This window comes from Balaenoptera acutorostrata, chromosome 2, assembly GCF_949987535.1.
Source record: "Balaenoptera acutorostrata chromosome 2, mBalAcu1.1, whole genome shotgun sequence".
Taxonomy (NCBI): domain Eukaryota; kingdom Metazoa; phylum Chordata; class Mammalia; order Artiodactyla; family Balaenopteridae; genus Balaenoptera; species Balaenoptera acutorostrata.
Window position 1 is genome coordinate 154,155,812 of NC_080065.1, and position 281,887 is coordinate 154,437,698.

The 281,887-nt window shown below is 45.3% G+C and overlaps 5 protein-coding genes across 8 annotated transcripts; 4 read left to right on the plus strand and 1 right to left on the minus strand.

Annotated features, from left to right (window-relative positions):
• Window positions 1-10,761: 10,761 nt before the first annotated feature.
• Window positions 10,762-162,005, plus strand: WWC1 (WW and C2 domain containing 1). Of its 4 annotated transcripts, XR_009007190.1 has the most exons (24): window positions 10,762-11,454; window positions 85,187-85,296; window positions 95,201-95,404; window positions 105,891-105,967; window positions 107,471-107,550; window positions 113,217-113,346; window positions 114,725-114,871; window positions 116,083-116,156; window positions 120,098-120,340; window positions 126,530-126,619; window positions 127,429-127,964; window positions 131,486-131,594; window positions 131,996-132,076; window positions 132,746-132,832; window positions 134,041-134,233; window positions 139,497-139,649; window positions 140,289-140,380; window positions 147,378-147,516; window positions 148,829-148,993; window positions 154,393-154,485; window positions 157,054-157,287; window positions 159,471-159,592; window positions 161,208-161,360; window positions 161,617-162,005. XR_009007190.1 is itself a non-coding variant. In XM_007171387.2 (23 exons), the coding sequence occupies exons 1-23, from the start codon at window positions 11,336-11,338 to the stop codon at window positions 161,272-161,274; spliced, it is 3,345 nt and encodes a 1,114-aa protein (XP_007171449.2). In that variant the 5' UTR covers window positions 10,762-11,335; the 3' UTR covers window positions 161,275-162,005. The 4 variants fall into 4 exon arrangements, 3 of the variants coding, with proteins under 3 accessions (XP_007171449.2, XP_057397161.1, XP_007171450.2); XM_007171387.2 differs by having other exon boundaries at window positions 161,208-162,005; XM_057541178.1 differs by lacking the exon at window positions 10,762-11,454 and adding an exon at window positions 15,187-15,300 and having other exon boundaries at window positions 161,208-162,005.
• Window positions 37,940-38,215, plus strand: LOC114236397 (mitochondrial import receptor subunit TOM7 homolog). Its single transcript, XM_057541179.1, has one exon. It carries the CDS (start codon window positions 37,945-37,947, stop codon window positions 38,110-38,112), a length of 168 nt encoding a protein of 55 aa, XP_057397162.1. The 5' UTR covers window positions 37,940-37,944; the 3' UTR covers window positions 38,113-38,215.
• Window positions 162,006-179,014: 17,009 nt separating the features above from the next.
• RARS1 (arginyl-tRNA synthetase 1) lies at window positions 179,015-204,057 on the plus strand. The gene is made up of 15 exons (XM_057541245.1): window positions 179,015-179,119; window positions 180,444-180,578; window positions 183,669-183,857; window positions 185,083-185,191; window positions 186,263-186,363; window positions 187,207-187,328; window positions 188,274-188,394; window positions 190,850-190,979; window positions 191,962-192,066; window positions 194,817-194,995; window positions 195,360-195,469; window positions 198,075-198,180; window positions 202,105-202,277; window positions 202,419-202,666; window positions 203,839-204,057. The coding sequence occupies exons 1-15, from the start codon at window positions 179,075-179,077 to the stop codon at window positions 203,946-203,948; spliced, it is 1,983 nt and encodes a 660-aa protein (XP_057397228.1). The 5' UTR covers window positions 179,015-179,074; the 3' UTR covers window positions 203,949-204,057.
• Window positions 204,058-225,484: 21,427 nt separating this feature from the next.
• Window positions 225,485-226,879, plus strand: FBLL1 (fibrillarin like 1). The gene has a single exon (XM_007171397.2). It carries the CDS (start codon window positions 225,779-225,781, stop codon window positions 226,784-226,786), a length of 1,008 nt encoding a protein of 335 aa, XP_007171459.2. The 5' UTR covers window positions 225,485-225,778; the 3' UTR covers window positions 226,787-226,879.
• Window positions 226,880-236,463: 9,584 nt separating this feature from the next.
• Window positions 236,464-257,794, minus strand: PANK3 (pantothenate kinase 3). Its single transcript, XM_007171386.2, has 7 exons — window positions 257,413-257,794; window positions 251,619-251,971; window positions 249,148-249,401; window positions 247,498-247,674; window positions 246,315-246,438; window positions 244,052-244,177; window positions 236,464-242,648 (listed from the first exon to the last, which is right to left on the minus strand). Exons 1-7 carry the CDS (start codon window positions 257,438-257,440, stop codon window positions 242,598-242,600), a joined length of 1,113 nt encoding a protein of 370 aa, XP_007171448.2. The 5' UTR covers window positions 257,441-257,794; the 3' UTR covers window positions 236,464-242,597.
• Window positions 257,795-281,887: the final 24,093 nt, after the last annotated feature.

Sequence of the window (281,887 nt, forward strand, 5' to 3'; positions counted from 1 at the left end):
TCTAGGATATACTCATGGATCATGCACTGCATTTGGCTTCTTCCTAATGTTTTGATAGATGTAAAGAAAGAGACAGAGCTCTCAAAGACTTTTGAGAAAGAAACTTCAGATTCAAAATAAAAAGACAAATCCTTCCATAAGGACACTTGGATGCTGCATAATTCTCATTCCTCACCACAGATGGGCAAATTATTTCTTAGAGGGGCATATGGACTCCTAATTATTCCAACAGTTTAATGCCATCTGGTCCCTACGAGCAGGAAAAGTGGTTACGAGGTGGTGTCAGGGAATCTTAGGCCCTGATCAGGGTTTAGCCCATGTTCTCTAATGCAAATCCAGGTCAATCTGGGCGGGGTCTGTTCTGGGTACTGGAAATGTGGGAAAGATGAAAAACATCTTTCCCGGTGCTCGGAACTTCCCTGGTGGTCCAGTGGTTAAGACTCCGTGCTCCCAATTCAGGGGGCCCAGGTTCGATCCCTGGTCAGAGAATTAGATCCGGCATGCACAACTAAAGATCTTGCATGCTGCAACTAAGACCCAGCGCAGCCAAATAAATAAATATTAAAAAACAAAAAAATATCCTGCTCTCACAGGGTTTATGGTCTAGTTGGGGAAGGGAAAAACAACAATGAGAGAGAGAGAAAGAGAGAGAAATAGGGAAATCAAATGATGGGGCTGGATTCCTAAAGGGTATAATAGATGGAGGAACATGCAACTCAACCTTGGACGGTGGAGAAGAGGTCCCATCTAAGCTACAAGCTGAAGAAGGAGAATTTGCCAGCTGAAGACAGAAGAGGGGTATCCTTGACAGGAGAAATAGGCTGTGTGAATGCCCAGAGGTGAGAAGAGGTGACCCAGGGCAAGTCACATACACAAGCTCAATTGTGTGGTGTGAGGGGACAAGGCAAGAAATTGAGGCTCTGGGGGCAGGAGGGGGACACGAGGGCTTCCGTAAACTGGGTCTTACAATACATGGTAAGGTGCTGGACTTTATCCTAAGACCAGTGAAGCGCTATTGAGGGCCAGAACACGCCCAGATGTCCTGGCCCACTGTCTAGAATGATGGGGCAAGGGGGCAGAGGAAACGCAGTTGGGAAGCTGATAATGCAGGTGAGGAGTGGCCGCAGCTAAGACAGTGAAAGTGGAGATGGAGAAAGGGGAACAGACAGATTTTGTATTTTTTCAAACTATTTTTTAAAATGGAAGTATACTTAATTTACAATGGTGTGCTAGTTTCAAGTGTACAGCAAAGTGATTCAGTTATACATACATATATTCTTTTTTTTTTTTTTTTTATAAATTTATTTATTTTATTTATTTATTTTTGGTTGTGTTGGGTCTTCGTTGCTGTGTGCGGGCTTTCTCTAGTTGCGGCGAGCGGGGGCTACTCTTCATTGCGGTGCACAGGCTTCTCATTGCGGTGGCTTCTCTTGTTGTGGAGCACCGGCTCTAGGCGCATGGGCTTCAGTAGTTGTGGCACTTGGGCTCAGTAGTTGTGGCTCACAGGCTCTAGAGCGCAGGCTCAGTAGCTGTGGCGCACGAGCTTAGTTGCTCCGCGGCATGTGGGATCTTCCCGGACCAGGGCTCGAACCTGTGTCCCCTGCATTGGCAGGCGGATTCTTAACCACTGCGCCACCAGGGAAGCCCCATACATATATTCTTTTTCAGATTCCTTTCCATTATAGGTTATTACAAAATATTGAATATAGTTCCCTGTGTATACAGTAGGTCCTTGTTGATTGTCTTTTTTTTCATCCTTCTTGATTGTCTTTTTTTTTTTTAATTTTACTGAAGTATAGTTGATTTACAATATTGTGTTAGTTTCAGGTATAAAGTGATTCAGTCATACATATACATATATTCATTTTTTTAGATTCTTTTCCCATATAGGTTATCACAGAGATTATCTATGTTATATATAGAAGTGTGTATATGTTAATCCCATACTCCTAATTTATCCCTCCCCCCCACCCCTGCTATCCCCTTTGGTAACCATAAGTTAGTTTTCTACATCTGTGAGTCTATTTCTGTTCTGTAAATAAGTTCATTTGTATCATTTTTTTAGATTCCACATATAAGTATTGTGACATTTGTCTTTCTCTGTCTGACTTACTTCACTTAATATGATAATCTCTATTACAGACGTAGAAAACAAATCTATGGTTACCAAGGAGTAAGGGGGGGAATAAATTGGGAGATTGGGATTGACATATACACATTACTATATATAAAATAGATAACTAATAAGCACCTACTGTATATACAGCACAGTGAACTCTATTTAATACTCTGTAATGGCCAATATGGGGAAAGAATCTAAAAAAGAGTGGATATATGTATATGTATAACTGATTCACTTTGCTGTACACCTGAAACTAGCACAACATTGTAAATTAACTATACTCCAATAAAATTTTTTTAAAAAATATGATCATCTCTAGGTCCATCCATGTTGCTGCGAATAGCATTATTTCATTCTTTTTATGGCTAAGTAATAGTCCATTGTCTATATGTACCATATCTTCTTTATCCATTCCTCTGTCAATGGACATTTAGGTTGTTTCCATGTCTTGGCTATTATAGATAGTGCTGCTATGAACATTGGGGTGCATGTATCTTTTCAAATTAGAGTTTTCTCCAGATATATGCCCAGGAGTAGGATTGCTGGAGCATATGGTAGTTCTATTTTTAGTTTTTTAAGGAACCTCCACACTGTTTTCCATAGTCGCTGCACCAATTTACATATCCACCAACAGTGTAGGAGGGTTCCCTTTTCTCTACACCTTCTCCAGCATTTATTATTTGTAGAGTTTTTAATGATGGCCATCCTGACTGGTGTGAGGTGATAACAGACACATATTTTGGAGATAGGATCCAAGGCTTTTGTAGACAGAATGTACACAGGGAGTAAAGAAAAGTGAGAATCTAGGATGAGACCCAAGTCTCTGTAATTAAAATATTTTAAAACAGGGATGGGCAAATTAAAACCTGAGGGCCAGTGGCCTGTTTTGGAAATAAAGTTTTACTGGCATACGGCCACACCATTTGTTTACAGATTGTCCAGGGCTGCTTTTAGCTACAACCGAGGAGGTGAGTCGTTTTGACAGAGACTGACCATATGGCCTGCAAAGCCAAAGTATTTATTGCCTGGTTCTTTACAGAAAAAGCTTCCCATTCCCTGCTTTAGAAACATTGTATTCCAGAGATGCCTCAGGAAGAAAAAAGATATTTTAGTCAAATAAGTTTGGGCAATTCTGTATTCTATATTGTTTTCTTGGCTACTCACCACAGATGTAGGTTCACTGAGAGCTCTGAGAAGTCCCACAGTAAAGAAATCTCTTTACTTTATTAAAGCCAACATTTCCCAAATGTATTTGCTCTCAGGCTATTTTTTAGTTTGACCCTGAGGAGTGTACCTGTGGACACTTGCTTTAGAAAGAAGAGGAGGTATACTGGAGGGGTAAAGATTAGTGAGAGTACCAGTCATGAAATCGGTTAAGACACCCCATTAAAATGACAAGAATCAGACAAAAGGGTCTGGTCTAGGGCTCAGGTCAAAAAAAAAGGAAGAGACATAAGGGAGGCTGTGAAGGCAGAATCCTCAATTTAATATTAGATAACTTTAAGGAACATGAATGGAGATAGGAAGGCAGAGAGTGCAGGAGGAAAAGGAGGAGAGGCTGGCTTGAGGAAAAGTGAATTCCAGCTTAGACACACTGAGTTTTGTTGGCTCAGAGTAAGCAATGAACTTTCGCTTCCAGGAAGATGGAGTAGGCATACTTCTTCCTCTTCCTCCCACTAAGTAAAACAAGAACTTTGGACATTGTATATGAAACAAATATAAGAAGACTCTGAAAATGCAGAAAGGAAGGCAGATGGCTAGGGACCTCAGGATCTGATGAATGGCATGGTGATGAGTTCTCTGGGTTTTCTTTTTGCCTCACATATCCCAGACTGAGTGCTGGAGAAACCCACAAACGCCAATGGTCCCAACAAAAAAAAGTTCAACAGAAGCCTGCTCTCTCTAGCCAAGACCTAGCAAAGGGGTAGACTAGCAAATAAAACCTTTTAGACAATAACCACCCTACTCTAGCTAAATACCATGGAAAAAAAACTGTGGCCACACTTTCACCTACACAGGCAAAGGCCAAGTAGGGACCCTAAACTTCCACCCTCAAGAGACTGTGATGAGGGACTTCCCTGGTGGTCCAGTGGTTAAGACTCCATGCTTCCACTGCAGGTGGCACAGGTTCGATCCCTGGTTGGAGAACTAAGATCCCACATGCCATGTGGTGAGGCCAAAAAATTAAAAAGAAAAAAAAAAAAAAAAAAAAAAAGAGGCTGTGATGAGGTGCCCCAACACTCCCCTGGGATAGTGTCAGAGAAGGCCAGTGAGCAGTGTGGACTGCTTCCCCCGCCCCAATCAGGTGTCAACAAGGGCAAGTGGGTACTTGGACTTTCACCTCCACCTGATAATGAGGTATGCCCCCCACCCCATTCCCCTGCTGGAATGGTATCAGAGCAAACCAGCTAAAACTGGTTTACATAAGATCCAGAGTTTCAGAACATATAAAAATGTCCTGGTTTCAGTCAAAAATCATTCATCATACCAAGAACCAGGAAGATCTCAAACTGAGTGAAAAAAGATAGTCAATAGATGCCTTCCCAACAACAAAAAAAGAGATTTAGAATTATCTAACAAAGATTTTAGAGGAGCCATGATAAAAATGCTTCAATGAGCATTTATCAACACACTTGACAAAAATGGAGAAACAGAAAGCCTCAGCATGGAAACAGAAAATCTTAGCAAAGAAATCAATGACATAAAGGAGAACCAAATGGAAACATCTGAACTAAAAACAAAACATAACAACTGAAATGAAAAGCTCAGTGGATGGGTTCAAGAGCAGAATGGAAGGGACAGAGGAAAGAACTGTGAGCTAGAAGACAGAACAATAGAAACGAGCTAATCTGAACAACAGAGAGAACATAGGCTGAAAAAATTAAAAAATTAACAAGAGCCCCAGGGACCTGAAGGACTGTAAAGATGAGAATCCCAGGAGGAGAGGAGAAAGAGGGTAGACTGAAAAAGGACTCAGAAATAATGGCTGAAAACTTCCCAACTTTGACAGGAATCATCAGACAACAGATTTAAGAAGCTAAGTAAATGCCAAAGAAGATAAACCCCCTCAAATCCACATCGAGACACATAACACCTTCTGAAAACTAAAGATAGAGTAAGTAAAGTATCCAAACTTTACTAGGCTGTCTTGGACATTTAGAGGCTTCTGCAGCTGAGGAACAGGGGCTGGGGAGCAGGGACTCTGTTTAGCCCAGATCAGGGTGTCAATGACAGTGCAGGAAGCCATGTGATTGGGGTCAGAGAACCTTGCAAGGTTTTAGGGCACCACCGCTTAGCTTGGATCACTCCATAAAAACAACCTCCTACGGTTTACAGTGGAATGGAAACAGGGTTCTTTTGATGTGTTGAACACACCAAATCTTTGGGTCCTTTCTACCTGCTGTTCCCTTAGCCTAGAATGCCCGTTCTTTGCCTGTTCACATTGCTGGCTACTTCAGGTTTCTGCTTAAATGTCAGTTTCTCAGAAGGGCCTCCTCCTCTGGGCCAGTCCCCACCCTAAGATATTTTGTCATAGCATGCTGTTTTCTTCTTGTTAGCAATCCCAACATGCAAATATTTATTTATTTGTTGACTTGCATATCTCCCCTACTAAACTGTCCTTGCCCTGAGACCAGAAACAACCCTGTGTCCCGAGGGCTTGACCCATTGTCTGGTACAGTTGACAGACAAGAGTCTTGTTGAATAAATGAGTAAAGAGCTAAGGAGGTAAGGGACCACCTTTAAAAGAACCCCTGTGTTTCAGGGGCTGAGCTAGCACTTTACGTACATCACCTCGTTTAGTTGTCACAAGTTGACAGTGAGGTGGGTATTGTCCTCTCATTTCACAGATGAGAAAACTGAGGCTCAAAAGGGTACTGTCTCATACCCAAAGTCACACAGCAACCATGATGGAGAGCCCGATTTCACACACGGACTTTTTTTTTCTGCCTGTGTACTTTCCACTACTCTACCCAGCCCCCATGTTAAGGCAAGTTATCTGGGTTTAAGCCCCAAACCTACACCCTTCTTGATAGCATCTTATAAAACTCACTCAGTTTGCTCATCTAAAATTCTGAGAATGAGGCATCAAACCATGAGCAGAGGACAGGTAAAGAGTATTTCATTCCACCGGTCTCTAAGCAGTTGGGTTGGAGTTTAATTTAAGTGCCTGGGTACCATGGAGATGCAAGCTCTATAAGTACCCAAGAGAGGCTTCTTTCAGCCAGCCCACTGCTTACTGTGCTTGCACCCCCTCCCCTGCTTCCCACCAGGGCTCCTCTTCTGCGGTTGGGGTAGATGTGGAGGAAAGCAGTGCTTTGCAGGAACTCCCTCCCTCTGTTCACACCCTTTCTTTCTCCTCCACACCCCTACTCTCGAAACTGAGATTTCATCTTTACCTCCTCCTTCAGTGCATAATTCATTTCCTCGTTGGTGAAAGACACAACAGCTCCCAGCCCCCAGTACACAGAGGCCTCTTGGATGGGAGAGTGGAAACCTCTCCTGCCAGTCCCAGGATAACCTCCTGTCCCGGAGAAATCCAGTTCGGTTAATGAATGGACCAGCAAGAAAAAGGCGGCATAGGGAGAAAAGTGCCGCTCCTTCACAGAGACAGCTCAGCCTGTTAAATCCCCTGCTATCTAAGCCCCAGGTGGGTCTTGTTGACAGCATTGGTGGAGGTTGAGAACCAGGTTGGTCTATCTTCAGCTTGGAATTCAGAACCCACACCTCAACTCTGCCCTTTCATTGTAAACTCAGCTATGGCCTCAGCATGCCCTCTCCCACCTGCAACCACTCCAACAGATATGCAATCTGACTGAAAGCAGGAGTTCAAGACTAGTAGTCTCCTGGCTGCTCCTCCACCTGCTTCCAACCAGACTGTTTATAACCTGAAGTTACTTCTTCATTGGCATTCTAGATCCTACACTGCCATGAATTCAGAAGCAAAAAACCAGTTGGGAGGAGCTGAGTTGGACTCTTGGCTCTATTATTTACCATGTCACTATAGGAAAGTCACTTCGCCTCTTGAGTCTCAGTTTACACATCTGTAAAATGGGACTAATGAGAACCAGGGCAATGAGTCATTATTCATAGAAACTCCATCGATTTGTAAAATGAGTTGACTGTGCTAGACTTATTTTGATGTATTTTTCAAGCTCTGTATTAAACACTGAGGACCCAGAGGTAAATAAGAAACCACCTCTTCTGTCTCAGCTCTCATATCACCAAGGTTTTCTGCACCCTAATTTTCCCTGGCTTAGGACATGGTTTCCCACCATTGAAAGAAAATAGTTCACGGGGGTTTCCCTGGTGGCGCAGGGGTTAAGAATCCGCCTGCCAATGCAGGGGATACGGATTCGAGCCCTGATCCGGGAAGATCCCACATGCCCTGGAGCAACTAAGCCTGTGCGCCACAAGTACTGAGCTCGCGTGCCACAACTACTGAAGCCTGTGCGCCACAACTACTGAAGCCCGTGCGCCTAGAGCCCGTGCTCCTCAACAAGAGAAGCCACCGCAATGAGAAGCCCGCGCACTGCAAGGAAGAGTAGCCCCCGCTCGTTGCAACTAGAGAAAGTCTGTGCGCAGCAACGAAGACCCAACGCAGCCAAAATAAATAAATTAAATAAAATAAATAAATTTATCAAAAAAAAAAGAAAATAGTTCACGGGCCGAATTATGAACCACACATAATGCACAACTAAAGAAAGGGGACATTATCGGCTCAGTCACATAAACGTAACTGCATCCTCCAGGATGCGTGGGAGGCAAAGCATGATATAGGAAGGAACAGTCATGGAGTCGGAAGAAAAATCTCCGCAGAGGTTTCCACAGCCTCCATTTCCTTGAAGAATGTCGATGCTAACAGGAAAGTACTGCTGGCATATCTGTTCTTTTTTTTTTTTTAAAGCTAATTTCTCCTCCTTACCATCTTCATGAAATATGTTACCCTGCTTCTCTGATTCTCTGAGACACGTGTGTGTTCTCCTTTGCTGCTGCGGTGGGGGAAAGGATTTCAGTGGGTGTCTTTTAAAAAACAAGACAACCTGTTTCAGGCTCAGGTGGGCGACCCGGTTGTGAAAGCAAACGAAGAAAGGCTTGTTCTGTGGTTACTTCTGCTCGGCCCCTACTCAGCTCCAGAGCAGCCAGATGCAGCCCCAGGAGGAAGGCCGGGAGAGGCTGGGCTTCTTGTCAGATTCCTGCAGTCCATTCACCTGTAGAATAATGTCCAATTTGCCCTATCACATGGCTGAGCCGGTTTTACCTTTAATCCCTTTCACGTTGGTCCTCAGCCTCGAAGAATGCCTAGGGATGATTCACCCACCATCACATGGGGCAGGCAGTCATCTGTTTCATTACCTCACCCTGCTTGCAGCTTCTGGGAGATAACCCAGGATTCTTCTGCCATGGGGAGGTGGGGGGGGGGTGGAGGTAAGGTGAACAGAGTAAGGCTTTAAGGAGTTGACTCCTGCTCTGGTCTCAATTTCCTGCTTCCCAGCCCAGGTCTAAAGATGTGCAGGAACAAGTCATGTGGAAATGCCAGGGCTTGGGCACCTGGGCTAAAAAGAAAGTTGGATTTGGTGGTCTAAAAGGGGTTTTCCCTTCACAACCAACATCAGCCAGTGGGAAGGCATGGTTGCAAAACAAGACAAAAAAATGAAAGCAGCAATTAGGAAGATTGTCACAAACAACCACACACAATTTTCAGGCAGGGAAAGGACATGGGCTTGTGTTTGGAACAGAAAATACTTCATCAGTTTCACAGGGGTGTACATGGTGCTCCAAATGTACCACAAGGAGGCCCCTGAGATGACAGCTTACTGTGGAGTGCCAAGCCCTCTACACTTCTCATCTGTAGCCCTTACAACAAGCCCTACAGAGTCTATATTATTATGGTGACTTTCAGACCTAAGACTGGGACTTCAGTTAAGCAAGTTACTCAAGGTCATACAGCTAGAAAATAGGGAGGGTTTAAGACCCACACAGACTGGTTCCAGAGCTTTTGCTTCTCAGCCAAATAATTACGAAGCAAGCATCAAAAGGGACAAGCATTCATAAGCATCTATGATATTCCAGATCCAGTCCATGCATAGGTCCAGGAGTTGCAGAGTAACTAAAAAAAAAGAAAGAAAGAATAGGTTAATGGTGGAGAGCACGAGTACTGAAGTCAAGCCTAGGTTCACTTATTAGCTCTGTATCCCTGGTCAACAATATAGCATCTTGGAGCCTCAGTTTTCTCAACAGTGAAATGGGTATAATAAGTAGTATTCCTTATTCCAGAGTGGTGTTGTGACACTTACATGAGATCCTGCGTGTGAAGCACCTAGCACCATGTTGACTTTAATTTTGAGCTATTGCCCTCATCACTAATGCGAGGATTTTATACATAGTGAAGTTGAGGCCCAAGCAGAGGTAGTGTAGAGGGCTATGGGAATCTCCCCATAAAAGGAGGGGGAACTCCTACTTCTAGGTATTCTGAGGCCAGTCTGAGGCCCACATTTCTGGACTTCTGTGCATGGCATCTATGGAATGAGGGAGGGAGGGTAAGGCCAAATACTGAGCCCATGAGTCTGGCCTTAAGAAGTAACTGGCTTTGCAGAAGGCATTTGGAGGTGAGGAGCTGCCGTGGTGGGCCTTCTCTATCAAAAGAAGGTGAGACCACAAACATGGGATTCTCCCCTTTGCTCAGCACACCCTGGCCCATACAACACAGAATGCTGGCTCCTCTGGGAGACTGTGGGGCTCAGACAAAAGGATATACCACACTGGGCTTCATTCCTCCAGTCCAGCTCCCCGCTATATATCCAGGGCAAAAAAAGGTTAAAGACACAGTCAGAAGCCATAGACAGCCAGTTGATCCTTAACTCAACTGTAATTAAGTAATTACAAATTTTTAATTTCTCAAGCAATATTGATTTTAAAAATTTCTTCTCATTTTTTTTCAACATGGAATTTTGCTTTGCTTGCTTTCTTCTTTTTCGTAACCCCCTTCCCCCAAAGCTATAACATATCAAATAGTATCACAGATGAGAACGCAGGTGAAGCTGCCTGGGACAGGTTAAGTATTCAATTTAATGAACAACAACAATGTCATTACTATTACTTTTACAGAGTGCTTCCCTGACACCCCCTGGAAGTCCTCCGGGGGCGAGGCGGGTGGGTTGGGTTGATAGCACTCCTAATTTTACGGTCCCGGTCCCGGGGAAAAGCCAGCTACATTTGCAAATACGAGGGGTGGGGGGATGGGTGAAACAACTTGAGGAGAAGAATAGAATAAGAGGGAGACAGATGGTGTGTGTGTTGGGGGAAGGGATCAGAGATCCTGGAAAACTTATGTTCCCCGATTTGCAAGAATGTTTCCATTTAACCACTTCTTGCCTGACTCCTGATTCTACATGAGAGAAACGAGGAGTTGTAAGATTTGGTGCCACCTGTGCAAGAGCCTAAACACTCGGGGTGGAGAGAGCCAGGAGCGTTGGGAAGCAGAGGGAGAGCGGGTCGTGCTTTAGCCTCCTGGGGCGCCAGTATGGGTCAGGGACCCAGGTAAGGGGCGGGCTCCCATTCCTCCGGCAGGAGAAGCCGGCGGTTGGGACTGTCCCACGAGGGGGCGCGTCTCGGGCCCTAGGACCCGCCCTCGCTGCGCTGGGCGCGGGGAGGGGACGCGGGAACCCTGGCGCCCGGTGCTCCGCCTCCCGTTTCCGGGGGAGCGCGGTTACCTGCACCGCCCGAGCCGCACCTGGCGGAGGCAGAAGTCGCAAGCCGAGCGGTCGCTGAACGGCGGAGCTGAGAGGAGGGACAGCACCCGGCTGGGGGGAAGAAGAGGCGGCGGCGGCGGCGGCGGGCGGCGGGCGGCGGCGTGGAGGCTGCAGGGCGCCGCGCGCCGCGGAGGAGGGCAGGCGGCAGCTGCGCTCGGCTCGCTCTGCCCCGCCGGCGGGGCGCGCACCCGGGCCCGCACCGCGCCGCTGCGGACGCACATGGCAGCGTGAGAGGCCGGCGGCGGGAGGAGCGGGCGGCGCCGGGCCGGGGCCGCAGGGCCGCATGGACAGCGCCGCCACCCCGGCCGGCCCTCACTAGGGCCCCTAGTCCGCGGGCGCCACTCCCCCGGTCATGGTGCCTCGGCGGCCGCCCGAGCCGAAAAGAGCCGGCCGGAGCCGCTGAGCCGGGGGCCCCCGCGGCGGCCGGGAGCTGCATGGGGGAGCGCGGGCCGCGCTCGGGAAGATGCCCCGGCCGGAGCTGCCCCTGCCGGACGGCTGGGAGGAGGCGCACGACTTCGACGGCAAGGTCTACTACATAGACCACACGAGCCGCACCACCAGCTGGATCGACCCGCGGGACAGGTAGGACCCCGAGAGGACCCCTCCTGCCCCACGGGCCACCGGCCGGGATTGTGCAGGGGATGCCGAGGAGCTCGGCGAGCCTCTTCGCTTTCCCGCACCCCACACGCTCCACCTTCATCCCCTTCTAGACCGCCGCTCCCGCCCGGGTGGGCTGCCGGGACGAGGGGACGGCCAGTGAGTTGGCCCAGGCTGCCGTCACCGCCTTCCTCTGATGAGGACTCAGGCCCCAGCCGGCACCTGCCCGGAGTTTTGACCTTAAGCTCTAGCCCCGCCCCCCGCCCCCCGCTTCCCCTTAGTTGGGTCGGGCGGGGGCTGGGGGAGCAACCTAGCCGAGTGATGCTGGGGCTTCCCGGGAAGGCTTTCCCCAGCACGGGGTGGGGGAGGAGGGGGGATGGGGAAGCAGCTGGTTTGGAGCGGGCGGCAGGCACCCAGGACTCAGTGGGAGACCGCTGGAGGAAGGACACTGCGTGCGTGCAGGGGAAGGCAGCCTGGAGTGTGGTTTTTGACAGGTGTCTCCGCGGCTCTGAGAGGAGCACGGGAGCAGTCTGGGGGCCTGGAGGCCGAGAGAGGGAAGGAAAGGAAGGAGCGGGGGAGTTCTGATCGGGGAGACCGGTTCTCCAGGAATCTCACGGCAACTTGGAAGCTGTTAGGATGTAGATGGAGGTGAGAGGCCTCCGCAAAGCCCTGCCCATCCCTCTTTCTCCTCCCTCCCTCCCTCTGGGGACCGCGGCTCCTCAGCTCTGCACCAGCGCGTCCTGACCTTGGTGGGCACCAGGCCGACTGGAGCACCGGATTTGTTTTTGCTGAGGCAGGTGGAGTGTGAGATGGCTGGTGTGGCTCTTAGCTTCCAGACTTTCTCCTGGTTTTGACTGCTTGGCATTTCTTTGCACACACGCACCCCCTCCCCATGAATATCCTGGGGGGAGGGGAGGACCACCCTCTGGGACCGCTTTGTTGTGCTTTGCTGTCACCTCTGTGGTCAAAGTGCCTCAGGAATGTGGAATTTTCACCTGGTCGCTGTGACCTTGGGTGTCAGGTGCCTGTAAAGCAATGGAGGTGAATTGTTTGGACCCTTCATCCTGTGGGGTTGTGATGGAGGTTCCAGAAGTCCAGGATGGGGTGTGTAGTGAGGTGAAGGTTGAGAAAAAGCAGAAAGAAAATGTGAGCTGAGATTCCTCGTGGTTTCTGTGAGCACTTTGGTTCATTCATTCAACATTTACTAGGTGCCTCCTCTGTGTTCAGTACCATGCTGAATGTCTCATCAATTTAATCCGGAAGAGAAATGTTTAACGCTGGAGAGCGTCCCGTGAGCAAGCTGCTTTTACCTCTGAGCCTCAGTTTCCCTATTTGTCAGGCAAATGATTTGCTTGGAAGGGAAGTAGTAATAGTGGAACTCTTTTTTTTTTAATTTATTTATTTAATTTATTTTATTTTTGGCTGCGTTGGGTATTTGTTGCCGCGCTCGGGCTTTCTCTAGTTGGCGCGAGCGGGGGCTACTCTTCGTTGCGGTGCGTGTGGGCTTCTCATCGCAGTGGCTTCTCTTGTTGCGGAGCACGGGCTCTAGGCACGTGGGCTTCAGTAGTTGTGGTACGTGGGCTCAGTACTTGTGGCTCGTGGGCTCTAGAGCGCAGGCTCAGTAGTTGTGGCGCACAGGCTTAGTTGCTCCGTGGCATGTAGAATCTTCTCCGACCAGGGCTCGAACCCGTGTCCCCTGCATTGGCAGGCAGATTCTTAACCATTGCACCACCAGGGAAGCCCAACAGTGGAACTCTTCAAAGTTGGAAGGGACATAGAAGATCAAGGCCCAACTCCCACTTTCAAACGTGAGACAAACTTTGAGGCCTGGAGGTGCGATTTGCTTGTGTTTTGATCTTTCCACCCCTCTGCCTTATGCCGAGTCCTTTACTGGCTCTGAAGTTCTAACCTCCACACTTGTGGTCCTACTCACTTTCCTTCCCCATGCCCCCCTCAGGGTCAGTTGCCCCAGGGACTCTGTTGCTGTGTTGGTGAACTGGACAGTCCCTTGTCCTCTCCTAATACAGGCACAAGTTCGAGTTTCTGTGTCCTCCCGTATTTTAGGTCCCAGCAGCTACCGAGTCCAGTGTGCTGTTAGCAGTTGAATGTCGAGGACACTGCTAACTCGTCCCAGGTCATGCATCTAGGAACTTCTCTGGGGTGCTAAGAGGATAACACAGCTGTAGAAGGCTTCTTAAACAACGGTCTTTTTTTTACCCTTGGAAGAGGGCAAGCAGTACAGCTTCTGTGGGACACTGACTTGACTAGAGCATAATTTCCCAAATTTTAGTATTATGTGGACCACCTTTTTTGCTATATCCACCTGTTTTATTGCTTACTTAATATGTGACTTTAAATCAACCCCATTTGAATTTTTTTTAGGCACTTTCATAAAGGGGAAACTAGTAACATCTATTGCCCCCAATACTAGGGAACCTTTAAAAATACAGTGGAGGGGAAAAACAACAGTGCCATTATATTTGAGTTCACTCCTGGGGCCTGTCCACGGCTCCAGCAACAGGGCTGTGCAGCCTGTGTTTTTAGGCAGATTGGCAGGCATTAAAAACATATTGGCACTTCATGGAGCTGCTCACTCTCTCCGCCTTGTAGGCCACTGGTTTGAATGCTGCATCTTTGTATTGATATCTCCTGGTCATCCCACCTGCACCGGCCCGGGGTGGGGCCCCTGAGCTTGGGGCGCTGAGGGGTTCTGAGCTCACTGCGTGGTGAGCCAACTTTGAAAGTTGGGGAAAGAGCTGAGCAGAGGGTATCCACTTCTGACTCCCTGGAATTCCCTCCTGCACACCCCAGAAGGGAGTTTTGCCTTCTCGTCCTACCTGTGCAGCCTCAGGCAAATCGCTTGACCTCTCTGAGGTGCAAGTGCTCCTTCGGTGAGAGAAGAAGGTTGATGAGGTGGTCTCTAAGCCCCCTGCCAGTTCTCAGATAGGATTTCGCTGATTCGGGTTTGGCCTCGCCTATCCCTCCTGACTCTGTGGCAGAATTGGGAGTGGGGGGGCAGTAGGCAGGAGGGTGAGGGGGCTGAAAGGAGGAGGAGAAAATTTAACAAGGCTGAAAAGCGCCAGGCTTCTTTGGGGTGGTGAGGTTAGGGGAGAGAAATTCTGCCAAGGCAGTTACATCTCTGCAGCTGGTTAATGCTATGAAACAAAATATCACATAAAAAAATTAAAAAACAAAAAAGATTCTGCTCCTTGAGTGTGTGTGTGTGTGCGCGTGCACGCGCGCCCATTTGTCTTGGTTTTTTTCCTTATCTGAATCAAGGAGATACACCTGTCCATTCCCCTGAATTTAAAAGAAGTAAGTCAAATGGTCCTTCAGTCAGAAAAGTGATTTCTTAGCCGCAGAGAACAGAATAGCGTCTCGGGTTACCAAGCCTGAAGAATGTCCTGGCACATTCCTCTCTCTGGGCCTGAGCTGTTTTGTGTGCTGTCCGGCTTGGAGGCTGCTGGGGGTAGGGAATCCAGTTTTCAGCTTCCCCTTTCACCAGGGGGTTGGAAGAGCTGCGGGCAGCCTTGCCAACTCTCTCCCCTTCTCACCCAGGGGAAGACTGGGAGGCCGAAATTCCTGAGGACGGTTGTCCCAACAACCGGAGAGGGGCCAGTGGGCAGCTCGGGCCCTGCCTACTGGGCCAAAGGCTCCAACGGCACCACGGGCTCCTCCCGAGGCAAGGCTGGTCTGAGAAGGTGACAGGTCTGTGGGGAATCAGGTGCTGCAGATCGGGCCTTGGAGCAGCGTGCCTTTAGCAGAGTAACCCCGGGTGCTTCTGGGAGCTTCCAGCAAAGAGCCAGCATTCCGGGTATATTTAACTTAGAGGTATGCAACAACAAACACACTGATTGTTCTCCGGAGGAAGAATGGATTGTTGGAACTGGCCCTGCTGGGGAAGGTTCCTGAAGCCTAATTCCTGCTCATTGGGGGGTTTGTCTTCTGACCTTCTTCTAGGAACCACCTGAGAGCTCTGTGGGCACAGTTTCTGGGGCTGTGTGATCAGTGCTAGAGGCCCACGTGTCTGGGAGGCCATGTTGAGAGAACCCAGCAACTTCTCTCATGATTTGAGGAGGAATTTTTGCCAACGCTGTTATTTCAGGAATGATTCATAGTGTACGACGTTGGGTCTACAGCAGGCAAAAGATCTTAATCTCCTTCTGGTCACAGACCCTTATAAGAATCTGACAAAGGTTAAGGGTGTTTCCTGAAGAAAAGCATGAACACGGCTTTTGGCACATAATTTCAGGGAGTTTGTAGACCCCGGGTTCATAACCCCTGCCAGAGATTAACTTAAAAACTGTTCATCACTACCTGTATGCCCTCCTGTTTAGCTAGGTAGGACATAATGATTGAGCATTTACTATATTCAGGTAGTCTGCTGACAGAGCTTTACATGGGTAACTTCTTTTAATCCCCCTAACAACCCTGGGAATAGGTTATCTGCCTGAGAAACCCGAGGCTCAGGGGGTCTAAGTTTGGGGAAAGCCACTCAGCTTCTGAGGAGCTGAGATGGGAATGCCAGGCATGCCGACTCCAGAACCCAAATTTCTAACCACTCAGCTGGATGGAATCCGTTGCTGAATTAAGATCTCTGCTCCACTGCCTAAGGAATCTGGCCTTGGGGAATGGAGCCAGGACAGGCATGATTTCAGTTAACCTGCTGCCATTCTGGTGTGGCCAGGCCATGGTTATCCAGCGAGTGGTGTAGAAAATGGAAAGAGGTTGAGTCTTTGAATCCTGGCATCTTGGATCGGCTGCTTGCTGCCTGAGTGACCTTGGCAAGTTACATATTCTCTCTGAGCCTTGATTTTGTCTTCTCTAGGATGGGGTGATGCGCATAAGCTGTCAAGGGCCACTATGAGCATGAAATAAGTTAAATCACGTAGGGCAGCTAGCACAGAACCTAACATACAGGAGACACTTGGGAATGCCAAACCTTTTGACTTTTACTAGGAAGTACTTAGGAAATACTTAAGTCAAATGGAGACTGAGTCTCCATCCAGCTCTGTAGCAGTTTGCAGCTGGAATGGACCTTTCTGGTCATGTAATCCAGCCCTCTCATTTCACTGATGAAACAGACTCAGAGACTGGTGACTTGCCCAAGGTCACACAGCAAATGTCAACCTTGAGTCTCTAGTAGAGGTCTCCTTTCTTCTTTCTTTTATGTAAACTTTTCCCTAAAAATCAGACCCAGTTTCTTCTCATCCATGGTAATAATTTGAGAATATTTTATGCTTGTAGTTTATTCTTTGTAATCCTTTTTGACTATGCAGACCAGCAAGTTTCTTTCATAGCATTGCAATCATTTCTGAGTCGTGTCATAGGAATGTGTTATATGTTGACCAGTTAAAGTACCAGCAATTGCAAGTGCATTACTGTTTTTATAATCAATTTAAATAGATTTAAGGTTATTGTCGGACTAATGTCACTTTCCACCAATTTACATTCTGACAAGCTTTCTTAAGTGGGAATTATAACCAGCCTGCCAGGGAATTTACCCAAAGCCTCTATTCTCCATGCTTCTGCTTTTAATGATCCACTAATACCTTTAGCTTGGGCCTTTACAATTATTAGAGGGTTTTTCTTCTCCTTCCAAGGCTTGAATTTATGATCTACATATTTCATGGGAGTCTGCAATGCATGGGAATATCTTACCTCATTCATTAAGAAAGAAATAAGGTTAAAAAGCACTAGTCTAGCTAACAGGAAGAAATAAGAGGCATTGGAACCCACAAATGAATAAAATAATAATAAATGCTAAGTCTCCTAATATGTATTCTGTGCTGCGCACCAAGTGTTTTATATCATGATCTCATTTAATCCTTTTGCCAACCATGTAAGGTAAGTACTGTTATTTTCTCCATCCTCAGATAAGGAAACAGCAATTTAGAACGGTTAAGAATTTGTATTTGCTCAAGGTCACCACCAGTAGGTGATGCACCCAGGATTGGGGCCCAGCTGGTTGAACTCCTGAATCCACGCTCGAATTAGCTATTGCCATTTCAGGGCTCCAGATGCCCTGTTGACAAGCTGGGCTGGAAAGTTACCATTTACTCCTAAAATGAGGCGAGCCTGCTGTGGATATCCGGGAAAGATGTTGCTGAGGAGGCTTAATCAGAGAAGCCAGTGAGATCCACATGGCAGTTTAGGAGATTATCGGGCACAAAGTCTACCTTCCGGGAGCAGCCAGCTAACCAGAGCTCTGGGAGGGAGGGAAAGAACAGAGAAGGAGGCAGAGAAACTCTGAAGGATGCAGTGTGTGGAGAGAGTTCAAAGTCGTTCCCAAGTCTCTCGGGTAAATGCTCCCAAAGGCCAGGGACTTAGTAGCCAAGGCAGCGCCTCCCTGTCACCACCCCTCCCGCTCTTGGCCTCGCCAAACTGACCTGATTCCCCGCTCCCCTGGGATCCCTGGGAGCTCTGCAACACTGCCCTTTTGAAGAGAAGCGAATCAGGTTGCCTTGGTTACTGGGAAGGTTGGAACGCCAAGCTCAGGTGCACACAAGGAGAGACGAGGCTAGAATAAGTGCAAGTTGGAAGGTGGCCGGCGTGCTGCTGCAGAACTCTCTGGATGCAGGAAGCCTCAGTCAGGTTTTGGCAGCATTTGCAGGGGGTGCCAACTTCACTGCAGTCAGCTGTCTGTGCTGAGTGTCTCCAGCCACGTCTGCCTCCAGGCTGCGGGGATCTGCCCCTGGCTCAGCGAGGGGCCCTGGATAAGAGAAACCCACTCCTCTTGGAGAAATGGCCTGGGTAGCATCTCCTAGTACTTCCACTTGGACAGGGCTGAGGGCTGGATTGGGGCTGAGTCTGGGTGAAAAATGCATGCCGTGCCTCTCCCAGCGCGGAGGGGCCAGCGGGCCACACACCTTTAGGTGGAACAGGTAAAGGCTCTAGTTACTGCTACTGACAAGCTTCTCGGCTGCCCTGAATCCCTGTTTCAGAGTGAGATAAAAGAAGAGAACATTCAGAAACTGGATACAGTGGCGTTTTGTTATTTAACCTTCACCAGCGGGCCATTAAGCCTCCGGCTCCTGAGCAGAAAAGCTCCTGCCAAAATAAAGGGGGGCGTTCACTGTTGTTGTGTGGGGGGAATGTAGAACATTCTATAAAGATGCTAGACAGGGAAGAGGGAGTGGAGTAGAGAGAGCAGGGAGGAGGGGAGAAAAGGACAAGTGCAGTGGGTTACCTCCACCCCCATTGCCTCTTCAGTGCTTCTACCCATGACATCTCCCCATTAGAGAGAAATGGGATCTTTCAGTTTCAAATGTCTGCCAAAGAAAAAGGACCGAGGCTTAAGTTCTCATTCAATGGTCGGCCAGGAAAAAAAAAAAAAAAGCTGCATCAAGATTAGGGACACCTTTGTTGGCTTTTTTCTTCTCCTGCTCCATTCATCACTCTCCGGCAGCCAGGACACCAGGCCAACGGCAGCTGCTGACTTTCCCCAGCCGGCTGCCTGCTGTTGCCAGGCTTGGTTTGGTGGCAGCAGGGCTGTCCCCATGCTGGCTTCCTCCCCGCCCAGTGGCGGTTACTTGTTTGATTTGTCTCTGGGATGCCCTTAGGATCCACTGACTGATACCTGACTTGGAAGGATAAAGTATCAAGATCCAGGCATCAGGTAGCTGCTAGGATGAGATGACCCTGGGACAGCCTTCCAACCCTACATCTGTCGTGGCTTTTCCTGGATAGTTAGGGCTCTGTGAGCATGGCGTTGTGTAGTCCAGGAATCTCTTACACGTGCATTTGTATCACTAACAGAACCATAACTGGCCTCTGGTGATCATGATGCTAATAGTTATATTTAGTCATCTTTATCCAGTAGCTGGCATGGGCCAAACACAGTTTGTTGCTCATGGTATTTTTCTGGCATTTTGCAGATGAGGAAACTGAGGTTAAGAACGGCCAAGTGACAAACTCAAGGTCATCGAGGTAGAAAGGGGCAGAGTTGGAATCTGAATCTAGGTTCTTCTGATTTCAAAGCCTTACTCTTTGCACCACTGCAGTCTTTTTCAGCGAATTTGGAGAGAGGAAGGGAAGAGGGGAAGGGAGCAAAGGAAGAGGGACCTTTGTAACTACAGAGAAATAAACAACACATCTATCAGCATATATACCTTGCTCACTGTGGAGGAAAATGTTTGTGTGGTTTCAGCCGAACATTGGTTTGACATACCACACTGTTCCCTGCAGTAGATAAGGCCTTCATAATGATCTCCAGAGGCCACCAAGTCAAGTCCTGTCTCTGTCATTTACATAGAGTAAAGTCACCTTGAACAAGTCCCTTCTTTACTGTGTAAAACACAGGTAAGCGTAGGACCTACCTACCACCGAGGGTTGTGGGGAGATGAAAGGACCTCAGCCATGGTGGGTCTTACCCAGTGCCTGGTACACACCAGGCTTTCAAATGGGAGCTGTGACTGGTTAGGCTAGTTTACCCTTCTTTGCCTTGGTAGAGAAACAAGAACCATTGTCCCTTCCTTGCCAACTCAAGTTTTTTCCTGCTGAAGCAGGGCTCACCTGAGCCACGTTGACATCAGAGTTTGCAAACCACCTTGGGGCACTCATTGTGTAAATAAACCAATAAATTCTTTTCCCAGTAGTCTTATCAGAGGCAAGCCCTTGTTTGGAATTTCTGAAGTAAAGTGACTCTTGCCAGGGAGCTGGCACAAGGGTGGTGTGCGAAGCAGGGATAATGAGTTGCAGTGGTCATGGCTGAGTGAAAACGGCTGCTGTGGGAACTGGAGGTCTCTGAAATTCATTGGTAACTGCTCTGATATCCTGGCCCTTCACTCGTGCTTCCCTGTGCCCTGTTGGAGAGCTGTTTGAGAACCTGCTGATTTTAGCGTGGAGGTGGTGCAGAAGGGCATTGGTGTTTATCGTGTCCCACCCAGCCAGGGGTTGGCCATTCATTCAGCAGGTATTTATTGAGTGCCTACTGGGCTGCAGGCTCCGTTGCCCTAACCAAAGATCAGAGCAAAGTCCCTGCTACAATGGGGTGTACCCTTGGGCAAGGGAGATGGGCAAACAGTTAAACAGATAAATTACATTCTGACTGGGGGCTTGGTATTTGCTAGAATTCTTTGACCCATCTTAGGAAGCTCGAGGGATGGCCCTGTCTAGGACACCTGTTGGTAGTTGCTGTGTGGACTTGGGCTTTGGATCTGAGAGACCTTTGCGCCTTCCCTAGGGTGTTACTCAGAGCCTGTTAGGATGAGCTGGGCACCGGGCTAAGTGCTGGGAATGCAAGGGTGACATAAGACAGTCTCCAACTCATAACATTTACTACAAATTAGTGAGAGACAGTCATCAAACTGTGCAAATAGAAATGTCAGGTTCTCTGAACCTTGGTTTATTTCCTTTCCTCTTTCATCTGGACTCAACTTAGAAATATTTATTGACTGCCCGTAAATGAATAGAGTGTCTGTAATATGCCAGGCATTGTTCCAGCACTGGGGATTTGGAAGTGATTAAGCCATCAAAAATCCTGTCCTCATGGAGCTTACATTCTAGAGCAGTGATTGTCAAGCTTGGGGAAGCGCCAGAATCACGTGGAGGATTTGTTAAGCCCGGTCCCACCTGCTCACTCCCACCCACACACCCAGTTTGTGTCAGTAGGGCTGCCGTGGGGCTGGAAGTTGGTGTTTCCAGCGCGTGATGCTGCTGGTTTGTGCCCTGTTGCTTTGCAGACCGCTAACAGTTGATTTATTGAATCCTCGCAGTAACCTGGGAGGATTGGGGGTTAGGGTGGGGTAGGGGAGTCGGGGGGAACCCTCTCATGGCTGTTTTACAGACAGGGAACTGAAGAAGGCAGGTGAGGTAACTTGGCCCTCCCTCTTATGCTAAGCAAGCTAAAGGAAGTGACTTTAGGAGCAAGCACTGTTTAACTGCCTCGCCGTGATTGCTATGAGCAATTTTGTTCTAGTTCTTTTGCTGACCCAGAGCCTGACTGGTGGCAAAATCCAGTCGGGTTTGCTCCCGCATTGTGAAATAAAGGACGGGGAAGCAGGAGGTCTGAGCAGATCCCAGAAGCCAGAAGGAAATTCTCTTTACATTAGAATGTGTGGAGTTATGCATCCATGGTCACAGAGAGGAACAGAGGGCACGGGTCTTCCCTGTTTCTCCCTGATGCTGAGCCAGGAGACCTGTGCCGAGCCCGCTCTTCAGAGGAAGGGGTGCTGGGCTCCTTCACCCCTAACCCAGTCTTACTTCAAGTCTAGGAAGTGCAGGCGAGGTGTGGCGAAGAGGCAAGGCCCTCCTCTCAGAATCCTCACAACAGCCCTCTAGGGAGGCCTTTTCCCCTTGACCATGACTTGGAATGTACATCCTCAGCCTTGTCACTGGCTAGTTCTCTGACCTTGTTTAAGCTACTTAAAGCCTCCTGAGCCTCAGTTTCTTCACTGGCAAAATGGGAATAAATTAGAAGCTACCTCGTAAGCCAGAATGAAATTCGAGGTCTCTCATTATATTTAAGTTCCGCTGTCTGGACAGTTCTAACGACAGAGATTAAGGCCTCCTTGATAGCTTCATCTATAGTTCTGTAGTTTCTGCTCAGTTCATATATTTTGAGCACCAGAATTTTTTTGGACATAAACCTCTTTCTTCTCATTTCTCTGGAAAAATGGATCATACTTAAGCAGATACACATCTTCCCAGACAACAAAGACTTTTGCTAGACGGGACTATTAAGCGGTATCTTAATAGCTCAAAAAATTTCAAACCAGCCTGAGTGGTTTATTTCCACTGCTGATATAGAACAAATATTTCCTGGCCGCAGGTGGAGGACCCTGGGTGTTTCTTCAGCCTCCTAACTGGTCGCCAGGCCTGAGTGGTTCTCAAAATGTGGTCCCAAACCAGGACATCAGCTTCACCTGGGAAGTTGTTAGACCTGCAGACTCTCCTGTCCCACCTCAGACCTACTAATCAGACACTCTGGGGGGTGGAGCCTTGAGAGCTGTCTTTTAAGGAGCATCTCAGGTGACTCTGCTGCCCCCTCAAGTCTGAGAACTACTGGCCAAATGTTTGCAGCTAGAATGACGTAAGGTATTTTGTGAGTGGTCGCAGGCAAAAACTGGCCAGGTTTGAAGAGCCTTCCAAGCACAGGTCGATGCAGCCCGTTGAAATGGTCTTCATCAGCTTGAGAACATTTTATGATCAATCCCCAAACCCTTATTGTCCAAGCGGGACCTCCGCACTTCTTTCACCAGGCCTCACAATCACTTAATATCTTTGCATCAAGATTCAGCTCACAAGTGAAGTGTAAAAAGGCCTTCCCCATCTCCCTCACCTGGGCTCCATGAAACCTTATGCTGTAGTAGGACAGCGTGACTACCAACATCCTCTCCATTCTTGTTAATAGGCAGCTCAGTGGCTGGCACACAGTAGGACTGCACCAAGCCAGGAAATGGCTGCTCCCCAGTTGGGAGTTTGGGATTCTGTTTCTGGCCCTTCCTCGTAGCAGCAAGTCCCTTGGCCTTGCTGAGCCCTAGTCTTCATTGCTCTATGATGGGGGAATAATGACCCTTGGTCTCCTTTCCACAATGGAGTATAGGAGTCTGTGTCTGGATCTCGGGGACAATAGGATCAGTCAGTGATTCTCAAGTTCAGTTGCACATCGGACTCAGCAGAGGGGGAGTGCTAAAAATACCCATGCCTGCCCAACTCCCAGAGAATCTGGTTTCATTGGTCTGGGGTATGGCCTGGGCATGGGATTTCTAGAATCTCCCCAGTTGACTCTGGAATACAGCCACATTGGAGAACCACGGCTGTAGGTAAATACCTCCTTTCCTCAAAATGCTTGTAGAGTTTGAATGAGATTATGCGAAAGTACCTTGTAAAGGGCTTTAAAATTTAAGAGTTACACAGTTCCACATGGAAAACTGAATGAAGATGATTCAGGAAGTATTAAAAAATACCTATGGGTGGGGGGGAGAAGGAGATAATTTGAGGGATGTCAGGCACCTTGCAGTTTGGTAATTTCCCCTCTTCTAGATCTATCTTGCTATTTCTTTCCTGATGCGTTAAGTATCAAATTGATTTGGGCTCATCTTTGCCTTAATGTGAAAATCTTTCAACTCGCATTGCAGGAGTAATGCTTTTAAATAAATTGGTCTAAGCTATTTTGGAGTTGTAGGCCTGGGGGGTGGGCAGCTGCTGTCTGTCCCCAGCAGATCTCGGTCTGGATTTCATGCACACGTCTGAGTCCTCGAGACTCCAAGGGAGTGGGGAATGCAGATGTTGTCACCGTGTAGATCGTGGCCGGTGGATAAGAGCTCATCATAGCCAACACTTACTGAGACTCTAGATAGTGCAAAGATCTGAGCTGAGTGCTTTGAGTGCATTTTCCAATTTAATTCTCCTAGCAACCCTGCGAGGTGAGAACCGTTACCATCTCCATTCTGCTGCTGGGGAAACTGAGGCTCAGGCAGTTGAGAACTTGCCAGTGATGGCACAGCTAATATGTGGCAGAACTGGGATGCCACTTTCTCTGCCGCCACAATGCACCCTGAAGGCCAGGCCAGGCTAGGCTGTCAAGGACAGCAGCAATACTGAATTTGTTCTGGTAATTCAGACCATAGCTCCTTTCACTACTGTGATTCCTTGAGTAGCAACTGCGCTCAGTTGCTCAGGGTCTGTCTGGATAGCTAGACCTTTCTGTTTGCTCTGCTCCTGTTTTCGGAGATGTCCCTCTCTCAGTGAGCAGGGTGAGTGAGCTCTTTTTCTGAGTAGAGTCAGTTTTTCAAAATTCCTCCAAGGATCACTTTCCTAGACCACATTCCCCTGTCCTGGTGGTGATCAACATCTTTGTTTCACCCTCCTTGTAGACTGTTGTGCTCAAGGTAGCCCCATCTCTTGTTACTTTGGCATGACAGACTTAGCAGGAATCAAATTCCCTTCGGACGCTTTGGTGTCTGAATGGCATGTGGGCTTGGACTGCAGCATTCTTGCTTGCCCAGTAGCACATCCTTCAGGATGTTTGTTTGGGTTCACTAGAAGTCAATTGGGTCATCTCAGATCTGAAGTGGCTCTAGCCGTGCACAAATTACCTTTCACTTCTGTTGCGTGTTGGGTAGAATCGAAAGCGAAGAATGCCGTTACCTTTTGTGTGTTTGGTTCCTGGTGGGAACTGTGTGAAGAAGAGGGTTCAGCAGTGACCAAAGACAGACATCATTCCTCATAGAGCTTACGGACACATAATACGAACATGAACAAAATACTTACAGATTAGGAAAATAAAGAGGATGCTGTATTAGAAAATAAGAGGTCTTGTAAATGACACCAAAGATCCAGCTATAGAATTTAAAAGTTCTGTAGTCAGAAAAACTGTTTGCTTGGGGCTTCCCTGGTGGCGCAGTGGTTGAGAGTCTGCCTGCCAATGCAGGGGACATGGGTTCGAGCCCTGGTCTGGGAAGATCCCACATGCCGCGGAGCAACTAGGCCCGTGAGCCACAACTACTGAGCCTGCGCGACTGGAGCCTGTGCTCCGCAACAACAGAGGCCGTGACAGTGAGAGGCCCGCGCACCGCGATGAAGAGTGGCCCCCGCTTGCCGCAACTAGAGAAAGCCCTCGCACAGAAACGAAGACCCAACACAGCCAAAAATAAATAAATAAATAATAATAAAAAAACCAAACAACAACAAAAAAACAAAACAAAAACATTAAAAAAAAAAACTGTTTGCTTTTACCTTTAAGTAGGATCCACCTATAGTGATCGCTGGTCTACCTCTTCAACCAGGTTTTCTTAATTCAAGTCAGGAGATCCTGGCACTCACTGTAGTGGCTACAAGTAGTGTATTTTCCTTTTTTTAGCTTTTTTTTTTTTGAATGAAAGATTCTTTAACTTCTGTAGTGCTTCACAATTTTCAGAAGTTTCACACACGTGATTTCATACAGTCTCATAATAACCCTCCTTTTTTTTTTTTTTTAATCCCCTACCCCTATATTGTGCCTTTCCCCTTCCCTCTCCCCACTGGTAACCTGTAGTTTGTTCTCTATGTCTGTGAGTCTGTTTCTTTCTGTTTTATTCCCTGGTTTGATGTATTTTTTTGATTCCACATATAAGTGATATCATACAGCATTTGTCTTTCTCTGTCTGACATACTTCACTTAGCATAATGCCCTCCAAGTCCATCCATGTTGCTGCAAATGGCAAAATTTCATTCTTTTTTATGGCCGAGTAGTATTCCATTGTACATGTAGACCATATTTTCTTTATCCATTCCTCTGTTGATGGATACTTAGGTTGCCATACCTTGGCAATTGTAAATAGCACTGCTATGAACACTGGGAAGCAGTGCTTTTTCTTTCTTTTTTTAAAAAAATATATTTATTTATTTATTTTTGGCTGCATTGGGTCTTCGTTGCTGCGCGCCCAGGCTTTCTCTAGTTGTGGCGAGCGGGGGCTACTCTTCGTTGCCGTGCGCGGGCTTCTCATTGCGGTGGCTTCTCTTGTTGTGGAGCATGGGCTGTAGGCACACGGGCTCAGTAGTTGTGGCTCGCGGGCTCTAGAGCGCAGGCTCAGTAGTTGTGGCGCATGGGCTTAGTTGCTCCGTGGCATGTTGAATCTTCCTGTACCAGGGCTCAAACCCGTGTCCCCTGCATTGGCAGGCAGATTCTTAACCACTGTGCCAACAGGGAAGTCCCGGCAGTGTTTTTTTCTTAACTTTGGCCAAGGAGCTCTGTTCTTCCCCCAAGGCAGCATGATTGTTCAACCACATGCATCTGAAATTCCTAAGAGAGTTACTCAAATGCAGATTCCAAGGAAGGCCTGGCTTTGGTCAACATAATCAGAATTTCTGGATTATGTGAAACCCAGACTCCTTTGTAAAAAGAACCACTGAGTGATTTTGATACCATCCTAGGTTTGAGAAGTACTGATCAAGGAATAGACTTGTTTCAAAGTGCAAATCATTCTAGAGACTCGACCAGGACTAGAATCCCTTCAGCCTCTTCCACAACCTGGCCTACTTATTTATTGGTCCTCACCTCAAAAACGTCTCTTCCTTTCTTCAGGCATCCATGGGTTTCTAGAGTGTGCTCAGGTGCTCTCTCCCCAGGAGTAAGCCTTCAGTCCTACCCCATGCCCCTTTCTCTGAGGGACAAAGAGGGTTTCCATACCCACCGCCCCACACCCCGCCCCCCATTCCTGCCTTACCCTCCATCCTCCTCCTCCCATCCCCGTTCTCTGAGCAAAGTTCCAGGAGTGTCACCAGGAGACCTGCGGCGGCATCTTCCTTGACCTCCCTGTAGTGTCTAACCGTGTTGCCAGCTCTCCTCCTTTCCTGGCGGTCATTCTTATCCAGGAGAGTAAGGCATTGTGCAGTCTCCTCCCTCGTGGTGGCCTGTGTTGCCAGGCCTTCGACCACCTGCTCTGCACTGAAACCTCAGGTGCTTATTTCCAGTTTCCGGCTGGACATCACTTCTCTGTCCAGGCGAGCACTGCAAACCACTACAAATCTAAAACGGAATCCAGTCCGGGTCTCAAACCAACAGCTTTGCCCATCTGTGTACGTTGACGCCCCACCTCCCTCACCGGCCACATGGGGTACCACTTGCTCCACGAGGCCTTCCCTCATCTGTTATCTCCCGCGTCACTCTGGCTGGAGGGTATCTACTTTAAGCCAGGCCTGTTCTAGTCAAAAGCAACAGAGGCCCACATGACATGGCTGTAGAAAAGAGAGGCTGCTGTGAGGCTAGAGATTTCACAGGAATCTAAGGATGGGCATAGCGGCCCCCACTGCCGGAATGGCGGGAGCTGCAGCTGGAGGCCGTGAAGAACAGCGGTCTCCACGTACGTCCCTCTGTCCCCTCCTGTCGGCCCGCTCATGTCATGGTTTCTGCTACTTCTGAAACCTACACACAGACTACAACAAATCTAAAATTTGTTCATACATTCGTAAACCATGTTATGAATTAGTTCTGCCTTGAACTTGCTGTGTGACCCTGGGCAAGCTACTTAATCTCTGTGAGCCTCAGTTTCCTCACTCTATATAAATAAGACGAAGGGTAATAATAGCCAAGATTTTATTGGGTGCCAAACCCTGCTCTAAGTGTTTTATATTTATTAGCTCAATTAACTGTCACACTAACTTTCTGAGGGAGTTACTGTTACTATCCTCATTTATAGATGAGGAAGTGGAGGCACAGAGAGGCTAAGTAATTTGCCCAAGGTCACACAGCTAGAAAGGGCAAAGCCAAGATTCAAACTCAGGCTCTCTGGCTCCAGAGCTCACGCTATTAGACCGCTGTTCACTTTGAGGAGTTATTGTGAGAATTATAGCGTGGTGGATTCTCTTATTTAGGACACATAGCCGAGAGCAATACTCAGAGTAAGTACTTAAGAATGCTAACAGTCATGACGTCATCACAACATTAGTTTGCAGGTGACCCATATGACCTTCACAGCCCCAGCCGACCTCGTAACTCTTCGCCTCAGCAGCCACGGCTAACCCGGTGTCCCCAGTTCAAATTCTTGTGAGAGATGCTGATTTGGAAAGATGACAGAGCTGGCCTTGAACTGGATTCACCTGGTACAAGAAACCACAACAGAGCTCAGGGGTCATGTACCAACCACGGCAGCTCTCCACTCAGGAGAGGCCGTGGGCAGCTGGCATCCCTAGGTCGTTCTTTCTCAGAACTTCCAGAGTCAACTGTTGCTGAATGCTCTGACAGTTAGGGGACCTGACGGTTACTCTCGCTGAGCACATGCTCGATTCTGAGCCCTGCTTTTGGCCTCATCCCCTGCGGCAAGCTCCCATTCGTTTCCGTGACCCTGACTCTCGCTGCTGGAAGTGGGGCCTGTGGACCAGCACATCAGCACTGCCTGGGAGCTTGTTAGAAATGCAGAATCTCAGGCTCCACCTCAGACCCGCTGAATCAGAAACTGCATTTTAACAAGATCCCCAGTGGTCCTTGCAGGTTAATGTTTGAGTAGCCCTGGCCAGCGAAAACTACTTATATCTGCGTAGCGCTGTTTTGTTTTTTTGTTCTGTAGCTGACTGTGCCTCTAACCAGCTCCGATATAGATATCAGATAATATCAGTAAGCAGTGGATTCTTACAACCAGGTATAAACACTACCAAGGGGAAGGAGCTTCTCAGCCTGTTCCCACAGCCCCACATGGAATAAGGGATTGAAGCCGGATCGGGGATGGGAGTGGGGGAGGGCTCAGTTGCAAGGTGGGGGGGGGTCACACCTGCTGAGAAAAGACAGGGTTCTGAGCCTGCAGCATGCCCACCAGCGGGGTCAAATGCCAGAGGTCAGAGTGGATGCAGGTGGTGTGGAAGTCCACCACGGTGGCAGGACGTGGTCTCCGGGGTGCACGGGGCAGTCAGAAGATGGGAACCCTTGGTGGCAGGGGCAGTGTCTCTCAACTGCAACACAGAATGAGGAGGTGGCCCGGCGGGCACCTGGCAGAGATCACAGAGGCAGGATTCCAGCCCTTAGAGAACAGTGGCAAGAGCAAGACAAGGAGATCTGGGGTCCCCAGTAAGCTTCCCAGGCAGAGGCTTGAGCCAGCAAAATAAATGGCAGGCTCCCTGGAACTAGCTTTGAACAGGGCAGAAGTACCGCCATGAGGGGACTAACAGAAACAGTGCCTGTGGCCAAGGCTGGGACCGGCTGAGCCAGGACCCCCATGCTTGACCCCGGACCCAGCCAGGGGCAGCCTGAGTGGGGTGGCACTGGGGCAGGAGAGGGCAGGCTCCTGGTGGGGGACCGGGGGCGGGAGGGGCAGACAGCCAGCTGCAGGCTGGAGGGAAAGTGTGTATGAGGCCCTGTGGACCGCCTCGCCTTCCTGGCATGAGGGCCGTGGGGAGGTGTGGCTGGATGCCAGAGGGCTTTCCCATCACTGCTCCCTGGCCCCGGTTCACCTGAGAACAGCGTTCCCGCATAAGCGTGGACCTTGCCCCCCCCCCCCCCACACGTTCCCGAGATAACACCCAGCGTCATCCCGGGAACACGGTGACAGCCCGACTGTGTGAGCGAGGCTCCCGACACCCTCCCTGCATTCATTTCCAGTTTGCTGGATGTTGTATGTGTGTCTATGTACAATGACTGAAGAACGAGTCATTAGTGAGCCGTCCAAAGTCCCTTTGGGAACATTCCAGGAAAATCAATATCGCATCAAAGCCACAAATGGCTTTTTTCTTTCCCCCACTCCTTCAAAGCAGGGTTTCTCAGAGTGTGATCCGCCTACCTCCTGCCTTACTCCCCCATGGAGCTTGTAAAACACAGATTCCTGGGGCCATACCTGAAAACTACTGAATCAGAATCTCAGTGGGGCTTCCCAGAATCTGCATTTTTAACCTGCCCCCCAGCCGATTCTAATACACCTTAAAACTTAAAAACCTCTCCTCCGCCTACCCACAAGGCACTTTCTTTCCTTTGCCTAAACCGGATCCTTGCCCTGCCTGCTGGTACTCCCTCCCTGTGCTGCTACACCCACTTAAAGGGCCACCTCTTCCCAGGAGCCTGCCTAGCTGTCTTTGTCCCAGCTCATGTAGGGGGCCCACTGTGCACCCTCCTAACACAGCTCTGCCACATCGTCGTCATTTTTTTCCAGTCTGTGTTCTCCACTGAATGGTAACGCATCCTGTCGAGCCTCGCCAGGCCCAGCACAAAGTTTTGCGCCTAATTAGAACTAATAAATGAATATGAGCGAGGGCAGCTGAGAGGTAATGGTGAAGCTGCAGAGTAGAGGGTGAAAAGTAGATGCTTCCCAGTAGGAAGCTGCCACCTTCCAATTCTTCTCTCGGTCATTCTGAACTCCTAGGTCAAGTTTTGGAGCCAGAGGGCAAGTATTGGACCCAAGGAGAGCCCAGGGCTCTGGCTGGCCTGGGGCACAGCCCACCTGTTTGGGGCTGAGGCATCTGCAGTGGAAGCCTAGCTCTCTATCTACATTTTGGAAAAACTCCAGCAGAAAAAAAGGCTCAAGGATGGTTCGCCAGCCCCAAGCCTGACGACAAACTCAGGGCCTCTAGAATGTTCAACACCCCCTCCCCTTGTCAGGCAGGAGGAGTCAAAGAATAGAGCTATCGGACCATGAAACTCCCAAGAGTCCTTTCCCCCAGCGTTTCTCAGAGATTGCTGCCACTGTTTTCTGTGTGAGGCTCCGAATTGCCATTTGCCAAACTGGTAAACGTTGGCCCAGCAGAAATCAGGCAAAAATAGGAGAAGCCCCGGACAGGCTGCCTTAATCGTGTTGGTGAAGGGAGAGCCAGGTGCCTGTGAGCTGGAGAATGCTGCCCATCATCTCGCTCTGAAAAACAAAATGTATTTCCTTAATCTTAACAACTTGAGCACCCCGAAACCTGCTTTACCAGTCCAGGGTGCCTCCTCTGATCTTGCTTGCTTCTCTGTGTATATGGGGCGGGGGTCGTGGGACAAGGTGACTTTGGAAAGGCCTGGCCTGTTGAGACTCTAGGGTCAGCCCAGACTGCTGTGACCACAGGGGACCTTAGCCCCGGAGACAGACTGACCTCTTAACGCATGAAGTCAGAGTGAGGGCACCTGCTCTCAGTCCGAAGTAGGGTCGGAAGCTTCCTGGGTTCTTTGAAGAGAAAGAGGATTGGCTGAATTGTAGGTGGCAGGGCAGAGCAGCTGAGGGCTCCGGGGCACAGTAGGCCCTCAGCAAATAAATGCTTCTCGCATTGAGCTGGTGAGAAGGGAGCAGCCAGTGTTAAATGTGGGCTCTGTCAGAATCCTTCAGACATTTGCTGAAATTCCATGAGGGCGTCAGGGATTATAAGGTTTTAAGGTGATTACTGAGTTTCTTTCGTGATTTTTTTCATAAGGATGTCATTTCTGAATCCACTCTCTTTCTCTTCTCATCTCCCCAAATTACCCTTCCTCCTTCCCTTCCAGGAGGAAGACAGTACGGCGTTATCATTTGGTCAAAATTTCACATTCAGAAAATGGTAACGTTCAAAAATCTTGTTCAGTGCTGCAGCACCCCCCTCCCCAAAGCTGGAGGTTGTGACAGCTGTCATTTACTGAGGAATTTTACATGCATTTACCGTTTCACTTGTGCATTCCAGAGGAGGCAGCTGAGGCCCAGAGAGGCTAGAGAATTTATCAAGGTCACACAGCAAGTTGGCGAGCGGCTTGGGTTTTACTGCGGGCTCTGTGACTCCACGGCCCCGGGGTGCTTGTCAGTGCCACATCCTTGTCTCCTAGAGGTCATTGGTGCTTGTTGATATAACATCGCCGCGAACCATTTCTCCACCATTTCTCAGAGCGTTTTGTCCACGTGTCCTGATTAGAGAATTAGTTAAGCTCTCGAGCTCTCCAGGGAGCCGTGGCTGGAATCCTGCCTCCTTCCTAGAGTCTGCAGGCAGCCAGATCCCACAGACCCTGCTCTGTCGGGCGGTGAGGACGAGAGATATGGCCCCGTGGTTGGGGGGCCAGCAGGCAGGTTGTGATGACCCACGGGGTACGTGCTCCCTGTCAGTTCCCAGGCACTGAACCCAGGCACCTACCCCCCTCCCCACCCGGGACCTCCTCTCCTATTTCCCTCTTTGCCTCCTGCCCTCCTAGGATCGACAGCTATTTGGAAAGGTGAGCACAGAGGCCTTTTCAGAAAGAGTCCTGTTCGCCCGTCTTCCTGGTACCCTCGCTCACTGGAGAGAGAGAAGCAGGATTGTGTGGGGAGGGAGAGGCAAGTGTACGGGAACAGTTTAGATCTAATTGTTCATGATCCAGAGTGTCCTCGTTTGCATTCAGGGGTGCCGCCCGCCTTTGTGAGGGGCCACGCCACGTTGAATGATGTGTTATCAGTGCAATGCAATAGCCCGATGACGTCATGAAAATCCAGGCTTTGGGAGAACGTGTTCACAGGCAAGAACGCAGCAATGAAAAGATGGAAGGGCCTGGTTACGCTGCATAATCCAGCTTTTACTGTATAACCCCTGGGCTTATTGGCCCCTTGTTCCTGTTCTCTTTGACAAAGAATGATTTTTTTTTTTAAACTTTCTGATTAGCAATCAGTAGTTTAAACCTGCTAATCACCTCTTTAGCTTGGCATGCGGACCAAGGAAAGGCCACAGCACTTAATCTGTTCTCTCAGATCCAGAAGTTCAGAAATGTAGTCAGCCCCAGTTTTTAAAATAATTAGACTGTTATTCAGGATAATGCCTACTCTAATTATATATATATATATATATATTTTTTTTTTAAATTTATTATTTATTTATTTTTTGGCTGCATTGGGTCTTCGTTGCTGCACACGGGCTTTCTCTAGTTGTGGCGAGCGGGGGCTACTCTTCATTGTGGTGTGCAGGCTTCTCATTGCGGTGGCTTCTCTTGTTGCGGAGTACAGGCTCTAGGTGGATGGGCTTCAGTAGTTGGGGCTTGCGGGCTCTAGAGCGCAGGCTCAGTAATTGTGGCTCACGGGCCTAGTTGCTCTGCAGCATGTGGGATCTTCCCAGACCAGGGCTCGAACCTGTGTCCCCTGCATTGGCAGGCGGATTCTTACCTACTGTGCCACCAGGGAAGCCCCTACTGTAATTATAATAATCAACATTCTGAGGTTTATTATGTAGAGACTTGTTTTAGTTTACTTTTTAAAAAATTTATTCTTAATGGGTAAAATATACATAACATACAAGGTATCATTTTAACCATTTTTAAGTGTACAGTTCAGAGGCATTAAGTACATTCCTATTGCTGTGCAGCCATCCCCACCATCTGTCTCCAGTTCTCTTTTCATCTTGCAAAACTTAAACTCTATCCCGGTTAAACACTCACTCCCCATTCCCCCTCCCCCATCTCCTGGCAACCACCACTCTGCTTTCTTCCTGTACGAATTTCACTGTTCTAGGTACCTCATATGAGTGGAGTCATACAGGATTTGTCCTTTTGTGACCGGCTTTTTTCACTCAGCGTAATGTCCTCCAGGTCCATCCACGCTGCAGCGTGTGTCAGGATTTCCTTCCTTTTTCAGGCTGAGTACTATTCTATTGTATGTTTACACCATGTTTTGTTTATCCATTCGTTTATTCACAGACACACTTTCACCTTTTGATTATCATGAATAATGCCACTGTAAACATGGGTGTAAAGCTATCTGTTCGTGCCCCTGCCTTTACATCCTTTGTGTACGCACCCAGAAGTGGAATTGCTGGATCATATGGTAGTTCTATTTTTAATTTTTTGAGGGACTGCTACGCCGTTTTCCACAGTGGCTGCACCATTTGCCATTCCCACCGGCAGTGCACAAGGGTTCCAATGTCTCCACACCTTCACCAGCACACTTAGTATTGTCTGTTTTTGTTTTTTTTTCATAGTAGCCATCCTAATGGGTGTGACATGGTATCTCGTGGTTTTGATTTGCACTTCCCTGATGATTAGTGATGTTGAGCATCTCTACAGATACTTTTAAAAAAACGAACTTCTCCTATCATTTCAAAGTTAAAGGCATTAAAATGTAAGGTTCAAGGCGCTGAATCTGAGAAGCCGTGCTGCCTGGGTTTAGTGCTGGCCTCACTCCTTGCTGACTGTAGCTGTGGGTCAGTTGCAAGATCTCTCTGTGCTTCAACTTCTCACCTGTAAAATGGGGTAATAAGTAAACTGCCTCATAGGGCTACTGGGAGGATTCAGTGATCTAATACAGATAAATCTCATGGAAAAGTGTGAGACTTGCTATATGTGTTTGATGAGTGCTGGGCTTCATTACTCTCAGAGTAGAATCTGCTGCCTTCCATCCTCCAGGGATGGTTTTCCTCTCTGCCTAGTCTTTTTCAAGTGGGGTAACAGCCTGGGGAATTTGAGGTGAGATGGTGGCTTGAACCCAGTAGGTTTTCAGACCCCCAGGTTGGGCATGTCAGGAGGAAAAAGAGCAGTGGCACAACTACTGAAGCCCGTGTGCTCTAGAGCCCGTGCTCCGCAGCAAGAGAAGCCACCTCAACGAGAAGCTCGCGCACCGCAACGAAGAGTAGCCCCCACTCGCCGCAACTAGAGAAAGCCCGTGTGCAGCAACAAAGACCTAACGCAGCCATAAGTAAATAAATAAGTAAATTTATTAAAAAAGAAAAAAAAAACGAGCAGTGGCAGCCTCTGAAATCCATCCTGAAACTCGGCAGCATCTGGTTTCGAGAGTAAGTTTGTGTAGAGCTGGCAGCCAGGAAATGGGACTGGGAATCTAGTACAAAGGTAGTTTCTCTGGTTCCTTCAACCAATAACTATTAGAGCAAATAACCATCTGGATGAGGAATGGCTCCTAATTGCCTTGGAGTAAGGCATTTAGCTAAGGGTTTGTGTTGCTACATGTGTCACCATGGGACTCTGCATCCTGACGGCCTGGAGGACTGTCCTCAGGCCTGTATCCTCTGCATCTCGGCATTTGGGCCTCCCTGTTGTGCCCCATCTGTAGGTCATTAGTCTCCTGTGAGAGAGATTAGGGTTCCCCTGTCCCTAATTCCAGGGGAAATTCCAGGAGTGTCAGAAGGACCCTGGGTCCTTCCCAGGGCAGATCTCTGACTTGGTCACTCAGCCCAAGGGAAAGAGTCATGGGAAAGTAATCCTCATCTCTGATCCTTCTCTAAAGCCTAACCCAGTTTCCTTAGCAAACATACTGGAGGAAGCGGTGGCGGGGTAGAGAGGGCGGCTTCCCCCTCGCCTGCCTTTACCTGGTTAACTCCTTCTCAGGGCCCAGCTTTCAACATCAGTTCCTCAAGGGATCATCGCCCTGCTCCCTGAATGGGGCCAGGTGCAGTGTTTATATTCCCTCACAGAGCAATATTCTTTCTCTTTAAATCAGTTGTTCAATGGTTATTAGTTAAGACCTCATGTTTTCTTCTGTTTAATGTCAGCCGAGGAGTCTTCTAGACTAGCCATTCTCAAAGCGTGTTCCCTGGAGGCCCCTGAGATTCTCTCAGAAGGTCTGCAAACTCAAACTTCATAATAATACTAAGAAATTATCTGCCTTTTTAACTTTCTACCTATCATGGGAGGACTGTGGAGTTTCCCAGAGGCTACGTGACATGCAGTTTTGCAACAGACTGCTGCAAAAACTGCTCTTAGGACTCAGCTGTCTTCTTTTAAGCCATTCATTAAAGAGATTTGCAAAAATGTAAAATAATGCCACTCTTCTCACTAATTTGTGGGGGAAATATAATTAATTATAAGGATGTGATTTATGTTAACATGTGATTGGTTTATTATTTTTATTTTCAAAGGAATTAATAAATATTTAAAATTTTTCTGTTTTCATTTCTAATATGATAAATGTTGATCAACAAAACCCACATGTGGACTTCCCTGGCGGCGCAGTGGTTAAGAATCCGCCTGCCAATGCAGCGGACACGGGTTCGATCCCTGGCCCGGGAAGATCCCACATGCCACGGAGCAACTAAGCCCGTGCGCCACAATTACTGAAGCCTGTGCACTCTAGGGCCCACGTGCCACAACTAGAGAAAGCCCGTGTGCAGCAATGAAGACCCAGTGCAGCCAAAAAAAAAAAAAAAACACCCATATGAACAACAACTCTTGGGGTCCTCATGTTTTAAGAGTGTGAAGGTGTCCCAAGACCAAAAATTTGAGTGAGGATTGCTGCCCTAAACAGGGATCAGGAACTTTTTTCTGTAAAGGACGAGTGGACCATACCCTCTCTGTCTTAACTATTCAACTCTATAGCATGAAAGCAGCCATAGATAATATGTATACAAATAGGCATGGCTTTGTCCCAGTGAAACAAGCAGTGAGTGAGTTTGGCCTATGGGCTATAATTTGCCATCTCCTGCTCAAGGCTCTAAGCTCTAAAATGCCAGGAACCACATCTAACCGATAAATTGCTTTATCCCCAACACCTAGCACAGGGCCTGCTACTTAGTAGATGCTTAGGAATTATAACAGAAATAGTGTTTAGCGGCTGGTTGTCCAAGTCAAAAATAACAATGGCTTAACTTCAAGGTATAACTTATTTAGCACATTAAAAAAAAAAAAAAATCAAGAGGCAGGCCAGTTAGGGCCAGGGTGATGGCTCAAGGGACCCAGGTTCCTTGTGCTTTTCTGGTCCACCATTCTTAGCATGTGATTTCCATCATTAAACTCACCTCATGGCTCAACCAACCTTAAAGAGCCTCAGGAGAATTAAGCTGATCTGCCAATAATGAACTGCCCATCAGAACAAAACTTAACATTCTTCAAAGAAGGAATATAAAATTCAGATTCTCGACAGCTTAGCGTTCAGAGTATCTAGCATACGATAGAAAAGGTACTAGACTTAGGAAGAAATACAGTAGAAACAGACCCAGGGATGGCAGAGATGTTGGAATTAGCAGAAAATGAACTAATATTTATTATAGATATGTTTAAGGATTTTTAAGGAAAAGAAATCAGTAGGGAAATGGAACCAAATAAAAATTCTAGATGAAAACTACAGTATCTGAGATGAAGACTTCCCTAGATGGATCTAACAGTAGTTCAGATGATGCAGGAAGAAAGATCATTGAACGTGAAGTCAGAGCAGTAGAAACTATCCAAACTGAAGCACAGAAAGGAAAAAAAAAAAAGTTGGAAAAAAATGGTCAGAAGCTCAGTGATCTGTGGGATGTTGTTAATCAATCTAACAAAGGTACATTTGGATTCCCAAAAGGAAAGGAGAGAGAGGGAGAGATTGAGAAAGAAAATATATTTGAAGAGGTAATGGCTGAAAAGTTCCAAAGTTGGTGAAAAATATTGACCCACAGGTCCAAGAAGCTCAACAAACCCTAAGCACGATAATCATGTGGAAAATCACACGTAGATACATCATAGTTACCTTGCTGAAAACTAAAGAGAAAGAGGAAAATCTTAAAATCTCCCAGAGGATAAAGACATGCTGCCTGTAGAACAATAAGAACCATTGCTAACTTATCAGAAACGATGCAAGCCAAAAAATAATTGAATAATATCTCTGAGGTGCTGAAAGGCAGAAAAAACAGTCTGCAATTCTATATCAACAAAAGTATCCTTAAAAAATGAGGGTAAAATCAAAAGCTCTATTTTCAGTTACAAAGGCCGAGAGAAATGCTCACCAGCAGACTTACACAATAAGAAATGTCAAAAGAAATTCTTTGGGGGGAAAGAAAATGCTCTCAGGTGGAAATGTGGATCTACATGAGAAATTAAGAGCACCAGAAATATAAAAGACTTAAAACTTTTTTCTTAATTTCTTTAAAAGATAATTGACTGTTTAAAGCAAACATAATGATAGTGTTACTTTCATTGAAATTTTTTGAAAGGAGGAAAAGAGAATCGAGAAACAGATGAGACAACCAGAAAACAACTAGTAAATTAGTAGACTTCAATCTAGCTACATTAATAATTCATTAAAAGTAAACAGACTAAACACGCCAATTAAAAGGCAGATATTGTCAGGTTGGGGGGAAAAAGCAAAACTCCAGTGTACCAGCTGCCTACAGTAGACTCACTTTGATGTGAATACACAGGTAGGTTAAAGGTAAAAAGAGGGGGGTCTTAAGTGTGTCACCTGGGCCATCGCCATGGTAAAGCTGAGCAAAGAGGCCAAGCAGAGGCTGCAGCAGCTTTTCAAGGGAGGCCAGTTTGCCATCCGCTGGGGCTTTATTCCTCTCGTGATTTACCTGGGATTGAAGAGGGGTGCAGACCCTGGAATGCCTGAACCAACTGTTTTGAGCTTACTTTGGGGATAAAGGACTATTTGCTCATCTGGTTTTGGAAGCAGTCAATGCAGAGGAACAACATGGAAGGTGTGCACTCCGGCTGGGATAAGAGATGCGACATCGTTTAGATGTTCACCAGTTGGATGACACAGGCTCTTCTCAGATGTGTCTGTGGCAGAGTGGAACCTCTACTGACTTATTTACGGTAGACCGTACTAAAAATAAATGTTTTTAACAATGTTAAAAAAAAAAAAAAAAGTCAAAGGATGGGAAAGGTATAGCATACAGATACTAATCAAAAGAAAACTGGCAAAAAAAAGAAAAAAAGAAAAAAAAAAAAGAAAACTGGCCAATTAATATAATAATAGGCCAATTCATCAAAAAAACCATAATAACCCTAAATATGTACACACGTAATAGCTGAGTTCAAAATACATGAATAAGTAAGTGACTGGATCCACTCTTCGCAAGGGGAAGGGCTGATGGAGACATTTCCTCATTCCTGGCCCGTCTCCGCTGAGTCAGTGAGGAGGACAGCAGTAGGGGCAGAAGCAAGCCGACTCCGTAGCTTCGTTCTGTGTTCCGCATTTGTGTCCTTCCCGTGCCTCTGAGAAGGCAGGCCCTGGGCTCTCCCACAGGGGCCCATGCAGAGAGTTCCCACAGGCTACTCCACCTCTTCTTGCCCTAAAGTGTTTTCTGGAACCTGCCAACCTCACGTGGGATGCCAGCCAGGACTAGGGCCTGTGCACCTGAGGTTGGAGAGGACTGGGGTCCTAGAGTGATGGATGGGGTCAGGGTTGGTCCTGGGGAACTCCAGGTGTCCGAGGACACAGGATAAGGTGGCAGCGTCTACTACCTTCAGGCTGGCTCCTGCCTTTCAGATACTGAAAGGGGCTGAGTCAGCCCCAGGTGGGGCAGGGGAAGGGGTTAGGGGAATTTTTAAGCAGTAATGAAATGTTGCCTGGAAGGGGAAAAGGAGGTGGTTTCCAGATAGGGTGTGCCTAGATGACAAAGAATTGCATTATTTTCAGTCCCATTTGCTGAGAATCCAGCAATGATTTCTTTCCCCTTCCCTTCCCTTCCCTTCCCTTCCCTTCCCTTCCCTTCCCTTCCCTTCCCTTCCCTTCCCTTCCTTTCCCTTCCCTTCCCTCTCCTTTCCCTCTCCTTTCCCTCTCCTTTCTTTCTCCTTTTCAAACTGTTAAAAAAATTGTGGCAAAATACACATAACATAAAAATTACAGTCTTAAGCATTTTTCAGTGTACAGTTCAGTGGCATTAAATACCTTCACGTTGTCATGCAACCATCACCACCTTACCATCCATCTCCAGAATCCTCTCCATCTTGCACAAGTGACTCTCTGTACTCATTGAAGAGCTAGCTCCTCATTCTAGCCCCTGGCAACCACCATTCGACTTTCTGTCTGTATGATTTGACTACACTGTGTATTCCATGTAAGTGGAATCATGCGGTATTTGTGTTTTGGGGACTGGCTGATTCACTCAGCATAATGTCCTCCAGACCCATCCATGCTGTAGCATGTGTCAGAATTTCCTTTTTTAAGGCTGAGTGATATTCCATTGTATGTACACACCACATGTTTCTTTTTTTGTCTGTGTTCAGTCTTTGTTGCTGTGTGCGGTCTTTCTAGTTGCGGCGAGTGGGGGCTACTCTACGTTGCGGTGTGCGGGCTTCTCATTGTGGTGACTTCTCTTGTTGCGGAGCACGGGCTCTAGGTGCGTGGGCTTCAGTAGTTGTGGCACGTGGGCTCAGTAGTTGTGGCTCATGGGCTCTAGAGCATAGGCTCAGTAGTTGTGGCGCATGGGCTTAGTTGCTCCGCGGCACGTATGTGGGATCTTCCCGGACCAGGGCTCGAACCCGTGTTCCCTGCATTGGCAGACGGATTCTTAACCACTGCGCCACCAGGGAAGCCCACCACATGTTTCTTATCCATTCATCTATTGATGGACACTGGGGTTGCTTCCACCTTTTGGCTCTTGTGAATAATGCTGCTCTGAACACAAGCGGACAGCAGTGATTTTTTTGTTGTTTAATTTTGCTTTGTGTTAAGGTAATGAGGTAAAGGCAGGGATAGAAGTTAGTGGTTCAGGACACGGGCAGCCTTATTTCACACAGGAGACCTAGAAAATAAGCACCTGGGAGAGTTTATCCCTGCAGATCTGCGTGTTTGATGGGACAGAGCTGTCGAAACCTTTCGGTAGTTGGGGGCTTTAAAGTCCATCCCACCCTTCCGCCAATCCTTTGCCCTTCGTGGCCCCCATGGTCACAGTTAAGATGTCATTTCTTGCTTCGGCTATTGTAACAGGGTGGCCAGACTCCAAGATCATTTTCCAGCAACTCATGTTGCAACTACTTCTGGAAGTTTCTTCCACAGGGCCTTCCAGAGCAAATTGCTCCCCTTCTCAGAAACTTCTCATGGTTCTCCAAGGCCCATAGAAAACCCCAAAACTTCTTAGCATGACTCAGGGCCCCACTGGCCTTCCTAGGCTGCTTCCCTCTCTTTCCCTCCATTTCCCTCATTTATTGATTGGCCCATTTGTTCACCCTGGGGCCTGTATTTTTGTATTTGTTTCCGAGGTGCATGTCTGATATTGACTCATTGAAATAGTGTGTTAAAGGGCCCAGCACATAAGAAGTGCTGTAATGTTTATGATGAAAAGAGTTTTACCTGGGGTCTCATTAGCTCTAGAGTGATAACCTCGTGAGGTCAATTGTTTCATCCCCAGTTGACAAGCTGAGAAATTGAGCTTTAGAACTGCTGAGAAATGAGTTTGTAATTTTGGCCCTTGGATCAGATTCAGAACCAAGAATCAGAACCAAGCTGTTCCTCTGAGCAAGGCTGTGGCTTTATGAGATCCTGGAAAGCCGGAGGCAGCAAGAATAAATGCTCAGGGGCTCTGGATATGCTCTCTTGCCAAGGAAAGATGAGGTTTTGTGGGGACTGAGTTTGACTGAAGAACCATGAAAGGCCAGTGCTTGTAGATGTCTACTTAGGGAAAGCCTGAGTGTAAAATAGCAGAGTGGAGCATTCAGTTGGCTGCTTTTCCAACTCTAGAAGGATATATAAAGGGAATATAAGCTCATGTTGGAAGGGACATGCTTCTCCCTTTATAGGGGACCCAGGAACGAGGAAAAAGCCTTACCAAAATAGGTTGCATTCATGCTGGTAAAATTCTGAATGCTCAGCTGGATCGATGAGGAAGTTGGAGCAAGTGGGTGCATGCAGACTCCTTCCTCCAATGGGCAGCTTGCTGAAATGCTGCGGTCGAGGACAGAGGAGAAATCAGAAATGCCCATGGGGTGGTGAGGGACTTGCTCGAGGTCACCCAGCTAAAAAAAGCTGAGCTGGGCCTCCCACAATTTAAGAGTACAGGTCCAGTGGTTCTGGCGTATCATGCAGGCTGCTTTTAATAAACACCTTCCAGTTGGAGCCCTGTAGTACCGTGCAAAGAGCATGGGCTTTGGAGCATCATTTGCAGGCTTGGCCAGGTTAGCCGGCCTCAGTGCTTTCATCTCTCTGCAAGGCGTGGAGAAGAACCCTTTCCTCACCAGGCAGTGTTGAGGACTAGTGAGCAGTCAGGCAAAGCTGCCAGCAGGTGCCTAGGACAGAGTCGGGTTACTAATGCTGCTGTTTCCTGGTGAGTTCTTGCTTTATCAGCTCTTCCTTTGCTCGGCGGTGTGTACAGCCATCGCCTGGGACTTGCCCCACGTGGTCAAGATTCTTGGTTGACTGCACCTTAGGTGCTCTCACTAAAGGAATAGAAGGTTCTGGTTGAATGCAAAGGTCAGACAAGTACAGCCTCCTTACTTTTCTTGTTAGAGCATTTCCATTGGCCTACACCAGCGATCATGGGGTAGGTACGGGGAATTTCCTCACTTCCTTTTCCCCCAGAGTATCTGCATGACCTCAGTTTCTGGTGACTCTGTTTGCCGTGGTGTTTGGTACTTCACCTGCTCAGCCAGCATCCACCCTGCGCTGGCTGTGCCCTCACCCCTCTCCCACCTCCAGTAAACTAGACGTGCCTCACTGAGAACATCAGCTTTGTCTGGAGAGAGCAGGTGGACCTCAGCCTCTTTCCCGCCTGCAAAGTTCTACCCTTGAGTTTCCAGGAAGCCACTTGATTGCATTACTGATTGATAACTCCGTTTACCCTGGAGTGGAGACAGCCATAGTTCCGAGTTCTGCTTAGGATTTATCGTGCGCTGACGTCAAGGCCCAAGTGAAAAACTGAGAAGGCCTGGTTATGCCGAGTGCCTGTCGGACACCACTGAGAAGGCTTTGAGGTCTCTTATTTTATATGTTTAAAAAGGGCTCCTTCTTCTTTTGAGACAGGACTTCAAACGAAGCATTCCAGGCCACACTTCCTTTTGGTAAATCTTAACCAGTGTAAATGTTTGCTTTTGTGTTGTAAATCTTAGGAGGTTGGGCTGGGGGTGGGGAGGGGAGGGAGGGAGGAATTTCAGAAGCAGGTGTCCTGCCAGCAAAAGTTAAAACTTAATCTGCTGTTTGGGGTGTTTGGGGGAGGCGGGTGGCTGGAAGGGGAGCGTTCATAATTAACGAGCCATGCTAATGAACTGGAATTTGGAGACAGAGCTTTTTTACCAGGTTGTGCGAATTCCTGGACCTCGTGCCCGTGGCCCCCTGGAAAGAAAGGGAGTTTAGGAAAATTCCGACTTGCAGGCAGAAACCCCTGTTGGGGAAGTCAGTGAATGAACATGGGAGCAACAGGGCAAAACAGTAATTAAAAGGGTAGAAAGATAAAGGGGAAAGTGAAATGATACAAAGCAGTATTCATTAATAACTGTGGGTTTGGTTAAAATGTAAATTCTTCTAACAGTTATTAAAAGAAGCGTCCATTTCCCTGCTTCCCCGGCTGGGTCCCCCCTCACCACACCCAGGGGCATAATACACTGAATAGGAGGGTCTGGGGAATTGGCCTGGGACCCACACTCTCCAGGAAAAAGACTTCAATTTGCTGCCTAAGATACACCCCCTCGGAAGAGACCCTTGAAAAACCTGGGACACTGTGTGGAGGGAGGCCACGTATGCCATGTGTAACTTGGGCAAAGGCATTCACCTTCTCCTAGACTCAGTTTTCCTGTCAATGAAATGGAGAGCAGCCAGCACTTTCAGAATGGTGAGGATCTCTTGTGACTGTGGATGCTTGCCCCTGCATTCAGTAATCACTATCGTTAGCCCCACCCCTGCAGAGCCCCCCCCCCCCCCCCCCCGCTGCATCTATGGAATGTTCTGGAGGGGGATGGCTTAGTGGGAGGTGATCCTGGGGTTAATGAAGCTGAGACCTCCCTCCACCTCTACGTGTACTCGCTCCCTGAGGCCCCTTTTGCCTTTCTCTTTCCTCTGTTCCTCTAGAAGGAGTTGGGGCTGGTAGTGGAGGGAAGGGGACAGAGCTCGGCGGGAAGGATGCAGTGAGGGTTTGGCAGGCAGCGGCTGGGTTTGGGGACTACAGCGCTCTGCAGTTCAGTAAGAGGGAGATGGAGAAAGGGTTGGGCCCTCGTCCCGTCCTCTCCCCTAAAGCTACTGAATCTTTTTACTATGAGAAGCAGCGGGTGCTTCTAGAATCCTGTACCTCCAATCCCCCCCGCCCCGCCTCCCCAAGAGCCTCAAACTGACCTCAAGGCAGAACTGCCAAGAAGTGAGCTGGGTGACTCACAGCCATTCCCCAGTTTGGGGCCATCAGAACCCCCTACCCACACTGGCGGGTCATGCTTCAAACGGCAGCTTTGCCACTTCCTCACTTAGCCTTGAGTGTGAGAGCAGCAAAACCGGGAAAGCAGCCTAAACATCTCACGCTGGGAGCTGCACACGTTAAGTTGGGGGGCATCCACACAATGGAGTGCCATGCAATTAACAGAATGAGGTAGAGCTACACGTGCTGATATGGAAAGAATTCCAAGAAGTGTGATTAAGCAGACAGCAAGATTCAGAATAGTATGTTTTGTGTTTTTAAAATGGGTTTAAAAATACACACCCATATGTAATAGAGTCTTACAGAGGGGCTCCAAAGCATCAGGTATTCCCCAGAAACACTGAGCCCACACAGGATAAAAATAGCTGCTGGTCCAGCATCACCCTTTGAGCCTCACGACTTTGGAACTACTTTGTGTTTCTACAGCCTCGCCTTTCCCACTTCACTGAATTACCTGCCTGACTCATGTTGAGCTTGCAACTCCCAGTCAACGGAGAGTGAGTGGAGGAAGATTGTGTACGCACCATAGTGTAATTTTTTTAATATAAATTTATTTATCTTACTTATTTGTTTTTGGCTGCATTGGGTCTTCGTTGTTGTGCGTGGACTTTAGTTGCGGCGAGCAGGGGCTGCTCTTCCTTGCAGTGCATGGGCTTCTCATTGCTGTGGCTTCTCTTGTTGCAGAGCACAGGCTCCAGACGCGCAGGCTCAGTAGTTGTGGCGCATGGGCTTAGTTGCTCCGTGGCATGTGGGATCTTCCTGGACCAGGGATCGAACCTGTGTCCCCTGCATTGGCAGGTGGATTCTTAACCACTGCACCACCAGGGAAGTCCCACTGTAGTGTAATTCATCAGTTTTGTTTTGTTTTTTAATTTTATTTACTTTTGGCTCTGTTGGATCTTCATTGCTGTACGTGGGCTTTCTCTAGTTGTGGTGAGCGGGGGCTACTCTTCGTTCCGGTGCGTGGGCTTCTCATTGCAGTGGCTTCTCTTGTTGTGGAGCATGGGCTCTAGGTTCACGGGCTTCAGTAGTTGTGGTGCACGGGCTCAGTAGTTGTGGTGTGCGGGCTCTAGGGCACGCAGGCTCAGTAGTTGTGGCTCGCAGGCTTAGTTGCTCCACGGCATGTGGAATCTTCCCGGACCAGGGATGGAACCCGTGTCCCCTGCATTGGCAGGCGGATTCTTAACCGCTGTGCCACCAGGGAAGCCCCTCATCAGTTTTGAGATGGACTTTTTTTGTTTGTTTGTTTGTTTTACAAAAACAAAATGTTAACACCTTCAAATGTTAACCTACTGACACCTTCAAATTGGGGATGAGTCTTCACAATGCCGTTGGCATGGTAATTGCCGACACACGCACACACCCTGCTGCTCCTGCTAGCGTAGCTGGTACCATGGCTCCTCTGTGTTTCAGTCCCAAAGAATTTAAGAACTATCGTGGACAGACCTTTGTTCTTATCAAAAAACCCGTCTTCGACATCTTCTGGTACAATCAAGAAAGCATCAGAATCCAAACTCAAAGTAATTTTCAGCAGCTTGGAAGAAAATCAGAGGCATTATCAGAGGTCTCTTTCAAGAAACGCCACCCCAGCCCTCCGTGGCACAAAGAATGGCACTGTGAGGGACCCGCAGGTGCAGGTGACTCAGAGCTGAGGAGGGTGCAAGCTTATCAGTACCTGAGCTAATGTCGTTTGCTTCTGTTTTTCCTTTTTGCATATATGGAAGAGAGAGCCATGTAATTAAGTCCATACCTGAATAAGCCTAAATAAGCTTTTTCAATACATATAAATATTCTGAGATAAAGAAAGCATGGGATCATAGTTTATTGGCAGTGTTGTTCTTTCTTTGTTGTATATATAATAAAACTTTTGTAAGTGACGCTTGTTCTCTTAGGTTTGATGAAGTCTAGTGGATGTGTGTGCACGCTGGGCACATCCCATGCTGGTATGTCCATGAAAATATTTCTGGAAGGACACACAGGAAATCTTTTTATTTTTTAATTGAGGGTAATTAACATATAACATCATATTAGTTTTAGGTGTATAACATAGTGGTTCGGTATTTGTATGTATCGTGAAATGATCCCCGCAGTAAGTCTAGTTAACATCTGTCTGCATACGTAGTTACAAGTTTTTTTTTTTTTGGCTTGTGATGAGGACTTTTAAGCTCTACTCTCACAAACTGCTAAATATAAAATAGACACAAGCAAGAACTTACTGTATAGTACAGGGAACTGTATTTAATGTCTTGTAATAACCTATAATGGAAAAGAATATGAAAAACTATGTATTTATATGTGTACAACTGAATCACTTTGGTGTACACCAGCAGCTAACACATTGTAAATTGACTATACTTCAATATGAAAAATTAAGATCTGCTTTCTTAGCAACTTTTAAATATGCAATATAGTATGGTTAACTGTAGTCACCATGCTGAACATTATACCCCTATGACTGCCTTATTTTATAACTGGAAGCTTGAACCTTTTGGCACCCTTTACCCGATCCACCAACCCCCCGACCCCATCCCAGGCAACGACCAATCTGTTCTTTACATCTATAAGCTTTTTTTTTTTTTTCCTTTGTAGATTTCACATATAACTGAGAAGGAAATCTTAACTTTCCTGTTTTTTTAGGGGCACCCATGGGTGAAGAGGGGAAAGGTTCTTGTTGCCTGTATTTGCAGATTGTTTTTTTGTTCGTTTTGGGTTTTTGTTTTTTTTTTTTAATTTATTTATTTTTGGCTGTGTTGGGTCTTCGTTTCTGTGCAAGGGCTCTCTCCAGTTGCGGCAAGCGGGGACCACTCTTCATCACGGTACGCGGGCCTCTCACTATTGTGGCCTCTCTTGTTGCGGAGCACAGGCTCCAGACGCGCAGGCTCAGCAGTTGTGGCTCACGGGCCTAGTTGCTCCACGGCATGTGGGATCTTCCCAGACCAGGGCTCGAACCCGTGTCCCCTGCATTTGCAGGCAGATTCTCAACCACTGCGCCACCAGGGAAACCCTCGTTTTGGGTTTTTTAAAAGATACTTTTCATTATATTTTCTCTGATTTTGTATTTACTTTTGTTAAAAAAAAAATTTATTGGCAGTACCTTTGGAGTCTCAAGCCACATCTCAGACCTCCTGACCTCCTAATCTCTGGGGGTGGGACCCCAGGGGCCAGGCAGCCGGGTTCGGTTATCTATCTAGCCAGGCTGAAAGCCAGCCAGCATCTCCGAATTTGTGAGACCAAGAATTCCCTGAGGCTCATCAGGGTTTCAAAGAAATTACTAACTAACTAACTAACTAACTAATTAACTATCTTGCTGCCTTCCCCTCTTTCTCTCCCCATTCCTTCCTCAGATGTTTTTTGAGCACCTCTCCTGTGTATATAGCATCAAACTCCTACAGACCCTCCTCTCCCTTCTGGAGCTGTAAGGGGTGCCCATTTTGCACTAGAGGTACCTGAGAAATGTGTATGTCATTACAATCCTTGATCATCTCTTTAGAGCCTTTAAGTCTGAGAATGTGCCCTCAATGCTATGAAACCCCCCCACCCGGGGAAAAAGGCTTCTCCTCCCTGGAGTGATCTTGATGCAAGGCCAGGTGTAGATTTGTCAGATTCCTAACGATGGGCAGCACCTCTGTGACCTTTGCAACCCAGAGAGGCTGCTCTGAAGTGATGTCAGTCTACAAAGGCCGAGCTCAGTGCTGGTGTGGCCGCCAGGGCTTTCCAGAAGGAGAGGGACATGTGGGAAGAGGACGGCTCCCCCCATCTCCCCATCAGCCCAGACCCATCATTTTGGGGACTTTGACATGGCTACCAAAGTTCCCTAACTGATATACCTGCTTTTTCTCTTCTCTTCTCACTTCACTCTTCAAGATCATCTGAATACAAGGTTCTTACAGAAATTCAATCTGATCATGCCATCCCTTGCGTTAAAAACACTCTGATGCTCTAACATGGCACATAGGACATAAGTCTGACCCTGACTTTGCCTCTCCTGCCCCATCCTGCCCACCCCCCACTGTACTCTGACCACAGGTCTGCAAAGGCCTGGCAACTCTGTGCATTACAGCGTCTTTGCAAACGCTAGTCCCTCTACCTGGAATCTTCTTCCCTCCGTGCTTCACCTTTTAACACCTACTTACCCTTCAGCCCTGTGCTTAATCATCACTTACTCAAGGGAGCCTCCTCTAACATTGCCGAGTAGTTCAGGCCCCCCACAGTCTCATGCCGCTGTGTGCAGCCGCTTCGTAGACCTGCTCACATTAGTTGTGTGACTCACTCTCTTCTCCGCCTCAAGCTCCCCGAGAGCAGGGGCTCGGGCTGTTTCTCCATAAAACTCTATCCCCAGTGCCTGGCTGCAGTGAGCTCTGAACTTTTATGTTGGACAAATGAATGGCTGATCATCCTGCTAAGCAGCGATGCTTCTCCCAAGAGGCAGTGGCAGGCCCTGCCCCCAGCAGGATGTGACCCAGGAGGCTGATTGGTGGGATGGAACGCAACAGGTCCCTCTGGTATCCTGGATACCAGAGAGGGTGGGAATGTAAACTGGGCCCAGAGGCTGCATTCTTGAAATTTCACTTCAGCCCAGGAGGAGTCTGCAGGGAAGTGAACCTGACCTTGAAGTTCTTGCCTTTATTTTTCTCTCCCCCTCTCTCCTAAAAAAGCGAGATAAAAGGGGCAATCCCGCAACACATTCTTTCTGAGGGAGCTGCTAGGCAGGAGCTTCTGAGTCATGCTCCACTCATCACCCAGACCTGCTTCTTGCTGGTACAGGTGCGCCTTCCAAGACTCCTTGGCGTCGCGTGGCCTGGAGGAGGTGAGGTTGCAGGGGGCATGCTCCCTGGGCACTCGCAGAACATCTCAGCAGCAGTTTCCCAAATGAGGTGCCACAGAAGGCAAAAGGTGGGCTGATGATAATCGCAGGTGTTTACTGAGCATCTGTTATGGCCCCAGGAAATGTGCTAAGCACTTCGCCTGCTTTATTTGATCTGCTCCTCCCAACACACCTGTAAGTGAGGAATTACTATGCCAGATTAGACAGATGAGGAATTAGGACTCAAAGAACTGAAAGATCTGCCTGTATCCATCCATACAGCTGGGGGTGGAAGTGCCAGGATGTGAACACAGGTCCATCTAGGAGCTTCCACACCTCTGTTCTGACCACTGTGCCCTCTGCAAGTTGCCCTGACAGCCAGCCCCTGACCACGTACAGTCTTCCTAGCACTTCACATCCGTTCATTTAATTGTTCACAAATTTGATGAGGAAGATATGATTACTCTCATTTCTCCAATTACTAAACTGAGGCTTAGAGAACTTAATTAAGTGACAGAACCAGGATTCGAACACGGTTTTGTCCACCTGCAGAGTCCTTGATTTCCTCCCCCCTAGGAGACCAGGGAAGTCTGTGTTGCTTAGAGCGAATCACTTTTCCTCTCTGGTCCTCGGTTTCCTCATCTATAAACCAAGGACACTGGACTCTTATCAGGGGTTTTCAAACGTGTTTTAGCCATGGAGCCATTTCTTCAAGTGGAATCTTGCATTGAACCCTGGTGTATGCACCCCTACCTTTGCTGCCCACTCCTGCTGTAGCCAGCCTGCCTGGGTACGTGCGTCCCTTATACCCCATATATTCTCAAACAGATCCCAGTTTGAGACCTCAGCAGTAGGCGACTTCCAAAGGCCTTTCCACTGTGGTCAGCCATCTCTGCTTCTGTAATTTGGGGTCCAGTAGAAGAGCCAGGGCACATTCTCATTCTTAAAAACAATACTTCATGTTCTCCCACCTGCTCAGGACCCCAGTTCAAAAGGTGCTGAGCCTCTGCCCCAGAACACCCTTCCTGCGTGTTTAGACACTGACTCAGCTGTAGGGAATGAAGATGAAACTCATCGTTGTGATTGTGCAGTTAGTGTTCTGACTTGCTGGGAAATTCATACAGATTAGTAGTTATTGCAAGACAGCTGGAGGTAAACCGAGTGGGTTCAAATCCCTGCACCTTCACCTCACACCTTGAGCCTGGAGGGCAAGATACCAAATTGATCTGTGTTTTCGTTTCTCCTGTGCATTGAGAAGGCGATGATACCCACCACAGGTCCTAGCATTAAACAGCGTGGTGTACGTGCTCAACAAATATTCGCCATTATTCATCATCATGTTTGACAGCACATGCTATTTCTCATGTACCATGACCACAGTTAGAAATTGTCACCCAGGTAGGTAACCTCGAGTTATGCAAAGTTTGGGGTGGCATCCTAAGAAAAAGGAACATCCTTTATCAGCATCCCAACCACCTACACCAATGGATGGTGGTGAAATTGTTGGGGTCCTGCAAAGCCCCAAACTTGTAACTTTCCTCTCCCCCCGCCCACTCTTACACGTGGTGGTGAACAGCCCTGCTCAGTATCCGTACACCCCACTTTCAAACCATATGGCACTTGAGATGAATTATTGTTTCTTTACTTTTGAAAAGTAAACATCTGATGATGTTTCAACAGATACATCAGTGGTTCGTAACTGGGGAACATTTTGACAGCTCCTTTCCCACCCGCCCCAGGGCACATTTGGCAACGTCTGGAGACTCTTTTGGTTGTCACAACTGGCAGGGTGCATCGGTGGTTAGAAACCAGGGATGTTGCTAAACATCCTACAATGCATAGTACAGTTCTTCCCCTACAATGAAGAATTATCTGGCCCCAGATGTCAGCAACGGCTCATGGTGAAGGCCAAGGTCAAAAAACCCTGAAATCGATGTTAAGCACCTATGGTGCAGGTCTGGTCCTTGCTCACATGGATCTTGTAGTCTAGTGTGTGTCATGGGGGGATTAGGGGGACAGAAATTAAATGACTAAACAAAGAAACAAACATATAATTGCCCATTGTCGTAAGTACCCTGAAGGAAATAAAATGGTGCCCTGGTGGAGAATAAACATCTAATTAATATGGCTCGGTCAGATAAGACCTCTCTGGGAAGGGGACAGTTAAACTGGGATCTGGAAACCCAGGAGCCAACCATGCGGAGAGAGGAGGAGCGATTCCTGGCGTGAGTCAGAATGTGCAGGATGGCTGGAGTAGGGGAGCCTTGAAAAAAGTGCTAGGAGCTAGAGGAGGCAGGGGGGCCAGACGTGAGGGGTCTTCAGGCCTGGGCAAGGGTGTGGCTTTTGTTCTAAACACAATGAGAAGCCACTGAAAAGCCTGTGACAGGGACAGGGCAGGATCTTGTTTAATTTTTTTTTTAAGATTTAAAACGTATGAATTGGAAGGGATTTTTCCTGTATTAAAAATGTTGAGAGGTGCTAAGAAACCAGTCCTGGCCGTCGTAGGGACAAAGGGATCCTGGGAAGCCTTGACCCTCTGCAGGTGTGAGGATATTTGGAGTTATATGAACGAAGACACTTTGAGAGGAGAGAAGCAGAGCATGTCAGCTGGTCTCCTGGTAAAAACCAGATTCCCCCCAGAACAGAGGGTTGGGGCTGGGGTGGGGTGTCCTGGGACCTGGGGAGGGAGGGAGCTACCTCACAACTAGCTGCCTAAGGGAAGAGGATGCAAACGAATAGGGGGGTGCTCTCATTTGATGCGAGGGAGAATGTTTGTTTTTGCCAAGTGGTTCCCACTTCAAATCCAGGGAACCCCAGGGTTTGGAGAACGTTGTTCTGTCTGTATGTGATGGTTCAGCACACGGGTTTTGCCTGCTTCTGCCACTTACCAGCCATGTCACCTTAGGCGAGTTACTTAATCTCTGTGAGCCTCAGTTTCCTCATCTGTAAAGTGGGTGAGTACTTCCCTCCATGGGCTATGAGGTTGAAATAGTGTACTAGTTGTAAAGTGCTTAGTGTGTAATCAAGGTTCAATGAGTATTAGTTATTGCATCGTTAGTTTAGATAACACTTTCACAAATAATACATTTAATTTAGTCCTTATAGCAGTACTATGTGATAGGTACTATGAGTTTTTAAACAGCTTTATTGAGATGTAATTCAAATGCCGTACAACTCACCCTGTTTAAAATATGCAGTTACATGACTTTTAGTGTATCCACAGTTTTGCCACCATCATCACCACAGTCACTTTTAGAACATTTTTATCACCCCCAAAAGAAACCCAGCTCCCCTTAGCCATCACCTCCTCAACTTCTTCCCACCCGTATTCCCAGCCCTAGGAAGCCACTAATTTACTTTCTGGCTCTATAGCTTTATCTGTTTTGGACATTTCATATAAATGGAACCATATGTGGCTTTTTGTGTCTGGCTTCTTTCACTTAAAGTTTTCAAGGTTCATCCATGTTGTTAAGTACTATGTCAGCACTTAATTCCTTTTTATTGCCAAATAATATTCCACTGTATGGATTTACCACATTTTGTTTATCCATTCATCAGTTGATGGATAGTTGGGTTATTTCTACTTTTTGTCTGCTATGAATAATGCTGCTATGAACATTCACTTGCAAGCTTTTGCGTATATATAAGTTTAAATTTCTCTTGGGTACCTAGTAGGTACTACTCTTGCCCTCATTTTATAAGTAAGGAAACTCAGGCATGGAAAGGTTAAGTTACTTGCCTAGGTCCTACAGCTAGTGTGTGACAGAGCTGTAATCAGACCTCAGGCAGTCTAGCCCCAGAGTCTGTGCTCTCTTGAGAGCTTCCTCCATAACTACTATGATGGAAGGAGCCAGAGTGACCAGGCGAGAAAAGCAGACACGTCCCTGCCCTTACGAAGCTTACCGGGAGACCACAGTGCAATAATCAAAGACGCACAAAGCAACTAATGTAGCAGCTGTAACAGTATAGAGAGTTACAGGTTCTGGTGGGTGGGCTGGCGGGCCCTGGGATGTGTCCTCATCAGGGGTGCCTGGGCTAAGAGCTGCAGGATACAGAGGGCTAACCAGGCAGAGATGGAGGGAAGGGAGGTGGCAGCCTTGCACGGGTGTGAGCCCTCCAGGGTAGGGCCAGTAGAGCATGCATCCTTCAGAGGCCAGGCATTTACTTAGCTTTTATTTAGCCCTCTTAGTAGGCACAGGGCTCCACGGATGATGGATCCTAGGACAGTGCTGGCAGAAAAATCCCTCCAGCTCAGCACCAGGCGTGAACACATCCTGCTGTCGGCTATTACTGATGTCTCAGTCAGGGAGACCCAGGTTTCAATCCCCACCTCTCATCTTAACCATCAAAAGGCTGGGATGCTTCAGATCTAAACCTGGGGTGGTGGTTTTCATCTCCTTCCCTCCAGGTAGCTGACCTTTCAATGGGGGGAGAAGATCCATTCCTCTTCAAAGGGGTGCAGGTGTCTTGTGCTGATGAAAACTGGGTTGGGGAAGAAGGAAGGTGTCATCATCAGATACACCCCTGCCAGGGGTTTGGCCAGCCAGGTCCTCCCCAGACCCCTTCTTAAGGGAGCCATGAAGAGGACCTGGTGATTCACCCACAGGCAGCAGAAGAAAGCCCTTGTCATCTCTTGCTGGCAGCGATTGAGCCCACCCCTTTTTTCCAGGTGGGCGCGGAGTAGGTGTTCTTAGTTGACTATGCCCACCTCACACATTCACAGCCACGCTGCTCCCTGCTGGGGCCAGACACCAACCTGTGAAATGTCGCCTTATACAGGAAGCAGCTCCCTGTCCCCAGGGCCCTGGGTCCAGGTGCTTCATGAGACCGTGGAATGGCCCCCTCCACATGAGTAGCGGTGAGTGACTTTCAGACGTGGGGGAGATCAGACACAGCGCCAGTCCAGCTGGCCTGGTGTTCTCCTGAATGGTACGGAGCGCAAGGAGGGAGAGGGAAAACGTGCAGATCAGGGTAGTAGGTCTGGGGCTGGTGGAGCTCACCTAGGACAGGGACTGTGGAGGGAAGGGTCACTAAGCAAGAACCAGGGCATCAGCAGCTAGGCAGGCACTCGGCTGGGTCCGAGTCACAATGTTAGGTGCTGTGGGTGAATCACAGGGTCAGGTGGTACATCCCCTTGCTTCCCAGGCACTTACAGGTCAGCCAGTGATGCGTGTCGTGAAATTAGATTTGGGGTTCAATTCGTGCTGCCAGGTTCAAGCAGAGGGAGACTCCCGTGGCCTTGGTGGAGGCGCTGAAGGCTTTGTAGGTTTTAGAAAGGCCGAAACTGATGCGGTCGCCGGTGGCCCGAGGGGTCGTGGAAGGCTTTCAAAGGTCAAGGCACTGAGGCAGGAGGGGACACAGTGACTAGATTCTGTTGCATGGAGAAGGGGACTCGTGGAAGGGGAGAGAACTCAAAGGGTAAATGAAGAAGAGCCTTGGAGACTCAGCTAAGGAAACCTGTAAGTGATGGGAAGGCCTCGGAAATTCCTGAGCAGAGAACGAGAGGACGCGTTTGCAGGACGGGGCCGAGAGCAGACTATGTTGCGTGTGGATTGAGGGCGCTATTGTGGGGCTCCCAAGCCCTATCATCCTCCAGGCAGTGGAGCTTATTCAAGTGCCCACTGCCAAGTACCTGTGTCAGGGCCCAGGCAGGGAGCAAAGGGAGTTTTCAATTCCATTGCTGAATGATTCCTTCTGTTTACGCCCTCCAAGGAATGACCGCCTCCCGGAAGCTTGGCATTCTTGTCCTATAACCACTGGCCCAGCCCTAAGCTTCCCCACCCTAGCCCCGGGGCTCTACATGAACTTCCCACTGCACAGATGAGGCTCCCAGGACAAACCCTTCATGGTATTGAAGGTATTGCTAGGGGACACAGAAGTACCTTCCTGATGGAGGGACCTAACATTTATTGAGTGCTATCGTGTGCCCGGCACTTGACTTTGGGCATGACAGTCTCTGTTTTGAGTGTTTACTACGAAGCAGGCACTGTGCTGTGTATCTCACGTTATCTCACATGCTTTTCACAACAGGTGTGAGTGTGGATCCCCATTTTATAGATGAGGAAAACTGAGCCTCAAAGGGGGAGGTAACTTGCCCAAGGTCACGGAGCCATGCTGCTTGTGGGCAGCAGCACACAGCTGGTTGCAAAGATGTCGGTGACCAGGTGTGTTTCCTCCTTGTCCTCAGAGGTTCAGACCTCAGAGGTTTGCCCAGCACCCCAGTAGAAGACTCAGTCTTCCACTGATGGCATTTCTTAATAATTCATGTGCTTCTCCCTTGGCTCAGTTAGGAATTCAAGACCACTGCTACCTCTGCCTGTGACGGAAAAGAAGCTATCATGCAGCAGATCGCAGCAGTGGTTTGCAAGACCCCTGCATCCTAAGCATTTGAATTAAGAGTTCCTCTGGTACTTATTTTCCAGCTAGAACAGTCATGATAAAGCAGTGGAAGTGTATTCATTATCACTGTTCTGCTTAAAGACTTCGGGCTATTTATGTGAAAGGAAAGGAGATATGTCTGGGTGTTTTAAATCAGATAGTTTCTCAAAAGACTTCATTGGCCTGAAAAACTGTTCACTAGCCAGCAGAATTTTCATTTGTCCTTCTAAGCTTGAGAGAAGCAGGTATCCCATGGGAAAGAATAAGCGGTTTAAAGCTGGGTTCCAGTCCAAAAGCTGCCACTGGTGAGTTACGGGGCCTCTGGCACGTGCTTTCGATCTGAACCACAGTTTCTCACCTGTAATATGGGAGTGTTACTTTTGCCTGGCAGAATTTTCCTGTCAGTCAAGGTGAGATCGTAGAAGTGATCAGAGTTTCATAAACTACCAAGTGGATATACATGTGTGGAGTAACAGTATACAGTTTCCTTCATTCCTGGAGTTCTTGAAGGCATCTGGTGCAACAGTAGACAGGAGAGTTCTTTGAAGAGTGAGCAGCTCTCTGCATCTCCGAGGCAACGGCATTATTGCTCAGCCCTTCGCAATGGGTCTCCCACAGCAGGGAGGGCTTGACAAAAAGCATCACAGGGGTTCCTATTCCAAGGGGAGGTTGCACTTAGAAGAGAAACTAATTAAAATGGAGATCAAATTTATAGTAGGTATTGGGGACAAAAGATTTTATTTTGAGAAACAAAACAGAAAGTTTGGATGATAAGCGGATTTTATGTTGTGTTTAACAAAATTTAAGTTGTAGTTGCAACTATGCCCCAATTCTTAGTACAAATAAAGCGTTGATTTATTTTTTGTGTAATATTTTAACACAATTAACATTAGCAATAGGGACAGCTTTCTCTTCTCACTTGACTTTCCCAGCAGATGCATAAGGAAGGTAATTTTTGCCAGATATTGGAGAGAATTTCACCAGGTTCCCAAGGGCCTCATCTGATCCCTATTGTCACTGAAGTTCTTCTGTTGTGAAGAACCTGTTGTCTCTTCTTCATCCTGCTGGATCTTCTCCTCACTTGTTAGCCAGGGAACTCCACCACTCCTCGGGTGTGACTTGAGTAGTTCTTCAGCATCCCTTTCACCGACTTCCTGAAATCCTGCATCGTTTAGAATATTAGTTATTTCCCCTTTAGATGATGTGTGTTATACTTTCATCGCTTTGTCAACTGCTAAGACATCCAACCAACCCAGGTGGTTGTTGACTTGAAATGTTTGGGCTGGGCTGGACACGGATGTTAAATGGAGAGTGGTATTTGAGTAGGCACTGATTTTATAAGTGCTCAGTTCATGGGTTAAATTTTCAGATCGTGATGACTCTTGCTTCCCAAATTGTTCTTCTATGTACAGGGATCAAGGTTATAAATATCCAGTTACTGAGTTTCCCATGATTAAGAGTGGAGGCTATAGAGTCAGAGCACTTGGGTTTTGCTTGTTTGTTTGTTTGTTTGTTTGTTTGTTTGTTTTTGGCCACACCACGAGGCATATGGGATCTTAGTTCCCCAACTAGGGATCGAACCCGTGCCCCCTGCAGTGGAAGCACGGAGTCTTAACCACTGGACTGCCAGGGAAGCCCGCAGCACTTGGGTTTAAATCTCAGTACCTACTTGTACAATCTGTGTGACCCTTGACAAGATAACTAAATTATCAGAGTCTCAATTTTTCCTGCCTGTGTAAAAGGGACAGTGTTACAACCCCTAACTCATAAGGTTTTTAATGAAGATGAAACGAGATAGTTAAGGTAAAGAGCTTGGTTCATTTCCTGAAACTTACTGTACGTGTTGTTATTATTACCAAATGTTGTTGTTCATGATTTTCACCAGAAGTTTTCACTCATCTGTGGCCCAGATTTTCCGTGGAGCTGCAGTTCACAACGTGAGTGACACTCTACATCCGAGTCTAGGGTCTAACATAAACCAGGCTTCAGCAGGAAGGAGAACCGCCTCAAGGTTGGGAACAAGAGTACTGCCAGCATTCGGGACTCTGTGTGGTGTGAGAGGCTCTACCCAACACCACCTTGGCAGGGAGAAATGACTGACCCGTCTCTTAATAGAACCTGATGGTCAAGGGAGGCACACACCTTCCAGAGCACTGGACCCGGATGCCACCGCCCCAGCTCTCCAGCTGCCTGGAGCTCGCTGCTCCCTGATATTAATCAGGTGCCTTGTGTCCTGTGTAAGAAGCAGAGAGGAAAAGGGCATGGGAAAGGCAAGTTCTTGCAGACCGATACCAGCAGGGCTGGAGTTAGGCTAGGAATCTGTATTTCAGACGTACAGAAACACTGTAAAGAGACAGCACACACCTTGCACGCAGTAGGCATGCCTGAAATCCTTGTTGAAAGAATAAAGGCACACGGAATACACTGGAGTTCCTCCTGTTTTTCTCGGAGCAAAGGAATTCAGCTGAGCCATTGTTGAGAAACCTGTGTGACTAGTTAGAATTAGTTAAAAAGTAAAAGCTGGGGGACCTCCCAGGGCCTAAGTTTGCTATGCTTTTTGAGTGATTGTTCCATAAATTGGCAGTGGTTTAGAAATGATTGCCAAATGTGACAGTGGATGTGTGGGTCCCCGTAAAAGGATTTTCGTAAGAGCCATGTGGTTAAGTCAGGCACTGTGTCTCCCCCTGTCCCCAGATGCTTTCCCTCTGATGTGGGGACACTGGACACACATTCTGAGGGTCTCTTGGGAATCTCAGGGTGGTTGTTGGGGGGCATATGGGAGGAGCTCTGCAGCGCAAGAACAGGCGTTGTTTTCCTAGTGTAGATTTCTGAATCTGACACTGGGCTTGTACTCAGGGTCCTCCTTCCATTCCTGATGGGGTCCTCGGAAATCACCCCCAGGCGTTGGCAATAACCCCCAATCCACTGGACCAGCCTCCAAGCGACAAGTGTCCTCCCCAGGGGCCAAGGCCAGGGTCTCCCCAGGTCAGGCAACAAGTTGTGCGCACTGGGGTGGGTGCTGTTTCCTGGGACCTGGGATGTGGGGAATTCTTGAGTTAGCAGGTTTGGGCCACACGCCTTCCAGGGCAGACCCCAGGGGAGAAGCAGTTCCACGGGGACTGCTTATTCAGCCCACCATGTTGGGGGTCCCTTCCCAGCTGCCCATTTGCTTCCCCCAGTGCCCACCCTTGCCTTGCCTGGAGATGGTGCTTGGAACTGGGGGCCCTAGGTCCCAGCAGCTGCTCCAGGGTCTCCTTACACATTTTGTTGAGATACTGCCGCTGAAAAAAAGGTCCTGTGAAGTCCTTGCTCACTCTGTTGGGACCTGTCTGTGGGTCCCCTGCTAAAGTGGAACTAAAACCCCCTTTTAGCTGTTCTGTCAGCCTGTGGCCTGATCTGAACGTAGGCTTTATTTTCTCACGTACACCCTCCACTCAAGCGTCAGGGCAAGGAACTGAAGGAAGGGCAAAGGAATCCACATGGGGATCCATTTTATTTATTAGCCTGGGTGAAATCTGATGGCGATTTTTTTTTTTAAACACTATTTTATTTATTTATTTTATTTATTTATGGCTGTGTTGGGTCTTTGCTTCCGTGCGAGGGCCCTCTCCAGTTGCGGCAAGTGGGGGCCACTCTTCATCGCGGTGCGCGGGCCTCTCATTATCGCAGCCTCTCCCGTTGCGGGGCACAGGCTCCAGACACGCAGGCTCAGCAATCGTGGCTCACGGGCCCAGTTGCTCCGCGGCATGTGGGATCCTCCCAGACCAGGGCTCGAACCCGTGTCCCCCGCATTGGCAGGCAGACTCTCAACCACTGCGCCACCAGGGAAGGCCCCCTGATGGCAATTTTTAAGTAAAGTTGCCAAGGACAGTCAGTCCAAAAAAACCAAATCCCTATATATTCATAGCATCATACACGCCAGCATCATTCTGTGCACCGTCCACTGGGGATACTGCAGTGATGTGAACAGGCCTGGTGCCTGACCTTGGGAAGGTCACTGTCTCCAGGGGAAGATTGTAAGTCATTTGAAGCAAGGCTGGGATCTAACCTGGTCTGGAGGGTCAAAGGAGTGGTGTTCGGGCGATGGTGACTTAAGCATTCAACATACCTATCATGAGAAAGAGTATTGAACACCCGATGTATCCAAGCACCGTGCAGAAACACGGCAAGCCTGAGCTCCTTTACTCCCGTGAGCTAGGTTTCCTGTCAACCACATTTGACAGGTGGGCGGTGCAGCAATGAAGTGACGTGTTCAGGGCACACAGCTGCCCAGTGGCAGGGCTGGTCCTGAGCAGAAGGGATGCGACTGCTCTTTTAGGGCAGGGGGTTGGGTGGGGGGAGGGTGCAGCTCAGGGAGACCGGAGCCATCACCCTCACCCTCTCTCCTGTTTTCCTGCCAAGGAGAGACACGTCCCCAGGATGTTTGCAGGCTTTATTCTGCCTGGGCACTTACCCAGGCTCCTTTAATCCACAGCCGGATGGGAAGAGCTGCTGGCATTGCTGGCGGAGGGAAGGGTCACACAGCTTTGTCCCTCTCCCGGAGCATACCTCTCAGCAAGTTCCTGGGTGGGGTGGGAGCTTGGCCGGGAGCACAGGCCTGCCTTTATCCCACCTCGACGTCGGATGGCCAGAGAAGAGCCTTGCTGACTTGCCAGCTGGGGGTGATGGCCATCACAAACAAGGGCTTCTCCAAGGAGGAAACGCAAAGGCTCCCTCTGGAGAGCTGGGGCCGGGGAGGATGGAGGAGTAGTTGTCTGGTTCGGGTCTACTTGGGAAACACAAAGGAAGATGGAAATGATCCACCTGGGAAAGAACCTTACGAGGGCCCTTCCTGAAGGTGGCCTATAAGGAATTTGGTCAGACCTTAAAATTTGGGCCTTCCTGAAGGTGGCCTATAAGGAATTTGGTGACCAGACCCTAAACTACACTTTGGGTTCTTCTCTTGGAGACGTGGGAAGAAAAGAGTTTCTCTCCTGGTGGACAGGTTTTTGAGTAGTCCGAAAATTCTAATAGCTAACGTGCCTCAACTGCTTTCCATATGCCAAACACAATGCCCAATAGTGTACACACATTGTCCTGTGAGTCTCCCAGTACCCCCATGGTGGGGGGACTACTGTTATCCCCATTTTGCAGAGAAGAAAACTGAGTCATGGCGAGGTTAATGGACGTGCCCAAGGTTCTAGAACTGGTAGATGGAGGAGTGAGGTGTGTTCTCTTCCCAGCTGTACCATCAAGTGACCAAGGCCACGTCACTTTCACTCCCTCAGCGTCACTTTCCCTACCTCCACAGTGAGATGACTGGACATGATGATTTCTACAAGTCCGTTTGCTACCGGGGCCCCATGATTGTGTCACAGGGACCTGCAAGGTCATTCAGTCACAGAGGGGCAGGTCCTCTTGGGCACCTAGGTTTCTGACACCCCTGCCCAGTTCTCCCCATGTACACCTTCTTCTGAGCCAGCCTCCTGAAATCTCCTTCTTTTTTTTTTTTTTTTTTTTTTTTTTTTTTTTTACTATTCTTTTTTTTCCCTTCCCTTCCTTTTCCAACTTATTTTTGGTTGCGTTGGGTCCCCGCCACTGCGCACAGCCCCCCTCCAGCTGCCTCGAGTGGGGGCTACTCCTCGCTGCACTGCGCGGGCTTCTCATTGCGGTGGCTTCTCTTGTTGCAGAGCAGGAGCTCTAGGCACGTGGGCTCAGAGTTGTGGCTCGCGGGCTCTAGAGCGCAGGCTCAGGAGTTGTGGCGCACGGGCTTAGCTGCTCCGCAGCATGTGGGATCCTCCCGGACCAGGGCTCGAACCCGCGTCCCCTGCACCGGCAGGCAGACTCCCAACCACTGCGCCACCATGGAAGTCCTGAAATCTCCTTCTGTCTACCGCATCTCCTACCTTACAAACTAAGGGAGGTTTTTATTTTTGTTACATTTTCTTTCATGTTAAATGTTTTCCAGCGTGAAGCTCAAGGACCCCCTTTATTCCCTGTGAAAGCTTTCTGCTTCCTGTTCCACTCTGCGGGGCCTGGTCGTGGCCATGCAGCCTTGCCTTCAGCACAGCCCTGCAGGCAGGCGTTACCAGCCCTCTAAGAGTTACTGAGCGCCTGGCACAGGGCTTTCCCAAGGTCACATAGTCCGTGAGTGGCTGCTGCAACCTGGGATGTACCTTCTGGTCTGCTGTTAGGCACGGGATAGGTGCTCAAGGAGTGCAGCTTTCTTTCACCTCGTTACACTGGCTCTTCCTTCCTTTGCTTCTCTTTGCAGACGGAAGTCAGAGCAGGGCTGGGAGTGGGGTTGACAACCTCTGACCCACTGGGCCAGGGCCTCCCAAACCCTCCTGCTTTTGGAAGAGTTGGTCTGGACCAGGCAGCTCCACCAGCCCCAAGTCAATGACCGAAAGCAGCCTCCTTAGTGCCTTTGTTTCCTCAAAGCAGTACTCAACATTTCAGCAGCAGAAAGGGTGGTAATCCACGCGGGCCCCATCTTCCAGGGTCCTCCCAACATCAGCTCTCCACCTGTGCTGCTTGAAACACCTGCTTCACTGTCCATCTCCAGGTCAGTCCTCCGGGAGGTCATTGCCCGCAGCCACATTGGGCATTAAATTCTATAGGGATAGACGGGGCACATACTGGGAAGATCCAAGAGAAGTGGCTGTCAGCTCCAGAGCTCTGGTAATGGCCTCAGGACTTGGGTTCTCTCCGTCTCCTGACTCCACCTGCTGCCCTATCGAATTCATTCTCAGTTTCCACATGAGGGGCTTCTAGGATTCAAGACAAGTGCAAAAAGGGGTCTCTTTCCTTCATGGATCAGACAGAAGTCCTGGGGTCGACTCTCACTGGTCCATACTGGGTCACTTGCCTGCCTCTGAACCAGAAGCAGGGTTCAGGGGCATAGAATGGGGTTTGGTCAGGCCCACATCAAATGCCCATCTCTAGAGCTGGGCTGAAATCAACTCCCCACCAAAGCACATGGACTGAGAATCCTAGAGAGGTGATTTCCCCAGGAAATTTGCAATACGCTCACCAAAAAGGGCAGAGATGGGTGCCTGGTGGCAAAACCCAAACAACTGTCCTCCATGCCTTCCCCTGCTGGTCCCCAGGGTCCAGTCCATGCGGGGGCTGCCCACATGGGCCAGATGGACACCCGGACAGAGGTTGAGAGCTCCTCCTCTGGACTGACTTTCCCACGTCCCCTTGGGTCCCTACTTTCCAGCAAATGCTCTATTCTCTCCACTCAAAGATGAAGGGTATCTGGCCAAGGGCAGGACAGGGGAGCAAGGGAGTGGAAGAGAGCCTGTCATTATCATGATCATTCACTCATCCATTCATTCATTCCTCTGCTCATTGGATTACTCAGCTATAGGCTCAACACATGTTTATTAATGTCTAACATTGCAGGCAACAGGTTACATCAGAGTTTCTCAAACTTCAGTCATTGGTGTACCCTCTTCCCAATTTCCCACTTCCCAGTTTTTGGTAAGAGCCAATAGAAGCAAAATGATGTTATCAGTCCTTAGCTGATAGGTCTGAACCTGGGGTCTGATCTCTTTTTATTAAAAGGGGAGCTTGGCAGACGTTGGAGGTTGAAGACACTGTATCACCAGCCTGCGACTCTGTTCTTGATCGAATCTGAAAAGCTGAAGGGGGATTGAAAAGGGAATCACTTTGTCACAGAAAGAGCCAATGCCTAGTCCTGCCTTGTATGTATGCCACATAAAGCTGTCCTGTGTGCCACTGAAAAGCATCGTGTACCCATGGGAAAAGTAAAATACTGGAGGGATTCAGAAAGGAATCCAGCGTAGACTTTGCCTTGAAGCAAGTTCCACTCTAGTAGGAGAGAGAGTGGGACACAAATGGTAGTGCTACGAGGCAGGACATGACGGAAGGGGGGGTCCAGAGGAAGTGCTGTGGGAGATGAGAAGAGGGTGCTCCCCTAGGGGGGATTCTGACCTCCAGAGAAGGGGGTAGGGCATCCCAGGCAGAGGGGAGGCATGGGAAAGGCAGGGAGGCTGGGGGTTTGGAGAGCAGCACGGAGGCCCGCCCATGGGTATGCTGTTCCTGTGCTGAGTGCCACCTGCCCACTCAGGTGTCCTGTTTACACTCAGATCGTAATGGTGGTGTTTAGTCAACTCTCCACTCAGAACTGAGACCAGGATGTCTGCCCAGTGCTTATTCCCCACACGCTGTCCACCCAGGACACCCTGGTTTGCTCCACGTTCTCTACCCCAGTCATCCTGGAGGGGCCGCTGGTGTAGTCGAAGGAGCCCATGTGGATTCAGAGCCCAGAGCTGCTCCTTTCCAGTGGTGGGCTCCTCTCTCCTGTGTATTGGCGGTCATCCAAGTACCTTCCTCAGAGGGTAGATGGGAGTGTAAAATTAGACAAGGCACACAGAGCGCTGAGCACACAACCTGGCACAGGCAAGAGCTCAATAAACATTAACGGACACGGTTTGAAAAATATTATTCCGGACGCGCTTACCGTGTGTTTTACAGCAGAGACACAGTTGGCCTCCCATCCCCATTGCTTCCCGACTCTGGGACCCTAAGAAAGTTAACCTCCCTGAGCTTCAGTTTCATCATCTGAAAAATGAGATATCCAGCCAGGCGCTGAAATAACTTTTACAAAGAAAGACACAGTATACCCTTGGCAGATATTTCTTTTGCCTGGGCAGCTTCAGCTGGGCTTTGGGTTTATCTGGTAATTATTCAGGTATCATTCATTGAGCTCCAACTTGGTTCCAGAGCCTCCCAGACATTTTTTTTTTTTTTCCTTCTGATTGTCAAAATAACTCTGCAGGGTATTCTTATTTTTATTCCCTTATTTATTCATTGGTGGTTAAAAGCGTAGGACCTGCTGACCTGGGTTAAATTCCCAGCTCTGCAGCTTGGCTTTCCTGCTGTAGGGGCTTGAGCAACTGGCTCAACCTCTTCATGCCTCAGTTTCCATCTAAAATGCTACAGAATAGTATCTTCTCAGGGGATTGCTAGGAGAATTAAACTGAGTTCATACTTACAACTCTTAGGTCAGTGCCTGCCAAATAGTAATGCTCTATATTGAGAGCTCTTATTGTTATTATTATTAATGAGGTGAAGTTACTTACCAGATGATCAGTGAGTGAACCCAAACTTGAACCCAGACCTGTGTACTCTAACACCCATGTCCCTTCCACTCCACCAGCAGCCTCGCTCCCACATGGGAACCCTTCTGTGTATTTTGGGCCCTTCTAGGGTGCCCGGGACAGCCCCTCCCAGCTGCCTCTCATCCCTGGGGCACCCCAGGCTTACCTCTGCAGATCTGCTCAATTCCCTCTCCTGCCATCCCTAAGAAGAGGCCACCACTGACCTTCCCCGCTCCTTCCTAGGCTTCCCTGGAGCAGCCCCAAGACCAGCCTGCCTCTTCCTTCCAGAATTTTCTTCCAGACCCTGAGGTCGCTCTTGCCCTTTGCATGAGAAGTTCTTAAGCAAAGAGACAAGGTGCTGTTGATGTGCAAACATGCGACAGCCTTGTTCCTGGCATCGGCCTGCTCTGACCTTGCTGAGTCTTTCCGCCCCAAAGAATTAGGGTCGCTGCTCCTCCCCGATCTAAGCCCCCAGGGATCCCAGCCCCCTTGGCCTGGACTGTGGTCTTGAGGGCTGTTCTTCCTCAGCTGTGTGCCATTGGGCCAATCACAGCCCCTCTCGAGGCCTTCGTTTCCTCTGCTGCACACGCCTGGTGGTGAAGGTTGAAGACACACCGTGTTGTTTACTTGCGCTGACTCCAAGTGCTGCCCTTCAAGACCCAGGCTACTTCCTGCTTCCTTTCGGGCGCCTCCTGGGAGCAGCCAGCCTGCAGGGCTCTCCTTTCTTTGAATCCTGTGGCCCGTTTCACGAAAGTTTCATTTTAAACAATGTCCTCATTGTTTTCATGCCTTCATATATGTTATCGTGCGTGAATGAATATGTTTGTGTGTTTATTTCCAGCTGGGTGTAAGCTCATGAACGGTATTCAGTGCTGGGCGCCTAATAACTCTGTAAAAGATATTTGTTCATTAGCTTAGGCTCCTTCAAAAATTAATGTTTTTTCATCTTTTGTTTTTCAATATTGATGCCATCAAGCAGACATAAACCAGGGTTCATTGTTGAATCTTTTTGCACTGGTTTGCTTGTTCTCTAAGGAAAAGCAGCATTTCAACTATTTGGATAAATTTCTTTTTTTTTAATTTTTTTAAAATTCTGGAGTTTTTTCTTTTTTTTGTATTTTTTTTTTTTTTTTGGATAAATTTCTGAAACGTATTTTAGCTTACTTTAAAAAAAATCATTCATTCTTTCCTCCATCCTACGGGAGCCTGGGATGTGGCCAGCACAAGCACTGTCCTAGGTACAGAAATAAATTATTATTCCTGAAGTTAACAGGACCCTTGGGGTTCACTGTGGACCCAGTTCCAGGGTCTGGCTTCGGCCAGTCCACAGAGAAACATTTCTGGAGGCCCATGTCATCCCCTCCATCAGCGAGTTTCTTCTTCATGGACCTGTTCTGGCCCTATCAGTTCAAAGCCTTCCCAAGGAGGGTTCTCAGGGCCTGTTCTTTGGTAGTTTCCAGTTTGCTGTGGACTGTGTGGAGGGCATTGAGGGTCAAGCGTGAGCCTGTAACAGACCCTGGAATGGGGCCACGTGCTTCGTGCCCCTGGAACTCTGTAGGAGTCTGGTGCTGGCTCTGTAAGTGTTAGGCTCAGGGACTGTGCCTCAGGAGGGAGGGAAAGGAAAACAAAGACAAAAAAAAAGAAACTCAAAAACCTTTCCCCAGGGACTTCCCTGGCAGTCCAGTGGTTAGGATTTCGCCTTCCAGTGCTGGGGGGCGGTGAGGGTTCAATCCCTGGTCGGGGAGCTAAGATCCCACATGCCTAGCGACCAAAAAAACATAAAACAGAAGCAATATTGTAACAAATTCAATAAAGACTTTGAAATGGTCCACATCAAAAAAATCTTAAAAAGAACAAAACCAAACTTTCCCCTTGGAGAGGAAGGGATACTCACAAGTCCTCTGTTTCATTCATTCAACAGAGAGTAGAGGTATCAGCTAACTCTGTGGTCTGCCGTAGGGAGACAGTGGTGAGGTCGGCAGGCTGGCTCCGTTTGAGTGGGACCGACAGACAGACAGACAACGTGTCAACAAATACAGTGGTAGAAAGTGATGGGAGGGCCCACTCAGGCAGGGCTGCCTGGGAAGGCCTCTTAGAGATGGCCTTGTGGCTGAGAGCTGACAGACAGAAGGGAACAGCCGTGCAAACTGTGGACAGACATGTGGGTGGGCACAGGTAGCGGCGTCCTGGGCAGAGGGCACTGTGCGAGCCAAGGATGTGAGGTGGGAATGAGGTGGTTGAGTTCTGAGAATTGAATAAGGCTGGGGAGGTGGGCAGGGGGCCGGGCCACAGCCAAAAGTTAGGATTTCCTCCTGGTTTGGGTGGCAAGGCTTTGAAGGGATTGAAGCAGGAGAGTGGCAAGATTGGATTTATTTGGAGTGTTTTATGGGGTGGGGCGGGGGAGCAGGAAGGGAGGGGGTAGAAGAACGGAGAAAACCAACAGCTGGAGGAGTGAGGAAAGGGGGCTGCAAAGTGGGGAGGGGGAGAGGCGGGGAGGGGGTGGCTGAGAGCCAAAGAAAAGAGAGAGCAAGATGGCAGGGGTTCCCTCGGGGACCCTGATGAGAGCAAATGGGAGAGATCTGGGGGCTTCTGGAAATCTAGCTGGTGAAGGTCCAGGCCGTGGACTGTGAAAAGCTCGAAGCTCAAGGATCAGTTTCCCCATCCATGTAGGACGTGGAGAGCGAGCCAGGAGGGAAGGATCCTGGCTCATCCACTGGTACTTGACCCAAATATGTTCTTTTTCCACCATGATATCTGGCCACATGATTTCTACTGATCAGACTTTGTTAAGGAGCTAAAAAGCGTATCTCTTGGAAGGCTTCACTCAGGAGAGAAAGTAGAGGGAAGCGAAGGAACCCACACTTCGTGAGCCCCGTTCCATGCTGGGGAAGCCAGCTGCACGCGACCCACACAGGTGAAGAGTCTGGCGCGAGCTCTCACAGCTGGGGACCCGGGTCTCCGTGGTCCCCGAACCCTTGCCCGCTCCCCTGACCTAGTTAAGGCTCTGGGCCCCTCTGCGTTGGTGTCTCTGGAAAAGTAGCCCAAGTACATGAGTGCCAAGCTGGCTTCTGAGTCAGCTGGCTGGGAGTGTTCCCGGCCCAGCCCCTGCTCTGATCTGGGGAGCGCGTGTGGTGATGCAACCAGCAGGGGGTCCCCAGTAACTGACGCCTACAGACAATCCACAAGGGTCGTTTCCACCCTCGGGGGTCACCTCCTTCACCCAGGACTTCTGAGCAGAGCTCTCCAAGGCCTGTGGAATGCGTGTGCCAGGGAAAACTTCGCTTCTGCATGATGATGATTATACTAATGAAAGTGACACAGGAGTAGGAGACAGAGACCTCCCTTGGCTACCCAGGGGGTAATCCATTCCCCGGGGAAGGAGAACTGGCCATTTCCACACTCTTCTCCAGTTACCAGCTGGGAATGACAGGGGAGAGCCATCGAGACAGTTCAGGAGGGGATCGAGCATTGGGCCAGGGCTCGCGTGGCCCATGTCCAGTCCTGGCACAAACAGGGACCCGGGAGCCCTGTCGGTTTAGGAGAGTCTCTGAGGATTGGTTTGCTCATTTGTAAAATGGGGGATTCCCAAGATCTTGATTACTGGTTAAGATAGTAATGATACCGCTGTTGTGATGGGTATTTGAGAATCAAATAGGGTCAAGAATGCAAAGGCACTTTGAAGACCCGATCACAAATTTCTTTGTTGGGTCAAGCAAAACTTGGAACGTAGAGGACCTAGCTCTGAACCCTGCTGGGAATTGCCACGAACCATTTCTTTCTTCGTTTGCTCTTTTGTGAGTACATTTATTCATTCAATGAACATTCACTTGGTGTCTGCTCATATAAGATGCTGAGGTTACAGCGATGAATAAGATACTGCTCAAGTCCTTGTGAAACTCATGGAAGTGACAGACATATAAACAAATAATAAAAGTACATATATTGTTTAAAAAAAAAAGGGAAGGAAGGAAGGAATGTTCTGGGCAGAAGGAACAGTGAAGGCAAAGGTATGGAGCATGTGAAATAGTCTGCAGTTTGCATTGGGTGATCTTGGTGTTGTGTCCTTACCAGGAGCAGCCGGGAGCTGCTGCCATTTTTCCTCAGCCAGAACATTCTCAGGGCAGGGAGACTGGGGTGAGAGTTGTTTTAACAGCTCCTGCTGCTGAGTATTCTAACCATGGTCTTATAACGGTTTGTGGCCTGATCTCTATCAACTTTCTATTTGACACACAAAATATTTCAAGCTGCCCCTTATTTTTTACCCTCCACTAGCACTCCTCCAGCAAAACCTAATTTGGGGTGATTGGTAATCGTTTGATTTTTTTCCTATGTTCTTCATACCCTGATGTCGGTAGGGAGATTATCTAGAACAGTTAAGTCCCTTACGTGCGAACGACTTCCATTCCAAGAGCGTGTTTGTAAGTCCAGTTTATTGATTGATTGATTGATTGGCTGCATTGGGTCTTCACTGCTGCCCGCGGGCTTTCTCTAGTTGCGGTGAGCGGGGGTTACTCTTCGTTGTGGTGCGCGGGCTTCTCATTGCGGTGGCTTCTCTTGTTGCAGAGCACGGGCTCTAGGTGCTCGGGCTTCAGTAGGTGTTGCTCACGGGCTCTAGAGTGCAGGCTCAGTAGTTGTGGCGCTCCGGCTTAGTCGCTCCGCGGCATGTGGGATCTTCCCAGACCAGGGCTCGAACCTGTGTCCCCTGCATTGGCAGGCGGATTCTTAATCACTGCACCACCAGGGAAGCCCCCATAAGTCCAGTTTATTTGTAAGTCCAACAAAGTTAGGCTAGGTACCCAACTAACACAATCGGCTATATAGTACTGTACTCTAATAGGTTTATAATACTTTTCACACAAATAATACATAAAAAACAAAAAAACAAAAAAATATAAAACATTTTTAATCTTACAGTACGGTACCTTGAAAAGTACAGTAGTACAGTACAATAGCTGGCATACAGGGGGTGGCACTGAGTGAACAGGCAAGAAGAGTTACTGACTGGAGGAGGGAGAGGAGGTGGGAGATGGTAGAGCTGAAGGCTCGTCAGCAGTAGGAGACGGAGGGCAAGCTGCAGTTTCACGCATGCCTGATGTTGATGGCACAGGTGCTGGTTCCTGGCTGGATTCAATTTTATCTATAAAGATCCTGTACTACTGTACTCTCTACAGTATTGTACAGTAAAGTACACAAAAGCACAACCACTTGTAGAGGATGCACGCACGTGACAATGTACGCCAGACACGTGACCTAGCTTATGTGATTGGACATGTGAACATACATTTGCATCTTTGAAAGTTCACAACTTGAAGGTTCGTATGTAGGGCACTTCCTGTAATGATTTTCACATCTCCTCAGGGCCTTTCACATCAATCTCTAGACAAACTCCCAAGCTTGTCTCTTCTGGGGTCTCAGACTTTAGGGAGGAGACCCAGGAGGGCTGCCTCTGTTCCTCTCCTGGCAGCTGGACCAGGGGGTCCATTGGCCTCCACAGTGCTTCGTGGCCCCACTTCTACGCAGGAATCATGTAACTACTGTTTATGCTCGTTTTCTTTCAATATTTTAATGCTTTTCTAGACTCTGAATTTTTCTGTAAGAGGAAAATTAGGATTCATTTTCGAATGACTTTTTTATGAAGGGGGAGTAAGGGGTTCTGGAGAGAAGGACTGAAAAATGTACTTGGCATTTTTAGGGGTGTTTGTCTTATTTCTGGTTATGAGAGCAGCAAAAACAAACGAACAAACAAACCTGAACTTCATCCCCAACAGGGAAACAGCGAACACTGTCAACATTTTGGCATTTTTCCTTCTAGTCATTTTCCCTTTTACTTGCAGGCGGGTAAGATTATGCTGCATGCACAGTTTTGTAACCTGCTTTTTTTTTTTTTTTAAATATATTTATTTAATTTATTTATTTTTGGCTACATTGGGTCTTTGTTGCTGCACACGGGCTTTCTCTAGTTGCGGGAGCGGGGGCTACTTTGCTTTGTGGTGCGCGGGCTTCTCTTTGCGGTGGCTTCTCTTGTTGCAGAACCCAGCCTCTAGGTACGTGGGCTCAGTAGTTGTGGCCCGTGGGCTCAGTAGTTGTGGCTCGCGGGCTCTAGAACGCAGGCTCAGTAGTTGTGGTGCACGGGCTTAGTTGCTCCGCGGCATGTGGGATCTTCCCGGATCAGGGCTCGAACCCGTGTCCCCTGCATTGGCAGGCGGACTCCCAACCACTGCGCCACCAGGGAAGCCCTGTAACCTGCTTTTTAAATTTCTTTTCAATTCTGTAATATAAACCTTCTCCCTTCTGTCATTCAAAATGCTTCCTGAGCATCCATTTCAAACAGTTGCATCAAATGATTATAACCATAATTTACCAACTATTCATTCCCTACAGATACTGAGGCTGTACGCATTTTTTTCTTCCCATGGTAAATAATGTTGCCTTGAACATCTTTGCGTGTAAATCTTCCCACCCACGTAGGGTCGGGACAGCAGTTAAGTCGCGGATGCGTTTGTCTTCAAGGAAGTTGATTAAGCTCTTGAGGCCCCTTCTCTTATAGGAACCAGGTGCTTCCCTGACTGCTCCTGTCCTTTGTCAGCTGTGACTTCTGCTCCTGGGTTGGGCGCCGAGAGCGAACATCTCTTTCAATTTGTCTAAAACACACCTTCTTCTTCTCTTTATCTTCCCCAGCTCTCACAGCCTCCCCCACAGCGTTCCTAATAAACATTCCTAATGTTCGTCCCTAATAGTTGTAGCCAGAGCAAAAATAGCCCCCTAATTTTCCCTTCTTACCAGACTTTACAGTTTAAAACCACAGGGGATAGTTTTCAATTCCACGGCATTTAGAACATTACCTCTTCCGGCCTCCCAATTATGTAGATTCACCGTCTGCGTTCACTTTCCGAGGAACAGTTAAGACCTGAGTTCAAATCCTCAGTTTACCTCTTAACAGCCGAGCGACCTTGGTCAACTTAACATCTCTCTCTAAGGCTCCATTTACTCTTGGGTACCATGCGCTCGTAATGGGAGCCACTTAACTGGGTTGCTATGAGAATTTAATGACAGTTAGTACACTTAAAGTGCTGTGTGTTAGTGTTGTTATTCGCTAAAGGTTTTGACTCTGGGTCAAAACAGGAGCATGCAAGTCACCTCCAAGATGCTAGATTTTCATGACAAAACGGTACCATGTAATGCCAGACCTGGAAGGATGGCGCTGAGATGGAGTCCATCCCCCTGGTTTCATTGATGGGGAAACTGAGGCCCCCAGAGGGGAAGGGACTTGTCCAGGGTCACCTGGATGGGTATAAGATATGACACCACAATGCTGCTCCTCTGATCAGGCAGCAGGAGGGGCTCATGGCTTCAGAGCACAGATAGAGCCCTTCCATCAAGCCCGGGGAGGGGGTGGGGGGAGCTCATCCTTTATGTCTAGGCCTCGGGTGGGCTCAGTGTGGGATTCAGCTAATAGTCCAGATCCCACCCATTGCCTGTTAAGCCCCCCAGATCAATCCCAGAGCAGCTAGGAAGCTTGTGGAGTATTAGAAACACTATATATATTCTCTCTTGCACTGCACAGGTGATTTCCTGTGACCCACCCCCCCATACCATCCACGCTTGTGTGACCACACACACCACACGTACACACACACATACCTCTTGGGCCCATTGGAAATTCATATATTCTCCCCTGGCACAGGAGCTGAAGGCGTCTGCCAACCTGTGGGTTTCTTTTCCATGTGGCTCACCATCTGGAGTGGCCACCTGGCCTCCTTGTGGAGTGTGTGTGTGTGTGTTTGCGTGTTTGCGCACACTAGCTCAGGCACCCATGTCCCAGGGCCAGCGTATTGTGTCCCCTCTCTGTGCTTAACGGCTGAATGAACAAGAGCAAGAGAACAGAGGCGCAGAGGACAATACCCAGAAGTCATCCCGGCAGCGTGAATGAATAATTCATATTGTATCTGCTGCTTTCCAGGGCTTCCCCAAATAGCTGTTTTAATTGCTTATTTGTTTCGCTGCTGACTTTAATTCAGCCGCCTTCAGCTCAGAACACTTTGGTGTTTAACGTTGACTCGCAGGTAGGGCTTCCCTTTGGGGAACAAGGGTCTGTTTTCTTCTTTAAAAAGAAATAATGGGAGGGAAAATAAACCCTTAAAGTTGTACTTTTCAGAGGTAAAAACCATTTTCTTTTCACCTCCTGTGCAGAGCTCCTTTGTAATCAGTCACTGTAGGCCTCTGTGGTCTTGGAGAATAAAGAAATAGCGGTTACATGGACAGGCAAGGCGAGCTTCTGGGCTAGATCAGTCAGCCCACTGTGATGCAATCGGCAAACACTTGGGCATCTACAGATTTTGAGATTCTCAGACATGGCCAGGCCATGCTGCCTTGTGCTTTCCTACACATGCCAGCCAGAGCATCTAGGAAAGGTTATTAGGAAGGCCCTACCTGCCTGGGCAGGCAACCTGGGGGCTGCCCTGCCAATGTAGCCCGTAGAATAGTAGGGGGTCCAATGCCATGTCCCCCCCGGAGCTCTGGCAGGATGCCTGTAGTGTGAAATGCGTGGCTCAGCTTTGAAAGGGCTTCTGCTGGTGGTCCTGGTGGAATGACCTGGAGAAGGGGGCTGGTTGGAAGCCAGACATTTGGAGCCCCTTATATATAAATATAAGGGCAGCCAGAGGTAGCAGGATGTAGAGTGTGGAGGGCCTGGGCCGATAGAAGCCGTGTGGGTTACAGCATGAGGTGACGGGTGTGAACCTGAAGACACAAAGGGCACCCAGGACACCCTTGGTGGTTGCAGAGATGGGGCCAGTGGGCTTTGTGGTCTAGTCCCACACCTGCAGAACAGGGGCACCTGTAGAGCCAGTAGGCCAGGGTGCAGTCAATTACTCCCCCTCACCCCGCACCCCCCAGCTCTGCTTGGCCTTCTGTCTGCAGATGGATGCAAAGGGTAGAGGGCTGGTTTAATGTGGGAGGACAGAAAGTGATGTTCACTGAGGACCTCCTAAGTGCAGAGGAGCAGAGGGGTTGAGAACCTGCATTCTGGAATCAGGTCCATGTGCTGCTGTGTCCTCACTGGCTGTGTAACCTCAGGCAAGACACTGTGTGGGACAGGAGCTCAGCAAACACTAGGAAAGGGCTGATACAGCTGCTTCCGGGATGTGCTCAGAGAGAGGCCGGGGGGCCGTGACCAGGCCCTGAGAGTGGGACGGGAGGCAGAAAGCTTTGATAAAGAAGGAGAAGGAGAGGGATTTCTCGAACACAAGGTTCGATACCACTTTTAAAGTTCCTGCAGTCATTAAATAGGGGATGTTATACACCAGTCGTCCTAAGTAGGGTGCTGGGACCAGCAGCATTGGCATCACCTGGGAGCTTGTGGGAAATGCAAATTCTCAGTGCAGCCCAGAATCGGAAACTCTGGGAGTGGGTCACAGCTCTCTGTGAGTTAACAAGCCCTCCAGGGGATTCTGATGCAGCTCAGGGCTGAGGACAACCGCTGTATACAATAAGGGGAAGTCAGAAGGGGTGTTCAGAGAACGGGTGCATATGGGCCAGGGAGACTAGGGAGTGTTAGGAAACCTGAGTGCCAGGAGGATCCATTCCTCTGTGGCTGTGTGACCTTGGACAATTCCTTAGGACACAGTCTTAGAAACTCAGTACTGAAAGGTCCTTTAGTGATCACTGTGTCATCTTCTTATGGTGGGAACAGGGAAACAGTGGTCCAGGGTGAGGAAGGGGCTTGGCTATAGTTCCTCAGTGGCAGAGCTGAAAATTGAGGCCAGTTGGATTTGCCTCCTGACAAACTAAGTGTCCCAGGATGTATCAGCTTGCCTCTCTATGTCTCAGTTTCCACATCTGTAAAATGGAACTAATAGTAGTACTTAGATTATTTTAAATAAGTTAATATCATATAGTATTGAATATGGGGTTTTCCTTTATTTTTTCCTTACAACTGTATTGAGGAATTACTGAAGCACACTAACTTGTATGTATTTAAAGGGTGCAATTTGGTGAATTTTGACATACACATATACATCTATGAACCTATCTTCATAATCAATATAACAAACATTCCCATCACCCTCGAAACTTTCTTTGTGCCCTTTTATAATCCCTCTCTCCCTCTACTCCTCCCCAGGCAACTACTGATCTGCTTTCTGTCCTTAAGGTTGGTTTGTATTTTCTAGAATTTTACAAACATGGAATTGTGCAGTACAGTCTCTTTCTTCCCTGGTTTCTTTTACCCAGTATATTTCTGAGGTTCATCTGTATTGTGGTGTGTGTTAATAGTTTGTTCCTTTTTATTACTGAGTAGTATTCCAGTGTGTGGATGTATATTTGTCTATCCATTCCCCTATTGATGGACATCTGGATTGTTTCTAGCGTAAGGTTATTACAAATCAACATAACATTGATTTTAAGAAGCACCATTATTTTATGTGCCACTAAGAAAGGAAAAGTGCTACCAATTAAATTATGACTCAATGTTTTTAAATTAACTAGAATGTTTATTTCATACTCATCAAAATAAATCTTTCAAGCTTAGGTTTTTTTTGTTACTCACATATCGCTTTTTTACATACCAAAAAAAAAAGGAATACCTAAACAAAAATAAAGCTCCAGTGTTCCTAATACATCTTATCATTCCGAATCCAATTCTTTGGAGTCAGTTTTTAGCTCAGAATTACTGATGTCTGTGCTTTTAATATCGTCATCCTTGGTGCCCTCAAGGGTGTTGGTGATGCAGCCTTGTTATAGGGCCCACAGAGAAGCTCAAAGGCTCCGGTGCTGGGCTCTGCAGCCAGCGTGGCAATTATGCAGTGGTAGCCTCCCTTGCACTCCTGCTTTGGGAATGTTGCTAAACGTGTCTGTTCATTGCCTTCTCCACCCTTCCCCACAATCATTTGGTTCCTAGGGGTTAAAAGTGCTCCACTATTGTCTCTGAGATTTTATCCCAAGCCCATGACATCTTTGATGTCTGTGCACACACGGGCGGTGACAGCTCCATCAGGACTGCAGCCTAGCTGACAGTGTCGTAAGATGTCAGCAGTGCTAACACACATCCCAGTTTCGGAGATGCTAAAATGTATTTTAAAATGTGCAGCTCAGAATCGTTGAAACAGAGTCTATGTGTACTTTGTAAGTACTCAATGAAATTCAGCTTTTATTATTATTATTGCATTACTGTGAAGCATCAATTTCCTGTTGGTCAAATGAGGGCGGCTGTATCTGCCTCACAGAAATGTTGTGAAGGTAAAGGACATGATTTATTTCACATAGAGCATATGGGCCAGTGCCTAGTACTTAATTGACCTTCAGCAGAAGATGTATTGTTTCATTGCAGCCTCACAATGCCCTTGACTTTGGGGACCGGCAAGATAGAAGACTTGTGAATGCTGAAGCTGCAAAGGGGGCCTTAGAAATGCTACATCTCAGCTCCCTCATTTTACAGATGGGAAGCCCAGAGAGGGTGGGTGCCTTCCCCAAGGGCCTGGTTCATCTGGTGGCAACATCAGGATTCAAACCCAGATCTCGTCACTCCCCTTCCAATGCTCTGCCTAAAAACTGTGTTGTCATGGAAGGAGCCACAGGTCAGGATCCCAGAGAAGCCTTCATGGCCAGTTCCATTTCCAGAAGGATCAGCTCCTCAGGCTGCATGGCTGGGGTGAGGGTCAGAGCTCAAGGAACAGGAATGGCCAGATTCCAGGGAAGGGTGGCTTTGGCCTCTGTCCATCACGCTGGAAGCTTCTGGACAGCCCAGCACCTGGGAGGACCCTTTGGAAACCCAGCTCTTGGGACTGGAAAGGAGCAAAGCTGGGGGTTGAGTGCCCTCAGGGTCATAAATACAAAAAGGAGGAGCTCTGCATATCTGCCCAGCACCACATGCCAAGGGCTCTATTGAGCTGTTCCTAATGTACTAATTCGTTCAGTGCTACCAGAGCCCTGTGAGGCAGGTTTTCTTGACTGCTTTATACCTATGGGGAAACTGAGGCTTAGAGCTGGGGAAGGAATACCTAAGATTACACAGCTAAGAAAGATGGAACTGGGAGTCCCATTTGGTTCTGTTGGCCCTTTCTATAGGGCACAGAACCTCCTTAGCCTAACTCCCAATTCGGGAATGAGAATGGAGCTGGGTGAAGGGCAAACATGTATACCCAGTGCTTTGTTCTGCTGTGGTACTGGGCTTTAAGAGAATTACCCTCCAACAAGAGAACAAGCAAAACGAAGGGCCCATCTCCCAACCTTGTCTGTCCATGAATGGGAACTTCATAGTTTCATACGGGTTCTGGCCCAGTGATAATTCTCCTTCCAGTATAACAGGGTTAGTTAGCCCAGGACAGTACTATCAATAACTATTTCTTGAAGCCTGTTCAGATGATTGCTGTATCTCAGATGGAGCTGAACTCAGCACCAGGCTGACTTGATCTCTTGGTGTCATGAATGTGATGCAGGCCTGGGGTTGGTCCCCAGGTTTTAGTCTCAGCCTTGCCACTGGGTCCTTGGGTGGCTCTGGGCAAGTCTTTCTCTCTGTGCTTCAGTTTTGTCACCAATAAAACAAGGAGTTGATTTGTCAGATCCCAGATATCACACTCAGTTTTAACATTCCTTAACACCCCTGCATCAGGTGCCTCATTTGGACAGCAATGAAAATAATAACGAGTTGCTCACGTTTATTGAGCACATACTATATACCAAAGTGATATTTCATCCATTATCTCATCTAATCCTCAAAGAACACTGTAAGGTGGGTTTGAACGGTACTTACCTGAAAGCGTTGTTATGAGGTTCAAGTGAATTAACATCTGTAAAGTGCTTGGAACAGTTCCTGGCACAGAATCCATGCTCAATCAATGTATTATTATTTCTCCTGTTCTGCAAGTGTGAAAACTGAGCCGAATAGAGTTTAAGTATCTTGCCCAAGGTCACAGAGCTAGAACCTGGCAGAGCCGAGATTTAAGCCCAAGGAGTCTGGCTCCAAAGCCCTGTGCTCCTAATTTCTACTCTGTGCTGCCTCTAGATAAGACAAGATGCAGGAGAAAGATGTTAGAGAGCAGTGGGGACTATGTGCAGCTAGAGAGTGCCTGCCTTCAAAAGGCACGCTAGCTCCATTCTTAAAACACAGCACTGTAGTAGACAGACAAACATATCTATAAGCTGAATTTGGCCACCCAGTAGTCAGTTGGCCATGCCTAGGCTAATCCGTGATCTGGTTCTCAGAATCTTAATCTTAAATCCCAGCAAGTGAGATGCAGAGCAATAGCAGAATCACCACTGTGTCAGTGAGCTGGAGGGTACCCAGGGATGAGTAGGCATAAAGACATGGGGATGGAGGCGAAGGAAGGGAACAGGCCCAAGGCTCAGGTGTGTGATCCCAAGAACTCAGTTCGGGGGGCAGAGTGAAGGCAGGATTTAGCAGGAGGAGGTAAGCCACTGGTTTGTGGAAGCCTGGGTTAAAGACTAGAAGGGGGTAGGGGGAACGGTCTGGAACTTTCCCTCCCCATAGGAGAATGCCAGGAATGAGAGGGAGTGACTAGACCAAGAAAGCTTCTGGATAAACCAGTCCTACCAAAGTAGGGAAGCAAGGAAGTCTGGGGGTCGAATAACCAGAATGTCGAGACAGGTGTTTTGAGAGTAGAGGGACGGAAGTGTTTGAGGGAAAGAAAACTTGGAAATTCCTGGTGTAAATGCCTCCTTCAGAGAACACATTTTGAGAGCCAAAGCCAATCCAGCTGCCACCTCTTAACTCTCTCTGGTTTAATTTCCCCCCAAAAAAAAACAGAGTCCCAAGTCCTCCAGGAAAGGAGGCGGTGGAATACAGTGCAAGGCTTACTGGCTATTAGCATGAACAAGTATTTTGCCTCATCATGGAAAGGGATATAAAACCTAACTGATAAGAACAGGTAATGTTGGTTGAGCCCTGTGTGCCGTGGGCTCAAGCATAGCTCATTTTAGGCAGGTAGTCACTCGGAACATCCCCACTTTACAGATGGAGAAGCAGGTTCAGGCAAGTTAGGGTCCACGCCCAAGTGGACAGAGTGAGTAAGTGACGGCGCCTGCATTGCAACCCCTCTAGAGCTTATGATTTTTTTTTTTACCACCACTCGTATCTCTCGAGTTGAAAAATAGGGACAGTAATGATGATGATGATGATGATATGATAATAGCTAACATATCCGACCAACTTGAGAGATGACACCATTCTCACGGTGCGCAGAGCGCAGAAGTCTCTCAGCTGTTAACAGCCCGCATTTACTGAGGGCTTATTACATGGCAGGCCCTGTGCTAAGCACTTTACATGGGTTATCTCATTTAATCCCTGCAACACCCTTATGAGATTGGAATGTCTAAGTTTCACAGAGAAGGAAACTCCTAACAAGGTTAAGTAATACACCTGTGGTTGTAGACGGAGCAGAGAGTGGGTTTCAGCCCAGCATCAATTCCGTAGCCTTTGTGGGTAACAACGACCCGGCCTCCCCATTAGCCGTGAAGCCCACCACCGTCTTCCCTGGACTACTTCCTTCTCCAGCCTCCCCCGCCTACACCCCGTCGTCTCAGTCTCTCCCTTCTCCCACCCCCTTGGTCTTTCACATCTGTACAGCTGACCTAGCATCTTATTAACTATCCCTGCATCCTCTCATTGCCTGGGGTTCACAGTCTAAGGTAGCGTAACCGCTATACATGCTGTCACAGGGATGGGCCACTCCCTGCTTTCAGTGTAAGCCTCGGCTGCCTGGCCAGACCCTCTGCTCTCGAAGGCAGAAACAAGGCTTATTCAAGTGTCTTAGCCCTCGTCGTGTCTGGCGTGGGACCAGGCTGTTGTGTCCATGCAGTAAATTCTTCTTTTTTTTAAAAAGCCTGATTGAGTTTATTTTTTAATTTTTATTTATAAATGTATTTATTTTATTTATTTATTTTTGGCTGCGTTGGGTCTTCGTTGCGGTGCGCGGGCTTCTCATTGTCGTGGCTTCTCTTGTTACACGGAGCACGGGCTCTAGGCGCACGGGCTTCAGTAGTTGTGACGCACGGGCTTAGTTGCTCCGCGGCAAGTGGGATCTTCCCAGACCAGGGCTCGAACCCGTGTCCCCTGCATTGGCAGGCAGATTCTTAACCGTTGCGCCACCAGGGAAGCGCATGCAATAAATTCTTGTTGCTTGGAGGACTGATTGAAAGGAGGGAGAAAGGAGTTGAGGAGAGGGTGAGTCAGAGAGCCTCTCTGGGTCGCCTTCTGCAGCTCGGCACTAGGGTGGTGCTCAGAGTCTTAATGGGGACCCCAGAGCCCCAAAAGCCCAGCCTCTGCCCACTCTACCTCCAGTTCATCACTCATAGCGTGAAGGTATGCGGCTTTCTTTTCTGTTCCTCACACCATCATCCCTTCCCAAAGCCTTTGTACTGGCCATTCCTGTTGCTTCCCACCATCTGGTCTCCCCTCCAAGATCACCTCCTCCGAGAAGCTTCCCTTGCTTCCCTTGACTGCCCTGCCCCGCCCCACCCTTACACAAAATCCCACTACCCTGTTGTACTTTTCTGAATAGCATGAGTCTCTGAAATGATCCTGTGGATTCATTTTCTGGTTGGGGTGTCTCCCTGACGGGAGTGTAAGGGCAAGGTCCTGTCTGTCTCGTCCACTTCTGTAGCTGGGTGTTTGCTCCGGTTCAGCTGTGGTTCATGTGCTCAGCCGTCCTCACCAACTAGGAGATGGTGATTTTTTTTCATCCCCAGATTTGTTTAAGGAATGAATGAAGGTGTTTGCACCAAACCGAATTAAAGGGAGGAAGGAGAATTGCAAAGATTGCACTTTCTTCCGGCCACCCCAGCCTTGCAGGTGTGGGCTGCTTAGCACTGGGGCTCTGCCGCAGTCCGGTGGTGGCGTGTCCTCAGGAGTTGTGTAATCCTGAGCTATGGGAACTATGCGTGTGAAACACCCCGGGGTGGGAAGAACCGGCCTGGCCATTGTGCCTGGGCTGGGAGGAGAGGTTCGGCTGAAAGTTTGGACAGTTCTTGGCATGCAGTCTGCAGGGCCCTTTAGAAAGCGATCCCGCCCAGTTGGCCCTCGGAGAGAGCACGGTCTGGGGGGGCCAGCATCCCGCTGGACGGCGATAAAGAGGTTACTGTGGGAAGCGTTCAGATTGCTCGGGAAGCACTAGGAACATGAAAGATATGTTATGCGTTCTTCAGTCCCAAGAGAATCACCACCCAGTGTTAGACTTGGCAAAAGGCTTTCTGCTCCTTCTCTGAGCTGCCTCCTTAGAAAAGACGCGCTGTCTGAATACTGAATGCCAGCCGTGGCGATGTGGAGCTGGAAAGAGGACGAGGGGCCTGCGTTCCTGGACAGGTGATCCCACAGGACCCTACCTGTCTCCAAGGCAACACATCCGGGCTCCTTTTTTTCCAGGAGAGCCTGTTGTGAAACATTCAGGAATGTTTGTGTTCCTTCAGAGATTTGTAATTAAGAAGAGGCAGAACTAGTTCTCTTTTGGCGCTCTTCCCTCCTTCCCTCTCACCCCTCCGGCATTTGGGTCATTTGATTTCACGATCTGGGTTTTCAGCAGCCCAGGACTTGGAGGCTGGAGGAAGGGACTGTACCGGGCTGGATTGGGGCGAATCGCTTCAACAGGGGATGGGGGCTGGGAGTTGCAGGCAGGCCCCCAAGGCCTGGCCACATCTGAAAGCAGACATCTCTTCCCAGCTCACATTCTTGGCACTTGCCCAAGGGGAAGCACTGCAGGCCAGAGAAGCACCCACAGTTTCCCAGGGGAGACTGGTTTAAACGGACAGTTCCTCTCTCTGGGAAGAGAAGTGTGTGCACATGTATATATGTGTGTGTGTGTGTGTGTGTGTGTGTGTGTGTGTTTAAATCCTTGTGCAGCTAAAAACGCTTCTTTTCATCCTGATTCTCTGAATGACACGTCTCTGCACACTGAATAATTCATCTCCCTCTTGGCATTTGTTCCAGAGAGAATCTCGCTGTCCAGATTTCTTGTAAGTTGCATAGTCTTCCAATAGAAGCTTTTCTCTTTCCCATGGAAGAGCTCTGGGAGCCTGGATATCAGCCCTCTGGTTTTTTTTCCATGATCGCTTTGAAGGGAAGCCTGAATATCAAACCCAAAGCCTTCCTTTCTCCTCTTGCCCCCTCCATCTAACATTGGGTCCCCTGGATTCCCTCTTCTTTATCCCTGTTGGGCACGATGTCTGTGTTCACCGCAGGCAGGAATCAGCATCTCAGCCCTGGTAGGATATCCAATGTCGGGTACATTACTGATACTTGTATCTAACATTTACTTCAGGTCTGACTTCTTGATGTCCAAGGCTGGAACAATCAGTGGAGTTAATGGTTTTCTGGAAAAGTGATGCATTTTGGGTGTCTTAGACCTGCCGCTCCTCCCTCAGTCCCCATCCTCACACACAGAGCTCAGTGAATCCCTTGTCGTGGTAACTGTGAAACAGTTGTCTTTTCATGAAGCAGTCGTGCATTATCCAAGCATATTGAGTAGCTTTGCACCAAGGTATAGAATACTGAAGTTGCAAATAGGACGCAGCTTGGGTACCTTCTGCCTGCTTCAGATTTCCCCCCTACCCAGCTTCATCATCTGTATCTCGGGCATAGCTTCCTTTGTGCTCCAGACTGTTCTGAGACTCCCTTGGTCTTGTCAGTTTTTATTAGCAAAGCTCAGGTTCTCTAGTCAGGCAATGGGGCTTCAGGTTATACCTCTGGTGTTTGCCAACTCTGTGACGTTGGGTGTGTTTTCTCACTGGTAAAATAAAGGAAGAGTGCCTGTGGCCCAGAGAGGAAACATGATATGTACGTAACTTGTTTTCTAGGCCTAGAATTAGTCATTATTAAATATTTTAATTCCAACTGATATAGGAATATTACAGAGAAACCAGTTAAAAAAATGATTAGAAAGGAAAAAGTTAAATTATGTTAAAATCCCTATACCAAGATAGCATTTTAATGTATATCTTTCCAGTTCCTCTTCTACAAACATATATGCATTTTAGGCAAAATGTCATATACTGTAACAGTATCCTGTAGCTTTTTTTTTTTTTAATAGATCTTTATTGGAGTATAGTTGCTTCACAATACTGTGTTAGTTTCTGTTGCACAACAAAGTGAATCAGCCATATGCATACATATGTGCCCATATCCCCTCCCTCTTGAGCCTCCCTCTCATCCTCCCTATCCCACCCCTCTAGGTCATTGCAAAGCACCAAGCCGACCTCCCTGTGCTATGCTGCTGATTCCCACCAGCCAACTGTTTTACATTCGGCAGTGTATATACGTCGATGCTACTCTCACTTAGCCCTGGCTTCACCCTCCCACCCCATGTCCTCAAGTCCATTCTCTATGCCTACCTCTTTATTCCTGCCCTGCAACTAGGTTCATCAGTACCTTTTTTTTCTTTAGATTCCACATATATGCATTAGCGTACAGTATTTGTTTTGCTCTTTCTGGCTTACTTCACTCTGTATGACAGACTCTAGGTCCATCCACCTCGCTACAAATAACTCAATTTCGTTTCTTTTTACGGATGAGTAATATTCCATTGTATATATCTTGTTCAACAATGTTGCTTTTCCTCATAGTATGTTAAGAGCATCCTTCCATGTTGGCAAAATATAGAACACACCATTAATTTTTGTTCTTAGGTATTCATTATTGTATTCACCCATTCCACAAATGTTTATTGAGCACCGATCGTGGGGAACATAAGATTCTGTTGCTTAGATGCACCATTGATGAAATCATTTAATTCATCCCCAGGGAAGAATTTTGAAAGGTGGTGATCCACACAGGGATTCAGGGAGCTGTGGAGAGGAGATGTATCTTTTATCTTCTTGATTTTCTAGGTTGCAAAGTGTAACTAACAAGATTCCCATCTCCCCAGCCAGGCTGGCAGGTGGGGCTTCTCAGGGCTGAGCCCAGGGAGAGGAATGAGTCAGAAACAAAGGTCTGACTGTGGTTGGCTCAGGCATTCCTGTTCCCTCCCAGATTTATCTGTCCTCAGTAATAGAGTCACTTGCCGTGGAGGAGTATACCTCTGTATGGAGTTTTCCTTCAGAGGCCTTTTCAAAGCTGTGTAAGATGAAATGATGTTGGATGAGATTTGGCTGTTGGTCACTGGTCTTCATTCTCCATCAGGAAGTGGGAAAAAATCATTTACAGTAGTTTGAGGAGGAGGAGGAGTACTGAGGGACATGGTCTTTTGTTTCTGAAGTCTGTGCAGGGCTTGGGGTGGAGTGGTGGAGTGGGCTGAAGACAGCTTTGCAGAAACTTTATCCAGGTTGGCAAAGGTGCTCCTGAATGAAGTGCCTTCTGACCCGAGGAAATCACCTGTGTCTTCCCCACCTCTTCCTTCTTTTACTCCAAGACGGTGGCTTGTAATTTTGCGTGGGGCTCAGGAGATGCATTGAAGATGTCAACTTTCAAGAGAACATTTTGGCTCACAACAGGGGCTCTGAAGACAGAGTGCCTTGCTTGAAATCCCAGCTTTGTCATTGTTATGGACATCGAGAATGTTATTTAATCTTTCTTAGTCTCAGTTTCCCCTTCTGGGAAGCAGAGAAGAATGTCCTTTGAGCATCCATTTGCACCAGCCTCTGCACTAAATGTTTTTACAAACATGACTTTATTTAACATTGACAACCTGGAGAGTTATTATTATCCCCACATTTCAGATAAAAATACTGAGGCTCAGAGAGGGACAGTAAGTTGCCATACTCACACAGCTGGTAAGTAATGCTTATTGAATCCTTATTGGATAGGGCTTAGTCTGTTGCATATCATATACGCCTCTGCCTCATCCTTTGTCTCCCACAATACAGCAGTAAATTACTGACTAACAGAAGCTTTGGGTCTATCCATTCCTTCAGTCAATAGATACTTTTCTTAGCCTACCAGACCCTAGATATATAGTGGCACATGAACACACCAGGTCTATCCACCAGGGGCTCTTTCAGTATTTCTTTTTTCCCCACGTATTTTGCTTTAAGCTTGATTTGGAGTGGGTTTAAGAGGGAAGGAGATTGCACAAGACGGGAGAGTCATTTCCTGTGGCTTGGAGGGAAGTTCTTAATCAGGAATCCTAGGCCCCGTCCCACTCATCTTTCCTCCTCTCCCGTTGTACCTCAGTTTGCCAATCTGTCTAAAGAGTGTTGAAGCAGAGCCTTCTGGGCTTCCAGAATTGGGAGGGGATTGGGAGCAGACAGGTGAGGGAGAATATTAGAATATGTATTTTAGGCAGATACAGCTATGGGGAAAAACCAAAGGGGCCGTCTGGGGGCGCCACTCAGGCTGACTTTTGTGTACCTAGATTCCCGGCTCCCTGCACGCTGGCTAAAGTGCTTGACCAAGGGTTTATGGTGTTTTCCAGCCTTGAAAAACCTTTGTTTGTTTCGCTGGGTGATTTGTCTGTCTGTCCATCTGACTTAGCCACCAAGACTGGGTGATTACCGCCACCTCACTCCCCACAATATGGTGACTTAGAGGGTGGTTATCGCTAAAAGATCAGTTTGGCCTGGATTTTGCAGCGAAGGACAGCAGTGGGTACAGGCATTTGGGAATCGGCCCGGGAAGCAAAGAAATACGGTTTTTGGCCAAACTCACAAGGAGGGAACATCTGCTATTCTAGATGCTGCAGTAAGCTAGTTTTCCAGAGGGGAAGGAGGTAGGACAGACATGGGCTAGAGCCGGGGGGATGGCTGGGGCCGTGGTGGACAAGTGAATTGCAGGTGGAGCAGCCAGAGAGGGCTGGAGTTCGAGTCCTGAAGTAAGACTTGACCCTCAAGCCCTTTCCTGGGACCCCCCTCACTTAGAGATGCAGGAACAGAGGCCCAGAGAAGGCAGGTGACTTGCTCAAATCACTCCCCAGTTTGTGGCAAAGTTGGGAGCCGAGCAGATTCCCCGCCTCCCTCCCAGGGGCTCTAATCCTGCTGCTTCAGTTATGCATTCATCTTCCCGGGGACAGCAGAGCTGGTGTCACAGTGCAAAGCTTCTGGATCTGGTGGGTCGGCGCAGAGGAGCAGGGAGGTTGAGAGCAGCTACGTGTTGCGGGGTCTTGGGGACCGTGGGCTGATGGAATCTGTTTCTCCTCTCCCTTGCCAGGTACACCAAACCGCTCACCTTTGCTGACTGCATTAGTGATGAGTTGCCGCTGGGATGGGAAGAGGCGTACGACCCACAGGTTGGAGATTACTTCATAGACCACAACACCAGTAAGTTCCTGGCCGTCCTCCCTTCCCATCCCCTCTGCCCATCCCTCTACCTCCTGCCCAGCCCCCAAGTCTGGAAGAGCTACCAGCAGGGACTCATGAAGCCAGATTGTGTTTTGTTTCACATAGAGTTAGACAGAGATGTCAATGTAGATATAGATAGATAATGTATGCTCATATATAAATAACAGTTCAGAAGGATTTTAAATGGAATCTAAAAACTCCACCTCTCACAACCCATCTCCCCGATTTTACAGAGGCAACCACTGCTATCAATTTCTTGTGTATCACTCCAGAAATTTCCCAGTCATGTGTGTTTATGTGTATATGTACATATATTCTTTTTTTACATATATTGATTTCCATGCATACAGATTTTTTTCATATAAGGTAGATGTGTCCCTGTCATTGCCAGACCATTTTGGAGCAGTCACTGCCCCCAAAACAGGTCCCCAGCAGCCAGCATGCACACGTATGTGTCTGTCATGGAGTGGTCTGACTGTATGTGCCACTAGCCCATCATACCGTTCAGCCCACCCTCACGTTGTATCTGTGCTCCAGGTATCCTGACCCAGAGTGAAGATTCTTAGTGTCTTTGTCTCTGTGACTATGATGGAGGCATAGGTTGATACAGGACGAAGCATGTTGTCTGACAGGTGGAAGAACCCAGGTCGAGGTACCCCAGCCGGGGAGAGTTGATGTGTATTTGGGCCTCATCCATCACGCACCTTCTCGGCCAAGACTATTCCTGTCCTCGGAAATTCGCTGCCCCATTTGTTCACGTGTACAGAGGAAAGACGATGTTTCTGTCTCGCTCTCCACCTTCTGAACTGTGGGATTCCTTTTTGTCTTTTCAGGCAAGAGGAAAATGGGATGCAAAGGCACGTGTCTGAAGGTTGAGATTAGGGCACTAAATCCCAGTGGCCCCTGTTTCCTGAGTGTGCACTCTGTGCTGTGTGCTGGGAGAGGAACTGGAGAGACATCACTCATTCAATCATCCCAGCTTCCCTGTGGCATGCTAGGGTGATTATCCCCACCTTAGAAATGGGACTCACAGGTAGAAATCGACTGCTCAACACTCAGAGTCAAAACATGGCGGAGCTGGGATTTGAACTGGTGCGGGGAGTGGAGTTGGGCTTCTCCATCCACTTCCTCCTCTGGGTTTCAGTAGCACCTGGTCATACCTCTGCTGTGCCCCTCATCGCTCTGTAGTATAACCATTTACCTACCGAGACTAGCTCTTCTGGAGCAGGACAATGTCTAATTCATCTGTCTAGTCCCAGGCCTTTGCCTGGTAAGGCACGTAGTAGGTGTGCACTTGACCTTTGCTACATAGAAAAGGGCATACGTGCATGAATGCACGACCAAGTGGGTGAATGAGCAGACTATTGTTGGCACCAAAGCATAGGAGAGTTTCTGAGAGACGGCTAATGGCATTAATTGCATTGTTGGTGGTAGCCGAGGTTTTTATTAGCGCTCATGATTGCATACGGGATAATGAGAAGTAAATATGCCTAATTGAGTATGTATGGGGAATGAGGTTAATGCTTGGAGGGCTGCACGGTATGCTGGGTTAAACACTGATGTACAGGACCCCTAATCAGTCCTTTCCTGTTTGTAATTGCTGAGTGCATCCCCCTCATTAAAATCTGATGGTGGGAGTGAGATTTTCAGGTGCTTCTGGGAGTTGTTGGAGAGACAGAAGGATGGCGTTATCATGCAGTGGCAGAGTTTATTCTGGAGGGGATGATGGCAGAAATGGGGATATGCGTTGGGAGGTGAGTAAATGAGAACCACAATAGGAAGAATTCTCTCTGGTAGTTTTACCAGCTATCGGGCTACTGGTTTTCTTTTGGCTGGAAGGTGCTCTCATTGGACGGAGGGTACCACCTCCGCAGACGGAGCCAGTGATACAGATGTGGTATGTATGTGACCATCGAGGCCCAAGCACTCAGAGCCGTGGGCTCAGACCAATCCTCTGTGTGTCCACTGACTGAAATTACTCTCTTAAGAGTTCTAGACACAATAGAATTGAGCAACAAATTAAATCCACCATCCAGCGTTTGTTCATTCAGCAAATATTTATTGACCTCCTACAATGTTCTAGGCACTGTTCTGGGAGCGTGGGGTACGTGAGAGTTCCAAATGGCAATGATCCTTGTCCTTACAGAACTTTCATTTTGGCAGAAGAAACAGAAAATAAACAGAATAAGTAAGCAGATTATGTAGTATGTTACAAAATTATCAGTGTTATGGGAAAAGGGGAAGCAGAGCATGGGGCTGAGGTGTGCTGGGGTGTCTTTGTGGGTGGCGGGGAGGGACAGTGGTAAAGGTCTTCAGGAAGAAGACCTTGTCGAGAAAATGAGATTTGAGCTAAGACTTGAAGGAGGTGGGGAGAACGTTTCGAGTAGAGAGAGCTGATTGAACAAAAACTCCACTGCGTGATCACATTTAGCTTGCTTGAGGGATGGCAAGGACGCAGGTGTGCATATAGCAGAATTCGTGAGGAAGCGGGGAGAGGGGCATCAGGCCAGCAGAGTGTGGGCAGTGGTCCACCTGAAGGGTTCAGGCTTTTATTCAACACGGTGGGAGCCATTGGAAAATTTTAAGCAGATGAGTGGCGTGACCTGTTTTATATCTTAAAAGGGTCACTCTGGCTGCTTTGCTGAGAATAGACCTTAGTGGAACAAGGGCAGAAGCAGGGAGACTTGTAAGAGATGATTGCAATAGTCCAGGTGACAAAGGACAGTGCCCCAGACCAAGGCCGTAGTGGTAGAGGTGGTGAAAAGTGGCCTGAAGCTGGAGGTATTTTCAAGATAGAGCCAACAAGCCTTCCTGATAGATTGCACGTGGGGTGTGAAAGAATGGGATAAATGAGCCTCTCTGGGCCTGAGCAATTGGCAGGATGGAGTTGCCATTTATTGGATGGAGAAAACTGCAGGAGGAGTGGGTTTAGGAAGGAGGAACAAAGGTTCATTGGGATGTGTCGCATCTTCCATGCCTGTTACACACCTGAGAGAAGGTGTCGCTGGTCAGTTTGATGTAGGAATCTGGTGTTTGGAAAAGAGATCTGGGCTGAAGATGTGTATTTGGGAGTTGTTGGCATATAGAGAGTATTTAAAGACATGAAGCTGGATGAGATCACCAAAGGAATAAGTCAAGACAGAGAGAAGACAATCAAAGAATGAGCCATGGGGTCCTCAGACAGGAGGAGGGTACAGAGAAGAGGAAAACCAGTCATGATTCTGGGGAGTGATCGGAAAGGTGGGAGGAAAGCGAGAGCATCTTGGCAGCCATGTGAAGGAGGCATACCGAGGAGAGAGGTGTCAACCCCGTCAAATGCTTCTGACAGATCAAGTACGAAGACGACTGAGAATTGACCTATAGACTTAGCAAACCCCTGTGACGCTGGTGACCCTGACTTGGAGGGCAGCTTTGGACAAGGACTGGGGGCAAAAGCCTGACTAGAGTGAGTCTAAAAAAAAACGGAAGGGAGGCATTGGAAACAGCAAATATGGACGACTCTTTCCAAAATACAACCCGCTTTCATTATTTCATTTATCCGTATTCAGTTTTCCCACTGCCATGTACATCCAGCATGATTAGATGGTTTTAATCAGTGATCAAATTGTGTGTTCTGCTGTTTTCTCCTCATACTATGTCATGAATATTTGAGAGATGCTACCTAGTCTTCATATTGGTCATTTTTATTGTATCAAATAGAGGTATTGATACATTTTAACACATTAAATGAGTGTACCGTAATACCCCCCTATTGCTGACCTTTTGGGTTCTTTCCATTTGTTTGTTATAAATAAATAACACTAGGGGAAGAATCTTTATGCATATTGCTTTTTTCTTTTATGATACTTTCCTGGAGTTGTATTTCCAAATGTAGGATCGCTAAGTGAAAGATTATAAACACTCGTGAGACTTCTGGTACCTCTTCCTAGTTTGATAAGTATTTCTAAAAGATCGTGTCCATCTGTATTGCCACAGCAATAAGGGTACTATTTTTCTCATACCTTCATCAGTCAGTATGGGGCTAGTTACTTTTCGGTAAATTCATCACAGGTTTAAACTGTTACTTCATTGTTTTTCATTTGCATTCATTTCCATAGTGACAAGGTTGGACGTTCTCCAGATGTTCAGCTGTTTTTAAGACAATTGTTGTTCAAGCCGTTAGAGAATTCAATAGTGTTAGTCATGTGGGTGCGCATGTGGTGCGTGTAGAAAGCAAGCGTGTGATGGGTAGAGGCGGTGGGGTGAGGGATGTGTGAAGTGCGGTGAACGTGTGAGCTGTATGGAGAGTGAGTGTGAAGTGTGTTTGTAGGTAGAGGTTTGGAGCCTGGGGGAGGCTGAAGAACTGGGTCTCAATGATGGCTGCGCTCAGTCGGCTAAATGTTTACTGGAAGTAGCTGCGTTTTGGGGAGAGGGGGCATGAGGAGGGAAGGGGACAGAGGGATGCTGTTGTGTGTAGCTGAGTTCGTGACATGCTGAATGATGAAACTATGTCCATGTTTAGCTTTCATAAAAACAAGAACTCAAAAATAGTTGGCCAAGGACATCGCTAACAACCTGCCCAGGTGTAAAGTTATCTATTCCGGTGAGGTGGACTTAAGAAAGTGGAGTGTCAGCAGAAGGGGCTGGGCTTGGGAGGACCCCTCAGAGTGTGACCAGTTCAGGATGAACAGCAGTTAGCACAGCTCCTTACAACCACCTAGGGAGCTGCCCCCAAAAGACAGTCTTTTCAAGAGTTGCTAGTACAACTGGTATCCACATGGAAAAAAATACATCTCCACTTCTCCCCCCGCCTCACACCATATGTAAAAATAAATTCAGAACGGACCACAGACCTCAACATAAAAGCTAAGACTAGAAAACTTCGAGAAGGAGACTAAGGAGAAAATCTGCAAGATTTTAGGGTAGGCAAAGGTTTTTTGGACAAGGCACAGAAAGCACTAAGCATACAAGAAAAAAGTAATAATAATTGGGTTTCATTGAATTAAAACTTCTGCTCTTCAAAAGACCATTAAGAAACTGAAAAAGCAAGCTACAGATAAGGAGAAAATATTTGCAATACATATATCTGACAGCAGATCCATATCAAGAATATAAAAAGAACCCTTACACCTTAATAGTAAGAAGCCCAACAACCCAATAAAAAGTATGAGCAAAAGATTTAAATAGACACTTCACTAAAGAAGACATACAAATGGCCAATAAACACATAAAAATATGCTTTACATAATCAGTCATTAGGGAAATAGGAATTAAACCTACAACGAGGTACCACTCTACACTCACTGTAATGACTAAAATGAAAAAGATCGACAGTACCAATGGTTGGGGAGGACGTGGAGGAACTGGAACTCTAATTCACTACTAGTGAGGATGTAAATCAGAACAACCATTTTGGAAAACAGTTTTTTAGTTTCTTATAAAATTCAACATATAATTAACATACAAGCCAACAATTCCACCCCTAGATAGTTTTCCCTAAGTGAAATGCAGACATTGCAAAGACTTGTGCACGCATGTTCATTACAGCCTTATTCATAATAATCTCAAACAACAACCCAAAAGTTTATCAAAAAGTGAATTATGCTGTATTCATGCAATAGACTGTTATTCCACAATAACAAAAAATGGACGACTGATACAACCTAAATGAGTCTCAAAAGCCTTATGCCAAGTGAAGGAGGTGAGATCCAAAGAGCACATACTGCTTGATTCCATTGTCATGAAGTTCTAAGGCAGAACCGGAGGGAGGAAGTGGGTGGAAGTGACTGACACAGGACTGCAGGGTAAAGGAACCATTTACACATTGAAAACAAGTGGTAATTTATGGTGTATGCGTTTGTCAAAACATATCCAAGTCTACACTTTAGATGGTTGCGCTTCATTGTATTTAAATTACGCCTTAATAAAGGTGATTTAAACAATGTATTGATGCCCACTTAATACTGCAGACCAATTAAATGGAAATTTCTGGGGTAATTTCCAACATGCAACAAGGTTGAAACCAGTGTTCTGGTGTGGGGTTGTGGGTTGTGTTTGTCTGTCTGTGCATCCATCTATCCGTGTTGGTTTGTGCTACAGAAGAAAGCCTGGGTCACCAAAAATGGTAGCCAAGCCAGCCTTCAATTAAGGGTCTCACGTGCTTTTCTACTCCAAGGAGCGCGGCCTCCAAAGGGAGGGCGCCACTGTCAGATTAAACCCAGAGCACCATGGGGAGGATCCATCCAGGGGTGCCCCGGGGCATTTGTCAGGGACCCAGCATTTCAGCCAGCCCTCTGGCAGGTGATTCTGTCTGGAGCTCAGCATCGCACCTGCCAGCCTTGCCTGCCGTCTTCAGTGACTGCTCAGCCCACCGGTGTTGTCACCTCTTAGCAGGTCTAACCTTCAGTGATATGTTGAAATTATTTGGGGAGCTTTGTGGGTCACCATTGCCTCCTTCCCACCCCCAGAGATTCTGATTTAATTGGTCCAGGGGTGGGATCTGAGCATCGGGATTTAAAAAATTTCCCCCAGTGATTTTACTGTGCAAACGGGTTCTTGGACATTGGCTGCACAGCAGTTACCTGGCGAAGCTTAAAACTGCCAATGCCTGGGCCCTGCTCTTGGAAACTGTGATGTTAAGTGTTCTGGGGGCAGAATTCAGGCTTTTGTTTTTATTTTTGTTTTTTGAAGCTCCATAGCTAATTATAATATGCTGACTGGACCCAGTGTACTGGATGAAGTACCAACCTTTTTTTTTTTTTTTTTTAAAGCAATTTTGCTGAGAGTCTGGGGGAAAAGGCACTCTCATAAAGCTGTCGGTGAGAATAAAAATTGGTACAACCTTTGGGAAGATAATTTGGTAGTGTCTGTTAAAATTTAAGATGTGTATACCCACTGACCCAGTAATTCCTCTTTTAAGGAATTCCTCTTTTTACACTACAGAATTAATAATAGCACACGTTCATAGAAGTATGTTTTTAAGAATCCTCACTACAGCATTGGTTGTGGTAGCAAAAGAACTGAAAACAATCCAGATGTTTCCTGGTAGTGGTCTGGGAGACCAGTAAAGCCCTATCATAAATAAATGTTAGTACCATACCATGGAATACTATGCAACCATTTAAATGATTGAGGTAAGTAAAAAATAAATGAATAAATAAAAGCAATGGTACAAATGAAAAAAAAGGATAAATTAAAAATTGAGGTAAATCTTTATGTACCTATAAGGGAAAATGAACATGATATATCATTTGGAGATGAAAGCAAATTGCAGACCAATATACATGACATGGGCCACTTTACATTAAAAATAAATTTGTGTGTGTAGATATGTATGTATAAACAGGTTTGTATATAATCAGAGGGCAATATCTGTTAGTGTGTGAGACTCCTAATGGCAGTTACCTCTAGGATGTAGGATTGGAGAGATTTAAACTCCCATTTCTTACTTTACGAATTTGCAATGGTGGAATTGTGAGATTTTTCTTTTTTTGTATTTTTCAATATTTTTCCCAAAAATGTAAATTTTTTTAAATATGACAAACTTTAAAAAACATCTGCACCCTGGCCATGTTTCTTTTCTTTTCTGTGGCCCGTGTCAGCCAGAAGTGCGGGGCCCCTGAGGGGAACCCAGGAGTCCCTAACCCTGAGGGAATCCACATCTGCTGATGGGAAATGGGACCCCACAGTGTTTCAGCCCAGCTTTGTAAATTCTCTCCTGCCCCTTTTTTTCTTCTCTTACAAGTGTTCCTCCCTCTTACTTGGTTGAAGAGTTGCAAAACTTTCTTTGTGGGAAGCAATTTTGTGGCCCCTGCCAGCCATCTTCACACCTTGTTTTCTTTCCCAGAAAAAGGGAGGAGGAGAGCTTGAAGAATTGAATAGTTTTGGCTTTACTCTCACCATCATTTGTTTACTTTACCTGGGTGTAAGTACACTACAGCTTCCTGGGAAGCAGTGAGGCAGGGCCCATTATCCTCTTTTATAATTAGAAAAGTAGACTCAGAGGGGTCAAGCAGCCTGCCCATTGTAACACAGTGATTATTGGCAGGCATGAGAACGTGGCCCTGCTACTACCTCTTTGATTATTCTTCCCGTCTCTTCTTTCTTTCATTGGAAATACTCATTGGGGTCTATTCAGGAGGATTGAGAGCTAAAGGTGCTGCAAAAGGAGGTACAAACTCAAAGCCCTCAGGAGCCACACACATGACGTAAATGAATGAAGCAGATAAATTGTGGACCCACAGTGGCCAGATCTTCTGAATGATCAAGAAAAACCAGAGGGCTTCCCTGGTGGCGCAGTGGTTGAGAGTCTGCCTGCCAATGCAGGGGACGCGGGTTCGAGCCCTGGTCTGGGAGGATCCCACATGCCGCGGAGCAACTGGGCCCGTGAGCCACAATTACTGAGCCTGCGCGTCTGGAGCCTGTGCTCCGCAACAAGAGAGGCCGCGACAGTGAGAGGCCCGTGCACCGCGATGAAGAGTGGCCCCCACTTGCCGCAACTAGAGAAAGCCCTCGCACAGAAACGAAGACCCAACACAGCCATAAATTAATTAATAAAAAAAGAAAAGAAAAGAAAAACCAGAGATCAGGATTTTAATAAATCTCCTTGTTTTTACATACCAGTAATCAGTTCAAAATTAATAAAGTTCTTTGGGCTAAGCAAAACCTATCTACAGTCTGGATTCACCATATGGCTGTGATTATACAATTTCTGGTGTGTTAGTCGCCCCTTACCCCACCCACCAACTGGGAAATGACTGAGGAGTTGACAGTCAACAGGCATTGATTCTTGGACATGGTTTTGACCTCTTTGACATCTGCTCAGCTGCCAGCTACCCTTTTTAAAAAATTTTTTTGTCTTCTGACTTTTTTCCAAGTTATCACTATACATATTTATTGTACACATAATTTTAAAAAATAAAAAAGAATGAAGAAAAGGCATCCTACCATCAAGACATATCTGCTGTTGATAATTTGCTAAGTTTCCTCCTAATCTTTTTGAGAATGTACATATGTATTTTGATAAATACAAAATTATTTATGCAGTTTTGCACCCAGTACTTCTACTCCCTTTTATATCATAAGCACCTTTCTGTTTTTTTAAAAAATTTTTTTGAAGACATTATTTTTAATGGCTGTTTTAGTGTATTATGTGAATATAGCACACTTATTTGAGTAGTTATTTCCTGTGTGACCTTGAGCAAGCCACTTAACCTCTTTATGTCTCAGTTTTCTCTTTTGTTTAATGGGGGTAATAAAAGAATCTTCCCTATAGGGTTAATGTAAGGATTGGAGGAGTAAATAGATATAAAGTAATTAGAATAGTGCTTGGCATAGAGGAAACATTAAATAAGTGCTTGATGATTATTATGGTTTTGTACAAATGCATTTTTGCCTGAATTTATTGCTTTTTATAATAAATTACTACAGGAGAAATTATTGGACAAAGGGTATTAACGTTTTAAGGCTCTTGATTTTCATGGTCAGGTAACCTTCTAGTAAGGCTGTTCTAATTTACATTTCCAACACAGTATTTCTTCATATCCTCTGAAATATCAGTTATTTTACTTTCCTTTACTCTTTGCCAAAATGAATGACCTTAAGCATCTATAATGTTGTTGAGCCTCTTTGTCTAGATTAGAACTCATATCTGGTCCTTCCTCTGGCTGTTCCCAGACAGACTGACTTCAGGTTTGTAAACTGATCCTGGTTTGTGTGTGTGTGTGTTTGTTTGCTTAATCCAAAGGAAAAGTCTCTGTTGTTTAATAGGTAAGTTTAACCCATTCACATTTATTGTGATTTTCTACTTATTATGCCTTTTGTTTTCTGGTAGTAGATTCTACAGGCCACCAACTCAACAGACATTTGTGAGGTGCTAACCTAGGGTCTCTGGGGTCTGTTCCAGAAACCACTCAGATTGAGGATCCCCGGGTACAATGGCGGCGGGAGCAGGAACACATGCTGAAGGATTACCTGGTGGTGGCCCAGGAGGCCCTGAGTGCACAAAAGGAGATCTACCAGGTGAAGCAGCAGCGCTTGGAGCTCGCGCAGCAGGAGTATCAGCAGCTGCACGCCGTCTGGGAGCACAAGCTGGGCTCCCAGGTCAGCTGTGAGTACCTCCCCCGCCCCAGGACACCCACAAACACAACTACAGGGAGGAGGGAATGGCCACACTGAGTCTTGCCTCTATTGCCTCTCAGTGTTTCTCAGATCCACCTGTTTTCTTTCATCTCCACTCCTTGTCCAAACCACCACCCTCTCTACTGTTTTCCGGCTCCTACTTGTGCTTTACAATGATTCATCTACCATTTTCATTCCATTTCCGTTCATTCATTTGTCATCTCAGAATGCCAGACTTATTACCTGTCTTCTTATTGAAAGCCCTTCAGTGGCTGGGGGCAGTGGGGAATTCTTGGTTAATGGATAGTTTCAGTTTGGGAAGATGAAAAAGGTCTGGAGATGGATGGTGGTGATGGCTGCACAACAGTATGAATGTCTTTAATGCCCCTGAGCTGTATATTTTTAAATGGTTAAAGTGGTAAGTTTTATGTTACATGTATTTTGTCCCATTGCTCTTTCCATAGCCCACACAGCCACACGTGATCAGGCCCCTGCTGGCCACTCCCACCTCATCACAGGCTCTCATTCACTAAGCTCCAGATGCACTGAATATGTACATCGTGCTCCCCTCTCCTGCCCCGCACCTTTCCACTTTGGGGCTTTTGTAATTGCTGCTCCCCTGCCTAGGAAGCTTTTCTATTGGTCTGTTTGCACAGCTGGCTCCTTCTCACCCTTCCAGTCTCTTCCTTCAGGTCATGTCCTCTGAGAGGTTTGCTTCTGACATCCCCATCCACAGACTCCCTTTCCCAGCATTAACCTCTGTAATGGCTCTCTGTTTATTTTGTTCATAACACGGATCACAGTACGTCTGCTTATATGCTGCTGTCAGTATTTCCGAGTGGAGGAGATTTCCTGTCTCCCTAGTTTCTGCAGGAGGAGAAGAGGCATGCCAGGGTCCCCAGTCCTTCATTCCCAACGTAGGGAAATGCCAGATCAGTAGCTTTTAAGGAGCCCGTTGACCTTTTCTGATGTGTTGAGGGTTTTTTTTTTTTTGGTCATTTACCACTTTTTTTTTTAACTTTTTAAAAATTTTAAATTTTTAAAATAATATTTGTTTTATCTTATTTTTTATTTTTTTGGCTGCGTCAGCACATGGGATCTTTGTTGAGGCATGCGGAATCTTTCATCGTGGTGCACGGGCTTCTCTCTAGCTGTGGTGTGTGGGTTTTCTCTCTCTAGTTGTAGCATGCAGGCTCCAGAATGCAAGGGCTCTGTAGTTTGCAGCACGTGGGCTCTCTAGTTGAGGCGTGTGAGCTCAGTAGTTGTGGCGCACGGGCTTAGTTGCCCTGCGGCATGTGGGATCTTTGTTCCCCAACCAGGGATCGAACCCGCGTCGCCTGCATTGGAAGGCGGGTTCTTTACTACTGGACCACCAGGGAAGTCCCTACCACTCTTTTTAATAACTAATACTTTCCTGTGTTTAATGAGTGCTTACTACATGCTAGCCTGCAGTCTGAATATGTTATTTCAGTTAATTCTCATAACAGTTCTATGGGCAAGCACAGTTAATATCCTCCTGTAAGATAAGGAGTCTGCAACTTAGAGAAGACCAATAACATGCCCAGGGTCTTAGAGCTGGCAAGAGGTGATAAGTTGCAAACATATAAGTTCCGTCTGTCCCAACAACACCTGCATTGTGGGCCAAAGGGCCAGCATTAGGCCACAGTGTCAGGGTGTCCGTGGCTTGGCTGGGTCCTCGAACACTCCCCCTGTCTTTGAGAAGTTTGGTCTGGGAGGAGGACTATGACTGGTTTATTCACTGTCCCAGCCCCGCCCTTTTCCTTGGCAATTCAAGAAAAAAAACAATCTCAGATTATAGAAAAGAACTGGATTACACTCATTAGCTGTTTCTAGGTCAAATAATGTCCTAGAGAGCATCATGAGGGTTTTAGCACTTAATCTATCTTAGTCAGCTGGGGGCTGGCATAATAAAATACCACAGAGTGGGTGGCTTCAACACAGACATTTATTTTCCCACAGTTCTGGAGGCTGGAAGTCTGAGGTCAGGATGTCAGTATGGATGGTTTCTGGTGAGACCCCTCTTCCTGACTTCTCACTGTGTCTTCACGGGGCACAGAGAGAGAAAGAGAAACAGCAAGCTGAGTGGTGTCTCTTCTTATAAGGCCACTAATCCCATCATGAGGGCCCCACCCTCATGACCTCATCTAACCCTAATTACCTCCCAAAGGCCCCTTCTCCAAATACCATCACATTAGGCGTTAGGGCTTTGACGTATGAATTTGGGGGGAACACAGTTCAGTGTATATCATTATTCTTACCAGAGCCCTGGAGGGAGATATTAATATCGCTCGTGAAACTCAGATTCAAAGAGATAGAGGATGTTTTTCTTTCTAAAGTCCTGCAGTCTGAAAAAGTGACAAGTGTATAGAAAAACAAACCTTCCTGTTTTGGAGGTCAGGATGTATACATGGACCCAAGGTATCACCCCACAAATAACTTACAAATTTTGGGGGGTAAAATGTATTTTTACACAGGAGAGCTGCAGCCACCACCTTACACAGGTGTTAAATTAGCATCACCAATAATGAGGCAAACTGACATTATGTGCTTTCTGGTGTGATGCAATAAAAGCATCATAGAGGATTCTTGACAAAAATGTTTACTCTGAATCAAATCATGGAGAAACGGCTAGACAAATCCATAATGTGCAATATCCTACACTTCCAAAAAAAAAAAATGCTGTGAAAAAACAAAAAGAGGGGAAACTGTTCTAGACTTAAAAAAAAAAAAAGCCTAAGGAGGCATAAACCCAGTGAAGTGTTTGCACCTTGACTAGACCCTGGGTGGAGGGGAAAGCAGCCATAAAAGATATTCTCAGGCAATTGGAGAATTTTCTTAGTTATCATTATGATGTTGTAGCTATGTAGGAGAATGTTCTGTTATTTATTTATTTATTTATTTTATTTATTTTCTGTATTTTTTTCTTGGCCGCGTCGGGTTTTCATTGCGGCACGCGGGCTTCTCTCTAGTTGTGGCACACGGGTTTTTTCTCTCTCTAGTTGTGGTGCGTGGGCTTCAGGGTGTGTGGGCTTTGTAGTTTGTGGCATGTGGGCTCTCTAGTTGAGGCCCGTGAGCTCAGTAGTTGTGGTATGCAGGCTTAGTTGCCCCGCGGCATGTGGGATCTTAGTTCCCTGACCAGGAATCGAACCCGCATCCCCTGCATTGGAAGGCGGATCCTTTACCACTGGACCATCAGGGAAGTCCCGAGAATGTCCTGTTTTTAAGACACGTATGTGGCATCATGTTTGCAACTTAATTCCAAAAACGTCCAGGGGGAAAAAATGAAAAAATTATGGTGTCATTGTTAAATGAGCAGATCAGTGATACATTGATGGTTTTGAATATGGGATAGTTTTCATCTTTTGCCACCATTTTCCAATAATCATTCTTTGAGGGCTTGCTATGAACCAGGCATCCTACTGAGAGAAAGAACTGGAGTGGAGGGAGGGATAGACAGAACATATGTGGGGAAGTGTTAAACGTTGGTGGATCTAGATGAAGGATCCATCAGTATTCATTATATTATGCTTTCAAATTTCCTGTAGATAGAAGGTTTCCAAAGTATAAAGGTAAGGTGGGGAAAAAAAGTCAAGTGGCAAGAATGAAGCATTCCTAGTGGGGGCTGTCCTGGGTGTTGTGGGATGTTTAACAGCATTCCTGGTCTCTCTACCCACTAGATGCCTGTAACATTCTCCACCCAGAGCTGTGATCACCAAAAACGTCTCCAGACACCGCCCTAGGGGGGCAAAATTGCCCCCAGCCGAAAACCACTGGTCTAGATAAACCACTTAGCACAATTCCCTTAGAACATATTAATGGCTCAATAAATATTCTCTTGACAGGAAATACATTTTGAGAATGTCGACTCTGGAGCTGGACTGCTGGGGTTCAAATCCAGGATATGTAACTTCCTAGCCGTGTAACTGCACACGTGATGCAGCTTCTCTCTGCCTCAAATTCTTCATCTATAAAATTGACATAATAATAGTATCACATTGAGGTGTTATGGGGCTTAATTTAGTTAAATACAAAGTATTTGGAATAGGACTTGTCACATTCTTAAGCTCGCAATAAATAATAACAATATTTATTTGATATTATTAATTCATTGGCATTTGAAATGACAAAGATTTTTAACTGATCCCTGGAACCAATAGAATAAATACATGATTCGTGGTAGGAATTGATACAGTCCTATCATATGACTTCTGACACTACTAAGTGCTCCATCAGGTTCAAAAACACCATCATTTTGGTTTTTCTTTTTCTTTTGCTTTTTCTTTTTTTTGGCCTCGCCATGCGGTATGTGGGATCTTAGTTCCCCGACCAGGGATCGAACCTGTGCCTCCTACATTGGAAGCTCGGAGTCTTAACCACTGGACTGCCAGGGAAGTCCCAAGACACCATCATTTTGAATGTTAAAGAAGGAATCATCTCAGATCACTAGTTCTAAGATGCAAACCAGTGAGGGATGGCCCAGTCCAAGCATCCCAGTGAAATAGTCATGACCCAAGGCTCCTCATGACTTTCTTTGGATTTTATAAGCCAGGTTTGCCTTCCAAGTCAAGCTCTCCAGCATGTTGATAGACCGGTGAGGTAACATGCCTCCCTCTAACTCAAATGATCTGCTGGGGCTTGTGAGAGTTTTGCCGCCTTGCCTTGGCTGCTGTAGGGCTTTGGCTGCAGGTGGGGCCCTGCCCTGGGGCTGGAGGCTTTGTTGTCATCTCTGGTGCAATCTCTAGCTCCATGAGGAAGGAGAAGAGAACTCACATTTAATGTACACCTATTAAATTTCTGCAGGGCAATATGCTGGCACTCTACTTATGTTTAAAGTAACCTTGCTACACACACACACACACACACACACACACACACACACACACACACACACACACACACACACACACACAATCTTGCAAGGTATTGTTGTTCCCATTTTACAAATAAGAAAACTGAGGCCCAGAGAGGGAACGTATCTTCCCCAAGGTCACACTGGTAAAAAGTGGCAGAAATAGCTTTTATACCCAGGAGTGTCTGACCTCAAAACCAATTCCCTTAATTTAATCCAAGTCAGCCAGTCAAATTCTAAGGTTTGGGGGCTATACTGGGGTCCTTCCATCCTCTGAAAGATGAGAACTCGGGAGAGCTGGGTTCTTTGGGACCTCACCATGCTCCTTCCTCCTCCGGGCCTTGGTTTCCCATTTGAAAAATCAATCACTGGGAGCCTTGCAGCTAAAAATGCCAGTTGAACCACCTACGTGCTTTCACTCATTCCTGAAACTAAGAAAATATCAGATAAGAGATTTTTATGGCATACATGTACAAGGACAGGGAGACTTGGAGAAAAAAGAGCAGCAGTAAAATATGGAGGCTGGAAAGCGGAAGGTCAGGTGGCAGCCTGTCTGATAGACTGGAGAAAAGAGAAAATGGGCTGATAGTGAGGGAAAAAACAGGCCTCTAGTCTACCTGGGGCACGTGCAAAAGCCTCGGGAATTGGAGGGAGTGGCTGTCTCAGTGTGGAAGTGAAGTGAGGAGGGCCTGAAAGAAGATTGGAGGAGAGCTGTTCCTGAGACACAGACCACCAGATCTCCTTCCAGATCAGTGCAAGCAGGCCACTGCGCATCCCCAACGTGGGGAAACATGGGAGGTTTATTTTTTTGAGGTGCACCGTACTGAAAACACGGTGATTAAGTGAACGTGGACTTGAGGATTGAGACCCCAGCCCGCCTGTACCACTTCACTCCCAGAAGGGTGCCAGGCTATTACCCTCCAGGCTAGACAGTAGAAGAGTGTGGGGAATCGGAGTCTCTTCTCTTCAGAGAAAAGAGATGTGAAGAGAAAAGATGTAAAGGCACTGACGGTGAGGATTCCTAGATGAAACAGTCCAGCCAAATCACGTACCAAATAACCCGCAGTCAACCATGTAACCCATCATCAACAAGCTCCACGCCAGCCAGCTTCTTGGGCCCCCAGTCTTACGTGTGAGCAGACAGCTGAGATTCCAGACATCCATGGAAAGCCTCTGACATGAACAATAGAGATTAAAACACACACATGGTGATAGGGAGCCCTCGTAGGAAACAGGGAATATGCGTGGAGAAGAAAACATCGAGAGAAGCTGCACAACCATGAAACTAAAACAGGATGCTACATCTTATTAAAAAAAAAAAAAAAAGGAGTCTTCAGAGAACACAAAAGAGCCTTAGGAAATTAAACTATGAGAGTAGAAATGAAAAATCCACAGGAAGCCTGGAAGGTAAAACAGAAAGTTTTCTAAAAAGCAGGACAAAAATAAAATGAGATGGAAAAAAAGAGCATCAGGCCAAGAACTCTATCTGAGTAATAAAAGCTCCAGATAGAGCAGAAGAAACAGAGGGGAAGAAGCATCAGTGACATAATGCAGAAAAATTTCCCAGAACTGATAGAGGGAGAGTTTTTAGATTGAAAGGGCTCAGTGAGCACCCAGCACAATGGATAAAAGTTAACTCACACCAAAGACATATCATTGTGCAACTTCAAACACTGGGAACGATTCAAGATCCTAAAAGCTTTCAGAGAGGAAAACCAGGTCACACAGAAATGATCAGGACTCAGAATAGCTCCAGGCTTCTCACCAGTAACACTAGAAACCTAAAAGACAATGGAGCAATGCATTCAAACTTTTAAGGAAAATCATTTCGGACCGAGAAGTCTATATCCAGCAAGACTACCTTGAATCAAGGGCTAGCTAGAATAACGATCTTTTTAGACATGCAGGTTTTCCAAAAGTTTATTTCCTTCATAGGTCCTTTCTCAGGAAGCCCCTGGAAGTGATATTCTACCAAAATGAGGGGGTAGTCACAGAGAGGGAAACATGGTATTTAGGAAGGAGGAGGGAAGGAGGCAAGGAGGAGGGTCTCAGGATGCCAGCTGTGCAGAGAGAGTGCACTGAAGCTGGCACATGCCTTGCGAGACAGAGCCCAAGAGAGGAACTCTGTGAGAGGAGATTTAGATAACTGGCCAAGTGTGAAGTTGAATCAGTGTTAAATTTGTGGAAAGTAGGCACGCATAAAAATGATAATTATTAACTCTAGGAAAAACAACCCAAAAAATGTGCTGGAAAGAAAAAGTAGGCAAAGTTGGCTATATGCCTCGGCCCTGAATAGTGTTTACAGTGTAAAAGTAATGCAAACACTGAAGGTTGCTCTCGCCAAAGTTATCTGATGAGGAGCTGGGAGGGGTGTCCTGTGTGGGGTAGGGGCTGAGAAAGGGAGTGAAGCTAGCACTCCATCCTCCAGAGAGAGAAGTGAATAAATCATGCCTAAGACTGAAAAAAATCAAGAAACAGCGAAACGTGCATATTATCAGACACACACGGGTGGACCCCCAAGAAACTGGCTGAACCCGTTGAAACAGTTCCTTTTTCATGAGTGAGATAAGCGGATTGGGGAATGCTCTTTTTTTATAGCAAATCTTGGGTGTATAAAATATATAGTATTTTATATATACTGTTAAACTGTTCATATATAACTTGAATAAAAACTAAAAATTAAACCTATAAAAAGGTGTCACCTTGAAGGCACACCTGTTTGAATATAAAATTATTTTGTTGTGGGTTAGTGAGGGGACATGGACACAGAAAGGAAGCTGATGACCTGCTTCTTGACTGGGGTGCTGGTCACTTGAGTGTGTTTCTTTTGTGAAAATTCATCAAGCCGCACACATGATTTGTGTACTTTTCCATTCTCGCATGTATTTTTCACTTCAACAAAAAGTTTATTTAAAAACTAACGGGCCGGGCTTCCCTGGTGGCGCAGTGGTTGAGAGTCTGCCTGCCAATGCAGGGGACACGGGTTCGAGCCGTGGTCTGGGAAGATCCCATATGCCGCGGAGCAACTGGGCCCGTGAGCCACCATTACTGAGCCTGCGCGTCTGGAGCCTGTGCTCCGCAACAGGAGAGGCCGCGATAATGAGAGGCCTGCGTACCGCGATGAAGAGTGGCCCCCGCTTGCCACAACTGGAGAGAGCCCTCACACAGAAACGAAGACCCAACACAGCCATAATAAATAAAACAAAACAAAACAAACAAAAAAAAACTAACGGGCCACATCCCACTTCAGCAGCTTTGGGTATAAGCACTGCATTTCACAGTGATTCTCCAGAGGGTAATAATTCCAGTCCCTGGTGGCCCAGTTGGCAGAGTCTCTTCTTTTTTGGGTTCCCTTCCCTGGAGGGTTTCTAAGTGTGCCCATGGAACACACTCACGTTCCACAATCAGCCCTGGCAGCGCTGATCACCATGGCGACCCTCTCCTTGTTAGGGTCAGGACCTGCCATGCTTCACAGGCTCTCCCAGGCTGCTAACAACTCGCCTCCACACTTCCCCCTAGTGTAGACCACCCATCCAGCAGCACCGATGAGCAGGGTTGTGAGCGGGACGGGGTGCTCACGGAATGGGCACCCCCCTTTTTAGGTGTATCCCCATCTTATTTCCTCACTGATGACTCTTCTTTTTACCATGTTTGTACTACCGATCGGTGGGTAACGATTGTTAATTACCTTAAAATTTTTCCAAAAGTACCTATCTGGGGAATTTGCTTAAGTCAGTGCCTCCAGCTATGTATCCAATTAGGTCCCTCCCCTGAAATCCCCAAGTCCGGCAAAGACCAGAGTGCAGAAAATGAAAGCTTCAAATTGGAAACAAAACATGTGTCTGGAGTCCCTGTTCCATGCTCACGACGAGGTCTGCGAGGTCCTCCCTGTTCAGGTGTTCCTGCCACTCATCTCTTCTGGTAAAGCCTAGCCTCCGTCATCATCATCACCATCACCATCACCATCATCGCAAACTCAGCAGAGACGTAATGCTACCCATGGTGCAGAATGTCTTGTCAGTTACTATGCAGGGCAATTTTGTTTCCCCAACTTCCCAGTGTTCCATTTTAACTTTAACTTTCCTTATGCATAATCAAAAGGTCCACTCAAGTATTTTAACCAAATCCAAAGAGCAGAGCAACGTCCCCTTCATGACTGTCCATTCTACCTCCAGACACTGAAAATTGCTAGCAATCTCCAAATAAGCCTCTCTAGCCTCAGAAAAATCCAGGTCCCAGCAGGTGATGTTAAGTGGAAAGGGGAGGTGATGAAATTGCTCAGACTATGGGATTAAGGACTTGGGAGAAACTGCTTCTCTGGCCTGTCTCCCAAGAATGACTGTCCCTTTCCTGAACAGTGGGGCTGTGTTTACCTTAAAGACACAGTGACTCTTACATGGGGCTGATTTCCCTCTTCACATCAGCAAGTAGAAAGCTCAGAGCCAGGTCTGTGGCCGCGGGTCAGGAAGTGGGCCCTCATGGTATGCAGTGAGCCCTAAACTCATGCCACTGGCTTCTTTACTCTTATTGTCCCTTGTCTCATTTTCCTTACTTTAAATGGATCACTCTGTTGAGTCCATTTTTGTAAGCCTTAAAATCCTTTATCAAGACACAAAGAAATACTACTTTTAAAATGCAGTAAGATTACAGCTAAAGGCATACCTCGTTTTATTGACACTTCACAGATTGTGGTTTTTACAAACTGAAGGTTTGTGGCAACCTGGAGTTGTCAGATGATGGTTAGCATTCTTTAGCAATAAAGTATTTTTTAATTAAGATATGTACTTTTTTTAGGCATAATGCTATTGTACACTTAATAGACTGCAGTATAGTGTAAACATAGATCTTTTAGGCACTCAAAAAAATTCGTGTGACTCACTTTATTGCAATAATCACTTTATTACAATAATCGCTTTATTACGGTGGTCTGGAACCAAACCCATAGTATCTCTGAGGTATGAGTGTACATGATAGAACTGTAGATAAACGTTGGAAGGTAACTCGGAGAGAAGGTAATTGTATTAGGGTGATAGCGTTACAGGTAGTTTATTTTCCTTTTCAAATGTACATTAATATTGTAAAGTACAATAAATATTTTTAGTAATTTCTTTTGATTAAAAGTTGTATGTTTGTGTTAGAAAATGTAGCAAAGACAGAAAAATACAAAGATGAAAATGAATGTTATTCATCATTCAGATCTCTAGATAGCAGTATTATCTTTTTGCTATATTTCTCTCTGGTCTTTTTCCAGATGTGTGTGTGTGTGTGTGTGTGTGTGTGTGTATTTGTTAACTGTGTATATTTTACAAATTTAACTTATTCCTTCTTTGTGGTTTTTTGTAAATTATTGTTTTTATCTAACAGTAAGTTTTGGACATTTCCCAAATGTTCAGTATCCTTCAGCACCATCATTTTAAATCACTTAAGTTGTATAGTCCCCGTTTTATATGTGTACCATATTTATTTAACAAATTCCCCTTTGTTGGACATTCAGGTTGCTCACTAATAGTCATTCCTTTCTGGGTTTACCTAGATGGCCAAATAAGCCAACTTGACCAAAATGTGTTTCTTCTATATAAAATTTTTTTTTTCTTTTTCCTTGCAGTGGTCTCTGGTTCGTCATCCAGCTCTAAGTATGACCCTGAGATCCTGAAGGCTGAAATTGCCACAGCAAAATCCCGGGTAGGTCCTCTTTGCTTATACTATTGATGGGGGTCACTGAGGCAGCCTTAGGCTACTAGCCTACCCACAAGACCAGAGTAGATGCTTCCACCAGGCAGTGGCAGCCAGTGCTGACTAACAAGATTCTAAATAATGACAATAGTAGCAGCAGTAGCCATCGTTTCTGTAATAGTAATGGTAATAGCAGCCACCCTTTCGCAAGCAATCACTCTATGCCAGGAGTGGCCCTAAATGCTTCGTGAGTTCTACCTCATGCTCTTGAGACAGCCCCATGAAGTAGCCACTGTCAATATCTGCATTTTGAAGATGAGCCGACAGAGGCTTAGGGGGGGACTAAGTAACTTGCCCAAGCTCACAGGGGCTCAAGGCTTACCTTAAAGTTTTTAATGTAAGGTGCTATTTTGCTGGGACTTCCCCGGCAGCGCAGTGGTTAAGACTTTGCCTTCCAATGCAGGTGGCCAGGGTTTGACCCCTAGTTGGGGAGCTAAGATCCCACATGCCTCGTGGCCAAAAAACCAAAAACATAAAACAGAAGCAATATTGTAACAAATTCAATGAAGACTTTAAAAATGGTCCACATCAAAAAGATCTTAAAAAAAAAAAAGATGCTGTCTTGCTAACCACTGCTTATTCTGCAGTATTGTATTTGATTACTTCCTGATTACCTTAGGGGGATAGATATTTTTATTCCCCCATTACTAATGTGGAAACTGAGGACCAGCAGTTAAATGACTTGCTCAAGATGAAGTCAGTGTTGGGAACACTGGTTTCGTGCACCTTCACGTAGGTTCTACAAATTCAGATGTCTGCAAGAACACATGAAAGGGGGGCGGGGGCTGGCAGTGAGGCAGTAGGGAGTAGTGGGGACTGTGTAGCCTAGGGGGTGGGCCCTGTCTAAAGGGGTAGTGGAATTTCAGCCCTACGCTCTTATGGCCATGCTGGAATGTAGGCTCCGCATTGGCAGATCTTCAAGTATTTTTAGAAAAGAACTGTATATCTAGGCCAAGTATATGAAACATCTCAATATTTAATCATTAGCAACTAATTTTTAAAAATTTAATAGCACTGCAAGCCAAACAAAGCAATCCTGCAGGCTGAAGCTGGCTCCCTGGCTATGTCTTGCCTATAAAGTTACTACGTTGCCTCTTAACCTCCATGCACTAGCGTATCCAGTACCTGCTTTAAGTAATGCACGACCCAGGAAATTGCCATTCTCCTCATCTGTCAGAATAGGAAGGGGAGGCTCACAGAGGTGAGGTGGCTTGAGAGAGGTTAGCCAGCTCCTGTCTACTTCCTGTTTCTCTGGAGCAAGGGCCAGCTAGGAATGGCCTGCAGGACAACTGGACCGGGGTGCCAACCGAATGGGCAGCTGCTGACACCCAGGCAACATCAGTGAGGGGAGCTCAAGGGATGTTGACCTGAGTCATTATGCAGGGGCAGTGGGGGACTCTGGATTGATACCAACCTCTGACCCAGCCCCGTGTGTGGTCTTCTGCCATCCAGGTTAACAAGCTGAAGAGAGAGATGGTTCACCTCCAACAGGAGCTACAGTTCAAAGAGCATGGCTTTCAGACACTGAAGAAGTAAGTCCACCCTGCAGTGCGGGGCATGGGGATTGCCCCCAACCCGTGCTCCCCTCCTGCCTTCTCTGTCCCCCTCCCCTTCAGTCTCTTTCCATCCTCCTTGAAATGGGGCTCTCTAATCATTCGATTCCAGTTCTATTCCACTGGCATTTACTGTCACCCAACATTGAGGTTTGGAAAGAGAAAAGGGGAATCATTTCAGACCACCCGGTTCTCATCGTCCTCTGAATTCCCGAAGCCGTTAAAGTCTGTTCCATTCAGTTGAGTTTTGCCAGCCGGTCATAGAAACAAGCATCGTTGGGCATTTCTGTGCACCAGTCTCATCCCCTCCAGTAGATCTGGGAGAATCTGATACGCACACAAACAAAACCACCTCTTTCCGTGGCCCCTAAAAGTGAGCAACGACTTCAGCTAGTGAGCTCCCCAGAAGGAACAAGGATCTCTTCCACAACAAACGAATTATTAGAAGAGTGGGCACCATGCCGTGCATGCTGTGCTTTATGGGTGACTGCAGGGGTTTCCAGAACTTTGACCAAATGTAATTTTCACTTTTAGAAGCTGACTTGCCACCAAGCAAGATATAGCTCTGTTGTTTCCTTAGAGAAGATGTGTTCATTGTCACTATCATGATTATGCTAGCTAAGATTTGTTGAGCAGATACTCTGTGCCAGGGAGCACTTTCAGTGTTTCTGCACGGGTGACCTCATCACAACTCTATAAGCGATGCTCTTTTAGCTGACTCCATTGTATAGATGGGGATAATGGGGCACGTAGTCAGCGCTCGTAAGAGTTAGCTTATTGTCATTGTTAACCACGGGGATCATCGAGACTTGTGCATTGAGTCATGTTCGGTACATCTGATGGGCTTACGGGATGGTCGTTACAGAGGTGCCTGGTAGCCCTCGTGGAAGCTCCAAGGAGGACAGCCAGTAGGTTTCTCTGTTCTAAGGGATGTCCACCTGGATTCCCAGAGAGGCCACCTCTGTACAGACAGCAGCTTCTGTAGACACTTGCTGTTTCACTGTCCCTGACTGTACCTTTTCCTCATTCCCTGGACCTCAGTCCACTCTTCACCACTCTCTGGCCACAGCCCCGAGCCTTTGGGTGTCTGTCTCCAAGTCTAATTAATCGAGCAAACTGTGACCACCAGTCGAGGGACCGGTTGGTTCTTATTCACATCTCCCCACTCCCCAAACCCCCCCACCCGGGTGAGTTATCACAACTATCCCAGAACACAGGGTAGAAGGAAGTATGGCTTTGGATTATAGATTGTGTAGAATACATTTTTGTGTTCTATATTATGGCTTTGTGTTTATATAGATTATGTGATTTCCGTAGGTATATATACACATGCCAATCCCGTCTCTCAAACCGGGTCCTAGTCTCATTAGGACAAGGGGCCGTGCTTTATGCTTCTTCGTAATCACCAGTGGTGCCAAGGACAGTTGAGGGCAGTACTGTGACCTCAGAACATTCCTGCAAAGCAAATAGCCTCACGAGTCCTCCACTTGGTAGTAGAGCAAGTTCTGAGCACATAGTTTAAGGGCTACTCACTCTCAGCGCAGGTGCCCTTCCCTTTCCTCTCCCACCTCCCCCCTCCGCCATCCTCTGGAGTTAGAACACTTCCCATTATCCTCCGAGCCACCACAAACCTGTTTTACCACTTTGTCACCCTGCAGCAGCATTGAAAATTCTTGTTGCTTGGTAAGCTGACGCTGAAACCCCTAAGACAAGCCTCCTTTTTTTTCCCCTTCCCTCGCCCTCCCGTTTGATATGGGGCCCAGATAAGACTGCATCGCTGCTCTGGCTACCCACGCTCCTGGGCCGGAAGCCGGCCCCGTGTTCACTGTAGAAGAAGGTTTCTGCTTTAATGGGCACCTTGGCAGAGAGGGTTAGGGATGTCGCCGCAAGGGACAGATGGCCTAGGTTCAAATCTCAGTTCCCTGGGAACGTGGAAAAGTGGCTTAACCCCCTTGAGCTCCTGTTTCTTTATCTGAAAAATAAGTTATTGTAAACATTGAATTGGAAAATCCACATCGAGCGCGTGACTGTGCCTGGCACGTGGGGAGAGCCCAGTGAGCAGAATGGGGTGGTGACCTGTAGCTAGTTGCCTGCTTGCGCTCGGGGAGGAACTCAGATGAACTCTGCGTCCTCCCTGGGCTCGAGGCCGCGCTCGGTATGTGCTTGTGTACCGGTCTCCTCGTTTCATTGTCTCTACTCCCTTTAAGAGCAGTTTTTATTCTGCCTCACTGATGGGGCTGAAAATAGACCCACCAGACCCCCTAGCTCGTGAGCGTCAGAGCTTGCTTTGGAACCCGGGACTCTTGGATTTTGAAGCTCGTGTCCTAATACCTCCCTTCCTGGTATCATCCCAGATAACCCCCTCCCCAGACCCAGAAAACATCAGGCCCCTTACCCTCTCACTTGGGATCCTTTTCAGTGTCTAGTGGGGGATGACCCAGTCATTTCGTGGCCTCCTCTCTTTTCAGAACCTGGGGGAAGCTGAAACTCATTCCTTTTTTCACTTCATGGTCAGCAAACCCAGTTTTAAAAAGCAAAAATGTTGCTGAGGATTGAAGCATACCTCGTAGAGGAGGCTGAAAAGAAAAATCAAGCCCAAAGCTTGGGATTTGGCCCTGTCAGCTGCCCTGAGCCCTCGTAAATAGGGAAGTCTAGGCCCACCAGCCCCATGGGAGGAGGGCAGGACAGCATCTTTCTGCATGTCCCCAGAGCCACCCTGCCCAGGTGAGAGTTGTCTGGACAAGACCAAGAGGAGTCGGCCGCCGTCAGAGCCTTCGCCTCACGTCTCTGTGGCTGCCGGGTGTGTGAATCTCTCAAGTGCTGCGAGAAAGGACAGCTGTGTAATTTGGAAATCCTAAAACACACCCTCTCCTTCCCACCAACCACGCAACTTTTCTTTCCCTTAAAAAAAAAAAAAAAAAGATTCATTCACTGAGTGCATAATGGTAACCCTTTGTTCTCCTCCCCCGCTCCCCAGTCCTAAGAGTGTTCCCTCTCCCAGCTACTCTCTGGAGCCAAATTCCAGAGCCTGGGTTGCTAAGGCCACTGAGAGCCATCAGGTAGAAGGTGCCTGAGGCCCGGCAGACAGACCCCGTCTGTCCCCTCCTGAGGATTCAAAGCCACCCTCCCCCAGCTGGCAGAGGACAGCCGGGCACAGACCCTTCCCCAGAGCCCCCAGCCGTGTTCAAGCAAACCGCGTCTCCCCTGCACCCCTTTCCCATGTGGGGCAGGGCCACCTCCGGTCCCAGACACTCGGCTCTGCTGGGAAAGCTCCCTGTAGACTAATTTTTCAAACTAAATCTGAGACCAGTCTTAGCCGACCGGGCAGGCTTGCCCAGGCCCAAGTCCTCGAAAGGAACAGACAGGCTATTTTTAGTGGGAAGACATAACTGGGGCTTTGTCTTCCCTGCGCGGAGGAGGCTGAAATAACGGAAGGGAGGGGGAGGGCCGAGCTGAGACCGCATCTTCCCCCCACCCGCTACCAACCCACTCCCCTGCTCACAGGCCCGGACAATGAGGCCAGGATGGAAACCTGTGATTCCCCACTCAGGTTATTTTTAGCCCAGGACACTTTGGCCTCTAGCAGGAAACCAGAAAGGAATGCCTATGAGTGGTTTCTCATCCTGAAATAATGGGTTTGTGGTGTTCCCTTAGACTGTAAAACTTCCTTTTCTTCCCCGGGAACTGAAACCTCGGCCCTAGCCTTTGATGAAAGGGTGAAGCAGTTAAAATTTCCCTCTGCCCTCAGAACCTTTTCCACAGCACAGCCCTCCTTCCCCAGAGGGCTGGGCTCCCCACCACCTCTGATTTGTCTGACCTTCAGAAAATGACACCGTTACCGTTCGCTTTTTTACTCCCATCGTCCCCTATCAGAATGAACCTGTGTGTAGGGCCTGGATGAGCTGGTAAGCTCCCAAGGATGGAAGTATTCTAACTCCTCACATTTGCCTGGTACTCCCTAGTTCCCTACCTGATGTTCCATCCTTATCCCATTTGACATTCCTCACAGCTCCGTGAACACGGGCCGAGCAAGATGACATTATCCAGGTTTTCTCAGAGGAGGAAGCTGAGGCCCCATGTGCGTGAGGGCCATGCCCAAGGTCACACTACTAAGTGGTAGGGCTGGGAATTCTGCATCCTTCTCACCTTTCCTTCACTGTGGCCATTAATGAGAGACGCAAAATCATCCCTGTGGTTCTCACCAGGGATGATTTTGCTCCTCTCCCCCAAGAGACATGCGGTAAAGTATGGAGACGTTTTTGGTTGTCACAACTCAAGGTCAGGATGCTGCTAGCATCTAGTGGGCAGACACCAGGGGTGCTACTGAACATCCCACAATGCGCAGGACAGCCCGACAACAAAGAATAGTCTAGCCCCAAGAATCCTGAGGTTGAGAGAGCCAGATTAAAGGACATGAAAAGACGTTCAACATTGCAAATCATCGGGAAATGCAAATCAAAGACCACAATGAGCTATTACCTCACATCTGTCAGAATGGCTGTCATCAAAAAGAACACAAATAACAGATGTTGGTGAGGATGTAGAGAAAAGGGAACCCCTCCTACACTGTTGGTAGGAATGTAAATTGGCGCAGCCACTGTAGAAAACAGTATGGAGATTTCTCAAAGAACTAAAAACAGAACTACCATATGACTCAGCTATTCCACTCCTGGGTATATATCCAAAAAACACTAAGTCAAAAAGATACATGTACCCCAACGGTCATAGCAGCATTATTTACAGTTGTTAAGGTGTGGAAGCAACCTAAGTGTCCATCAACAGATGAATGGATAAAGAACATGTGGTATATGTATACAATGGAATACTACTCAGCCATGAAAAAGAATGGAATTTTGCCATTTGCAGCAACATGGATGGACTTGGAGGGCATTATCCTAAGTGAAATAAGTCAGACAGAGAAAGACAAATACTGTATGATATCACTTATATGTGGAATCTAAAAAATACAACAAACTAGTGAATAAAACAAAAAGAAGCAGACTCACAGGTATAGAGAACAAACTAGTGGTTACCAGTGGGGAGAGGGGAGGGGGAAGGGGCAGTATAGGGGTAGGGAGATAAAAGGGTTATTATGGGGTTATATGAAATCATGTGGGTGAAACTTTTGAAAATTGCAAGTTACTATAGAATTTAAAGAATCTTTCATTCAATAAATAAAGTAAAATAAAACAAAATAACTTTAAGGGGGGAAAAAAGGACTGTTTTATGCCAGATACTAAAACTACACAAACATATTCAAGTCTGTCGGATCAAGTCTAGGACATTACCACATAAATTATTAATTATAGCACAGCATACTGAGTGCAGTGTCACAGCTATGCACAACGTGTTATGAGAACACCTAGCCCAGCCTGGAGGACTCAAGGATGTAATCAGGGAAGGCTTCCTGTAAGAGTTGACTTCAAGAATGATGTTGCTTCTGCAGCCCCACACTATGGGACATTTGCAATTTGACAGGGACCTTCTGTGCCTTATCCAATAGGCAGGACTTGGGGAAGAAGGGTATGCAGGGCAGAGAGGAGACTTCTTCCAGGACTGAAGCACTATGGTCTATGCTTTCCTTCTGGGGAAACCCCATCCCTCACCCTATCTCTGTCTGACCTTTCCTGTTGACTGTCTCCTAGAATCGATAAGAAAATGTCTGATGCTCCAGGCAGCTACAAACTGGATGAAGCGCAGGCTGTCCTGAGAGAAACAAAAGCCATCAAAAAGGCCATCACCTGTGGAGAAAAGGAAAAGCAAGATCTCATTAAGGTACGAGAGTTCCCAGTGATGTGGGCCCCATCCCAGTTTCTCCTGAGCACCTTTCTGTGCCAGGACTCATGTGGGCTATTTCCACATGCTGCAAGATCTTTGAGTTCTCCTCACTAGTTCTCTTGGGCTTTTAGTCTCATTTTATAGAAGAGGAAATGGAGGTTCAGAAGCATGAAGTGACTTGCCTAAGGTCATTGACAGCTAGCGTCAATGGCAGAACTGGAACAGGAGCCCTCTGGTCTAGTCTAAAGGCCACCTCCTTGCCACTAGCTTTAGCCATCTGGCTTATTTTGCACAGAACCAAATGGAGGGAGGTGGTTTCAACATTACCTCGACATCAAAATGTAGCATCTTTATAAGCATTTCATTTCATGTTCCACCTCTGTGCTGGGAAGTGACAAATGATGACAGATATGATTTAATATCTCTCAGGCAGTAGTGCCAAGCACTTTGCATGCACTGTGCCTCACTTATCCCTTACATCAGTGCTAGGTTATCTCCATCATACAGCCAAAGACTGCACAGATCAGAGAGTAAGCGGTAGAGCCAAGATTCAAACCCATGGACACCTGACTCAGAAGCCCATTCTCTTAACCCCTGTACAGCCCACCTACCCTCAAAGGAACTGCCTCCTTGACCTCTGAGATATTCTATTTTCGTTCCCATTGGCAGATGAGCAGTCAAGCTCAGAGATACTGTAAATGACTTGGTGAAGGAAGCTTTGCACTCTGTGAGAAACAGAATAATTTCATAGCTCCTGCCCAGGACTGCAGCCCAGTGACAAGACATTAGCAGACAGTGAGGCATGTTCCGATCGTGTTTAGCAGTTAAGAGTACCAAGTCGGATAGACCAAAACCAAATCCTGGCTTTGTCAATTGCCAGCTTCTCCCTGTAACAACTCCCTCGTGGATAAAATGGGGGCTAATCATAGGTTACTCCTCGCAGGACCGTGGTTAGGATTAAATCAGATCATGGTAGAGCTGACAGTTATTGAGTATTGACTGAACTAGTGCTTTACACTGGTCATCTCATTTAATCAATACGATAGCCCTGTGAGATAGGACCCGTGATTATTCCCATTTTGCAGGAGAGGAAACTGAGGCACGGAGAGGTTCATCAACAAGCTCAGACCACACAGCTAGGAAGTAGCAGGGCAGGGCTTCCGGCTCAGTCCGTGTGGTTCCAGAGCCAGTGTCCACACTGGTTGCTCCCATGTAAAGGGCCTGGCCCAGTGCTTGGCACCCACTCACTGGTAGCTCTTTACAGGATGAGTGGGATGTCTAGGGGGAGCATGGGTTCCCAGTAGATTCATGGAGAGTGACAGGCCCAGAGCTCCCTCCCGGGAGGGTGCGTCGCCAACCCTGCCCTCCGTTCCAGAGCCTCGCCATGCTGAAGGACGGCTTCCACACCGACAGAGGGTCTCACTCTGACCTGTGGTCCAGCAGCAGCTCTCTGGAGAGTTCAGGTTTCCCGCTGCCGAAACAGTACCTGGATGTGAGCTCCCAGACGGACATCTCAGGAAGTGTGAGTAGACGGCGCGTGCTGCTGCGGGCCCCCAAGGGACAGAGAACCCTTCTTGTTACTCACCTGAGGAGCCGGCTGGTGACCACCGTCTATGGGCCTGGCTGTAACTCAGCCTTCTGGAGCTCCGTTCTCTTGCAGACCACCTGGCCCCCGGATGACATGAGATGATGATGTGGAGAAAAAGCCAGCACTGACTCCCTGGCCACGTGAATGCATCTCTAGATGCTGCCCAGAAAGTATGTTTGAAGGACCAGGCGTCTCTCTCTGGTTTCCTTCGTGCTAATTTGCAGCGCCATTCTGTTGTTCTTTCACCAGCTGGGAAACAGGATATTTCCCTCCTGTTCATCCCAAAACAATGCACACAGCTTTCAGACAGCTGCTTGCCTCCCAGTTCAAAAGCTCAGCCCGGTCGGAGTAATGAATAGTGCAAGTGCTGTCCAGACGTCGCTCCTGAAAGACTTAGAGCAGGACTGACCCACGGCAATCCATAACTTTGAAGAGCTTTTGTTTTCCTAGAGCAGGTGACATTGAATGAACCAGCCTCCATGGCTAAATGCTATTCTGTCTGGTTTCTATAGTCGTATTCCCACTTGTGAGGAGAAGCTGTGTTCACGTCTGATGGGGTGAGCCGTGTAGCTTCTTGCCACTCCCGACAGGGCGTGGCGTGGTAATCGGGGCTGCGCTCTCCTTCCCCACACCACCCATGTGTCCAGCTACAAGCCACCTGTGGGCCGAAGTATTTGTGAAGGAACTGTGTGCCTTCTTCCAAGTTCTGGGACCTTCCTCTCACTCACTCAGTGTTGCACTCCTGACTGCAGGCTCCCTGAGTGTCTGGTGGGCCCCCTCCCAGCACGCCCAGAATGGCTATCTTGTGTATTGGCTGTCCGTGTTTCCTCCTGACCAGCTGTCCGCCATGCTTCTGGTGCTTGAATGGGCTCCAAGCCATTTGGGGCTGCAAGATGATATTCTGGGCCCTCGGCTTCTCTTCTAGAAGTGTTAAATATCTGAGTTTGGGGCTCTTCCCATGCCTTAAGGAAAGAAAGTGTTTTTCCCCTAACTAGCTTCCCTGCAATTCACACAGCCAGCTCAGTAATTGGGGACTATTTTTAGCTGCTTCCCACACAAGCTGTCAAGTCTCTCATGAGCTCCTGAAACCCAGCTCAGCACTGGCCACAATAGCCATATAATTCCTGACTTGTTCTTTCCTCCAGTTCGGCACCAGCAGCAACAATCAGTTGGCGGAGAAGGTCAGATTGCGCCTTCGATATGAAGAGGCTAAGAGAAGGTAATTAGAGGCTGGGGGCTGGGGGCAGGATGGCCCCAACAATGATAACTACCATTGTAGAGTGCTCTGTGCCTGCTTTTTACACATCTCATCATGTTTAATCCTCACAAAGATTGTGAAGGTATTATCATCTTCATACTTTAATCCTCTCTGAAACTCAGGAAATGACTCAACCAGGGACACTTAGCTAGATAAAGAATGGAACTATGCTTTGAACCATACTTTAAACCTCAAAGCCTCGTAATCTTTCCACTTGCCCACCTGAAAATTAACCTCTAAAATCAAGGTTTACGAACAATCGTATAAGTAGTTTGGTGTGAAGGAGCACAGCTGGGGTTTTAGCAACAGGCTAAAAAGACTACGGATACTACCCACTTCAGTGTCTCCTGCCCAACTGGGAACAAGCTGTGTTTTTGTTTTTGTTTTTGTTTTTGTTTTAAATTTATTTATTTATGGCTGTGTTGGGTCTTCGTTTCTGTGCGAGGGCTTTCTCCAGTTGCGGCGAGCGGGGGCCACTCTTCATCGCGGTGCGCGGGCCTCTCACTATCGCGGCCTCTCTTGTTGCGGAGCACAGGCTCCAGACGCGCAGGCTCAGTAGTTGTGGCTCACGGGCCCAGTTGCTCCGCGGCATGTGGGATCTTCCCAGACCAGGGCTCGAACCCGTGTCCCCTGCATTAGCAGGCAGATTCTCAACCACTGCGCCACCAGGGAAGCCCGCAAGCTGTGTTTTTAAACTGTGTAGACACCAGGGACTTCAGATGTCCTGTGGCTTCACAGAATCCTAAGCAGCTGGGTTCCATTGCCACAAATAAAATTAAAATAGTAATCAAAGCTGACATTTTTAGAGCATCTGTAACGGTCCACGCAATGTGGACAGGAATCCAATAGAAACTATTCAATAGAAGAAGCAAAAAAGGAAATTTGTTGTTGGCCATTGAACTCCAAAGTGCTGCGGTAACTAGCTTCAGGCACAGCTGGATCCAGGGATTCAAATGATGTTACATAGACTCAAACGCTATCCTTTTCTTAGCCCTGCTTGCCTTTGTGTTGACAGACTTTCCTGTCAAAGCAGAAAGATGACCCCCAGCAATTCTAGGCTTACATACTACCAGGTTAGAAACCCCAGAGGACCTACCTTTCACAGCTGTTTTAACAAGCTTTGGGTTTGAGACTCACTGGCTTTTCTGGGAGAACCAATCGTTATTGCAGGGTGGGAGGAATAAGAATTCTATGAAGGTCCAAGCATGGGTCACGTGCACGACTCTGGGAAGGGGACTGAGGTCAGCTTTGTGGGAACCAAGTGACTTGAAAGTACGGGAGGACTGATTTCCCAAAGAAAATTTGGAATATTGTTAACAAAAGAAGGAGAAATTGGATACAGTTCGGGTGGGAAGAAACACATCCTGTGCACTATTTCAGCTCCCCCTAGAGGTCCAGCAAAACAGCACGACTTCTACGTTTGGACAACCACTTCTTGTCCCCTCTGAAGGCGACCACTCTGAACCCTGGATCTATTCCAGCTTGCTGGAATGCCTATCTTAGATGATCTGTTATGGAGAGATGAAAGGACTGAAATCTTCCCTTTGGGGTTGAGCCATTAAACTTCTCATCACAGAGCTTCCTGGCTCGTCCTTTATCCAGCTTTGTGCCTCCCCCTTCACCCAAATGTAGTTGAGCACATTATTGACCATGGGATTTTTGCAGAAACTAACGCCTGTGGCCGTAATACGTCTCCAGTCAAAAATGTGTTAAGTATAAAGAATAGAGCAGCCTGCTGAATGGGAAAGCAGAGGCTGCAGGTCTTGAAGCAGGGAGGGCAGGTGGCTATATAACGCAAGGTCTGATCACTGTGTGCCAAGTTTTGTCACATGTGCGTTTCTTGGGAGTGAGTCTAGCAGATTTCATCAGATTCTCCTAAGGATGTATGGCTAAAAGTTTAGGGATCACTGGCATAAGGAAAACGCCATCAGAAAGTACATCCAAGAAAGCATCAATTACCCCTTCAATGTCCCATGTGTAGTGGAGCCCCTGCCAGACCTGGCCATATCACTCTATCCTTGAAGCAGCTGGATGGATAACAGCAGCTACAGAGTTATCCCAAAGCCAGTTTTGATGGATTGCTGTATATGTGAATATGGAATTTAAATTAATTAACTCTGAGAATCCCTGCTGAGACACTTGGCTGGGGAATGAGCACATGTAGATGTGTTTCTCTGTATGGAATTTTCACTACACAGCATGGAGATCTTGTCTCCAACAGTGTTTTGAGTTTGGTCACATTGTTTGCAGATAAGATTGAACTATGACATCCCTGGTGGTGCAGTGGTTGGGTGTCCTCCTGCCAATGCAGGGGACGCGGGTTCGATCCCTGGTCCAGGAGGATCCCACATGCCGCAGCGCAGCTAAGCCCGTGCGTCACAACTACTGAGCCTGTGCTCTAGAGCCCGCGCGCCACAACTACTGAGCCCGCGTGCCTAGAGCCCGTGCTCCGCAACAAGAGAAGCCACCGCAATGAGAAGCCAGTGCACCGCACTGAAGAGTAGCCCCCACTCCCCACAACTAGAGAAAGCCTGCGCGCAGCAACAAAGACCCAACACAGCAATTTATTTATTTATTTATTTATTTATTTATTTAATTTAAAAAAAGATTTAACTGAGGGGTCCAGAGGTCTGGGACCTCAACAGATATTGACCATGTTTATGACCTGCAGTCTTAGGTGAGCCATATCCTCTCTGGCCATCTGTCCAACAGGGTTACCACCAGGTCCTATCCAGCCTTTAGGGATGGGGTGAGGCTAGGACAGTGATAGCTAAAAGCACTTTGCAAAGACTAAATCCTAAAGGATCACATGATTGCTTTTAAATATTTGAAGCAATACTCTTAGCAATACTGTGAATCTTAATTTGATCCAACAATAATCATACCTAAAGTCTATGTCACACTTGGCATTATATAAAGAGCTCTTAATGATATGTTTTCACTTGGTCCTCATAACCCACCTTGCAGGTACCATCATTATTCCCATCTTACAGATGAGGATACTATGTCTCAAAACAGTGAAGGGCTCCCAACTCCTTCCCGTAACACTTATTAAGGGCCTGCAGTGTACCAGGCACTGTGCTAGAAGCCTGTGTTACCTAAATGATTTCTTAAGAAGGTCAGAGCCAAGACTCCAACCCAAAGCCTCTGACCTCAAATCCGCAGCTGTTCACAGGGTGTTGCCGCCACTTTCTAGACTGAGAACACAAGGTTAGCAATGGCAGTATTTGCTGTGGTCATAGTGGGCCCATGACTGCCATTGGTTCAGCACTTATGTGCCGGACACACTGAACACATAATTGCTCATTTTCACACCAATTCTGAAGGACGAGTAACTGTTTTCTTATATACAAGGCTCAGGGAGTGTGCCCAACATTACACACCTAAGAAGTAGTTAAACCAGGGAATAAGCACAGTAGCAGCACAAACATTCACTGAGTGCTTGTTTAGCATGCACGAAATGTTGTGCTTGGACATTTTATGAATTATGTCATAAAACCTTCAACCATTACCCCACAAGGAAGGACGTTTTGTTATTCCCTTCAGAGAGACGAAGAGACTTGCCCAAGGTCACCTAGCTAGTGGTAGGAGGCTATTGCCTGGTGACGAATCCACCTCTACTCTATCAGGCTTCGTGTCCCTCCGGGCAAGGACGCTTCCTCTACCCTATCCCTGCAGAGCCTACTCACGGTTGGCACATGGTAGGCACCGCATATGTGTGTTAGATAAAAATCTGTTCCTTGAGACCACACGCTGATGAAAAGGAAGTCAGTCACTTTCAAAGAGGAAGCTCTGATGACAGCATGCCTCCTCGGACCACGTAACCTTGGAAACACAGTCCGTCACGCTGCTCCCGCATTGCCCTGGGCACACCAGTGAACGCTCATCCTCTTGGCCCACAGGATCGCCAACCTGAAGATCCAGCTGGCCAAGCTTGACAGCGAGGCCTGGCCGGGAGTGCTCGACTCCGAGAGGGACCGGCTGATCCTCATCAACGAGAAGGAGGAGCTGCTGAAGGAGATGCGCTTCATCAGCCCCCGGAAGTGGACCCAGGGGGAGGTGGAGCAGCTGGAGATGGCCCGGAAGCGGCTGGAGAAGGACCTGCAGGCGGCCCGGGACACCCAGAGCAAGGCGCTGACCGAGAGGTGGGGCTGGGCTGGGGGCTGGGGGGCCGGGGCCCTCCCCTCGCTGCCGGTCCATCCTCCGGCCCCCAGCGGGGTGGGGAGAGGTGACGGGGACAACCTGGGGCTCCTGGGCTTCAGCCCGAGGACACTCAGTTTAAAGATCTCACCACTTTGCAAAGTAGCAAATCTGGGGAAGTGACTCACCATCCAGCTACCCCAGAACTTTACACAGGGAATCGCATTACCAAAAAAATCTGCTTACCTGCAGGTTTTCAGAAATTATCTTCTGACTAAGATAAACTCTAAGTAATTTAAAGCAGTCGTTCTCCAACTTTGTGACAGTGATTCACATTGTATTATTATCTAACAGACAACAGTTTCACAAAGCAGTGCATACTCCTTCTCTGTGTGACAGCCCTCTGATATTTTCTTTTATGTTGCATTTCTTTTCATGCTGGTCGTGACCCACTAAATTGATTTCGCCACACGCTAGCAAATTGCAATTCGCAGTTTGAGATACACTGGTTTAGGTGGGGGTTGCGAACTGAGATGTTTACAGGAGTCAAGCAGGTGATATAAATGCCAGAGGCCCACCTGGCCGTGGGCCATGTTAGACTGGAAGGTACAGACCCCACTTGTCTAAAGCAGGCACCGTCTGCAGCCAGTGGAGGTGCAGGCCCCAGGCTGCCAGAGGCCCCCATAGTTCAAGAAAAGAGTTGTTTGGATTTTTCTTTTTAATATTGGCAACTAATCCAAAAATTTTTTTAAATACCATGAGGGCTAAATCAGCTTCATCTGTGGGCTTGATTTAACCTGAAAGCCACTGGTTTCCATTCTCCGGTTGAAGCCTTATAACAGACTTTACTTCCTGCAGTGTCTCACCAGCCTCCACACCCACATTGCACAGCACAACTCCGTGTTCACAGTGGATCCTACAATCCCCAGTTTCTCATTCATTCATTCATTCATTCATTCTGTCCATCAGCCCATTGTTTATTCATTCATTCATTTAAGAAACGTTCTGTTGCACATATTTTGTGTGTAAGGCAATTTGGAGGATTCAGAAATGAACAAGTCACGATCCCTGCCCTGATACCCTTAAAATCTATTCAGTTATTTTCACTTGTTTTTTGGCAGCAGACTTTATTGAACAAGGTCCCTGCCCTTAAGGAGCTGGAGTTGAAGATAGTGATTTTCAAACATTGTTGGGGGAGGTGGGAGGTGGGGGAGAGGGATGAGCAAGGGAATTCCTCTTTCCAGTGAAATCAGAGGCAGAAGCCCAGTTTATAAAGCAGATAAACTTGTCTGGGCCCAGTGGCAGCAGGCCAGGCATCCTAGGTGCCTTGCATCACCCCACGGTGGGTCCTAAGATGCCTTCAGGGAGCCTCCCGAGTGCTAAGGAGCCCTGCTTGCAATCCCACCCTAGTAACTGAGTAAGCTCTATTTGCACATGGCGGGGTGCCAGACGGGTCAAGTTGACCAGCCTCTTTCTGGCCTCTTGTAACCACATCACACAGCCCATTGACTGGTCAATGGTGGGGAATCTCTCCCCACCAAGCCCCTTGTCAGAACTACTACCAGGGATGTGTCACTTTCCTCTCCTTTATCTTCCCCTGGGAGGGGTGGCTGATCAGCGCTGACCTACCACCAGGCAGGTGGGAGAAGGAGGAGGGGAGGGCTTCAATATTTGGTGTTTTGTAACCCTAGGAAGCACTTTCTAGAATTCTCTGTTAGTACCAAGACTTTGTCCTGCTTTCCCCAAGGTTGTCTGTGCACCTTGGGGACAAGGCCTGTGTCCAGACACCTTTGTGCCTTTAGAGTTAGTTGAAAGAATAAATGGTTCGCCAGCCTGGGCAGACCCTTACAGGCCTCTGTATACATCTCCTGGTCTGTCTCCCAGTCCTCTGGGCCCCTGACTTGCTCCCAGACCCTACAGCCGTCCCTGGAAAGCCCTCAGCTTTTCATTATGCTCACAGCCGGCAGCTGAAGAGAACAGATCCCTGGCAGCCTTACTCCTTGTTGGGTCGATAGAGATACCCTTCCCACCACCTACCTTGTGCAAGTCGTTGACCAATATGGACTTCAATTGCCTAATAGGGGAAAAAAAAACAGGATAATTACATTGAATACTTATATATTCTGAAGGCAGGTGGTTGGACCAGATTGTGAATTGAGGCTCTTCTCTGCTATCATAATTTTGGTTTCTCGAAACTAGGATTGGATAATCTCTTAGAGACCCCTATACTACATGCAAAAGGTACCATTAAGTACCAGACTCTGTAAGCTATATCATCTCATTTAAACCTCCCAGCAACCCCGAGGTTAATCTCAATTTCATAGTTGTGGAAACTGAGGCTCACCCAACGTCACCAAATGGCAGAGCTGGGATTACAACCCAGGCTTGCTGGCTCTGGAGCTCATGCTTGCCTTAGTCTCCTGCCCACTTAGAAGGTCTTTTATTATTGCCTTCAGCCCCATCTTTCAAAGGTCTGATTGCTCCCCTGGAACAGTGAGTTCACACGGCCAGTCCAGGGAAGCCAGAACCTCCACGCCATGGCAGCTGCTGAGCAGGTGTCTCGAGGTCCCAGAGGGCAAGGTCCCCTGGGAGACATGCAGAGAGAAGCCAGGGGGCACGTGGGCAGGAAGAGGCGAGAGCCTCGGGAAGGACAGGGACGGGGCTGGTGGCTGTGAGCCTCCTGCACGAAAGAGAGGAGAAAGCCCACCCAGCCGTCTTCGTCTGTGTTCAGCTGTCTGCCTGTGGCCCCCTGTTTGTCTGTGTTCATCCCTCTGACTCTCTTGTTCTCTCTCTAGGTTTCTTTCTTTTTTTGCTTCTCATGCTCCTCTCTCTCTTCTCTCTCTCTGTCTCTCCACATGGGACTATTAGACTCCTCACCTCACACAACAGCCTCTCTGTTCAAGGTGCCTTTGAGAAGGCCAGGAAGAGACACATCCAGGAAGAGCACACCACAGGGCCTACCAAACCCCAGTGTCGAATCAGTCAGAAGCACAGACCTCCCCCAGTACTCCCCGTCCTGCACGCTGCTTCCTCCTCCCTCCCCAGGGGCCCTCCCCAGCACTCCTGAGAGCTGCTGTGCCTGTTAAGAGTGAGGACTCCCTGCCCCCACCCCAGGGACCAATTCCCCAGGCCTGAGATGGAGCCCAGGCTCTTGCATTTTTTTTTTTTAAAACATCTTTATTGAAGTATAATTGCCTTACAATAGTGTGTTAGCTTCTGCTTTATAACAAAGTGAATCAGTTATACATATACAATATGTTCCCATTTCTCTTCCCTCTTGCATCTCCCTCCCTCCCACCCTCCCCATCCCACCCCTCTAGGTGGTCACAAAGCACCGAGCTGATCTCCCTGTGCTGTGCGGCTGCTTCCCACTAGTTATCTATTTTACATTTGGTAGTGTATATATGTCCATGCCACTCTCTCACCTCGTCCCAGCTTACCCTTCCCCCTCCCCATATCCTCAAGTCCATTCTCTAGTAGGTCTGTGTCTTTATTCCCGTCTTGCCACTAGGTTCTTCATGACCTTTTTTTTTTTTTTCCTTAGATTCCATATATATGTGTTAGCATACGGTGTTTGTTTTTCTCTTTCTGACTTACTTCACTCTGTATGACAGACTCTAACTCCATCCACCTCATTACAAATACCTCCATTTCATTTCTTTTTATGGCTGAGTAATATTCCATTGTATATATGTGCCACATCTTCTTTATCCATTCATCTGTCGATGTTCATTGCAGCTCTATTTACAATAGCCAGGACATGGAAGCAACCTAAATGTCCAGGCTCTTGCATTTTTAACCAGCACCCCAGGGGCTGAGCCGCAGCTTGGGATTCCAGCCCCACCTCCTGGGTCCTCTGCCTGCTTCCGCGCTTGATGTGTTCTTGGCCTCCCGGCATGTGCCAGGCATCCCATGCAAACACCGTGTGGCCAGCGAAGCCCAATACCTGTAGGAGGCCGCCTCGGCATCTGTGTGTTGTTGCTGGTAGCTACACCCCTGTGCTCGGGAGGTCAAGGCCATCTGGCTCCCGGTCCCCTCAGCCTCCTGTTGGGGCTCCACTGGGGACCTGCACTTACTGCCAGAGCACACCTCTGTGGTCTCCTCCCAGGGGAGAGGAAAACAAAGGTAGAAATGGTGGCCCAGGCTGCGCCTTGACCCCAGACCTCACACCCCTTCAAGGTCTTGCTCTCATGAAGGGTCAGATTCCGTAGTCGTGTCCGTTGCACTGAAAACCGGGATTTTGTTCATTACGGGCTCCATCTGCCAGCCCCCCCTAGTCCCGGGCAGGACTCTGGAAAAACAGGGCTGGGGACTGAGCTGGCCAAGAACCATGCCGAGGCCGCGGCTCCCGTGGTCTTTTCTGAAATTTCACAAGGCCAGTTCCCCAGTGACTGGTCCTGCCCCTCCCTTATCACTTTGCAGTTGCGTCTCAAGCAAGCTCTGGTCTTCACGGCAGGGCCTGTGCTGGAGGCCTTGGGCGTGTCAGTGGAGGGATGGTGTGGTTAGGTTTTCCATGGAAATGAACTCTTTCTCTCAGGCCCCAAGCTGGGTTGGCTGTGCTCTGGGAGCAATGAGTCGGTCATTCCTCCTGCAGCAGGATGGCATAAGGGGATAAGATGCCAACGGTGGGACATATCTGTCCATGGGAGATTTAACATCCAGGTCTCTCAACAGAGCAAATGAGCTTTCCCTCCATCAACTGGGGAAAAGTCTTCCATTCAGCAGTAACTTTTCAAGCACATCCGTGTGGTGGGCACCATGCTAGGGGCTGAGAGAGTGAGGCACAGTTCCTGCCTTACAATTCCCAGCCAGTGCAGCAGCTTAGAAACCTTACTGTGCCTGAAAGTCACCTGGAATAGGGAATAAAGATGCAGATTCCAGGGAATTCCCTGGTGGTCCAGTGGTTAGGACTTGGCACTTTCACTGCCGGGGCCCGGGTTCAATCTCTGGTTGGAGAACTCAGATCCTGGAAGCTGCACAGCGTGGCCAAAAAACAAAAACAAAGACAAAAAGATGCAGATTCCTGAGCCCTGCCCCTAGACTTTCTGATTCAGTAGATCTAAGTAGAATTCAGGGATGTGCATTTAATAAGCACACCCCCCCTTCTGGTGGGGGAGCTCTGTGGGCCACAGACAGAGAACCACTAATCTAGTGGATGCAGGAGAGCAGCCCAAGTCATGAGTGGGTGATGGAGCTCCTTCCCTGTCAGATCCAAGGACCAGCACCCTCTCTGGAGCCCACCCAAGCCGCCCCCATGGGGAATTTCAGGAGAAACTGGGGGCTGAGCAGAGCCTATATCCAGCCATCCCTTCTAAACTCAAGGGTTTTGCCTTCAGGGAGGGAGCTGCTGAATTGGGCTCTGGTGTCGGCATGCCTGGGTGCAGGCCTTAGCTCCCGGGTTCTGACGCTCTGTCACGCTCACCTGGATCTTCCCCAGGCTCTCTGGAACCACTCTCTTCAGCTCCTTGGCTGACTACTGCCCGTCCATTCAGCCTTGGGATGCTTATAGAGTCAGAGCTCAGTCCTGGACCCTACCGTTTTTTTCCTTCTATATTTTACCGTAAGATGGTGCATTCATTTGTTAGGGCCGCCAAACCAAAGTTCCGCGAACTGGGTGACTTAAACAATGGTAATTTATTTCCTCACAGTCCTGGAAGCCACAAGTCCAAGGACAAGGTGTTGGCAGGGTTGTTTCTCCTGAGGTCTCTCTCCTTGGCCTGTGGATGACCATCTACACATGGTCATCTACCGTGTCTTCACTTGGTCTTCTCTCTCTGCATGTCTGTACACAGCGTAGGGAGGGATGGTTGGGTGGAATCCTAATTCTGCCGGTAACTCTCTAGCTTTAAGTAAACTATTTAACTCTAAGAGCCTCAGTTTTCTCGTATATAAAGTGGTTAAAAAAAAAAATTCTTGCTATGCAGTGTTATTGTGCAAATGATTTAAGGCAATGTTATAAGTTTCCTAGTCAGCCCCTGGTATATAGCAGGTGATGCATATAGCAGTTACTATAGGATTATATGTAGAGGCCATACCTCTCCAAACATCCTGATATAATGCCTCCAGGAAGTTCTTGTGTGTGCGTCTGTGGGTCTGTGCGTACATCTCCATGAGCCCATGCCTGTGATTCCTCTTTTGGACAGATGGAGGCGGGTTCCCTCCGAGCTCCACACTCATGCCTTCTCTCCCTTCAGGTTGAAATTAAACAGTAAGAGGAACCAGCTGGTGAGAGAGCTTGAGGAAGCCACCCGGCAGGTCGCAGCTCTGCACTCCCAGCTGAAAAGGTGAGTAGTAGGCAGTGGGGTGAGCGCTCCCCTGGGCACGGCCGTATGCAGGCAGGCAGCCCAGCCCAGCCCAGCTTCTGCCCTTCACGTGTCCTCCATGGCCTGAGCGTGCCCGTTTAGCAGCACAACAGGCAGACGGATGATCTGGGGGACTCGCTCTGGGCCTGGTGTGGCTGGGGGCAGGGTCCTTCACCTCCCCAGACCGCAGCCTCCTCGGTCCTCTGACGACACAGCAGAAGGCCCCAGCTGGGTGCTAGCGTGTCTTGTTCACGTCTCTCCAGCCAACTTGCACAACGCAGAGAGGGTAGGCCTCAGGCTGGCGCCTCGGTGGGCAACGTGGCTGGAATTTTATCACGACATTCTGTTTTCATCAAATATTTTTAACAGTTGACAATGCTTTTCAAATTACACTTAGGATATAAAGTTTCCTTTTTAAGGAAGCTATATTAACGTGTAAAAAGTAAGTTGAGTTGAAGGAAAATATTAAGCAGCGTTATTTGGGGTTGGATTCAAATATGGAGAAATATGAAAATGGAATGCCGCTGGTGGAGGTTTGAGGAACAGAGATACTGAGGCGAAAGTGGACTTTTAAGGCAGCTGGCTTGGGTTCGAATCCCAGCCCTGCCAGCTCCCGATTATGTGGCCTTTTCGGGATATCCTCTTTAGTGAAATGGGGATGCGTGGTCCGCCCTGGAGACTGTCAGGAGGGTCTGACGAGATGGTGCATTCTAAGTGCACGTGGTGCTTTTCGGGGGAAGTTCGGGGCGGCCCACCCACTCTGTGTCCTCACCCTCCCTCCCCTGCCCCAGCCTCTCTGGCAGCATGCAGAGCCTGTCCTCGGGCAGCAGCCCCGGATCCCTCACGTCCAGCCGGGGCTCCCTGGCCGCCTCGAGCCTGGACTCCTCCACCTCGGCCAGCTTCACCGACCTCTACTATGACCCCTTCGAACAGCTGGACTCGGAACTACAGAGCAAGGTGGAATTCCTGCTCCTGGAGGGGGCCACGGGCTTCCGGCCCTCAGGCTGCATCACCACCATCCACGAGGACGAGGTGGCCAAGACCCAGAAGGCAGAGGGGGGCGGCCGCCTGCAGGCCCTGCGCTCCTTGTCCGGCACTCCGAAGTCCATGACCTCCCTGTCTCCCCGCTCCTCGCTCTCCTCCCCATCCCCGCCCTGCTCCCCCCTCATCGCTGACCCCCTCCTGGCTGGAGACGCCTTCCTGAGCAACCTGGAGTTTGAAGACCCCGAGCTGAGTGCCGCTCTTTGCGAACTGAGCCTTGGCAACAGCACCCGGGAGAGGTACCGGCTGGAGGAACCCAGAACAGAGGGCAAGCCGCTGGGCCAAGGTAGAGGGCACCACATCCTGGGGGCGGGAGCCTCCAGGAGGGAAGAGGGTGGGAATTGTGCTCAGGTCCGAGTTCCAGACCCCAGTGATAATTATGGGCAACGGTTTTTTTTTTTAATTTATTTATTTATTTTATTTTTGGCTGCGTTGAGTCTACGTTGCTGCGCGCGGGCTTTCTCTAATTGCGGTGAGCGGGGGCTACTCTTTGTTGTGGTGCGCGGGCTTCTCATTGCAGTGGCTTCTCTTGTTGCGGAGCACAGGCTCTAGGCGTGTGGGCTTCAGTAGTTGTGGAACATGGGCTCAGTAGTTGTGGCTCATGGGCTCTAGAGCACAGGCCCAGTAGTTGTGGCACATGGGCTTAGATGCTCCGCGGCATGTGGGATATTCCCTGACCAAGGTTCGAACCCATGTCCCCTGCATTGGCAGGCGGATTCTTAACCACTGCACCACCAGGGAAGCCCCTATGGACAACATTTACTGACTGCTTTCTATGTGCCACATCTTTACATGGTATACTGATTTATTTATTCATTCAGTAGGTATTCATTATGTGTTTACTACGGTCTAGGTCTTGAGCGAAGGGTTTTCCATGGTGGGTTTATTCATGCAACAGATATTAAGTACCTCCTGAAACTAAATGCCAGGTCCTGTGCTGATGGGTGTACATGGATTCATTCATTCTTTCATTCAGCTGATATGCCATGTGGGTTAGTCACAAGGATACAGCGTGGAGGACAGACAGGGTCCTGGTTCCCGTGAAGCCTACATGCAAATGAAGGCACAGACAATAACTGTACAAGCAGATCAATAAAAGCGCTAGGAAGAAAATAAAACAGGGCATGCGATGGAGCCTTTCAGGTTGGGTTAGCGCTGCCAGTTCACATTGGGTGGTGAAGGAAGGCGACACTTGAACGGAGGCTTGAGCAGTGAGAGGGAGCCAGCCTTGGGAGAAGCAAGAGCAAAGCCTCTGAGGCTGGAGCAAGGGGCTGCAAGAGGGGCCAGAGGGAGGAGATCACCAACAAGGCAGAGAGTTGGGCAGAGTACGGGTTGTGTAAGGTAAGGAGTTTACATTTTACCCTCATTGCAGCAAGGATCCGTGTGACTGTTTGAAGCCAGGGAATGATATGACTCCCATTCTGCATGGGGTCAGAAGAGAGCATTATGGTGTGGACTGAGATTCAGGTCGGAAGCTGTCATCATCAGCTTCAGGTCGGATGCTGATGATGACAGCTAAGATTTATTTCAAGAAAAATCTTTAGCAGCAACCACATAATAAATTATAATAGTTAAAATTTATTGGGGTGCATTATGTGGTGAGCAGTGTGCTTTATATGATGAAATAGGTTACTTCCATTATACCCATTTCACAGATGAGGAAACAGAGGTTCAGAGAAGTGCTTCCCCAGCAGGTGGGGAAGCAGGGATTGGAATCTGGGTTTTTCTGACCCCAGAGCCCAATCTCTTTATCATCACGCTCCCCTTAGGACATGAGGCAGCTCTGTGTATTTATTCCTAAGACACTCCTGGTGCTTGCTGATGCCATCATGCCTATGGTATGAAGGTCAGGACTGAGCAGGGTGATTTATCAAGTTCAGATGTGCAAGATACCAGGCACCGTTAGGCATACTTACTCACGGTAAGCCTCACAACAACACTATGAGGTGGGTGCTATTATTATCCTCATCTTACAGACTGAAAAGAATGAGACTCAGCAAGGTTAAGTGACTTGTCCAAGGTCACTGTCACTGCTGTGAAGCGGTAGAGTCAGGACTGGCTCCAGGACCACCTGCCTAGAGCCCACAATGAGCCATGTGCCAGCTCTGTCGGCAAAGGGCTCCTGGTCCTGGCTCCCGTGAGTACAGCTAGAAGCTCAACCCACTTCAGCCGTCAGCTCCGGGAATGGGTGGGAGGGCTGCCGCTGCACCCAGAGCTATCAATTCCTTCGTGTGCAAGGACCAGTGGGAGCAAGGGGGAAACGACGAGATTTCCCGGTTAATTAAAGGCTCTTCTGCGTGCGTGCCAGCCACTTCCTTAGAAGAGGAGCCCAGAGATCCCTGGGGCTCCCTCACCGGGAAGGGAGTCTTGCTGAGTGTCCTCAAACAAAAATAAAAACAGGCTTCCTACTGCAGCCGGTGGCAAGCTTCAGAAAATTGTTCCCTGGAGAGGAGGGGTGCGCAGGTGGTACCCCTAACAAGGCTCAAGAAGCGTTCCCGGCACTCCCTGTCTAAAGGCTGTGATAAGCTGGCTCGGGGATGCTGGGACCCCAGCCGAGTGCAGGGAGCAGCCCCCATCCCCCCGCCTTCTGCCACAACGTCCGTGCAGCTTGGGGGCCAGAGCCCGCTCGCGTCTCAGGTCGGCGTTTCTTCATGCCACCTCCAGAAGCCTTCCCCGCTACCAGCTGATGCCAGGCTGAGCCCAGACACTAAGCAGGTTATGCGATTAGTGCCACTGTTCAGTCAGCAGACAAATTAATCTCCTTAAGTGGTTTAGTGGAGGGTGGAGAGGGGTGGGTCTGAAGGCAGGAGGTCTCCAGGGCCGCAGCCGCAGATGTGGGACACAGGCTGGGAAAGCCACGCCCACATGGCCCCTTGGCTTCTCCCAGGCTCACTGTCACCATCCCCACCCCCAGCCTCTTCTCCTGTCTGCCCACCCCCCGCCCATGTGCCTGGCACACAGGGGGTGCTCAGAAGTGCTGGCCGTGAGGTTGAAGCTCCTGAATCTGTCCTTCCCCTGCTGCGTGGAGGTCAGGAGCTGTCCTGTTCATCTTAGTAGCTCTGAAGTTAGCAATGGACCTGGCACACCGTCAGGGCCCATTACTTGGGGAAGGAAGGAATGTGCAGTGTGTGCTGAACGCTCAGGTCTGAGCCCCGGGAGAGACTGCTGAGGGCCTCTATCAAGGGCAGGGGAGATGGACTGAGTTAGGAATGGAATGGGATGGGCGAGTAGGACAGCCGGTACTTAAGTCCTTCCCTTCTTCCTCCTCTTGCCCCTCCCAAGGGTCCGGGGGCTGTTATTTTGCCCCAGGTGTGTAGGGATCGATCTAGAAGACATCACTGTAGTGATGGGAATGATAGTCGTAGTAACTAAGGATGGTGGTACTGACTTTTCTAGAGCACTTCCCCTGCACCAGTCTCTGTACTAAGGACTTCCCTATATCATCTCATCCAGTCTTCCCAACAGCCCTGCAAGGCAGGTATTATTATCCCCATTTTACAGATGAGGAATGCAGGGCTGAGAGGGAGTAAATCAGTGTCCCACTGTCATGAAGCAGTATGTGGCAGAACTGCAACTTGAACCCAGGTGCTTTGGCTCTGGAGTCTGAGACGTTAAACACAGAATCACATGCTACCCTTTCCTTCACCGCAAAAAAAAGGCAGGACTTTGCTGTCAAGTGCAGAGGTGGCTGGATTTTGGCGGGACCATGTTAGGACAGTGAGGGGATCAAAAGATGTATTGTGACGACAGTATCCTGATTTCTAAACCCCGCCTTGCCATCCTTCCTTTTTTCCTCTCTTCCTCCAGCTGCGAATAAGGCTCAGGGGTGCGACCTGAAAGTGGCCTGTGTCTCAGCTGCCGTGTCGGATGAATCCGTGGCCGGGGACAGTGGTGTGTATGAGGCTTCCGTGCAGAGGTGGGTCCCTGAGTCTTGGGAACTCTGACTATGCAAGGCCCGGGCCTGCTCAGGTGTGTGGGAGGGACCCACAGGAGGGTGGTGCTGAAGAAGCAGCCAGAGCTCCTCCTCCCGGGGCTGGAGATGCTTCACATTTGGGAGACTGCTAGTTCCGCAATTGCCGTTAAGGGTGTATGGCTAGAGGAGCAAGTATTAGAGAAAGCGCAGCTGCTGCTTCAAGAGAGGGATCCGGAGTAGTTGTGGGCAGGCAGGGTCCACAGGGAGGCTGAGCAGACCCAAACCTTCCTCCCTGAGGACCCAGCTGCTCCCTCCCAGAGAGAACCCCGTCTCTGGAAAATGACTTTGGCCCCTGGTCACTACAGGGAAGCCTGACCCTCTTTCTTTCCTGTGTTGCTTTCCAGACTGGGTGCCTCAGAAGCCGCTGCTTTTGACAGTGACGAGTCAGAAGTAGTGGGTGCAACCCGGGTTCAGATCGCCCTGAAGTAAGTGGCAGGGAGGGTGGGACAGAGGGGCGTGGTCTGTGCAGGGTCTCCTCCTGGCCTGCAGCGTCCCCAGCATTTACCCTCACAGCTGCCCAGCGAGGCAGGCAGAACCAGCAGGACCTGCTGACAGCTGTGGGCTCCTAACTAAAGGGGGTGGTGGGGGGGGATCTCTTTCCATGCCTCCCAGTTCCCCATTTCACAAAAGAGAAAAAACAAGGTTTGAAGACCTTGTAAGTTGCCCGGATACACTGAGCTGGCCAGTGGCAGAGCCAGGCAGGGACCAAGACCTCCTGCCTTTTGGTCTGTTTGGACGTTGTTGCCACGGCTTTTGTCTTATCATCTCACCTGGACCGAAGTCAACCCCTGGGGGCTGCAGCCCAGATTTCTTATTGTTTTCTCTTGATGCAGATTGGCCCCAATATTTTTTAAAATAGGAATTAAGTGCCAGTGTTTAAATGTCAGGAAATTTTATACAACCTCTGGCTTCTCTTTAAACATTCAGACCGACAGCTCTGGACCTGCGTCCCTGCCTGGCAGCAAACACTGGGCCTGTGCTCCCTAGCTCACCACAGTCCCCAGAGCAGCCAGCAGCCACCTCTGTGATTATCAAGGGAGAGAGAGATAAATGTGTTACTAACAGGTGCTCCATATGCCCCCTTTTCATTTCAGGTATGATGAGAAGAATAAGCAGTTTGCAATATTAATCATCCAGCTGAGCAACCTTTCTGCTCTGTTGCTGCAGCAAGACCGGAAAGTGTGAGTGTGTAGCTGATGGGCTGTATATTATCCTCTCCCGCTCTGCGCCCATCCCAGGGGACACTCTCCTGCTCTGTTCTGCTCCAACAACAGGCCCCGTAAACTCTGTGGGTACTTAGTGCACATGACCGTGATGCACAGTGTCAGTGCCGTGAACGTGGATGCAGGCAGGGTAGCAAACACGCTTGCTCTAAAGCGGAGCGCTCCAGACAGCTTCAGACCTTCCACATATGCGTCCTGAGCCCCTGCCAGGCGCCAGCACTAAGGAAGGGGTGGCGCGCAAACCTCTGCCCTTGTAAACTTGAAGCCTGCTGAAGAGGAAAGTCACGGCCCCTTTTATCTGCTCTAAGCTCGAGTATTCCACGCAGAAAGAGCCGGGCCTGCCTTTCTGAAGAGCCGGCTCCCATCACTGTGCTTCTATTGGCAGGTTGTGATGGGTGTTTACCTTACGGTTGATGATACAGCAAAGACCGGCACTGTCTGCCTCCCAGCTCGGTCCTGTGCAGACCGGGTTTATGTTGCATTGAGCTCGTCTGCCTACATGTTCCTCCTTTGCTAGACCGTAGGCCTTGAGGGCAGCAGCAGGAGCTTATATTTCTGTGGCCTGCACCCAGCCAGCGTCTGGGGTGTGACACGTGGGAAGGAGGAAGGCAGGCCGGAAAACAGACAAAACAGAAGGAAGACAAGATGGGACACTGGACTTGCGTGCACTCTTTGCTGTTACAAACAGGGCCGGGATGAATAACCTTCTCTGTAACTCATTGGTACTTGTGCAGCAGTATCTGTGCCTAGAAGCCAGCTGTCTGGGTCAAAGGGTGAATGCATATGTACTTTTGTTAGGACTGTCACCTTCCCCTCCGCCGGAGTTGTGGCATTTTGCCTTCCTACCAGCGGTCGTATGAGTATTCCTCAGTGTTAACAAGCAGCCTGTCGGATCCTTCTGTTCACAGCAGTTTGCACACCGTTGGCCTCAGGCTCCACAAGCTTTGAGGGCCTCACGATTGGGGGATTCAGTAGAAGGAAAAGCAGCACATTGTCCTCGGGGCCCTTATGCATCCCTCATGAATAACTGCATAACTACTGGAGAAATTACAAACTCTTGTCCGCTGTTGTTTCCTTGGGGATTTGCAGCAGCCGTTTAGCATAACACCTGAGCCCCAGACCTGGGCTGACCTGACCCAGGCTCTCCTGTGTTTCTGTCCCTCTAGGAACATTCGCGTGGCTATCCTTCCCTGCTCCGAGAGTACCACCTGCCTGTTCCGGACCCGGCCTCTGGACGCCTCGGACACCCTGGTGTTCAACGAGGTGTTCTGGGTGTCCATGTCCTACCCAGCCCTTCACCAGAAGACCTTAAGAGTCGATGTCTGCGCCACCGACAGGAGCCATCTGGAGGCGTGCCTGGTGAGGGCTGTGTCTGTCTATCTGTGCAGCCTTCTGTCCTTCTGGGGATTGGTCCACCTTGCACTTCAGGAAGAAGGCTTGGAGAAACACAGCTTGTGCTATCAGCCCAGCCCTTCTTGGGTTCTAGGCAGGGGCTCTTCCACAGATGAACAGCGTTGTTCCCAGACTTATTGAGAGCAGGGGAAGGGGGAGCGGGGAGCTCCTTTTTCTGCCGTGGAATTGCAGCACCACATCCCTTGTGCCTGAGGCTGAGTCACCAGCCTTCCCACCATGTGGCCTAAGACTCTTTAATTCTGTCTGTTTCCTTATCTGTAAAACCAGCTAACACGGGCTACCTCACAGGTGGTTCTCTGAGGGTTAAATGAAGCACTAAAGCAGTGCCTCTCGAACTTTCACGTGCACACAGGTTACCTGCGGCTCTGGTTAAAATGCAGATTCTGATTCAGCAAGTCTGGGCAGGCAGGCAGCAAGATTCTGCATTTCTGTCAAGCTCCCAGGTGATGCCAGTACTGCTGGTACCCGTAGCAAGGATGTAAAGCAAAGTGTCTGCACACACTAGGTCTCACGGGAAATCAGTTCCCATCCCTTTCCTGCTCGGCGAGGGTTCATAACAGCGTCATTGCCATTTATGTTGTTGTTATTGCTCACAGCAATGCAATAGCTTGTGCCAATTGGATGCAATTTATATGGTGGGCTCTGAGCTAAGCTCCTTACGTGTGTTATCTCTGCTGATCCTCACTATAATCTTATAAAATAGGTAACTGTTACACCAGTGAGGAAATCGAGGCACAGAGAACTTGCCCAAGGTCACACAGTCAGGAAGTGGCAGGAACAGAGTTAGAGCCCAGACAGGTCCACCCGTGTCAGACCCTGGATGTTTTCTGTGCGCCAGCACAGTGCTCCCTGGAGCCCCCGGGTGGGATGGTGACTGCAGGATTTGGCAGGCAGGGTGGGTGCTGCTGAAGGATGGAGTGGAAAGCTTTTCCAAATCCAGGCTCCAGGGAGTTCCCTGGCGGCCAGTGGTTAGGACTCCAGGCTTTCACTGCCGTGGCCTGGGTTCAATCCCTGGTTGGGGAACTGAGAAAACCCACAAGCTGCACAGGGCAGCCAAAAAAAAAAAAAAAAAAAAAGGATATATATATATATATCTCTACCTATAGATAGATAGACAGATACAGACACACACACGTGTGTGTGTATATATATAAAAGGATAGAATTTTTATTTATTTATTATTTATTTATTTAATTTATTTATTTTTGGCTGAGTTGGGTCTTTGTTGCTGCGCGCGAGCTTTCTCCAGTTGCGGCGGGCGGGGCTACTCTTCGTTGTGGTGCACGGGCTTCTCATTGCCGTGGCTTCTCTCGTTGCGGAGCACGGGCTCTGGGCGCGCGGGCTTCAGTAGTTGTGGCACGCAGCCTCAGTAGTTGTGGCTCGCGGGCTCTAGAGCGCAGGCTCAGTAGTGGTGGTGCATGGGCTTAGTTGCTCCATGGCGTGTGGGATCTTCCCGGACCAGGGCTCAAACCCATGCCCCCTGCATTGGCAGGCGGATTCTTAACCACTGTGCCACCAGGGAAGCCCCAAGGAAAGAATTTTAAAAATAAAAATGAATAAACAAATCCAGGCTCCTCCAGTGAAGCGTTTCCTTAGCCCTGAGCATTCCTAAATGAGAAGAGACTCAATCCTGTTTTCTTCTCCTAATTGGATGCCTTTTATTCCTCCTTCCTAATTGACGTCTGGCCATTGCTGGTTTCCATGGCAGCAGCCAAAGCGCTCATCCCGCTGTGGCTTGTCTCCGTCCACGGCCAACGGGAAGCCTCCGTTCCCGTGTCTCGTGGGGACGTGAGTGTTAGGCTGTTGTGTTTTGGTGGCTGGAGGAGGAAAGGAAGCGAGACAAGAGGAGGAAGGGCCATTGGCTCCCACGCACGGTCTCCCCTCACTGCTGGGTTTGTGGAATCCCTGGTCTGTTTTGAGCCATTTAACCAGCCGGGCAAGGACAATAGTACCCATCCTGAGTAGTGTCTGCATGTCTAGTACTGGGCTAAGAACTTTGTGTGCAGTATCTCATTTAATCCTCATGACAGCCCTGGGAAGCAGTATTAGGATTATCTCCATCTGACAGATAAGGGATCAAGGCCCAGAAAGGCTAATTAACTGGCTCAGGTCATCCAGCAAGTAGGTAGAGAAGTCTGGATTTGAACAAGGATTCCAGCATCTTGACACGTCATCATCACACTATCCTACTGGATTATGGGTTTGGATGAACACTGCCTTCCCCTATATCGTGGGCAACAGTTCCACCAAATGCTTTAGGGTGGCATCGCAGGAGTCACAGGCTTTCCAGCCGGGTCCTGGTTACTCAAGCCCTGACTGTGCACGTTCTGTAAAGGCAGCCCCCTGTCCAGGCCCCACTCATATCCCATGTCTCATCACAACCTCCCCCTTGCCCCTTTCTCACTATGCCATCCCCACTTGGCAAAAACCCAGCCCCGTCAAAGTGAACCCTCCCCTCCTCTCCGCCCGTGCAGTTGGAGCAAAGCGCACACACCACCGCCCTGCGGTGTCATTTTAAAATCGTGGTCACGAACCTCTCGTGAGCCCTCTTGCTGCCCAGCGTTTATACTGTGTCTCCCTGGACCACTTACTCTTCTGCTTGTCTCAGTGACAAATTCTTATCCTCTCCTCTCTCCTCGCCCTTACTCTCCCTCCGCTGAGGCCCTCCCTTCACACCCAGTTCTGGAAGAGTAGAAGGAACCCCACAGCTGCCACGCCGCACCTACCTGTCCTCGTGGGCTCTGCTGTTCTTCCTGGAGCTAAGGATGGGCCCTCCCCACTCCCATCTAGGGCCATCCTCTCTCAAGGGCATCACGCCAACCGTTACTCTTTTGCTCTCTCCTGTGTCTCCAGTTTTCCCTCCTCACTGGATCTGGCCTATCAGTATGCCAACATCCTGTTATTTCTCCCCTGCTTTAAAAAAAATTTTTTTAACCCCATTTCTTCCTCCAGTTACTACATTATTTCTTTCCTTTGCTCTCTAGCAACGCGTGAAAGAGGTGTGTGTGTTCTCTCTGTATCTCAGTCCACGTGGGCTTTTGCCCTCATCGTTCCACCAGAAATGTGCTCATCAGGGACCTCCTTGTTGCTAAATCCGGTGGCCGGCTCTCCGTCCTTGTCCCTCTTGGCCTGCCTACAGCGTTTGGCACAATTGCTCACTCCATCTTCCTCAACATCCTTTGCCCTGACTTGGCTTCCCAGACCCCTCGCTCTCCTGGCCTTCTTCCCCTATCACTGGCCTTCTTCCCCCATCACTGGCCTTCTCTGTCTCCTTTGTAGATTCTTGCTCAGTTCCCTGACCTCTCTCTGTTTGAAGGCCCCAGAGCTCAGGCCTTGCTCCTCTCCCCTTTTCTACTTGCGTGCACTGCTTCGGTGATCTCATCCTATCCCCTGGCTTCAAACACCATCCCATGTGATGACGCCAGCCTGGGCCTTTCCACTCATCTCGGCGTTGTATGTCCACTGCCGGAATCCACATCTCCTCTTGCATGTCCAGTAGCCATCACCAGTGATGTGTCCACAAGCACGCCCCTGATGTTTCCTCCCATGTCTTCAGTATCTCATCAGCTGAAGGCAACCCCATTCTTCCACTGCCCAAGCCAGAGACATCAGGGTCATCCTGGACTCCATTCTTCCTCTCATACCCCACCTCCAATCCTTCAGGACCTCCTGGAAGCTCTGCCTTCAGGAGATCCCCAGATTCCAACCACTTTTCTCTGTGCTCCTGACCTACTACCACCTCTCGCCCGGTGGTTGCAGAATCCCCCACTGGATCCGCCTGCTTCTGTTCTTGCTGCCCTTCGTCTCCTTTCAACACGGTAGCCAGGGGCATCCTATTAAATTGCAGATGACTGCATGCTACTCCTCTACTTGAAGCCTTAGGATGGCTTCTGTCTCCACCCAGAGTCAACACCTGGGCCTTTGCCTGGCCCCCCAGGCCCTCCAGGGTCTGCTCCTTGTCATCTCTTGGATTTTATCCCCAAGACTCTTCTTCCAGCCTCCTTTTGCCCCTTGAATACACCCGCACGCCCCCTTCCCCAGCGCTTCACGCTGCTGTCCTCTCTAACCGGAATTCTCTTCTCCCGGATATTGATGGGCAAATCTCACTCCCTCGCCTCATTCTGATCTTAACCCAAATGTCACCTTCTGTGTGACGACTTCCTTCCACCCTATTTAAAATCACATTGCCCCCTCCACTCTCTTACCCCCTCCTCTCCACTTTCCCTGTATTATTTTCTCTGCAGCACTTTACATCACCTAATATTTCTCTATATCATAGGTATTAGGGTACATGTTATTTTCACATTTTATCATCTGTGAAATCAAAATGCAGTGTATACTAGATGGCAGGTCATAGTCTAATTGGCAACTATTTTTCTTTCTTAGTGGTACATGAAATAATAATACACTTTATAATCGATGGCATCTTAGACTCTATGAGACACAATATAGAAGTTACTTATTGATTATCTGATTCCCCCAGACTGGAATGGAAGCTCATGAGGGCAGAGATTTTTCTCTGCCTTAAATCCTTCCATATCCCCAACACCCAGAACAGTGCCTGGCACACAGAGGCTACTGGGAAAATGGGTGTGTGTTGAGTAAATGAATGAACAAATGCTTAAATGCCGTCAGAGTGCATCCAGTTTACTGAGGTAGACCGTTCACGCCTATGAGCCACCCTAAAATTGAGTGTTATCTTGTTGGAATTAATATAGCCTGGAGAACTCTCTACATCACTACCTAGAGATCGTCCTTATTTTTGTACATAGCTATGTAATATTCCGCCCTATAGATATATTACAGTTTACGCCTCCAGTCCCCTGTTTCTGGAGCTTTGAGTTGTTTTCCTTGACATCAGTCCTGGTCATGATGTTTTTTGACTCTGACACCAAAAGCAAAAATCAACAAGTGGAACTACCTCAAACAAAAGCTTCTGCACAGCAAAAGAAATCATCAACAAAATGAAAAGGCAACCTACTGAATGGGAGAAAATATTTGCAAATCATGTATCTGATAAATATTTAAAGAACCCATACAACTCAATGAAAGAATAAGTTAGTGAACAAGTGAGTTATTGGAAAATGATTAGCACCTAGCCATTTCTTCCTCCCAGGAAGCTTCTGTCTCACCTGGAGTGGTGTTTTGCATACTGCCCCCAGAATACCTTGTCACCCCCTGGTTGTGCTTTTTTTCCCATTCTCCACAGGGAGGCGCCCAGATCAGCCTGGCTGAGGTCTGCCGGTCCGGGGAGAGGTCGACTCGCTGGTACAACCTCCTGAGCTACAAATACTTGAAGAAACAGAGCAGGGAGCCCAAACCAGCGGGAGCCATGGCCCCCATGCCAGGACCTGAAAGCACGGTGAGCTGGGCCACAGCTTTGCACCCTTCTCCTGCACATGCGGCACCTGGCTGGATGGAAGGAAAAGCCTCTCCCTGAATTGGAGATGGCTGGACATCAGAGGTGGAGTAATTTTTAGAAGAAACTGAGTCTCAGAGACATTAAATAATTTCCTCAAGTCACACAGGCTTCCTCACCATAGACACCATTCAGTATGAAGACTCTTCCTCTAGGAAGCCTTCCCTGAATACAGCCCCCAAGCTAGCTTTGCCACCATGCCTCTGTTCTCAAACATCCAGTACTTATCTCTCTCATAGTCCTTCCCAGATTGTTTTGTTATTGATGGTCTATGGGATGGTCTCCCTGACTAAACCATGCTCTCCTTACAGCCGGAGACCTATAATTCCGTCTCACCCAAACACTAAACTTGGCTGTCTTCCGAACTCTGTCTGTGCATGCAGAGGTTATTCTCCAGAGAACTGCCAGTTAGAAGAACTAAGGACTGTATTTCCAATTTATTTGACTCTACAGCAAGACGCTTACCCACTCTGGTCTTCAGTTTTACCCTCCGTTCACTGGGAGGGTGACACACTCTGATTCCTGCTGGGTGGGGCTGTGCCCATGGTGTACAGATGGACCCATCAGCCTTTGTCTCTGCAGGATGCCGTGTCTGCTTTGCTGGAACAGACAGCCGTGGAGCTGGAGAAGAGGCAGGAGGGAAGGAGCAGCACACAGACCCTGGAAGACAGCTGGTAAGTGAGGGTGCCCCTGGGAACTGACCTGGCTTGGACCTGAGCCCAAGGATGAGATCCCCAAATACCAGGGCAACCAACAGAAGTGTTCCTCTGTGAAAATGGAGAACCTCTCTCCTCATGGGTTCTCTACAGGCAAAAAGGCAGTATATAGTCTGGTACAGTAGTTTCCAAAAATCCCTTCCCAGTTTGTCATTTTGTGTTCCAGGAATTACTCATGCTAGTTCACATCTAATATTAGTGTTTGTCTTGATGAACTTACATTTATTTTGGTTAAAAAAAAAATTCTTAGGAAGCTTTATATTACTAGAAGTGGAAATAAGTATAATTTGCCATAAATAGAAGATTCCTCAGTAAGGAATTGCAGTTGACTACTAGGAACAGAGAGCAGAAATAATGGGCTTAAACAAGATAGAAGTTTACTTCTTTGTTACTTAAAAAGAAGACTGGAAAAAGGCATTCCAGGGCACGTCTGTCAGCCCCACGATGTTACTGGGAACCCAGGCTCTTTCTCTCATTCTACTTTGCTGGCCTTAGGTGTGACCTCCATCATCAAGGCTGCTAAGCACAGAATGGCTGCAGAGTCACCAGCCATCAGGCAGGCATCAGGAAAGAGGAAAGACAACAGAGTCTTCCTGCGTGCCTTGTAACCAAGGAGCATTCCTGAAAGTCCCACCCAGCAATTTCTACTTGCTTCTCATTGGCCGAGCTTAGCTACTTGGCCTACCTAACTGCAAGGGAGACTGGGAAATGAGGTCTCTTAGTTGGTACAAAATTCAGGATTCTGTTACTAAGGAAGAAAGTAGGAATGGATATTGAGTAGGCCATGAGCCAAGTCTGCCTCAGAAGGTAACTGTGGAAGATTAAATGTAATGAAAATACAACAAGAGTATTCAAGTCTAGCTGGGTATATTGCTTGCCAAGGTTCTAAGACTAAGGTCTCCTCTCCCGTTGTTAAAAAGGAAGGTCAGTCAGTGTTTCAGCAATGTTAAAGACATGCTACTGCCCAAGAGAGACTTCCTCCTTGATGTAAACAGGTCTGAAGGAGAAGTGAACAGGACACAGCTTTCTCGCTGTGTGATCAGTGTTCTTTAGTCCCTTGTTTACCCACAGAAGGGTCTTATGACACACTTTAGGAAACAGTGATGTAGACTGGGGTTCAAATCCTAGCTTCATCTTTTTTTGTGTAGCCTTAGGCAAAGCGTTTTTAATCTTTGTATTGCAACATAATGTACATACAGCAAGGTTGACATAAGTGTACAGCTCAGCGAATTTTCGGAAACAAAACTACCCGTGAATCCAGCGCCTAAATCGAGAAGCAGATCGGTCAGCGGCTCTCCGGAAGCCCACACATGCTTCCTCCCAGTCCCTGCCCTCGCCCTCAAGAGCACCCACTCTTAGGCAAGTCGTTCTGACCTTGTCTGATCCTCAGCTGAAAAGTGGGGACATCACACCGACTGGGTGGGGTTATCAGAAGGGACTGAAGGAAAAGCCACTGATGAAGTGAAAGCGCAAAGCTCGTAGTAGACATGGAAGAAACAGCAGAGATTCTTAGCAGTAAATCGAGGAGCAGCACGGGTAACTACCAGCTGGAAACGAGCACAGCCTAGGAACCTTGCCATTTGGAGGAAGTGTGTGTAGTTGTACTTAAGTGCATGTGCTCTGAATCCAGACAGATGTGAATTTGGAATCTCACTCATCCAACTCCCTGTGGGATTCTAGGGATGGGTGAGGCCTGAGCATCAGTAAGTTTAAAAACTTCCTGGGTAATTCTAAGGTGAAGCCTGGGCTGAGAACCAGGCTCTAACCCTGGTTTCCCTATCTGTGAAATATAGATTTAAGAAATAGCCACTGGCTTCCCTGGTGGCGCAGTGGTTGAGAATCTGCCTGCCAATGCAGGGGACACGGGTTCGATCCCTGGTCTGGGAGGATCCCACATGCCGCGGAGCAACTAGGCCCGTGAGCCACAACTACTGAGCCTGCGCGTCTGGAGCCTGTGCTCCGCAACAAGAGAGGCCGCGACGGTGAGAGGCCCGCGCACCGCGATGAAGAGTGGCCCCCGCTCGCCGCAACTAGAGAAAGCCCTCGCACAGAAACGAAGACCCAACACAGCCAAAAATAATAAATAAATAAAAATTAAAAAAAAAAAAGCCACTACACATGGGGAATTTTGTAGACTCAAAAACTTACGCATGCTGAGCGCTTAACACAGACCTTTACTCACAGGAAGCACTCGGCGAGTCTTCTGTTACAGCCCTAGATTATATGTTCTCACATGAAGTCTTTCCTTAGTATCTTTCACTCCAGGGGTGAGCAGGTGTTTTCTGGAAAGGGCCAGATAGAAAACGTCTGCTTTGCGTTCCATACGGACTCTGTTATGTCCGCTCAACTCTGCCATCGTAGTGTGAAAGCAGCCATAGACGGTCCCTACACCGACCACCGTGATTCTGTCATTGAAGCTTCATTTACAGACACGGAAATTGGAATTTCACATCATTTGCACACACCATGAAATTTCACTCTCTTCTCGATGTTTTTTTTCAGCCATTTAAAAATATAAAAACCATTCATAGCTTGGACCTTGCACTGTCCAAAAAATAGGCAGTGGGCTGGATCTGGCCCCCAGGCTGGCCCCTCTCTTCCTCTTCTCTTCCTCCGTGTGATAAAGAATAGGGCAAGGTTCCTGAATTTTTGTATGTTCGTACGTTTTAGGATTCTCTCTAAATGGTCTCAGTTTCTCTCTTTCCTTCTCTGTCCCACTCCATCTGTGTCTTCCCGCTTCCTTCCCTTTCCCTCCCTCCCCACCTCCTTCTCTCTCTCCTCTCCTTCCCTTTCTCTTCCTCCCTCCCTCCATCCACCCCCCCCCCCCCCACGCCTTTCTCTTTCTCCTGTCTTTTTCCCTCCCTCTCTCTCCCTCTCTCTCCCTCTCTCTGGCACACTGCAAAGGTCTGATGCCGGAAATAGGCCCAGGACCTGTCTTCCAAAACCCTGGCACAAGATCAGTGGTTTCCGCCAAATTCCAAGCTTATGTTGAGACTTTTCACGCCATCTCCTAGCAACCACCTTCTGTTCTCTCTCCCTTTGTGGCCCCCTCTCTCCCCACCCCTTGCCATTCAAACTTCCCCAGACACTGACTTACAAAGAGGGCTGGGAATCCCAGAGCTGCTATACTGGGGTAAATCCATCTGCAGCCCCCTCCCCCCAGACTGGAGGCTTCTTTTGGTCCTGGAATGTTAACTAGCTCTGCTGTGCCCGCTCAGCTCTGGAGTGGAGGGCTCCAGAGACTGGCCCTCCGTGCTCATCTCCTCTCCTTCCCCCTCGGCACCCAAGGCCCAAAGGAGGGTGTCATTGTTACTCCCTCCTTTTATTTGTTTAGGTTTCTTTAGTGCATATAATCAGAAGACTCGATCTTTTTTTAAGATCCACAAGCAAAACAAAACTCTTAGAGGATTAGAAAATATAGAAGAATATAATCACAAACAATGCTAGAGTGAAAACCCTTGTATTTACCTCCTCGGGGACTTGTGTGTGTTTGTCTAGGACAGAGGTTGAGAAGTGGCCTAGCTGAGTCCCAGGGCATGTGTGTTTTATATTTTACCAGGCACTGCAGAATCATTCTCAAGTAAGATTGTCCTAGTAAATGCTCCACCAGCAGTGATTGAGAGTACCCCTAAAGCTACATCCTCTCTGATACAATATAATTGACGAGTATTTAATCAAGAATATGTACATGTTTTGTTTTAGCAGATGCTGCTCAATTGACTTCAGAGTATAAATTGGCTGCTCTAATTAACACTCCCCACGGGGATATGCCTTTTTCCCAAACCCTCACTTCATATTATCAGATATATATTTTAAAATTTTTATTTATTTATTTTTGGCCACTTTTCCAAAGGGTGCAAAGATGTGACTAATTATTTTTCTCTTTACAATTGAGGGTTTTTTGGGTTTTTTTTCCTTCCTGGAAAATACTTAGATCAGCTTCTTAGTCACAAAGAAGAGACTTCCCTAGTGGTTGAGCGCTTCGTGGAATTGAACAAACGTGGATTGGAAACCTGGCTGCATCACTGAGTGGCCTGTGACACTGGACAAGGCCTCCCCACTCTCTGATCCTCCACTTTTGAATCTGTAAAATGGAGACAAGAGTGTCTTTCAGTGTGGTTGTGAGACCTCCGCGAAGCACCTGCGGTTCATTAAGCCCTCAGTCCATGCTGGTTAATGATGTGACATCTACACAATCCTCACCAAGATGCTCCCTGAGAGCACTCGTGTTTAATGGCTCTTTTATGAGTAGATCAAGGTGGCTGGGGGGGACTTCCCTGGTGGCGCAGTGGGTAAGACTCCGCGCTCCCAATGCAGGGGGCCCGGGTTCGATCCCTGTTCAGGGAGCTAGATCCCACTCGCGTGCCACAACTAAAGAGCCTGCATGCCGCAACGAAGGACCCGGCGAGCCACAACTAAGGAGCCCTGGAGCCGCAGTTAAGGAGCCCACGTGCTGCAACTAAGGAGCCCACCTGCCACAACTAACAGCCGGTGCAACCAAATTAAAAAAAAAGAGGCCAGCGGGGAGAAGCCCCTCCGTAGCGATAGTCCCCATCTAAGTGCAAGGGAGGTTTTCATCACAGGGCTGGGGATGGAGAGCCAAGATCTGTTCTCCCTGTTGGGAAAATCCTAAGGGAGATTTTATGTTTATCCACAGTCTCACTGAGCCAGCTAACTAGGTGTCAAATTCTCTGCTTTTGGCTGGAATTCCTCCAGCTCAGTATGGTAGTACTATCTCATGCTGATCAGGAGCCTGGTGGTTATGTATGTCTTTGAAAAGTAAAGATGGGAATGGTGATAAATTACTAATTAACAAATTCCGTCCATTTGTCACACCAACTCCTTCCAACCCTGGAGTCCAAGGAGAAAGGATAATTATGAAGAGTATCACCAAAAATAAAGTCTCTTCAACAAATGGTACAGCCACCCCATTGGCTATCCATATAGAAAAAAATAAATTTTGAGAACCATGGACAAAAATTAATCTGAAATGGATCATAGAGCTAAACATAAAAGCTGAAACTATAAAACTTTTTTTTTTTTTTTTTTTTTTTTAATGAGGATCTTGAATCAGATGCGTATGTTTGATTGATTGATTGATTGATTGATTTTGGCTGTGTTGGGTCTTCGTTTCTGTGCGAGGGCTTTCTCCAGTTGTGGCAAGCGGGGGCCACTCTTCATCGCGATGCGCGGGCCTCTCTCGTTGCGGAGCACAGGCTCCAGACGCGCAGGCTCAGCAATTGTGGCTCACGGGCCCAGCCGCTCTGCGGCATGTGGGATCCTCCCAGGCCAGGGCTCGAACCCGTGTCTCCCGCACTAGCAGGCAGACTCTCAACCACTGCGCCACCAGGGAAGCCCGAAACTATAAAACTTTTAAAAGAAACTACCAGAGAAACTCTTTGCAAAGACTTCTTAGGTACGGCGTAAAAAGCACAAACCATTAAAGAGAAAAACTGATAAACTGGACTTTATCACAATCAAAAGCTTCTGTTCTTTGGAAGACACCATTTAGAAGAGGAAAAGGCAAGCCAGAGACTTGGAGAAAATATTTGCAAAGGATTCCTATCTAGAATATATAATGAACTCTTACAACTCTGTAATAAAAAGACAGCCCAATTTTTAAATGGGCTAAAAATTCTAACAGACGCCTTGCAAAAGAAAATATGAATGGTCAATAAATGCAGGAAAATATTCTCAACAGGAAAGTGAAAATTAAAACCAGAACGAGATACGAGTACTCACTCAGTTGAATGACTAAATTTAAAGATTAACAATACCAAGTATAGGTGAGGAACCAGAATTCTCATAATATTACTGTGGGAACATAAAATGGTATAACCACAGGGGAAAAACATTGAATCACTTATACTTACTGTTTGACCCAGCAATTCTACTCCTAGGTATGTGTATATATATATATATCTGTAATAGTCTGAATTGTGTCTCCCCAAAATTCAGATATTCAAGCTCTGACCCCAGTACCAGAGAATGAATGTTTTTGAGGACAGGGTCTTTCAAGAGCCGATTCAGTTAGCACAAGGCTGTTAAAGTTAGGGTGGGCCCTAATCCATTGTGACTGTTCGTATAAGAAGAGGAGATTTGGACACACAGAGAGATGCCAGGGACACACATACAGAGGGAAGACCACATGAGGACACAGCATGAAGGTGGCCATCTACAAGTCACAGAGGGCGCCCTCAGAGGAAACCAAACCTGCCCACACCTTGATCTTGGACTTTAAGCCTCCAGAACTGTGGGAAATAAATTTCTGTTGTTAAAGCCACCCAGTCTGTGGTATTGTGTTATGGCAGCCCTAGCAAACTAATACAACGTCCAAGAGGAATGAAATCCTATTTCTACACAGACGTGTAGGTGAACGTCTATAGAAGCTTTATTCATAATTTCTAAGAAATGGAAACAATCCAAATGTTTATCACCTGATGAACAAAGTATAGTCTATCCATCCAATGGGAGATTACTCAACAATAAGAAGGAGTGAACTATTGATACTATGCACCAATATGGATGGATCTCAGAGACATGATGCTGAGAGAACGAAGCCAGAGACAAAAGAGCATATACTGTCTGATTCCATTTCTATGAAATACAAGAAAAATCAGATTGAATCTTTAGTGACCGAAAGCTGATCGGTGGTGGGCTGGGGCTGGGGAGAGTTTAACTGGGAAAGGGTACAAGGGAACCTTTCAAGGTAATGGAACATTCTTTATCTTGAGTGTGGTAGTGGTTACACAGGGGTATACATTGGTCAAAACTCATCAAACTATACACGAAATGCATTTTGTTATATGTAAAATATACCTCACTAAAATTGATTTTTTTAAAAAGTGTCCTCAATCCTGAAAATGCTTGGAAGTCCTGCCCTGGATGCACTTAAATGGCAGGTGAACAGATGAAAGTGGGTGCTGTGGGTGATCAAAGTGCCTTGTCGTCATAGGAGGTGCGAGGAGGGGACCAGCGAGAACGAGACAGCAGCTGAGGAGGAGGAGGAGGAAGAGGAGGAAGAGGGGGAAGGGGAAGAGGACATTTTCGCTGAGAAAGCCTCACATGATATGGATGAGTGCCCAGCGCTAAAGGTAGGGAGGGCTGGGGACACGGGAAGGGCTGTCTTGGGGAAATAGCCCTCAATCGTTGAACCTGGGCAATCAGAAAAGGCTCGGGGCTAAGTCTCATGCTCCAGCATCAGGGGACAGGCCTTCAGAGTGGGATGACCTGCAGAAGGTTGTGTAGAAGTGTCCCTGCCTGGAATTGGGGTCATTTCGGTGACAGTAAGCCAGGAAAAGTTGACTCATCCCCCTCATCTCTCCCGCCCTCTGCAGTTCCCGGTTTTCTGGGCAGACATCAGTCTTTGCAGGCAGGTGGGTCTGGGTTCAAATGCCAGCTCTGCTCCTTCCTAGCTGTGTAGCCTTAGGCACATGACTTCATCCCTCTCCAGCCTTGGTTTCCTCATCTGTAAAATGGACACAGTAATACCAACCTGGCAGGTGGGTTCTAAGATTTTGAGTGAATGGATTTCTCCATTTGGGTCTGCCCAAAGTGCAATAGGAAAGAGGTTCTAGTCAAGTTCCCTTCGCCTCCTGCTTCCCTGCTGCACTAGGGTTACATGATACAACAGGCTTCACGCTCCAAAGAGACCTCCATGTTCTTTGACCTGCAGGACTCCTGGAAGTAGAGTGACCCATTGTGTCTGAGCTGGGCACGTGGGGCTGGAGAGGCAGGTTGTGCACTGCACAAAGGTGCCTGACCCCTGGCGGGGTGGGGGGTGCAGCGGGGGTGTGAGAGGAGAACCTGGGCCTGCCTTCTGACTGCCCCGCACCAAGGGGAAGTCTTTCTGTAGTTTCTCCAGCCAAAGGGGGTGCCTTTTTCAAAGTCACATGAAGGTCCTGTTTTGGTGAATCAAGGCCCTTCATTTGGGTGTTTTTATTTACCTCTGCTGGTAACTACTATGAAAGGACAATAGAAAACCTGATCACCTAGTTTAGATAACGAGATCTGCCTCCATAACTCCATGAAAACATCTGCAGTTCTTGGCTGGGGCCGTGGAGGCCTTGGCTACGGCTTTGTTAAAATACGGTCGGTCTTGAGGGTGTGAAGTCCGGGACTTCGGCGGGTGAGGTACCTCTGCTGCTTACGTGAGCTTGTTAGGGGACTGAACATCTCCCACTAGCCCCAGCCCACAGGTGTCAGGGAGGACTGGGGGCCAGTACTCGGGGCCTCGGGCGCTGTCCTGGCTGGGCTGGGGCCGCGGAAGCCCCTGGCTGTGACTGAGGACCAGAGGCAAGGTGACAGGGGTGGGGAGCAGCTGCGGAGGGTGCCCCATGAGTCTCAGGGTGGGTGGCTGAGACTCTGCGGATACCGGTGGCCTCACAGTTGTGACCTCTTCCTCAGGTGGACAAAGAGACCAACACGGAGACCCCGGCCCCATCTCCCACGGTGGTGCGGCCCAAGGACCGCCGGGTGGGTGCGCCATCTCCAGGGCCATTTCTTCGAGGGAGCACCATCATCCGCTCCAAGACCTTCTCCCCGGGCCCCCAGAGCCAGTACGTGTGCCGGGTAAGCAACCGTGTGGCGCTTCCCTCCCCCAGAGCGCCTGCTTCCTCCCAGTAGCCGAGAGCCCTGGTTCTCACACCGTTCTGGGTGCAAGTTCCCATCACGCTCACCTTGCGTCCTCGTCGGAGCCTGTTTCCTCATAATGTTAACAGACCGACTCTATGGGGTTGCTTTAAGGATTGAATTAGCTAAAGCCTGGGAAAGCCTCCATAACCAATACAGGGCCAGTGATTTTATAATTCCAACCAACTCTCCCCTCCTCCTTGTTTATGCCCTGCCCTGTCACACCCCTTGCTGAGATCAGACTGACCCTCACCATTCCTGATGGGCGGGCAGTTCCTCCCCTTCCAGGGCAATTGCAGCGTGCAGCCTGAGGTTACAAAATAGCAACAGACCTGTTATTACTTGGTCATGGGTTTAGGGGTTTTTTTAATCGAACTTTTTGCTAACAGTGAAAACTTCGGAAATTCAATTAAAAATTTTTAAAAATGAAGAGGTTTCAAATAAAATTCCAGTTTCTCTTGGGGAAAAAAAGGGACTGTCTGGCCCCATGGGCTACACATTCTGTCACAGACACAGCTGGCTGGAGCTGAGCAGTGAGGGCCACTGCCCTTGGAGGGGTGGAGGGGCAGGGCTTTCAAGTTCACTGTGGCCTCCACCTGGCCCTCTTTAACGTATTTCACTTGCCAACCTGCTCTTGCAGGCCCCGCTGGATTTAGAAGCCGTGCAGTAGGCTTGGCTCCCTGATCCCTTTGCCTTGGTATCCAATTAATCTACCCCGTCTGAGGGGTCATGCTGTTTGCTGGGGCTACAGAAACCAAGACCCTGTTCCTGATGCTCAAATGACATGTCGACATCCTTCCTTACCTCCTACCATGAAGAACCAACCAGCAATAACCAGAAGCATAAACAGAACCTTCCTGCCTAGTGTGCCAATAAGTTGTCACACGAAAGGCCCGTGGAACCTGCCCCACCTCGTCAACCTGCCACCCACCTGCCTATTGTTATGGGGAGGGGGAGGGGATATGGGGGGTTCAATATCTGATATTCGGTATCCAAGGCCTCCCATTATAAGCTTGAGTAGGGGAGGTAATTTTTTCATAACATGACAATTTCACTAATTTGAAATTGTGGCTACTTTTCAAATTAGTCCCCCCAAAACATTCCCTGTAATACCTCCCAGAAATAACGTAAACTTCTCCCATCTGTGTCAAGTCTCTAGCTAATATTTGAGCTTGTAAGCATCTGAAAAGACAATGTGAGCACCTGCAATGTAGCTGCGTATCTTGCGAAAGGTACAGGGTTTCCTGCAGTCACTGAATGTGATTTTAACGTGAGGGAATTCGTGAATCACAAGTGAAGAATCCTGCAATTAAGCCAGCACACAGCTGAAGAAGAGAAAAATCCAGTCCATGTTTCAAATGTGAATAACTTGAAGGACTTAGAAAAGCCCTTAGGATAATGGATAATCTGTTTCTGGCAAAATTGCCGACTTTATGAACGTGCAGTGGAAATCAAACACAAAGTGAAGAATGTCACTTGTTGGAAACATCACACCAAAAGAAATGAGTGTTTGATTCATCCTTTGCCATCAGGATTTAGAATGCAGTTGTAATTTTGTCAAATGGAAGATATGAAATATAACTTGTGAAAAGTGTTTCTCTTTTCCAACTAAAAACTCAAACTTTTTTCCCCAATATTTACAATAAAATTCTGGTCTCCTGGGTAAATGGATTCGCTTTAGGTGGCCTTTTTCAGGATTGGCATCCTTGAATAACAAAGAGCTCCAGTCCCATTTATTACGCATCTTTAACGCACCTAGCACTATGCTGGGCCCTTCCCATATTTTATTATCTGGACCAGTTTCCAGCCCTGCAGGGCTGCAGATTAAAAAATTCCTACTCTGCATGGATCACCTGACACAGGCAGAAATGACCTTTCTGGGACTTCCCCGGCAGTCCAGTGGTTAAGACCCTGCCTTCCAATGCAGGAGGCGTGGGTTCAATCCCTGGTCAGGGAACTAAGATCCCACGTGCCACGGGGTGCAGCCAAAAAAACGAGAAAAAAAAAAAAAAAAAGAAAAAGTCTTTCTTAGCAAAGCTGTATATTTTTCCTTCTTTGTTTTCTGACTACACTTGAGCCCAAGCTTATCGGTTTCTTGTAGATTCTTACTTAAGGCTACAAGAAGTAGCCAATGGTACAACATTCTAAATTTTTTTCCTATCATTTCCCTTAAAACTCTATAGGCGTGCAGTCTGTCTCTCGAGATACAACAAGTAACAAGTGTATCCCTCTGGTTTTCACCCACAGAATGAGCATTCTCAAATTCCCAACAGGGAATATTGCTGTCTGTGCTGTGCCCCATCCTACCTCCAGTACACGGCCAGCTCCCTGTCTTCTGGTCTGCGGTTTATAGCACCCCACTCCCCAGTACCAAGTCCTGTACTGGTCAGGGTTCTTAATAGCAAGCAATAGAAACAGACTGTGAGCAGTGCATGCGGGGAAGAAATGTTTGGAAAGGAAATTGAGCAGTTCACATATTCGTCAGAAAGCTGTAGAACCAACCTCAGAAATCAGGCAGGAACAAGGCGAGCCAGACCACAGCCAAAATCATACCACAAAGACAGTCAAGGGAGGACACCCCAAGTGCTGCTGTAGAACGTGGTCCCAGCTGGCTGTGCCACTGCCTCTGGGGTTCAGCACCGATTCCTCCGCCAGACTCCTACCGCTGCAGGAGGCCAGGGAAGCTCCGGCTACTGCCGCTGCGGCCATTCCTCAACCACTAAGGGCTTCTCCCTGAGAAACCAAGAAACACGGATGCTCATGGAGCAGAGGAGAATGGCCTGGTTAAATCCAAGAGGCACAGTGACAGAGAATTGGTCCAGCTAACCAGGCTGTGATTCAAAGACCAGAGCAGTTGCACTTAATTGTCAAGAGTCTAGTCCCGTGCCTGCTTCTAGCTACAGGGCAGGCCATGAAAGCAAGACTCTGGTACTTTCTGCTTCATTCGTGGAAAGTGGGCTTCATCTCCCACCAAGAGTCGTAAGAGGATGGTAATTAGATTAGCACCCCCTACCCCCCCAAAAAATCCCTATTTTCCTGTGTCATCTAATGTCACAAACAGCCCTGCAAGGCATGCTGTATTAATCCCATTTCATATATGCAGAAAGTTGGGGCACTTTGTTCTGAATACAAGCAGTCCCTTCTGGCCTGATGCCACACATCTGCACATCAAGTACCCTCTGCTGGGTGTCTCCCTTCTTTGGTCCTCAGCATGGCCTGTGTCACCTGGTGAGTTTCCTGGGCTTGGGACCCCCACTGGACTTTAAATCCGTGAGGGGTGGAGACGGTATATTATACTCCCCACAGCTCTCCGCAACCCCTGTGTCTTTAACACCTACGTATTTATCAGCAGTGCTGGCACATGTGTTGGTCGGCTCACTTTGACCTGAAGGATACAGTCATTCCAAAATTCTCATTTCCCTGTAGCTCCCTCTGACTGCCAATTATTTCACCTCTCTGCTCTTCAATTTCCCTAGCCATCAGATGGAAACTCTACCATGTCTGAGATCAAATGCATTACAACATCCTTCAGAAAAAGTTAAATTCAAGGACTTAATGTAGCTTTCATCGCTTTTTTTATAACATGGTCTTTAGCACATAAACAACTACAACTCGGGATTTCCCTGGTGGCGCAGTGGATGAGACTCCGCACTCCCAATGCAGGGGACCTGGGTTCAATCCCTCATCAGGGACCTAGATCCCACATGCGTGCCGCAAGTAAGGAGCCTGTGTGCCGCAACGAAGGAGCTGGCAAGCTGCAACTAAGGAGCCCGCCTGCTGCAACTAAGGAGCCCCCTGCTGCAACTGAGGAGCCCCCTGCTGCAACTGAGGAGCCCACGTGCTGCAACTAAGACCTGGTGCAACCAAATAAATAAATAAATATTAAAAAAAAAAAACCAGCTATGACTTAAGTATCAGTTGTCTTGACACATATTCTAGTTGGTATGACACATATTCTGTGAGTGTCACCTATGGATTGAAACATTGTAGGATAAATCCCCCTTCTGATATGATATCCAGCCCATCTATTTGTATGAATCCACCCCAGTCAAGATGGTCCACCCCTCTGTCTGTATATTCATTTCATCTCTGAGCCCTATGTGCATCCTGGGGGCCAGAAGAGGACATGGCCTTGGAGTCAAACAGACGGGACCTTGAACTCTTGTTCTGGTGCTTACCAGAACATTTCACTGAACATGAATGAAATGCTTACTGCATGACTTATAAAAGTGTGTTAATGTCTCCAGGCCTCAGTTCCCTCAGTTAGGATTGTTTGAAGATTCAATGAAACTGTCAGTAAAGCCCATGGTACATAGTAGGGGCTCCTTCCATGTGGCTGTTATGGTTGCTGTTGTTCATTTCTCATTCTGGTGGAGCCTCTGCCTGGTGTAGTAGCTATTTCATCAACGTAGCAGGACTATTAATATCATTATCACTAATAATTATTAATAACCACAAAAATGACGATGTGGACAGCTTCTCGGAAGAGACCTGCAGCGGTGAGCTGACAGCTGCCAGAATAAGCAGACTCTAGCATCAGCCTGTGGCGATCCCAGTGACTTGGAAATACGACTCCGGAGAGAAGCCCCCGCCTCACACGTCCTGGGATGTGCTGCCATCCTCGCCTCCCTCTCCGGTCCTCCCCCTGGGGACACACACTGTCAGTGGAAAAGCATCCGCCTTGGCCATAGCCCTGATCTCTGGCTATGGATGAGGAACATTAGCTCTCTGGGGAGAGTCCATGTCACTAAGTGACTGAAGGATTCTGAGGAGGGGAGAGCCGTGATCGGCACAGCCCTCGCAGAGCGTGTCTGGCCCATCTTCTCCAGGGATACGGTCCCCGAGGCTTTGCCTGTGGGCTGCTTTTTTATGTATGTGTCAGTCTTGACAGGGGCTCCATTTGAGCCATGAAGGCGGCTCTCGGGGCAACAGGGAAGAGTTGATACAAATAGGCCTTAGCGTGGGAGGTCAAGAGGTCAGTAGATCCTGGAGTCACGCTGTCGGGTGTCAACCCCGCCATGCTGCGGCTACCAGCTCTCCAACCTCGAGCAAGTTCGGTAACCCCTAACCCTCCGTCTCCTCCCCCACGGGTTGCTGGAAGGGTTACATGAGATACCGCATGGCTGGCACGTAGGGGTGTGCATCGTTGAGTACACACTCAGTGAATGTTCACCGAGAGAGAAAAGGAAGGTTGAATGGAACCTGCCTCCTGCAGCCCCCGGGGAACAAGGAGAGGAAGGACTGGGCTGAGGGCGGGGACCCCACCATGCTTCAGGCCCCAGTGGGCTTTCCGCATGCACTTAGAGCTTCATTAGCTTCCCACGCCTTTTCTCTGGCAGCTGAACCGAAGTGACAGTGACAGCTCCACCCTGTCCAAGAAGCCACCTTTTGTTCGAAATTCCCTGGAGCGGCGCAGCGTCAGGATGAAGCGGGTAAGGCGATCACCTCGGAGCTGTGCGTCCACCTGCTTCTCCCTCGTTTCCCCGAGCCACGTGTCCGGCACACACATCCCCTGACGCCGGACCGTTTCTCCTCAGCCACTGGTTGGAAGAAAGTCGCTCTCGCAAGCATGGGGCTATTTACAAATGGAAGTTGGTAAACTGTAAGGCCTGGGGAGGCGCTGGGGAAAGTGCCAGAGGGTCAATGTAACATCGTTATTATGACCAATAGGCTTAGATCAGGAGTGTGCATACTTGGCTTTGTTTTCTTGGGTAGGAATCAGAGTCACTGAGAACTAATCAACCCAAGACGTCACAGCCACCGATGGGAGCCTGCCTCAGGCAGGACTCTGTTCGGTGTGTGTCGTCTAGCTGACTGGGCAGCTGCAGGTCCTGACAGCCTCCCTGCTGGCAGAGAAGCCGGACGCCCCCCCCAACTCCGCTGCCCCCCATGGGCTTCTCTCAGTCCAGCTGGAAACGCGCAGGGAAGAGGCCACAAGCTGTCCCCGCAGAGCAATCTGGCCTTTCCTTACGGAGACTTGGCTGAGGGGTCAGGATGGGGCCGTCTTAGGCAATGGCCCAACTCCCAACAGGGACTTTCACCAACCAGTCAGGGCTGCAGGAGGTGCGGTGTGGCCCTCCCCTCTTTGGCCTTTCAACGCAGGCTCGACAGTAGTTCTGGCGAGCTTGCAGAACTGGAAGAAACCCAGGAGCCAGAATGTCAGAAAGAGAAGCAGAGAGAGCAAAGGGAAAGAGAAAGTGCAGAGAAAGGAGAGGGTGCTGACAGCCCCACGCAGGGGCAGCTGTTCCGCATCTCCCGCGGGCCTGCTGCTGACAGCCCACACGGAGAGTGGTCCTGTGCCTGTCCCCACCCCGCCCCACCCAAGTCTCCAGAAAGAACTAGAGAGAGCAGGAGAAGGAAGGCAGTGCAGAAGAGGCGCACCCGGAAAGGAGAGAGCGCTGGCTGCCGGAGAACGTGGACATGGCCTTAAGTGACAGGGATGTCCCACCCCAGCCCCACCCCGTCTGCTGTGGCTGGCTGGTGCTACAGTCCCTGGAGCACCAAGTCTCCTTGGGAGCTTGTTGATGATGCAGGTTCCGAGGCCACACTCCCAGACTTGTCTCATCCAGGCAGCTGGGGTGGGGCCCTGGAAACTGCATTTTAATAAGCTCCTCGGAGGATTCTGGAGCAGGTGTTCTGGGATCCACTCCTGGAGAAATGATGCTGCAGCTGCAGAAGCTCCCGCCTGCTCCCCCTGCACATCCTACGACTCACTCCCTGCAGTTACCTAATCATAGGAGTGGTAGCCCATCATATTCACAGGTCCCACCCACACTGAAGAGGAGGGGGTTACACAGGGCTTGTGTGTTAGGAGGTAGGAATCTTGGGAGCCATCTTCGAACTCCATCTCTCACAGTCATTTAGTCATTCTTTTTTAATGATTAGTGTTTTCTGATAGGAGAGTTAATGATTGTAGTTAATCAAGATCTTTTACATACAGATAACTGAAGAACTCAACTCAAATATAGCTTGAAAGTGAAAAAGGGAATGTATTGGCTCATTTAATGGAAAACTCTAGGATGTTGGACTGACTTCAGGCATGGATTGATCCAGGAGCTGAACCAATGTCATCACGCTTCAGTCCCCCTCTCATGGCACTGCTCTCTCTAGATGGCTTAATTCTTAAACAGGGCTACCCCATATGCTGGTGAAGACGACCATGATCAGTTCTAGGTTTATATCTTGCTGGCTCAGCGACCTCTGTGTAAAGACATTGCCTCTTTTCCCAGTAGCTCAGCAGAAGTGCCAGAATTGAATGGTACTGCCTGGGCTTGGATAACATGCTCACCCCTGAAGCAATCACTGAGATTCTGATTGGCCAGGTTCAGGTCACATTCCTATCCCTGAAGCCCCCCATGTGAAACAGATGGATTGACTATGGCAGATGAGTGGATCCCCAAGGGAAGATGAGGACGCTGTTACAATAAGACTAGAGACGTGGAAGCTGAACAGGCAGAAACGATAGATGTCCATTACAGGACCACAAAGTCAATGCATGGGGAACAGACCTGCATTGAGGAGACAGCTTTAGAGCAGGATAGTGACAAGAATCCAGTAAAGGAGGGGGTAAATGTTGAGGACACTGTGAGTAGGGAAAGCAGCACCGTGTAGGGAGTGAGTGGGTAGGTTCTGGAGCTGGCTCCTGGGATGGAATCTCGGCTTTACTGCTTTTAATCTGTGTGATTTAACCTCTGGGAGCCTTCTCATCTGTGCAGATGATAACGGTCAGGACCTCACAGGGTTGTGAAAATGAACTGAGGTAACAGAAGTAAAGCACCTAGCACCGTGCCTGGGACATAAAAATGCTCAATAATACGAGCAGTAGACATGGAAAACATCAAGACGGGCTCCAGGGGGAGAGAGAGCCCCATTTTTGAAGGAGCGGAAGCCCGCGGATGAACGAAGGAGGGAGGGTATCTGAGGTTCAGACCAGGGGGTCTTGTGAGCTCCCTAGACCCGGCCCTGTAATAACGGGTCAAAAACCATCCCCACCTCTGTAGCCTTTGTCTGTCAAATCCTTGCGTGCCGAGCGCCTACCACGCACGTCGCTGGACCTCGAGTTGGACCTGCAGGCGACCAGGACCTGGCACAGCCAGCTGACTCAGGAGATCTCGGTGCTGAAGGAGCTCAAGGAGCAGCTGGAACAGGCCAAGAGCCACGGGGAGAAAGAGCTTCCACCGTGGTTGCGGGAGGACGAGCGCTTCCGCCTGCTGCTGAGGATGTTGGAGAAGCGGGTGAGTGGCGCTCCGCCTGTGCAGAGGGCGCACTGCTGCAAGGGAGGCCGGCCGGACCTTCGAACGGGTCCTGCAGCCCTGTGACACACTTGGAGTGTTCCTAGGTCCCCTCACTCCCATCAGCAAAGATATCCAGGAATCCCTCTGCCCAACAAACTTTATTAACTCTTTACCTGGCTGCCAGGACCTTTTGCTGCATTCCCATGTTTATGTGTGCAAGCCCTTATTATTCACACGTTTATTCCTCCAGGTGGTCCTTCATCAAACATGTTGGGTACCAAATCTACGCTGGGGCACACGCTTGAACAGAGTAAATACAGAACGCTGACCTGCCCCAGTGCCTGCCCATGCGGTCCCGCAGAGCAGGTGTTTCCAAATGGGAAAGCAGCGGTTCCTGGCAGGGCTTTGTCCTGAGGGAGACGCCTGGGAATATAAGCCTGCTCGCGTCCCTGCCCTAGTGTAGTGAGTTTGAGGGATTTCAGCAGTTGCTCAAGGAAGAAGATATAACCACAAAATGGCCAGAGCACACAATGAGTTTAATTTGAGTGGCTGCTGCTTTCACAACTTTGCATCTGGGGCAAGTCCCTCACTGCATGACAATGCCCATCCCCCCCTCAAAAGGCAGCTGTTCTGGGACCACTACCTAGAGAGGAGGAGGGCAGGGGAAAGGAGGTTGGAAACGGGACCCAGGCATCTAGATGATGTCATTCAGAGCACCATGAGGAGTCTCTGGGTTGGAGAACACCAAAGCAGCAGCAGTTTGGGGTCTCTTATAGCCCTGGGGTTTATCTTATCTATGACTAGCAGATGTTGGGTGCAGCTTTAGGGGGTATGCAAAACAGGCAGGTTCTAAACAGCTAAAAAATCTTCTTATTTGAGCTTCATTTTAAACAGTTGGATGGGTAAAAATTTGACTTTGGCACCAGTGGGCTCTTGAGATCCCGGACTATGGTGAAGAAATAAATACCATAGGGCCAACACACAGAGGCCACCTTCGACTCCATTTCTATAATACCTGCCAGGATTACGGTCCATGGCAGAAATGATAGACTTTTGCTAGTTTTCTCTGTACACAGCCAAGCAGTGCAAGAGCACCTTACGGAGGGTGCCTGCCTGGATTGTTGGGAGGGCCATTAGCTAAAATTCCAGCTCTCAATGCAGGTGACGATAACTTAGAGCAGGAAGGTGGTACTGGGCTTCTTAGGTCTGGACTAATGTGGGAGGTTCAAATTGACTCTGGTAATTCAGAAGTTCCAGAAATGTTTATTTCTTTCTTATTTATTACTTATACCCTAATGTACTTATAATAGAGTTATAATAATAGCATTAAGAGAAAATAGAAAATTAGAGGAAGTTTTAAGGAAGAGAAGGCAATAAATATATCCCTAATCTAATGGTAGTTGTCTATTACATTTATCTTGGCGCTTCCTAGTAGCCAAGGCAAAAAGAGGTAAGAAAACAAGTGCATATGTGCCCTACCTTAAGAAAGCACCAACTAAGAAAACCTGACCTTTTAAATAGAAAAAAAAAAAAAAAGTACATCTGTGACTGTGACTGTCTGAGCTTCTATTAAAAAGCCATTTAAATGGTAGCTTCATTGACCAAAATTCTATCTTTATGCAGTGTTTTCAAGTATATGGAACATAGATATTTTAGGGCTCTCTGGTTTGTTCTCAAAAGTGCTTCCATAGGTTTGTATCAGGAGGGAAGGGTGTAACGTGCCTAAAGCCCTTGAGCACAACTGCATGACTTGGAATTGGGTTTCCACCGTTTCTCAGTGGTTTGACGTTAAAGAAATTTCTTAACATGCCTGAGCCTTAGTTTCCTCATCTGTAATATAGAGGTAATTTAAAAATTTACCTTCTTAGGTGGCCCTGAGAATTAGAGAGGCAGCACACATTTTACCTGGTAGCCCCTGTCTCCTTACTTCTGACAGATCCACACAGGTATTCAGTTTCCCGGCCCCAAAAACCTGTCCCATCTGACAGATGATGGGATCACTTCCCCTCATTGTTCGGGATAAAGAGGATCCTATGGTGGAACAGGAAGCGTCAGGGTGCCTCTTCTGTGACCCTCAAACCTTTTAACTGCAGCAGACTCCTTATTTGTGCTAGAAAGTCCTCCGTGGCTGACCCATTTCTAGAGACCCTAAGGACTGTCTACTGCCTCACTTTGCCCTCCAGATGGACCGAGCAGAGCACAGGGGCGAGCTTCAGACAGACAAGATGATGAGGTCGGCCGCCAAGGACGTGCACAGGCTTCGAGGCCAGAGCTGTAAGGAGCCCCCAGAAGTGCAGTCTTTCAGGTCAGCACATGGGCGCCCAGCCAGCCGGCTTTCCCTTTCCCACCGTGCCCGCCCAGCCTCTGTCTTCTTTTCTCTGCCTCGCTGCTCCCCATCCCACGCTCCCTTCCATAGCGGAGCCCCAGCTCCCTCTGTAGCAGATGTTCACCCTCTGCCGAGCCGTCCCCGGCAGTCTGTGAGCCCTGCGGTGCTTTCCCTCAGCTGTCTTGCTCAGTCCCCACACAACTCGAGCTCATGTGTTAGATCCTCTTGTTTAATGAATCAGCCACCTGCTCCACCCTTTCCTCTTAGCGTTTCCATCCCCAGTAATTGCGGAGGATTGGCTGAATGATAAATAAGCCTGGGAGTGATGGATGCTTGCCGGGCCTCCCTAGCTCTGCCTGCTGCCTGCCGGGGTCTCGGGGAGGTGCCTTCTTGCCGCCCTGGACCCAGGCATGTCACGGGAGGGCGCCACATGCCATTTGGCCTGGGCCTCCCATTCACAGAGGGCTTTGCATTTAGACTTGTGTTGTCCTCTCAGAAAAGATACTCATGTTTGTGTATGTGCTAAAACACATTCCTTTGTGGAATATAAACGTGTAAAATATACTGTCATTTGTCTAACCACATTTGGACCTCCCTTAATTTCTAACTAATTGGAAATCTAAAACAAACCAACGGTGGAAGTGGCCCAAGGGCCCTTTCAGACTCTGGAGGCCTCTGATTGGAACTGAAGGTGGCTGGGCCTGCTAATGTCCCCTACAGCAGTGGTTCTCAATCAGGGATGGTTTGGGCCCCTGGGGGACATTTGGTAATGTCTAGGGACTTTTTTTTTTTTTTTTTTTGGCTGTGTTGGGTCTTTGTTGCTGTGCGTGGGCTTTTCTCTAGTTGCGGCGAGTGGGGGCTGCTCTTCTTTGCGGTGCACGGGCTTCTCATTGCAATGGCTTCTCTTGTTGTGGAGCGCGGGCCCTAGAGCGTGCGGGCTTCAGTAGTTGTGGCACGTGAGCTCAGTAGTTGTGGCACACGGGCTTAGTTGCTCCACGGCATGTGGGATCTTCCCAGACCAGGGATCAAACCCGTGTCCCCTGCATCGGCAGGTGGATTCTTAACCACTGCGCCACCAGGGAAGTCCCTAGGGACATTTTTGATTGTCAGAACTGGAAGGAGGGGTGGGAGAGCTTGCAGCTGGCATCTAGTGGGTGGAGCCCAGGGATGCTGCTAAACATCTTACATGCACAGGACAACCTCACCACAAAGAATTATCCTGGGCTTCCCTGGTGGTGCAGTGGTTGAGAATCTGCCTGCCAGTGCAGGGGACACGGGTTCGAGCCCTGGTCTGGGAAGATCCCACATGCCGCGGAGCAGCTGGGCCCGTGAGCCACAACTACTGAGCCTGCGCGTCTGGAGCCTGTGCTCCGCAACAAGAGAGGCTGCGATAGTGAGAGGCCCGCGCCCCGCGATGAAGAGTGGCCCCCGCTTGCCGCAGCTGGAGAAAGCCCTCGCACAGAAACGAAGACTCAACACAGCCATAAATAAAATAAATAAATAAAATTAAAAAAAAAAAAAGCATTATCCTGCCCATTATACCTATAAAGTGAGGGTGAAAAACCCTGCTTTAAAGGGATGGCCTCTTTTACAGGGAGAAGATGGCATTTTTCACCCGGCCTCGGTTGAATATCCCGACCCTCTCTGCGGACGACGTCTAATCGCCAGAAAAGTATTTCCTTTGTTCCACTGACCACGCTGTGAACCTAGACTGTGGCTAAATTTATTTATGTGGTGTTATATGAAGGTACTGAGTCACGAGTCCTCTAGCACTCTTGTCGGTTTGAAGACAAACAGATTTTTTTAGTTTGGGTTCTATTATTAAAAAAACAAAAACAAAAAAAACCCACAAAAAACCAGCATTACAATGACAAGATTGTATAGTTTGTATATTTAGGAATGTATTTTTGAGAAAGAAAATTTAAACGAACTAAAGCAGTGTTAAGTTGCTGCTCTTCTTAAAATAAAATTGTTTAGATTTTTTTTTTTTTTTTTTTGTACAGCTCTACCTTCTAGAGGTTTCACTGCAATAAGAAGTAATGTTTGGGGGACGGTAATCCTCAAAGGACGTCCTGCAGATGTCACAGCACAGCTGACCTTTCCTACTTAACATATTTTGTACAATAGTTAAAAAAAAAAAAAGTGCACAGGAACTGTTTGGGGGATTCTGAGGTGCACCCACGAATCTTCACGTGCTGTGATGTGTTTTTATGTGGCCGCCTGACGTGGAGCAGGCAGCGTGGGGCCGGCTGAGCTGCCCAGCCCGTGCCAGTGACAGGCCTGCCCACGCTGGCCTCAGATGCCCAGTGAAGCCACTGAAACGAGTGAGGGAGGGCTGTGGAGAACTCCTTTCAGTTTTATCTCCATCAATAAAGTGGCCTTTCTGAACGAACGTCCTCTCTCTCTTTTTCTCCTCCACCCCCTCACTTCATCTGTGTTTCCCTGATTTTGACTCTCTGCTTCCCAATCATTCCCTCCCTACCCATCCCCAGTCCAGGGGATGATTTTTTTCTTTCCTCTGCTCATTTGCTCATTAAGTGAAAATCACTGCTCAGCTGGGGCTGTTGCAGACATCCGAAGTCAGCTGTTAACAAACAAGTAGCAGAATCTCTTCCTCCTTCCTTCCTCTGAAATTAGCCCGTGCAGTTGTCCTTCAAGTGTTGGGTTGGCCCAAAAGTTCGTTCGGGTTTTTCCGTAAGATGTTACAGAAAAACCTGAACAAACTTTTGGGCCAACCCACTATAATATGTTGCACTGCCAGCCACATCAGAATCACTTGGGGCAGCTTGTTAAAAATACAGACTCCTGGACCCCTCCCCAGACCAGGATGGCTCAGAGACCAGCTTTTATCCACGTTCCCACGTAAGTCTTACGCACGCTGCAGTTTGAGGGACCAGCTGGTTTAATATGAATGAAGACCAGGCAGAGGCAAAGTGGTGTCACCCCACATCCTACCGGAGAGTCAGGCAGGGGACACTAAGAGACGTGACCCTCTCCGGGCCACTGAGGACCATTGGGGGAGGGGTAAGGAGGGAGTAGAGCCCCCTTCTAGGCTTCGGGGGCTTTCCCCCAACTCCTCACTACGTTCCTTACGTGGCGGTTCCTTGTGTATTATTCCTTATGTAGAAGGAACCTGGAGTGGTGTAGAATCCACTGTTATTCCCCACGTGGCTTCCAGGTCTTTGGACAGCCAGGCCTCCCTCTAACTATCCAGTCCAGTTCCTCACCACCAAGCCGGGGCTTCACCTCTCTGAACACACGAGTGTCGAATGCACTCTCTCACCTTCTGTGGAAATCCATCGCACGTGCTGAGGGTTGGCTTGGACGTTTCTTTAAATGAGTATCAACGTTGTCCCTGACTCAATTGTAATAGGTCCAGGAGTACAGGGGTTGCATCTTGTGCTGTTCCCTTGGCCCTTAATGCCTGCCCAGCTTAGAGCATTGAGACAGCTGCTGTCCCTGCTGACCCTGCCCTTCAGCTCAGGGCTCTGGCCGCAGCAATGGGGCAGATGACCTATCCCACTGGCCACCACGATTAGACTGAGGCTAGGCCTGGGGCCCCAGCTGGGCCAATCAGAACCTTTCCCCTGCATTTTCCACCTGAAGGTTGAAAACTAGATTTTCTCTTCCCAAAGCTATCGTGACCGTGGTTGCAGCTTCTGGGGCCAGCCCTAAGGAGAAGAGCAGATAAAAGAAGTGGAGAAAGAAGGGGTGTTTTGGGGTCTGAATGCACCAGGACCAGAGGTCAGCTGCATCCTCGCTCTATTCTTAGTCTGTTGGTGAACCAAGTCAAGAGTGCTCGGTAAAAACTTGAAGGTCCTGCAACGCGATTTTTTTCACTCAGTCATACCTTCATCCGTGTTCAGCTTTCCCGACGAGGGTCAGCCCCTCCCACCCCAGAGCAGCAAGTGCTAAGAAGCAGAGCTCTAAACGCCCTCCTTGAGTGTTGGAAAGGCTGCAGCCAGAGAAGTGTGTCTCAGTGTTGCTTCAGCCTATGGAGCATTTGGGAGAAGAAGCAGACCACCTCTGTGGAAGGCAGAAGGCCCTCTGTCAGCCGTGGCATTGAATTCTCTATAAAAGCAGTTCACTGGTCCAACACCAATACATCCTGTTGCTTGCCTGGCAAGAAATTGAGGAATAAATAAGGGATCTTCCATTTGTAATTGTGCTTGTGTCTTCTCCAGAGTCTTCAGGAAAAAAAAAAGCTCAGACATGTGAGATGACTTGCTCAAGATCACTCGGATAATAAATGGCCAGAGCTAGGATGCAGATCCTATCTTTGGACTTCAAAATTTCTATTGTCTTTCAGCTCCACTCTCTGTTTCCTGGGGTTACCACGTCACATGAGGTCCTACTTGAAGGGACTTTGAACATTTGGTTTTGAAGAATGAAGTCATGAAATCCTGTGGTTTCTCTGTATGGGGGTATGGAGAACGGAGGGGTGACTAGGAGACTAGTTTGGGAAAAGACACTCAGTAAACCTCAGTGGGTCTGACGTGCTGTTCATAAAACCGGTAGTTGCCTTTTGAGTGTAAATATTTTGCAGTATGCACACTGGCAGCCTTTGTGCCTCCTGCCTCCGAAGAAAGCTAACCAGCAAGATCTGTCCAGTGAACTGTCCCTCTGCTGATCAGGTTCCAGCCACGCTGACCTTTCTTCTCTCCATCCCCACCACAGGGCCTTTGCACCTCTGGTTCCTTCTGCCTGGTTCCACTCTTCCACCGTGTCTTCATCACCCCACTATACGGCCCTCTGTTCATCCCTATTCAGGTCTCAGTTCAATCCTCACCCCCTTGGAGAGCCTCTCCACCCTGACCCTGGGCCACCCCATCCACTTACCCTCCCACACATCATTCTGTGACACAGTGACCTGCTTTGTTTGCTTCAGAGTGCTGTTCCTCTCTGCAGTGATCTTGTTCCATCCCTCTTGCCTGTCTCTTCCCTCTAGGACATAAGATCTTAAAAGCAGGGACCTTGCTTGCCTTGCTTTCTGTTGGATCTGATGCAGAGTGGGTCCTTAATAAATACCTGCGGAATGAATGAATGAGATGAAAATCTGCCCCAGAGGTGTGTTTAATCTCGTCTCCTTTGTCATTCCAAATCAGGAAGTAAGGTAGGTTCTGGGTGGGAGAGGAGTACTGAAGACTGCTATGGGGGGGGGGGTGTCAGGATGCAGATGTCTCTCCAATCAGGCTCAGCGCACACCCCCAAACACACTCACACGTCACCCTACAACATAAAGAAGCAGAAGTGATGGGGATTCCTAGTGTGCATGTGCATGCACACAGAGATATACACACACACACACAGTGTTTACGTCCTTTGGAGGAACAGTTAGATTTTTTACCCTGAAATGAGTCCTCTCTTCTAGCAATTGGTTTTATTATTTTAATGGCTAATACTTACCTACTGCACAAAGTCCAAAGGGCACTCAAGAGCCATGGTAGCAAATCCTTCCACTGCTGTAGGCCTCGGCACTGTTCTAAATCTTTACTTATTGTTAACTCACTTATCTTCACAACAGCCCTATGAGGTAGATAGTATCATGATCATTCCTATTTTACAGTTGAGGAAAGTGGCCCAGGGAAGAGTGGGATTAAACCCAGAGTGTGCTCTTAAGACATCTCACTACAGTGACAAGTCTTCTTCACACTTCTGTCCCTACCAGCTACTTCCCTCGCTAAAGACATCCTGTATTACCAGTTTCTCCCATGTCTTTCCAGAGATAGGCAATGCATAAACAATCTTATATGTGTATCCTTTTTTTTTCCACCTGAAAGTACATGCTAGACAGACTGTCCTGCACCTTTCCTTTTCTCACTTAATAAGATATCTGTAAGCTATTTCATTCTTTTTTTTTAACAACCATGTAGTATTCCACTGCATGGATATACCACAAATTAATGGAGGGCCATTTGTATTGTTGCCAGTTTCTTGCTTTTACAGCATCTAATTGCTGTCTTTTCCATCCATCCTTTCACACGTATATGAGAGGATCTATAGATAAATTACTGCCTATGTTTTAAAAATGCATTATCAAAGCTCCCTGTGAAGCCGTAAAAGTGCCTCTCAGTCATTTCTTCTCAGCATGTTTGCTGGCTTCTTTAAGTGGCGTGAAGACTCCGGGAGATACACATTACAGGCACTGAAAAGAATTAAGTTGTTAATGAAAGGTAGGGAAGTTGTTATATTCTAGTAGAAAGTATATTCTTGTTATATTCTAGATGCTCCTGGGAATAACTAAACGTAGAAGTTTGTCCTGCACCACTAATAAGGCTTCTCCCAGGGCACTTGGGACTGAGTACATTTATTTAGGAGAACATGGTAAGTCATATATTTACAACCAACCGTAAATATACATGAAGCTAATGAGAAGTAACAAAATGACCTAAGCTTAATTTTATAAAAGTTTCTACCACTTGCATTTACGTATTTGGTATTTTGGTTTTGGATCTCTGATCATGAGGATATTGGACACATAGAGGCAGGCATTATGCATGTCTTGTGCACCCATTTTAGCCCCAGGGCCAAAGAAGTCCCTGAGGGATAGCAGACCCTCAAACAATTGTTCAGTGAATGAATTAGTCTAAGACCAAAGTTCTAATTCCAGTCCTGCTAAGTAACAACACAAACCCGGGTAATTTCCAATGGTTTTCCTTTTTTGTTTGTGGAGTTTTGGGGGTTTTTTTTCCAGTGGTTTTCCACCCTTTTGCCAGGCTGTCTTGATAACCAATGATTTCATGCAGTGTTTCCCAAAGCGAAGTGTAGGAGAAGATGTTAGAGGGTACCTAGGTGAACTTTGTATAATGATCATCATATGTTTATTTTAACTTGGCCAATAAACCCATGAATTCACAGCTACTACTCCTTAGGGTGAGGATTAGCAAATACTTAAGTTAAAAAAGTGAATTAATTTAAAGAAAAAGATCGGGAATTCCCTGGCTGTCCAGTGGTTAGGACTCTGTGCTTTCACTGCCGAGGGCCCGGGTTCAATCCCTGGTTGGGGGAACTAAGATCCCACAAGCCCCATGGGGTGGGGGAAAAAAATCAATCACATAATCAACATAGTGGCACAAAGAAATGGCGAAAGTAGTGATGATAGAAGCACATTTAGAAATGATTGAGTTAATATATCTAGAATGGTTCTAGGTATCTATAAGCTATTTCATTCTTTTTTTTTCAGTTTTTTTTTAAACTTTATTTTATATTGGAGTATAGTTGATTAACAATGTTGTGATAGTTTCAGGTGTACAGCAAAGTGATTCAGTTATACATTTACATGTATCTATTCTTTTTCAAACTCTTTTCCCATTCAGGTTGTTACATAATAGTGCTATACAGTAGGTCCTTGTTGATTATCCATTTTAAATATAGCAGTGTGTACATGTCAATCCCAAACTCCCTAACTATCCCTTCCCCCGACACGTCCCCCCTGGTAACCATAATTTCATTCTCTAAGCCTGTGAGTCTGTTTCTGTTTTGTAAATAAGTTCATTTGTATCATTTCTTTTAAAATTTATTTATTTATTTATTTTTGGCTGTGTTGGGTCTTCGTTGCTGCGCGCGGGCTTTTCTCTAGTTGCGGTGAGCGGGGGCTACTCTTCGTTGTGGTGCGTGGGATTCTCACTGTGGTGGCTTCTCTTGCTGCGGAGCATGGGCTCTAGGCGCCCGGGCTTCAGCAGTTGTGGCACGTGGGCTCAGTAGTTGTGGCTCCTGGGCTCTAGAGTGCAGGGTAAGTAGTTGTGGCTCACGGGCTTAGTTGCTCTGCAGCATGTGAGATCTTCCCAGGCCAGGGCTGGAACCCGTGTCCCCTGCATTGACAGGCGGATTCTTAACCACTGCACCACCAGGGAAGTCCCATATCATTTCTTTTTAGATTCCACATATAAGTGATATCATACGATATTTCTCTTTCTCTGTCTGACTTACTTCACTCAGTATGACAATCTCTAGGTCCATCCATGTTGCTGTAAATGGCATTGTTTCATTCTTTTTAATGGCTGAGTAATATTCCATTTTATATATGTACTACATCTTCTTTATCCATTCCTGTGTCGATGGACACTTAGGTTGCTTCCATGTCTTGGCTATTGTAAACAGTGCTGCAGTGAACATTGGGGTACATGCGTCCTTTTGAATTATGGTTTCCTCAGGGTGTATGCCCAGTAGTGGGATTGCTGGGTCATATAGTAGTTCTATTTTTAGTTTTTTAAGGAACCTCCATACTGCTCTCCATAGTGGTATACCAATTTACATTCCCACCAAAAGTGTAGGAGGGTTCCCTTCTCTCCACACCCTCTCCAGCATTTATTGTTTGTGGATTTTTTTGATGATAGCCATTTTGACTGGTGTGAGGTGATATCTCATTGTAGTTTTGATTTGCATTTCTCTAATAATTAACAATGTTTAATATCTTTTCATGTACTCTTGGCCATCTGTATGTCTTCTTTAGAGAAATGTCTATTTAGGTCTTCTACCCATTTTTTCATTGAGTTGTTTTCATGATATTAAGCCACATGTGCTGTTTGTAAATTTTGGAGACTAATCCCTTGTCAGTCACATCATTTGCAAATATTTTCTCCCAATCTGTGGGTTGTCTTTTCATTTTGCTTATGGTTTCCTTTGTTGTGCAAAAGCTTTTGAGTTTAATTAGGTCCCATTTGTTTATTTTTGTTTTTATTTCCATTACTCTGGGAGATGGATCGAAAAAGATATTGCTGCGATATGTGTCAGAGAGTATTTTGCCTATGTTTTCCTCTAAGAGTTTTACAGTGTCCAGTCTCACATTTAGGTCTTTAATCCATTTTGAGCTTATTTTTGTGTATGGTGTTAAAGAATGTTCTAATTTCATTTTTTTACATGTAGTCGTCCAGTTTTCCCAGCACCATTTATTGAAGGGACTGTCTTTCCCCCATTGTATAGTCTTGCCTCCTTTGTTGTAAATTAATTTTTTTTTAATTTTTATTTTATTTTACTTATTTATTTATTTATTTATTTGGCTGCATTGGGTCTTCGTTGCTGCGTGCAGGCTTTCTCTAGTTGTGGCGAGCGGGGACCACTCTTCGTTGTAGTGCACAGGCTTCTCAATGCGGTGGCTTCTCTTTATTGTGGAGCACAGGCTTTAGGCACGCGGGCTTCAGTACTTGTGGCACTCAGGCTCCATAGCTGTGGCTTGCGGGCTCTAGAGCACAGGCTCAGTAGTTGTGGCACACAGGCTTAGTTGCTCCGCAGCATGTGGGATCCTCCCATACCAGGGCTCGAACCCATGTCCCCTGCATTGGCAGGCGGATTCTTAACAACTGCGCCACCAGGGAAGTCCCTGTTGTAGATTAATTGACCATGGGAGCATGGGTTTATTTCTGGGCTTTCTATCCTGTTCCATTGATGTATATTTCTATTTTTGACCAATACCATACTGTTCTGATGACTATAGCTTTGTAGTATAGTCTAAAGTCAGGGCACCTGATTCCTCCAGCTCTGTTTTTCTTTCTCAAGATTGCTGTGGCTGTTTGGGGTCTTTCATGTCTCCATACAAATTCTAAGATTTTTTTTGTTCCAGTTCTCTGAAAAATGCCATTGGTAATTTGATAGGGATTGCGTTGAATGTGTAGATCTCCTTGGGTAGTATAGTCATTTTGACAATATTGATTCTTCCAATCCAAGAACATGGTATGTCTTTCCATCTGTTTATGTTGTCTTAGATTTCTTTCATCAGCATCTTATAGTTTTCAGAGTACAGGTCTTTTGTCTCCTTATGTAGGTTTATTCCTAGGTATTTTATTCTTTTGGATGCAATGGTAAATGGGATTGTTTCTTGAATTTCTCTTTCTGATCTTTCATTGTTAGTGTATAGAAATGCAACAGATTTCTGTGTATTAATTTTGTAACCTGCAACTTTACCGAATTCATTGATGAGCTCTAGTAGTTTTCTTGTAGCATCTTTAGGATTTTCTACGTATAGTATCATGTCATCTGCAAACAGTGACAATTTAACTTCTTCTTTTCCATTTTGGGTTCCTTTTATTTCTTTTTCTTCTCTGATTGCCATAGCTAGGACTTCCAAAACTATGTTGAATGAAAGTGGCAAGGGTGGACATCCTTGTCTTATTCCTGATCTTAGAGGAAATGCTTTCAGCTTTTCACCATTGAGTATGATGTTAGCTGTAGGTTTGTTGTATATGGGCTTTATTATGTTGCGGTATGTTCCCTCTATGCCCACTTTCTGGAGAGTTTTTAACATAAATGGGTGCTGAATTTTGTCAAAGGCTTTTTCTGCATCTATTGAGATGATAATATGATTTTTAGTCTTCAGTTTGTTGATGTGGTGTATCACACTGATTGATTTGTGGATATTGAAAAATCCTTGCATCCCTGGGATAAATCCCACTTGATCATGGTGTATGATCCTTTTTATGTATTGTTGGATGCAGATAGCTAGCATTTTGTTGAGGATTTTTGCGTCTGTGTTCATCAGTGATATTGACCTGTAATTTTCTTTTTTTGTGCTATCTTTGTCTGATTTTGGTATCAGAGTGATGGTGGCCTCACAGGATGAGTTTGGGAGCTTTCCTTCCTCTGCAATTTTTTGGAACAGTTTCAGAAGGATAGGTGTTAGCTCCTCTCTAAATGTTTGATAGAATTCGCCTGTGAAGCAATCAGGTTTTGGATTTCTGTTTGTTGGGAGTTTTTAAATCACAGTTTCAGTTTCAGTGCTTGTGATTGGTCTGTTCATATTTTCTATTTCTTCCTGGTTCAGTCTTGGGAGATTGTACCTTCCTAAGAATTTGTCCGTTTCTTCCAGGTTGTCCATTTTACTGGCATACAGTCTCTTGTAGTAGTGTGTTATGATCCTTTGTATTTCTGTGGTGTCAGTTGTAACCTCTTCTTTTTCATTTCTAATTTTATTGATTTGAGTGCTCTCCCTTTTTTTCTTGATGAGTCTGGCTAAAGGTTTATCAATTTCATTTGTCTTTTCAAAGAACCAGTTTTATTTTCATTGATCTTTGCTATCATTTTCTTAGTCTCTATTTCATTTATTTCTGCTCTGATCTTTATGATTTCTTTCCTTCTACTAACTTCAGGTTATGTTTGTTCTTCTTTCTCTAGTTGTCTTAGGTGTAAGTTTAGGTTGTTTGAGATTTTTCGTATTTCCTGAGGTAAGCTTGTATTGCTATAAACTTCCCTCTTAGAACTGCTTTTGCTGCATCCCATAGGTTTTGGATCATTGTGCTTTCATTTTCATTTGTCTTTTGGTATTTTTTTATTTCCTCTTTGATTTCTTCAGTGATCCATTGGTTGTTTAGTAGCATAGTGTTTAGTCTCCACGTGTTTGTGTTTTTTGCAGTTTTTTTCTTGTAGTTGATTTCTAATCTCATAGTGTTGCGGTTGGAAAAGATGCTTGATATGATTTCAGTTTTCTTAAATTTACCAAGGCTTGCTTTGTGGCCCAGCGTGTGGTCAATCCTGGAGAATATTCCATGTGCACTTGAGAAGAATGTGTATTCTGCTGCTTTTGGATGGAATGCTTTATAAATATCAATTAAGTCCATCTGGTCTAATATGTCATTTAAGGCCTGTGTTTCCTTATTGATTTTCTGTCTGGATGATCCATCCATTGATGAAAGTGGGGTGTTAAAGTCCCCCACTATTATTGTGTTACTGCCAATTTCTCCCTTTATGGCTGTTAGTATTTGCCTTATATATTGAGGTGCTCCTCTGTTGGGTAAATATATATTTGCTATTGTTATATCTTCTTCTTGGATTGATCCCTTGATCATTATGTAGTGTCCTTCTTTGTCTCTTATAACAGTCTTTATTTTAAAGTCTATTTTGTCTGATATGAGTATTGCTATTCCAGCTTTCTTTTGATTTCCATTTGCATGGAATACCTTGTTCCATCCCCTCACTTTCAGTCTGTATGTGTCCCTAGATCCTAAGGGGGTCTCTTGTAGACAGCATATATATGGGTCTTGTTTTTGTATCCATTCAGCCAGTCTAGTCTTTTGGTTGGAGCATTTAATCCATTTACATTTAAGATAATTATTGATATGTATGTTCCTCTTGTCATTTTCTTAATTGTTTTGGGTTGATTTTGTAAGTCTTTTTTCTTCCCTTCCTCTTTTGTTCTCTTCTCTTGGGGTTTGATGACTAACTCTAGTATTGTGTTTGGGTTACTTTTTCTTTTTTGTTTGTGTATCTATTGTAGTTTTTGTGTTTGCTGTTCCCATGAGGTCTTGATATAGCAGACTATATATGTACCAGGTCATTTTAAGTTGCTGGTCTCTTTCCTGCCTAGAGGAGTTCCTTTAGCATTTGTTGCAAAGCTGGTCTGGTGGTACAGAATTCTCTTAGCTTTTGCTTATCTGTAAAGCTTTTGATTTCTTCATCATATGTGAATGAGAGCCTTGCTGAGTAGAGTATTCTTGGTTACGCTCTTCCCTTTCATCACTTTAAATGTATCATGCCACTCCCTTCTGGCTTTCAGAGTTTCTGCTGAGAAATCAGCTGATAACCTTATGGGAGTTCCCTTGTATGTTATTTGTCATTTTTCCCATGTTGCTTTTAATATTTTTTCTTTGTCTTTCTTTTTTGACAATTTGATTACTATGTATCTCGGTGTGTTCCTCCTTGGGTTTATCCTGCCTGGGACTCTACATTTCCTGGACTTGGATGACTGTTTCCTTTCCCATGTTAGGGACCTTTTCAGCTTTTCTCTCTCTCTTCTCCTTTTGGGACCCCTATAACGTGAACGTTGGTGCATTTAATGCTGTCCCAGAGGTCTCTTAGACTGTCTTCATTTCTTTTCATTCTTTTTTCTTTATTCTGTTCCACAGCAGTGATGTGCACCATTCCATCTTCTAGCTCACTTATCCATTCTTCTGCCTCATTTATTCTGATACTGATTCCTTCTAGTGCATTTTTCATTTCAGTCATTGTATTGTTCATCTCTGTTTATTTGTTCTTTAGTTCTTCTAGGTCTTTGCTAAACATTTCTTGCATCTTCTAGATCCTTGCCTCCATTCTTTTTCTGAGATCCTGGATCATCTTTACTATCATTATTCTGAATTCTTTTTCTGAAAGATTGCCTATTTCCACTTCACTTAGTTGTTTGTTTTTCTGGGGTTTTATCCTGTTCCTTCATCTGGAGGATGAAACATAATCCTCTGCTCTTTCATTTCATCTAACTTTCTGTGAGTGTGGTTTTCGTTCCACAGGCTGTAGGATTATAGTTCTTCTTGCTTCTGCTGTCTGCCCTCTGGTGGATGAGGCTATCTAAGAGGCTTGTGCAAGCTTCCTGATGGGAGGGATTGGTGGTGGATAGAGCTGGGTCTTTTCCCTCTGATGGGCAGGGCTGTGCTCAGTAAGACTTTAATCCACTTGTCTACTGATGGGTGGGGCTGTGTTTCCTCACTCTTGGTTGTTTGGTCTGAGGCAACCCAGCACTGGAGCCTACAGGTTGTTTGGTGGGGCTAATAGCCTCTGGGAGGGCTCATGCCAATAAGTACTTCTGAGAACTGCTGCTGCCGCCAGTGTCTTTGTCCCCACAGTTAGCCACAGCCACCCCCCACCTCTGCAGGAGACCCTCCAATACTAGCAGGTATGTCTGGCCCAGTCTCTTATGGGGTCACTACTTTTTTCCCCTGGGTCCTGGTGGACACGAGACTTTGTGTGTGCCCTCCAAGAGTAGAGTTTCTATTTCCCCAGGTCCTGTGGAATTCCTGCAATCAAATCCCACTGCTTTTCAAAGCCAGCTTCTCTGAGAACTCCTCCTCCCATTGCCAGACCCCCAGGGTGGGAAGCCTGACATGGGGCTCAGAACTTTTACTCCTGTGGGAGAGTTTCTGTGGTATAATTGTTTTCCAGTTTGTGGTTTGGCCACCCGGCGGGTATGGGATTTGATTTTATTGCAATTGTGCCCCTCCTACCATCTTGTTATGGCTTCTCCTTTGTCTCTGGATGTAGGGTATCTTGTTTGGTAGGTTCCAGCGTTTTTTTGTCGATGGTTGTTCAGCAGTTAGTTGTGATCCCAGTGTTCTCGTAAGAAGGGCTGAGCACACGTCTTCCTACTGCACCATCTTGAGCTATTCTATTTCATTCTTTTTAATAACCATATAGATTCCACTAAATGAAGGTACCATGAATTAATTGATGGATATTTATGTTGTTGCCAATCTCTTGCATTTACACACAGTAAAATGCCTTCATATAAAGACTAAGGCTGGTGTGACACTGGACCCAGGTGCTGGACAAGTGGGAATGATGAGGGCCAGGGACCCTAGGACCCTGGGTGGCCTCCCCACCATCTCTCTGACAGCAGAGAGGGGACAAGGAGAGGTTTTCAGCATGGGGAGGGACCCGTCTCCTATTAGGTCAGGACTTTGTCTTGGTCCCATCCCCCTCTGCCCAGAAGTCACTCTGTGCTTGAGGCAGTTCTCATTGTGAGCAGGAGGGTAAGAAAGGGGGCCTGTCCTCACCTAGAGCCTCAGTATGGGAGCTTGGTGAGCAATTTTTTTCACTTTAGAATTTGTTTTCAGTTACTATGTAATTAATACACATGGTTAAAAAAAAAACCTCAAATGCTACAGAAAGACATAAGATATAAAATAAGACACCCCCATGCTCTGGAATCTACAGTTAATAATTGTCAATCTGGTGGTTATCACTTAAATAATTGATCTTTATTCCTTGTTCATTGTCTGCAGGCAAGATCTGTCCCTTCCCTGCCATAAAGATGAGGAGATTGTGCCACATACTTTCCCTTTCTCCTCAGCAACACCTCCTAATTTTTGTTAGTTACATCATTATTTTTTATGTAGTTTAAAACAGAGTATCACATTTACATTCTCCTCTGTAATGATCATCAAGCTTCCTGTTATGAGTTGATTTGAAAAATTAAGAACTATTAACAGCATTTACAATACGATGGTTGAAGTAAACATTATTCCCTATGGAAGTAGAAAGTATGTTTGGTCCTGGGTCATTAAACTTTTGTTACTGGAAGGAAAATTCAAAGATCCAATAATCTTTTCCTTCCCCATAACCTTCTTCATTTCTTTCTGGCCAGACTTAGCTCACTATTTCTCATACCCTGTATCTTCATTTTTGGATTCCTAGTCCAAGAGCAAGTTCTGTCAGTTCTACCTCCAAAATACATCATGAATCTATCCATTTTTTTTTTTCCTGTTACCACTTTGGTTCATTATCCCTCACCTGGACCACTTCCAAAGCCTCCCGTATTAGTTTGCTAGTGATGCCGTAACAATCTGCCAAACTGGAGCTGGGTTGTGGGTGAGGCTTAGCCAACAGAAATTTATTTTCTCAGAGTCCTGGAGGCTAAAAGTCTGAAATCAAAGTGTTGGCAGGCAAGGTTGGTTATTTCTGCGGCTTTTCACCTTGGTTTGTAGACGGCAGTTTTCTCACTATGTCTACACATGGTCTTCCGTGTGTGTGTGTGTGTGTGTGTGTGTGTGTCCTATCTCATAAGGGCACCGAACATATTGGATTAGGCCTCACTCTCATGACATCATTTTAAATTAATTCCATCTTTAAAGACCCTACCTCCAAATACAGCCACATTCTGAGGTACTAGGGGTTAGAACTTTGACACATGAATTGAGGGAGAATACAATTTGGCCTGTAACGCCTTCCTTTTGAAAAACAAAAATTAGACTTCTCTGGTACGCCATCCAATGGTTCATATTGTGCTTAGAATAAAATTAAACCCCCCTGCCTTCACTTACAAATTCTTATATGCTTTGCTTTTGCCAATCTTTCCATCTCAGGTCACACCCAATTCCCCTCCTTTCTGCTTTCGAGTAAACTTAGCTCCTGTCTCAGACCACTTGCATTTGCTATCCTCTCTGCCTAGAACCCTGTTTACTGACGAAAAAAAAAAAAAAAAGCACAACCTAAAACTAAAAGCTGAGAATTACGGGTTTTTTTGGCAGACAAAACTGAGGACTTTCAGAAGGAGAAGAACAGATTTCGAACATTAACGCATATATGTGGAATCTAGAAAAATGGTACAGATGAACCGGTTTGCAAGGCAGAAATAGAGACACAGAAGTAGAGAACAAACGTATGGACACCAAGGGGGAAAGCGGGGTGGGGGGTGATGAATTGGGAGATTGGGATTGACATGTATACACTAATATGTATAAAATAGATAACTAATAAGAACCTGCTTATAAAAAATTTAAAAAAATTTTTTTTAAATGCTGTGCTAATTGTAGCTTATTTAAAGCTTCTAGTCCTATAATTCTTTGAATTATTTGAAACTGAAACAGGAGGAAAAAATTAAAAAGGAAAAAAAAAAACCGAAAAAAACCCTGAGGACTTAAACCTGGGATACAGCCTCTCAGTTAGCTCTGAGGGACTGCTCCCAAGAGGTAAGCGGGGAGCCAGGGTATATAGGAGTTTTTGTAACAAAGACCTGGTAGTCAGAACATCAAAAGATCACTGTTACAGAAAACTAGATATCTCAAGTTAATGAAGTTAGTACTTTTCTATATATGGGAAGATGCAAGAGTCTGGGCTCATTGAAATCATTCCTTTGATATGCACCTTAACTATCTAGACCAAGTATCCTGCTTTTTTTCCATCCTGAATCCCCTCAGGGTGCACAGCTGGGGGTTGCTGCAGTGGCTTAGGGCTTGGCAGTGGGCAGCCCATTTGTCTCCATCCTGAGTTCCCCTGGGGTTCACCGGCTGGGGGGCTGTAATGTGATGGCTTGATGGCTGCAACATCCTTTGTTTGCTGAAACGGCAGGCAACATTTTTCATTCACAACCCTCCTATTCGTTACATTAAGAAACAGTTTTTTAGCAATGCCCTGTAACGAACTGGGCGATATGCACCTCAGGGTGTAGGAAGACATTCTAAGGGGCTCAGGGCCTGGATACATGAGAAGAATCCATTTACAGACTGTGAATTTTTGTATACTCTTTACTAAAATTTCTTTGCCCGCAAATTTAGTTATCCAGTTCTCTTTTTATATCTCACTTTCCACAGAGAAAGGCATAACACCCCTCCCACTGCCCTGGGTGTAAACTAACAGGAACTGAACAAGGCATATTTTGTCAAGGAGGAAGAGATTTTCCCCTACCCTCTAGATGTTTCGGGCTGCCTGGTCTAAGAATTAAATTGACATGAGACAGGTTAGCAGGAGAAATCACAGAAAATTTTAATAATATGTATACATGGGAAAAACTCAGGAGAAATGAGGAACTCCCAAAATGGCCCAAGCTGCCACCTTAAATACCATCTTCAGCTAAAGACAAAAGAGGGCATTGTGGGTAGTGGTTTGGGACTTCCAAGGGGAGGAAGGCAATTCACATAGAGATGGAAAAGGAAGTGTTGGGTAAATAAACGTTGGAGACAAGAGTGGGCTCTGATCTCTAGGCCCTGCCAAGTTTCCCCCAGTACACCTAGCCCACATTCTTTGCAGATATCGCTGGTGATAGCTCTATTCCAGGAACAGGCCCTTTATCTAAATTCTTTAGGCCGATAAGGGCAAGGTAAAAAGAAAGACTTCCCGAGTCTTCTGTTTCATAAAAATAATCAGCCTAAAATAATCCTCACGCCAAAGAGACACATTTTGAGGTGGCAGATTTTGCTTCTCTACAACTTCAAGAACTTCCCCTGAGGGTAACCCCTTTAGCACCAAGCAAAGGAAACTTACTAAAAAGATGACCCTTTTTCCTGCTTTGTTTCAAAGGGGCAAAGGTGGACATCTATCTGTCCATAGATTTGTCCATTCACCAACTCATCCTTCCCCCCATCCATCTTTCTCTCTTAGAGAAGTAAAAACGTGTCACAGGGACATATATTAACACTTGTGTTTGGCTTAAAAATAAAAATGAAAGCAAACTTCAAAAATAAAAAAAAAGGTAAAAATGATATGAATTATTTGACTTGACAAAGAGAACTGGCTTTGCCAATTAATCAATATGGTAAACATTTTCCATAAATTGGATGAGCTAAATTCGCCGCTCCATGGTTTTGATGAAAATACATTAACAGCATTTACAAAAGAAACAAGATGCCAGAAAATAGTTCATTACCACTATTTCAATTTGTTGCAAGAGGTTTCAGATATCAACTTTAAAAAGTCTGTAGACTATAGTAAGAATTTTAAAAAGTCATTCATGGGCCAGAGAGCAAAAAAGTTTAGAGACCACTGTTTGAAGCACTGGGGCTCCAGGGAAGAGTGAACAAGACAGTTAACGTCCCTGTCTTCTCAGAACTTAAATCCCAGATTAGCTGTTTAAAATTTTAATTCAAATGTTACCTGCTCAGAGTGAACTTCCCTGACCCAAGTGACTCTACCACATTATCTTCCTGACAATTAAAATTCATTGAGGGGTTTCCCTGGTGGTGCAGTGGTTAAGAATCCACCTGCCAATGCAGAGGACACGGGTTCGAGCCCTGGGCCGGGAAGATCCCACATGCCGCGGAGCAACTAAGCCCGTGAGCCACAACTACTGAGCCTGCGCTGTAGAGCCCACGAGCCACAACTACTGAGCCCACGTGCCTAGAGCCCGTGCTCCACAACAAGAGAAGCCAGGACAATGAGAAACCCGCGCACTGCAATGAAGACCCAACACAGCCAAAAATTTTTTTAAAAACCCTCAAGATTATTATTTACTTTCTTTTTAAATTTATTTATTTATGGCTGAGTTGGGTCTTTGTTGCTGCACGCGGGCTTTCTCTAGTTGCAGGGGCCACTCTTCGTTGCAGTGCCCAGGCTTCTCATTGCAGTGACTTCTCTTGTTGCGGAGCGCAGGCTCTAGGTGCCCGGGCTCAGTAGTTGTGGCTCTTGGGCTCTAGAGTGCAGGCTCAGTAGTTGTGGCGCACGGGCTTAGTTGCTCCACGGCATGTGGGATCTTCCCAGCCCAGGGCTCGAACCTGTGTCCCCTGCATTGGTAGGCGGATTCTTAACTGTTATTTACTTTCTTGTCTGGTATATCTATTCCCTCTAAAATGTAACCTCCATGAAAGTAAGGACCTTGTCAGACTTGTTTCCAGCTGTGTTCCAGCGCCTGGCATAGTGCTGGCATATTAATGTACATAATAAATGCTGTTGAATAAATTAATGGATTTTATTAGTTCTGTACCCATTTCACAGAGGGGTTAAATGAAGCCCTTGAGAGACAAAGGCTTTTGGTTAAGTGCCTCTGTCCAAGTCAGTCGAGCACAGAGCAGGTCTGGTCCGATTCCCCTCAAATCCTTTGCCCTCGTCCCAACATCAGAATCTAAAGGCTGCAGCCCCCCAAATCCTTGCAGAAAATTCCCGCGGGTTCTCCCCGCTGTGTCTCCTGGATTTCACCAGGGGGCAGCAGAGGCGACACCCACGAGACGGCTGGGCGGGGCCGGGAAGGGCAGAGGGAGAGGGGTTCCGCTTCCGGGCGGGGCTTGCCGCTTCCGCTTCCGGCGGCCTGGTGGGTAAGACGCTGACGAGAGGATGGACGGGTTGGTTGCTCATTGCTCCGCGCGGCTGCTGCAGCAGGTGGGACAGCGTGGGTCCGGTGGGAAGGTTTGGAAGGGAGGCGCCGGGGCCCGGCTCCCGCCCGGGCAGCAACAAGGCGACGGCAGCGAGGCGGAGACCGGCCTGCGCTGCCTCGGAAGCTAATGCCCTCCCAGGAACGCTCTCCCAGAGGTGGGAGAGGAGGAACCCGTGGTTTCCAGGCCCGGGTGACGGTGACGTTCAGTGAGGTGGAGGGTCCCCCTCTCTCTGACTTCCCCAAGCCAGCGTGTCCGGGGGGGTGGTGGGCTGGAGCCTGGCGTGTTGAGTACAGCCTCGAGCAGTGCTCGTCTTTTCCCGAACACGCGCGCGCTCTCGGTGGAAGCGCGGGACCAGGCAGAGGAGCCCTGGGTCCTGTTTGCAGCTCAGCCACCGTTCTCGCCGTGCTGCTGAGCAAGAGGAATCCTGAAAAGCCCGTGCAGTGGTTCATTATCAAGCTGGAGTTTGCTCTCTTGCCCTCAGTATTCGTGGGGGGAAGAACTATCATAGTTTGTCAAAAAGTGACAGTTCCCTTACCCTCTAGGCCCAGGTGGGGAGGGCTGGGAGGGGTGATGGGAAAGTAGGTTACGGAGTGTCATCTCATCACGGGCACTGCTTTATGCCAAATCCCTCACAACAGTACAAGTTGGTCAGGTAAATTGGCACGTTCTTTACTGCTCTCCTCGCACGGTCTTTGTCCGTGTGGGACTGTAAGTACCCTCTCGCTGGGTTGTGATAAGAGTAATAGAGATAATTTCTGAAAAGTGTTGGCTCAGTGCCTGGAACATAATGTATGCTCATTTATGGCAATGTTTTCGGCCGTAGTTATGTCCAGGTAGACTATCTGACAGTTAAAGTGAGGGCGTGTCTCCCTTAGTAATGCAGTTAGGTTGGAAGCTTGATTTTCTTTTGACTGGACATGTCTTTAGTTGGAGGAGAACATCTGGTCTAGGACCTACGACCCTGGAAACAAAGAGAGGAAGAAATGGGAAAATCCTTTCGTCTCAGAAAAGGCAGAAGGGATGGCACTTGAGCCAAAAAAAGAAACAAGCGTTCTGAAGCTTATCCCCTTGCGTGCTTAACACTCCTGTTTCTCCCCGCCAGCACACACGCTTCATTTTTTCTTATCAAGGATAATATCCTAATGTCATCAGAAACCTCAAGGAAGAAAAATCACAGCTTATCCAAAGGAAACTCCTTCATTCCCATCACCTCTGCCACACCCAGGTGTAGAGGAGGGGAAAGGAGGAAGTAAGCCTGTGGTACAATTTATTACGTGGTGGGAGTTATCAGTCATGACAGACCGAACAAAGTGTCTTTTCTTTCCTAGGAGAAAGAGATTACGTTTCTGACCGCTGAAATTGATCGGCTGAAAAACTGCAGCTGTTCAGAAGCTTCTTCAAATCTGCAACAGTTGCGGGAAGAAAATTTAAAATTAAAGTATCGGCTGAATATCCTTCAGAAGGTGAGTACTCTGGGTTCTGGTTTCATTCTACAATTTAAATTATTGTGTCTTTTTTTTAAATCCTTGTTATCGAAGATTCTGAAGGTATGCCCTGAGGAATTTGGAAAAAGGAGTGAAGAAACCCTGTCCTTTCTCCCTGCATGAGACAAGTTAGGACTAAGTTGTTGGTGCAGATAATGGAGAAATTGCTCTTGTCCTTCTAGGGCCCTTTGAAATGTTTCATCATACTAAGTGTTTGGCCAGCTTAATTTTGCATAATTGCTTCTATCAAATGGAAATATTTTTAAATACACCCGCAGCCCTTCTCTGCTTTAAGTTGGTTATTGTACAGTTTTACTTTCGTATTTTACAGCGTCATATATATATATATTTTTCCACTTAGTATTTCAGAACATTTTTTTCCATGAAGCTTGTGTTGTACTGGTTATTTAATGACTTCATGATCTAACAGTGTTTATAAGTTTTGTCAACATTATGAGCTTGCTTCAGTTGGGATTTTAATTTCTTGGCCTGCTGGTGACGCATCCCATAATTGTTCTCCTGTGTGTGTACTACTTTCCTCGCATGGTCTTTGCTGCACTGGCCTTATACCTTTTTTCCAAAGCTTACCCCACTTATTCATCTTAGACTCTGCCTGCCCCACTCCCGTGAAGTCTTTTTTATTACCTACCTATCTCTTCTGCTTAAAATAGCTTTGAGTCTTCTAAAGTCACAAAATTCCTTTTCCATGGAATTGCCCCCAAAATATCTCACCTTTCTGATTACCTCATTCATTCTGCACTTATTTCTACTCATTTCCCTATTATATTTATTTCAATTCAGAGGTATTATTAAATGCCTAATATGTGCTAGAGTCTAGGAGGGAAAAGATACAGAAGGAAGTACAATGTATTCTAATACACATTTTCATAATGGGAACTAGCTCTAATTGTAAATAGAATTCTGTCAGTGTAATGTGGAAGGCATATTGGTTCTTTCACAGATACTTTGCCCTACTGAGTAACAGCACTGAATACAAAGTACACAACAGAGAACAGCAAGCCACAGAAGAATAAATAGTGAGGAATGCCCATTCTCCCTACCCTCTTCCTCTGGCTCACTTTGACCACATGCTCTGAGTTAGAAACACGTGTTGGATGGTTGTCTCAGAGGCATTTTTGCCCTTGTTTTCATTAACTCAACAGCCTCAACTCTTCCTTACACCCCCTCCCACTGAGCTGTCTTCCCCCCCCCCGCCCCCCCCCCCCGCCAAGATTAAGTCTTATATTTACTTAGTACTTATTAGAATTACGGGTACGTTTTTCACCAGTGACAATGTTAAGATTGCTGTGTGATGGTGCTCTTATTACAAAATCACAGATTTTGAGTAATCTGCTGCTTATGCTAATTTTCTCATAAGCTCTGTGGTTTTAGGAGGTTTTTTTTTTTTTTTTTGCATAATGTGAGGTGTTTCAGAATGCTTATATTGAGTTATAGCAAAGATGTTTGTACCATGTGTAATATTTCTTAACCTCATGGAACTTACCATTTTGGGGGAGAAAAGACTTGCATATTTAAATATAGTCAAATACTTAATTGCATGGTGCAGAAATCAAGTACAATGGATTCATATACGTGTGTTTACATATATACACACAAAAACATACACACATCCATACATATATACTGATATTCCCAGCCTTTAAAAATAGATTGAGATTTATCTACAATTGGTTTTGGGTCTTAGAATCATATCTAAATAACTTTAGTATTGTGTCAGCCAAAAAGTTTGTTCTGGTTTTTCCGTTAAGATGTTACAGAGAAACCCAAATGAACTTTTTGGCCAACCCAGTATTTGTTATTGGAAATCTTTAGATTGTGAAAAGCATATCTTCCCCTTTTTTGAGTGTGTCATCACAGAGGAGTCAATTATTGACTAACTAAAAATTTAAATCAGTATCTTAGTGAGTTTAAAGAATATAATTTCTTCCATGTGGTAGAGAGTGTGCTGAGGAAGCGTAGAACTTGAAATGCTCCATTCCAACAGTACTGACCACGAGTCCTGACTGCCACTTGCCTTTGTTAGCTTTGGCCAGTTACTTAATCTCTAGCCCACAGGGAAATGATGATAGTAGTCACAAACCGAATTTCTGTTATGTAGATGAAGTAAAATAATGCACATAAATAAATAAAGCACTTGACTCAGTTCTTGAGACTCAAGTTACTCAGTAGTACTCAGTTCAGTACTACTCGAATAATAGTTTTCATTATTGTTGCCATTCACATTGCACATCATTGGCATTTTGACTAATGTAAAGTTGTGATTATTTTGTAGCAGCATTTTCATTTGTATTCCATTATGAGCATATGTGTTCAGTCACCAGTCATCTTGACCTGCTACCTGGCAGGTACAATGCTAGGTGCCAGGGATAGAGCCATAAATAGGACACTTTCTTTGCAATCAGAAGTCCAGTGGTACAGACAGATAATTTGGAGAAGGTATGAAAAGTGCAATAATAGAGGTAATTAATTAATTCTATACCATCTTAAATGAGTATATTCCACTTCAGAGAAAGTGAGAAATAGGAGGTAGTAGTAGTCCAACATGGGAATAGCAGTGAGACAAAACAACCTGTTATTCTGATATATTAATGTTACCCAGCAGTATTTTTTATCTGTTTCATTTCATGCCTTGAAGGAGTCAACATTTTAATGGAGAGAATATATTTTTTTATTTCTTTTGTCCATAGAACTTTCAGTTCCGGCATTTGATAAGAAGTTATTTAGGATTTATTTTGTATTATTTTCTCAGTGCTTTAGGGAAGCTGAGAAAATCCAATCAGCCCCTTACTCTCTATTGCTAATTTCTGTTCTGATAAAATAACTGTAGAAAGAAAGTACTCAGGACATTTTTACATGTATGTCTTAGATGCTGTGGGATAGACTTGTCCTATTAATGTTTCTCAGCATATCCTAGGTATGAGAGCATTACACTATCAGTGTATATTACCTTTCAGTTCTTCTCAAGACATTTCAAGGTTTCTCAAAATATTTGGGAAAATTTTGTATGATAATTTAGAATTTATTGACATTTTCATTCTTTTCTTACAGAGTCTTCAAGCAGAAAGGAACAAACCAACTAAAAATATGCTTAACATCAATAGTTGCCTACAAGAGGTCTTTGGTTGTGCCATTAAGGCTGCCTATCCAGATTTGGAAAATCCTCCACTGATAGTGACACCAAGTCAACAGCCCAAGTTTGGGGACTATCAGTGTAATAGTGCTATGGGTATCTCTCAGGTGATTATATTATTATAAAGCATTCTTGGTGATTTGATTTTCTTAAGCATTATAATTATCATTACCATTTGCATAAAGAATAGCAAATTGTATCCTCAGTGGAAACATTTTCCACAGTTCTGAAAAACTTGAAGAAAGGGAATGTATGTTTTTAACTTTTAAAAAGCACTAATTTGAATATTTAGATTTTATATATATATTCTCTATATATATTCTCAGTGTTTAAGGGTAATAGTTGGTATTGTTTTGGCACTTCCCTCCTTTTGTGTCCAGGATGGCAGTGTGTTACTGTTGAGGGATTAAAAGTTAGCTGTCTAGAACCAGCATTCCCATCAAATATTTGATGGAGATGTGTCTTTGAGGTGGGCTTGTGTATTTCATATTCAGTTAGAGGAGTTCCCTATTTTTAATAGCTACATTGTCTAATGTGTTAGTAGTTTATTGCCCCTGGTTTGGGACATTTTGCTTTCTTTTCATTGCTGAATAGAAAGGCTTCATCTAAAGAGACCAGATTTTTTTCTAGATAATTTTTATGTGTCTGCGCTGGGGTTAAGTTTATAAGGGTGCTATTTATTACTCAAGTCTGAATATTTGAAAATTAAGAATGTGAATATCCTGGAAACGGGCATTATAACTAAAGACTTTACAAGTCTTCATTAAAAAGTTCTAGATAGTTGTGGCAACTCATTTTGAAATGGAGGTCCTGTGGTTTTGGCACTCTTTTATTCCTTCTGGCACTTTGATGTCTGATGCTTTAATCAGTCCCTTTACAAGGTCATTGGTCTCTGCTTTTCTGCCTTTTTTTTTTTTTTTTTTTTTTAAATTATTTATTTATTTATTTATTTTGGCTGTGTTGGGTCTTCGTTTCTGTGTGAGGGCTTTCTCTAGTTGTGGCAAGCGGGGGCCACTCTTCATCACAGTGCACAGGCCTCTCACTGTCGCGGCCTCTGTTGTTGCGGAGAGCACAGGCTCCAGACGCGCAGGTTCAGTAGTTGTGGCTCACGGGCCTAGTTGCTCCGCGGCATGTGGGATCTTCCCAGACCAGGGCTCGAACCCGTGCCCCCTGCATTAGCAGGCAGATTCTCAACCACTGCGCCACCAGGGAAGCCCTGCTTTTCTGCCTTTTGATGGGTCTTATGTCAAATGCATCTGATGCTTTGTCAGTTGTGCATTTCCTAGTACCTTGCTGAAACCTGTTGTGTAATGAATCATTTATGTTTTATAGATGCTCAAAACCAAGGAACAGAAAGTTAATCCAAGAGAAATTGCTGGAAACATTATCAAACACCTCCCAGACAATGAATATATTGAAAACGTTGAAATTGCTGGTCCTGGTATGTCATAATGTTATCTTTCTTAAGTAGTTGTATTGATTGCTGAGTCCTTTAGAAATAAGAAAACTTTTTTTAGCCGTGCCACGCGGCTTGTGGGATTTTACCAATAGTTTCCCGACTGAGGGATTGAACCCGGGCCCACAGAATTGAAAGTGCCGAATCCTAACCACTGGCCCGCCAGGGAATTCCCAAGAAAACCATTTTAAATATAAACATAGGGTTATAACTTGAATACTGAACAAGATGATGAAAGCGCCTTAGATTGAGAGTTAGGAAACTGTAGTTTTTTTTTTTTTTTTTTTTACAGGTTCAAATCTTTATTGTTTTAAAATTCTACATGTCTTTTACAATACAACATTTTGTTATATTTAAATGACCTCTAAATGGTTAATGTACAATGAATACGATTTTTCTGAAACTGAACCATGAATTACGACGTCATCAATAAGATTATTCTAAACAGAATAATAAAGTGTTGGGAAGGTCTGTGTGCTGCTTGAGAAACCCCCACTAGCTCACTCCTCCCTGTAGAACCCAGGCGACCAATCTGTTCAAAGTGCTTTTGAAGATTGCTGATTATGGCTGATCTTAAAGTCAGTCAATCAAATAAGAGTTCCTTTTTGTTTTGAAACATCAAAGGGCATTTAAAAAAATAAACTGTAGTTTTAAACTAGACTTAGCCACCCTGGTCTTGGATGAGTTACTTTATCTCCCTCTGGCTTAGTTTTTCATCAGCAAAAAGGAGATAGATCATGGCAGGTATTCTGTACAAAAGGATCATCTCTTTTCTGTTAAGAGGTGAACAAATCATTTGCTGAAAGTGAAGGGGCCCTGAATTAAGTAAGAAGCTTTCAGGAGAGTGGTGAAAGTTTGAAATAGATGCTGAAACAGGGAACTTACAGGAGTGCTCAAGCCAAGGCCCCAAGTGGTGTTGGAAGCCTGAAAAGTTTTGCCAGAACCAGACTAAGGCTCTGGAGCCAGCATAAGTGACATTGAGAAAGGCTTTGGGGGTGAGCAGTCCTCAAGTTTGTAGGCTATCTGATTTTTTTTCTCTTCTCTATTGTTCTTTAGGTTTTATTAATGTCCACTTAAGAAAGGGCTTTGTGTCACAACAGTTGACCAACCTCTTGGTGAATGGTGTTAAACTACCTGCCATTGGAGAGAACAAAAAGGTATATGTACAATTTTTGATTGATATAATAATACATTAGAATTGTGTTAGTTGTAACTAGGAATGGCTTTCACTTTTTATATTGAGATTTAATCATTAATATTTTGAGATTATGAACATAGCTGTGAAGTAACTTTTCCCCTGGGTCTTGATTGCTATGTGATTTTTCCTTTCAATCCATAAAGCATTTGAGGTAGCCAACCGATATTTATGAGTTGTCTCTGAAATAGAGAATAGAATTTGTTAAAACAAATTTGCTTATTTTTCAGTTAATCATGGACAGGTTTCATCAGAAGACCTAACACAATTGAATTACAATGCAAGCTACCGTTTAAGTCTTAAGTTTATTATTATTATTAATAATAAATTTATTTATTTTATTTATTTATTTTTGGCTGTGTTGGGTCCTCGCTGCTGTGCACGGGCCCTCTCCAGTTGCGGCGAGCGGGGGCCACTCTTCGCTGCAGTGCACGGGCTTCTCATTGTGGTGGCCTCTCACTGCGGAGCACGTGTGGGCTCTAGGCACGTGGGCTTCAGCAGTTGTGGCATGTGGGCTCAGTAGTTGTGGCTCACGGGCTCCAGAGCACAGGCTCAGTAGTTGTGGCACACGGGCTCCAGAACACAGGCTCAGTAGTTGTGGCGCACGGGCCCAGCTGCTCCGCGGCATGTGGGATCCTCCCGGACCAGGGCTTGAACCCGTGTCCCCTGCATTGGCAGGTGGACTCCCAACCACTGTGCCACCAGGGAAGCCCTTAAGTTTATTATTAAATGTTATTAATGAATGTGTTAGCAGAATAAAATGTTTATATGCCTTTAAAAAAAAAATCTTTATTATTTATCCTAGGTTGTAGTTGACTTTTCCTCTCCCAACATAGCTAAAGAGATGCATGTAGGCCATCTCAGGTCAACGATCATAGGAGAGAGCATGTGCCGCCTCTTTGAGTTTGCAGGCTATAACGTGCTGCGGTATGTACTCTTGGCTTTCTTTGGAGATTTCTATAGACAAGAGAAAATGTCACTTGAGAAAGAATCTGACTAAATCAGTGATTCATAAGTGTGGTTCTGCTTCATAATCACCCATTAGGCTTTTAAATTATGTCCTTGGCCCCTCCTCTGGACTAACAGCTTTTAAGACTTGGGGTAGGGGGTGGAACCAAGGAAAAAGCTCCCCCATTTGTTCCACAGATATTTCTTGATTGCCTCCCGTATACTAGGGGTATATATTCCAGTGGGAGAGGTAAGCAAGAAACAGATTGTGCTGGGCCTTGTAGGCCATGGTAGGAAATTGGGATTTTATTAAGTGCAGTGAGAAGTTATTGGAAAGTCTCAGTTAGTAGGGCATGTAATCTAATTAGAGATTACTCTGGTTTCTGTGAAGAAGGTAGGCAAATAAGGGAGAACTACAGTAATGAATTAGAAGGCTGTTTTAATAATCTAGTTAAGAGATGATCTGGTGGTTTGAGATTAGATGAAAGCCGTGAGGAATGAGAAGTGGTTGGATTGACATATTTTGAAGAATTTTGTCCATTGACATTTGGGAACCACTAATTACACTAAATAATTAGTTGAAAAGTTAAATTTTCATAAAATTGTGGTAATGACCAACATTGGCCCAGCTGCTGTTGTCCCAGTTAACTACACGGTAAACAGATCACTGTCCATTGATAGGAACTTCATGCAGCAAATCCTAGAGGCCTGCTATTTGCAGCCTCCATTCCTGGGTATGCAATACTACACATAACAGACCTGGTTTTGCCTCTCAGACCAGTTGAGGAAACACCTCCATAAAAAGATATTACTAAATGTGATGTACTGGCACTTAATGTTAGTGGTTCCTAATGGAATATAATTCCTCTAATTTAACCATGTTTATCATTTTAAAGTGATTTTATGTTCTGTGTTTGGTATTAGATTAAACCATGTAGGAGATTGGGGAACCCAGTTTGGCATGCTCATTGCTCACCTGCAAGACAGATTTCCGGATTACCTAACAGTTTCACCTCCCATTGGGGATCTTCAGGCTTTTTATAAGGTTTGATTTCATTTATTATTCTATTATTTGTGTGTTTATCATTTATCACAATTATTTGTTGTCCTTAGGAGTTTAAAATGGTATTTGAAGCTACTGTGTTATAACAGTTGCTAAACTCTCTGTTCCTTAACACATCATGTTTGCTTTTTTTACTGGTGTATGTTAAAAATTTAATTCTACCACATTACCCATTCTTAAGTGAATTTAGGAGGTTGTTAGTCAAAATACATTTTAATATTTAAAAATTTCTGATGCTGTAGTTATCGTCTTCATTTTATATATTTTGAAAGCATTGTTAAGTATATATAAACAGTTTTTGTTTTTGTTTTTGTTTTCTCATTCCATAAATAAGATTTTAATATATATGATCTTTTACAAGGAAGAAATACCAGAGTCATGTCTATTACACAACAAGTTTACCATTTTCTGTGTGTGGATGAAAGGAGGGGCTGGAGAACAGTCTCAAAAAAATTAATTAATTAGGGGATAACTATTGTAACAGCCTCGTATTCCTAAATGGACCTTCAAACAGTTGGTTTTACTGGTTACAGCATAGACTTAATATAAGTTTTCATTCACTTAGCAGATTTCAAAAGCTATGTCTTACAGGGTTTGAAATGGTACATTTTTCAAAATATACCAAGAAACACAATTAGTATTTAGGGAAGATATTGATTGATATACATATGTTTTGCATGAGTATATGATTTCAACTGACGGAGTATTTTTCTCTTAAAAGTATTTTATTATTATTATTTTTTTAAACATCTTTATTGGAGTATAATTGCTTTACAATGGTGTGTTAGTTTCTGCTTTATAACAAAGTGAATCAGTTATACATATACATATGTTCCCATATCTCTTCCCTCTCTCCTTCCTTCGCACCCTCCCTATCCCACCCCGCTAGGTGGTCACAAAGCACCGAGCTGATCTCCCTGTGCTATGCGGCTGCTTCCCACTAGCTATCTATTTTACATTTGGTAGTGTATATATGTCCATGCCACTCTCTCATAAACAGTTTTTTAAAGACAGTTTACCATAAACCATAATTTTAAATCAATTAGTGTGACTCCTTTACTTATCCGTATACAAACATTCAAACATTTATTATCATTTGTGGTTATAATATCATTTTTGTATTCTGCCGGTTAAACATTTTATCAAACTCTTTCATGTTACTTTATAACAGCACATTATTTTGGATTTGTGGACCAAAGTTTATTTCACTCCCTATTGTTGGAGTTTTTTTCCCCCATTTTGGGGGAGCTCAAACTTCATACATGTAGGTCTTTTTCCTTTTTAAAATTGTTTCCTTATGATAGACAGTATCCCAAGAATAGAGTTACTGCATTAAAAAGTAAACATTTGTGGGTTTTTTGGTTGGTTGTTATTGGGTTTTTTGAAGTTATTTTTGTCTTTTGGTATGTATTTTCTAATGAAAAAATTGAAAGTAAACTGTTTACTGATATCAGATGGGTGAAATAACTTATAATCTCTTGGGATTCTGTGCACTGAATATAATGAGGCAAATCTATTAATGCAATAAAATGTTTCTAATACATTGCTAAATTTTAAAACCAAGGTAAAAGAAAAGCCGTGTATTTCCAGTTTTTTTAAAACACATAGATCTGTAATTATAAAGAAATGTCTAGAATTTCCATCAGAATGTTATTGCTGGTCAGTTTGGGGTGGGATTAACAATAATTTTTTTTTTTTTTTAGTAAGCATGTGTTGCTTTCAAAATAGATATAAAAACAATGAAAGCAATTGTTTTTTTTTTTTTTTTTTTTAATTTATGACTGTGTTGGGTCTTCGTTTCTGTGTGAGGGCTTTCTCTAGTTGTGGCAAGTGGGGACCACTCTTCATCGCTGTGCGTGGGCCTCTCACCATCGCGGCCTCTCTTGTTGCAGAGCACAGGCTCCAGACGCGCAGGCTCAGTAATTGTGGCTCACGGGCCCAGTTGCTCCGTGGCATGTGGGATCTTCCCAGACCAGGGCTCGAACCCGTGTCCCCTGCATTGGCAGGCAGATTCTCAACCACTGCGCCACCAGGGAAGCCCGCAATTGTATTTTTAATTACAAAAAAAATTGCTCATCCAGAATGGAAAATAGAGCCCAGAAAATTCCTCCTCATCTGTTAGCTATTCATTATTACTCTCCTGGAACATAGCATTGGTGTGAATTGGAAAGGTAGAGGTAGCACTGTGGTGAGAATTTTATATTTTTAAGAAAAATTATTTCAGAGGAAATAATAGGGTTTTATTGGCACATTCATCTGTAACAATACTCTTTGTTGAGATAGAGCACTTGTTCTGGTGTTCTAAATTTCTACTTCCTCACTCTGGTCTATTTGTGGGGTTTGTCTAGGTCTTTTACTGAGAAATGTACAAATTTTTTATCTAGAAATATGGGGGTCACTCTTTACAAACCTTACCTTTCTTTTAAAAAAAACACAGGAATCCAAGAAGAGATTTGATACCGAGGAGGAATTTAAGAAGAGAGCATACCAGTGTGTTGTTTTGCTCCAGAGTAAAAATCCAGACATCATAAAAGCTTGGAAGCTTATCTGTGATGTCTCCCGCCAAGGTGAGTTTCTGGGCTTTGTTCATTCATCTAACAGATACTATTGCATATAGTTTCTTGAGTTTTCAAAATTGACCTTGAATGACATGTTAAATTTTCAAGGACTAGCAAATAGATTATTTTTCTTAAGTATTTTCTGAAGTTGAAACTACAAAGAAAGTTTATAAAGACAGGCAGGTGCAAAATTAACTTCCTTAGAAGTCAGGAAAAATTAGTTAGGAAAGAAAGTAGGAAAGAAAACGATGCTATTCACAGTAGCATCCAAAGCTATAAAAATAGTTAGGAATAAGTCTATCCAAGAATGTGTAGGGCTAAAATGAAGGGAAATACACAAAAGGATGGAATAGAATGTTTGGATAGAGTGTCATGCAGAATCCCCCAGTTCTCCACATTCATTTGTGGTTTTAAGACGATTTTAACATAATCTGAAAGGTCACTTTGAGGAATAAATGAACAAGAATAGCCAGTAGATCTTTGGAAAAAGCTGGTGGCTGTTTTGCCACGCTAGGCGGTAAAATGTGTTGTGGTACTGTAGGTTATCCTGTGTCATTAATGCGTGGCTAGACAAACAGATAAATGGTACAAATTAGAAAAAAAATATATAAGAAAATTCAGTAAACAGTTGATCTCCAAATAGGAAAGGCTTTTCTTTTTTTCTTCTCATTTACATTTTCTAAGAGTAAATTTTTTAAAAATTACAGAAGGTATTTGTTCCTTGCGGGAACAAAATAAATGTAGACAGGAAAAAAGGAGATACATTATCTGTATTCCTACCCACTATTAATAATTTTGATGTGTATCTTGCTATATTCTTTCCAAATTTTAAAAGTGGCAGTATGTATGTAATGCTCTGTTTCATACATTTTCATGTAATTAATTTCCTTCCAAATGCTTCAATTAAATAATAAATTTCTTTTAAGGTAAGATGCATGTTTCCTATTTGTTTAAATTACACATTTTCTTTATTTGGTAACTTTTTCCCTAGAGTTTAATAAAATCTATGAGGCGTTGGACATCTCTTTAATAGAGAGGGGAGAATCCTTCTATCAAGATAGGATGAATGATATTGTGAAGGAGTTTGAAGATAGAGGTGAGTTGTTTTTTTTTTTAACTTTATTATACAAATTTTCAAACATAGGCAAAAGCGGAGGGAATATTATAGGGATCCCCAACTCCATGCACTTGTTACCCAACTTAATTATGAATGCAGGCCGATCTTATTATGTGTATATCTTCCTATATACACTGCTTATATCATATAATTTCATGTATAACTGCTTTGGTTTGTCTCTGAAACAACAGACCCTTCATCCCACCCCAAAACCACAATACCATTATTATTCCATGACAGTTAATAATTCCTTAATATTAAATAGTGAGTCTAGAGTTCAAATTTCCCAAGTTGATTCATAATCTTTTTTAATCATGAGTATTTTTTTCAGTGTCTGCACATTTGTTTACTATAAATTCTGTAGGTCATGGGTTTCTCTCCGTTAGCCCCATCCTTTTTTCTCATTTATTTGAAGAAACTAGGCCGTTTGTCTTACAGAGATTCCCATATGGTGTTATGTAACAATTCCTCTATCTGTATTTTCTAAAGAGGTTTGATTAAATTCTGGTTTGTGTTTTTCTTTTCTTCCCTTTTTTGTTTTGTTTATTTGCAAGAATGCCAATTTTTAGTTGGCTCTCTTATTATGATGTTAAGATGAATTAGTGGGTTCAGGTGTTGTCAGCCTGATCTATCCTTTAATTTCCCCATTAGACTTTCCCCTAGAGGTTTTAGCAGCTGTTGATTGTCATGACTTTGCTCCATTATTTCATTAGAGATTGGAAAACGGTGGCATTCTGTCATTCCTTTGTTTGTTACCTGGAATTCTCATGTGCAGAACTTTGTCACATAATCATTTTGGTTATCCTGAGGTACCATTCATAGAAGACAAACAGTATAAATTCTTGGTCCTTTATTTTTCTTTATCAATTTTCAGAATAATAAATTAATTTCTTAATATCTTCCAGATGTGACAACTGGATTGTTTTTAGCATTATTGTAAATTAGGTTTAATATCTTTTATGTTTTTCGACCATTTGCCTTAGATCTGGATTCAGCCAATCTGATATCTCCGAGGAAACTTGGTTCCTTGAATGAGAAATGGTATTTGTTAGTCACATTCTGGAGCCTAGGGACCATACTTTTAAGATAATGAATTTTTTAAAAAATTTTTTAAATTGAGATATAGTTGATTTACAATGTTGTGTTAATTTTTGCTATACAGCAAAGTGATTTCAGTTACATATATATATATATGCACGTATGTGTAAATACATATTTTTCGTATTCTTTTCCATTATGGTTTATCACAGGATGTTGACTATAGTTCCCTGTGCTGTGCAGTAGGACCTTGTTTACCCATTCTATATGTAATAGTTTGCATCTGCTAACCCCACACTCCCACTCCCTCCCTCCCCCCCCCCCTTGGCAACCACAAGTCTGTTCTCTGTGAGTCTGTTTCTGTCCTGTAGATAGGTTCATTTGTGTCATATTTTGGATTCCACATATAAGTGATATCATATGGTATTTGTCTTTCTCTGTCTGACTCACTTAGTATGATAATCTCTGGGTCCATCCACGTTGCTGCAAATGGCAGTATTTCATTCTTTTTTATGGCTGAGTAATATTCCATTGTGTATATGTACCACATCTTCTTCATCCATTCATCTGTTGATGGACATTTAGGTTGTTTCCATGTCTTGGCTATTATGAATAGTGCTGCTGTGAACATAGGGGTGCATGCATCTTTTCAAATTATAGTTTTGTCCAGATATATGCCCAGGAGTGAGATTGCTGGATCATATGGCAACTCTAGATTTAGTTTATTGGGGAACCTCCATACTGTTTTCCATAGTGGCTGCACCAATTTACATTCCCACCAGCAGTGTAAGAAGGTTCCCTTTTCTCTACCGTCTCTAGCATATTTTATTTGTACACTGAAGATAATGAAATTTTAATAATGAGAAAAGCACAGAGAAGTTGGTAACTTCCCAGAGTTACATAGCTAATAAGTAATAAGTCTGAGATTCAAACCTGGGCAGTCTGGCTTCAGAGTTTGTTTTTAACCAGCATTTTATACTGCCTTCACCTTACCAAGCATCAGTTTCCTAAAGTGTAAAAAAAAACCCAGTAATAACAGTACTTACTGCATAGAGTTATTGTGAAGGTTGAATTTAAGGCTTAGCATAGTATTTAGTGCATGGTAGCATGCACTCAAAGATAGCTGTTTTTACCATCATGTACTCTCCTGTCCCTTCTTGCATCCAAGAATCTTGTCTTTTTCATCATGAGTGTATGAACATGATTTTACGTTTACTTTTCACTAATCACTCCAAATGCTAAATCCGGCCATGTTTGTCTCCTGAACTCTGTTGCAGTTTTAACTTTAAAACTGTAAATGAATGAATACATTTTAAGAGGTAATGATAAAAATTGCATCCTTCTCCCAAAGGAAGGCTGTGACTCCAGCTTGAGAACGAAGCACAGATTTCCGTGTTCTGTGTCTGCTGAGCAGGTGGGCTCCAGGGAGATGCTCTATGAAGAGTCTGGGAGTCAAGTGTAGGGTTAGTCCAGAAAACTGCCAGGATAGCTCACCTGTGCCCTGAACACACCCTGGGTGCCCAGACAACCTTGACGATAGCCATTTTCCAAGGCTCATGCTAGGTCACATTGAGGAAAAAAATCCTGTGATTTTTTTTTTGAGCTCTCTAATAAATATCCTATAATGGCTAAGCATTGATAGTCCTTTAAGATTATTTTAACATTATTAATAAAGTCTTTTTTTCTTCTAGGATTTGTGCAAGTGGATGATGGCAGAAAGATTGTGTTTGTTCCAGGATGTTCCATACCATTAACCATAGTAAAATCAGATGGAGGTTATACCTATGATACATCTGACCTGGCTGCTATTAAACAAAGACTATTTGAGGAAAAAGCAGATATAATTGTCTATGTGGTGGACAGTGGACAAGTAAGTGAGTTTGAAGATTTGTATATGTTTACATTGTCCGATTGGTGAGGCATTTGGCCCTATAAGACCCTATAAATTTCCTTACAAAAATTCAGAAAAGTAATGTAATATAAGGGAAAGAACAGGGTTTGGATTTGGCCAAACTTGTACACTTCTCAGCTTTCCCGCTTGTCTCTGTAAACTGAAGGGGTGTTCCTTTTCTCATATATAAGGAATAAAGAAGAGCTTTTACAACTTTACTTGCCTTACAAGATGTGTGAGTGATTTGAATTTTACAAATTTTTATTCCTAAGCAGAAGAGCTTTAAGTTATTTTTTTAATTAGAAAGTTTAGCAAGTAACTTTCTCTTTCTATTTCTTTGTAGTCTTTACACTTCCAGACAACATTTGGTGCTGCTCAAATGATTGGTTGGTATGACCCTGAAGTAACTCGAGTGTCTCATGCTGGATTTGGTGTGGTGCTGGGGGAAGACAAGTAAGTCTGGAAAATCTGAAGGTGGAAATGATGCACCTGACCCCCACATTTCTTTGAAAGAGGCTATATTTCATTTGATACCATAGTCTACATATGCTGTAGTGGTGTACGCAGCTGAGCTGTTTTGTACCTATGTCTTATCACTGCCAGAGAATGTAGCCTTCTAGGGAGAATTTAGAGAAATTTTTAACATCTTACATCTAATATTGTCTTAGGATCACTTAGCTATTTAATCACCATATCATTTTAGATTTGGTGACACGGCCTAAATACTACCATCACATAAAAGTGGGTGATGTTTCTTAAAACTGCATGAGCTAGCTCAAGATGCTTAACAAGCCAGTGTACAAAAGCCCTAATTAAGCATGTAAAAGGCAGGCTAGGGGTGTCAGGGTATTTATTTTAGATACAAGATTATATGGAGACCAAATACCTTAGATCAAACATCTAATTATAACATATGACTCTTCTGTATAGCTGCGCTTTTTTGTAATTAGAAGACACTGGGTCCTTACTGTCCTTTTCATGGTCCTAAGAAAGAGCTGAAAAACTAACCCACGTGTTAGTATTGCTTTATAGTATCTTAGTTTCCTAACTATTGGTTTTTTTGACTAACATTTAGATGATTATTCCTACAGTTAGGAGAAAATTAACACATTTACCTTTTATATCTGATGTTTATCACCAATATTTATACATTGGCATTTAATTTGTTTATCATGTAATGGCTAAGGGATTTTTTATTTTTTTTGGTTGTTGTTTTATATTTCTGCATTCAGTATCATGTAATTATGGTGTCCTACACCATAAAAAAGAAAAATAATATCAGTGATAGTTAGCCAGTAGCAGCCTACCATATTTTAAATATTGACATTAAAATGCTCAGATTCTGCCATCTATTATTTAGTGAATTTTTCTGTTTTAAGGCTTTTTACAGTAAATAACTTATCATTTTATTTGATCATATTCTTGTTTATTGAGCACCTCATTGGCTGGGTGCTCCACAGTGTGTACATGAAGATAACATAAAACATGGGCTCCTTCCTGAAGAAGCCTGTCATCTAAAACAGAGCAGTTTCCTGTGGAGCCTGTTGAAATATACATGCCAGGCCCTACCAGGAGAGTTACTGACTTACTAGGTCTACAGTGGGTATTAGGCATCTGTTTTTGAAAGCTCTTTTGGTATTCAGATATGCATCCCTCTTATTAGAACCACTGGTCAGAGGAGTAGACCAACACAAAAAAACAAAAATTCAAGGCAGGCGCAGGTAGGGAATAATGGAAAAGACCAGTTATTGCAAAGTGGAGACATTAAGGAAGGCTTTCTTAGCATTTTGGCTAGGCTTTATGATGGATATCATTTCATCACACAGAAGGTCTGGAAGTTGTTGGAACACTCAAGGAGGGGAGGGGATGGTATAAGGAAAGCTATGGAAGTATTTAATGTATTTTTGGAATAATAAAGGAGTTTTAATTCTATAATGAAGGGCAAGATGATCCTTTTTTTTTTTTTTTTTTATAATTAATTAATTTATTTATTTATTTTTGGCTGTGTTGGGTCTTCGTTTCTGTGCGAGGGCTTTCTCTAGTTCCGGCAAGCGGGGGCCACTCTTCATCACGGTGCGCGGGCCTCTCACTATCGCGGCCTCTCCTGTTGCGGAGCACAGGCTCCAGACGCGCAGGCTCAGTAGTTGTGGCTCACGGGCCTAGTTGCTCCGCGGCATGTGGGATCTTCCCAGACCAGGGCTCGAACCCGTGTCCCCTGCATTAGCAGGCAGACTCCCAACCACTGCGCCACCAGGGAAGCCCAAGATGATCCTTTTTAAGGCAGCTCTGAACATACAACTTTAACAGGAAGTATCACAATTACTTTGGCAGACTTTGTGTTAGATAGAAAAACATGCTTCCTTTGTACCATTATTGGGATTGAAGGATTTTATTAACTTAAAAAAAAGAAAGAAAGAAAGAAAAAGACATCATATACTTGGATGTCTTGCAAACTTCTTTTTAATAGGTAAAATCCAATTTTCATGAAATGCTTTTTAATAGTGCAGTTGCCCAGGGCAGTGCTTATCAGTACTTTTGCCCCATCCACAGAGATTCTGATTTCAGTGAGTATGAATGGGACCCTGGCATCCAGTTTTAAAGTTCTCAGGGTGATTCTGATATGCTTCTAGGGTTGGTTACCACTGGACAGGTGGAATTACTATTCAGAGAAATGCAAGTAAGATTCCAGTTAAGAATTTGCTTATTTCCCAAGCAATTCTAGAAGCAAAAGTGTAATTAATAATTTTCTAAGAAGGTAAAACAACTGAGCCAAACTTTGTGTTCAGAAAAATGAACAAATTAATGGATGTCTTCTTTTCTTCCGTTTTAGCGAAAGTATTAAAGGTGAACATGTAGAGAATGCTATTAGGAGCCTAAAGCATAGAATGCTTGGAGTTGAGGGTTATAGATGAAAGACACTTGACTGTATCTGCTTTCTTTCGGCATCCTCCCTGGTTGTCAGCTGAATAAGGCAGTGTCAAACCTTAATTTTCAAAGATTTGTAAGTTGGAGGGTCTGCTTCAAAATCTGTTTAACTGGGACATTTAAATTTTATTAGGAAGAAGTTTAAAACACGATCAGGTGAAACAGTGCGCCTCATGGACCTTCTGGAAGAAGGACTAAAACGCTCCATGGACAAATTGAAGGAAAAAGAAAGAGACAAGGTAATCCAAAGACTTATTTGTGTATTGTGTAGCATGCATTGTGTTGTGGTTTTTTATTTTTGTCTTTATTGAGAGAACTGGGAAGGATTATAAGGAGTCAGTCCACTTTTGACAGGCTTATGTTACTGAGATTTTATTGCACAGTTTGTTTCTTGAATTGTTGAGTATTTATAGTGAAAATACAGTTCTTGGCTATTACAAAAGGCCATGGCCTTTTCCGCCTTTGTTAATGTGGCATAGAATCTCTGCTTCTTATTGGCAGTTCACCTGTCACTGCTTTGAACCAGTGATGGGAGAATATTGAAGATTGAGACAGTCTGAGTGAAGAGCCTACATTAGAGTGTACATCTGCTGAGCTCCTTTGTCTGGGAGCATTTGTAGACTGATCATAGCAGTAAACACCTACCACTGATGAGCCATCAGAGTAGGAAACATGATGGGCTTTCATAGCACCCTTAGAAAGGACTATGGTTGGATCTGTGTGGAATTTGGAGGAACTGCATCAAAGTGGAAAAAAAAAGCATCCAAAAAAAATTTTTTAAGATGGGAATAACAGAGGTCAAAGATTGAGATTCAAAGAGTCTTAGGTCTTTTACTCTCCTGCAAGTCAAGTGGTATTTTGGAATGAACATAATTACTATAAACAGAAGAGTAAAATAACAGAAAGAGACACAGAATAGGAAGAAATGTAGACATCAAAGAGCCAAACCAAAAAAAGGCTCTTTGAGGACACACTCTCTTGTTTGGTTTGGGTAGATTACTGATAATCCAGAGAGCATGAAGGCAGGCTGTAAGGCTACATTCTTCCCATCTGTTCCCTTTCCATTGTTAGCAAAACGAAATGTAAAATACTTTTTTTCTCTATTTCCAGTAGGTGGTTGTCAGGTATACCCAGTTGGTATCTCCAGAATGAATGGTTTTGCCTTTTAGTTCTGGCCTAGGCACAAGTGGCACAATCAGATGAAAACTGGAAAATTTAGTCACCTAATCAATTTGTTTAGTCTGCATGATAACAAGAACTGCTTTGACTCTTTTATTTATTTGGCCATTTCAGCTAGTATGTTTTGATTTGCATACAGTAAAATGTAAAGCTTGATGAATTTTTACACACACATATGTATAGACATGATAACACCAACCAATCAAGTTATATATTCATCACCCCAGAAAGTTTATCACCATAGATCACTTTTGTTTATTTGAGGACTTTAATGAAATCATAACGTGTGTTCTGTTTTCCAGGTGTATCAGTAGTTCACTTCTTTTTATTGCTAGATAATAGTATGTATGTATGTATGTATGTATGTACGTATGTATTTATGGCTGCATTGGGTCTTCATTGCTGCTCTCGGGCTTTCTCTAGTTGTGGTGAGCGGGAGCTACTCTTTGTTGTGGTGTGCAGTGGCTTCTCTTGTTGTGGAGCACGGGCTGTAGGCGCACAGACTTCAGTAGTTGTGGCACACGGGCTCAGTAGTTGTGGCTCATGGGCTCTAGAGCACAGGCTCAGTAGTTGTGGTGCATGGGTTTAGTTGCTCCGCGGCATGTGGGATCTTCCCGGACCAGGGCTCGAACTTGTGTCCCCTGCATTGGTGGGCGGATTCTTAACCACTGTGCCACCAGGGAAGTCCCTAGATAATAGTAGTATGTTTCTTCTGTTGATGGACATTAGGGTTGTTTCTGTTTGTTGACTATTACAAATAAGAAGCTAATTTCAGCATTGCTGTTCAAGCCACTCTATGGGTACACGCACTTTCCTCTTGGATGTATATCTAGGAATGGCATTGAAGGGTTGTAGGGTGGGCTTATGCTTAACTTGATTAAAAATTGTGCCAAGGAGAGAGTTGTAACCGTTGTACACTCTCACCACTAATATGTGATTGTTCCAGTTGCCCCATATCTTCCACTATAACTTTTTGTGAGTCTTTTATCTTTTCTGGTGAATGTGTATTAGTGTGTCACTATGGTTAAAATTTGCATTTCTCTGATGAGTAATTTATGTTGACTATTGCTTATTGGCTATCTGGGTGTCTTTTGTGAAGGGTCCGTTCAAGTCTTTTGTACAGTGTTTGTTTTAGACCATCTATTCATTTATATTTATCCACGTATTTACCCTTTCCTGTGAACTTTATTCCTCCCTGCAGTTTTTTTTATTGCCTAGGTTTGGTTTGGAGAGGGAGTTAGGGAGTTTCGTTCTTTCCTTTGTACTTACCTTGCTTGGGAGTTGCTGAGCTTCCTGTGGGTTGGGTTCCTCATCAGTTTAGGAAAATTCTCAGCCATATTTCTTCAAATATTGCATCTTTGCCCCATTCTGTTCTGGAATTCTAAGTACATATATTATGTTAGAACTTTTGACTATCTCCCAAAGTGTCTTTCACTTTTTTTTTCACTTTTCTTCTCTCCGTGCTTTATTTTGACTATTTTTCTACTTCAGATATTTTGCTGTTCTGTATTCCAAATGTCTATTGAAATTTTGCTTTTCATCCAATTTTGTCTCTCGTCTAATTATTTGAATACCTTAATCATAGTTTTCTTTTAGCTTTTCATTTTGAAATTTTTCTTTTAGCTTTTCATTTTGAAATAATTTCAGACATACCAAAAATTGTAAAATAGTACAAAGAATTCCCATATTAGCTTCCCCAAACATTAACATCTTACAGCCGTAGTATGATTATCAAAATCAGGAAATTAACATTGCTGCAATACAATTCACTAATCTGCAGACCTTAGTCAAGTTTTGCCATTTGTCTCACAGACGTCCTTTTTCTAGTCTAAGATCACATGTTGCATTTAGTTTTCATGTCTCCTTAATCTTTTTTAATCTGGGCAGTTCCTTGCTCTTTCTTTGACTTTCATGATCTTGACACTTATGAAGGGTCAGGTTTTTTGTGGAATGTCCCTCAGCTGGATTTATCTGGTATTTCTTCATGATTAAATTCCAGTTATGCAGTCTTGGGAAGACAGGAGTTCTTCTCACTTTGTTATTTCAGGAGGCACGTGATGTTGATATTTCTCATGATTGTTAATATTAATTTTGATCACTTTGTTAAGGTGATACTATCAGTTTTCTCCACTGTAAAGTTACTGTTTTTCTTCTTTGTAGCTAATAAGTATTCTTTAAACAATTCCAGACTTTAAAGTTGCTGTTGACTTGTTTTTGTTGTTTCTATTGTCTTGTTTCTCCCTCCCCCTACCTCACCTCCTTGGTTGTCATTTCATCTGACCTTGTGGATGAAAAATTATAACGGTTCTAGATGATATCATCTTCCTAGTTAGGTTTTCTGGCCGACAGATAGCATACCAGCTGGTTGTCTTGATGGTGTCCTTGTGTTGGTGCTTTCTGGTGACTTCAGACAGTTGTTTCATATAATTTATTCAGCTTTTAAGTAGTTGATTTTTCTGGAAGGGTTAGTCTACTTCAAGCTACTGCATCATGTCCAGAACAGAAATCCTTACTTACTTACTTGTGACCTAATAATGCTTCAGAATGTATGACCAAATTTAGCAAAACAGTATTAGATCTCCAGTTCTTGACACCCTATTTTAATTCCAGTTAATTACCTGACCCTAATTTTTGTTTTTATTTTACTGTACTTGTTTCCTGTAAGCTACCTCAGAATCTTTGATGGAATGAAGCGGATATAAACTAATAATTGGTGCTTTCAGTTTCTCATTTACTGAGTAACGTATTCAAGTGGACAGTTCATAATTTACAAATCAAGTTTCTCATGGAAACATTCTTCGTTATGCAGAGCTGATGAATTGTATTTTCATTGTTCTCTTCTTTGTAGATTGGTCCATGTTTTCCTACCTCAAGTGTTGATATTTATTAAAGTTTACTGATTAAAAAGCACCATTAGATGCTCCTTCCGCCCATCTTTTGTCTATGAGACAGGATTATGAAGTATTTTTTTCTTTTTCCAAAAGGTCTTAACCACAGAGGAATTGAAGGCTGCTCAGACATCTGTTGCTTATGGCTGTATCAAATATGCTGATCTTTCCCATAACCGGTTGAATGACTATATCTTCTCCTTTGACAAAATGCTGGATGACAGAGGAAATACAGCGGCTTACTTGTTGTATGCCTTCACTAGAATCAGGTAATTGTGGGTACAACATTATTTTATTTTGAATCAAATGATGATCATTTCTAGTTTATATCAGTCATTTCTTATTACATGTTTCAATGGAGAAGAATGTACTTAACAAAGGGAAATGATGGCTGTTACCTGATTTTTCAGGTCGATTGCACGTCTGGCCAGTATTGATGAAGAAATGCTCCAGAAAGCTGCTCGAGAGACCAAGATCATTTTGGACCATGAGAAGGAATGGAAACTAGGCCGGTGCATTTTGCGGTTCCCTGAGGTTCTGCAGAAGATTTTAGATGACTTATTTCTCCACACTCTCTGTGATTATATCTATGAGCTGGCAACTACTTTCACAGAATTCTATGATAGCTGCTATTGTGTGGAGAAAGATCGACAAACTGGTGAGTGGCTCATCTAATAGTCATTTTGGGGATTGGGCACCAACAAGGCATTTATTTGAGTTGGATGTAGGTGGTTTTCAATTTGTTTTATTTATGGAAACCACCTCCCCCCCCCCATTTTTCCCCCAATTACACATTAATCCATATCATACACACAAGACAAAATTGAGCTAGGTCTAATAAAAGCATAAACGGAATTCTTCCCATTCCCAAACTGACTAGTTTCCCCACCCTCAGGCACATGGGATGGAACCATAAGAGTCCAAAGAAAAACAGTTGGAAGGCCACTAGGTATAGGACATTTCCAACAAAAGCAGTGTGACTGAGGGTCCCAGAATGAATCTTTGGGGTTCTTGATAACGAAAACTACCCTAGGGGGAAAAAAATGATACCTTTTGTAGGCTTTTTGCTCTACCCTGTTACATAGTTAATGAAGTAGACTGAATTAATGTGTTACATGGCAAGTAGGCATTTCTGAGAGTCATGCCTGAGAACTAAAACTTCATTAGGAAAAAAATCTTGCCATTATGGTGTTAAAGTTTATAGTTAATTCAGACCATGAGGCCTAGGAAAGAACTCTAAAAAGAAAGATAGAGCTTCCCTGGTGGTGCAGTGGTTGAGAATCTGCCTGCCAATGCAGGGGACATGGGTTCGAGCCCTGGTCTGGGAAGATCCCACATGCCGCGGAGCAACTAGGCCCGTGAGCCACAACTACTGAGCCTGCGCGTCTGGAGCCTGTGCTCCGCAACGGGAGAGGCCGCAATAGTGAGAGGCCCGCGCACCGCGATGAAGAGTGGCCCCCACACAACTAGAGAAAGCCCTCGCACAGAAACGAAGACCCAACACAGCCATAAATAAATAGAAAAAAAAAAAAAGAAAAAAGAACCATTTGTTTAAAAAAAAAAAATAGAAAGAAAGATAAAATTACAGTCTAATCAGTGCAGGCCTTGTATCTCTTTTATCATCAGTTGAAAACAGATTTCTTGAACAGAATGACACTTTTATTTCTTAGATTGTCTCCCCTTATAGTTTAAGGTAAAGGGGATTCTAGTTAAAGCCCCAAAACATCTATGGGTTGGGCTATTCACTTCTCAGTAAAATCCAGAAGTAACATACATTCTTTAATAGTGATTTGTAAAAAGAAAATTTACTGTCTTTTTCTATGTTCTCAGGAGAAGTATTGAAGGTGAACATGTGGCGTATGCTGCTGTGCGAAGCAGTAGCTGCTGTCATGGCCAAGGGGTTTGATATCCTGGGAATAAAGCCTGTCCAAAGAATGTAATCCTCCTTAGGTTTGAACACTGTGTGATTTTACCAAAGTGGCCATTAGCATTGTTTGCTTTTTTACAATCATGTGGATATAAAAACAAGTAAAAGAAATTTGTCAGCTATATACAGAACATGTGGTTCTTTATCTCTCACGACTAGGCTTCTGAAAAGAAAAATACTTTCACTAATTTTAATTAAATAAGGAATCCCATTTATTGAGCCCTACTATAGTCCCCAAGAACACAACCTTCATTACCATTTATTCTAGAAAAACAAATGCTTAATAAACATGAATGGTATTGCACCATGCTGTTTCCAAGGGTCTCCAAGCTCAAAGGAGCCTTAGATATGATCTTAATGAGTTATGACAATAGCTACCATTTATGACTGGTATGCACAGAGCCCATGTCCACAGAATAAAGGATAAATTGAGAATAAATATCTAACCAAAGAGAGAAGAATAGCAATGAGAAGACAAATTATTAAAAAGAAGCCAAGTAGAAGTTCTGGAGTTGAAAAGTATAACTGAAATGAAAGATTTGCTAGAGGGGCCCAACGGCAGATTTGAGCAGATAGATAGATGAAAGAACTTAAAGATAGGCCAAATTGAAATTATACAGTCTGAGAAAGAATTATATTAATGCCTAGAATGAAATTTTTAAAAAATGAACAGAGCCTAAGAGATGACCTATAGGACACCATCAAAAGTACCAACATATGTATAATGGGAGTCCCAGATGAGAGGAGAGAAAAGCATAAAATATTTGAAGAAATAATGGCTAAAAATTTCTCAGATTTGATGAAAAACGTTAATCTACACATAGAAGAAGCTTAATGAACTCCAAATGGGATAAACTCAAAGAGATCCTTTTTGAAATACGTAATCAAACTGTTGAAAGAAAGACAAATTGGAAATCTTGAAAGCAACAAGAGAGAAGCTACTCAAATCACATGCAAGGGATCCTCAATAGCAGTGGTCCCCAATTTCAGCAACAATTTTTCCACAGACGGGGTGGAGGGTAATGGTTCAGGCGGTAATGCGAGTGATGGGGAGCAGTAGGTGAAGCTTTGCTCGCTTGCCAGCTGCTCACCTGCCGCATGGCCCGGTTCCTAACGTTCAGTTATTTCGCCTTCATCAGTTGTCTGTGTCACTGAATGAGAACTGCTAAGGAATGAAAGAGTTTAAACCCTTTACTTCGGACCACACTCAGCCTGTCTGCATCCCTCTGATTGAACCACGAAGGGAGGAGGGAGGCGTCCCGGGGCTGCTGCTCACCACCGACACCCACCCTGTCTAGCACACTTTTGGTCACCAGGATTTTACCAGGTTTGTTCTTTTTAATTCTCAACATTTGGGGTAGAGCTGGATGGTATGAAGCCCCGATTTCCCATTGTGTTTGTAGACAGTTTCAACTGAAGCGATCAGAAACTAGGACTAAAACTTCCTATAAATGAGAAAATTCCCCCAAAGAAGCACTTTAAAGGTATCTCTGAGAAAAGTTAGGGAGCAGAAGTCACTGAGTGCTGTAAACCCATGCACACACAAACACACACAATCAAATAAAAAGCAAAAGAAAATGCAATAATTAAGTGCCAGTCTTCTTGGTCCACAGCGCAGGGGTTGGGGACGCCTCTTAGTAGGACTGACAACTACAGAAAACACAGGAAGTGGGGGATGGAGCTATATAGGAGCAAACATTTTGTACACTGTTGATATGAAGTTGTTTAAAGTTGTGTAATCTTGGTTGTTATAAACTAAATTTAGATGTTACTTATTATCCCCAGGGCAATCACTAAGAAAATAACTCAAAAATATAAAGTAAAAGAAATTACAAGGGAAATGCTTAGAAATACCTATTCCTTTTTAAGTTGAATAATATCTATGGTATGTATATACCATATTTTGCTGGTCCATTTATCTGTTGATGGGCACTTGGGTTGCTTCCATGTTTTAGCTATTATGAATAATGCTGCTAATGATCACGAGTGTTCAAGTTTTCTTCAGGACCCTGCTTTCAGTTCTTTTGCGTATATACTCAGAGGCAGAATAGCTGGATCAAATGGGAATTATTTTTAATTTTTCAAGGAACTGCCACGTTTCCCACAGAAGCTGTACCATTTTACATTCCCAGCAGCAGTGCACAAGGGTTCCAATTTCTCCATCCTTGTCAACACTTTTTGATAGTAGCCATCCTGTTGGGTGTGAGGTGGTATCTCAGTTGTGCTTTGCATTTCCCTAATTAGTTAACATTTTGAAGGCAGAAGGAAGAAAATAATAAAGACTAGAGTGGAGATGAATGAAATAGAATAGGAAAACAATGGAGAAAATCAAACCAAAATTTGGTTCTTTGAAAAGATCAATAAAATTGACAAACGAAACGTTTATAGCTAGACTGATGAGAGCTCAAATTACTAAAATCAGGAATGAAAGTGGGGATATTACTACTAACCTTACAGAATAAGATGTAAGAGAAGACTATGTACAGTTGCATGCCAAAAAAATTAGACAACTTAGATGAAATTTTAAAAATTCCTAGAAACACGCAAGCTACCAAAGCTGATTGAAGAAGGAATAGAAAATCTGAATAGGCCTAAAACAAGTAAAGAGATTGAATCAATTATACCAAAAAAATTCCAATAAGGAAAATTCCAGGATCAGATGGCTTCTCTGGTGAATTCTACCAAACCTTTAAAGGAGAATTAATATCAATTCTTCTCAAAGTCTTCCAAAAAATAGAAGAAAGGAATCACTGCCTAACTCATTCTATGAGGCCATTATTACCCTGATACCAAAACCAAAGACATCACAAGATAAGAAAAGCACAGATCAATATCCCATATGAATATAGGTGAAAACTTCAAAAGTACTAGCAAATCAAATTTAACAATATTCAAAGAATTAATACATCATGAGCAAATGAGGGGCTCAAATCAAGATGGCAGAGCAGTACGATGTGGAACTCCCCTCCTCCCAAAAATACATCTACAAATGGAACAATTCTTATAGAACACCTACTGAACACCAGCAGAAGTCCTAAAACACCTGAAAGGATGAGAAATATCTCCACATAACTGGGTAGGAAGAAAGGGAGGGGAAAAAAAAAAGGGGGACAGGACCTGCACCACTGGGAGGGAGCTGAAGAAAGGAAAGATTCCCACACCCTGGGAAGCCCCCTCACCTGCGGGGAGATCAGCTGGGACAGAAAAGGAGCTTCAGAGGCTCAGAGGAGGGCACGACAACCAGTTTGTGGCAGGCCGAACAGAGAGACCTACACAGATGGTCCGAGCCACCACCCTGTACCCCCAGCCTAACGCACATCCGCTGGTACAGGTGGGGGCTGGGTGCTGAAACACGGGGTTTAGAGGACAAACCTGGGGAGAGGACTGGTGTTGGCTGCTCGGAGACAGACTGAAGGAGCTGGAGTGTGGTACGGCCACAACCAGGGCTAGAAGCCAGGCCCACCATAGAAACGAAGCACCGTTGTTAAGTGGTGCACGAAGCGGGGAGGGGGAGCTGCCATTACAGCCTCTTTCTCCACGTGCTAGCCCCTGCCCACTCAGGCTCCGGGAGAGCATGACCCAGCCGCCCTGCCTCGGCCAGGTCCCACCTGGGCAGTCTTGCAGGCCCCAGATGCCACCTAGGCAGGCTCTGAGGCCAACCACAGCCTCAGGAGCAGACACCAGCAGTTTGCCCACATTCAGAGGTGGGGCCAAAAGCACAGCTGAGCCCCAGGGGCCACACAACTTAGGAAGCAGGGCTGAAAATTCAGTGCCTGTGGGACATCGAACAGACAGCGGGTGCTCCTGCGGCTGGGACGGGTCTGGCCTTAATAGCTATGGGCTTTGCGGGTGCATGCATGCAGGGTCTGGGCCATGCCAGGGTCTAAGCTACCTCTATAGCTCCCACAGCAGGTGGGACTTCTGCTGTCCTGGGACCTGACTTCAGTGGCTCTGTGCTGGTGTCCTTGAGACACCTGGGTGGATGGCCAACATACCCACGGTTCAGGCAGGGCCAAGGGCAGTGCCAACAACAGTGTACTTTGTGAGCCCAGACAATGGGTGAAAGGTGACACATCAGAGCACACTCACCGGTGAACAGCTCCAGCAGAGGAATACTCAGTGGCTCCCCTCCCAGTGGGAGTGCTCCAGTCCCATCTACCTCACACCACAGCTCAGTAACGCAGCTCAGAAGCAGATCTGGGGACGTCTACTCCAACATCTAGGTAGCAGACCCTGCCCCTGACAGGGCAGTGACAACCACAGAGCAAAGAGGAGGCCCCACTCAACATCCAGTGCAGGCTCTGGCCACCACACCACCAGTCACAACTCCTATCAAGGGGATAATGGCCAGCATACACTGAGGAAAGAGGTGGCAGCCATCCATACTAAAAACAGCCCTTGTGCCAAAAATGTTAAACCCACATAGGCTACAAAGGGACGCTCCCACATTAGTATAGCCCTCCAGGACCAGAGTAGATAACTGTTTTCCCTAAACTCATAGAGCAAGAGAAATATAAGTAAAATGAAGAAGCAGAGGAACCATTGCCAATAAAAAGATCCAAGAGAATTCCCCTGAAACAACAAACAGTGAAACAGACCTCTTCAGTCTAATAGACAAAAAGGAGATAATGAAAATACTGAAGGACTTAAGAAAGGCTATTGGCAGAAATGCAGATTACTGTAAAAAGGAACTAGAAACTATAAGGAGGAACCAAGAAAAAATAGAAAATTCATCATGAGCAAATGAGACTTACCCAGGAATGTAAGGATGGTTCAACGTTTGAAAATAAATCCAAGTAATACATCATATTAATTAATTAAATAGTAGCACTATTTACAAGAGTCAAGACATGGAAACAACCTAAGTGTCCATCAACAGATGAATGGATAAAGAAGATATGGCAAATATATATACAATGGAATATTACTCAGCCATAAAAAAAGAATGAAATAATGCCATTTGGAGAAACATGAATGGACCTAGAGATTATCATACTAAGTGAAGTAAGCCAGACAGAGAAAGACAAATATATGATATTGCTTATATGTGGAATCTAAAAAAAAGGATACAAATGAGCTTATTTACAAAACAGAAATAGACTCACACATACAGAAAACAAACTTATGGTTACCAAAGGGAAGGAGGGGGGAAGGATAAGTTAGGAGTTTGGGATTAAAATATACACACTATATATAAAATAGATAACCAACAAGAACCTACAGTATAGCACAGAGAACTCTACTCAGTATCTTGTAACAATCTATAATGAAAGAGAATGTAAAAAAAAGAATATCTATATTTTTATATATGTATAACTGAATCACTTTACACCAGAAACTAACAATTGTAAATCAACTATATTTCAATAAATTTTTTAATCAAATTTAAAAATATTATTTAATATGTATTGTTGATTGATTAACATGAAAACTCACAGACAGCAGCACTATAACTCATGCCTGAACAAAGCTTATGTAACACACTTATTTGCTTTCAAAGGCACATCATAGCCTTCTTGGACAATTTTAAACAGCGAGATCACCAACAAAAAGCACAAAAGTGTCGCTAAATAGGCCACAAAAAGGACCATTTTTTTACAGTATGTGAACTGAAACAAAAGATGGCAGAACAGCACCTTGTTCAACCTAAGCTGGTAATGTGTTCATTGGGTGACTCAAATTTTTCACTGCTCTGTGCATAGCCATGAATGATTGCAAAAGCTCTACGAGTATCAATTTGGGGGTTATGAATAAATGTTAGCAAGCTGTTAAACTCAAATATGGAATCCACCAATAGGGAGAACAAACTGTATCTTGCTGGTGACTTGATTTTCTCTCATCCTGTAATGCCTGTTTTTCTTTAGAGCTTTTATTTACTTTTATAAATTTATTTATTTATTTTATTTTTGGCTGCATTGGGTCTTTGTTGCTGCGCGGGCTTTCTGTAGTTGTGGCGAGCGGGGGCTACTCTTCATTGTGGTGTGCGGGCTTCTCATTGCGGTGACTTCTCTTACTGCAGAGCACGGGCTCTAGTCTCACGGGCTTCAGTAGTTGTGGCACACGGGCTCAGTAGTTGTGGCTCACGGGCTCTAGAGTACGGGCTCAATAGTTGTGGCGCACGGGCTTAGTTGGGGGATTGGGAATGCTGCTGGGTGACCAGCTCATAGTTTCTGCTCTATGGGACAGTCATTCCTTTTATGTTGTTTAGTGTTAGTTTGCTACTGCTGTTATAACAAATTTCCACTAACTTGTGGCTTGAAATAATAGAAATTTATTCTTTCACAATTCTGGAAGCCAGAAGTCCAAAATCAGTATCACTGGGACAAAATCAAGGTATTATTGCCTCTTCCAGCTTCCAATGGCTGACAACATTACTTGACTTGGCCACATCATTCCAATTTCTGCCCCTGTGATCACGTCACTTTCTCTTCTGTGAAATCCCCTTCTGCCTATAAAGTTACATGTGATTGCCTTCAGGGCCCACTCAAATAATTCAGGATAATCTCCCCATATCAAGATCCTTAAGTGCATATGCAGAGACTCTTTTCCCATATAAGGTAACATTTACAGGTTCGAGGAATTAGGATCTGATATTTTTTTAGGAACATTCTTCATCTACCATACCTAGTCTTGTCTGTCCATGTGCTTTGTGGGCAGCAGGCTCTTACTCAGAGTCCTGTCAGACTTCCCGGCTTGTACCCAAGGGTTCACAATCCAGCTAAGCCTGGGAAGGATGTGTCCATCTCTGAGGTAGAGTGACACACCTCTAAAGAGGCCAGAGAAGTTACCAGGAGCCAAGAAACTGGTCTGTTTCCAGCTCTGCTGTGTACCTTGGACAAAGGGCCCATGCTTACAAAGCCTTGGGTTCCTTATTTCTGAATGCTCTTCTACACCAGGACAGCTCAGAGCTGCTGCAGATGAACTTGCAAATTGTAGCCCCCTCCTTAGTGAAAGACAGTTTAAGGGAAGTGATTTTGCCTCATTTCTCTGCTTTGGCTGAGTCCGCTCAAGCATAGGCAACAAACATCAACAGATCACCTACCCCCTACCAGGCTTCCTTCTAGGCCCAGGACGATACAGTACCTCAGACATCAAGGAGCCCCCAGCTAAAATGGGGGTAAAAGGGGGCATGGCATGGGTAAAGGTACCAGGAAGCCCCAGGGTGAGAAGGCTCACTTATATCTCACAGTATTCAGGCTCACTCATTATAGGAATGTTTTTAAGAAACAGATTAAATATGAATAAAGTTAGTGAGTTGCATTATTTTAAAAGGTCTCAGGCTCTAATCATGAAGTCTAGGGTGCAGTTGAAGGACTCCCCAACCTACTTTTCTTCAGAATAGGTCAGACAAGAAGAATTTTTCACTTTAGAAAGGAGCAGGACTTCCCTGGTGGCGCAGTGGTTAAGAATCCACCTGCCAATGCAGGGGACACGGGTTCAATCCCTGGTCCTGGAAGATCCCACATGCCGCAGAGCAACTAAGCCCATGCACCACAACTACTGAGCCTGCGCTCTAGAGCCCATGAGCCACAACTACTGAGCCTGCATGCCACAACTACTGAAGCCCACGTGCCTAGAGCCTGTGCTCCGCAACAAGAGAAGCCACCGCAATGAGAGCCTGCGCACTGCAACAAAGAGTAGCCCCCGCTCGCTGCAAATAGAGAAAGCCTGCGCGCAGCAACAAAGACCCAATGCAGCCAAATAAATAAATAAATAATAAAATAAAATAAAATAAAAACTAAAAGAGAAAGGAGCTAAGAGCCTCCAGTGTGGTGGTATGAAATGGGACAGATGCATCCACGGAAACTAGAGGCTTGAAGGGGGATATATGGGACAAATTTCATACAGCTAACCTAGTAGGGAGCCAAAGGTTACCATAGGCAAACATTTTTATAATTATCAGAAAATTTGAGTTGCTTCTAGTTTGTCAAGGGAGGGAGGTTTGGGGTATTAAAAAGGCCATCCAGCATTTCTCCCTGTATTCTGCAAGGGAAGGGGAAGGGCAGACCCCACCCCAGGGAATTCTTCACTGAACATAGAGGTTAGATGGGCAACAGGGACCTCAGTGGACTGAGAGGCTACCATGCTACAAGGAGTGTCAGGCCAAGTCTCCTGTGTTGGTGTCTAACTGAGACAGGAGTCCAGAAATTCTGTGTGAGTGCCCTTTGCAGACTGGGTGCAGAGGGGCTTGTCCTAGACCACCCTCTAGGAGACCCTTGTTTGGTTAGGATTGCTACCCTTTGAAGGGAGGCACTGATCCATTGGTCCTTTCCTTCCCAACTGGCCCTTTCAGCATTGTTTCTACCTTTCCCAGTGAGCTCTGGCTGTAATAATGAAACTAACTTTAATAAGTTTAGTCCTGTAATAGAAATAAAATGTGTTTGTCAAAACCCATAGAGGGTATAACACCAAGAGTGAGACCAGATAGAAACTATGGACTTTGGGTGATGATGACGTGTCAACAAAGGTTCATCATGGGAACAATGTAGCACTGGTGTGGGACATCTATACCGGGCGAGCCTGTGGGGTGGGGGGCTCAGGGTATATGAGAACCCTGTACTTCCTGCTCAAATTTGTTGTGAACCTAAAACTGCTCTAAAAACTAGTCTCTTTTTTTTTGAGGAATTGTATGAGAGCTCTTTGCTCACCTTGACCTCCTTGAATCCCTTGACCAGCCTAATCTCCTTGGTTTGTTTTGAATAGAATATTTGCCAAATATTAAGGGCAAACTCAGTAGAGAGTTGGAGTCAACCATTCAAGAAATTTCCAACTTTCGAGAGTGTCTTTTTTTTCCCCAAATAAATAGTTAGTTGGCTCTTAATTGGAAAAACAGAGGCTGAGTATTGCATCCTATTTGGACCCTATTTGGTGTTTCCTGACTAGGCCTCTCCCCTAGACAGTGTATCAGAGAAAAAAATGGAACCTATTTTTTTGAAGCTGGAATGTAAATTAATTTTCTGTTATTATCCTCCTCACATTCCTTTCATTCCTATGGATATCCAAATGGTTTTAATCAAAATTAGATTGAGAGCCAATATTACAGTTATTCTTTTTAAAAATAATGTTTTTCCCCCTTGCCACAGAACTGACTTTATTTTTATTTATTTATTTATTTGGCCACGTGGCGTGGCTTGCAGGATCCTAGTTCCCCAACCAGGGACCGAACCTGTGCCTCCGGCAGTGAAAGCACAGAGTCTTAACCACTGGACCGCCAGGGAACTCCCACCACAGAACTAACTTCAGAAACTGAATTAACAAGAAAAATTAAGTTACCAATAATCCAAATGCCCATTTATAAATACTGTAGTGTTTTGTTCCTTTTGTGTACAAACATATGCATGTGTGTACATATATAATGGGAAAGGGTCATATTTTAACTAGATTTTTTTTTCAGTTAATATGGGCATTGGTCCATGGCTTTGCATATTCTTTCAAAACATCAGTTTTAGGATTTCCCTGGTGACACAGTGGTTAAGACTCTGTCCTCCCAATGCAGGGGGCCCGGTTCAATCCCTGGTCAGGGAACTAGATCCCACATGCATGCCACAACTAAGAGTTCGCATGCCACAACTAAGGAGGCTGCGAGCCACAACTAAGGAGCCCACGAGCCGCAACTAAGGAGCCGGCGAGCCGCAACTAAGGAGCCCACGAGCTGCAACTAAGGAGCACACCTGCTGCAACTAAGACCCATAGCAAACAAATAAATAGTAAAATAGATAAAATTTTAAAAAATAAAAGATAATTGGAGAATATTAGAAACAGTTAAAAAAAACCATCAGTTTTAGTAGCAAATTATATTCCATTTTATGGCTATACTACAGTTTATATCAATCTTGTATTGTTGAACACAGAGCTTATTTCTTAACTTATGCTTTTTCAGGTGATACTGCAGTGAAGACTCTTGGGTATAAATCTTGGCACAGATCCATGATCATTCTCCTTCTAGTAAACACCAAGAGGTGGAATTGTGAAGTCAGAAGGTACACGCCTGGTAAAGGCTTCAGCACAATTAACAAATGGCTTGAGAGGGAGGGAAGCACATCACAGTCCCAGCAGCAATGCATGAAAACTCCATGTCCTAAATCCTCGTCAACACTGGATATTGAGTTTGACAGGTTTGGCAACACTAGCTTAGTACTGAGAAAATTAATCAGCCTGAGATCACTGCACTCTAACTCTGTGTTAAAACACAAGAGAAGTATATGTCCTGGTTCTGAAGGAATTCATAGAATATGGGCCGGGTTTTTCCTGGCTCAACCACTTACTTCCCTGCTGTTTGGCTCTGGAAGAGTTACGTACCCTCTTCGCCTTAACTTTGCCTGCCAGCTGTGAGGATGAGTATTTGGACTGAATTTATCATATTCTCATTTATATTTGTATTATATATAATATATAAATGAGAATATATATATATATGTTCTTATTTATCCTCCCCAACTAGACACAAATATATATATATAATAAATTAATAACTATAATATATATATGGTTAATATATACAGGGTTCAAAAGCAGTTGTCACTGCCATTGCTATTACTACTACTACTACTGATTATAATAATCATTGAGACGGCTCTGGGTAGACACTTAACAAATGTTCATTACCACTTACAAGCTGTTTAACTTGGCTTAGAAAAGTTACGCCCTCTCTCCAATCATTAGCTTCCCCATCTGTTCAACGGAACTAAAAATACCCATTTCCTAGGATTACTGTGAGGATTACAGGAAATGAAACAATCAGCTCAGTACCAGGAATATAGAAGGAAGTTTTCTTCCTTTAGGAATATTTTAGAAACCAACTTCAGAAAAATAATGCATAATGCCTGATAGTAAACAACTCAGTTTCTTTTGTGAAGAACTCTAAGATCAGGGGCTGAATCAGCAAGAGCTGGTGAAACTACATCTTTACCCTTTATCCTCCTTTTTGGAAAAATTATTCTTTCGAAACATCAACTCTTTTGGCCTGATGTTCAGATCCCTGTCACTGGGTTTGCCTGGCTGACGGCAAAAAATCATAGGCTGAGGTGCCAATCTAGGAGACTGAAATAAGAGTAGGGATTAGGTGGAGAAGAAGGCAACTCTTTCTCCCTATGTTCTTGCTTAGTTAATACCTAATGGCTTTTTAAGGGGTTGCAAGTATAGTTTAATAAAAATGTGCCAATATCTAGCAGCAAAGGCACTCTGCCAACATCATAAGCCCCTCTGCACCTGCTCTGGCGTAATAACTTTGATAAGAACTACTCATTACTGAGCACCTATTGTAAAACTCTATAATCCTTCCAACAACCTGATTATTCCAATGAAGACATAGCTATTCAGAAGACATAACAATTCAGAGCCAGGACTGGGACTCATGTCTGTTTGCCTTGAAGTACATGTTTTTCCTTGTCTACTTTCTCTCTCTTCCTCCCTTCTTTCTCCTCTAGTACTTTTCAGATTCCTGCCTTTTCCTTCTAGCCCACCTGGATTTCAGGCCAGCCTTTGTACCCATCCCAGGTGCATCACCGATCCCCATGGCTTTAAGATCTCCTGTTCCCATGGCCCTGCACCTGGTGGACTGAGAGGGATGCCAGCTGCTCTTTCTTTGCAGGGCACAGAGCTCTGAGTAGCACACCAAGATGTGCAGGAACCTGGAAGCTGAGAACCCTTACATATTCTGAGTCTCTGAGTCATTGAAGAAAAAGAAGGTACTTCAGTGAAAAGGGCTCAGCCTTACTAGGAAGTATAAAGGAAATATTAAAGGCACTGTGGGGCTTCCCTGGTGGCGCAGTGGTTGGGAATCCGCCTGCCAATGCAGGGGACACGGGTTCGAGCCCTGGTCTGGGAAGATCCCACATGCCGCGGAGCAACTAGGCCCGTGAGCCACAACTACTGAGGCTGCGCGTCTGGAGCCTGTGCTCCGCAACAAGAGAGGCCACGACAGTGAGAGGCCTGCGCACCGCAATGAAGAGTGGCCCCTGCTCGCCGCAACTAGAGAAAGCCCTCGCACAGAAACGAAGACCCAACCCAGCCAAAAATAAATAAATATTAAAAAAAAAAAAAGGCACTGTGTTTTTAAATAGTATACTTAGCAAACTTGAATATTTTTGGCTAAAGTAATTTCATATTGTGACCAAGGGAACTGAGTAAGAGTTCAATTAAGGTACTATGAGGAGACAGGAGCATTGCATTTAAACAGACCAGTGTTTTAACAGTTAAGATTATTTTTTATCTTTGACCTAAAGGAGACAAGTATACTCAACAGGGAAAAGATAGTCTCTAAATAAACAGTGCTGGGAAAGCTGGATATTCACATGCAAAAGAATGAAATTGGACCCCTATCTTATATGACTTACAAAAATTAACTCAAAGTGGATTAAAGACTTAAATGTAAGATCAGAAACCATAAAACTCCTAGAAGAAAACATAGGGGAAAAGCTCCTTGACATTGGGCTTGGCAATGATTTTTTTTTTTAGATATGACTCCAAAAGCACAAGCAACAAAAGTGAAAATAAACAAGTGAGACTACATCAAACTGAAAAATTTGTGTAGTCAAGAAGCAATCGACAATATGAAAAGGCAACCTATGTAATGGCAGAAAATATTTGTAAACTACATATCTGATAGGGGGTTGATATCCAAAATACATAGGGAACTCATACAACTCAACAGCCAAAAAAAAAAAAAAAAAATTCCCACGCAAATAATCCAATTAAAAAATGGGCAGGGACTTCCCTGGTGGCACAGTGGTTAAGACTCCGCACTCCCAATGCAGGGGGCCTGGGTTCAATCCCTGGTCACTGAACTAGATCCCACATGCATGCTGCAACTAAGAGTTCACATGCCACAACTAAGGAGCCGGAGAGCCACAACTAAGGAGCCTGGGAGCTGCAACTAAGGAGCATGCCTGCTGCAACTAAGACCCAGTGCAACCAAATAAATAAATATATATATATATTTTTTAAATGGGCAAAGGATCAGAATAGATGAATAGACATTTTTCCAAAAGATATTCACATGGCCAACAGGTACATGAAAAGGTGCACAGCATGACTAATCATCAGGAAAATGCATTTCAAAACTAAAATGAGATATCACCTCACACCTGTTAGAATAGCTATTACCAAAAAGACAAGAGCTAAGTGCTGGTGAATATGTGGAAAAGAGGGAACTCTTGCTCACTGTTGATGGGAATGTAAATTGGTGAAGGCACTATGGAAAACAGTATGGCAATTCCTCAAAAAATAAAAAACAGAACAACTATATGATCCAACAATTCTACTTTTGGATATATACCTGAAGAAAATGAAATCACTATCTTTGAAACTGAGCAGGACCCTACAGGGTCTTTCTGGGGAAAGACACGCAACCTGTGTCCTCCATCTCTTATTTAAAAAAAAACTTAAGCCTCCTAGGCCTTCCAAAGAGCAAATATAATCAGAAATACAGAAACAAAGGAAAGCAATCAAGCAAGACAAAATAATAATAGTTTAACCATAAAACAAAGTCAATGACCTTTAATTCCTCCTCAGAGGCTGTAGATAATATCCTGATCCAGATCTTTGAGTTGTTTTTCAGATATTAAAACCCCCACAAGATGGAAGAAGTTGACTGCATGCTGACCACTAGCATGTAGCCCCCAGACGAGCTGGAGCGTGAAGATTGATAATGCTGACCTCTGTGACCTCATCTGGTTGCCTCACCACCCACCAATAAGAAAATTGTGTGTGAGCTGATCACATACTCCACAACACTTGCCCTCACTGTGTCTTTTAAAACCCTTCCCTGGCAGTCCAGTGGTTAAGACTCCATGCTTCCATTGCAGGGGGCACGAGTTCAATCCCTGGTCAGGGATCTAAGATCCCACATGCCGTGTGACACAGGAAAGAAAGAAAGAGAAAGAAAGGGAAAGAAAGAGAAAGGAAGGAAGGAAGGAAGAAAAGAAAGAAAGGAGAGAAAGAAAAAGAAAGGAAGAAAGAAAACAGCAAGGGAAAGGAAGGAAGGAAGGAAGAAAGAAAGAAAAAGCCATTTCCTAAAAGCCATCAGGGAGTTCAGGTTTTCTGAGCATTAGCTGCTTGTTCTCCTTGCTTGTCACCCTGCAATAAATGTTGTACTTTTCTTCACCAAAACCCCGTGTCAGTAGATTGGCTTTGCTGCAGGCAAATAGACCCAAGTTTGGTTTGGTAACGACTTGAAGAGATATCTGCACATCCACATTCATTAGAGCATTATTTACATTAGCCAAGACATGGAAACAACCTAAGTGTTCATCAATGGATGAATGGATAAAGAAGTTATTATACACACACACACACACACACACACACAGAGAATGGAATACTATTCAGCCATTAAAAATGAACTCCTGGTTGCCATTTGATCCAGCATTCCCACTCCTGGGCATCTATCCAGACAAAATTATAATTTGAAAAGATACATGTATCCCAATGTTCATTGCAGCACTATTTACAATAACCAAGACATGGAAACAACCTAAATGCCCACCAACAGATGAATGGATAAAGACGATGTGGTACATATATACAATGGAATACTATTCAGCCATAAAGAAGAATGAAATACTGCCATTTGCAGCAACATGGATGGACCTAGAGATTATCATACTAAGTGAAGGAAGTCAGAAAAAGAATGACAAATACCATATGATATCACTGATATGTGGAATCTAAAATATGACACAAATGAACCTAACTATGAAACAGAAACAGATTCACAGACACAGAGAACAGACTTGTGGTTGCCAAAGGGGAGAGGGGAGGGGAAGAGAAGGATTGGGAGTTTGGGATTAACAGATGCAAACTGTTATATATAGAATGGATAAACAACAAGCTCCTACTATATAGCACAGGGAACTATATTCAATATCCTCTGATAAACCATAGTGGGAAAGAATATATATGTGCATAACTGAATCACTTTGCTGTATAGCAGAAATTAACACAGCATTGTAAATTAACTATACTTCAATAAAATAAATTTAAAAAAAGAGAGAGAGTTGCCAGAGAGGTTACTTTCTCTCCCTACCAGGTGAGGTCACAGTGAGAAGGTGGCCATCTACAAGCCAGAAAGGGACAGGTATCACCAGAAACCGACCATCGACCATGCTAGCATCCTGTTCTTGAACTTCTGTCCTCCAGAACTGTGAGAAATAAATTTCTGTTTCTCTGGAGGACCCTGACGAATGCAGCCATCTAAGCTTTTTGAGGACTTACTAAGTGTCAGTCACTAATTCTACAGGGGGAAATGGAGTGAGAGTCTGAGCCACCCCAGAGAAGAAGTGCCACACCCAGTGAGGTAGTGGGCAAACGTCAATGGAATCCCAATTAAGGGACTTGAACTATTCTCCAAGGCCCAGATATTAGGAAAGGAGAGACGGTTCTCTTTTTTACTTAACATGCCATATTAGACACGAGATTGAGAACTGATTATTACTCTGGGCTTTAGTCATGTGTTAGTAAAAAGGTATTACATTTTGTCTTGAGGAATAAATTGAAATATATGCACACTGAACAGTAAATTTTGTCTGTGATGTTCATGTAGGTATACTGATCCAGGTGTGCCAGACTGACATTATGCAGTAGATACCTGTGACAAAAACATTTACTGTTCACCAATGATCCCACCCACATTTCCCAGCTGCCTTTCAGTTAGACAGGGCATGTGACTAGTCCTGGCCAATGGGTTGTGAGTAGAAATGACTGTGTCAAACCCTAGGCCACAACAGAGAAAAAGGAAAGTGAGTTCTCCATGCCCTTTCTTCCCGCATGGCAACAATGGGAGCCTTCTTGTTTCTCATGTTACAGCCACAGGATGTTGGTGTGTGAGCCGTGCAGTGACCATGTGGAGCGAACCTCCCACAGATCTTCAATGGACATGAAATGTAAGCAAGTGGGAAACGTAGTTGTATTAATCCATTGAGGTTTGAGGGCTGTAATATGTTACTGCATCATAGCCCGGTCCATCTTGACCAGATACAACTGTGGCTGTCACTAGGGGTAGAGATGCAAATCCCTGGAGTCACCTTTGGAAACAGACCACGGCTTATAGAAAACAGGTTGGGGAAGCCTCTTCAGGAGCGAACGTTTAAATGCTAATTAGACTGGGGATGAGGTTGCACAGCCTTCCAGCTGGTCTTACCTAAATCATGACTAGTCACTCCTTAGGCAATTTTCTGGAATGGTATATGAGAGGAACAGAGAAAAGTTTCTCATATATCTTGTGAAGTCTATGGGTAGGACTGATGTACTCCATGTTACTACTGAAGCCCAGTTACAGATATAATTATGAACATCATGTGAGGGCATACGTTATGGAATAATAAGTCAATTGTAAGAAAAAGTTGAAGTGACCATAGTTGTTCTTATTGGCTGTCAGAAGTGTCTGGATCACAATGCCAACTTATCCCTTTAAGAAACTTCTTGAGCAGATGAGACACACTGCTAAAGAATCTTTGAAAATGAGACAGATTTTAATGTTGTAAGTAGCCCCAGGTGAAATTTTGAGTGGCAGAGGTTTTTTTTGGCACCTCAGTCTCTTTATGATGCCAATACTTGGCACGAGTCCCTGCCTTGGTTGCATTCTGGGGTCATGCACAGGAGAGGGGGAACATGTTCCACTGGACTGAGAGTCTTGTTGGTGATGGGTGCTCCCAGGCTAGAGCAGCCCAACAGAGAGCGTGTAGCAAATGGCTATGCAAGGTAGGAATCAAAGGCGGGAGACAGAAAAGGTCTCTGTGGGAGTCATCAAACGTCGTGCTGGGAAAGGTTGCCTCTGATCAGAAACAAGATATGAAAACTTGGTTTGTAATGATTCCAAAGCTGTCAACAGCAATGAGGCAGTGGGAAAAAGCCTGAGAAAGCCACCTTTGTCTTGCGGACCTGGAGGGAGAGTGATGTTGGAAGCCTTAGCAGATTATTGCAAATGACATCAGTAATATGAAGCAACTGATAAGCCACTAGGGGCAGGGGTGGGAAGATAATCTGGAGAAACTGTCACTGCTAGAGTGTGGTGGAGGCTGCTTCAAGCCCTGGTATGAAATCTAGTGCGTAGGGCGGGCCACCAAAACCTGGGGAAATAGGCACCCCCAGCAAGGTGGCACACTCCTACTGCTAGTTTACAGTAACTACTCCTGCAGAACAATTCTAAATTCATGAAGATATTGCTCATTATGTTTAGAATTTGTAACCACTCGCCATCCCTCCCAATGGATTCCATTTAATGGAATCACATGGGAAGGCATGAATTGCTTGAGAGCATCAGTTCTGAAATGAGCAGCAAGTGCACTGGAAAGGCCACCATTGTCCACTTAAAACAGAGGCTGTGAACAAGGGCCTCAGAGATACTGGTATCGTGGTGAAGGAGAATTAATGACAACATAACAGAGAGTGATAAGAGAAAGGTCAAGATATGTCAGTAGGTGTGCCCTCTAAGACTTACACGTAGAGTGGCAAATAGAATTATCTAAACTATTTAAGGTAAAGTTTGGCGGATCTCTTGCTGTTGGATTCTGATCTCCTTCAGTAGCCTGGTGGCATAGTGGAGAGGGCTCATTGTGGAGGATTGGGCTTTAGTACCCTGAATAAAATCAAAAAAGGAATAAGCTATTCAAATGTAACTGCAGAGCTCCATGATACTGTGCACCAGAGGGAAAAATATTAATGCTTATTGATGAGAGTTTTGTACTGTGAAGTTAAATACAGTTAAATACTACCTGTAATACAGGTAGTATTAGTACATTTATAGTATGACTTTATTTCCTGATGTAATAAGCTTTATGAGTCATGTACTTTTTCCAAGTTCTGTTTGCACAACAAAGTTCGGGCTGTATTTGAGATGTAGTGGCCAACTAAAGCAGGCACCATTGATGCCCTATCTAATATCCCCTAGACTCACCTCTGAGTTCACCTGCAGCTGTGGTAAAGAGCTTCCAGCGTGATTGCAGCTCCCCATTCCAAGTGCCTGCTTCTCTGCCTGAGGGCTGTCTGAAGCATCAGGGGAATTTGCTGAGCCACACACAGGAGCAACTCAAAGGATAAGACAGTTAATGTTCCAGAAACAGGACTTCCCTGGTGGCGCAGTGGTTAAGAATTCGCCTGCCAATGCAGGGGACACGGGTTCAATCCCTGGTCCAGGAAGAGCAATTAAGCCCATGCGCCACAACTACTGAGCATGGGCTGTAGAGACCATGAGCCACAACTACTGAGCCCACGTGCCACAACTACTGAAGCCCGCGCACCTAGAGGCCGTGCTCTGCAACAAGAGAAGCCACCGCAGTGAGAAGCTCATGCACTGCAAAGAAGAGTAGCCCCTGCTCGCTGCAACTAGAGAAAGCTCGCACGCAGCAACGAAGACACAACACAGCCAAAAATAAATAAATAAACATTTGAAAAAAAAAAAGTTCCAGAAACAATTCCTGACAGTTGGGGAAGGGAGAATGGTGGATTACTGCCCCCGCCTCCCAGCCTGCAGTGGAACAATTCTGAGATGCCCTCTACACAGTTTCTCAGAGAGTAATCAGAACAGTTGAGCCCTGGGACTTCCCTGGTGGCACAGTGGATAAGACTCCGTGCTCCCAGTGCAGGGGGGCCCAGGTTCGATCCCTGGTCAGGGAACAAGACCCCACATGCATGCTGCAACTAAGAGTTTGCATGCCACAACTAAGGAGCCTGCAAGCCACAACTAAGGAGCCCATGTGCAAGCCATGTGCTGCAACTAAGGAGCCCGCCTGCTGCAAGTAACACCCTGTGCAACCAAATAAATTTAAAAAAAGAACAATTGAGCCCTAATCATGCACTGTGCTAATCTGCTCATTAATGCACTGTTTCTTAGCCTTTCTACCTTCCCTGTCTCATTTTCCCCACACCCACATGTGCTTCCTGGGATCACCTGGACCCAATCCTTGTATCAGGGTCTGTATTAGTCAGGTTTCTCCAGAGGAATAGAACCAGTAGGATAGATAGATCAATCTATTTCTCTATATCCATATCTATAGCTCCACGTCTATAGCTATATATCTATATCTACATCTACATCTATGTATTTATATAGAAAGATTATAAGGAAATGGCTCACGTGATTATGGAGGCTGGCAAGTCTAAAATCTGCAGAGCAAATGTTGCAGTTCAAGGCCAAAAGCAGGCAGGCTGCTACAGGCCCAGGAAGAGTCAATACGCCAGTGCAATGGCTGTTGGGCAGGAGAATTCTCTATTACTCAGGGGAAGGTTAGCGTTTTGTTATATTCAGGACTTCAGCTGAATGGATGAGGCCCACCCACATTATAGAGGGCAATCTGCTTTACTCAGTCTACTAGTTTATATGTTAATATTATCCCAAAATACCCTCACAAAATACTTAGGATAACATCTAACCAAATATCTGGGCATCCTGTGGTCCAGTCAAGTTGACACACAAAATTAACCATTACAGGGTCTGATTTGGGGGAAATTCAAACCAAGGCACCAAGCATAGCTCATCAATTTGGAGAAGCACCCCTTGTAACGAGAGTAGAAACCTCTAAAAGAGAGTGTTTTATGTGGACCATACACCTCAGGAACCATACGTGCACTCTCTGACCCCTTGTCCACATTCCAACACATAGGCTTCTGGCCCACATTAAGGAGGCATTTTGGACAGAAGGGAAAACCAGACCTGGTGTCGCTGTCCATGAATTTGAGACAGAAAGACTCCTGGGCCAGGATGGAATGAAAGCTTTGCTGTGTGGACTCTGCCTGACATTTGCCCTAATTCAGTTACATTTTGTCCCTCTCTGGACCAGGCACTTAGTCCCACTAGTAGGGAGGTCCACCGATTGCTTACACCACCTACCTACACCATCTTGCGTTGCTCCTGGTTGAGCCCAAAGCAAGCTCCAGTAGCTTAACCAGCCCCCATTGGTGTTGCTGTCCGTGGTTCTAACAGAACGAGCAAGCCTCTGCGTTGACACCTGTTTTGCTGTCCATGGTGCTGCCTAATGATTTTTTTTAAATATAAATTTATTTTATTTTATTTATTTATTTCTGGCTGCGTTGGGTCTTCATTGCTGTGCACAGGCTTTCTCTAGTTGTGGCGAGCAGGGGCTTCTCTTGTGGAGCACGGGCTCTAGGCGTGTGGGCTTCTGTAGTTGTGGCACCCAGGCTCAGTAGTTGTGGCTCATGGGCTCTACAGCGCAGGCTCAGTAGTTGTGGCACACAGGCTTTGTTGTTCCATGATGTGTGGGATCTTCCCAGACCAGGGCTCGAACCCATGTCCCCTGCAGTAGCAGGCAGATTCTTAACCACTGCGCCACCAGGGAAGTCCAATGATTCTTTTTTTATGCTTAGGAAGATGCTGCATATTGAAAGAGCAGGTTTTTGAAACGTAGACTAGAACTCAATGATAAACATGAGATTTTGGCTCTTGCTGATGTGTGTTATAGGATTTAGTGCTCTGGTGTATGTGTCCCCATTCAAACTGAAGAATCAGTATTTTCTTGCTGCCCCATATTCCCAGAACAGGTTCTAGGATTTAGCACAGCTGATGGAAAAGAGCAGAGCTAAATAGAGAGCAACCAGGGCTGAAACTTGCAGGCTATTAACTACATCAGGGGAGTCACTATCCTTTGGAAATCCCTGGCTTGGAATTTTCCTCTTTTTGGCTTCCTATGTCCAATGTAGTAGAAAGTCTTGTGGATTCTATCTTCTAAATAGCTCTTAGATTAGGCTACTTCATCTCACCTCTGCCAACACTTCCATGACAATGATGATCATCACCACTACTACCATCACCACCTTCACTCTTCTAATTACCATCATTTCTCGCTGGGATCATCCCTTTAGGATAAACATTTCAAAGTGGAATAACTAAGTGGAAGTATAGGTACATTGTTTAAGGGTTTGATAGAATATCTGAACCAAGGTGCATTTCCACCAACCTTGTAAAAGAGGGCCAGAGCCACTTTCAGGTGGCAAAAGAGCTATCAGCAATACATTTCAATTAAAGATTGACCGAAAGAAATACATTAAAAAACTAAACAGGGAGTTCCCTGGTGGTCTAGCGGTTAGATTTCGGCACTTTCACTGCCGTGACCTGGGTTCAATCCCTGGCGGGGAAACTGAGATCCTGTAAGCTAAAATTAATTAATCAATCAATCAATTAAGTAAGTAAAAAACATAAAGAAAAAAGCTAATGCTTACAGAGCACTTAGCATGCACCATGGCTGGGCAAGTGTATGTGGTGCTTTAAAACAAACCTTTGTGGTACGTTCTGTTTTCAGATGGAATAATGAGACACAGGTCAAGAAACTTGCCCAAGTTCAGACAAGACCCTCGGAGAAGGTCAGGTAAGCTTTCTGAGACCACACAGCAAGCGAGTGGCGCAGCAAGTACTGAAGCCGATGTTTGTCTCCCCCTCTCCTAACAAGCAGAACTGCCAGGGGTCCCTGAGAAAGCAGAAGATGGGGAAGAGGGAAGGGAGCAGGCTGCGTCTGCGCGCGTGCTGGGAAGCGGGGGCTTCCGGGGCTGCAGGGTCGCCATAGCGGGTGTGATGCAATCACGCCCGTCGCTGCGTCAACGGGCGGCTCCAGGGATGCGGGGACTGCAGTAGAGCTGGTCCCCACCGCCGCCCACCTCGTCCCTGCCGCCCACCGCGGCTAACCCGGCAGGCAACCGCTAACCTTCGTCCAGCGTCAGGACCACCGCCCCGGAGCCACCAGCGACCCCGACAACATCTCTCAGACACCGGCAACCCTGACAACCGCCCCCAGGTACCGGCGGTCCCTGACAACCACTCCGAGCCACCGGTAACCCTTGACAACCGCCGCCAGCCCCCCCCACCCCACCCCCGCCACCCGGCGCCTGGGGCGCGCCATGAAGTCGGCGGTGAGCGCGCGCGGTGGGGTGTCTGGCGGCCGCGGGGGTGGCTGCTGGGGCGGAGGGCGAGGAGGCGGAGGAGGAGGGGGCAAAGGAGGAGGCGGGGGCAAAGGAGCAGGAGGCGATGGCGGCGGCCCGGGGGGCAAGGGCGGCTTCGGAGCGCGAACGCGCGGCTTCGGAAGCGGCAGGGGCCGGGGGCGTGGTGGCGGAGACGGCAGGGACCGCGGAGGCGGCGGGCAGCGGCGTGGCGTGGCCAAGAGCAAGAACCGCCGCAGGAAGGGCGTCACCACGGTATCCGTGGAACCGCACCGGCACGAGGGGGTCTTCATCTATCGCGGGGCGGAGGACGCTCTGGTCACACTGAACATGGTGCCCGGCCAGTCGGTGTACGGCGAGCGGCGGGTCACGGTGACCGAGGGCGGCGTGAAACAGGAGTACCGCACGTGGAACCCCTTCCGCTCCAAGCTGGCCGCGGCCATACTGGGCGGGGTCGACCAGATTCACATCAAGCCCAAGTCCAAAGTGCTGTACCTGGGTGCCGCCTCGGGGACCACCGTCTCCCACGTCTCCGACATCATCGGCCCTGACGGCCTAGTCTACGCGGTCGAGTTCTCCCACCGCGCCGGCCGCGATCTGGTCAACGTGGCCAAGAAGAGAACCAACATCATCCCAGTCCTCGAAGACGCCCGGCACCCCCTCAAGTACCGCATGCTCATCGGGATGGTGGACGTGATCTTTGCCGATGTGGCCCAGCCAGACCAGTCCCGCATCGTGGCTCTGAATGCCCACACCTTCCTGCGCAACGGGGGCCACTTCCTCATCTCCATCAAGGCCAATTGCATCGACTCCACCGCATCTGCCGAGGCAGTGTTTGCTTCTGAGGTGAGGAAGTTGCAGCAGGAGAATTTGAAGCCTCAAGAGCAGCTGACCCTGGAGCCCTATGAGAGGGACCACGCTGTGGTCGTCGGGGTCTATCGGCCCCTTCCCAAGAGCGCCAACAAGTAGCAACCCAGCTCGGGCTGTCCCTGAGATAATGCCTAAGGCTGTGCTGTGTTCAGTGTTACTATATGTGTGTTTTCTTTGTGCACCGCTTTTCTATTAAATGGCATAAAGAAACAGTACCCAGGTGTATCAGTGAGGCCAGACTCAGTTATCCCCAAATCTCCAAATCCCCCAAACTCTAAAATAGCCAAGATAACAGGTGATAGGGGTCCATCAAGGATCAGCCTGGGGACTGTGCTTACTCCAATCACTCAGGGTCCTGACTCTTCGGGGCCCCTCTTCACTCGTCACAGGGACAGGGGAAGAGAGCTGGGGAAATAATGAGCTTATAAAATCCCCTTTGGAACCGAGGGGACACTTCTTACACGTTGACCACGTCACGTGACCAAGCCTGACTCCAGGGAGTAGCATTGGATATTGATGGACGGTAGTGTAGTCTAACACACCCAATCTGTCTGACTCCAAGCCAGAGTCCTAACCATAATATATATTTAGTACTTTACTCTTCAAGGAAGCCCTTTTGCATTCCCTAGTATGTGTGATCAGCACACCAGCCCCAAGATGGCTTTGTTACCATTCCCCTTTTACAGGGGAAGCCACAGAGCTTCTGAAGGTAAACTGGTTGCACAGCCAGTAAGGAGGTAGAACTTAACTGCCAGTCTTTGTGCCTCGAAATTCACTGCTATTTCCTGTACACTAATGGGATGTACACTTCCTATTTACCTCTCCCCCATATGGCCCACGCTGAACAGACCACAAGTCCTAACACAAGGACACACACAAAGAACAGGGCTCTCTGGCTTCTCTGTGTTCTTTCTCCACCTCCCTGTGCTACCCTTTTCTTAGATTTCAAAATAACAAAACAAGGCAGGGAGGTAGGATGTGAGTCTACCTCAAAAAGTATTCCCACCACAAGGCATAATACACCCAAAGTGGCATCACCAAGTGTCTCAGAAATAACCAGAAAAATGACTCCCAGAAAGTATCTGTCTCTGAAAGGCATTTCCTGCAGGCCCTGAATCTCAGTCCATTCAATTCTGGCTCTCAAAAGCAGCCCAAAGGGAGCAGGAGACTGAACAATCCCAGGAGAGCTGGTAATGTTCCAAAACCAAGACTTAAAAAGGCCTTTCATTTATTCATTCACTCATCCACTCAAGAAATCCCCACTGCCAATTGCCAACATCATCGACATTGCATCCAGGAATGATTGCTCCCTAATCCGTCATTTGGAGAGTGGGTCTACCTTCCTGAAGATGTGCTTGGAGAGAGATTATGGTTAGTTTGCATTTTCTGAGGGCATACTTCCTTCACACAATAAGAAGATAAAGCAGATTTCTAAAAGGCAGCCACCCCTTCTCCTCCCCTCCCCTTCCCACAACGCACACACAAAAGCTATTCCATACAATGCAGGGGGAGAGCTACAGTTCAGATTTGCTGGCCAGACTGACTCAGGAAGAAGAGGGTGAACGGAGTAAATGTCTGCAGAACCCCGAACCAGGCATTTCCACAAACAATGTGAGATCTTCATTAAAACCCTGCAAAGCGAGGATCATTATTCCTATTTAACAGAGGAGGAAACTGCAGTTCGGAGATATGACATGACTTGTTTAAGATCCCCCGGTAAGTCTCACAGCCAGAAACCAAACCCCCAGGAGTCTGACTCCAAAATCTATGGCCTTTCCCCTGAGGTCTATGCTGGCTCCCTTACTTTGAAAAGCCCTCTCTCCAGTCCTAGGCTAATTGATTCATTGCTGGGATGAAACCCTGAGGCTGGGAATGGACTCCCAGGAAACAGGATGATTCCTTCTGGAATCTTAAAGGGTCCAGTCCTTCCTCAGAGCCAGCTCAGTCTCAATAAGGAGCTTTTGGAGCCTGCTTACAAGGTGTCTGTCCCTCCAGATCAGGGACATGGCAGGGGAAACTTGGCCTCTTTCCTTGGTGTAAGCATTCCCACATACAGAGAAAATTTATAGTCCATGTTTGAAGCTGCTTGAAGTGGGAACATCAATGGAGACATGGCATGAAAAAAACCTCCTGAAGAATGTCTCTGAGCTGCAGACGGGTTCCTGGGCCAATGGAACAACATGGTAAGTCCCAGGAGAAACATAGGAATAAGGACTAAGGGAATATAGGAGGGAAGCTGAAACCTGGTTTTGGAGGATGGGGAGGAGCCGGGGGTGGGGGGAAGTATGGGACTGTAATTCCAGTGAGCAGTGAGGTTCAGGACATAGGTAGCAGTGACATCGGGCACCTGACCTGCTTGGGTTCCCAGAGGCATTAAATTGGGGTCCCTAGGCGTCTTAGACTGCTGCGGCTACCCTAACAAAATACCACAGTCTGCATGCCTTAGGCAATAGACATTTACCTTCTCACAGTCCTGGAGCCCGGAAGCCCAGGATCAAGGTACCAGCAGGGTTGGTTTCTGGTGAAGCCTCTCTCCTTGGCTTGTCAATGGCTGCCTTCTCCCTGGGTCCACACAGGGCCTTTTCTCTGTGTGCACAAGGAGAGAGAGAGAGACAGAGAGAGAGAGGGGAGGAGAGAGAGATCACTGGTCTCTTCCTCTTCTTAGAAGCACTCCAGCCCTCTCAAATTACAGCCCCACCCTTATGACCTCCCGGAACCTTAATTACCTCCTTAGAGGCCCTATCTCCAAATACAGTCACATTTGAGAGTTAGAGCTGCAACATTTTAATTTGGGGGAATACAATTCAGCCCATAACACTAGGGCTGGATGGGAACTTTCAGCTAAAATGCCCATCTTGCTGGCTTTTGGAAAGTGACTGGGGAAAGCAATGTGCAACTGAAGTTCCTGCACAAAGCTCTGAGTGTTATCCCTTTCTCCCAACTTTCCTCTTATTGTCAGTGTAAAATACCCGAGAATTAACAGTTAACATAGAGGCCATGGGTTGGAGCGCGCGGTGGGTGGGGTGAGGAGTGATGGGGAGGGAACTTAGTTGAGCTTCTAAGAGGATTGGTTCAACCTGGGAATTGGTTCAGCTGGGTGGAATTTGCTGCTGAGTTTCAGAGAATCAGCAGCCTGACAAGAGCCACGGCTGAGCCCAGCCCAGCAGGTGCAGTGAGGCTGGAGGCTGACGCTCAAAGACTGGGTGAGATGGACCCTGAGTCAGACAGTCAGCAGGAACCAGCGGGAAGAACACACAGACCCCACCTACCGCCTACCCTCACCCTCAGCGTGATGTCCCTCGGCCTCCTCCACCCCATGCCCCTTGGGGTAAGGGGAGGAAGAATGGGGAGGGAAAAGAAAACAAAGGGGACTGTTTTAAACCGGAAGAAACCAACTTCTTTTCAACTGGCAATTTCCCTCCCAGCTTCAGTCCTGCTACCAAGCAAGATGCTTTAACCACATCGGAGCCGCAGTGAGTAGTATGTTTGGACTCTGCAACACTCGTATTTGTCAAGCACTTATGATGTCCCAGGCATAGAGAAAAGCATTTATTTGATTGCAAAAAGTGTTGTTTTTAAATTAATAACGGGAACAAACATAGCAGAAGCTACTGAAACATAAATGTTCAGGTTAACATTTGCTGTAAAATGCACACCGGTGTCAGAGCTGCTGGAAACGTCTGTGTGGCCTGGAGCGAGACAGCATGTGAGACCCCTGGCCAGTGCCCTGCCCCTTTCTCTTCCCACCCCTGGTTCTGCCCCACCTCCTGAAGGGGCTCACCCGCATGTCTGTAGACTCCCAGCCCTCAAATCCAAGATCCGACCCCCTGCTCTTCAAACAGCCTCCTTTAAGCTCCTTGGCACTAGAGTTGTAAACTGGGAGCGTGGTCCCTTCTTGGGAGGACTGGCCTGGGGAAGAATGATGGAAGTGGACTTGGGCTGTTCAGGCTGGGCGCCCAGTGCCCATTGCAGGATCTAGAAGGTGGTGGCGTGGGCTCCTGGGGGCACGGCCCTCGGCCCATATGGACTCCTTGCCCCATGGGGCAAGGTGCAGGCAGAGGAAGGCCAGAGCGCAGCCCTGTAAGTGCGGGGCCCAGGGCAGGGGCCCTGGCTGACCAGGTCTGAGAGTGGCCCCTTGGCCCGTCCACTCAACCAAATCTCAGTGTTCCTCCTTACGGAGGCCAGTCTAACTCCTCCAAGTAGTCTTCCCGGCTCTTGGGCTCACAGGAAATTCCTCTTGATTCACGTTCTGAGGGAGACAACATTTACCGTGCACGTAGTACGTTCCAGGTGCCTCCAGACACCTTGTTTCACTTAATTCCCATAACACCCCCTGGGAGGCAAGTGTTATCCTCCCTGATATCACAGATGAGGAAGCTGAGGCTCAGGAAAGTGACAGGAATCACCCAAGGTGTGGTGGAGCTGGAGAATGGAAGATCTGGGGTGTCCTGGAGCAGAACTGTACGTATTCATTCTCTAAATCAGTGGAATTAAAACCAGACGCTCTAGGGGGAAGGCCTGGCATCGGTGTTTTCGGTAAGTCCCCCAGGTGATTCTAATGTGCATCCAGGGCTGACACCACTATTTAAAACCCCATACCCCTCTTGCTGTTGATTGGGAAAGGCAGATTTAGGACAGTACTTGAGTAACTGGAAGATGACAGCTGAGCTTTTCTGCAGGGTCTCTGGGACAGCCCAGGATGCCCCCTGAGATTCCTAAGAGAAGGAGGGTTGAGGTCTGTGACTGAAGAAAAAGTTATGGTATTCCTGCCTCTTTGGTCCCTGGTTGAGTGCTGCCCACAGATCTTGTTTGTAAGGAGCTCAGCTGAGCTGGGAGAGAGAGCTGAGCTGCCAGGTGTGGGAGGAGCTCAAAAGGCAAGGAGCCAAAAATGAGAGTTCAGTCTTTAATCATTGACTGTGGTGGAATAAGCAAAAGGCTAAAACTGGAGAAAGCGCCAACTCCCCTGTTCCATATTCTCACATGGAAAGGCGCCGCAGCCGAGGGTCGGGGGTTCAGAGCTCCTTGGCGATGTCTTACTGCTAAAGGCACCCTTGAAAAAAAGGCTCCAACGTTTTACGGACCCTGAGGCTGCTGGTGAGGGGACGAACGGGGAAGGCTGGGGGTGGAAAAGCCTTCAAGGTTCTCCCCTCCCTCACAAGGAGGCAGAGGTCCTCAGATCACAACCTATGGAGGACTTCCCTGGCGGTCCAGGGGTAAGACTCCGTGCTTCCCCTGCAGGGGCCACGGGTTTCCCTGGTTGGGGAACTAAGATCCTGCGTGCCGCACACAGCCAAACACACACACACACACAAAACAAACCTGTGGAATGAAGGTGACAGGTAGGAATGTAAATTTACCTGCCGAGGGCCCTGAGTCCTTGACCGCAAGCCCCTTCAGAAACCGAAGTGCGCCGGCTGTGCCGCAGGTCTCGTGTGAGGAGGGCAGCTTCCCCCAGTCCCGCCAGCTGTGCCGCCTGAAGCCTTCCTAATCGCCTGTGGTCAGGCCTGAGAAATCAGTCACACATGATTCTTTTTTTTTTTTAGAGAGAGTTTTTCTCTTTTTAAAAATTATCTATGGCTGAGTTGGGTCTTCGTTGCTGCATGCGGGCTTTCTCTAGTTGCGGCGAGCGGGGGCTACTCTTCATTGCGGTGCGCGGGCTTCTCTTTGTTGCAGAGCATGGGCTCTAGGCACCTGGGCTTCAGTATTTGTGGCTCGCGGGCTCTAGAGCGCAGGCTCAGTAGTTGTGGCTCGCGGGCTCTAGAGCGCAGGCTCAGTAGTTGTGGCGCACGGGCTTAGTTGCTCCGTGGCACGTGGGATCTTCCCGGGCCAGGGCTGGAACCCGTGTCCCCTGCATTGGCAGGCGATTCTTAACCACTGAGCCAGCAGGGAAGCCCCCCATGTGTTTCGTATAGTAAATTGTCAAATGGAAACAGCCTCTAGTACATGCTACTAACACCACTTTCCTACTTCTCTTAAGGCCACACATCCATTGGCACATGACCTACCTTCCAAGTTGTCAGGTGACCGAAGTTTCACTTCTCCACAACATGAATCGCCATCCTTCCATCCTCTGATAGCAGTTTTTTTGCCACCTGCTGCCAGTCCCTAATCCAGGGCCTCATTATTTAGGTTTCTATTCTTCAGCGGCAGCCATTGCTGGTACCAACGTCTATATCAGTTGGGATGGGTATATCAGATGGGTTAGGCGGTGGTAACAAACTCCCAAAGTCTGTGCCTAAATGAACAGTTTGTTTTCTTCCTCACACTATACTACCTTCATTATTTTGTGGGTGGTTGAGGGAGAGGGGCCTCTGTTAATTTTAGTCATTTAGGGATCCAGGCTAACAGAGTAGCCACCATCTTGAATGCTGCTGGCTGTCAAGAGGGAAAAGATGGCTCTGGAAAGTCTCAGGTGATTAAGTGCTCTAACCATGTCAGGTAGTTCCAACCACAACTCACTCACTAGTTGGCCAGAACCAGTCATATGAACCTTTTCAACCACGAAGGAGCCCGGAAGTACAATCCTACTGTGTTGGAAAGGTGGAATAAAGATCTCTGCTGAACAACATTAATGATGAACACAAGATCATCACATGGGGGGTAAGAAAATTTCCTCAGGGACTTCCCTTGCAGTCCTGGGATTAGGGATCTGTACTTACACTGCAGGGGGCACAGATTCAATCCCTGGTTGGGGAACTAAGATCCTACATGCCAAGCGGGGAAGGAAGGGAGGGAGGGAGGGAGGGAGGATGGAAGGGTGGTTACCTGGGTGTATAAACTTATATTTACTTAAATATACCATTAAATATTATTGTACTTAAAACCATACCTCAATAAAGTTGATCACAAAAAATAAAGAGGTCCAAAACCAAAAGTAAGCAAAAATCAGTAGTAGCAGTTACAAATTCACTGAAATCTTTTTTTTTGAGGCAGTAAACAGATGTCCTGAAAACCGGAAGAGGTGTTCTAGGAAATCTGAAAACACAAGGTATCAGGATTCTTTATTCAAATTGTTAAAATATGATACCAAAAAACAAAACAAAAACCAAAACCTACATTAACACATATTCACTTAACTTCTTCAAGTTCAGGGCCTTGAATTTCCTGAATGGCATGTTTAATATATGATAAAAGTTGGATTTTCCTCCACCAAAGAAGTTGGGGTAGCAGACTCCAAACTCTAGCTAGAGAAAAATGAGCAAATTGGGCTCTTCAGTCCAAAAGAACATGCCTTCATGGTTTTGATAATTTTTGTTACTGTTTCTAGAAACTGCAAAGGTCACTTTTACAGCCCTGGCTGGAGATGTGCACTTATTTACCTAAATGTAAGTAAGTGTACTGGTGTATTTTTTTTTTTTTTTAATCTTTACTTTTGAGGTCAGGTAAATTCACTATGTTTTGTTTTTTTTTAAGCTTTATTTATTTATTTATTTTTGGCTGTGTTGGGTCTTCGTTTCTGTGCAAGGGCTTTCTCTAGTTGTGGTGAGCGGGGGCCACTCTTCATCGCGGTGTGCGGGCCTCTCACTGTCGCGGCCTCTCTTGTTGCGGAGCGCAGGCTCCAGACGCACAGGCTCAGTAGTTGTGGCTCACGGGCCTAGTTGCTCCGCGGCATGTGGGATCTTCCCAGACCAGGGCTCGAACCCGTGTCCCCTGCATTGGCAGGCAGATTCTCAACCACTGCGCCACCAGGGAAGCCCCACTATGTTTTTTAAAAAATATTTATTTATTTATTTGGTGGCACCAGATCTTAGTTGTGGCAAGTGGGCTCCTTAGTTGTGGCATGCAAACTCTTAGTTGCAGCACACATGTGGGATCTAGTTCCCTGACCAGGGATCGAACCCAGGCCCTCTGCATTGGGAGTGCAGAATCTTATCCACAGTGCCACCAGATCTTAGTTGTGGCAAGCGGGCTCCTTAGTTGTGGCGTGCAAACTCTTAGTTGCAGTACACATGTGGGATCTAGTTCCCTGACCAGGGATCGAACCCAGGCCCTCTGCATTGGGAGTGCAGAATCTTATCCACTGTGCCACCTGGTTTATTGTTGAGCTCTGGGAAAAGCAACATTAAATACCAATTTTTTATGTAAAGAAGGAGGTACAATCCCAGAGATGAGGAGTCAGGTTTTCCAAGTTTATTTTAGAAAACAAAAACAAAAACAAAACTTAAAAACTCTCAAACTCAGAAGCACAGGAATATCTTAAAATAGTTTATAAAGCTTTTTGCATAGAAGGAGATCAAGACTTCAGGTGCAGAAACATTAACAATGTTTGTTCAATACACAATACACTCCACTGAGGAACATGTCAATAGAAAAGAGACATCTTCCTTTCAAAATGTATACACCAGCTCTGTGTATAGAAGTCAATATAAGCCCTTTTCTTTCCCTCCTGGAATAAATTTATTTTTATTATTATTTTTTTAAATAGATCTTTGTTGGAGTATAATTGCTTCACAATACTGTGTTAGTTTCTGTTGTACAACAAAGTGACTCAGCCATATGTATACATATATCCCCATATCCCCTCCCTCTTGCATCTCCCTCCCTCCCACCCTCCCTATCCCACCCCTCTAGGTGGTCACAAAGCACCCAGCTGATCTCCCTGTGCAATGCGGCTGCTTCCCACTAGCTAACTATAAATTTATTTTGAATGAAGCACTTAAACTACGCATGTAGCCTTCAACTACGGTTGACCCTTGAACCACCTGGGGAGTTTGGGGGGCCTGATCCTCCGCACAGTTGAAAATCCACGTATAACTTAAGAGTTGGCCCTCTGCATCCGGTTCAGTTCCTCTGCACCTGCGGATTCAACCAATCTCGGATCATGTAGTACTGCAGTATTTACTACAGAAAAAAATCTGCATGTATGTGGACCCGCACAGTTCAACCCGTGTAGCTCAAGGGTCAACTGTACTTTTGCTCTTCAGTAGCTTATTTCCAATTGCTTGCAATGCACTTGGAGAGCTCAAATCTAGTATTTCCACACCAAACTCATAATTTTTCCCTTAGTCACTGTCTCACACTTTTTTCATCCTACTGAAATTTTTTTTTTAAAACAAAGGATATGTACCTTCACTAGTTACCTGGTCGTCTTCATGTTTTCAACCATCCCTATATGCCTGGAGTCTAGACAATCAGTTTGAAAACTCCGAAGTCAATTTTCCAACTGAATTCCTCACATATTATGGAAAACCATCGAAGCTTTTACAAGAACAACGCTAACAGACATTGTCTATTAAAAGCAAAGAAATGAAGTTTTGGTTTAGAGAAAAGTGTGTGTGACATAACCCTTAACAAACTGTGGTAAGAAAGTACTGCACATGTTCCGGCATCTCTGCTGGGAGCGCATCTAAGGGCCACTCTGCTGTCAACATCCATTTCTGGCATAGGACACCATGGCCTCAGGTTCAAGGAAAAGCAAAGCTTTTCACATGTTAATAAACGTAAGGCTTAAATTTCAAGAAGGTCTGCATTGCATCTCTGATAAACTAACATTTGTGCTTTCTAAGGCTGGGGAGAGGAAAGTGGGGAAAAACTTCAATTACATCTTATAAAGGGAGACTAGATAGATAAGGACACTTCCTCTACAATTAATTCACTCAGTAAGTACTTTTTACTGAATGCCTTCTCTGTGCCAAGTACTGGGAATACAGAGGTGAGCAAGACTTTACGAAGTCCTTTCTCTCAGTTTACATTATACTAGAGTTGATTCAATTAAAACCTTATATTTATTTGAAGTGGAAATGTGGGAATACAATATAAACAATAAAAAGATAACATAGTAAACAACTTAGAATTTATTTGCAAAGTAGGAAATAAAAAGCATGATTTTAACATTTATTTAGAATATGAACAAAACTAGAAAAAGTTAAACTACAGAAAAGAAAGTAGAGAGTACTGAAGTTGGCTTAGTGGCCATATAATACAAACAAGCAAAACCCAAGTTTCTTTCATGCAAATAAGCCTTAAGGAAAAGAGAACAGGAATGTTCATAGAACAGACCACAACAAGTATCTTAAAAATTTACATAAGAAACTGTACATAAATGAAAAAATAAATTAGACAATTTACAAGAAATGTTTTATAGGTTATAATAGGCTATAACTTAGTTTATTATGAATAAAATTTGTAGCACATCATACATTTTTACATCACAGATTCAGTGTTAGAATAATTCCAACATGACAGAGCTCAGACTTGGCAAGAACAATGCAATAGATAGAATAAGGCAACTTAAACGGAAATGGCTTGTATAAGTAAAATTAACACAAACATCTTCTAGGTATGATTTGATCTGTAACTGGGCAGAATTAAGACAAATGCCACTCAATTTCAGTTAAAAAGTCAAAGTTTCACTGTAGTTCAAATAAAAAGTCAAAGCACACAGTGTATTAAAAAAATGATAAAACCATCTTAACCTGACTTACATCCATGTTCCATTAATTGTATTTAGGACAAGGAGACCAGAATATTAATGTTAGGTCTATAAAGTTATCTTTTGTTTCTAAAAGTAAACTAAAAAGGGCACCTCAGAAAAAAAGTGGCAGATTTCAAAATGGCTTAATACTGGTGACAACTATCAACCGTGCCAGGTATGAGATCCGTATGATTCAGAGACACAACATAAAGCTAAAATAATCTCAAACTATCTGCATTATTTATGTATATTTTACAAATTATACAAAACTGAAATGTTTTCTTTGAAAGCTACTGGAACTGTAGGTACTGCGATGTATGAAAGATGTTGAGAAATAGAAAAAAAATCAGCACTATCTTAGACTTGAAATTTAGTTGCACATTTATACAATTCAAAACCTTGAATTTTAACTTTACTCACTCCTTTGAAAAATACATTCCTCATTAGTTCTTTTAAACACAAAATTACTGGTCGCTACAGCAAAAAGACTGAAAATCTAAAAAGAGAAATAGCCTTTTGACTACACAAAAAGCCAGAATGTAAAGATTTGGGTTTTTTTCTTAAGGAAAAAAAAAATTGATTTCCTCTCAAACACATCATTCAGTACCAGCTGTAGTACCTGAAGTCCCAACATCAACTCACTGCTACATTTATTAAGCTGGAAATATCAGACACATGTACAATCTGATTATTCTCAGGCAATCCTAAGGATAAAGGTATTTTAGGTCTTTATCATACTTGATGTAGATGACTACAATCCACGACATTTCAACTCACTTCGAGATAATTAAAATTGCGTTTTATCAATCCCACTATGAATTGTCTATGACAAAGGCAATAATTCTAGGAGGGGTTTATCCCACATCTATCCCCACTCACAATGATCAGAAATAAGAAACAGCTTAAAGAAAAGGGCTATTAAAAAAATCCCAAATATATCTAACATTCAAACATCCATAAATTTAGTGGTGTGTTTCTTTTTGTACAACGGAAAAGTTATAATAATGCCCATATAATTTTGAAGTTAGAGCACAATAGAAATTCCAGATAGCTCTACAGATTAAAGCACACACACACACACACAAACACACGCCCTTGATATTACTTTAAGGTATGCCATTACAGGCAATAACAGAACATGAGAGAATAACTAATACCATTCTATGGTGAGAATCCAAAAGCTAGTACCTCTCAACATACATCAACACAAATAACATGAACTCTAAAACATGACGCCACATATCTGAACAAATTGTTCTCGTCACTTCAAATGGCGCCATGAATGGAGCAACGACCTGTCTTTTGGGACGGCCTGCTTTTCATGGGACCCTTATTTTCAGTAGGCTATTAAAATACCTCGAAGGAAGAAAAACAATTACTCACTTTTTGGGGTCTTTGCTAATCAGTTACTAGGCTCAGTAGAAATATAAAGCTACTGTCTCAAATATTGAAAACAGGCAGTAATATTGATAAAGCACATTACTTTCTGAGATCATCTGATGACAGAAACAAAGTTGGCTGAATTCCTTCTCTATTAGAATAAAACACCCTAAAATAAACAAACTTATTGGGAAAATAGGACATCATTGACGTTTCATGGCAAATCATCATGTTAAATAAGGTCAAAGAGTATTATTACAAAAAATGCAGTATGTTTCTAATATTTTGTTTATACATACCACAAAACAGTAAGTTAAATGCAAAATAACACATACTCATTTTTCTGGTGATTATCAGTTTTTACGTGGCTTTAGCAGAGAAAAAGTTTCTAAACTACATTCTCAAATGCAACAGACTAAAAAGCATAAAGTGCTCAATAGAGAAAAAACAAAATATGAAACATTTTGCATATAACAAGCAGAGTGGTTATAAAGGACATTTGGAAACTACTGCCTTGCTAAGCTTTCCACCCAAAAATGCGACTTTAGAAATCAAGGCAAGATGCCTTGATTCAAGGCAAGATGGACGACTGCTCTTAGAAGGCAAGAGTACCGCTGGACATAGAGGAAAACCTTTTCCCTTTGAGCTGCCTCATTTTTCTTACAGAAATGGACTTTCAGGAACTGGTACTGAGAATACAACAATCACATTTGCACGCAAAGGTAAAAAACTCAGGAATCTTCAGTCTAATATTTGGCAAACAATCTGAACCTCTAGAAGGACTGTCAAGATGCCACATGTATTACTGGCAATAGCGCTAACTTTACCTAAACTAAGAGTCCACCTATTTAAACTAGAGTAGCTGAGCAAGAAACGCCCTTGTCAATAGTCAAGGAAGTCTACTAGTACTTTGACTTTTGGAGAAGTCGGGGTGTAGAACTGAAGGCCATTAGTTCTCAAAGTCTCTCTGGTTAAAAGGCAGTCTTCTGGGGGTACGGATGGTGGTAGCGGTGGTGGAAAGTTCTAGACCTTGTGTTCTTTACCAAGCGCCCAAGCAAACTGATAGTGATCCTTGCATTTGAAAATGTTATTTTTAAAAATGAAAATTAAATCCACAAGTTATAAACAAGATTCTCCTTGTGTGTATAGAACTCAATGAAGAATTAAAAGGGTTTCTTTTTAGTCCTTTAGAATTGGCTTCTCAAAAGTTCAATTAGATAAGGTGTGTGTGTGGGGTTAAGTCTTTGGAATCATCCAATTTATTGCAGTGAAGGAAATACATATTTTGAAGACGGATGAGGATGCTCAGGATGTGTCTTGGGCAACTTTATTAGTATCATTAGAGAAACGATACCTACTATAATGAGACGGCAGGATGCAATGTCAGATGCTTTTTGGAGTGGTCAGAAATACAGCTTGTCTGAATAAAATAAACTAGGCCAAATGAGGTATTTCTCATCCCTCTTTACGTATTTAAAAAATAAGGTTCTCACGTGTTCCCTCTCTAACATTCTTTAAAAAGTCCAGATTCAAATTTAAGTTTTAATGAACATGATAGTGTTCATTTTTAAGAGCTAGTTCTAGAAACTACACTAATACAGTAACCACTACCCAAACGTGGCTACTGAGAACCTGAAATGTGGTTAGTCTAAACTGAGTTGTGCTCTAAGTGTAAAATACATACTGATTTTGAAGACTAAGTAGCTACAATCCCCCAACCCAAAAAACCCCTAAATAACTTTTTATAATGATTACATGTTGAAATGATGACACAGATATACTGGGTTAAATAGAAATATATAATTTAAATGAATTTCACCTGTTTCTTTTGACTTTTTAAATATGTCTGCTAGAAAATGCAAAATTACATGTTGCTCACATTTATTTCTATTAGACAGCACTGTTCAAGAACATAAGAGCTTTGAGGCATTAAGTTGATTGGGATTAGAACCAAACCTATTTACCACTCTATGCTTATACAAGCATTTTCCTGGGATCATAATAAAAAAACTAGAATCTTGGCAGCCTTCATCACAATTCTGTGTTCTTATTAGAAATACTTATTAGAATTACTCCAGTAATTCTAGATTGTACAAGAGAAAAGCCAAGAGGTTTTCTCACAGTGGTGAGATAGTTGCTCACTTTATATGCATTTTAGCAGGTAACTTCAGTTTCAAAAGACAAAAAGTATGAATCATAGTCCCAAATTAACCAAAGTATTGATCAAAGTAACTTGTATATACTTTTTTTTTTAACTTGTATATATTTTTACCATTCCATTTCCTTCTTGACAGCCCCAAACCTATAACTGCTAATGTACAGTTTGCCACAGGTATAAAACTTGAAGTTATCATTTAAAAGCAAAAGCTTCTTGTACAGATGCCCAATCATAAAATTCTAAAATAAAAAGATAGCTTTTGGCTGAAACATCTAGTCACGAAAATGGAAACATTTAGTAAGAAAAAGTTTAAACATTGTAGGTTTTCAAAATGACCACTGACTGACATGAATTCAAAGTTCTAAATATTCTACATTCTAAAAATTACCTTCACATGCTTTTCCCTCTGAACATTACTCCTATTATTCATATGTTCATGTCTATAGAGAAAGAAAACTGAATTTTAAGTATTTGAGCACAAAATTTGAAAACTACAGGGAGAAATATCTTTATCAAGCACCACCTCTTGAGAGTCAATTGAAAATTGTTCTCTACGGAGCAAAACTGTCGTGTAAAAAGACAGCATAATACCTCTTTCTTCCTGTAATATAAAAGTTTTAAGCTCTTCAAAGTACATCCAGATTTACTGTAATTTAAGGAGGTGAACAGTTTTTCCCAATTTTCCCCAAGTCTTTCAACTTCCTAAACCATAAGTAACAGTCTCTAAAAACTTTGCTGAACTATTGGACCTCCAAAATGTTACTGCCGAAGTAAAAGTCTGAAAAAATTTATAACATTATAAAAAATGACTTCAAAATATAGAATAAATTTCAAGGCAAAAGGATTTACAAATTTTGGAACTATAATGCTTTTATTACCAGAATGTACGAAACATTGATCCTTTTATAATTCTGCAATACTGCCTCAGATTCCCAGTTTCAAAACAACTCGTCTTTTAAATTTCCGTAACATGCGTTTAGAATAAATGATTTTGTTGCTGTTCACAGTAGAAGACAGTCTTTAGCTTTGATGGTTCAGACCTAATTAAACAGAAATGGCTAACTTTGGGCCTAATAAGATAAATGTGGTAGAGAGAGAAGAGCACAGAACCCTACCAATACACATAAGCCATACTCCATTCAAATAGTCCTGGGACCTCACTGAACGGACTTTCAAATAAGTAATTAAGCCTCCAATTTAAAAAAAAAACATTTTAAAATGTACTATCTGATAAACTCAAAATACAAAAAGTGCAGTATCACCAATTATGTGCATTTTCTAGGATTCATTTTAAAATTCAGGCTAATGTTTAACAATAGTATTTCAATTAAATTATGGCATTTGAAAAAGGTTATACTTCTGAGGAAAGAGCACATAAACATGCTTTTTGGGAGAAGATATGTTTGGAAAACAACAGTAATGAATAATTAATATTGCTTTTTAACATTTCTAAAATCATATAAAAATGATCATCTCTGATTGCCATTTCAGTAAGTTTCGATACAGGGTATGTTACTGTCCACTTACTAGTAACCAAAACACACAAAGAACAGACTTGTAACAAATATTCAGAATCAATTCTTTTCAAGAGATAAACATTTCTGAGACTTTAAGATTCACGTTTGAACATACAGTACTGCAATGTTGGCTACATAAAATAAAATAAATAGAAAATCTTTCAGAGGAAGCTCATTAATCAGAGACTGTATTGCATTTAAGGATTTAACACTGGCTATATACAGAAGGGAAAGCATTTCACTTAGAAATACTTCACATTACTGGAGCTCTCTTTTTAATATGGCAACACATAGCAGCTTACCATTCTGACACTTAAAAATCAACAGGAATAGTGCTACTCTTTCATCCTTTGGTTCCCAGTGACAAATAACGTAGTAATAACCCCTCTGGTTTTCAGTTCCTCTTGAATGACATTTATGAACAGAGAGAAACCCGATGCTTTAGCTGAAATTTGGCAGCCCAAGAAGTGCACCAACTGCTCCAAAATATCCCTGCATAATTTAAAAGCAATTATTAATGTAGTGCAGCTTCTAAATGAACATGTAATATTAACCACTATTAAGAACACATACTTGTGTATAATCTATTTAAGAACATCGATTCAGAAAGGTACCAATTTGTGTCATCAGTTATTGTAAAAAAATATTTTTTTAAACTGTATTCTCAATATATACAACTTTTTTTTTTTTAGTAATCAAATAAGTTTTCTGGTAGTATATATTCTTCATACATTACAAATATTGGGTTGACCAATAAGTTTGTTAAGGTTTTTCCTTAAGATGTTGCAGAAAAACCTGAACAAACTTTCTGGCCAACCCAATACATATGTATGTATATGTTTTTGTATTATAATTGAAGCTAAGCATTTTCTAGTTAATTATAATATATATACCTTTGAAATACATATTTTTTTATAAAGAGTGGCTGTCAGACACTAAAGCTTCTAGGACTATTGCTGCAATTCTGGCTCCCCTCCCCTTTCCTGAAGAAAATTCCTTTGGCTCTGCCTGCCATTCCCACAGCAGAGGACACGCCAGGTGGAGCTGCACAAGAGTACACGTTCTGACCTCTATAGCGAGAGCAGTGACAATGACACATGGAAGCTCATAAGAGCAGAACAAATACTCAGAATCTATATTATTAAAATGCTTAATAAAATATTCACTTGACCACAAACAAAATAATTCAAGGTAAATTTACTTAATCCAAAACATTTTGTGAACTGATACTTGCTCCAATCAGAATTTAATTGGATATTGTGATCGAATAGGAAAAGAAAATCTTGAAGAATAAACTCCAAAATGTTAACAGTGGTTACCACTGGAGGTGGGGGTGAGGCTGTGGTGGGAGGATTAAGGAGATTTTCATTGCTAAATTATATATATATTTATTGTTCATATTTAACATTTATTCTCTCAGGGGAGGAAAAAAAAAGAAAGAGGGAATTCCCTGGCGGTCCAGTGGTTAGGACTCTGCGCTCTCACTGCCAAGGGCCTGGGTTCGACCCCTGGTTGGGGAGCTACTACTAATATCCCACGTGAGGCGAGGCCAAAAAGCAACAATAAAAACCAAAACAAACAAAAGAAACAAAAGAAAACAATTTAACAAAACAAACCCACTAAGTACACAAGGAGCCCCAGTATTTAATGAGCTCACAGACCTGATACTGCTCTCTCTTTTTCAGAACTGTGAGATTCTCATCTTAATGGGATGTCTGCCAGGTTACAAAAACGCCCACCCCCTAACTCAAACTGAAGTGAGGGAATCAATATACTATTTACGTAAATTGCAGTTTTATACTTCACTTATAAAGTACCGGGCAAGGAACAATATATGAAACCTGCATTTAAAAGCATGCTATTAATATTCACAAAACTTTATTTTCATATCATACCTCATGCTCTAGAAACAATGCTTTCAGTTGACCTTTTGACCAGTAATCCAGTGCATATGCCAAAAGTTTCATGGAGAGAGTATTGACACGTAAAAAGTTTCCAACAAACACAACTCTGTTTATCTTCTAAAAGAAAAGAACAAAGAAAATGACTTGAAAAAAGAATTATCAAGTAGATTTTACAATACAATACAGTTTATGAGATCTCTACTTACAAATATAAACAACTGGTACCTTTTTTTAGTGCCTACTACATTCCTGGTATATGCCTTCATTATCCTGAATATTTAAAAATTAGTTTAGGACATGTCACTACACTTGTCAAAACCCATAAAATGTACACTAAGAGTGACCCCAAATGTAAACTATGGACTCTGAGTGATGATGTGTCAATGTAGGCTCATCGATTTTAACAAATGTACCAAACTGGTGCTGGATACTGACAGTAGGGGAGGCTGTGCGTCTGGGGGGTCAGTGAACTCTGTACCTTCCACTCAATTTTGCTGTGAACCTACAACTGCCCTAAAAAATAACGTCTAATTTAAAAAGAAAAGTTCTGGAAAGACCCTAGTTAAATGATTATAGATAAGACTTGTTTTTGAAAATGGCCAATAAGTAATACATTCAGCAAAGAAAGTAATTTGGAGAAATATTACTGATGAGATAAAAGGAGACAAACCAAGGAAAAGTATTTTAAATGTGTTTAGGATTAAAAACAAGCTGTAAACTTGGTCAGCATGTTGCAGTTTATGCTCAGCAATGATACAGAAACCGTGGACTTCATCTATAGCACTGGAGAGCAAAACTGACTGGGATACTGGCATGCCCACCCGACCCCTAGGGCTTCCAGATGGAGGAACTGATGTTTGTTTTGAATCTCCAAAAAACCTATTTCTACTCTCACAATAATATAAGTACTTCTGCGTATACATTTTTGCACACTGAGTTTGAATAGCGTAAACTATAGCCTTAATTACTGTTAAGTCAATTGGCCAGTGAAAATCTGGACCTACAGGGATAACAAAAAAGATCCCAGATTACTATCTGCCCCCTCAGTTAAATATTGCCCAAACCTAGGTTAAAATGCCTGCTAGTGGCTCCCTCAACTAACTTACTACGCTGTTATTAAGAAACTTAAAAGACAGTTTCTAATTTTGAATTTAGAGTAATTCAGAGGATTAATTCGAGTCTTTGCACAGTTTTCTCTCTGCTGGAGCCTCCCTTTTCCCAAATATCTGCACCCATGATTCTCTCACCTCCATCAAATCTTTGCCTAAGAGTCACATTTTCAACAAAGCCTTCCTCTAACTACCCAGTTACTCAGTAATTTGTCCTCTGCCACTCCTGGTCTACTCTCAATTCTCTTTATCTTGTTTAATTTTCTCCTTTTTAAATATAGCATTTATCACTTAATACGGAATAATTTACTTGTTTACTGCATCACTAGAATGGCTGTAAGCTCCACAAAGTCAGGGATCTTTGTTTTCTTCACTAATTTATCTTAAGTGCTCAGAACAATACCTGGCACATGGTACTCTGTAAATATTTACTCAGTGAACAAACGAATGAGTGAACAAATGAAGAATTCCTTTAAAAAGTAAAATTCCCAACACATAAAGTATTTGATATTTATAAAAATTAAATGGGCATATACCTCTATTACACAAAGGCAAAAGTGTATATACAGTCTTCTTCAAATAAAAATAACCCAATTATGAGGTAAATCTAGCAGTACATGCTTTTTATAAGTATATACATCATTCAAATTTCATGTGAAGAACGGTCTCAGTGCCTTCATAGCCCTGTACAATGCTGCTTGATCCATATGCAACAAGGCAGCACTGTAAAGAAGCCGAGGGCAGTAAGAAAACTTCCAAGTACTTCACTAATCAAATGTAACACTAGCAGGAAAAAAAACCCCACCCACTTTCAATAATAAGTTACCTCAAAACGTCTTATTGTTTAGATAGAATTTTTGTTTTACAACTTCAAGATATTTAGGTTGTATATTTCTGAAAAGGTTTCTGGATAAATATGAAATGTAAATTATCTCTTTGTCCTATTTCCGATTTGAATTATCTGCTACTTTCTTTAAAGGTAGTATCACAATTGGATAGGTAACATATATATTAATGAATCTTGGGATTTAATGGATTAAGAGATCTCGATCCTATGAGGCCTCCTTAAGGAATACGAAGAAGTCTGCTACATGTACATAAAACTCCAACTCACATTTTTCATATAATTAAACAATTTTTTTTACCTCATTAACAGCACACATTCGTGCCACAGAACCAATGTTATTGGTGATAGTGACTAATGTAGCTCTTGCTAGATCTTCTTTACTAACAGATTCTCGCTTCTCCTTATAAATCATATTCCCAAAACTGCAGAGAAATGAAAAACAAAATCAAATCTGCTGATAACAAACAACATTTCATACATTTTGAGAATATAGCCTACAGATAAATCTACACATGTATAAAATAAGGTAGACATGTACAAGGTTACTGACCCAATGAACTGCACATAGTAAAATACTGGGAACACCCAAACATCTATCAAACTATGATACATTCATACAATGAAATACCATGAAGCTGTTAATAAACAAAAAAAAGGGCGGGGGGAGAAAGGAAGGAGGGAGAGAGGGAGGAAAGGAAGGAAAAAGAAGAAGACAGAGGGTAGGGAGGAAAGGAAGGAAAAAGAAGAAGACAGAGGGTAGGGAGGGAAAGAGGGAAAGGATGAGGGAAGGAAGGGGGGAAAAAGAGAGAGAGAGAGGGAGGGGGGCAGGCAAACAGACTAGGATATACTGCTGTTGTAGGCTATACAGTCCTCCCTCTTACCCATGGGGGATTGGTTCCAGGACCTTCCTTGGACACCAAAATCTCTAGATGCTCACGTCCCTTGTATAAAATGATGTAGTATTTGCATATAACCTATGTATATACTTTAAATCATCTCCAGATTACTTAATAACACTTAATACAATGTAAATACTATGTAAACAGTTGCCTGTGTACAGCAAATTCAAGTTTTGCTTTTTGCAACTTTCTGGAATTATTATTTTTCCAAATATTTTCGATCCGAGGATGGTTGACTCTGTAGATGTGGAACCATGGATAAGGAGACCCGACTGTATATAGTATACTATATAATGGTATATAAATGTTACCTTCTAAAAGTTACCTTCTGTAAGGGGAGGATACGGATATTTATTTGTATTTGCATAGAGAAACACTGGAAGGATACTCAAGAACTAATAAAAACAGTTTCCTATAGTGCATTCAGGGGAGGCTTTTGATGTATATTTAATTTTAAAACGATATCAATGTTCAAAACTTAGAACTAAACTGGGTAAGAGGAAGCCCCTTACAACTTCCTGATGCACTGCTTTCTAAAAACTAAATAAGCAACTTTAATTACAATGTAAATGTTAAACTTACCTAGATGCTACAGCCCAACCAGGCAGACCAAATCTTTCATAATCTCCTCCGTAAATATCACGGACCAGCTTGTCAGCTTGGGTGCTGTCACCTTTGGATGCCATTTCAAGAGCCTCTTCAAAACTTTCACAGCCAGTCAATAAACTACATAAACCAAGAAAGGTACCCCCTCCAAGGCTAAAGAAAATAAAGAAACTTGGTAAGTTGCATTTACACGCTGTATTCTTTCTCCAAAGTAAAAGGATGGAGCACTCATTTATTCAATAAACACATGGATAGATATTGCTAAACCTAAGAAAAACACATAGCAAAACCAAATTTGTCAGATCAAAGAATAAACCAAAGGAAAAAAATGTTGCCGTGTACACAACATGATACAGAAGACCTTTTATATCTTCTAATATCTTCACCTGATACCTTACACTTTGTAATTGCTAAAAATAAATATTTTTGTGTGCATGAAAAAGGAGTGCTAGAAGTTAATACCATACAAATTAAAAGGAGAAAAATTGTAACTCTAAATGGTTTCCAGGAAATAATTTTGTGAAAGGCCTATTTCCTTAGCCTGACAAGGCTGAAATCAACTCAATGTGATACATTAACATTTACATGACTCCGATATGAATACAGTGAGGACATTTATGTCAGGCTGGTCATCATGTTAAAGACAGAAATTAACTTGGTTCTATTATTCTTTTGGATATGCTCACAAAAAGAAATTATGCCACTCTAGCCCCTAAATTCAAAACCTCTGCTCCCTAGTCTCACCTAAATTCCTAACAGGTTCTATTCCTGAATCACTGTTGGAATTTAGTTAACAGACTGAATTTCTGTCTTTTTGAATTGACTGAAGTAGGTAGTACTTCCCTGTAATTCTTTGGCATAGAGAGTTACAACGGAGGTAGGCTTTCAGCCACCACAGAAATAAAATACTAATTAAATTTAACTATTATTCAAACAGGAGTTAAGAGTCTGTGCTCCCAACGCAGGGAGCATAGGTTTGATCCCTGGTTTGGGAACTAAGATCCCACATGCTGCACAGCGTGGCCAGAGTTTTTTCCACAAATCAATCTAATTTAAAGCATCCTAAAATCTTTCTTCCTCAATTAAATAAATAGGAATCTCCAGCTTCCTTAAAAGTTGATAAAAGCACATATTGGAATCATTAAGGAAAATTTTAAAATCTCATTTCACATTCATATTTCAGGTATTAAAGGAAAAAGTTCATGTTAAATTCATCCTATATGAATTAATTACAGTGTTGCCAAATACTCCACTTAAATGTGAATCAAATAAGAATGTTTCAAGCTTTAGGCTTAAATATATCTACATAAAAATGAGAAAAATGCTTTGGAAAATAAAAATGTTATTGGAATCATTCCAGATAAAAATTCACTCTTTTCATTTGGAAATTTTGATGCCAAATGATGCTAGCCAATATAAACATTTAATGATTTTAGTTTGAGTCTACACACATGCCTTATAAAAAAGTATTATCTGCAACACTTTAACTTATACTTACACATCTACATTTTTAGCTGTTGCACAATACACATTAGTTTTCTGATGAAGCTAGCATTAATATGTAGATTTCACAATTTCTGTGTATAAAACAATATGAACGCTGCCATAAGAACAAAAGGTTACTACCTTGTCCCAGTTACTCGTTTATAGTCGTCTTTGGAATGGACTGCTAAAATACTGACTCCCGAACCAATGTTTACTACCAGCAGTGGGTAGGGGTCATCCAGGTTGAAAGGCATCTTTTGGCATCTCTCAGGTTCTGAGGCATTAGCAAAATAATAGCACTCTGCTTGTCCATTGAAACTGACAGAATCTATATACAGCAAGCCCTTTACAAGGCAGTCAAGTTCATCCAGTTTGTGCAGGTGGAGGTTTCCAATCTGTAAAAGAACACCAAAGCGAGTTTTATAAGGTGAACAAAGAACAGCTTTCAAAATACTTGACTACACCATATAATTTCCATGTACTTTACAAAACTTCAAAATCATGTACAACCCACACGTTTTCACTTGTCTTCTTTTGTGTCAAAATCTCTTAGGGACTTCATTTAGTCCTGTGGTTCTCAGTGGTGGTGCTATTACTTCTAGAGGCGTTTTGGACATCTGTGGGGACTTTTTAGTTTTCACAAAGATGGGGAGGAGGGGAGAAACTAACATTTACTGGGCAGGGTCTTGGGGTGCCAGACATCTGCAATGGGTGGGGCAGTTGTGCAAAAAAAAAGAGTTAACCCTTTCCTGCATTACCTTTGAACATTATGACAGACATTTTTGTAGGCAGCAGTAGGAAAATTCGTTTATAATTATCTGAGCCTATGTAAACACAAAGTATTTTATCTATATGTGTATAGACACAAGGTATTCTTTACGTGGTTTTAATACATACTAAATTTGCTAGGAACGCAACCACCATATAAACTGAGGAAGTGTTGTACTTTTTACTGTTTGGAACTTTACCTTGTGTTGTTTAGCATCTTCGAAAGTTATGTCACAACAGCAATACCACTTATGGTATTTGATTCTCCAATAAAACATACCTTATCAATCTAGCATTTGTGGCTTCAGAAATTAAGTTCAATCTATGTACATACAAGCATCTAAATCTGACTACTTCATTATGCCCTCTTGTGTGATCATACCAGAGAATCTACCTACTGATATATAAATACCTTAATTTCCTATCTTTATATTATAGTTTGGGTACTAATGTGAAATTATTAAATTCATTTCAGGTTAGTAAAGAGTATATTATAAAATATTTACTATAAAAGATCTCAACTTAGATAAGCTTTTCAATTCTCTAAGGACTTACTAGGTATCACTCCCCCTTGTGTTCCCATGGCATCTATTTTCATAGCAATAGTATTAATTGTAATGCATTGTACTTCTTAATTATAATGCACTGAACTTATAGTTCACTTAAATGTGTGGTCTAGGATACTGCACTCTTTGAGAGCTAAGTCTGTGTCTTATTCCTAGCTGACTTCTCAGTGCCTAGCACAATACCTAACACAAGCTAGATTATTCAAATCTATCTATGATTATTCAAATCAAACTATCAAATTAGTTCAAATATTAGCTTAATAAATGATTGAGCACCAACAAAAACAAATATTATGAAACTTCATCACTAGAAAATATCAATACTTCTTAAAAAAAACTTAGAACTCCGTAATTTGAATACCAGTATCTCCAAACAATGGCCAGGTGAGAGCTGGCTTCAAGGACACTGCTTCTGGCAAACATTAAATATCACGCATCCAAAAAAACTGTTTCAAATTTATGGTCAGATTACTCAATAAACTGAATACAAATCAGTATTACTCATCATAAAAATTTTTAATAAAAACTACCCCAAATTACAAGGTATTCACTTCTGTGAGCCATATAAGTGATCACTTATGTTCTAGATTTTCTTATGTGAATTTGAGAAACTAAATGGTCCACGTGCATATTTTCAAGAAAAACAAATTTCAGTAAACCCAAGTATAACCTTTTTAATCTTTATTCTAATGGGAAGGACTGGACGCTTGGCAAACCCCTACTAGCACAGAAATCGACGCTTACATAATCCGCCTGCCACATCCAAATGACCCCCTTCAAGACAGAAACATGGTAGGGTCGATGCTATAAACTCCAAGAAAAAAGGGCTAATAGGGACTTTCATTCAGGTGTCTATTAATCAAAAGATACAGGTTTCAGTTGGGGTTTGGGAAGATGGTGGCCTTAGGAGAGATGACTGGATAATACTCAAAAAAACAAGCAAACAGAATAATAGTGAAAATATTTCAAGCCCCATTTATATCTGGCTTTGCACACTTCCAAATTCACTGAAGTCTGCTTTTACTGTACCTTTGTAGCAGTTCCTAAACATAGCAGGTTTTACCCCATATTATGTATGACAGGCCCAACTCTGGCCAGTTTTTACTCATTGTATAAAGGTGTTTAAATGCTCCAATCAAAAGCAAGTCATGAATACATACTTCCCCTGTATCAGCAGGGGGAACTAGTCTAAGAAACATACCAGACAGAAAACGAGCCTCATACTTTAAAAACTGAAGAGAATGGGTATCGATTTTTGCCTGTAAGTGAAATACCTACTGTGCGAAAATCTTTTTCAAACTTGTAAGCACCACCTCCTGTAGCACATAGCACCGTGTGTAATGTTGAGAAGTTTTTATCTCTTCCCATTTGGATAAAAGTAGGCAGGTCCTGGGTTGGAAATCTGATAAAGTGCAAGTTCCCTCTCCGGCCAAAAAGTGTTAAATCTTTCAGTTCAAGGTGTACATCCCGAATACCAGTGGATCCATAGGCTACATTAGAAGTCAAATATTTCCGGATACTTTTTAAGCTCTCAACTTCTTCTTGTTCTTCTTCTGCTGTGATATCGATAGGTTCAAAATATGAGAGCTTTACCAGAGTTCCCCCGATGTCCATGCCAAACCATGGGAAAGCTATGGATAAAAAACAAATAAATAAAAATATATATCCTGATTTTAGAAATGCAAATTAGGACCTAGTTAATTAGCCACAAGCTTCATTTACCCTGAATCATGCATTCAGTCAATAATACTTTTGAGGTAAGACAGAGCTATGTGAAACTCACCCTTTTCCCTTCAAAGTGTTATTCTGTGTATTTTCTAAAAACCCGTAACTTAGCATGCCTGGGGCTGGACCAGGGCCTTTTAATTCCTGGTCTGGTAGGCATTCCTTTTCATTTATTACATATTTATCATGTGCCCCAGGAGATTAGGAAATATTTGGTTTTAATAATAGGTCATCACCTACGGCTTGAAAATGTTTCTAAGATTTTAATGTAATAAAATTGGCCTATAATCACTTCAAGTAACCCAAGGGAAAAGTACCTCCTTAAAAAGAACTTTTTTTCTTTGCTCATAAACTTACTGGGCTTCTTTAGTGCATCTGGTTAATAAAATTAGCTGTTGATGACGTTGAAGGTAAATCTACTTGGAAACAGGCACACTTGGGGAGGTAGTATCATCTGGGTTTGGGACTTGGTGCTCTCTCACTGGGCTATATGACATTGGAAAAGCCATTAACCTCTCAAATCTTAGTTTCCTTAAGGTCTGTTTCTATTCTCTGGGATCTTAATCATTATGATAGAGACAAAAATTGAATACTTAAGATACATAGATTATGAAGTGCCTAACAACATGTATTTAACAGTTTATTATGTATAAGTTGTCAAGGAAATTTAGTTCCCTCTAAAATTCTACTTTGCTTCTTATATATTCATATTTTACTTATTTGATATGTGTGTACCATTAGAAACCGGGAACACACGATTCAATGAGAAAAGATTCTATACATTTCTCTATACAGGCACAATGCTTTTGTCACCAATAGATTTGTATAAACAACTAAGATGCTGAAGAAACTAAATTGTCTCAGTTTTGTTGGGTAGCTAGCAATGGAGGCCATCTTAAATAAGTAAAACACTTGTATTGATATATATATTTTTTGGCCACACCCCGTGGCTTGCAGGATCTTAGTTCCCTGAACTAGCGCCCTGCGCCCTGGGAGTGAAAGCGGGGGCTGCAAGGGAATTCCCAGTAACACACTTTTAAAATGAATGAGAGGCCATTCAAGACTCATCTCACATCTAGCCTGTTAGATATGTCTATGTCTGTTCTTTTAGGGGTATCTGCTCTTAAAGGAAGAGTAACTGGAGGTGCTATATTGCAGACCATGAACGTCTTAGTAACCTTAATATCCAAACTAGAACATTATAGGTCCCTCCTTTTGCATAGAAATCCTTTCAACTCGGCAGAGTTCTGGAATTCATTTCCTTATGCCAGAGAAATAATCACCATTCAAAAAGTATGGGGGAGGCAACAAGAACACAGAAGACACATATTCTTAATTATGATCCACTCCTTTCATTTAGCAAGTGATCTAATTTCCAGTGCATTAAAGCAAATACTTATGCTTGTTATTTTGTCACTAAAATGAGAAGGGGAGGGGGCACAAAACTCAAACTTTATTGATTTGTGATAAAAGTACAAAGTTATTAAGTACAACCAGAGGCCCACTAATACTTCCATGAGGTAAGAAAAATACCACTTTCCAAAGAAATCCGGCAAATATCTAAATCTATAGCTTTCTTGCTTCTGGCCAAGGGACAGGTTAAAAGTAGGTCACCAGTGCATAAGCATCCTACTTCTTGCATACAGCCTAAACATTTCTCATTCTTTCGAGAATAAACTCTCCACTGTCAAGGTGAAAAAAATGAACCAAAATACATTTAAAGAACAAAACATACCTTCCATAAATATAAATAAGTACTTTGATGATGGCAAATAAACATTACCTTCTACAGACTTTGAGCATTTCCTAGAATCTCTCATGATCTGTTTATGTGGCCTTCCAAAAAAATAGTAGCTCCTATTCTATTTCTCACCTTAGCCTAAGAGAACTGCCATTAGTTCCCCATAAGTAACAAAAATATCCAGAACCACCATAAGCAGAGTGCTACCAAGAAATTATCTTTCCTACCAGGTAGATTATGTATGCAAAAGAAGAAACCCACATGCCTGATCACCTTTTTAGCCACAAGGGCAGACTGTTAATTTCTAACAAACTGCATTATAAAAGTTTGGTGTCTTGTTAAGTGTTGATAAGAGGTAGCGGAGAAGCTTTAAGGAGCTATTTAATTGCTATTGGCCCCATGCAGATTTTAGCCCAAAGGGATCCTATGCGAAACTAGGATTTAATTGTTCTTGAGCAGAAAGAGAAACCAAACGCTGAAAATGTTCAGAAACATTGGTGGATTATTTTAAGGAACAAAATTCTAAAATGAGCATGTGCAGTGGTCAATTCCAGATACGGTTCAAGTTCCCGAATAAAAGACATTTCACTCTTCCCAATAATCGTTCCGAATAAAAATGTTGCTTTAAAACAGACTAAGAAAATAAACCATACTCACACCTTCAGTATTATAATTCCTCAGAAGAGCTTCAGAAGACTTTTCCCCCCTTTGGTAAATTAGTTACATCTAAGAGAATATTAGAAACTATCACCTCCAACTGCACCTTACTATCCACTGGAAGTGATCCACTTAAGTAATGACACAATTTACAAAGAGGCCAATCAAATTACATAGAAGCAAACGGCACACATATGCTACATACTTCTCTCTGGTCTTGACAAAAACTTCACATACCTTAGTGCCTGGGTTAGCAAAGCAGGCACCCAAACCTACACTGCACCAAATGAAAAAATATATATATGTATATAAATAAAATCTTTTATTATCACCTTGTTAATCATGTTACATGCTCTACAGGTAAGCAGAACAGAGGCTGACCCTTACCTTAAAAAATCATGTCAGTTGAGGTATAGAAGAACACCACTGTTTAGATTTTTACTATTATTTAAGTAGTGTGAAAAACACAAATAAAGGTAATGCAAACATTGCCACTGTTTTGGTTCTAGCAAAAAATTTTCATTAGATTAACGTTTGACTTCATTCTTCCCCTGGAGTTGAATTAACACATAATTTCAAATGCTCATCTTTTAGTTATACAATTTAGAGGATGAAACCAATTCCTTTTCTTATTTTCTGGTTAAATACAGGCATTTGGTTTATAGGCTGGTATATACTAGTGATGTATCAAAAAGCAATGTTTTCTAACACTTGGGTGAGTAACTGTAAGAAAGTGTGTGAAGCCAAAGTCACTTGTTTAACTAGTATGAGATACAGTTTTTAGTTACTAGTGCTGCTCTAAGGATTAAATGACACAATGCATGTAAAGATAGTGCCTTACATACAAAGTGCTCACTAAATTTATGATTATAAAAAAAAGAAACCCTACACAAGAACTCAAAAACAAGTGTGTCTTTAGCTAATCTGAGTGGTTTGAAACATCAGAAATAATACTTTCCAGTTATATATATATGTATTTCCATGACAGTTCATAGTTGAAATGCTTTCTTCCCCACACACGAAAGAACAAGATGTTCTTTATTTTTACTGTAAAGAGCTGAGTAGACAGTAAAGTCATCTTTTACATATAGGAAACTGGAAATGTTATTTCAGACTTCTAAATCATATTAATTGACTGGTTTTTCAGCATAACTCTATTTTAACATTAATGGTCTCACAATGTACCACAATATATTAATAAACAAATTACTTCTAAAAAAATAGGTGTTCTTTTATTTCTCAACCTAAAGTTTATTTTATAAACTCTTAATTATCATCTTTGCTAGGTATGAAACACCTTTGCCACAGACGGTATTCACACCTGATTATAAGTTTGCCCAAATCTAAGTAATCAAATCGCTGTCATGGCAAAAATAAAATAATACCATAAGGGTCAGAATATGAGCTTGTCATAGTTACACTCATTTTACTAAATGGAAATTCTAACACAAGCAGAGAAAACCTATGTGTTGAGGGAAGATGTCCAACTGTTCTACATTACTGCATCTGTTCAAGATTCATTTAATTCAGCAAATGTAAAGTAAAATAGTAGTGTTTCTATATTACTCTCTCATTTTAAGACTTCACATCACTATTTCATAGACTCCTGAACGAGAACTCTTTAGCTATCGTTGTTTTTTTTTTTTTTAAATCATTGTTTAAAAAAATGTTTTAATTGGCAGATAAAACTACCAGATCAGAAAGGTTTGTGCTTCTCTAAGTATTTAGACTACACCCTACAGGTGCAAAAGAAAGAATACAGGACTATGAGTCAGGTGACTTAGGGCCCTGAACCTGTGTTAGCAGAGTTGGTTGGTGCAGCCTTGGAAAAGTTACTCTGGGGCTCAGTAAGTTCAGTTTTCCTCAGCAGTAAAATCAGAACCAAATTATCTCACATTTAAATAACAATTAACAGTTTTTGGAGTGCTTTGGTATGTTGCCTCTCCGTGGAGGTTTTCAAGACCGGACGGGCGGGAAAAGCCAGTATCAGTGCTCCCATTCCATAGCAAGAGATTTCCTAGAACTGTTGGGAAGATCACACAACACTGCAAAATGGCAAAACACCAATACAATTCTAAGACAGAAGCATGCATCCCGCATTCCTAGTCGCTCTGGAAGAATGAACTTCAAGTATGACAATCACAACGGCTGAGTGATCAAATAAGCCATTCACAGGAGTAAAAGGTTTTAAAAAGACTAAAAATAAAAGGAAGCAAATAAAAGTTGATCTACTCTCTTTAAGTATGGAAAGTTTTTGTTTTTGTTTTTTTAAGTATAGGCTATATATAGTCGTAGAAAAATCTCTACGGGTAGTCACCAAAATATTAATAGTGGTTAGCTCTGAGTGGCGGGAATACGGATGACTTTGATCTTTTTATCTCTGTTTTTTAAAAAACAAACATGAACTAGTTGTTATTCTAAACAAGTCACGGCACTTACCCACCGGTAGGTTACATGCCGTGTGTTTAAAAGCTCTAATTATAACAACAGAGACAACTCCCAGGAACCCACCGGGATTTCAAGGACACAAGCAGAAAGCTCAGAAATCAGTTTTAAAAAAATTAAAAAAAAAAAAAAGATTGGTAAATGTCCCCGCGCAACTTGACATCTGTGACCACCCATTTTCAACTTGACTTCAGAGGAAGCTGGGAGCGCGCACTGGTAACTCTGGTCTTGCCTGCCAAACCCCAGAACAAAAATTCCCCCCTGCACCTCCCAGCTCTCGAGGAGGAAGGAGGAGGAAAGGCTAGGGGGCGGCAAGCGTTCGTCAACCGAGCGTAGGGGGATGGGGAGGGAGCCTCGAACCGGGTGCTGCAAAGGTCCCTCCGCCCCCATCCCATGCTGGGCGCCGCCGGGGAGCGACCGGCTTCGAACCAGGCCACCACAAGGGGCTTCCCGACGTGGCCCAACTTGCTCTCCCAACCCGACGAGCCCAAGCCCCCATCTTACAGGGTTTCTTGGCATCCTTGATCTTCATGGCGTCGGCCTGAGGGGCGAGAGGCAGCCTCGGGTACGGCGCGCAGAGGGTTGCGGCGGCGACTCCGGAGGTAGCTGGGCCGCGCTGGGAGGCCCGGCCGGTTCCTCCCCTCGGGCCGGGCGGGGCGGGCCAAGGGCGGGGCGGGGGCGCCTGAGACGAGGCCCCGGCCCAGGGGGCGGCCCCCCCCACCCCCGCGAGGGGCGGCCGGGACCGAGCGAGCAGGGGAAGGCCGCCGGCCTCGCCGCTCCGGGGCCCCCCGCCGCCGCTCCAAACAAAAGGCCCCGGTCCCCCGAGCCGCCGCCGCCGCCGCCGCCGCACTGAGAAGCAGCCCGCCCAGGCCCAGCGCCCACGTGATACGAGTACCCCCTTTCTCCGCTCTCCGCCCGGCTGCTGGGGATTGTAGTTCCGCGGGTCGCGAAGCCCAGCTCTCAGGCTGCAGCCTTACAGATGGACTACAAAACCCAGGATGCATCGCGGGCCCTCCTCCGAGGCCCCTCCGCTTCCGGAGATGGCCTCAGAGTGGTCCCAGAGAGAAGGGGGAGGGGCCTTAATCACGCCAGCGACGGGGCTACCAATGGTGGCTGATGTGGGCGGGCTCCCGAACCCTAGAGCTCAAGCCTCGCACCGCCGCCGAGAGAGAAGGGGAAGAGAAGTCTTTGCTGCTACTAACATGGCAGTTCTGCAAGGCGCAGACTTCCTTTGGAGGCAGAAAACCTGATCAGTGTGCCAGGGAAAACGCTAAATACAGGGCTCTAGAGCCGCTCTTTAGAGAGACCAGTGAATGCATTTGTAAATTAAAGTCATTCACGAAGGTATCCCCTGGCTTAAGATACACCGCGAATGCTGGAGTTGGAATGATGATAATAGTAATGACAATAGCAATAATAGGTAACATTTATTGAATGCTTACCATGTCTCAGGCACTCTGCTGAGCTCTTTTGGGGAATTATTTGATTTAATTAAGTAACTTTGTGAAGTACGTGCAATTATTATCTATCACTCATTTTGAAGATGGGACAGTAACTGAGAAGTCACTTGCGGAACACATGCCCTTTGCGGCGGTTCCATGGTCCCCTCAGGGGCCCTGTGGCCCAGCTCCCTCCTTCCAAAGGGGGAATTGATCCCCAGAAAAGAAAATTAGGTGCTACAGTTCTCACTCCTTTTCCTGTGCCTGCTAGATTCTGAGTTCTCTAGCTGGAATGGGAAGGGACAGCACTGGGAGCTCTTCTCCTGGCCTCCCCTCCCCCAATTAGCTGACCAGGAATTTAGTGACTTTGGCAATGGATGGTTTGAGAGTTGGCAATGGAGGATTGAGCCTTATTGCACCTTCTTTGTGGAGGATATGACAAGGATTGTGAATAAGAACCGGAAGGGACACAAACGATGATCATTTAGGGAGCATGAACAAAGAGCTAGCACAATACAAGTGCTAGCTTGAAATATAATGATTGAAATATAATGATTAAGAACTTAAACTTGAATTCACATCTTGGTTCTGCGATTTGGTTATAAATTTGGGCAAATTACTTCATCTCTCTGATTCTCATTGGGAATGATGATGCCTACATCTCCTGGGATTGAGATGAAGATTGAGTTGAAAGAAGGCATATAAAGTGCTTACCTCGTTGCCTGTCGTAGAGATAGTGATCAGTAAGTGATAACTATGTTTTTATCGCCATCGTTATCCTTACTGTAAAGATAAGGGAGAAAGATTAAGTATCTAGACTGTTTGTCCAAGGTAATTATTTAGGATTGGACCCGAGGTCTGATTGGTGCTTTGTGGTTCCTTATCTTTTGTTATTTTGATCTCAGTTTCCACATTTGTTATTTAGAAATATATTTTTATTTATATGTTTTATAGAAACATTCTTCTGAGCTCCCAGATATGTGACCCCATAACTTAGAACCCTGAGTGGTAGACTTAACCTTCTTTTCCTCTTTTTTTCCACAAGTCATTCCATCCCACACAGAACACTCGATATTCTTGAATGGTCCTGTTTTCCCACATTTTTTTGGAGCGAGAGCCATGACATCTGATTGACATGGCTTCAAAGAGTGTTCACTATCTCATGTGATTCACCTGCTGCTTAAGTCTCGCTGCTTAAGTCTCGTGTGCAACCCTGTTGTCTACCAACAGATATCTTTCAGTTGTTTCCTGCCTCATTTGGTAGCATCTGCTTGGAAGTCAAAGGGGAAGTGATACCTGTGCCTTGTAATAGGCTGGCCATGAACCAAGAGGAAAGTGAGCTGGAAATGAGAGCCATAGGAATTTGGGTAAGTTTTTTGTTTTTGTTTTTTTGGCCGCGGGGCACGGCTTGTGGGATCTTAGTTCCCTGACCAGGGATCGAACCTGGGCCCATAGCAGTGAAAGCGTGGAGTCCTGACCACCAGTCCGCCACGCCAGGGAATTCCCTTGGGTAAGTTTTGGACACAGGCTTTTGCTAGTTTCTATGGCCATACATGGATAACTTAGTTTAATTTAGCTTCAGTGTTAGGCTTACACCTGTGATGTCATGTGCGAGAAAAACACTGACCTTCAAATAGTGAGAATCCTAGCCTTAGATCAGTCATGGAATTTCTTTATGACCCTGGGAAAGTCCTTTCTCCGCTCTGGGTTCAAGTTACACATCTGTAAAATGAAACAATTGTTTGAGATTTCTTCCATCTCTGAATTGACGTTCATTAACATATGTCTCTTTTTTAGGAGCAATAGGAGATGAGTTCAAGTTTTCCCCAGTGTTACTGAAACTGACAGGTCATCATGCTTCAGTTTCTGGCCAGAATCTTTCTTCTGCAGCCCCTGTTGGCTATCAGCCCTAATCCCTCCCTCCACCACGGTCTGGTTAACTGCATTTTCTCTCTTCCCTAGCATGTCCTCAGAATCCTTCCTGGCAGAGTGAGTGCAGGAGCTGCAAAGAACATCTAAAGGGTCCAAGAGAAGTTCTTGATCTGAGCACTTCCTGTCTCAATATTTATTGTCTACCAAACACGGTTAATCCTCCCCATCTTGCAGAGTGACAGAGGAGACCTGACACATGTTCATTTTGCTTTTACTGAGTGGGTCTCCATGGAGACAGGTGGTAGATTGTACCTAATGATGACTATGAGGTCCTGGTATGAAGAAAACACACACACACATTCTAGCTTCAAAGCCCAGACCAAGCTTGTAACAGTGGGTTCTGTCTCTAATTAGATGGTCGAGAACATGCACCAGTCAGTCCTTGAATCCACGGAATCAAACCAGCGTCTCACCGTGGGGAGCATCATTACTATGAGCGTCATCGCATCATCATTATCATCATCATCACCATCACCATCATGAAAGTGGAAACACAGTTCTGTCCAACAAATAATAATTGAGCCTTGACTATGTTCTGGACACTGGAATACATGCCGGGGGAGAGAGAGGTAAAAAAGGGAGAAACAATAATCAAGTCAACAAATCAGTAAACGAGAATAGGCTGTGATAAGTGATGTGAAGGGAGTAATCAGGTTGATGTGCTGGAGGGTACCTGGGATTGCAGGAGAGGAGGAGGGCTGCACTTCAGTTTAGATGGTCAGGGAAGGCTTCTCTGAGGAGGCGGTGTATGAGCAGAGATCCCTGCAGATTGCTGGTGAGGACAGAGGTGTGGCTGGTACTGAAGGTCACTTGGGTGGAGGGACAGAAGCAGAGCATGGGGAGTAGAGAACAAGGAGTAAAGTGATCAGAGGTGGAGTTGCAGAGGTGGGCATGCTGGGCCTTGAGGACCCCTGGAAGATTTTAAGCCAGGCGAGTGACATGATCTCTGATCTTAGAGGGCTACTCCGGCTGCTTCGTGAAAGATGGGTGGATTGGAGAGGTACCAGGACTTGTAAAGACTAGTCACCTCGGACTCCTCCCCCTCCCTCCTGGCCCACATGCAGTCAGTTGCCAAGTGTGTGGTGGGAGCCCTCCGGGAACTGTGCGAGGGCTTGAATCCGTGTGGTGGCAGCAGAGAGAGAGAGAAGTGCTCAGGTGGAGAACTTCATTTAAGAAAGGCTTATGGCGCTCCTACAGTGTGCCAGGCACTGTTGTAGGGATGAGGGATATGATGAAGAACAGGACAAAGCCCCCATCCTCTTGGAGCTTATATTCCAATGGGGACATAGTCAGCAAGCAAGTAGACCAACGTAGAGTATTATATTCGGTAGTATAAATTAGATAGTATATTTAGATAGCATAAATGCTTATGAAGATAACAGCGCAGGATGAGGGATCACGAGTGATGGGGTGTTTGAGATAAGAGTGGTGGTTGAAGATGAGTTAGATGAAGTGGATGTGGGGAGGGAAAGGGAGGCTTGAAGGGTAAGTTTTAGGGTTTGGGCTTGAGCTCTAGGGTGTATGGTAGTGTCACTTACAAAGAAGGGGGGCATGGGGAATAAATAAATGGGAAATCAAGGGTTCTGCCTTGGCCTTATTGATCCTCTAGGGCAGCGCTCCCCAACCTTGTTGGCACCAGGGACCGGTTTCGTGGAAGACAGTTTTTCCACTGTCGGGGCGGGGAGGGGGACGGTCCAGGTGGCAGATGAAGCTTTGCTCACTCAGCCGCCGCTCACCTCCGGTTCCTAACAGGCCTCGGACCTGTACTGGTCCTTGGCCCAGGGGTTGGGGACCCCTGCTCTAGAGCCATCCTCTCCTCAGATGCGGGACACAACGCATGTTTTGTTATAGGAGTCAGCTTGTTTCAGTAGTTGACGACTTGCATTTTAGAGGCACCCACAGCTTGGGTGTCACATACTCCTGCCCTGCCCAGGAATGAGTCTTGTCAGGTATTTCCCTGTGGGAACAGAGAAGAGCCTCTTTCTGGAGCTCTGCTCTGCCCGCTAATCCCCACCTCCTGACTCATTAACCTCAGCAAGTCCAGATAGGAGCTCGTCGTCCTCCCACCCCCTCTTCTCTTGCCTACTCACTTTCGTAAAGGCCCTGCCTCAGCTCGTGGTACCAGCATCCACCCACTCGCCCAACACAGAAAGCTGGGAGTCATCCTGGACTCCTCTCGCCCCCTCGCCGTCCACAGCCAGCCAGTCACCCGGTCCTCTTGTTGTCCTCGCATCTATTCCTTCCTGTCTAACCTCACTGCTCTCGCCTGAGCACCAGCCTCTGCATATCACATTTATACTCTTAAAGGTCCTTCCTGCCTCTTGGCTGACTTTATCCCATCTGCCCTCCTTACTGATGCCAGAGTGAGTTTTCTCAAAAGCAAACCAGACTGTATCATTTCCAGGGCTTAGAACCATGCCTCTCCCGCAGTATTGTCTTCAGGATAAAATCCCATCCTAGGACATAAGACCCACCATGATTGGATGCTGGGAACCTCTTTAGCTGTATCTCTTGCCTCTCTGCACCCTTATATAATATATCATTATATGCTCTGATAAGACAAAACTGCTTATAGTAAACTGAGTACATGCTACTGCCCATTGCTGTTACCTCTTGTGCATGTGTAAGCCTCTCTTCTTGAGTTCCCATTGAAAGCCTATTTATACTTTAAAACCCAACCCAGAAATCCCCTCCCCTGGAAAGACTTCCTTTCCTCTATGCTACTCCTGGTCCCTGTACATGCTTCTCTGTTTACCACTCATTGCATCATAACATAGTGATCCATTTACTCACCTGTCTCCTTCAATACCAGATGAACTCTTTGAGGGCTAGGGTTGTGACTTATTCTGCTGGGTATCCGCAAGTCTAGCATGGGGTCTGATCCAGGAAGTTGGCCCACAAATGATTAAGTTGGATGAGTTTGGGTTCAAGTCCTTCAGATGCAACCTGGAAACTCATCCTTCTAGAAACTTCCAGAACCAATAATTATTGACAACAAAGGCAATTTAGTAGGAGTGAATCATTGTACTTTATGGGCATAACACTGAAGAGCGTAGCACCCGGGAACCATTGTGTATTTCCTAACACCTTATTTAATCAGGGACAGCTCTAATTATAGATGGACCTCTTCCTGGCCCTGGGACGCCTACGCAAGTGTATTTATTTATCAAGGCTTTGACCAAATTAGAGCAGAGTGCAATGGTTAAAAACTAGACATCACAATCCAGCAGAACCAGGTCCTGATCTCTGATTGATTGTGAAGCTTTGGAGGGGTAATTTTTCCTCCCTGTGTCTTGGTTTCCTCATCTGTAAAATGAGGATAAAAATGGCTCCCATGCCTTCAGTCTTTGTGAAGACGAAATGACTTCCTGCATCTAAAGTGCTTGGTACAGTCGCTGGCCGTGACAGCTTTGGTGGTGACTCCTGCAGAGACAAAGCATTCACGCTGATATTCAAGCCGCCATTTAAATGTCTCTTCTGCCCTCACTAGCGTATGCAAGCAGACTAGATTAGGGTGCCTGTTTGACATCTTAGAAAACTTCAGAACTTTTGTTCATAGCATTCATCATGACACTGTTTGCGTCATATTTCGTCTGACTTCCTGACTCAGCTCAGAAAGATCCCAAAGGACTGTGTTTTTTAATCCTTAACTCTTAGCACAGTTCCTGACACAGAGAAAGCTCTCATTGAATATTTGAATGACTGAGCAAATCTTTCTTACTAGCATGCTATCTTGGCATGGGGTATTTCTCTGTGTGTGTGTGTGTGTGCGTGTGTGTGTTTAGGGGGGCTATTTGGTGAGGTTAGAAGTGAAAGCACTGATAGAAAGCCCATGGTGATGGAGAATGGGGGCAGATTCTGGTTAGGGAGCTCTGCACCAGTATAATAAGAGATTAAGAGCACATAAGGACAGGCCCAGGCATCACAGGATTTTTAAGGCTGTCACTGCCTTAGGCTGTGAGGCCAGTGTGTATAATAAAAATAGTTTGCACAGTTCTGCTTTGGAAATCAGGACTCTGACTGAGAGCTTAGCCAACTAGCCAGCAAGAATAGCTTTCTGGAGCTTGGAGCCTCATGAAAATTCCAAAACTGGGGAATAATAAAAAAAAAAAAAATAGGTTTGTTTGCTGGCTTTGAAAAACTGCATTAAAAAAAAAGGAAAGCAAAAAACCTTCTCAATATTCTCTTCATCTGCAATACAAATTATCAGACACTTCCTGTGCACCAGCCCACAGATGAGAGGAAGAAGGAGCCAGGAATAAAGCAGGTGCTTCATAGGAAGTCATTGGCTAGGGCATGAAGAAGAGTAAGGAGTACGGTGTGGTCACCAGACTAATGCTAATCTAAGTGTGGGGCACAGGTGAGTGCCGACACCACCTGTTTGTGATTAGCTCCCAATTCGATAGGGAGCTTGCCACAGGATGTAATACATCAACGACATCACTAGCACATTGTTTGCAGTTCAGCCGCTATTTTTTTCATAGCAAGATATGCTCAATGAAGGTAGCACTGTATTCTTCCCTGTTTTGGCGCAATCCGTCACTGCCTTAGGCTTGGACCAGTAACGGATAGTTCTCTGACCAGCTGCTTTGAGCAGCACTGGTCTAGAGCACGGACTTCAAAATCAGTCAGACTCAGCTCTGCTGCTTAAGCGAATCTCCTGAGCTGTCTGAGCTTTGGATTCCAAGTCTGGAAAATGGAGAGTCATTCATTCAAAACAAATTTTGAGCACACACTGTATGCTAGGCACTGTTCTGTGAGTTGAGGATATTGCAGTGACCCCGGCTGATAGGATTCCTGCTTTCATGGGGACTACAGATAAAGAAGTGAGATAATTACAGCTTATGATAAGTGCTGTTAAGAATGTCAACTGACCCTCTGATGTGTGTGTAACAGATTGGATGGTTAGGGAGGTTTAAGAAGGAATCAGCTGTGCAAAGAACCCAAGAAAGAGTGCTCTAAGCAGAGGCGAGAGCAAGTGCAAAGGCTCTGAGGCATGCTGGGGGAAACAAGAAGATGGCCAGCGTGTCTGGAGTGGAATGAGGGAGGGGAGGTAGAGCATGGGGAGAGGTGAGGTCAGAGAGGATCCAGTTCAGGCAAGGCTTAGTAGGACACAGGGAAGAGTTTGGATTCCATTCTAGAAGCAATGTGATACCATTGGAGGGTTTTAAACCAGACCATAAAGTTTTTTTCTGAACCATGTTAAAGAGTTTAGACTTTGTTCAAAGAACAACAGGGACCCACCAAAGATTTAAAAGCCTGAGAGTGTCAGGATTAGAACCACATTTTATAAAGTTTACTTGGGCTGTGGTAAAGACAGCAGTTAGGTGGGACTCGAGGCAAAGAGACCAGCTAGGAGAAGACATTCTGGTAGTGGAATGAGTGGAGAAATGTAAGAATGACCGAATTAAGATCCTTAACTGGATCGCAAGCTTCTTTATGTCATGAGCCTCACCGCCTCTTGCTTTGGATGTTCTGTGGCATGAACTTTAGGTCTTTGTGAAAGTCAGTTTTTAATTAACACTCAACTAGCTGAATTGACTAGCTAACATAAAATCAAACTACATCCTCCATCCACTCTTCAGAAACTGACTGCTTGTGTACAGCGCTGGTCTTGTCCATGGTATAGAAGTCGGTCTCCTTTACCTTGTTCTCCTCTCACCTGTTTACCTTCATACCCACTGATGCTCAAGTCTAGGTGAGCCTATCTCCAACAGCAACTGTACGAGAGCGATTTCCATCTGGAACCAAACAAATGCCTAAGCCCTATTTGGAATGTGTATTTCCACAGTCATCCAGCCAGTGTTGCACAAGGCAAACTGGCACTTGGTCAGCCTGCTTAAAAGAACTTTCAGTGCTCTTACATGAGAGGTGGGCTGTTCATCACCAGAGACCTTGCTAGCCATCATGTTGGCAACAATGATGAGAGCTGTTTATTGAGCAACTACTAGGCACTGGGCTAAGGGATTTACGTTTATTCTCTGATTTTAAACCTCACAACAACCTTATACGATAGGTGTTCTTAACTAACTCTATTTTAATGAGAAAGGAACTGGGAATCAGAGAGGCTAGGTAACTTATCTAATGTCATACAACTCATCAGATGCAGACCAGGATTTGAACTTAGTTCTTGCTAATTCCAAAGCCTTGTGTCATTTTAATAGTAAATTTTAATTTATTTTTTCATTCTAGTGACTCCTTATAATTTTTAAAGTTATTTATGCTCATTGTCACACATTCAAACAATTTGAGATTATATAAACTACTGAAAGTATTTGTTCTGGTTATCGATTGCTGTGTAACAAATCACTCCAAAGCTTGGTGGCTTCAAAACATTCATTTAATTATTACCTCACGTGGTTCTGGGACCTGACTGGGCTCAGCTAGTTGTGTCTCTCTGTGTCTGTCATCTGGTTGTGGTCGGATATCAGCTAGGGCTGGAGTCATCTTAAAGCTTTTCTTACCCTCAGGTCTGGCCCCTGAGGCTGACTGGGACCTCCCTGGGACTATGTGCTGGAACACATACACTTGGCCTCCCCCTGTGGCCTGGGCTCCCTCAAAGTGTGATAGGTGGGATCCAAAAGGAAACGGAAGGAAGTAGAAGCTGCTCATTTCTTAAGGCCTGGGTCAGAAATGGGCACAGGGCCACTTCTGCTATTTTCTATGGATCAAGCCAAGATTGAGGGGAAGGAGACATTCCATGAATGTCAAAGAATTTGGAGGCCATATTTTAAAACTGCCACAGTCTGCTTCTGACCGCAAATTATTTCTTTTCCTCTTTCAGCAAAATGAACTTGTTCCATCACGAGACGCTCCCAAACTTCTCATGCCCTCAGGTTCAGGCTTGAAGTCCAGGATCTCGTCTTTGGTATCATTTCCAGGTATGACTGGAGGTGCCTTGAGTGTGGTTTCTTAGTTACAGCTCTTCAAGAATGAGTCTTATTTTTTTTTAATGAATTTTTTTAAATTATTTATTTATTTATTTATTTTTGGCTGCATTGGGTCTTCGTTGCTGCGCGCGGGCTTTCTCTAGTTGTGGAGATGGGGCTTCTCATTGCAGTGGCTCCTCTTGTTGCGGAGCTTGGGCTCTAGGCGCATGGGCTTCAGTAGTTGTGGCATGCAGGCTCAGTAGTTGTGGCACACGGGCTTAGTTGCTCTGTGGCATGTGGGATCTTCCCAGACCAGGGCTCGAACCCGTGTCCCCTGCATTGGCAGGCAGATTCTTAACCACTGCGCCACCAGGGAAGCCCAAGAATGAGTCTTGATCTGAGTATCTGTGAAATAAAAAGATAACTTATCTGTCTTCCATACCTAACATCCAGCTGTGGGCTAGGCATCTGAATACTGCAGTAAATGTATTGTGGATTCCTTGATTAGGGTCCAGTTCTATTCAATGTTTCTCTGCAGCTCAGCCTGTTACCTGAAAACTGGGTTTAACCTCTTGGTGGATGTGGAAGCCAAATGACACAACCAAGTCAATGAGTGGGAGAAGGAAGGATTTATTACTTGCAGTAAGCAAGGAGAACACCTGGGATCTTCCCCAAAGCAAAACTGGGGAAGTTTTAAGCTAAGGGTGTATACATGTTCATGAAGGGGCTTGAGCAGAGAATTCAGCCTAGAATTGGGGCAAAGGTTGACAGAGCTCAAGCTTGAGTTGATTGAAGTCACGAGGGTCAGGAAAGGTCAATATCATCATTCCTTAAGTTCTGACCAGCCTTGGGTCTTAGCATGCAGTTACCATCCTCCATCTGGGTGGGGGGCCTTAGTTCCTACAGAACTCAAAGCTATGTATTAGATTGTTATATATCTCCTTCTCTTTTCGTTCAGGATGATTCTAAAAAACTTTGAGGATTTTTATGATTTTTACTGGAGTTCCTTGCATGGGGAAAAAAGCCATGACACAAATCTTTTTCGCTCCTGTAAGTCCTTTTCTACCTTGGATGCCTTTTCAGACCACTGTGGGACAATGCCCTTAAGAATCTTAGAAATCCTGTTGTTTATTGAGATAGGAAGGCACACCCTTAAGCTCTTTAGAAGGATTTTGTCTGTTTGGAATGGTTAATGAGGTACCTTCTTAAACCTCTCTGAGGTCTTAACAAAAGATGCAATGCTCATCCTTTGCTGGAAAGCCATTTTAATTTGAGAATAGTTTGCCCTCTGGAGAAGCTGGGAGTGAGAAGTAGTTTTATTTTCAAACCCAGAAAACACTGGCTTTTACATAACCTCTACCTTCTGCTTGAAAACCAAAAAAGTTCCTCTTTTTAGCTTCTCTCTCTTCTTTGCATTTTACTAGAGGCAGGTTGGTCAGATCATCATGTTTATGAGGTATGTTTCCTACTTTTTGGCATTACAGCAGACAACAGTGTCACCAAACTTTCTGAAACCGTGAACCTCAGATTGGGACCTGAACCCACATGCCGGGACTCTAACCCAGCCAAAACCGGAACCCGGCCAAAACCCAGGTTGGGACTCGAACCCGCATGGCCGGCACTCGAACCCGGCCAAAACCAAGATTGGGACTTGAACCCACACAGCCGGGACTTGAACCCAGACAAAACCCAGTCTTCCAACTGAGATCACACACCTGGTTTCAGGACTTAATGAAGCTCAGGTTCTTGATGCCTCATCGTAGAAAGAATTCAGTGAGAGACAAAGTGATAGGTAAGAAGTGGATTTATTTAGAGAGAAACACTCCACAGACAGAGTGTGGGCCACCTCAGAAGGTGAGAAAGGCACCAGGGTATGGGGTTGTCAGTTTTTATAGTGGTGGGTAATTTCATAGGCTAATGAGTGGGAGGAGTATTCCAGCTATTTCAGGAAGGGGCGGGGATTTCCAGGAATTGGGCCACCGCCCACTTTTTGATCCTTATGGTTGGTCTTGGAACTGTCATGGCGCCTGTGGGTGTGTCATTTAGCTTGCTGATGTGAGCGTATACTGAGGCTCAAGGTCTAGTGGAAGTTGACTTGTCCGCCATCTTGCACCCATTTGCTTCTAATCAGTTTATATCATATCCTCGGGCTATGTCATTCTTTCAAAGGTTGTGTCCTGCCTCCCTCCCTCCTGTTTCATTTCCCCCACCCACAAGGGTCCCCTTTTGCTTATGGTCCTCAGGCTTGACAAGGCTCATTTAGCCAGTTCTCAGTCAGAGTCTCTCGTGAAGTTGCAGTCGTCTGGTTGCGGCCAGAGTCATCTTGAAGAATGGCCCAGGCTGCACCCATCTAATAATCCCTCCTCTGGGAATTATCACTGTGGTATTGACAGAGGAATCCAGTTAACTAAGGGCAGCCAAGCCAAGAGACATGGGGACTTTTAGAGTCAAAGTGGGGCTGAGCGTAGTATATTACTAGACCATATGCAAGACGGTTAAAAAGAAAGTCATCTGTTGGGAGAGAAAACAGAGGTAGAGATGACAGAGAGCACTGGGCACTCTGATTCCTGGTGGCTTTCTAAGCCCATACGTTCTGTCTGGGCTTTGTTTCCATAATACCTTTGCATTCTCACCATAAACTTCCATTTTGACTTGATTTTGAAACAGGAGGGAAGGAGGCAGGGCACAACCTTTGAAAGAATGACATAGCCTGAGGACATGACATAAACTGATTAGAACCAAATGGGTGCAAGATGGCAGACAAGTCGACTTCCACTAGACCTTGAGCCTCAGTATACGCTCACATCAGCAAGCTAAATGACACACCCACAGGCGCCATGACAGTTCCAAGACCAACCATAAGGATCAAAAAGTGGGCGGTGGCCCAATTCCTGGAAATCCCCGCCCCTTCCTGAAATAGCTGGAATGCTCCTCCCACTCATTAGCCTATGAAATTATCCACCACTATAAAAACTGACAACCCCATACCCTGGTGCCTTTCTCACCTTCTGAGGTGGCCCACACCCTGTCTGTGGCCTGTGGTTCTCCCAAGGCCGCTCTCACCTTCTGAGGTGGCCCACACTCTTTCTGTGGAGTGTCTTTCCGTCTAAATAAATCCACTTCCTACCTATCACTTTGTCTCTCACTGAATTCTTTCTACGATGAGACATCAAGAAACTGAGCTTCATTAAATCCTGAAACCAGGTGTGTGATCTCAGTTGGAAGACTGGGTTTTGTCTGGGTTCAAGTCCTGGCTGTGTGGGTTCAAATCCCAATCTGGGTTTTGGCCGGGTTTGAGTCCCGGTACGTGGGTTCAAGTCCCAGTCTGAGGTGCACGGTTTCTGCTTGGCCTGGGGAGATTTCTGTTTCTGACATGCAACCTACTGCCCTGACCGGAAGCCTGGAGGGATATGGTGAGACTCTTTATCTTCACTCTAGAAGTAGTGGGAAGAAACGAGCATGTGCTTCAGGGCCCTTGACTCAGGCATTCATTTATTTATCCATTATTAATTCAAATAAGTCTCTATTGAACTTCTGTTGGGTACCAACTTATGCTGGACACTGGGGACATGGAGGTGAACAAGGCTGACAATGTCCCAGTCCTCGTGGAGCTCACAGTCTAGTGAGAATCACCCAGAGCCAAGTTCAGATTCCTTCTCTGCCAGTTACTAGTGAAACTGAGCGGGGCCCTGTGAGGCTCCCAGGCATGGAGGCCTTTTTGTCCCCCATTTCTTGTAGGCAAGACCCCAGCCTCCATGACCTTCCCTGAGTTCCAAAGGGCAGATTCAAACAGTTGCTAATCAAGGGAGGCGCAGCCAAGAAAGCCCCTGAGGCAAGATTAAAGGGACCAGAGAAGCTCATCAAGATTAGGAGACCCACCCCCTGAGACCCTGCACACACCCTAATCTTGTTAGAGACCCCACCTTTGAACCATTGTTGTAAAACCCCTCATCAAATCCTCCCCTGTTGGGACACAAAGTTTTTTCACGGCAGAAGCCTGGTGTGTGTCCTTTTGCCTGGCAAATTAATAAAGCTATCCTTTTCTACTTCACCCAAAACTCTGTCTCCAAGATTTTTTTTTTTTTAAATTACACTATACTAGGTGTGCTTTTATTTATTTATTAGTGGCTGTGTTGGATCTTCGTTTCTGTGCGAGGGCTTTCTCTAGTTGTGGCAAGCGGGGGCCTCTCTTCATCACGGTGCGCGGGCCTCTCACTATCGCGGCCTCTCTTGTTGCGGAGCACAGGCTCCAGATGCGCAGGCTCAGCAGTTGTGGTTCACGGGCCCAGTTGCTCCGCGGCATGTGGGATCCTCCCAGACCAGGGCTCGAACCCGTGTCTCCTGCATTGGCAGGCAGACTCTCAACCACTGCGCCACCAGGGAAGCCCTGTCTCCAAGATTTGATTCAACATGTTGAGAGGCTGAGCTTTCGGTAACACTAGCTGGGTGAATTCCCCACTTAATTGGAGATTCCGTTTTCTCATCTGGGAAATGGGCATCACTTTGTGGAGTTGGTGTGAAGATTAAATGATGCATGTGTATATATGTAGATATATATATGTGTAGATTATATGGGATTTGAAAGCCCCTTAAATATTTGAGCTTCTTTTACCTTTTCACTGTTTATTAAATCAGAGTTGACATTTTGGGTTGGATAATTCTTTGCTGTGGAAGGCATTGCAGGATGTTTAGCAGCATCCCTGGCTTCTACCTAGAAGATGGTAGTAGCACTTCCCTGATCCCCAAGTAGTGACAACCAAAAATGTTTCCACACGTTGCCAAAAGGGCCCCAGGCAGGTAGGGGTGGGCAAAATCGCTCCCAGTTGCAAATCCCCACTTTAGATAAAAGGCAGACATTTTTGCATAAAACTACAGACCCCAACATTGACCTCTGCATCTGACTTCCCAATCCATCTGACTCCTTTCCCCTGGGTTTTTGCCTCCAAAACTAAATGGCATCAGGAGAAAGTAGGTACCAATGTCAATTTTATAATGTTGACACTGAAGAAAGGAAAATCTGCAGAGCCCCCTCCTCCCTTCCTCTCTGAGGCCAAGCCCAGTCCTGCCTGTTTAATTACCTCCAGTGATTTCAGCATTAACTAGGTCTGCTGATCCACCCTGGTGTGAAGAACTACAGTCTTGACCAGATCTGATAGTGCAGAGAAATCGGAGCCTTTCCCTAGTACCTTTCATGTGGGCCCCAGCTTGGGTTGAGGGTCATGGCTTTGGTGGGTCATAGTTGGAACACATTTGGCATTGGCATTGACATTGTCTGAGGGTGAGGAAGGGATTCTGTTTCCACCGGTTGCTCTACAGTATCACAGTGGGTCATGGGCATAGCAGTCTGATTAGTATAGAAACTGAATTTGCATGGCAAGAATATGATTTATCCATAGAACTATAAAAATATCTTAGTTTTCCAAAAAGGCCTTTCTTTATACTTTATATAAATTTGAGAAAGAATCAGTTGTCCATGTTAAATATTATGGTGATGATGATAATGATTTCATCTGGGATAGTGGCTTTCTCCTCGCCCTCTGCTATCAGAGCCTGTGGGGCAGGACGGGCCTGGCTCGCTGATCCTCTGTCTTACTACTTTTTTGTTTTTGGCTGCGTTGGGTCTTCATTGCTGCACGCAAGCTTGCTCTAGTTGTGGTGAGCGGGGGCTACTCTTTGTTGCGGTGTGCGAGATTCTCATTGTGGTGGCTTCTCTTGTCACGGAGCATGGGCTCTAGGCGCGTGGACTTCAGTAGTTGCAGCACATGGGCTCAGTAGTTGCAGCATGCGGGCCCTAGAGCACGCAAGCTTCAGTAGTTGTGGCGCATGGGCTCAGTAGTTGTGGTTCTAAGGCTGTAGCGCGCAGGCTCAGTAGCTGTGGTGCATGGGCTTAGTTGCCCTGCGGCATGTGGGATCTTCCCGGACCAGGGATCGAACCTGTGTCCCCTGCATTGGCAGACAGATTCTTAACCACTGTGCCAACAGGGAAGTCCCGTCTTACTACTTTCTCTCTTGCTCATTTACCAGCCTTCTGCTGTTCCTTGACTACCAAGCTCCTACAAGGCCTTTTTTTTTGTTTTTAATTGAAATATAGAATATAGTTGATTTACAACATTGTATTAGTTTCAGGTATACAGCAAAGTGAGAGATTGGTTCAAGATGGCGGAGTAGAAGGACGTGTGCTCACTCCCTCTTGCGAGAGCACTGGAATCACAATGAACTGCTGAACAATCATTGACAGGAAGACACTGGAACTCACCAAAAAAGATACCCCACATCCAAAGACAAAGGAGTAGCTGCAGTGAGACGGAAGGAGGGGCGCAATCAGAGTAAAATCAAATCCCATAACTGGTGGGTGGGTGACTCACAGACTGGCGAACACTTATACCACAGAAGTCCACCCACTGGAGTGAAGGTTCTGAGCCCCATGTCAGGCTTCCCAACCTGGGGGCCCGGCAACGGGAAGAGGAATTCCTAGAGACTCAGACTTTGAAGACTACACGGATTTGACTGTAGGACTTCGACAGAACTGGGGGAAACGGAGACCCCATTCTTGGAGGGCACACACAAAGTAGTGTGTGCATCAGGACCCTGGGTAAGGAGCGGTGACCCCATAGGAGACTGAACCGGACCTACTTGCTAGTGTTGGAGGGTCTCCTGCAGAGGTGGGGGGTGGCTGTGGCTCATCGTGGGGACAAGAACACTGGCAGCAGAAGTTCTGGGAAGTACTCCTTGGCGTGAGCCCTCCCAGAGTCTGCCATTAGCCCCACCAAAGAGCCAGGGTAGGCTCCAATGTTGGGTTGCCTCAGGCCAAACAACCAACAGGGAGGGAACCCAGCCCCACCCATCAGCAGACAAGCGGATTAAAGTTTTACTGAGCTCTGCCCACCAGAGCAACAGCCAGCTCTACCCACCACCAGTCCCTCCCATCAGGAAGCTTGCACAAGCCTCTTAGATAACCTCATCCACCAGAGAGCAGACAGCAGAAGCAAGAACTACAATTCTGCAGCCTGTGGAAGGAAAACCACGTTCATAGAAAGATAGACAAAATGAAAAGGCAGAGGACTTTGTACTAGATGAAGGAACAAGATAAAACCCCAGAAAAACAACTGAATGAAGTGGAGATAGGCAACCTTCCAGAAAAAGAATTCAGAATAATGATAGTGAAAATGATCCAGGACCTCTGAAAAAGAATGGAGGCAAAGATCAAGAAGATGCAAGAAATGTTTAACAAAGACCTAGACGAATTAAACAACAAACAGGATAAACAATACAGTAACTGAAATGAAAAATACACTAGAAGGAACCAATAGCAGAATAACTGAGGCAGAAAAACGGATAAGTGACCTGGAAGACAGAATGGTGGAATTCACTGCCACAGAACAGAATAAAGAAAAAAGAATGAAAAGAAATGAAGACAGCCTAAGAGACCTCTGGGACAACATTAAACGCCACAACATTCGCATTATAGGGGTCCCAAAAGGAGAAGAGAGAGAGAAAGGACCAGAGAAAATATTTGAAGAGATTATAGTCGAAAACTTCCCTAACATGGGAAAGAAAAGAGCCACCCAAGTCCAGGAAGCACAGAGAGTCCCAGGCAGGATAAACCCAAGAGAAACACGCCTAGACACATAATAATCAAATAGACAAAAATTAAAAACACAAAGAAAAATTATTGAAAGCAGCAAGGGTAAAGCGACAAATAACATATAAGGGAACTCCCATAAGGTTAACAGTTGATTTCTCAGCAGAAACTCTACAAGCCAGAAGGGAGTGGCATGATATATTTAAAGTGATGAAAGGGAAGAACCTACAACCAAGATTACTCTACCCAGCAAGGATCTCATTCAGATTCGATGGAGAAATTAAAACCTTTACAGACAAGCAAAAGCTAAGAGAATTCAGCACCACCAAACCAGGTCTACAACAAATGCTAAAGGAACTTCTCTAAATGGGAAACACAAGAGAAGAAAAGGACCTACAAAAACAAACCCATAACAATTAAGAAAATGGTAATAGGAACATACATATCAATAATTACCTTAAACGTGAATGGATTAAATGCTCCAACCAAAAGACACAGGCTCGCTGAATGGATACAAAAACAAGACCCATATATATGCTGTCTACAGAGACCCATTTCAGACCTAGGGACACACACAGACTGAAAGTGAGGGGATGGAAAAAGATATTCCATGCAAATGGAAATCAAAAGAAAGCTGGAATAGCAATACTCATATCAGATAAAATAGACTTTAAAATAAAGACTGTTACAAGAGACAAGGAAGGACACTACATAATGATCAAGGGATCAATCCAAGAAGAAGATATAACAATTATAAATATATATGCACCCAACATAGGAGCACCTCAATACATAAGGTAACTGCTAACAGCTGTAAAAGAGGAAATCGACAGTAACACAATAACAGTGGGGGACTTTAACACCTCACTTACACCAATGGACAGACCATCCAAACAGAAAATTAATAACGAAACACAAGCTTTAAATGACACAATAGACCAGATAGATTTAATTGATATTTATAGGACATTCCATCCAAAACCAGCAGATTACACTTTCTTCTCAAGTGCACATGGAACATTCTCCAGGATAGATCACATCTTGGGTCACAAATCAAGCCTCAGTAAATTTAAGAAAATTGAAATCATATCAAGCATCTTTTCTGACCACAACGCTATGAGATTAGAAATCAATTACAGGGAAAAAACGTAAAAAACACAAACAAATGGAGGCTAAACAATACGTTATTAAATAACCAAGAGATCACTGAAGAAATCAAAGAGGAAATAAAAAAATACCTAGAGACAAATGACAACAAAAACACGATGATCCAAAACCTATGGGATGCAGCAAAAGCATTTCTAAGAGGGAAGTTTATAGCAATACAAGCCTACCTCAAGAAACAAGAAAAACCTCAATCTAACCTTACACCTAAAGGAACTAGAGAAAGAAGAACAAACAAAACGCAAAGTTAGTAGAAGGAAAGAAATCGTAAAGATCAGAGCAGAAAGAAATGAAATAGAAACAAAGAAAACAGTACCAAAGATCAACAAAACTAAAACCTGGTTCTTTGAGAAGATAAACAAAATTGATAAACCATTAGCCAGACTCATCAAGAAAAAGAGGGAGAGGATCCAAATGAATAAAATTTGGAATGAAAAAGGAGAAGTTACAACAGACACTGCAGAAATACAAAGCATCCTAAGAGACTACTACAAGCAACTCTATGCCAATAAAATGGACAACCTGGAAGAAATGGACAAATTCTTAGAAAGGTATAACCTTCCAAGACTGAACCAGGAAGAAACAGAAAATATGAACAGACCAATCACAAGTAATGAAATTGAAACTGTGATTAAAAATCTTCCAACAAACAGAAGTCCAGGCCCAGATGGCTTCACAGGTGAATTTTATCAAACATTTAGAGAAGAGCTAACACCCATCCTTCTCAAACTCTTCCAAAAAACTGCAGAGGAAGGAACACTCCCAAATTCATTGTATGAGGCCACCATCACCCTGGTACCAAAACCAGACAAAGATACTACAAAAAAAGAAAATTACAGACCAATATCACTGATGAATATAGATGCAAAAATCCTCAACCAAATACCAGCAAACAGAATCCAACAATACATTAAAAGGATCATACACCATGATCAAGTGGGATTTATCCCAGGGACGCAAGGATTCTTCAGTATACGCAAATCAATCAATGTGATACACCATATTAACAAACTGAAGAGTAAAAACCATATGATCATCTCAATAGATGCAGAAAAAGCTTTTGACAAAATTCAACACCCATTTGTGATAAAAACTCTCCAGAAAGTGAGCATAGAGGGAGCCTACCTCAACATAATAAAGGCCATATACAGCAAAGCATATATATATAATAAATATGAATATATATATGATTCTTTTCCCATATAGGTTATTACAAAATATTGAGTATAGGTTTCTGTGCTATACAGTAGGTCTTTGTTGTTTATCTATTTATTTTTAAATTTCTTTTTTATTGAATACAGTGGATTTTTAATGTTGTATTAATTTCTGTTGTACAGCAGACTCAGTTATACACATATATACATTCTTTTTAAAAATATTTATTTATTTATTTGGCTGCGCCCAGTCTTAGTTGCAGCATGCAGGATCTTTAGTTGTGGCATGCAGGCTCTTCGTTGAGGCATGTGGGATCTAGTTCCCTGACCAGGGATTGAACCCGAGCCCCCCCTCTCCCCCCCTCACTCACCCCCCCCTCGCAATGGGAGCGTGAAGTATTAGCCACTGGATCACCAGGGAAGTGCCTATACATTCTTTTTTATATTCTTTTCCATTATGGTTTATCTCAGGATATTGAATATAGTTCCCTGTGCTATACTGTAGGACCTTGTTGTTTTCCTTCAGGGCCTTTGCATTTGATGTTCCCTTTTCCTAGAACATGCTCTATTTTAGCTCGAACCGTCATAAAATACCACAGTCTGGGTAGCTTAAACAGAAACTTATGTCTCACAAGTCTGGAGACTGAGAAGTCCAAGGTTAAGCTGCTGACAAGGTAGGTTTCATTCTGAGGCCTCTTCTCTGGGCTTGTAGGTGGCCTACATCTCACTGTGGGCTCACATGGGCTTTCCTCCAAGAGTGTGTACAGAGGGGAAGGGAGAGCAAGCTCTCTGGTGTTTCTTCTTACAAGGACACTAATCCTATTGGATCAGAGCCCCATCCTTATGATCTCATTTCACCTTCGTTGCTTCCCTAGTGGCCTTATTTCCAAATACAGCCACACTAGGGGTTAGGGCTTCAATCTGGATTTTAGGGGGATGCAAACATTTAGTCCATAACACTCCTCCATTGGCTTTATCCCTACCTTGATTTAGCTCTGGGCTATCTATGACATATCTTCCCCCCTTTTCCCTGTCACTTTCTGTCCTTCTCTTTGTTTTTCTTCCTAGAACTTAGCACTACCTAAATGATTTTACGTTTAAAAGAATTGTGTTTATTGTCTGTCCCTACTTCATAGATTTCAGGATTAAGTGAGCTAGCTTTAATAAGGTATTCACTCAACAAATCTTTATTGAGTGTCTATAATGTGCAAGGTCTTGAACTAGGTTCTAGGGTTGCAGTGGTCAAGAAAAGCACACACACACTCCTGCCTTCAAGTTGCTTACAGTCTGGTAGGAACATTTATGGAATACTTACTATGTACCAGGTATGGTGCTAAGAGTTTTGCTTAGATGATTTTGTTTAATTGTCATAAAAATCCCATGACATAGGTCCTATTGTTGATTTTATGGAAGGGACAACTAAGGTCCTAAATGGATGAACTACTTTTTCAGGGTCAATTCAGCTGGTTGGAGCTGGGTCTTGCAGTCTGACACCATGGTTGATGCTCCTGACCACGTGTTAAACTGTACGTGGAAGGCTCAGTGGAGCACAGAGCATGTTCAAGGGGATGAACAAAGTCATGTTTGGCTCTAACCTCAGTGTTGAAAAGAATTCAATACTGATTATTCCCAGTAACCATCAGAATAACCCACAGGTGCACTTCACTGTAAACAAATTTGCATATAAAAACTTGCATATACAAGATTGATATTCTGAGGCATTATCAAGAATGTTTTAGGGCTTCCCTGGTGGCGCAGTGGTTGAGAATCTGCCTGCCAATGCAGGGGACACGGGTTCGAGCCCTGGTCTGGGAGGATCCCACATGCCGCGGAGCAACTGGGCCCGTGAGCCACAACTACTGAGCCTGCGCGTCTGGAGCCTGTGCTCCGCAACAGGAGAGGCTGCGACGGTGAGAGGCCCGCGCACCGCGATGAAGAGTGGCCCCTGCTCGCCACAATTAGAGAAAGCCCTCGCACAGAGACGAAGACCCAACACAGCCAAAAATTAATTAATTATTAAAAATTTTTTTTAAAAATTTATTATTTATTTATTATTTTTATTTTTGGCTGTGTTGGGTCTTCGTCTCTGTGCGAGGCCTTTCTCCAGTTGCAGCGAGCGGGGGCCACTCTTCATCGCGGTGCGCGGGCCTCTCACCGTCGCGGCCTCTCCTGTTGCGGAGCAGAGGCTCCAGACGCTCAGGCTCAGTAGTTGTGGCTCACAGGCCCAGCTGCTCCGCGGCATGTGGGATCTTCCCAGACCAGGGCTCGAACCCATGTCCCCTGCATTGGCAGGCAGACTCTCAACCACTGCGCCACCAGGGAAGCCCTAATTAATTTTTTAAAAAAAAAGAATGTTATAAAAAGCATTGCCATGGGATTCCTTTCCTTTAGAGTGTGTGATTGAAAACACAATGGGGGCTTTGGGGGCAGACAGACCTGGGTTCAAATCCTTGCTCTGTCACTTATTGCCCTTGGAAGCTTGGGTAGGTTCTGAGACTCAGTTTTCTTATCTGTAAAATGGGGATAATATGTACTTCATAGAGTTTTAAAATATTCCTGCAAATAGAGGATACTTAATAAATCGTAGCTAGTTTTTATTATAGTATCTTTTTCACAGTGCATTTAAACACTAACTTGATTTTTTTTAAAGGTTACTAACCTGTACAGAAGCATCTGTATTATATAAAGTGAGTGGTGTAAACTAATTGCTTGGAAACAGATCCTTCTCCATCAGTTTCCCTGAGCACCTCAAAATAATTCTATTAGTCCCCAATTCCTTTTCCCTTGAAAGGAGGGTCTTTGGGACTGGCAGTTCTCCAAGGTTCTGGGAGCTCAACGGAATCAGGTCCCTTGGCATACCATGTGTCTCCTTTCTCTTTGCCTCTGATTTCAACAGGACGGAGTCTGTGTCAGTGTCAGTGGGTTGGGGAAGGAAGAAGAAGAGATAAAAAGGAAAAGTTTGAACTTGAACCCAAGTCATAGCCAGCTCTCATTGGAACCCCAGAAACCATCTTCCTCCTTTGGATAGGACAAAAAGACTTAGAATCTCACCGTCATTGGGCTTGTCAGACCACATGGGACCACATAGTACCATGCTTTTGGCTGTGAGTGTTTGGAAGGCATCTGTGGGTTTTGCCTGCCCAACATCCATTCTCATTTCTTGTAAAAATAACTTGACTTTTTTTCCTTTGAGAAACTAACCTTCTCCTGGTCTCAGTCCCTCTTCCAGGTCCAGGTGGGTGTGTAGGCAGGCCTGGCAATCAACATGTCTCATTCCTCTGACCACAATGGTTGGTTCAAGGATGACAGTATCATCCAAATCTGGGCCAGCAGGTCTCAATTTTGATGCTTTTATTGGCCTTCTTTTCCCCCAGGGATGGTAAGCTCTGGGGATGTAAGCCTGCTTCTGCCTCAACCCTCTAGAGAGATATTACTGCAGAGTGGAGCCAATGTGACCAGAGACCCCCATGCTCATAATGTCATTTGAGTTCCTCCCTTGTCAGGCTTGGATTTTCAGGTACTTGAGCCAATAAATCCAGTGCCTCCATTTTTTTTTTTCTTAAATCAGGTTGACTTGGGTTTTTGACACTTGGAATCAAGAGAGTCCTGAGTCATGAATCTGACTTTGTTGGGCTGGAGTGAATGGAAGAGGCACCCAGGGTGTGAGGGGGTCTGGAAGCCATGCCCTAGCAGAAGCTCTTAGGGAGACCAGCAGTGTTCGTCCCCGTCTGGAGGGGCTGTCTCTGGGCTGCTTGTCTTATCTCGTCTGGTTAGGTGTGTTCTCAGGGCAGAACTAGATCAAAGAGAGGTGGTTATGGAGGAACAGATGGTGAGGACATGATTTCCAATTTGCTGGAGAAATATAGTTGGAAATTCCTAGTATAGAAGTGAGAGCCTTGTCACTAGAGCTGTCTGATTCCAGCAGGCTGGACTGACCCTGCCAGTAATGCTAAGCGGGTTTGGGGGGGTGGGGAACAGATTTGGACTGAATTTGAGTTCCATCTCTATTTTGGGAGTTTCTGATTGAATGCAGAATGTTTGGAAATATCGTTCAGCCTGGAATACGTGTAAATAGGAACTTGCAGTGTTTGTATTCTATCTTTATTTTTATAATAATCCTATGTTACTTTTGTAAGCAGAAGAAAACAATAAAAGACAATTTTAAGGAGAAAAAAAAGAAAAAAAGGTGTGCCCTTGTAAGGACCATGTCTTTTGCACGCCTCTGGCTCCAGTGCTAGCACCGGGGCAGCAGAAGCTGGGTAGCCTGGTGATGAAAAGCAAAGGCCCTGGAGCCTAACCCTGGGTCTGTCACTTGCTGGATGAGTGACCTTGGGCTTCACCCCATGAGGCTATGTCCTGTCTGTAACATGGGGATCCTGTTACCTGCTGCTTAGGGTTGACCTGTGGATTGACCATAAGGCGTGGGAAGCACCTGTCTGACACGTGGATTGTGCTCAGTAAACGGTAGCTGTTATTATCAGAGAACCTCGGCTATCACCCTGCCGACGCCATTTCGGAGAGGAGCTCAGGGTGAGATGCGAGGAGGAGAAGTGTGACAGTTGCAGAGACTGGACCCTGCTCTGGCCACAGGACACAGTGAATGCCTTGTCTCTTGCTGCTTCTGTGTTTTTTTGGGGGGGCGGAATTCTAGTTTTTTCTTTCCTGGATAAGTTGCATGTGTCTTATGTCAGGGTCCTAGAAGCCACGTCTGGGACAGGAATAGGGGCACTGTTCAAGTGATTTATTGGAGTCAGTGCTCTCAGGAAAAGGAGAGTGAGCAGGGCCAGCTATGTAATTTGTGGGGTCCAGAGCAAAATGAAAATGGGGGGCCCTTCGTTC

What these genes read in the sequence shown, in the direction of transcription:
- PANK3 (XM_007171386.2), bottom strand. Translation starts at nt 257,440, where the DNA reads ATGAAGATCAAGGATGCCAAGAAACCCT. An exon ending in CAAGGATGCCAAGAAACCCT is followed by an intron (nt 251,972 to 257,412) that starts GTAAGATGGGGG and finishes TTTTATCCATAG; the next exon opens with CTTTCCCATGGTTTGGCATG. An exon ending in TTGAAAAAGATTTTCGCACA is followed by an intron (nt 249,402 to 251,618) that starts GTAGGTATTTCA and finishes GTTCTTTTACAG; the next exon opens with ATTGGAAACCTCCACCTGCA.
- LOC114236397 (XM_057541179.1), top strand. Translation starts at nt 37,945, where the DNA reads ATGGTAAAGCTGAGCAAAGAGGCCAAGCAGAGGCTGCAGCAGCTTTTC.
- RARS1 (XM_057541245.1), top strand. Translation starts at nt 179,075, where the DNA reads ATGGACGGGTTGGTTGCTCATTGCTCCGCGCGGCTGCTGCAGCAG. An exon ending in CCGCGCGGCTGCTGCAGCAG is followed by an intron (nt 179,120 to 180,443) that starts GTGGGACAGCGT and finishes TTTCTTTCCTAG; the next exon opens with GAGAAAGAGATTACGTTTCT. An exon ending in GAAGGAGTTTGAAGATAGAG is followed by an intron (nt 192,067 to 194,816) that starts GTGAGTTGTTTT and finishes TTTTTCTTCTAG; the next exon opens with GATTTGTGCAAGTGGATGAT.
- WWC1 (XM_007171387.2), top strand. Translation starts at nt 11,336, where the DNA reads ATGCCCCGGCCGGAGCTGCCCCTGCCGGACGGCTGGGAGGAGGCGCAC. An exon ending in AAAAGCAAGATCTCATTAAG is followed by an intron (nt 113,347 to 114,724) that starts GTACGAGAGTTC and finishes CCTCCGTTCCAG; the next exon opens with AGCCTCGCCATGCTGAAGGA. An exon ending in TATGAAGAGGCTAAGAGAAG is followed by an intron (nt 116,157 to 120,097) that starts GTAATTAGAGGC and finishes CTTGGCCCACAG; the next exon opens with GATCGCCAACCTGAAGATCC.
- FBLL1 (XM_007171397.2), top strand. Translation starts at nt 225,779, where the DNA reads ATGAAGTCGGCGGTGAGCGCGCGCGGTGGGGTGTCTGGCGGCCGCGGG.